The 256406-nt window shown below is 45.4% G+C and overlaps 2 protein-coding genes across 2 annotated transcripts; both read right to left on the reverse strand.

Moving 5' to 3' along the window:
- Window positions 1–38550: 38550 nt before the first annotated feature.
- On the reverse strand, window positions 38551–218571 carry LOC8023276. The gene is made up of 8 exons (XM_042287161.1): window positions 218041–218571; window positions 154793–155104; window positions 88067–88075; window positions 87784–87853; window positions 42951–43219; window positions 41080–41207; window positions 40517–40702; window positions 38551–39622 (listed from the first exon to the last, which is right to left on the reverse strand). Exons 2-8 carry the CDS (start codon window positions 155037–155039, stop codon window positions 39512–39514), a joined length of 1020 nt encoding a protein of 339 aa, XP_042143095.1. The 5' UTR covers window positions 155040–155104; window positions 218041–218571; the 3' UTR covers window positions 38551–39511.
- A 29446-nt stretch (window positions 218572–248017) lies between these two features.
- LOC115332021 lies at window positions 248018–249085 on the reverse strand. The gene has a single exon (XM_040209120.3). It carries the CDS (start codon window positions 249083–249085, stop codon window positions 248078–248080), a length of 1008 nt encoding a protein of 335 aa, XP_040065054.3. The 3' UTR covers window positions 248018–248077.
- Window positions 249086–256406: the final 7321 nt, after the last annotated feature.

Consider the following 256406-nt stretch of genomic DNA (forward strand, 5'->3'; position numbering starts at 1 on the left):
TCTGTGGTAAGGAAGGAGAGGAATTAGGTTTAGAATTCAGTAGTGAAAAATCAGCAGTCATGATTTTTAACGATGATGAAGTTGAGAGGCTAAATATACAGAATATTACAGTTGAGAGAGCTAGTAAATACAAGTATCTAGGAGTATGGATATGTGATGGTGCAGAATATCTCAGTAAGCATGAAAAGTATGTAATAGGTAAGGGCAACAGAAATGCAGCTATAATGAAAAATAGAGCACTTTGGAATAACAACAGGTATGAGATAATGAGAGAGATTTGGAGATGGGTCATGGTGCCTGGCTTGACTTTTGAAAACGCGGTGCTATGCATGAAATCCGAAATGCATGCAAGACTAGAAATAAAACAGCGCGGAGTAGGTTGGCTGGCTTTGGGGGCACATTGCAAAACGCCAACCAGGGAGTACAATGAGACATGGGATGGGCGTCATTTGAGAGCAGGGAAGCGGTGAGCAAGATAGAATTTGAGGATCGGTTGAGACAAATGGATGGGGACCAATGGGCATGAAAGGTTTTCAGCTATTTATACATGAGGAGTATAGACACAAAGTGGAGACAGCGCACTAAAAAATTAAGAGGAAAGTTTTTAGGCTCAAGTGGAGATACGGAAGAGCAGGTCTCAGTTAGGAAGAAAGTTAAGGCCACAGAAAGAGATCGGTGGCTAGACAGGATGCAGACAAAGACGACTCTGGAAAGCTATAGATTAAACAAAACAGTTATTGCCAAAGAAAGCATTTATGACAATTCTAGGGGAAGCTCATTGTTGTTTGAGGCGAGGACGGGTGTTCTGCGAACCAGAACATACAGAGTGAAGTACCAGGAAATGGATACAGTGTGCACTGCTTGTGGAGAGGAGGACGAGACGGCTGAGCACTTGATACTCTACTGTAAAGGGCTTCACCCTATGCCTACCGAAGGCAACATAGATTTAATGAAGTCATTGGGTTTTAGAGACAGCGAAGGGAGAGTGGATTTCAAGACTGTAGAGATTACCAAGCAAAGATTAAGTGAATGGTGGCAGAAAGCGAGAGAAAACTAGGTATTTTCTTATTAACTGATGGCAAGGAGGTTTTATAGCCTCACTTTCCTTGCAGTGCGGAGTGAATATAGATTTCACATTTAAATATTCTAAGCTTAACTGGTAAAACAAAATGGCTAGGTGGCGTAAGTTACCGCCCGATCCAAAGGGCTCAGCCGGATTCATCCATCCATCCATCCAAACATGAGTTGGTGTACATGACAGGCTTGTGACGTCACTCCTTACGCCGCAAGCTGTGGTCGCCGCGGCAGCTTGCGCAACAGTAATCTTTACCGGGAAACGTATGCGGTGAGCGCTACGTGCTTTGCGTTGTTATCAGGAGCGCGTTATCATAAAATATTTGGTACGGATGCTTGTTTTGTTTTTGTTTTTTATTGAAACGAATACTGTGCTGGTATGCTGTATGCGTGATATGCACTTTTCACTTCAATCGATGAAGGTTTTTTTTTTTGTTTTTGTTTTTGTGATGGCTACAACACGAAAAAATTCCAGAAATCCGACTTGTGAGTCATATACAACTTCGCTGTAATAGTCTGCTTAATACTTTCACCAGGGGCTGGTATGTTCTGTACATTCTTCCAACTTCACATGGAATATTTTTTTTTTATTAAGCTTCTTAACCTAGAAGAAGATGTCGCGCGTAACGAATCTCAAATTTTGTATACTACATATACTGTATATTCCCCATTTCTATAAGATTTCATTACAGGTGTCCTCCGTTGGAAAAAGAAAACACTTGAACGATGATTCTATGTACATTTTGCCTTAAAAATGGCAGATTCTTCCCCCCTTTCTGAGTTATTAACTTTTCAGGCCCAAGGTGATTTGTTCTGCCGCTCCTTTTTCTTGGAAATCATACGTTTATCATGTCATTTTACTTGGCTTTAAATAACATTTATATTAAGTTGAAATTTACGAATAGTCCACGAGAACTGCACTACGTCAAATTACTAAATGAGCACGACATTTTAAATACGTCAAACAACAACAACAACACCAACAACAACAGCGGATTATTTTATCTGGCACGTACCTGGAATGCGAGTCACCGATGTTTCTTTTATCATATTCTGGGCTAGCTTTTGATTGAGTGTGTTTTCCTGTGGGCTTGCGTTATTTCTTGTTTTTTTTTTTTTGGTACATATGCACGTGTGTATTTCTACCCTCACAACTATGTAGCCCCCCCCCCCCCCCCCCCCCCCCCTGCAATAATGCCTTCGGGCGCTGCGGGGTAACCCGAAATAAATAAATAAATAAACAGCAGCAGCAGCAGCAGCGATCAAGACATTTTAACATGATGTTTTGAATAAAAATAAGTCATTGCAACGGTGAATAACACCATATCTCGTTGGCATCCTCAGATTGGTTTTCAAGACAAATGAAAGAAATGGGAAGTAAAAATATAAATGCAAAATAAAACATATTTCGATTTTATTTTGGTTAAGTCTGCCAATCTCTACACAACCCCAATTTATTTACTTTCTCTCTCTCTCTCTCTTACTCACCTTCAGCTAACGAGGCAACAGTAAGATTTGAGGTTCCGAAATCATGTAGTGGCGTAACCTACGTTCATTAATGGGGCACACGTTTTCTGGAAATAAGTATTTTTGTTCATTGCGAGTACAAATTGCTTGAATACATGACAACCGATAATACACGCGATGCAACGGATGAAAGAAGTGTTTTCTCAATTCGCATAGTTTACATTTAGATAGGCGGTGTGTATTAACGTAATTATTACTGCGTGCACATTAAAGACTTCACACTGACTGCCGAATTCTACAAATCAGAAGTCAGTAATGGACGTTGCGGTAATGTTGCACAATTTAGGAACCTGGTTTTCCCAAGAAAACTACTTTTGTTTAACGACCCACCAAATGGACAATCCGGTGGTTTCGGTTCTGAGCCGTCTAAGGTTCCTTCGCGTCGTTAAACCCTCGCTAGTTAACGGTTTGGATTCATTTCATACGCGTAATGATGGCGCCCTCTATGTCGGAAACAAGACATTCGTAGTCGCTTCGAAGCACCGGGGGATACCAAGCTATATTCGTCTGTGAGATAAGCGCATGTCCGCGATCCATAATTCCGAAACTTTGCCGCATGCCCGCCCACCGTGTTCACACACCCCAACGGTCGCGCCTCGACTCGAGATTAGAACAGAGACGAGTGTGTCCGCTCCGAGTCCCCGATTTTCAGACATATCAAATGGATTGCAAGTTTGCTGGCGTCAATAAATATATAGACACACAAAAAAAAAGTGGTGGGAGACCGGCGCATATTTCGTTTGCCGGCTTCCCCACCCCTCGAAACTGCGGTCTGCCGCTCGGCGTGGGACATCCGCGGGTTGAGGCAACTTGCGCTTGCTGCGAAAACTAGGGAAGCTTTTTGAATAGGCCTGACCAGGCGCGCATCGAGACTGACTTTCTTTTTTTGTCTTTTTCTGCTTTTTGGGTGTGTGGGGGTTTTGTTGTACGTGTGTCGTGCGTGAGTTCATTTCCACTGGTTTCGAGGCTCGGGGACGCAACCGGGGGAAGCGGCTGCTATATTAAATCGGCCGCGAAACTTGGGATATTTGCTCCCGCGACTCTGCATTCCGAATGAATAAACTCTAAAAGAATTCCGGCTTCGTCGGTGTAAGGGGATTGCGCACATAACAGTGGCGTCTGTATAAGAGAACTGTTTTTTCCGGCGTTGCTGGGAGAATGCTCCGTGCAACAGGTGTTTTCCAAATAAGAGGAAGAAGGGAATCCGCCGTCTTTTCCGCTTTCTTATTTGCCGTTGCGCACATATACGTACATGAAGGCGGCGGAATTGTTATACACGTGAAACAACACCGACCGCCAGGACGTTTTCGCTCTGTCAAACCGTCGCATAGAAATGATTCTTCTTGTTGGATAAAGCGGCTCACATTGGACTCTACTTATTCCGAATTTTTAATCCGAAAGCATTATATGCCCTGATGCGCGAAAATCCGGCGTCGTCGGCGGTGTGACCGAGCGATGGTACCAAAAATGGCCGACGGCGCAAAGAGTAAAAACACGTCTGAAATGCTCGGATTGACATAAATCTCTCAGGGAGGTTCCTGTAAACAAAGTAAATTAATTCCTTGGAAAAGAAAGTTTGGTTCATTTCGGTCCGGGTGGGAATCGAACTCGGGCTTCCGGGGTGCAAGACGAGCACGCTTTCCCGACGCCACGGTGGACTTTTTATTGCCCTCTTAGACACATTCTTACAATAGGAACAAAAGAGAGAGGCTAAAACATGTCAGCCACAAAAGGATAGCGGTGGCTCGCTGAACTCTTTTTAAAATGCCCAAATCAGTGGTAAAGAATCCGGAGGTGCTACCGGGGCGCGGTAGACTTCTCTAACATACAAAATGCTTTCAATAAAATTTCACGCACAGTGTGAACATACACATCCGCCCCGCGTGCTGTATACTCATTCTTGTCTTCCACGTAAAGTGGAGCTTCAAAGCATAATCATTTCACGAGGGATTTGATTTTCGTTTTCTAGAGACAGATACCGAATACAGCGAAGTTTGACTGGAAAATCTTAAGGGAGTGATGGAGGATGTCCCAATGGAACACAGCGTCCCGACATTCAATAAAAAGATGCTCTACTGGTGCTGCTCTTGTACACAATAAACAGTTTGTGGACCAGGAACCAAGTAAACCTTTTTCTTCCAACCAGGTTTTCCTGGAAGGACTCCGCAGTGTAATTGAAAGAAAAAAAAACAGTTTTAACACTCGACCTTACCGGCATTTTTTCAAACTCTCTTGAGCACATACAGTCCATGACCTTCACCGTATAACGACCGATACGGAGGAATAGGCAACAAAACATCGACTAAATCTTTATACAGTTTTATCCGTGAGACCGTAGACAAATATTCTAAACAAAATCTAACCTTCAACATACAGAAAGATAACAAAACTTCTCTCATATAACCGCAAATACCCGCGCTCATTCTAAAGCCCGATGACACGACAAATTCAGGCAGAAAACTTTGCAGGCGAACTTGAATTACAGTGCGTAAAAATAAGTCATTTTAATCACGAAGAAACATACAGCTAGACAAAATCTGTCTAGCTGTATGTTTTGATGTCAAAACGAGATTAAACATTGTGGAACGCGCGAATATGGACAGATCCCTCCCCTTCCACCCTTCCGCCTTTGTTCTAACATTCTCGGTCTCTTCGTTCCAGTAGGTAGTACTATATCTAGAAAATGTTCTAAAGCCGCACCTAAATACTTGGTGGGTAAATTCTCCCGCTTAACATTCATAAAGACAGCTGGCTTATAAGCCCAGTCACCGTGCCAGAATTCTATGGTTTTATTCCAATTAACGGCGCTCCCTGCTTTTGCACAAAAGGAAAAGGCCATGTTGACCACCTTGCCAACATCCTCTTGATCCGCACAAATGCGACCAAACTGTCCGTACAGGAGAGCACTTTTACGTCACTGGAATTTAATATGAACCCACGTATGTTACTGTGTTGAAGAAGTTTCAAACAAAAGGGTTTTAGAAAAGTGGCAAAAAGCAAAAGCGAAAGAGGATAACCTTGTCTGACAGAACAACGTATCTCAGTGCATTTAGTAACACACTTATTGACGATTAAACATGTAGTGCAATTTTGATAAGCCCTATTCACAGCGTTTAAAGTCATGGACCCTACGCTGACGTGCTCAAGAATACGTAAAAGAACCTGGTGCGAAACACGGCCAAAAGCCTTCTCGAAGTATGTGTCAGCGTTGCAACTCGGCTATTGAAGGCGTCACAAGATTCTAAAATGCATCTAGCCACATGTATCCTCGTACAGATTGTATGGCCTTTTATGCCGCACGTCTCACGCGGTCCTACAGATAACTCTTACTTTGTAGTCGTTTTGCCAATGTCTTCATGTCAATTTTATAATCCACGTCCGTTAAAGTAATCGCCCTGTAAGATTTCATGGCTAGAAGCTTCACTGAATCATCACACTTATGGATAAGCATAGTGTGCGTTTTTCAAAAGGATGGTGGCAACAGTCGCTTATTATAAGGCTCGGTCAGCACCTCGTACAGCGCAGGAGCTACCTCACACATGAAAGATTTTTAGAACTCGGCACCAAGGCCATATGGTCCTGGCGTCTTGCTATTGCTTAACTCGTCGATGGCTCCCTCGACTCCCCGGACAGTGAAAGACACTTCTAGACTTTTGCAGCCCTGCTGTTCTAACTGGGGCATCGAAAACAAAAAATCCGCTTTAAAACCGTCATCTACTGGTGTGATACGCCCCAGCAGATAGTGCTGCACAAAATCCTTTGCGATGTTTGCTTTGTCCCGCGTCACCGTGGTTCCATAGCAGATTTCTTTGATTTCATTACGCTGCGCATACCTTTCTTCGTCGCTTAGTGTGCGATATGTCGAAGCTTCACCCATCCGTAACTTCACTTCGCGCCCTTACCATAGCCTACTGTATTTCTCGGTATCAATAATTTCTAGTTGGTTTTAACACTCTTTTTTTCGAGCGCGAATCCACCAGGATTCACGCTTTCTAGGGACAAAAAAGCGTTTAACTGACGTCACCACTCATTCTCTTTTTCCTTTTTTTGGATATTTTAGTATGCTACTTCTCTCGATTGCAGCCATTTAACTTCTTTAAGAAGATCCTCCGTTCAGCTGGCGTATCTACAAGTATCCCACTGCACACCCCATAATGTACCATCGGGTTCAAATGAAATGCGAAAAGCGGAGCGCGTGATTGTCGGTACATACTGCGCCTCCCCCTGGGGGCCTCATGAAACTGATAAAACCGCGGGTTGGAGAGTGGGGCGCTGCGAGGGTGTGCGTCCTACTCCGATGTGTTTGACTCTCACCCAGCACAACCCAAGCTTCGAAGCTGCGCCAGTGGTGTGCTGGAAGTTCTGTCACAGCCACTTTCATTGGCTAGGCATGAGCCACGCGAGGAAGCTCGCCGCTCGCAACATGAATCAGGCTGCTTGCAAGCGCGCCTCTTGCGCGCGTCCGTGGAGCATTATCGCAGCGCGATGCTCCCTGCTAACTCAGTTTTTTTTTGTTTAATAAGCGGTGTTATTTTTTGGTGAACAGTAATGCAGAAACTGTGCGAAATTCAAGACAGAATCACAAGAGGGGACCCAAGACGGCTGCTGACGCCTAAGTGAAGTCAGTAGACCGATCTCACCAACTTGTTTGAGTATGCCACCGCTGTCGCGATGCATCGTGGTACCTGTAGTCTTTCTGCACGCGCGACGACCCCGCTGGAGGTCTGCGCGAGCATAGCACGAGGCGGCACGAACTGTCTTGTGCACGGGGACCTGCCTCTTCTGAACTACAGTTATGGCGGCGTCACGCATGCGTGCAACGCCTAGTGAGAAAGGTCTATTGCTCGGAAAATACAGGGTGTGGCAAAAAAAAAAAAAATACGGGGTTTGTTTTACCGCAAAAATAAACTAGGCAACGCCGAGCGCTCATTCTCCACCCAAAAATGGCGCTAGAGGTCACAACCAGATACCAAAGTTTCAGCTCGATCCGATACGTTAATCAAAAGTTATAAGTGATTTTACGAAAAGTTCAATGGGAAAATGGAGGCCGACGGAGTTTTCGAATACATGGGGCTCTATGGCGCCAGAAGCCGAAAACGGGCAAAAATGGGCTGCGTTTTCCCTTTCAAATTTTCAGAAAATCACTTATAACTTTTGATTAAGGTATCGGATCGGGCTGAAACTTTGGCATCTCGTTGTGACCTCTAGCGCTACCTTTGGGCGGAGAATGAGCGCTCGGCGATGCCTAGTTTATTTTTGCGGAAAAAAATTCCCTGTAAATTTTCTTTTGTGACACCCTGTAAACTTATATATTAGCTCCCATCGCTCGCCCGGTGACCTCTGTAGTTTTTCTGGCTCGGGCATGGCACTCGAATCGCCAAAATGCGTCTACCACCTCCCGCAACCACCAAATATTTTAACGAAATGTAGTAACTTTACAAATGACCCACAAGCAACATCCTCAGATCACAGGCATGATCTGGTCCAGCGCGCTAAAGCAGTTCGTTTGTGCACGGAAGACCCGTGGAGCTTGGTTGACGTGCGCAGCAGATGTCCTGGTGAAGGACCACGAGCGCAGGCTCCTGCGAAATAGGGAAATAGCGTGGACGGGAAATGACATTTGTTTTTTACATACGTGGGCAAAAAAAGGAGGGAAATAACTCGAATGCAGCAATCGGTGATTGCTGACGCCTCGCTGTCGTATGAACCAATGGGCTTTTTTTTTGTCACGTATGGTTATCGGTAGATTTTTTAAAAAAAGCAAAGAATCGCTCGCTTACGTTCTTCTTGACAAACGATGCCAAGTGTTACTGTTCCGGAGATACTTAGAATTCTTACCCTGTGCGAAAAGGGCATTCATCAAAGAGAAGTAGCGAGACAATCTGGTCGCCCATTGTGCCCGATTAATAGAATATGGTAGGCGTTTCGAGACGACCAGCGGATTGACAACCTCCCACGTGGATCACGACCGAGGGCGACGACGGACGACGAGGAGCGATGGATTGTGGCCGCTGTAGCCGATGACCAAACACTGACCGCCAGTGGAATAAAAAATGAACTCAATCTCAACGTGGGCGTGAAGACTGTGCGAATGCGACTCCATGAAGCTGGTCTGCGTAACCGTGTCCCAGCATGAAAGCCAATGCTTTCGGCAGTCAAATAGGAAAAACGTTTTTGTTTGCTCAGCAACATTCAGCAATCACTTCAGCAGACTGGCAGAACGTGCTGTTCATGGATGAATTTACGTTTACTACTCGCTGGGGTCGACGTCAGTTAATATGAAGAGCCGACAACACCAGGTAAGAGCTCTGGATAGTTATGGGAGAGCTTAATAATTTTCTTGCGACTGCAAGCCCAGAGATCATTCGACTTACGCTCTGTATTAGTTCCCTAGCTGAGAAGCCAGCACATAAACTTAGGTCCCTGAATAGCACGCACCATTTAGCACAGTGTCAGTGTTTCCACAGGTATTCACACTCGTTAAGCTACTTTACAATACTCTCGTGAGATGAGACATTCCACTCTGATAAGAACTGACAGAAGAATCGAATTATATTTCAGGTTCAAGCTATGCAAAGTTCAGCGCATTGCCAGTAGCGGCCGTTGCCCTGGGAGCGTATGGGGCGGGCTCTCAAAGGACGGACTGGGTCCTCTAGTTCGCATTGAGGGCCACTTCAACTCCGCGGCATACGGAGAGCTTGTGGAGTCAGTGCTCCTGCCGTAGGCTTTGGACGGCACCCTCAGCGACGGTTACTTATATCTACAGCAAGACGCAGCCCAATTCACAAGGCACGATCCGTGACCAAACTGTTGCAAGACAGGGATCATGACACTCGACTGGCCACCCCAAGGAGCCGACATGAACGTCATAGAAAACGTCTGGGGGGCACGTGAACTCCGACACGTGGACTCCGATGTCCGGAAAGGACCCTGGTTCGCCAGGTCAGGAGGGGTGGCTTTGCTACCCTTCAGTCGTCTGCAGAAACGTTCGACTTGTTGTCAAGCAGTTTCCTCCTGAGGGGCGCCCGCCTTGGAAGGTAGCCTCTTCCTGGCTCGTCGCGTCGGGATCCGCGCTCACGTCGTCCTTCGTGCGTTTCGTGGCCAGGCCGCCTGCCGAGGCAGCCAGGACTTCCATTGGCGCGTCACCTGCCGGTTCAGGGATGGTGTCGTCAGCTGCCTCGTCACCAGGTTTCGTCGCCTCGCGACGGACGCAACGTCCGGAAGCTCAGCCTGGCGTGCCGTCCCCGCACCCAGTGCCACGTGGTCCGCGGTCAGAGCCGCGTCGCCATCGGGTGCAGCCGTTGCGTTTGGCGTTGGCGCAACCCCGGCGTCCGGACCCGGGATGGCCTCCTCGGCATCAGCTTCGTCCATGAGAGGCTCGGACTTCTTTTCGCCTCCAACGGGCGCGCCGGCCACCGCGGCCAGCGCGTAGGTCCCGACGCACTCAGTGCCGTCGTGGCCGAACCGCTGGGAGACGTTGCACTTGGGACGCGGCACTCCTTGCGGATGTACCCCGTCCGTTGGCACCGCAGGCAAAGCGGCGCCCTGCCCGGGACGACGATGAGGGCGAGTTCACCGGCGACGCGTAACTGGTGCGGGATGTCGTCGGGAGTCACGCCCCCCCAAAAGCCGCAACACCGCCGTCCGCGTCATAGTGATGCGCCACCGCTCTCTAGATACCTATGCGGAGGGCAAGTTCGTCTGCTTCTTGCGCAGGGGGTATCGGTGACGTCAGAACGCCGAGCCCTGATTGGTTGATCGCGACCCCCTATCTGAGCGTCGTCTGCTCCTTTGCAACGTCGTCTGCTCGCAACGTCGTCTGCGTCTGTCTTACCTTTCCTGCGACTTTCGGAAGTGCAGAGGCCAGACTCAAAAAGATCTTACGCCAAAAATGTGTGGAAGAAAAAAACTTAAGAACAAATTCGTATTCACGAAACGAAATTTTCGTAAGTTTTGCGCAGGTTACGACGAAATCCTACGACAGCTCCGAAGCTGTCTTACGCAATTCTTACTATCAAATCAGCGTCGCGGTCGCGATGACCCACGGACGTTTATTTTTCTACGTGCGCTTCTCACGCGTCACGACTTCAAGCAGCAAGAAAAAAGTAAAAAGTACTTGAAACAGACCGCGACGAAGAAGAACGCTGGATCCACAAACACCTGGGAAAAGCTCCAACGGCCACGATTCCACCGAACGCGACCAAGCGAGTTCGGCGGTTAGGCCTAGCAGGCACTCCGCGACTCGGCGACCGTCTGCCCACGACCGGCTGGCGTGCTGAATGGAATATGCCCGCTTGACCCTTGTGAACCCTTCCCGTATTATACTTTGATCGCTGACCTCAATTTTAGATTAAGAGGTCAATTTCTTCCTCTTGTCATCTCCTTGCTTCCCGAGACAACGGTGACTCTCGCCGGTGAAAAAGCGGTGAATCTCCCACAGACGCAGGAAAGGTAAAGCAGCCATCGCTTTGACTACCAGACGTAACGCAGACGACGTTAACTGCGCCAACCCGCCGACGCCGTTAAAGAGTGAGGGGTCTCGTCGCACACGAATGGAGGGAAAAAGTATTTGGGGGGGGGGGGGGGAACTTGCGGACACTAGCACACTCACTCTCGGTTCTAAGCAAACAAAGCTCGGCGACCCGGGACACCTTGCCAGTGAGTCCTTTGACTTCCCTCCTTGATGCGCGTCTGCTAGTCGTTAGAAAAAACAGCCTACCGCTCGAGTTATTTCGTCTGCCCTCTCTTAAAGGCGAAGTCGAGTTCGCTCCGAAAGTCGCAGGAAAGGTAAGACAGACGCAGACGGCGTTGCGAGCAGACGACGTTGCAAAGGAGCAGACGACGCTCAGATAGGGGGTCGCGATCAACCAATCAGGGCTCAGCATCCTGACGTCACCGCTACTTCCTTTCTCATGCGCAGAAGACGAAAATGAGCCCACTTGCGAGGCGTATAGGACCCTGCCGTAAGGCGCCAGGGCTGCCCTCAGATCGTCATCGGCGATGTTGAAAAGCAGCCAGTGGATCTTCAAGCGCACGCCCCGGCTGCCCCGGTTGCCCCGGCCCACGACGATGCACCGCCGCCCCTTGACGACGAGCTCGGACTCCGCCAGCAGTTTCTTAGACCCCTCAGTGGTCTTGAGGGTGACGGCCCAGACATGATTTATGCGATACGCCCCGAGGGCGACGACCTCAGGGAGCAGTCCTAAGCGAGCCAGTGCGTCGCGAAAGTCTTCAGCGCGGTATCCGGACGCCCCATAAGATCCGCATGAAAAAAAACCCTATTTACCACGGGTGACCCCGTAAGCAGCCATGACAGTATATTCCTTATATTCAGCGTTCCTGACACCGTGGCCCGGAGGGGCTACTGAAAACGCTCCGTCGGAGCTAGACATTTCGCGTCCGATCGCGACGGCTGCCGGAAGTGGAACGACGCCACGGCGGCTCCATGGTTCTGGCTGACTAAAGGTGTGGCCTAGTGCGTGCATCATTGCACACGTCATGTCGCAGCCGTCTGGCTGAAGGTATACGCAAACACACAAACCGAATCAGCAGAAAGAACTTGAATGCATGTCGAAAACATCCATCGAAAACATTTCAACACGTAAGCAGTCTTAAGTGTCTCTGCCGAATTTTTTTGAGTGCACTCCTCCCTCCTTCTTTCGCTCGCCGGGCTTACGATTCTTTGAGATAGTCTGTCTCTGAGGCGAACATACAACACTGTGTGGGACAAAAAACTGTTCAAGGCGTATGAATCTGTTAAAGCAGCGACAACCTCTTCTTGCGTATTCGTTACCGCATCAGACTCACTGAACACGAAACTATGGAAAACCGCAGGAAAAGTATCAACCCTTCCAATTATCCGCTCTGCCATCTATGTCTGCTGCATTGTGGAACGCCTTCTGAGCGTGCGCTGTTGATCTGTTGTGTGGTATCTCGAACGGCTGCGCATGCATCCACAGCTCAGTGACTCATTACTTTTCACTCGGGTGATAAGCGATGCAAAGGTCTATAGAACTTTGCATCGCTTATCACCCGGGCAAAAAAATGCTGAGTCACTGAGCTCTGGACGCGTGCGCAGCGTCTGATATACCCAACGAGGTAGAGGGGCTTAGAGCGATAAACCGGGGTTCCGGTCTGCACTCGAAAGTGACCCCCATAAGGAGGCTGCCATTGTACGCAAATTTGACCACACGTCACATGACCAAACCAAATACGTGACGTCACAGGAAAGATGGCAGCGCCCATGCAGCGGCTGGCCCCAGCTGGGCCGGAGCTTGTCGGATGCTTTGTTGGTTGTCGTTCGTCTCGGCGAGTTGATTTCAGACGCGGAAGCCGTCATATGAGGCCGGTCGAAAGCGAGTTCAGAGTTCAGCGTGGTGTTTGACGTAGGTATAACGTGAAAATACGGAGAAACGGTGTGCATTTCGCTGGTGACCGACCGGGATATTGCCACGGAAGAGACAATCTGACTTACGTTGCTCGGTCCTCGGATTGATTCGGATACCGCTAGGATAAAATTTAAGGCGACGTTTCTGTGCTCTCGTTGACCATCGGAATCTTCGAGGTTTGCAGTGAAGCGTGTGCAATATATTTGGACACGCAGTTTAGCGACGGAAATTGCGTGAGTCGTGCTTGGCGGTGTGCAATCGTGGCGCAGCTTCGATCAAATGACCGAGGGCTCACTTCGGTTGTGCGGCGCACCGGAAGGCTGCCTTGAAGCTGGTAGTTCCCGTGCCGTGCTGAATGATGCTGTGCTGCTTACAAATTGTTCCGGCGTAGAAGTGCACTTTCACGGAGCACAGGTGTGCGGCGCACCGAAGAGCTGCCTTCAAGCTGGTAGTTCCTGTGCCATGCTTTAGGTGATGCTGTGCTGCTTCCGAAATTGTTCCGGCGTAGACGTGCACTTTCAAGGAGCACAGGTGTTGCAGTTGGCATTGATCCCGCTGGTCTGTCGCACGTTTCGTAAACACAAACGTTTCATCCACACTCGTTACGCGAATTGCAAGCTGTCCGGACATTTCACCGAGCGTGTTACGTACCCAGCTCACGCCGCTTTGTGGCAACAGTCTGTAGTGGCTCATTACCAGAAAAGTGGTCCCACATCCATTTCAGTTCAGTTCGTCCACGGCAGTCGCCAAACCCCGAAGGAGAGGATTTATTCGGACAGAATGCCACTAATGCAATGCAGCTTCTTCAGTGGTCAGGATAGATTCTCTTCTGCTAGTTTTGTTATACTGTCACGGATCCTTGTTCCAGTCCTATCTTCTATCAATATTCACTATTCTGGGACACTGCAGGTCATGCTCAGCTGTAATCGTGTGTTGAGGTGGAGGTGCTGGGCACTTTACCCGTAGCCCTTCACTCTGTGTGAACCCGCCGGCTCTTCAGCCGAGTTACCCGATAATGGGACACGGCTGGCGGACTATTCTGTGTCTTATACCGCTGTCGAGCCGTAGGCAAAGTCCTGACCCGAGCCTGGCAGAACAACCGCAAGACGACTGAGTACCACAAGGAGTAACCTCGGAAATACACCACGAAGCACCTGAAATCCGAGCCAGTTGCTGCTACCAGGAAAAACCACCGGAATTCGGTCTCCTGTCAGAAAATCCGAAGCTCACTAAGCCAACAATGACAAACCCGTAGCAGCAACCCGTGTCCCCTCACACCATTGTTTGCATGCCCGTCGCAAATCACACTCCGACGCTTTTTCACGCAAGCTGTATGAAGACGTCAAGGACTGGATTGAACAATATGACAGTGTCGCAGACGACCAGCTCCCGCAGAACCTATACTTCTCGTGGAAGCAACTGCCGGCGCTGGTCTGAGAACCATGGATCCTCCTTAACGTCATGGGAAGTTTGCAAGATCGAGCTGAAGCGCGCATCCGTCAGCCAACATCAACGAAAGAGAGCCGTATTCTTGATTCTGTCCAGGACACTGCCCCAATGAGAGCGCCACCGCACTCGTGGAGGATGTTTTGCGCTTGATCGAGCGCCCACGCCCACGCCCACGCCGACCTTGATGCTACAGAAGTCAAGAACCTAAGAATCCCATGCGCCTCACGTGAGGGACAACACCTTCGGCAGCCTTGTCCGCAACCCCCCGACAACAGTCGAAGTGTTCATATCACTGAGGCTTCCAACATAGAATGTGCACCGCATGCCCGAGCCTGCCACTATGAACAACTTCCCGGCGTCTCGACACTCGAGTTGTCCAGCTACTACTTCGACGCCAGACTCCCAGGCATCCACGACATCACCCACGACGTTGTCTGGGAGGAGATCAGGAAGCTACTTCCTGCCATCAGTTGCCCGGCTTTTATTTTAATTGCCGAGATTGTTTCGGAACAAGTTTGACAGGTATTTCAACCGAGACTTCTGCGAGCGAAGCGGCATCTGACAAACCAAGGGCAACTTACACCACAATGGCACGACGACCGCCACCGGCTGCCCCTTAGTATTCAATGCCAATTCAATGAGACACTCTAACGCCGAAGCATTCCCGACATCGTGTGTAGGACTGTGCTCAACAAAGTACACCGAGGAAAACGTAGGTGATGCGAATGTGCGACCGAAAACCACTTTGCTACCACTGCATGAAGCCTACCATGTCTACCAAAGCAGCCCGTACCAATGAATTGGTCGGCGAGGGTTCGTGCCAAACGACCCTCGATTACGTCTCGAGGAGCGACCACGGGAGATTAAGGATTACCTTCGGCGACCTTTGTCCCTGATGCCGAAGGTGCTGAATCGAAGATTCTGAATCCCTGATTACCCCAAAGCTCCTCATGTCCATCACCTCAACAAGAGGTAAGCACGACAAAGCAGGTGAGCGGCGATGCAGTGACAGTGGATTTGGTGTCGGTTGTCGTCCAAGGACGATACCTAAAAATTTGCTGACACCAATTTTCTGTGTCCACTCCATGAAGCACAGAATTTCGAACTTTGAGGGAGAATGCCCCTGAGTGACTTGAAGGAACAGAATGGTCGGTTGCTCTCAAAAGTGAACTGCAAGCATCACCAGACTTGGATAGCAAACAAAAATTGTTGCCAGCTTTCAAGTCAACGGTACAGCAAAAGGCACAGCCACGTAAGCAATACATGCCCGAGCTTGCTACATTAATGCCGAAAACTACCAGGAAAATTTTCGGATTAGAAGCCAGCCCTGCAGCTTCAGTGCACATGACGTATGATTACAAGACAGCATCAGTCGGTCAAAGTTGCCACTCGACCAAACTGAACACCGACGTGCCAGGAGCGTCATCCGACAACGAGGTCCACAGGTACTACGACTGAACGCCTGACACGAGACTGTCGCAGAAAGAACTCGTTATGGAACCATTTACTAAGAATCAATAATTATGTAATCAAGTGGAAATAAACATATTTGATACACTAACCAGATAAACATATTTCCGCTTGCCTTCATGCATTGAGAGTCTACACACCAAGAATTGTGTCCATTGCACGCTCTGGACCTTACGAGGACACTCACTTCTCTGACCCTGCAATATTAATTAAGGGGTCATACCAGACTGGCAGACTTCTTGCAAGGGGCTGCACTCGTTCAACCTTTCCTGAACATGTGGTACATCCGAAAACCAACTCCAGTGATGTGAAAACGTTATTTATTAATTTATTCCTTCCAGGAGCCTTCGTAGGCATTGCAGAGGGATACTTAAAACTACACACATGATAATAGCATTAAAGCACACTGCTGTAACTTGTTAATTGGAAAAACAAACCCGCCTCTGAGCATATAGTTTAATAGTATGTGCTGATGCATTGTTATATAGCATGACACTTCCTATATGTATGACACAATAGACCCTTTGCAGAACCTTATCAAGCAACACAACCGTCGCCATTTTTTTCGGCGCAAAACACACGAATGGGCCCCAGTTCATGTCGAACGCCAATGCAGCATTCGAGTCCAATAGGTGCTGAGCCGAATTCACAGGGATGGCGGACATAACATTCTTGTCGAACAAATACCCAAAGTATGAAAGCCTGGGGTAATTACAGTAGTAGCTACTGTAATTTGTTTTATCAGAATTTGGCAGACGGCAAAGGCTACGGTCTCGGTGAGTCAATACACACATTGGAGAGAGGCACATGACAGCATATCACCAGAGTGCTCGTCTGCACAGATTTCTCACACACCTTCGCTCCGTCTCTCTGATTGGCTCGAGGGGGCTGTGGCGGTTGACCTTTTCCAAGTTGCGGTGATGCGAAGTATAGACAGCCCACACTTTTAAAAAGAGTCTATTGAAGAGACCGAAAGGAATGGTAGTCAACATTTTTCAACAAGACTGCTCTCCAGGCAAGGGATGAACACAAATATGAATCATCTTATCCAGGTAATTAGAACAATTAAATAATTGACCGACTAATACAATGCACTCTTGATGGAAAAGAGTATAGCTGCAATAAATCCTACAAAACAGAAAAAATGCGCAGTTAATTTATGCATGCAACAAAACAGTTGTTCTTATAGCAAGTCGAATAGCTTTGAAGCAGGTGCCTGCAACGATTTATTCTTCCCCATACTCAATAAAACGCCAACCTCGTAGCTAAAAATAAGAGTGCACTTCGCACTCACACACACACACAAAAAAAAGGAAGAAAAGCGATCGAATGTAGAATCGTGGATTAGCACAAAAGGTTAAAATTGCAGGAGCTTCCTCGCTAAAAGTTGCTATGGTTGTTCGGTGACGGAGGGCTGAAACAACTGCCCTTAGGCCCTAACGCGACGTATACATTTCGCGTAGATTCTCAGATATTTCAACGTTCAAACAAAGCTAAGAGAAGGCGAAAATTCCATGTTAAAAGCACTCAAAAGTTCTATCGATCCTCGGACACATCCCGGAATCCAAGTACCGGTACGGCGATGCAGAGCTGATGCTGTCTCACAGGCGTTAATATCCAGATGATCCAGAGCGATCTTGCGCAAAAACGGTATAAAGTCTCATTCCTTCATATTTTCACATTATAACTGCGTCAGCGAGCACGAAGAAGCCCGAAGTTGTCGGAAAGCAGCTGCACATCACGGCTACCGCGCGCCGAACAAACCCGCATCCGCCAGCTCTGGGCGCTGCCATCTTACCTGTGACGTCACGGGTCTTGGGAGGTCACGTGACGAGTGGTCACATTTGCGTAAAATATGGCGGCAACCGGGGGGGTGCCACTTCCGAACTTCCGGTTTATCACTCTAAGCCCCTCTACCTCGTTGGATATACCGCACAGCAGAGCAGCAGCGCATGCTCAGAAGGCGTTCCACAGCGCAGCAGACAAAGAAGGCAGCGCGCAGAAGGCGATCTTTGCAAAGGTCGATACAGGGGCTCTAAGCTCGTCAAACACAAAGTTGGGGCCGAAGTGGACGGAGCGCACCGATTGGATTATCACGACGATGAATTCGCGCTTTTGTCGACAGTGTCCAATTGGTGCGCTCTTGACCTTTAGGCTTAAACTTTGTGTTTGACGAGTTTACGGCCCATGGGCTGTGAAACGCGTTCTATTGCAGATAAATATCAGACACCGCTCTTGCTTTTATAGAGAGCCGAGTGACTCGATATTTGTCGCCTGGGTGATAAGAGCTCTAGAAAGGTGTATACCGCAGCTACTACTGTAAACTTTTACCTGAGTTCACGCAGGAACGACTGCATACCCACTCTGACATCTTGACGAATTATGCTCTGTTTCATATTAGGCCCGACGACTGACCTCTATTGTAGTAGGCTGGATCGCGGACTGCGGCCTGGGCAGCTGGGACCGGGTGTCGCCACCGGCGGCCATTGATTGACATCACCAAATGCATGGGACTCTATGGGAAAAACGAGAAGAAGTGCCGTTTCTCCCGTTTCTAAGCTTGTGTTGGCGCTGAAACTTGTTGGCTGCTTTTCGGGAAGCCTGTCAAATAGCATGTACAAACATTAAAACTGACAGCCCTCACAATTCTTATAAATAAATGTTTTGTGGTCGAGAGTGACTCCGCTGGGCGAGAAATGTAGTGCAGCTCAATGAGACGAGAGTCATCTAGAGTTACCGGCGGAGTCGGTGGCGGTTTCGACAAGTTGAGTTTAGCAGACGACAAGCTTGAGGTCTTTGCTACGAGGAATTCGCCGACCCCCGAAAGCCGCTGTCAACATGGAACTTTTCGACATTCATCAACTTCTGAGCTTCCCCGAGGACGGTCTCATTGACGGCAAGTTCCTTTGTTTACTTCACTACGAGAGCACGTTTGCCAGCTCAGTCAGCCATAGGTGCTCCGGCACGTTTGACTTCTTTAATTGGCATTCGAACGCTTGACATATACCAATTCGACCTCCGAACACCCGATATAATGATCGCATCACATCATAATATACTCGCCTCCAAGCACAGCATATAAGCTTCAATATTCCTACATTTGTGTGTTTCTCCCATAGACTTGCGTGCATTGCCTGGTGCCAAGTAATGGCCGCCGGTGGTGCCACCGGCGGGCTCGGGATCCGCGATCCAGCCTACTACAATAGAGATCAATGGGCCCGACCGCAATCGACGCCCGATGGAGCCAATCAATCAGCGTCAAAAGTGTCCGTCATGGCACTCTCGTCGCCTTTGCGCTGTCAGCGGCTAAACATATCCCGCAAACTATATCCGCCATGATCCAGCGTTTTTTTTTTTTTTTTTTTGTGTGTGAGATTGGTTTAGTTGTGATAGCACAAAGACGACGAGCGCGCCGTGACGATGCACTTTCGGCGCTGCTCGATTGGTTCTATCGCTTTGGCTGCGGTCAGGCTTGATAGAGAATGTTGGGTTGGTATCAAAATCAAAAGTCCAATTTGGATGTACTATGTGCCATGCCAACGAAGTAAAGTCCCTCGATACTTCTTTTTACAAGTAACGACACCCGATGCAAATGACAAAGCACAATCCGCTGGAACGAAATGGTGTCATTCTGTTCGGTTCACCTTTCCTAGATCAACTCAGTTATGGAAGTTCCCTTAGACGCTGTACATTAAAAAAAAACATCCAAAACTGTGTCCGATGTTTTATTTTATTTTTTATTTTTTATTTTTTTTTTTTGCAGCGAGGTGGCACTGCCGGCGCATTAATCCACGCGTTTTCGTCTGCTACTCCTCTGCGGCTGCAACTGCTTGCGAGTCCCTACCCGACTCCTCTTGAGGTTGGTTTTCGAATGGTTTTTGCACTTTCGCCCGTAAAAATACAATTTGAGCATGAAAAACGATAGGACTGTTTTGGCATACGCTTCGCATAATTGCAAAATGGTGCCGACTTAGCTGTGCTGACAGCGTGAAGCGTTTCAAACAACCCGAATAGACCGATCTCACCAGCCAGTTTGACTACACCACCGCTGCTGCAATGCATCGAGGGAACTTTAGCCTTTCTGCAGGTGCAATAACCTTGCTGGAGTTCTGCGCGTGTAGAGCACGAGATCATACGAGCCCTCTCGTGCACTGCCATTTGCCTCCTGTGAACTAAAGTTATGGCGGCGTCACGCATGCGCCGAATGCTTAGTGAGATCGGTCTATTCGTCGGCGCCCCTACAATCCGGTGACTACACTACTGTAATCAATGCTAGTTTCTACCTTAGTAGTACATGTGCAGTTACCTAGGGTGCCTCAATGACCTTCTGTTTAGAGTGATGCCACCCTTTGTAGTACCCGATGCCGACAGCACGCGCTCAAGGGGAAAATACAAAGAAATCGACGAAAACAAAATGGTGCCATAGCACAGTCAGCGCCATAGACGCGTGCAGGGACACGCTCTTTCACGCGCTTCTGAACAAAAAATAAATGTAAAAGTGGGAACAAAATGGCCAGATGTCTCCACCCTAAGCAAAGCGCACATGAAGGCACCCTACAGTTACCAGGGCAATGCCATTGCTGGACATGATCACAGCACACCAATACGAGCGTATACGTATCCGAAAACTTCGAATGCGTTGGGGGCATTGCTTTCGTTCTGTCGCCGTCATTAGGAAGTTCTAGCAGATCGTTTTTTCGCCCCGATAACGATACCTCCTCTCCCCTCCGGCGGCATTGGGCATACATCGTATAGTCATCGGGTGTAGTCATCGAAGCGAAAAAAAAAAACAAAAAAACTGCGAAAACTTCTATTATCTTTGGCACGTTTATTGTTGACAGATAGACTAAGTTCAACATACCCAATTTCCCGCTTACCTGGAACTTTTTCTGTGGAATTTCTCACGAGAGGAGGATCTCCTGCCCAATTCGCGCGTGCGGCGCGTATTCGGCAGGAGATCGAACTATAGGGGGCGCTTTATCGAGCTTGTTGTCCACACAGCCCGGTGTTTACCAAAACAGCAAAACAAATAAAATGGAACCTCGCCTAGCATGGTCTGGACACAAGCGCTTCGCTTTGACCAGTGCTTTGGACGCACGAGGAGCGGTCTTCGAATCGTCATCTTCGATTTCTCTGATCAACGACAAACAAGAAAATTCGGTTTGTTGCCCACACAGCTGAAGCATGCCGCTAGAGGCATGACTGTTCGATCTCCTCCCCATATAGAGAGTATTCACTCAACGCCATATTTGTGGGTGCTGTTTAGAGCGCATGCTCAGAACGAGCTCACGTTAATAGGCTGCTAAGACCGGCACTCTTGATGGTGCGGAATGCACGTTACAAAAGAACTGTGGAAGCTCGCCATCAGCACGCGCTCAGCATTCGCGCACACAGCTATGACCGCCAGTGAATACTCCCTATAGCTATCGCTCAGTCCTCGCGCTTCCTCTGACTGCATTGTCACAGAAACTTGACGCCCTCGAAACTGTGCGGTCCAGTCTCGATCGCGCAGTGCGTGCATGTGCACGGTGTGAGGCGTGCGCTCGCGCATGGAGCTGCCGCTTCGCTCGCACTTGTTTGGCTGGTCAGTGTCTACCAAATAGGTACTGATTTTCGAGAGAGGAGTTTCGAAATATTCCGAACACCCTTCGAAATTTCGTTCTTGTCCGATTGCTGCTAGGAGTTTGCAGAATGAACTTGGCTGTGATGTATGCACTTGTTCTACATGCTCTGTTGGACCAGATTCTGGGTGTACTTCCATCTCCGCTGTTGTTGCAAGGCTTTCCGAATCTTTCTCTGGTTTACAAAGGTTTTCAGCATCTTTGGAACGGCCTTCTGAGGAATCTTCATAGGAGAGGTCGGCGCCCGCAGGAAAAGTTGGCTGAGCGACTCTGAAGAGCTATACAGGACATCTTCGCACAAAGGCGTCTCAGGTGACCCCCTACTTTCAGGCTTCCTTTCCGAACGCGGCAAATGTTCCGGGAAGGTCGCAAATACGCTTCGGACGGCGTCGGGGTTCAGACCCCACTTACCCCGTGACGTTAGGACGACTTCTCCACGAGCCTCGTGCTCGAAGTACTTCAGAATGTCCTCTTTCCTAAAGTGGAAAATCACAGGGGAAGTCCTTGTGCGATAGGTCTCGCCAAGGGAAGTTTCTCGCCCATAAGGCGCGTCGTGTCTCGTCCAAAGGAACTTTGAAGCAATGTCTCGCCTGAGTACCTGGCACCGACCGTTTACGATGTCTACACTCCGGTGCGCAGCACGCCACCGGCATGTTCTGATAAGATTGTAGACCCACACATTGTCGCTTCACAAGTTTTGAACAATGTGTGAACTCTGATGTCTTGCTACAATCTCCTCTGCGTTGTTTTTCCAAGGTGTGGAATCCGCGCGCGCGTCCCCGTCGCGGCGGTTGCAGACGACAGAGGGAGTGTTCGCGCGCGCGATCATTATTTCGAAGTGTCTAGCGTTACGTCCGACGTAACCAAAGTTACGTCAAAATCTCCGCCTTCCTTAGGTTCACGGGGGAGAGAGTGGAGGGCGGGGGGAGGGTTAGGTATACGCGTTTCAGTGCTCCGTCCGGACGTAACGCTAGCCACAGCGTCATTATTTTGCGCCAATAGCAGACGACACTTGAAATATGGTTCAGGGTCAACAGAAACAGAGATTAAATCTTTTATTGGTTACAAAAAGTGTCGCAATTTTTAATATGCGACTACCAACAGCAGAAGAAACAATATGGAAGTCGTCTGCTGCTATCAAAAAGAGCGCCACAAACATCCGCCAGCTCTGTTAGCAATAAGCAACGGCCAGAAGCGCGCCGTCAATGATGATGATAGCGAGTATTAACGCGCAGTGCGCGCCCTCTGACAGGCGCCATGCAAAGGGACACCCCTCCGGAGCGGAGTTCCACAACTGAGTTGGTTGTAGTAACGTTGGTTCGGTGTTCTCTGCTGTGCGCCGCCATTCGCTTCCTAAATCCTGCACCGTCACGCAGTCGGCGCTTCAAAGAATGTCCCTACTTGATAGGAAGTTCCATATCTAGGAACTCTACAACGAAGGGCATCTGGCACGCCCCAGCGAAGGTCTGAGGATTAGTTTCGACCACCTGAGGGGGGGTGGGGGGGGGGGGGGGGGGGGGGCGGATCTTTTCATGCGCAACAGAAATCTCGGTTGCACCGCACCTTCTCCGCAATGTGGCCTCCGTCAGATTGCGGGCACTATCGGCTGGGATTCGAACCCGCCACCTGGGGATCTGATGGGCCGGCGCTTTGCCTCGGAGTCACCGAGGCGCGTAGAGAGTTTTAGTATTGCGTATAAGAGCAAACGCAAGCAATGTGCGTTTGCGTGAGCGTTGCATGCTCGACGCTGCGCACGCGGGTCGTCGCCATGCGCCAATCTAAAACGCAGTTTGGACTCACGTGCAGTGTGGAACACGCAACGCTAGCGCAAGGGCACAGTGCTTGCGTTTGCTCGTATACGCAATACTGAAACTCGCCAATCTAAAACAAAGTATTGTACATAACTGTGACATCACTATGTCACTTTGTGAAAGTTGTACATCGCAGTCATTCGCTCATGAACTCATAAAAAAAGTCCAGCAATAGAGGGTGAGGTGATAAAAATATAGGCGGGAAAACTTGCGATGTAATTGCTAATACTCGACTTGACTTTGAAGCTGTAGTCAAGAGAAAGCTGTGAATGATAGCTCCTTGCTAGGAGTGCATTAAGGATTACGTCCGTCAGAGTTACGAAAGTGCGTCTGTAACTGAAACTATACTAGGACGAACACAGACAAAGCATTCTTGACAAAACACGGCTGCGTTTGTAAACGCAGCGTTGTTTAGTTACCAATGCGGGCTTTTGTAGAACTCTCGCCAAGAGGTAAAGTTACTAGAGAAAACAAAACGAAAAGTTACCTCTACGCACCTGCAAAAATTCGTAAAGCTTGTATAGGATGCTATTCGCGCTTGCTTCCCTTAACGCCCTTTATAGAGATTGAAGCGACAAATCGTGTTAATCCACACACCGTTTCCCAAAAATAATTTGTCGTGTTGTCCTTAAAAAAAAGAAGAAAAAGCAAAGAAGCGAGAGAGCGACAGAGAGAGAGAGAGAGAGAGAGAAACACGAGGTAGTGTCGTTGTAACATCAAACCATCTTAAAACTCGTCCAACAAAATATGTATGAACAAAATCAAAAAGCGCGGATGCCACCTTTTTTGATGAATATGCCTCAGTTGTCTCCAAGTATTCGCAACTTACACGACTTCTAGGGAGCGCACCGGCGCACATCAAAATGACTGTCGTCTGAATGACAGACGTACAGGGAGCGACCGAAAGCCCCAGCAGATTTGGCACGCCTTGAGAAATTCGATTTCCACACGTACATACTGATATTGGTCACGCGAACGTCGTTTCGCAGGAAGTTTTATGTCAATTTTTTTTTAAGAGCGCTACTTAGAAGTGGTAAACATTAAAAATCAAGCAAAAACAACGGCAGTGCATTTTTTATGCCCTATACCGGATGTTCGTGGCCTGCGCACCGGTTTGCGAACTCGTTCCCCTGGTGGCTTGCTGGACTCAAACACGATGAGAATGTCTTAGTAGCTAGAGGCTCGCGACGAGCAGGATAATCGCAATAAGGAATAATATGAACGATGACTACCTGGGGGCAAGCTCGCAAACCATGCGCAGACGACGAACATCCGGTAAAGAACGTAAAAAATTAACAGCAGCTGTTTTCGCTCTATTTCTAATATTTTACCGCCTCTGAGTTGAGCTCTAAAAAATCGGCATAAAACTGTCAGCGAGACGGAATTTGCTTGCCCAATTACAGGTATGCACGTTTAGAATTCGAATTTTGCAAGGCGGGAGCTGGTCCTTACGGCCTCTTCCTGTAGAAGAACACTACAGCCTGTGAGTCGTAAGCAATTCTAATTTCGTTAAATACAATTGATATTAGAGCCTTATCTTATATATGTATGCCAGTAAGATGTAAGCGAGCGCATTTATTGTGAAGTCGACCATTCACGAACTATAGTAGCACGCCTCTCACGGTACCACTATCGTTGAAAGCTGCGAATAGGGAGTTTTAGTAGACCGTGTTTCCCTCTCCGCTAAACCGCCGCAACGAAGAAACCGCCACTGCGCCTGCGTGCCGATGGCCTTGGCTGTTGAGTTCCGCGTAGCGTTCCGGGTAGCGGAGGGGCTTAGCGGAGGGGGAAACACGGTCTACTAAAACTCCCTTTGATCGAGTCCTTCCCATACCGCAGATCACATTTCTATAGCATCGGGAACACTTCACTGAAGGCGAGCGTAGGAAATGACAGATAATAATAATAGGGAGTTTTCGTAGATCGTTTCCGCCATCCCGCAACGCTCTCCGCAACCCGCTACGAGGCCAGGAACTCTACAGTCAAGGCTAACGGCGCGCAGGCGCAGTTGCGGCTTCTTCGTTGCGGAGGGCTTAGCGGAGGGGGAAACGCGGTCTACGAAAACTCCCTATTATCTTTATTCACCATATCACATATAGTGGGAGCTGGAGAAAAATGAAAGCCGTTTACAACTCCCTGTAACGCCGAAGTAGAGCGCAGCTCTTGAGGAGAAGGAGGGAAGGGTACTGAAGGGGGGGAGGGGTGATGTGACCTCGGGGGGGTCACGTGATCTCGGGGGTCACGTGACCTTGACGATGACGATCCGATGACGTCATCAGTGACGTCACTAATGACGTCATCAGTGATGATGGCGATGACGATGCGGATGCCAATGACGTCATTAGTGATGATGACGATGACGATGCGGATGCCGATGACGTCATCAGTGATGTCACTGATGACGTCATCAGTAATGGTGACGATGACGATGCGGATGCCGATGACGTCACCTGGTTGCATGCAACCTGGATTGCGTGCAACAGGTTGCATACAACTCGTTGCATGCCAGTTGCATGCAACAGGTTGCATGCAACTTCCGAAGGAATCCGAGGTCCTCCCGAAGGAACCCGAGGTCCTCCCGAGGTCCTACCGAAGAAACCCGAGGTCCTCCCGATGGGACCCGAGGTCCTCCCGAAGGACCTCGGGTTCCTCCGGGACGACCTCGGGTTCCTTCGGGAGGACCTCGGGTCCCTTCGAAAAAATTTACCCATAATGCACCGCGCGATTACGCCGACGGCGACGGCGACGCCGCTCAAGCCGGAAACGGGCGCCTAAGAGCTGCGCTCTAAAAAAACTGACAAAGCAGCTTGACGGGTCTCCAGCTCCCCAGTGCTTTCAACATGCCCATCCCCAGTGTCTCGTCGCCTCTCGTCGGTCGCGGGAAGGAATGTGTGTGTGTGTGTGTGGGGGGGGGGGGGGGGGGGCGGGGGGTGAGGGAGGGAGAAGTTGATGTGCGAATGTACGTGTGGCACAGTCGGCCCCAGCGAAGGAAAACGGCGCACACACAGCAGGGACAAATGCGAGCTAAGAGGTCTCCCCTCGGGCCCGGATGTCCCCGGAAGAGAGTGCGGGGCAGGGCGCCGGGGCGTCGCCGCCGTCCCCCAGATGACGGTCATCCGGGAGAGCGCATCGGAGCGCGGCGTTCTGGCGGTGCTTTTGGCGGTTACACAGAGCCGATCCTTAATCAGAACTTGAGCACGGGTATTCCCCTCGCGATGCTGCTTTGGGCGCCTCTGGTCGGGCTGCCGGGTTCCCCTCCCGGCAGTGTTAATGACTGCTGCGGAGGGCCACTGGTAGTTCGACGCGACGCGAGATGCTGCGCCCTCCGAGCACTGTTTCCCGCCTGCCCCCGGCAAGATAACCGTGGCGTGCCGCCGGAGCCAGTCGCTCTCCCGTGACGCCTTTTTCTGCTTGCGCGCTCTGTGGAGAGCTGAGTTGTCCTGCCTTCATCCTTTTTGTCAATTTCCTTTTATCCCTCTAACTTACCAGCACGCTCCAATTCGTCGAAACGGGCCCAAGTTCCAAACTTTTTTTTTTATGGGATGCACTTTTTTTTATTTATATTTTTGTCTTTCAGCTTTACGAACGACCTAATGATGAGACCATGGTGGCCTTTGTGCACCGCGATCAATTACATCTCCAGCCACAGAACAAAAAACAGCAAAGAAAACGAGGTAGTTTTCTTAGGTCAAGAGACCTTCCCGCTCGCTTGTGTTCTTACAGTGTGCGATTCGGTTCGGAATGCTCAATCATCAGTTTCTGGGGTTGGGATGAGAGCTGTGAGAACTGCGTTGTGTGAGCGCAGCATGAACCTCCACAGTGAAATTTGATGCGCGATGAAAACACGTCTCATTAAACTTTGAGCCGAGGACCATAAATTTCGGACGTGTTGCACACAGATATTGCGTTGTGAGTCGGATTGGGTCGCGTACTTTCCTATATATAGCAGCACCTCAGTGCCTCACATATTTCTCTTGTTTCAGCTGCTCAGAAGCCGTCCCCATATTTACCGTAATTGAGAGCCGCAAGCGCAGTGATGACATGTTCCTGCACAATAATCACAATAATAGTTTTATATATGGAAACCATAACTTATCCGGTGTGGGGGGAGCAGACGTAATAGATATGTATGCAAGTCACGAACAGGCTGCATGCTCTAGTGCGGCGGCAAGGATCGTAGTAAAGGAATGAGAATAAAGGCCGCCGATGAAGGGGAGTGTTGATTAATGAAAGCAGGTGTAATGATGATTATTAATATTTACATCTGCCCGAAAAGAAACGTGACTACGGTAGCTGTACATGTGCAATTAAAACAAAGCGCTTTTCTTCACACTTTATTATAAGCGTGTATACCTTGCTGGCAGTCACGAATCTGATATGATCGCATTGAGCTGGAACTGTTGGGATCTCCCAGCCGATTTAACACACATACAAATATATATATATATATATATTACATTTAAACACTCATAGAGCATGCTCTCATGGGTCTAGGATTTCGATTCTCTATGTTTTGTTCCCGTGGCAACGCGAACTCACGAAGTCGTGCTTTACTTGCTTTTATTGTGATCATAAATGACACGGTCATATGGTGACAGCTTTCGGAGCTCTCCAATAAGGCCTTTACTATGATGGTTAAGCCCAGATGCGTGGTCAAAAAGGGTAGGATAAAACAATAATGGTAAAGAGAGAACAAAACAACATACGATATGAAGCGAACGTTCTGTTAAAATTGTAAGCTGTCATATTCTCTAACCGTCACGTGGCAAATGTAACAAGAAACAGGACAAAAAGATGGCAGCAAGACATTCAATGTGGTACTACGATTTGGTAGCCATTTATTGGCAGAAACAATGTAGACACATCTGGAGCGCACATAGATATGTCGTTTCGAGGGCACACAGCATGAGTGGGGTGTGCTGAGGTACAACTACGGTACATACGTGGGCACAATACAGCGTGTACAGACTGCGACAAAGGTGCAGCAAGTTCTCTAGAGAAACGTGCTGCCTGTTTTATTCCCAACTGAAACAACTCGCCACAGACATGTTCCTTGAACAATGAACTTGTACCTTGGTCAACTTAAGGCATCAACCGCAGCAACATAGAAGCTAATAATGTATACATCGTCAACGTACCTTAACAAGCAAGAGTCACAGTGAGATATTTATTTTTAAATATCTGCCTCCTGAAAATAATGTATCATATCGGCAGTTTCTTCAGCGAAAGAACTCCACAAAATGTCAGAATTCTCTAAGAACACGCAATCATGCATATGCCTAACAGAACAAAAGCGCATACAAAGGTGCACACATATGCTCAAGAGTGAAAAATTCTAAACAAAGTGCCCAGTGCATTTTTGTACATGTATACAGTCAAACAGCAATGCATGCCACCTATATTCTAAGATAAAGCCTATCAGAGCATGGTTGACTGGAACATTTATAACCACTTTCTTTTACGCTTAACTGTGACCAAAAAGTTTGAGAGACATGGCATCAATGACAATTTATCGTGCCTTTTGGTGTTGAAAAAACTGGCTTTTATGTCGAACTTTATTAAACAGTTGACATATCTTCGAATATTTATTGATATATTTTGTGAACACATATTCCCCCAAGTACTGTACAGAACCAGAGACTACGAATAATTTATGAGAAGTGTACACCCGCAACGAAATTTACTTGACAAACTCGATTCATTCATTTGCCATAAATACATGGGAAGCAATAGTGCAGATAACCAGGCCAAGGAGATAAAAAAAAAAAAAATTTGCGACAAACAATGTCACAAAAAAATTATAAAGAATGATATGTTCAATTATTTTAACCAGTTTGCCACCGACGACCTATGCAAATTGAAAAAAACAAAACAAAAAAAAAACAACGCTTAAGCAAAAAATGGTTGACTAGCTATTGCGTCAACTTAATCTTTATTTTTTTTTTGTTTGCGTCGCTCTTTGTATTTGTATTCTTAATTATTGATTATTTTGTTTTTATGCGCCGCCCCCCTCTTCGCCCAATTCCTTCAGGCAGGTATAAGAACCGACCCGCTACCCCCGCTGCTGAAGGCTGGCGACGCCGGGATTTCCCTTCTTGGCTCCGGACTCGACTTTGTCAGGTCAATACTTTCGCAAGCCCGAATCCATGTAAATTTAACACAGAGGTATATAATATTAACATTTGCTGCATTGATACTTAATATTGGCAAGAAAAACTTTCCCGTATTATCAGTGAGAACCTAATTTGAAGACTTTGAAAGCTTAAAAAACAAGATAGTCGGATTTCACTAAAAGCGTAGAGGAAATTTGCTTCGGTTACAATATTACAGGACTTGTATCCGTCAATTAACAATACTCAATGAACGACGTAATACTTGCCTACAAAATAAATATATAGTGATATTACTACCATAATTTACTAACCAACCTGTACTATGGGGGAAGACGGTCTCCTCTTAATATGTTTTCTACCTACTTATTCATCGTAGATTATAACAGTTAGTCAAATCCTACGAGGTATAACCGCATCACTTCGTCATGCTGCATAGTCATTAATATTGCGTATTGAACAATGTCGATACGAGCGTATCTCAGCGTATATCACTCGAACTTATAATAGACAAGATTTGGTCTTCTGAAGTCCCGCTGCATAGGAGCTATTGATCCACCCAGCTGAAACTAATTTTAGTAGGTTCTCGATAGACAAGAAAATAATACAATATGACTATCGGACTGGAAGATAATATGCATACCTATTACTCTAATTAATACGCACCCGAAAATGAACTGAACTGAAACATTCAAGTCTGATTCGTTCTTGTAGTACACGAATATGATACCGGTAGCATGTTTTACAAGTAATTATTCATTTTTATCGCAATAAGATAATACGGAAGTGTCGGTGGCGTTTAGGTGAAAATATATGCAGTATGCATTAAACACAGAGAAGTACTTTATATCACATTTCAAATGTGCACAGAGCTCTTTCTGAAAAATAAATTTGTTTCGATTAACGTCGTAAAATATCTTCGTTGCTTATTCTTTTAATTATTGATTTATACTGAAGGCAAGTAGAGGCGTGCTTATAATTCTATGATAATAAAACCTTTTGCCAGTACGTTATTTTTGATTCAAAGGAAGTCACATTTTAATAACACAATCGATTTAATTTTGCTGCTTTCGCGTGCACAAAACGAGTGGTTATATATACACTTTAAAAAGAGCCTGTGCGTCTACTTTCCCGCACAACTCTCGGAGAGCCAATCACCGCGACTTACGGAGGCAGCTCAGCGAACGACGATGCCGAAACATATGTTTAAACAAAAAAGCGCTGTCTGAGTTGTGAGATTACGCAATGCAACCGTCATGTTTTGCATTGCTTAATCTCACAACTCAGACTGCGCTTTTTGGTCTAAACATATGTTTCGGCATCGTCATTCGCTGAGCTGCCTCCGTAAAACGCGGTGACTGACTCTTCAAGTGTGGTGCGGGAAAGTACAAGCACGGGCTTTTTATTTAGAGTGTACGGCAAGCAAGTGTTCTAAAATGCGTCTTTTGCGCATCGGAATGCAAAGAGGGGCAAACCAAAGAAAAGGCAGCATAGATAACGCGCAAAGAATGCGCGATGACGAGGTAGCCAAGCTCGCGTTGTCATGGGCTGAGGTCGGGGGGAAACAAAGGCACGAGGGCGCATTTGGGGGGGGGGGGGGGGGGGGGGGGGTAAACCAAAGCACGACGTGCACAAGGAGCAGGCTAACTTGCACGCCGTATAATATTAGGAAAAGGCTTAGATGAAATAATGCGTCCAACAAACTTGCGAACGACCTCTACCCCCTTTTCCTCGCTGCCCCACTTCAATAGAACATAAACCATGACATTTCAAGACGAATTCAACTGCTGTAGCGTTGACGGTACAAGCTAGTAGTTGAACGTGATAAGTTAGTTGCTAGGCGGTGGGATGCCCTTTTTAAAGAAACCGTCGAAACTTGCTCCCAAATCAGTACCCAAGTAACGGGTTATACGTTAATGCAGTCGGCACCTCAGCTGTCAATCGTACTCAATTTAGTCTTCCACCTGGGCACCATACTAGGATTACAAGGATTGGTTAATTAACGTAGGGGTTTGTTTCAGGAGAACTAGGCATTTTCCTAAAATTCTTCTGACAGTCTAGCGCCTAGCGGAAAAAATTTCTACGCTACTATGCTCATTAGTAAACAAATCATTCCGTTCGTGACAACGCTAATCGATACACTATAGATACATGGGTTGGCCTATACAAATGACTCTCTGGAATAAATATCACATACATAAAAACAATGACCATCCAATGAGGCACGTACATTCATTTTGGTCAGTAAATGGTTCGCAGACAGTCAGGAAGACTATGTTCTGGCCCTGAGTCACAAGCGAAGCCGTGGTTACACGCTTCATAACAAAGAAACGGTTACTGCCTGTGTTCCAAAAAAACACAAAATGCAACCCTGCAATAAGTACGGTGTTCTTCGTATCATTATCCCGCAGCAACGCGGTTTTTTATCTGTTTTTAACTTTCATTTTCGATGCATCTTTTCACGTGAGCTGGGGTATTAAGGAAGAGCAACGAAAGCATTTGAGGATCATGGTCCATCACAGATTCTCAAGGCCCCAATATATCCTTAGAATATGCTAATTTTGTGTCTTATTTTGACAAGGTGCCTTGCGTAGAATACTACATTTCGGCAGAAATGAAACTAAACACACCAAGTTAGGAAGATCTCCGTCAAACGTGCAACATCGGCCATGTTAGTAATCGCAAATATGCAAGCATAGAAGCTGTTTAAGTTAGTTTTGAGGACAATTTCCGATAAATCGTGGGTGCTTTTGCTATTGCAAAATGCAAAAAAAAAAAGATTATAAATACTCACAAAAGAAAGGGAAAAAAAAATAAAGCTTTTCGAGTGAACAAACGTTGCAGAGTAAAATATTTTACTATTGTTCATTGTTTCAGTCATCAGCTGGACTGTTTTCTATCTATCTTTTTGCTAGTGCTTTGATTTCTGCCCAGAGTTTGTTAGAATTATGTTATTCCATGCTATAATATATTTAATAATAATAATAATAAAATATCTATCGGTGATAATTATACGCGAGTAGAAAGTGGACATTCATACTGTGAGTACGTCGATTTATTAGTAAATGCATATTATTTTTAAACGGCAAATAACTTCTCAAACCACAAAAAGCCTCCGAGGCGTCATTTCCAACATGGCTGACACATTTTGTTACCTTTCCTAATCGTATTTTTGTTTAATCCGGTGATTTTGTGCATGAAACATCATAAGGATATCAAGTCAATTATTAAAATAATGATTTATATACACTTTCAGAACACAATTAATTAAATAATAATAATAAGTATAATTATTATGCGTGTTAACGGCACACTGTGCGACGTCTTTCTGCTGTTTTCACATTCACTCCATTATGAGTAACGCAAAATAAAATTAAGCTAAGCTTTGTTCACATATCTGTCATTTGTCGGAAATTATTCCACGATGATAAAACGAAACAGGCTAGACTTGTAGGAAACGCGCTCTTTATTAAGGCTATCACTAGGTTGCAGTTTCTAGTAGGAGAGTTTGGATTCGGGTAAAAGGTTGCACAACTAAAGTGAAGTCTTATAGTATTATCCTTGAATAAAAGTCTTGCCGGTGAAGCTGATAAAACCTAACCGAAATTTATAAGAGCTAACAAAAATTACACGGATTATGATGGCACTTTCAAGCGGCGGTATCCATAACGGGAGGTTGTGCAACAACTGTTTCTCAAGATTATTTTCTATTAGATAACTGCTACAAAAGAGCCTGAAGTGGAAATAATAGAGAATCACAAAAGCGTCGTATTGTGCTTTTACCATATAGGTTGAAGGTCAGCATAAGGTTTACTTTTTGAATCGCAACACGGTTATTATAAACATTAACGTAATTGGCACGAGTTTACATTTTACATAACTCTTTCAGATTGTTCAGAGACAAACTAGGTTTTCATTCGATGATAGATCTTAGCTTTTGTTCGAAACAGTGATGGCTAGACTAATATGGGTCAACAAGTTAAAGTTTTTCTGTTTCAATGTCTTAGAGAGCGTATTACATGGATTGTACGGAAATGATAATGTAACATACCATTTAAAAACGTTGTAACATAACGGTTAGTTTTGACAGAAGAAAAGTTCACGGGTCTTCGAGAAAAATATGAAAATTTCACAAATACGCTTTGGAGATCTCGGCGTGTTCATGGTTTGTTTTTCTGAAAGCTGCCGTTTCTGCCTTGGCTTTATTATGGTTTTTATATATCGCAAACTATCACGTATAAAGGACGCCTACTCACGGCCAACATTGAGCCCCGTACAGTTAGTGCAGTACATAAGACAACGTCGTAAAAGAAGGATGCGTGTCATATTTGCTGATCTTCGCAGCTAAGGTGAATGGGAACTCAATATTAGCTATTCACGAACACTCGCGCATAAATACACATACACGCACGCACGTATACGCAGGCACGCACACACAAAATTACACGGCAAACAAACGTGCGCACATATGTCAGCGTGTACGTGAATTGCCTTCGGTTGACAAAAATATGTACATTCCGCTTGCATTGAAGAAAACAAAGTGACCCTAAAATTGGAGCTATGTTCACGCTACGATGTTGCAAGTCAAAGCAAAGTTACACAAACTAAGAGTACCTCGAAGCACGTGCAGTGTTCAGAGAGTTTCTACAGATGCGCTGTTTCACTACGGCTGACGAACACAGTATCTAGACCTCGTAGCACCGTGTCAGCATGCAAGGGGCATCGGCGCAAATCGTTTCACCGAGATGTTCATGGCAAAAGCGACGTGAATACAAGGGCTATAGCCACAGGGCGACTCAGACGACAGCATGAAGTACGAGCAGATGCGAAAGTAGATCGTTGTTAAAATAGCGCGTGCATTTCTTTGTGCGGATATTCTTTTAAAAAAATGATCGTTTTTTCCACCAGTCTTGCTGCAGCAGTCTTTTACAAGTGTAACGAGAAAAGTTGACTAGATATATAGACATAAAATTGACGATGTTACATTTTAAACGTTTTGATAAAAAAAAAAGACATCGCTCAATAGGATCCGCACTTTTGATGACTTGTAATATTTGTTGCAATATTTCAATTGTAATATTACACTCATTATACTAATTTCCAAACGCCGCATTAAAAAAAAAAAAAAAAAAAAAACTACAATTGCGGGGTGGATAAATAGATTGGACCACAGTGCTTGGCGATAAAACCAGGCGCAAAAAAATTACATTAGAGAGTTGAAAACTCCGGTTCACTTGAGGTGCATACGTAGCGGAAGTCACAACAGCGAGCTCTGGGTTTTCAGCGTCCCCGCCGACCCCACCGCTTGTGCAGTGCGAGCCCCGTTCAGGACAACAGACTCGTGCTTGTAGCTTCGGCTTCCATCCCACACATTTTTGACCGGGCGCGGTAGCGCTCCGGGCTCGCGCTTGTGCGCATGCTTCAAAGTTATAACGCGAGCTCCCGGTAGGAATGCCGCTCAATACTTGGGAACAAACTTTTCTTGGCAATGAAGTCAAAGCTTTGGGTAGCCGTGCGCTCGCGCAGATTGAGCGCCGATCACAGCTGTGCTTGCGCGGTCTTCACTTCTTCAAAAATGCCACACTCTAAAAGAAGCCCGTGCGTCTACTTTCCCGCACAACACTCGGAGAGCCAATTACCGCAGCTTATGGAGGCAGCTCAGCGAATGACGATGCCGAAACATGTGTTTAGACCAAAAAACACAGTCTGAGTTGCGACATTAAGCAATAAAAGCGTAATGTTTTGAATTGCTTAATGTCACAACTCAGACTGTGTTTTTTGGTCTAAACACATGTTTCAGCATCGGCATTCGCTGAGGTGCCTCCGAAAGTTGCGGTGATTGGCACTCTGAGTGTTGTGCGGGATAGTAGACGCACGGGCTTTCTTTAGAGTGCAGAGAAAGTTGTCCCCGAGTATAGGCGGTAGCGTTAATGCTAAAATGTTATATTACCTCCTCCTCTGTCTTTCCTTTGTAATCCTAGCAATCAATTATATTGCTTTCGACTATCCTGGACTAAATCTGAGATACAGTCGCGTCAGCGTGTTATGCGCACCACACAAAAAGAAAAAAAAAAGAAAAAGAAAGATGTCTCATCGTTAGTCTTGACGCTGCAGAGAGCCGGCAACTCGATGCATAAGTCCGAAGACAAAATATTTGCAGCCATAGGGAAGACGAAAAAAGTGGGAAGAACAGTATTTGACACGGTATTGGGTCGCAGCGTCACTATGACGTACCAGTAAATAGTTATTCTTGCCGCTGTTTTCACGCGTGACTTGTTTTGAAGTTTCGAATGAATAGAGTAGCGGTCCTCGTAATGTAGCCAGATTTCGAAAATTGAGGCTGATGATTGGTTCCATGCGAGTGACATTGGCATCCAGTGGACCAACCCGAACATTTGAAATTGAAAGGCGTATTATTGCCGCAGCTCGTCTGGCCAGAAGTCCACGTGAGGAATGCGTGTTTATTCGACCGAGTGTTCGAGCTCGATTTTCACCACAAGATTATTTCGTTTAAATCGCTATAGTGTTTTAGCATAATTCTACATTCTCAAAAAAAGCCCGTGCGTCTACTTTTCCGCACAACACTCGGAGAGCCAATTACCGCAATTTCTGGAGGCAGCTCAGCGAATGACGATGCCGAAACATGTGTTTAGACCAAAAAACACAGTCTGAGTTGTGAGATTAAGCAATGCAAGCGTGATGTTTTGCATTGCGTAATTACACAACTCGGACTGCGTTTTTTAGTCTAAACATATGTGTCGGCATCGGCATTCGCTGAGCTGCCTCCGTAAGTTGCGCTAATTGGCTCTCCGTGTGTTGTGCGGGAAAGTAGACGCACGGGCTTTGTTTAGACTGATATGTGCATCCGTCTTCCCAAATTCTCTCGATACCTATGTAATAACAGATTCACCAAATAATGTACACGGTATATACATTTGCTTTATTTTGTTCCCTCTCTCACTATGAATTGCGGACTTCTATCGCAAATTCTCGAACTTACTGTCATCGCAAAACTCATTCACAATGTTTGCAGAAACACGTCCGATGCGCTTCAAATTATCTAAATTACTGCCTAATCACGTAGCACAGACACAGCTAGTTTTGGGAGGTCTTCCAAAGTAAATTACATCCTTTTGACGTGCTCTGGACATTTCGGATGAAATTTGAGTGCTCGTTTTCGACTGGCGTTAAGCACAACCAGTGTTGTGTATTTTGAGACGCTTGTGAATTGTAGGACAATAAATACCCTGTCTTAAATAAGTGAGAGGGCCTCCAAAAATACAAAACGTAATCCCCTACCCTAGCAGTTTTCTTCACACATCTGTTTCATCTTATTTTTGACTTTTTTTAAGTCAACGGATATGCCTTTGTAACTGCTATCTCAAGTGGGTCCCTTTAGTCATGAACGTGCCCCCCCCCCCCCCCCCCCCCCCATCTCAAACAAGTTAATTAAACGGAGCGACTGATTAAAAGTGCAAGCATAATTTGGCTCAAATGCATCATAAATTTAATAACATACGCGCAGTAGAAAAGTTCCGTACAAATGAGACTGAACGCATCTCGCGGCGCTAAAATAAAAAATAGATACGAGAAAGACAGCGAGGGATGAGCCAATAACTGATTTCTATTCGCACAATTTTGCACGGAATAGAGTTACCTTTTCTTGACAGAAACTCAGCTTCAAGTATTCCTTTTTGGGGCACGCAAAGATTTGATGACGTACTGTATCGTGAAAAAAGAGTAATCTTATTTCAGCTGGCATAAATAATAAAGAAAAGGTATTCAAGTGAGCGCAACAGCTCGTGATGTTTTTAAATAAATCCAATGCCGTCGATCCAAAGACATCACCCCACAGTCAGTTTTTTTTTTTTTTTGTATCCTTATAAATTCATGATCTTCATCGAAAAAATATATGTCAAAACAACAATCTCAAAGATAAAACAGTGGCCATTAGGCTCAAGCGCACTCACAAAATTTGCGCTTTCGTTCGTGAGAGGGCGAGCGGTACTTCTACACACATATATAAAGTCTCGAAGTATGTTTCTTTGAAAATTCTCAAAGAATCGAAATAACAAAACAAGTGGTGTCAAAAGGACGCATTCCGCTCTGAATGCAGGACCCTGAACATTTAATACAAAACGAGGAACAACAATCAACAAGTCCGGAAATTCGTCTCATAGAAAAACCTCGGAAGACTGGTGTAATCAACAGCGACCATTTGCACAGAGCAAGTGGAGGACCCACAATGCCATTTTCATTACTTTCATCGTGCAAATAAACGCCCGTAGCGTGTTGATATGTGCTCACGGAAAGTTTACTAGATTTCGGATGATGGCTTTGAACGTTCAGTGTCCGGCCCAAAGAAATTAATTCCACAAAGCAGGCCTGAATTCGCGGCACTGATGATGCCTTAATTTACAGGCCGCTATATACCGCATAAAAATTACTAAAATTTTGGTCAAAATAAATACGGTGGTGATTAGACTATGGAATTGACTGTGTGCCACTGGTGGTATTCACACAACGGGAATACTCTGCGGTGATAACGGTTCACCACAAAGAGTATATGCGACTCAATGCAGCGTGCACAATGTGGTTGCCCGTTTAAATGTACCTCGATTCATCTTAAGCCCGGACGTAGCCGACGATACAAGCCGATGGAACTAATCAAATAACGTCAAAAACGCAACGTCATTATGTTTCGGTTCGTGTTCTGTCGTCACTAAACCAATCATGCACAGGAAAGGCCCAGGAACTTGCGCTTTTAGTATGCGTTGATGGCTGTACGTGTACGTGGCATCGACTTCGCTCGGACATATGACGAAACGAAGATAGCCTTAAAGGGAAAGAAGACTCAGTGAGAGAATGGAAGGTGGAAAGAGAACAGTATAACTGGTAATGTCTAAACAGGCGGACAAAAAGATGACCTAGCGGCTGTTCTTAAAGAATCCTGCTTTGGGGACTTGAGACAATCGATGTAACATTGGGCTTCCATCACATCCGCTTGCCCAGGATGAAATAAATACTTTTTAATCCGCTGCTGACCGTACGCATACAACGAATACCAGTGAATGTACCCGCCTTCCCAATGAGCGACTGCTAACAAAAAATATTAGATGTCGTCTATTTCACTCAATAATTTGGTTGCACTTACACAGTTTGATAAGATGAAGTACATGAAACTTGGTTGCTTGACGTCATATAAGTATCTCGGGCGTGCGTGTGTAACATGTCTTAAGGCTACGCCATCCTAATTCAAATATAGATCCGAAAACTGGAAGCGGGAAAGAAAACTCTAAAGGTCAAAAAAGTGAATTCAATCGATGTCGACATAATTTCCTGAATATGGCCACCGTGAAGAAACGGAGGCTAGACATCTCCCGTTTCCAAGTGTTACCGTCACTTACTTAATATAAAGACAATATTTTGAAGATGAGGTAATGGAGTTAAGTCTTTATTTCCCAAAAACGCTTCTGGCACACGCAAAAAATAAACAAAAGTAAATGCGAGGTTTAGTGGCGTCCCAGAACTTTGTTGTATATTTGACTAGTGGTGCCTGGTAAACGGAGTCTGTCAGGAAAGGTTTATTGAAGCTTATGCGGAGCTCTCGACTCTTGTCTGCGATCATCTACCAAAAGGAAACAGGGAAGATGAAGGTGGCGAACGAAGGATGTCTCAGGAAGTGCCTCCGGTATGCTCTGTGCAAACAAGTCGGAGAGAAAAAAACGCTTCACATACGCCGGTTACAGGAGCGCGGTTCACCCAGTGCAAGTGCTGGCAAACGTTGAGCTGGAACGCACGGCTCCGTGTAACGTGAAGTCAAAGCCTTGACTAGCCGGTACAAAGGCACTCTCGGCATGTCCGGGCACGCTACAGTGCTTTGACAGTGCTCATCCGGCGCACGAATGCCCCGTGCTTATGCATACGCAAGTGGGAGACCAACAGTAATCACACTACATGGAGGAAACAAAGAATTTTGGCGTTGCAAACCACCCTGACTCCACTCACGCCTACGGGTGGTTGTATACGTGTAATGTTGGAAAAGTTCTGGGTGTTTCTCTTTAGGGTTGCTCCACGATGATGCTGGGCTGGAGGTCGGTGGTGTCGACGCCCTTCTCGACGGTGTCCAGACTGGAAACCGGTGGCGACTCAAGCCGATTCCTGTCGAGGCCCTGAAATGCAGCGACGGGGATCTCGCTTGACACATGCTGAAGTGCCACAAAGAAATAAGAGCCTTAAGTTACTTTATGTTGAACTAGCATTTTCAAGTCCACCAGAAATCCCCTTGTTGAGGACTTAAAAACGCAAAACCGGGTGCAGCGCTTCGGGGGTTGTCGCGACAGGCCATGAGGGGGGGGGGGGGGGGGGGGAGGGGGTGACAAGCGGAGGGGGGGGGGGGGGTTGTGTCGGCTGGCGACGAGTTGGGGGGCGGGGGGGGGGGGAGGGGTGTCGCCGCGGGCCACCGCCCCGGGTGCCGCTGACCCTAGTGACGCCACTGCACCATACTGGCATATTATGCGATCATGGCTTTTTGGTCTACCCAGTATTTCTACCCAGCTACCCAGCTTCAGACACTAGGCTAAGCGGCGCCACCAGAGTAATAGCTCACGGTTGACCAATGCAGCCGCCACTCCCAGGCATACCCAATGATTCTTGCTTCAGTCTCGCTATAGAGAGCGCCAAACCAAACAGCATTGCATGTTGCCTATACAGTATTCACCGATGTTTGTTTACAAACAAGCTCACTACCACCTCCTATCGGCGGACCCCTGTGCGCTTCCGGTTTTCCTCTTCTTTTCCATTTGTCTCTCCTCCTTTTGTTATTTGCACTACCTTGTACAATGCACAAATGTTCTTACAAACCTACTACAGAAACTTCTCTGAAGGAAACTCTTCTTACCCGACCGCTGTTCATTGCTGAAGAATAAATAAATATACTACTGGAAGTCTACTGGGGCACCAAATACTGTAGCGCCCTCGTGGTATCAACTCCAACCGAATGTGGTGAATATACGGGTGATGCTGGTGGGTCTCCAACCTTTCAGAATTTAAAATGCGGAAAGTACCTCGTCCAGAAAGTCCGTGACCGAGTGCGTGCCGTTGGAGTTGTGGTTGGTGCATTCGGTGACGAGGCTGGCCCAGTCCTCGCTCCGGGAATCAGAGGCCACGCTGGCGCCTTCCTCGCACGTCACGTCGTTGCTGGGCGACTCCATCTGGTGGTCGGTCTGTGCGCTTTTGGGGTCCTGGTCCTCCTACAAGGCACGACACACACAAAAAAAAAAAAATATATATATATATATAGAGAGAGCTTGTTTTTTAGAGGAGATGTAAGGCATATTACGCTCTGGGTGAGTATATTGTATTCATGTATTTCAATGCCTTTAAAGACCGGAGGGTGTTAAAGGTATTGAAGGGCATTAAGTCACAGCCGCACTGCTCAGAGATCATATGCAAAAGACACGGTCTGCTGGCATGATGACAGCGGATACGTGTCGAGCATTTTCGAAGCCTGTTTGCTTCATGCTTGGAACATGGCTGCAGATAGGGTTTGCTCGACCAATGGGACAAAAACCGTCAAGACACCCAGAAAAAAAAGAGAATGTGTGCTTTGAGCGCAATCTATACTTACCAAGTTGGCTGCTGTATCTAAGGTGTGATGGTACACGGACATTCCGTGGGCTGCCTCTAGGTGACAGGCAAGCTCCCACCAGGTGGTGCATCGTGCAAGACATTGTGCGCATACAGGCGATGGAATCCCTGCGAGGAACGTCGGGGGGATTGTTGACACAAGCTGCCCAATGGGAAAGAACTTGTAACTAGCACGTGAACGTACAAAACACAACGCCGGCTTGATAATAGTCCGCAGAATTTTTCTCAAAAAGAAAAGTATGTTCTTTTTTTTTAGAAGAGAGCAATTTTACATTCGAAGAAATGCCTGCGCATGTACTTACCCACAAAGCATTCGAAGAGCCAATCTTTGCTATCTACGAAATTATCTCAGCGAATGATGAGGCAGAACATCCGTTTCGACCTAAAAATGAAGTCTGCGATGTGTCACTACGCAATGCAAAGCGTCATGCTTGCATTGCGCAATGTCACAGCGCAGACTTCAATTTGTTTAGTTTGCCGTTAAAAAGAACGCATATTAATTTGGTGAGTGAATAATGATAATAAGTATTTCACTGCAATACATGTATATCGAAGTATGGTTCATTTAGATTCGAACACATTGAAACGAGTTTTTTTTTTTTTTTTTCCAAGTATTTACTAAGAAAACACCCGGCAGGCTTATTGCTCGAAAAGGTGAAAGCCGCATAATAATAATAATTAAACAAAAACAAGCAAACAGGGTTTCACATGAAAGGCTAACAATGTAGTTCAGGCTATATTATGTGCAACAGATTGAAATTCTAAATTTTTAATTCATGATATTTAAAAGGAATGTCACGTCGGAAATGCCACAAGTCACTCCAGCAATCACAACGACTACTCAAGTCACTTGGGTAGTCGTGGCCAGCGGATGACGAGGCCCAAGTAAGTTTGTAGAGCACGAATGTGATGTACGTAGAGACGTCGAGACTGTGATTTAAAAAACTTCGGAACGCGCGGTCCCCGCAACTATGTGATTGAGTGTTCTTAAAATCAACGCAATTTCTGTGTGTCGGTAGCCATAAATATTAAATTTAGTTATTCATTCATCCTCATTAATGAAATGTTCCTCAGGCGGCTTAATTATTCTAAACTATACCGAGTTACATGTCATCATCGCGCACGACGGAGGAAAAGTAAGGAGGAGGCTCCGAGCAACCGGCTTTCGAACGACGGTTTTCGCGCTGAAAAACTACATCTCGGAGATGTGAATATTCGCTTATGATGGTTGCGTTATGACAGGTCGTCGTGCTTCTGTAAAAATGTAGGCACGCATAAATACCCTCTCAGATGCCCCGTAGTGCAGTATGTAACTGACGTCATTAACACTTTTATATTTCACATGAAATTTTACGTATTTTGCATTATGATATTTGAGAGGTTAGGAGGCAATATTTATTATAGAGCCAGCTCTTTAGTTGATTTTTGAATTACCTGCACTGCGTTCCCGCTCCAAGGTTAATTTTCATCAGCTGTGGGGTCCTACACAGTCCGGGACGATCACGTCTTGAGATTCTCTGTCAATTTGTAAGCGGGACTACTCCGCTCATTCACGCTGGAAGCGGATCCGCGTTCGAAAAGCGGTTGCGAAGGCGGTTGTATAAAGATCCAGTACAATTGCACGCGCACTCGAGGACATCAAGTGCGCGTGCAATTGTACTGGATCTTTATACAACCACGTTCGCAACCGCTTTGCGAACGCGGATCCGCTTCCAGTGTGAATGAGCGGTAAGCGTTTTCACAGGTCCCCATCTGCACGGTCGCCGTACACATGGATCCGAGTCTTATAATAAACGGATCCAAAGGGCGCTGACTAGCACAGCAGGGGAAGGAAGTGGGAAAGGCGCTTGCCAGGAGACGATTCAATGGGCAGCAGGCCGACGACCTGGCAACGGCAGGTAAAGCGGAGCCTGCAGCGGTGCCGCTTGTGCTCCAGCAGCTTCTGGAGTCCGGGGAACACTTCACGGCAATTGCCGCAGATGAGGATGTCGGGCTCCGCGTAGGTCTGCAGCTTTTTCTTGGCGACAGCCTTGTTTCCAACCACGGTGGCCGGCCGGAAGCTCAGGGGCTCGGTTCTCGCCCTCTTCACGGGAGAGCCCATCTGGCGTGGGGTGGCGAACCTGCGACGCCCAGATTAGATGCCGTCAGGCACTCGCTTCCTGTTGCAAATTATCGAATGCCCGTTCGCTCGCGGAGGATTACGGAAGGGCTCGGGGACGGAGCGGGAATCTGAAGTAGATCGCGTAGATTTTTTTATATTTTAAAGTAGGCTGAAACGATACCCCCAGGTTCAGGCTTCACTTTCCTCCATCACAGTATAGTTTGAGTAGCGGCCAACTTTCATATCGTACAAAATGCTAAGTACCATCGACGTTGCGACATTATGATGCCGTCAATGAGCACACAACTTGCATATACTTCGTTTTACTACGAGGCTAGATGACACACAAAAGATGCGAACAGGCTAAAGACTTAAAGTCGCGCCGTATACTATAGCATACGGTGCGAAAAAGAAAAAAAATCAAGCTCAAATATGAACTTTTTTTTTTTTTTTTTTGTGTCGGTGATAGCACGGATAGAAAGACGACGAAAGCCGTAATGTTGCGGTTTCCTCAATAGTTTTTAGTGTCGAATTCTCGGTAACGTATGAATATGACGCAACTTAATCAAGTGGGAAACAAGGCCTCTATAGTCGATTGAAGGCAACCTGCAAACGCATCCAAGCTTTATTATATCGCTCTCCAATTTGGAAAGATGATCCGTTGTTAGCTTAGTTAAACTTCTATGCTAGCTCAGTTTTATAGTTTTAGATTTGTTAAGCGTATAGTTTGCGGAAACGATCCCCATCGATGGACGCTTGCCAAATCTGGAATATTTTGCCGGTACACCTGCGAAGTGTCGCTCACAAGGAATGCCATAAGATTGCTTCCGAGGAAATGCACTAAAAAAGAAAAAACGTGTTGTTTTTTACAAAAAAAAAAAAAAAAGTAACTAAGTCAAGTAGTGTAAAGAAAACAATAAACTCGTTACGCAGTGATGCGACATTCACCCCATTTTTCTCTGAAAATCATAGCAGAGAGAAATAAATGACGACCCGCTTGACGCGCGCGTTTGGATACAGAACGACCAGTGTATACACGAGCCTCGAAATAACACAAGGCACCGCACCGTGTACGGCGAAAGTGGGTATTAAAGCCATCACATTATTCATGCACGGGAGGAGGCTAAAATCAGAACCTGCGGCAGCTTAGGTGGTTTAACGTAATTAGGATCAAAGACCGGAAGTACGCGCACTAATTGCGCTAGCTTCACGTTTGACGAGTCCAGGCGCGGTCCACAGCAGACACTTCCGAGTGCACTCTTTCTGCTCCGTGTTTGTTTTTCCCATTTACGTATCTTACACTTTCATCGCAACTCGAATGTTTTTTTTGTTTTTTTCTTGTTTTGCGTGTTTTTTTTCGCATACACATGTTGCCGCTTTTTTGGGAAGATCGCATGCAGGCGGGAGTTAATTGCGCATATAACGCTTTTGCAACGACGAGAACAGAAAACAAAAACAAAACGAATTCCGGTACGATGAGCCATCTACGCGTTCCTACCGCGCTTAGCTAATGCTTTGTAGCTAATAAAGGAGCCTCACCGAAACTGCCGAGAAAGAGAAAGAGAGAGAGGGAGAGAGAGAGATAATGTTGGATTAAAACGATGGGGGGGGCAGGAGATTGCGGGAGAGGAAGTGACCGCTATGCGGCGTTATTCGGTGGAAGAGTGCAGCGGTCTGCTACAACAGAGGTTTGGTTGCGCGAGCCCCGACGCGGCCGCCACCGGAGTACGCATAGTGCGAAAGCTAGCATAGCTAACCTGGCTGAGTCGCGTATGGTTAAAAAAACGGGGTAAAAAAAGAAAAAAAAAAAAAAGAAAGAAAGAGCATCTAGTAAATAAACGAGGGAGAAACACAGCCCAAAGCAAGGAATAAAAAAAAAGCGTACTGAAGAGCCGCGCTCGTTTCTGCAGGAGCATATGTGTGGCACTCGTAAAAACGGGGGCTGCATCGGTGGAGATTGTTAGTGGCCGCTGATAGCCACGCGCCGGCAGGCACGGAAGTGGCGGCGAACCTTGCGCCGGAGCGCCACGCTGAACGCTGTCTCCCGAAACGCCCCCATAACTCATGTTCACGCGAGAGACAACTTTTCCGGAACTGCGATGAAACCAGAGAACAAAACGGGCGCTTAAAAGGTTCCTCCTTTTTTCTCTCCCCCCCCCCCCTCTCTCTCTGTTCTCTGCTTTCCGCGGCTGCGTTATTCAGATGAGAGTCTGAGTGCTTGCGTGCTATGGCCTCAAATTCTGACTTCTTTTATTTCGCACGTCTTTGACCCAGACCCGTGTATAAGAAGGACGTGCTGGTTCGGTCGTTTTTTTTTCTTTGTTTGAGCGTCGCTATAGGGAACCCAACTTAAGTCCAAACACAGCGGACACCACGAGGTAATGGTACGAATCAAGCAACGTCAAAAGCGTAAGTCGCTAGACCTTTTCTGTTTATGGTTGATTCCTTTACGAAAAACGAGCACATGCCAAAAAAAAAAAAATATATATATATATCCCTTCGTATGAAAAGGAATTCTACTAGTTTGGGTAGTGCTACTTCGTTTGATGCGCTTCGATGAGTCGAGTATTTATTCGGTACTTTTTAATAAATAAAAATCAAATTCACAAAGAGGTGAACGAGAAAACTGAGGTTGTACCTCTATTACAACGTCAGTCCTGTTCGTAATTAACGCCAAGTTATGGATATGTTGACGGTCCTGTTGGCGCTATCCAAACTAGAGGCGATATTTTTCTGACGTAAAAGAAGCAGACTGAAGAAATATAAGAATACGTGTAATTCAGTAGCAAACCATCGAGAACCTTTCCTCCACTAGGTGAGGGTCGCAATTTGGGCGGTCGGGCAGTATCTCCGAAGGGATTTGTTGCGGCCCTCCCCAGCAAAAGCCTCTTGGCAACTTTCAGTCATTAGCGACGAGTAATACCCTGCTATAGTAGGGAGTTTTCGTAAACCGCGTTCTCTCCCCCCCCCTCCTCCCTCCTTCCCCCCTCCCTGCTAAGCCTTCTGCAACGAGGAAGCTGCTACTGCGCCTGCGCGCCGATGGCCTTGACTGTAGAGTTCCGTGTATCGTAGCGGGTAGCGGAGAGCGTTGCCGGACGGCGAAAACTACCTAGGAAAACTCCCTAGTGTGTGTGCCGTAGTAACGAGAAGATTCGGTTGCACTTTTTCTTTGGCAAGTCATTAGTTCCGGACTATTGCCGCTATAGCAGGCTGTCGATCATGAGCTTCGGATGGGTGAGCTTGACTCGAAGGTAAAGAAAGAAAGGATCGAATTTCTTTCTGAGCTCCTCGTGCACTTCATAGAGGACGGAAATAGGCACGTGCATCTTGCTCTGAAAAGCACCTCGTCTGCACGAACGCACGTACAGCGGAAGCAGCCAATGGTATCTGCTCGCGCTTGTAGCCTTTGCTATAATTCATAACGAAAAAAAAAAAAGACTTTCGTACAAAATACAGTGTGTTGGGGAAAAAAAAAGAACAGTGTCTTTTTCATTGCAAAAATAAATTACACATCGCGGAAAGCTAAAAAAAAAAAAACACACACATACAAAAAACACAAGAACAACAACCAACACGGTTTTCCATTTTCCCAAACGCAAGGTAGTTTCTGAAAGGCGGAAATTATGTAAGAATGATATTTCTTAGAGATAGGCTTCCCCGTCTGCGTTTTGTTCTGGCAGCAGTTCCTTACGAATTCAAGGATGTGAATCGTGTGAACCAATGGCACGAGTTAACTGAATGTTAACTGACCCATGACTGTTAACTGACCCATGACTATCATATCATCCGACCAGTCATAAGGAAGCGAAACTGCGTGCTCACAATTTTTCTAGCTCCCATTGTTTGGTATCTTATACGTGCATATAGACACTCGCAGTTTAAGGAACGCAAGGCGTGGCAAATACCAAGCATTATAGTATTGCTAATACGATTTTGGCATCAGTAAGTGAGTAAGTAAGTAAACACCGAAATCAACCTGTTTTGGTCGTGCCATGCAGAACGTTTTCCGGCTGCAATAAACGAGTCGTAATTTCCTGGCTCCTAGACGGTGGAGTGACCTGGTGTGTTCCGCTGGGGGCTTGATGGTTATTATGGCTTGTTTGTTTTCATTCAGACACAAGATCTAGGGTAACTTGGCAAAAAAAGATTTGTTCTGCCCGACGAGGCCTTGTTTCCCTGTTTCCATTGCTCAGCGGACAACCACAAAAAAAAAAAAAAAAAAACCCATAAAAAACGAGAAATGGAAAAAAAAAATACAGTACAGCAATAATTTACACCAAAATGTAACGATATATTTTGTACAATTGTTGTTGAAAAGTGTACAGGATAATACAATAAATAAAGCATCGTGTGTGTATACTTGAAAGCAAGCAGTCAATATAATTGACGAGTTAAAACATCTATTCCACGGGTCATCATCACTTTGATGTTGTTTTGAAGCACGCGCTTTTAAAGCACAGTCCCGAATTTTTTTTTTCTGACAAAACTATGCAAGGATTTGTCTACACCACAGATTAGAACGACATATAAAATATAAACCGAATTAAACACGTCGACCAGCAACCCTCTGTCCAAGCTTAGTTGAAATCAGCCATTGAGAGGGGAGGCTCGGAGAAACCAAGGTCCGTGCACCGGATATTTTTGTGCGTAATTTACATCGATCGAACGTGGTACTACACAGATTCGAGATAAGTGCTCCATCAGCATTCGGTGGGGGATTCTTGTTCAATCAGAGCTTCATTGATTGAATAGGAGTCCCAGCTCCACGCTGACGCAACTCTCTTGTCCAGTCTTACACCCCAGTCGCTCAAGATAAACAACGTAAAAAAAAAAAAATGCAGTGCACAGCTTTTTGTTTGGGCGGTGTTGGACGGCGGTGATTTCCACACAGCTTTTTTTAATTCTGTCGTTGGTAGCTTACCTGAAAGTAATGCTAGCGACGATAGTCGGAAGCAAATGCGTTTGACTCGTAACCATGCGAGTCAAACGCTAAAAATGAGTCTTTCTTTTATTTCGAATGAGAGGACAGCATTTCTCATTGGCAGTAAATTGATACCATCTCATTTGTGGGATTTCGCGAATACGATTGTCCTTATGTCTGTTTGTTTTTCTTATTCAGACACAAGGTCTAAGACAGCAAGAGACAAATTTGCTCCACCTTACGATGCCCCTGCTACCCGTTCACACTTCTCAGCTGACAACGAAAACAAAAGAACATCATAAAAAAAAGCAAGAAATGCAAGAAAGAACATTAAAACTGCTATCCATAACAAAAACGCAACTACTGTGTACAATGGTCACTTAAAACAATTGTACGGGATTATAAAACAGAAATAAAGCCTGGGGTACATTCTTCAATCAAGAAGAAGTAAAGACACGTTAAAAAAACTATTCCATAGGGAATGATAGAAGGTACTTTCTTAAAGCTGTTTTTAAAGCTTTAAGTAGCTTTAAACACTGGCTTTGAGCCCAGTGTTGGGCAAGATACTCGACAAAGGTATTTAAGATAAGGTACTACATACCTTTTTTTATAAATTATTTAGAGTACTTTTCAAGTTACCTTCACTGCAGAGTATCTTGAGTAGAGTACACATACTTAGAAATATAGTTAAATTACTTTCGAAGGCACTTCCGCATTGCGAAATTTGCATCGACTCAGTGGCGCCAGAATGATTTATTTCTAATCAACACAAGCAAACAAAAGCGCAGTGTTATTCTATGCAGTCCAAGTATAACGAGTATATATGTGTGGTGCATCGTACAAGATGATATTTTTAAGACGCCTAAAATCACGTTCTGTGCTTTTTTTTATAAGAGTAAAGCTATACGCACTCCGGAGTGCATTTCGGACGAAATGGCTATACGCACTCCGCGCAGAGCTCATGCCGCTCGGGCCACCCTTTTCGAACGGCGCGTGTATCACTGGGGAGCTCGTTAACACAGCCCCCCGCCTGCGTTCACGCCGCTTCGCGGCGACAGTATCGGCTGCTAATTACAAAACTTAACCAGTACACGCCGCTTCGCGGCGTCCAGACGGCAACCCAAGCCCCGCTGTCCCCGATCGCACCTCCGGAAAGGGAGACCCATACCATTTAGTTCTGCGAAGTTTCGTCGACAACATCATCGCAAAAAAATGTCATAAATATCGCCAATGCCTCGACAAAACAAAATGTTTGAGAAAAAAAAAAAAAAGTAGGCCACCGCGGATCGAACCCGCGTCCACTTGCGTACAAAGCGGACACCCTAGCTCAGAAAGCTTGTTTTGAGCTTTCGTTTTATACGAGTTTAGCGGAGTGTGTATAGCCATTTCGACTGAAATGCACTCCGGAGTGCGTATAGCTTTACTCTTTTTATAATGCTCACCTTGAACACATCGTGTTATTTAGTGCCACAGTATTATACTATATCCGGAGTTCACATTAAACATATTTTGAATACACAAAATAATAAGTGAATAACACGGCCTTCCTCGGGTAGGTTACCCAAACGCTGCATAAGAGATAACTAAACTTTAAAACAAAAACAAAAAATAAAAAAGAAAGGCATAAGCACAGTATTTTGGGAAGCACTGCGGTCTTTCTCGCGATTGTCCTTTTTTAATTTTTTTCCTCGTTACTAAGCTTTAAAAGCGCGTTCAGAAGACGCATGAGTTTGGGAAGATGCTTTGTTTGCATTTGGAGAGCCCATCGTGCTCGCAGCTCGTTTCCTGCCTTGTTGTTGCAATCTTTGTCCTCATGACTCAGGGTCGGAACACAGACAGTGTTCTCGAGAGTGCCAGCCTGGCGAAAAAAAAGTGTAAGCCTTTCCTTTGCTAGACCAAACATAAAAAAAAAAAAAAAATGAAAACACCCAGAAACTATTTTGCGTTTTCTCCTTGCGTCCATTCCGCATTTCCTTTTGTTTGTTCCTCTGTTGGAATTGTGAGTATGCATATTGGGTTCTGACTTATTTTTTGTTTTGTGTTCGGTCATTTCCGCTTCAACTTTGCAATCGGTTATACTTTGAGCTGGGGCATGCCGATTTCTATTCTTGTAAAATATTCCTTCGACAGCTTTTTTTTTTTTTTTTAAAGATGAAAAAATGAATTGAATGAGTAAAAGATACTGAGAAATGTAATTAAGATAAAGTACCAAATGTTCTCAATTCTATATTTTCTAACACCAAATTATTACCAAAAGTAATTGAAATACAATATCTTGAGTAGAGTATTTAAGACAGGCACCAGCCTGGTTGAGCCACAGTCCTGCATCAGTTCTGAAACGGCTGGATATTTGTTTAGGAAATCAGGTGTTCCATAATTTGTCCTTGACCTGGGTGTTATGTAAGAGTCATGGTGAAGATTTTATTGCGTACTATATACTAAGAAGGACCCCAAAAAACACCATATTTTTTCTTTTTTGTAAATCTTCTGTTTGATTCAGTAAAATTAGCATGGCCTCCCACAGAGACCATGCGAGCGTTACTCGTAGAATTTATAGCGGGGATATGATTTATCACACCTTATCACAACCGCTGATGTCTTGCCTAAACGCGGAGTTACAGCCTAATGCGATGTGAAGTTTCCGCATTCAATGCAATCGACAAACCGTGGGAGTCCTTTTTTTTAACGCCGAGAAGATTACAAGCTGTAAGTTCTTTGTATCTACAAAAATTACAGGTTAGCAGTAGAAATCACCACAATCCGGAAAGCCGTCGCGAAAAGTATTTTGAACGATCCAGTAACGAAGTATTTAAGAGTACGGTTCAGAAACATTACTTGAAGCATAACGTACGCCTATCGTCGTATACTTGTAGTTGTATCAGTCGTCCCAGAAACGGTTCACCAAATTTGTTGTGCTTCCTCCTATCAGGAAAAACTATGACGACGCCAGTCTTACTCTGTGTCGAAACATCATAGTAGTAGCATAAGTAGGATACTGTGAACCTTCGTACTTGTGTCGTGCCGACATTAAAATACAACTAGAAAGGCGCGACCTTCTTCACTGTTTACAATCGACCATTTCACATCGGCCATTTCACAGAGACATTTTCCTTGCGCAAAGTTACCGGCAACGTAACGAAAGAGGCTCAAACAGGTACACGACGCAAATGATAAGCACGCAGGACATGTCACGGGAGGTGCCAAAATAGAAGCGGGACCGGGAAGACATTCTGGCAGCTCACTACCGAAGCCTGTGCACCGGCGAGCTTCCTAGAGCCAGGACCGTGCTCCATAGGGACCGTGCCTCAATTAAAACGGACGGCATCACAAGGGCGGCCCTTTGTTCTCGGCTCTATTTTTACAAGGGTCGGTCATCGCTGATTCCATCGCTTCTGCGGAATGCAGCTAATTTCATCCGAGATCGTCAGTAATCAGCCGGGCAATGAAACGAAACGAAGCGGCGGATGAGCGATTTTTGATGCACATCATCTCGAACAAAGAGCTGCCTTCGAAGCCAGTTCCCATAATGTGTCTACTTGAGAAGGATTGGTTGCGGAGCGGTTCCTAAAGAGGGGTGGCGGGAAGCATTTGTCATTAGTCAGGCAGGTGGGCAAATAAAACGCACCAATGAGGTGCCATCGTTGCGCGCAGTCGGAGGGAAAAAAATAGTGTTAAGTCAATTGAGGGAGAAAACAAAAAGTAAAAGAATAATTTGAAGGAACCAAACCAACAAAGTGCATCGGGCACGCCCGAGCGAATGAGAGCTAGGGGATTAATTTAGACCACCTGGGGATCATTTTACGTGTAACAGAAAATATAAGTTACACGACGCCTTTTTTTTCAAATAAGGCTCCGTCGAATTGCAAGCGAAGCGCCCGCAATTTGTCTGCCCATGGCCACCTGCAAGTCCGAAGGCATGGTGCTATGTCTTGGAGCCACAGAGGCGGCCGAGAAGTAATAATTGCCGTGTACTTTTACTGCAGGAACTATTTACGGGATGAACGGTTTATGCTGTTGTTGACGGCGTTTTTAGTTATAATTCGTAAATGACAAAACGTTTGAAAGTGTAATATGCACGTAGTGGAAGCTCTCTGTCAGCACTCTGTTTGAGCGATTTCTAAAAATATGTGCTGCAGTTACTTTAATTAGTGGCATCAAGTCACTCTTCTAAGACTTAAGCAATGTGCTGACCAAAATTCGACCCTTATTTTTCTCTTTTTCTTTTTACATTTTAGGCTTCAACAGAGTTCTGCCACAAGCGCGCTCGTAGTCATAAGATTGGTCCGAGTCATTTTGCAGCTCTTTTTTGGTGCAGCCAAAAGTCTAGCTTCGAGCAGCAAAAATCACTTTTTGAGCAGGAGCCACCACTTAATTCTCCTTCATTTCATTGCAAATACAATGTTAAGATTTAAGTGGCGGCCTGTCCATCTAAAAGATGGTGACTTCTTTGCTTATCATCCATTCCCCACAACAGACAGTTTGGTTTTCTCAAACACTTAACTGCTAGCTGTTTAGTGTGCTTAAAACATGAACCATGGAAACAGGAATGATACAAGGAGAATGATCCTTTTCGTTCAAGGCATTGCTGCTGCAATGGAACTTTAACAAGTCCCATTGTAGCAGCCGATTTTTTTTAAAAACGTTAATGCATGACGAGAGACATAGAATGAGAATCTGTGAGTGGTTACATTAGGTATGGAATCAAAGGCAAACCAAATTATATTGAATTGAAGTAATGTTAGAATAAATATTTTGAGCGAGGAATCGATTCGTTTGATGAATTTATGAAAGTTTCAATAAAACTTCTATTCTAGTTTAATTATGCACATCAATGACACTTCACATGTAGTCTTGTGATAGCGTGAAATTATCTAATGGGTGATAAATATATATTGTTAAAAAATCGGGCAACCTTTCATTCGTCTACAGAGGAAGCTAATTTAGTTTTAATTTAAGTTGACTGAACCTTCAAACGGTTGAAAGCCTATTTAAAGGTGGTGAATTAACGCTAGATTTGGCAAAACAAGTAAAGCTATGGCGCTGCCCAGGTACTCCTAGTCAAGGGTATTTAAATACCATAGGGCTATACCCAAGTATCTTCCTGTAATCTTGAATATGACAAAAAAAAAAAAAACATGTTATGGCCAGTGATGCACGAAACTCGTCAGGATATTGTAGCCTGTATAGGTACACGGTTGCAGTTTTATTTCGAAACTTTTTAATCCATGGCGAGTTGACACATCAGCAGTCTCAAAATCTTTTTTTTTTTTTTTTTCAGCACTTGATGATTGCGCGTGCATTATGCGCGTCTCTGTCGAGTAGTTTGCTTCCCCTCAGCACGCGGATCTGTTGCGGGGAAGCAACACACGCAAAATAGCAACGTTTACTATTTTACGGGCGTCGCTTCTCCGAACTGCACCGCAACGCGGCGAGGAGCGCCTTCAGCGAAGCTACCCTGCCGGAACAGACAATGAGCAATGAGAAGTATGGCCGAGCTCGCGAGCACTGTCAATATCCTATAGGCAAATCAAATAGAATACGTATCGCGTTATACTAAGCAATAAGCGAAAGTTTCGTAAATTCGTATAAGCCCACCGTACCTATCCGGCAGTATGGCGGGGATGGAGCTATTAGTTTCAGCATTTAGAAAGCGATTTTACTTTGTGGACTAACGTTGGCGAAAAATCCTTACATCAAGTGTAGAAGGATGTAGCAGGGTAAGCACTTTAAACGCAGTTAGACGCAGATGGCGTAGGATCACATTACTGCGCTCGTGCAACCGAGACAGTTCAACGTGCATACATCTCGTGCTTTTAAATTCAACAATGATGAACGAAAATATTGATGCGTATACATTAGAGACACTTTGCTCAAGGTGAAGCATGATACGAACCAAACCAACACACCACGCCGCAACCAACTTTACCAAAGAAATGTCAGCTCAGAAAGGGCAAAACGATAATCGGTAGACGAGCTATACTTGAAGCATGCAGCCACCTGCAGCCGCGGGCGCAATCTGCTAGATTCGCGACCTGGTAACGTAATCCGAAAAACTGATAAAACCAAAGTGCACCCCTGTATTTCCGCGAGAAGTATCAGTGCATCAATCAGTCTTGGCTAGAGTGGCTAAGCTTTGTGCACCTAAATCATGTCGCATCTCTTCCACTGTGAAAAACTTTTAGATCCGAGTCACCCCGCAGAACTATTCCCAAAATTTGATTAGCAGTTACCCGTATCTGTCAATATGACTGAAGATATACCCGAATACCCGAGGATACTCAGGAGAACCCTCACGTATGCGTAGATTTAATTATCACTGCCCTGCGTTTTGATGTTTAGGTGGCTTGAAGTTTTATCAAGTCAAACGCTTAGGTAACGAGACTTCTACGTGCAATGTATGCCGACACTTTGATGCCCAAAAAACTTAATACAACCCTGGCTCTTACTACTTAAAACAAACACAATTCGAAATAAAGCAAGAAACACACTTGAGAAGAACGCAAAGCGACAGCGGCGCGCAGCAGCGCGCGTTCCTCTAATTGCAACAAGCTTTAATCACGGTCCTTTCACTTCATTGTCCCTTTCTGCGTGAAGTTTAAAGAGTCTAACACCCGAAGCGTGCCGCCTGTTTTTCCCAGCATCGTTTATTTTCGTAGTGTTCTCCGGATTTCGGCACCAGCGGTGACTTTAAAACAAAACAAAATGTTCGCTTAAAAAAAAAAAAAAGCAAAAAAAAAAACGGATTGGGACAAAATAGAATAAAATGTTAGCCTTAAAACAAATGAACAAAAACTGAGAGAAAGCAGAACAAATGCTAGTAGAAGGCCCTTTGATCCACTCTCAGCTCTGGCACTCTCTCGAATCGCCAAGGCCCCAATTTAATCGGGCGCATCGTATTTTAATTAACAGGGGAAAGAGGAGGGCACACGAGTCGCTAGTCCTCAATGCATTCGCGAGAGAGTCCGGCGTTCCAGGATCGGAGCACGCTAGGAGCGAAAGGGGAGAAACACGAAACGAGCTCGGTTGTTTGGAGGGAGCTAGAAAAAAAAAAATAAAAAAAGAGAAAGAGAGTAGAGCGAGCGAGATGATACTCGGCGAGCTGCAATTAGGAGATTTCTTGCTTGCGCATTCTGCGGGGGAAAAAAAATCAGGAATTCATCCCTGACTGGACCACCTTTGTTTGTTCGTATTTGGCAATGAGGCAACGTGCTCTGACCGTCTGTGCTCGCGTGTACAAACAGGAAATCGCGGTCGTCGGGCGGTACCCTGTCCTTGGAGAAATCAGTTATCGACGGCGTCCAAATTCTTCTCACGGAAGCTTTCTCGGCGTGGATGGGTGCGCGTGAGCTGCGGCGTTTAGGAACCTGTTGTCGCACGAATCGATATCATCCCTACGTTAATGACGCTCCTAATTAGCGAATACGTTGTGTCAATTTATTATTTACTCCCGAATACTGAGAGCGGTGCTTTAATTAACGAGAGACCGCAATCCCCGCCACCCGCGCGTTCCTCTCTCGGAGCCTCGAATTCACGAGGAAAAGTAAGCCTGCATAGCCCGTATTTGCATTGGAAATGAGATCTGCCCCGAATCAAATCCAATTAGATTGTTTTCCTTAGGAGACGCTGTAGCCATCGAGAGTTTTACCATTTTCGAGCTTGTGCGCGGTTGTTGACAAAGATTCCGGTCAATGTCAGCTTCTCTCGCCTTCGGTTATATGACCAACTACAAGTAATTTTATGTCGTTTACGATCTGCTATAGGACTGTTTTACTCAAAATAATTTCACGATTTATATAAGGTTAATTCAAGGCCAATACCTTTATTCTCCCAGCTGACCTGCATAAATTGGCAACGGAATGTTGAGAGGAACTGTTTATTTTTTAATTGGGATGTGGGTATGTTTATACAGCCTGAACTTAGTCTCTTTCAACGGGTGACTTGTCTCTCAGCTGTAGATTAGAAATTTAGCCAGTGCAGTACAACCGCTATCCTGAGGTATTTGACGTGCACCAAGCAGTAGTGATATAGGATCGCACACCGGGACGATGCTCATCCAGATCGAAACGGGAAGGGGTGGGGATTAGACCCAAAAACCCTGGGTTCTATTTTTTTTTTATTGGTTGATGAGCAGTGTTCTTTACTTATTTTAAATATAATATGGATACAAAACGCCTACCATTATACAACCCCCTCCCCTTTACAAGAAACAAAAAGGCGCCACGATGCGCGCAATAAAGAGGTTGAGGAGTGTTCTAGAACAGGTCGTCACGTATATTTGGAATCAAAAGTGGTTGGTATTATCGCTCACTGTTTGTCTCTATTGCCTACGAATGTTAAAACTCAAGTTTGTTATGCGTTGTTTAGTTCGAAAATCAATTATTGTCACCTGGTTTGGGGCACCACCACTAAAACAAATATTAGTACACTAATTATTCGACAAGAAAAAATACTGCGTTTTATTGCGAATGTTCCCTATGGATACTCGTGCCGAACTATTGTTTTCAAACCATAATGTTATGAAAGTATCTTGTGTCTATGACTATCGTCTGTAGTCTTCGTATTTATTCTCATTTGAATAGTTCATTGCTTTTTTATTCGTTCTATCAAATCTAAGCAAACGCGAATCCGTCATCAATATCCGCCGTAAAGAGTTCTGGAATGTTCCTCATTTTCGCACCAATTATGTATTACAATCCCTTGTTCATAACCTGCCTAAACTGCCAAACAGATTCATTACAGATGGTGTTGATATTCATTGTGTAACAAAAACAAAATCACTGTATGCTTATTTTGTGTGGATACATATTCTTGTTTCCTTTGGCTTTCATTTAAAAACGATGTCATGTACCTACAAGGGCACCGGACCCTTTCAAGTCTCCTCACGTAGGCTTTTTGTCCGGTGTCCTCGGCAGAATGTGGCGTAAATAAAGTCAAATCAATTCAATTCAATTAGGATGTTTTAGAAAATCGTTTTCCTTCTCCGCTATGGCATCGGCGAAAAAAACAACAACAAAGAAACCGCCGCAAATGCGCATGCGCGCCGCCAGCCTTGTCTGCATGGTTGAAGGTCCTGTGGCGGGTTACGGAGCGCAATGCGCATGCTTAGCGGGCTGCGGAAACGGTCTATTAAAACTCCCTATTGATTTTTTTCCAACACACTCTAAAAAAAAGGGTATCACCTTACACTCTTTTGTCCCATATAATGCACCCCAAAACTTCAGTTCGACGTACAACGCCCTATAGTCGAACAGGCGGCCCCAAATTTTACTAGGGGCTTGATAACGGTGCGATATTATTAAATAGCTAGAATACGTATCAAAGATCACAAAAGAAAACACTGAGGTTATGCAGTAGGGCCAAGAAAACCCCGATTATTATTATTTTTTTAGTAATACGCACATTACCTATTTTAATAAGTTGTACCCCACGGCTATCAAGCCTCTCGTGAAGTTAGTATCGTCAGATTGACATCATTGTGCTGTACGTCGAATTGAAGTTTTGGGGTGTCTTATATGGGACGAAGGGTGTAAGAATACACCTTTTGTTTTTTAGAGTGTAGACCTTTCCGCGAAATTTCACCAGGCCTCTCGTGAATCCCATACTGCACCGCGCGGCGCGGGAAATTGTGGGGCAGTTCCGATGTACACTCGGGCCGGCTCGTACGCTCCGTGAATCCTGATAATGGCACAATTCCTTCCTTCTTACAACTGAAAGAACACCGACAACAGAGCGAACACATCACAAAGTCGATATGCACCCGGTTTTGTTATCGTCTTAATTTCTTCGCATTCTAAAATCGCTACACTTGGAGGACGCCTATGCTTCGTCTTTGATGGCGCATTCACACTGGCGGTCGAGCTGCGTTTGCGAAGCGGTTGCGGATGCGTTTCACGAACGACCCTGTTCAGACACACCGAGACGCGGTTGGCGGTTTCTCGGCGATTAGGCGTGATCTTTTGAGACTTGCGTTGGGCAACCCTGTTTTACAATCCAAAATTCAGTGTAATCCACGATCCAAAGCCAAAATGTAGCTATTTCGGCACTTTGAAGATATTTCTTTTGGGCTGTTCGCACGCATCACAAGTTCAGGCAGCGAGAGAAAGATGCACGGATCCGCAAAACTCGCCTGCGATGCCCTTGACTTCGCCCACAAGCAAAGCCCAGCTAGGCGCGCCTTGTTGACTCGGAAGAAAATGCACCCGAACCTTTCTTCGAAGTCGACTTTTCCCGCATGAATAACTGACCTGGTTTTCGGCATAGAGGGTTAGTTCACTCGCATAGACCTTCGCTTTTATCATTTTCGGAGTAGTGGGCGGCACTGGTGGACCGTAATGCGGGGGAATGTGTTCAGTGCTAGCCAGTCGTGGCATCTTTGGTGGCGGACTCCCCTCTCGTCACTCGCACGTCTATCGAGTCTACTGTTTGTCTGACATTAAGGTCAAGTAAACGCCGCATGGATTACCTAAGCATCGTTTGGTACGTACACTTTATTTCTTGAGTAGGTTCCCTTTATTCCTTTTGGTAGTAGTAAACGTTACAGGTCGAGCTAGCACAGGTACTCTGCCAGCTCCGCAGTAGTGTGTTGGCTACGCAATTACACTCAGCTCACGACGTCTCTACCGACTTTCGTGGTGGTCATGCACGGTATCAAAAGCTTCCAGTAGTTCACGCGACTGTCTTAGTGGGCACAAAAGCTGACATTTCGGGCGATCGAGGGCGGGTTTTGACTTTCTATGGGCAAACACTAACAAGGAAGCGAACGACGGGCTTTTGCAACTCGAATAATAAACAAACTCTTACCCAAACCAAATCTCCGGAGCGAAACCCGTTAAGATTACGAGTCAACTCTTTCCCTGGCAAATTCAAGTCACGGACGTGTACGTCACGTTTCTTTGTTGATTTGTCTGCTGTAACGCTAGGACTACAGTGCCTTGATCGCTTCACCAGCGACATTTCCCATCTTGTTTCGAGAGTCACCGACGTCACGTCAGCATCGCGTTGCGATTGGTTGCGCTTCGCGGTTCGCGAAAGTGGTTGGGGCAAATTGGTCCCGAAGCGGTTGGCAAAAACGCGCTTCTACCGCTCGATCCCAGCCGCTTTGCGGTTGAGAACAAGGGGATCTGCTTCGCGTTTGCGGGTCCGCTTCGCGTTTGCGGGTCCGCTTCGCGTTTGCGGATTGGCTTCGCGTTTATACGGATCGGCTTCCAGAGTTATCAGACCCCGTTCACATCGCCTTGTCATTCGTTTCTCATGCTCTTCCTGCCAGTGAGCAGAAAGTGCGGCGGACATTAGCACCACTTCTGAGCACCGCAGTGTACGGACGCGGAATGTCGAGCTCCGATAGAGCGGCGATAACAGCTCAGCCGGGCCGTGGTGATAAGTCTTTTTCTGCTGAGCTGTGTGTTTATCTGCCACCGCTGCCGACAGAACCCTACTGTTCTATAGAGCGACACACTGTTTCCAAACAAGCCCGCATTTGCCCACACCAGGTGTGGGAACTGCGCGGGCGCAGAAACCATATTCGCGTAAGATGAAGCTTCTGCGCATGCGCCGTGGCGACAGCAGCGCCACCGCAGAGGCATGACGTCGGAGCTGCGTGTTGGTCTATACTCTGTATTCTTACATGCCGACATTAAAGGACGCCCGTACCGCGTGGAAGACTTCCAATGCCCCTACACCGGAAGAAACGGCAAGCGTCAAAGCGCTGGTGCCAAGTGACGGCCAGCAGCGTTTCATGAAAGAAGCGGTCCCTAAGGCTGGCGGAGCCGTTGGTGGCCACACTGCAAGCGTTGTAACCCTTACCAAACACGAGCAAGAGGTTCAGACAGGAGCCGAAGGAGTTACGGACATTACCATGGCCAACACTCGTACCTAGGCCGTCAAAAGGTAAAGGGAGACAGATCAAGACACGGCAGGTACCCTCAAGGAATCAGGTGAAGCTGAACGACTCCAGGACTACCTATTCGTTTGCCACATAAAGCGATGTCCCCCTTAGACCAACCAGGATAGGGAGCGCCGGTAGATACGCATAGCCCGTGCTTGGTGAGGATGTCTTCGCTTGCAGTGTCCTTCTTGTGGTGGAACGGAGGTGTCGCAGCTTGTCGACTCAGTCAAATTTGGAAGTCTGAACGTTCGTGGCATGTCTACGAGTCGTAAACAGTACCAGGCACGAAGAGTTCTCGAAGACAATGATCTTGACATCTTCGCAGTCCAAGAAACTAAAGTACACAGTGAAGCTAAAACAGACCTTTCAGGTCACGTTTGATATTTGTGTTAGTCACGCTACCGGCTTGTCGGGGGGTGTATTATTCATCAAAATGGCACTGAATGATGAGGATTATGAAATAACTACTGACAGTTTCGGTAGGCTCATTGTATGTGATTTCGTAATTCCATATAAAACCTTGGAGAATCATGTGCGTTTATTGTCCTAATAAGGTTAAATAAAAAAAAAGGAAATTTTTGGGAGCCTACATCACCTTTTTAAAATGCTCCCGAAATATAGTATTATTAGGGAATTTCAATTTCATCTGCGAGGAAAGCGACAGATCAACTAAGGTAAAACACAGCGACTCCAACGCATTGATTCTAAGCCTTGTGGTTGATGAATACTACCTTCTTGACATTGCTACTGTTAAAAAAAAGATGGAAGACGCTTAGGTAAACACAATTTTGCTCGTCCAGTCACGCTAAAATTGACAGGGCTTACGTGCCAGCCGAGCTTTTAGGCGGGGTGGACGAGTATAAAGTTCTACCGATAATTTTCAGCGATCACGCACTGGTGATGTCCACTGTGAGCGAAGCTAGAAGGAAAACTAATCGCTTCAGTTGAGGTTTATGGAAATTTAATTCTAAGCTACTTGACGGGGAAGTTTTTACTAATAAGCTAGAGGCGTTGTTGGGGAAAATGTCCAGTGGACATTTTATTAGCTCAACTGAAGCATGGGAGGTAACAAAGCAAGAAATAAAGCTAGCAGTACTAGGGAGATCTTATGCTCTAAAATATTTAAGGGATAAAGATTTAAAGATACTTCTTCAGTTAGAATCTGATTTTCCCGGTACATATATAAACGATATTAGAACTACTAAAAATAGTTTATCCGCAACAGAAACTGACAAGTATAGAGGAGCGGTAGGCCTAGCGCGTGCTAAAAATATCTCCTAGGAGAACAACCGACCAAACGAGCGCTTAGTAAAGAAAAACACTACGCGAGCAAGAAGAGAGTCCGTGAAATTGAGTATTGCGGTTCGTTAAGTTCGAAAGATGACGTAATAGAGCAAGCATTTGTCGAGTACTACAGTCACCGTTTTCCAAGCAACGCTAAACCGAATAGGGGTCTCCTTGATAACGTCTTCTGGCATCTGATTCCGAGATTAGACGAGGACATGACTGCTTGGCTTGAGCAGCCTATTGAGCTGAGCGAAATCGAAGCAGCTATAGACGAACTACAATCCGGAAAATCACCCGGTCAGGACGGGCTAAATGCTACTGTTTATAAAAAATATAAGAACATTCTAGTGCAAGAGCTCTATAAGGTTATATTAGAAGTGTACACTAAAAAACATTGCCACCTTCTTTCCTTAATAGTAACAAAGTCCTCATTCGGAAAGTTTCCGATGACGAAAACCTTAGGAATGTAAAAAAAAAACTACAGGCCAATTGCTTTAAGCAACCTAGATTACAAGCTTTTATGAAAGTGCTTACTCTTCGACTTCAAATTGTGATACACAACATCATAGGAGCCCACCAGACATGTGGGATTAAAGGGCGGACAATAAAAAAAAAAGTCCATTGTGCACGCAGTATTCTTGAGTGTTGCGACGCGGGTGAAAGCCAGGTAGCCATGCTACAAATAGATTTAGAGAAGGCCTTTAATCGCGTACAGCATAATATGTTGTTTGATTTACAGGATCGCTTTGGGGTTGGCAAAGTTATTCCAGCTGGTGTACAAATGGCATGCAGCGGATGTACTACGCAACTGATTGCTAATGGTCGCAACTGATTGTTAATGGAAGCACTAAGGTAATAGGATTACCTTAGTGTTTCGAAAAGACGATGGGAGGCGCTGCGTGTTTCCGGAATGGTTTATTGTTTGCATAATTTCTCTACTCTCTGAGCGCACTCATTAGGTGCGTCGCGGCTTCCGCGGAGACTTGTGAAGTAATCCGTTACAACTAACGGTTTAATTGTAATTCGTTACTTTTTCAACTAATTTTGTAAATGCCACGTTACGTTTTTGCGGCAGTGATTTGTAATGTAATTTCGTTACTAATAGTGGTAACGGATTACTTTAATTACTCGTTACGTTTTAAAAATGTGAACATAATAAAGAAAATGAAACAATATCAGCAGGCAATTCAGCAGCATAAAGATAGAAAGTTCAAAAAAATAGAAAACACCGTGAAGAGGAGAATAACCGAAAAGAAAACACGTTTTTTTTGAACGAACTCTGAATAGAACCACTAGAAAAACGTGCAAGGCATATACAAATGAGCAAAAAACAAAAACCAAGAAAACAACGCATGCAGTCCATGCACTTTTCAGCCCATGCATTCTAGAGTATTGCATGCAACTATACTGACAGTGCGTCAAAGCAACAGGCAAGAGACAGCAGCTTTGAGACGTTGCGCTCACGCTTGAAAGGTCCGTTTCGAAAGAGAGCATTCGTAGATCGGTTCCTTACATCCGTATCTCCTAGCGGAGGCAGACGCGGCTACTGAGCATGCGCACGGCTCGCTTTGCCTGGAGAATTCCAGGGATCATTCCGGGTCGCCGTAAGCTAGCGGGATGGCGGGCGTGGTTGCAGTTTCGCGGCCTTGCAAGCTTACAGGTGAACGGAGCGAACTTACATTCTTTTTCTTACGTACAATGTTTTATTTTTACAAGGATTACCATTATACGGGTGTATGCGAAATAGAAAGAAGTGCTGGAGAACCTTTTTTTTAGAGCGCAGCTCTTAGGGGCCCGTTTCCAGCCTGAGCGGCGTCGCCGTTGGCGTCGCCGTCGGCGTCGCCGTCGCCGTCGGCGTCGGCGTCGGCGTCGGCGTAACCGCGCCCCTCCCTCTCCTCGTCCTCCCCCTCCTCCTCCTCTTCCCCTCCTTCTCCTCCTCCCCTCATTGTGTAGTATGGTCCGGGCGGGTCACGTGACCTCGGGGGGAGGGGGTCACATGACCCGTTTCCAGCCTGTGCGGCGTCGGCGTCGGCGTTGGCGTCGGCGTCGACCCTCCCCCTCCTCCTCCCCCCCGCTCCTCCTCCTCCCCCCTCTTCCCCCGCCCAGGTCACGTGACCCCGGGGGGTGACTCCCCTCCCCCCGCCGAAGTCACGTGACGGCCCGCCCAAGGTCATGTGATCCCGTCCCCTCGAGGTCACGTGACCCCCCGGACCTCTGCCCTCCTCCTCCTCCCCCTCCTCCTCCTCCCCTCATTGTCTAGTATGGTCCGGGGGGTCACGTGACCTCGGGGGAGGGGTAAAGGAGAGGGAGGGGGAGCAGGAGGGGAGGAGGACTAGCAGGCATGATCACGAGGGAGGAGGAGGAATATACCCTCCACTCCTCCTCCTCAAGAGCTGCGCTCCGATTCGGCGTTACAGGAAATTGTAAACGGCTTTCACTTTTTTTAAATCAAGATTGTTCCTATTGTTTTTTTTTGTTGTTTTTTTAAGTGTACGGGAAAAGTAACGTGAAAGTAATTCGTAACGTAACGAGTAAAGTAACCCGTTACTTTTCAGCGAAAGTAATTTGTAACGGTAATCCATTACATTTGAGGCTCGGTAATTTGAAATCGTAACTTTACATTTTTCAAGTAACGGGCCCAAGTCTGCTTTTACGTGGGCTCCTAATAAGGACACTGGCACCGACTTCGGCCAAGACATCGACGTAACTCCTCTGGGTCACTTGACTGCAAGTACTGACGACTACTCTGACATCCTAGACGCGTTTTTTAGACACATGGGTCGTCGAAAGAGAGGCTGAGTTTGCAAATATAGCGAGTGCTGCTGGCTCGCATACCCTTCAATTGTCTGCTGCAATTGCGTCTGGGTCGCTTGCAGGCTAAGGACGTTCACATTGGTAGACGCCAGGTCGACCCCACTCTCCCCCTTCTCCTCACTTGACCAAACGAAACCGGCAGTGAGCTATCTTGTACGACCAGACGAGTCTCCGTCGGCGTCATATTCCCTAATCGAGCTCCTAGACCGACCACGTTTCCACCTCGGAACAGGTCCCTGCGAAATTAGAGCTCTTGATTGGATCCCCCGATCAAACACCAGAGACACACCACTCTCTCGCCGCCGAGTTAGAGAGGGGGATGGGAGTAAGGGAGTCAAAGGAAACTGTCAGTAAGGATAATCGTCTTGTCCTTCTAACATTCTATATAGTTTCCTGTTCTTGAAACACTGGTTTCATCTGATTCCTCTGAATTGGGCATGTGGCGATGCATCGTTTCCACTAGCGTCAACCATGATGGAAATCGGCGCGCTTCGGTACGGGTGGGCAGGTAAGCTGGCCTTCGCGAGGCCTTGCTTGATCCGTTGAAAGGGTTGCCTGGAAGCACCATTACAGGTTTTAGCCGGCGAGAATTAGTGGGTCATTACAGCAAGGAACTTGTTTACAGGTGCCAGGGCAGTAATGAATGAATCGGCAATAAGAATTCACCTTTCTGAAGAAACTGACGGAGCTTCTTGCGGCTGCGGAAGATTCCTTATGCGCTTTCGCTTGTGGAAGAGTGGACATATTCCGAGGCGCTCGACGCGACATCCAAGGAAGTCCAATCGGCGATTTGAAAAATAGTGCGTGCCAGCTATTGTGCAGCGCCAAAAGCTTTGGGGATTTTGGCTGCGATACTGGAAAGCGTTTGGAAAACGAGGCTTCCCTGTGCATGGGAAATTCGTCAAAAGCTTACGAAATCGACGTACCCGTGACCAAATGCGCGCTGCAGATCCGGCGCTGCTCGTTCGGCAGCTATATGGTGAGCCGTCTGGCTCCTTTCTTTAAAAAGCTTGCCGTTTCCTTCTCAGGAAGCATAATTCGTGCAGCCATATACGACACAGTGCTCTGGCATTAAGAGAAACAACGCGACCGACCACGCTTCTCGCTTCCGCAGCAACCTATAGACAATCCACCTTTTTCCGCAAACCGTAATGCGCATGCGCGCAATGCTCGGCGCTCCTGGGTTCGAGATTGCGTGCTACCAAAGTAGATTCGTCATCTCATAGGTTGTGCATAAGCATCGCTTACCTAGCGCCCTTTTCGCGGGGAAAAGCTTTTTTGTTTGTTTGTTTTCCGTGAGACAATTTGTTTTAAACCAAGCCGTCCTCAAATGTTTACACGAACGCATTTAAACGATGTGCGGAACTTAATTAAGCTTGAGAAATGTGTTTTCCATCGAAAGAAATTTAAATATACTTGCGAATTTTAACAGCGATTATTTTGGGCAAGCCCATGTGGAATGTTTTGTGGAGAGTTCACACACTTGAGTTCACCATTCGGTTGGGGGAGTTCTTGTAAAGTTGGTACGCATCGCAACCAACATTGAACCATGCTGTTGAATACTAGGGTGTTCTATTAATATGTACGTTGACCAACGTTGGATCAACTCAATTGGAAATGAACCTGCGGATTTTTTGCTGGGGCGTGCCAGATGACCTTCGTTGGTTTGGCTTATAAAATTTTAAGGTCTGAATATTTGCTTCGCTTTACCCACGGTGGAAGGAACACATTTAGGTGATGACTTTGGCCGCTCTTCTCGCGGGGAGCGAGCGACCTGCGCCGGTTTTCTCAAAGCGATGGTAAACCAATTTCGGTAAACCACGGTGCCTAGGAAGGGAAAAGTACCTAGGTACTGTAATAAACGGCTGGATATAGAACAACAATAATTATTTTTGATTGGGCAGTAAGATGCGCCATCTATCGGTGAAACAAGCCAGTCATTATGTTTATCCTCTTTTTCCGCTGGTTGTTATCGACCTAGTATGGTATTTTAAGTCAAAATATAGTAATGTTATATTTGAAGACCAATTTATTTGTTTCAGACGGTACGAAGAAACTTTAGCTACTATGCTAGAGTTTGCCGACGAATATTCGAAAATGTAAGAAACATTTCCTTCAATATGTTTCGCCATAAACAACGCATAACTTTCCCGTGTGCCTTCCAGTCTGGCAACGCCGGTGCTGTAGTCTCGTTTTTGTTCCTTGCGACCCACGTTTCTGCGATTCCTGCTGATCTCAACTGTTTGCCCCCTTTTTTTTTGCCCAACCGATCCACCGGTGACGAGGAGCTAAGCTTCTCGTCACCGTCGAATTGCTGGCCACCGGGGATATGTAGAAACCTCGATGCTGTCGGCATACTGTCGGCGCACTGCGAACATAAAAACCGTACAATGTCCCAGCTGTTCACCCGGAACCAAGACTTTATCGAGGATAACCCCCTTTCTTCGCAAAGTAATCGCTGCTCACGAGTTGGCGTGCATAGTGTAACAAATTAAACGTGTTAGTATAAATATATACCAACACTCGTTTGCAAAACATTTTTTTACTCACCATAAAAACACTTGCAAGGCTTATGTACCGTCATATGTCTTGGATCCCGGACTGCTGAAGAGTGATGCGTTCGCGGAATGCTGCGGTCGGTTAGTTTAGTAGTCCCTCTGAACTACCACTTTGCTTGACGTGCTAATAGGTTGATGGTGCGTCATTAATATAACAGCCGGATCGAAATGAATGTTCAGCAGAACCAAGAAGAACTATTAGCCCTCATTAAGCGACGGCGTGGCCATTTTGCTTGTAGGTACTGCTCCACCCTCGGCGCCCCTGCTCTCCCAGTCAGGTGACCTAGAATTCCCTCTTCTAGAGACAATAGTTAACTTTAACCCACGGTTCGCGTTCGAGAAAACGGGCCCGTGTTCGGAGCTAGCCCCGAACCAGGAGTAGTTAGTTCCGCGCCGCCGCGGAGGGCACTGAAATATGAGGTCCCTCCTCGGCGGCCACGGTGTCGCGGCGTAGCGTGCTCGCCTTTTTCGCGGTGTGGTGGTGTGGTGGTGGTGCGCGGCCAGTGGCTGGCCTCGTGTTTTGCTTTGGTGCTGTGTCGATCACAGGTGCCACCATCGTGCACGAAGGTGAGCCTTAACCCAAAGAAGAAAAAGGAAGAGAACACATATTTACGGACTCTGGCAACTTGGTGGTGGCGTGGCGGCGGTGAGGTACGACAAGAAGCGGTGAGCGAGGGAATGTGGGACCACCGCTAGGAGAAACAACCGGAGCGGTCGGTTTGGGAGGGATTCCATGCTGGGGCGCCATCTATCCTCGTGCGAGTGAAACGCGCTTGGTGCGCCGAACATAATGTGGCCGCCGCGTCGGACAGAGAGTCATCACCTAAATGTGTTTCTTCCACTGGGGGTACAACAAGAAGGGTGAGCGAGGGAACGCGGGACCACCGCTGGAAGAAACGACCGGAGCGGTCGGTTTGGGAGGGACCCGATACTTGGGTGCCATCTATCCCCGTGCGAGTGAAGCGCTCGGTGCGCGAACATAATGTGGTCGCCGCGTCGGACAGAGAGTCATCACCTAAATGTTTCTTCCACCGTGCTGAAACTCAGATTTATGTAGCTCAGAGTGCTCAAATTGAGTGACGAGCGGATGAAACCCCCTTGAAAAAGTTTGTTTTTAAGGTTTTTGAATTAGCCGTGAAACGGGGGCATGACGCCTCTGTGCAAACTGACTTCAGACCAAAGGGCTGATAGAGTCTGCGCATCAGCATATGTTCGGACGGGCACGCGCAGAATCGAGATCCCGAGCGGAATTGCCGCTTGCCCAAAGGCCTTCAGCAGAAGTGTCATTTCAAAAAACTCTCGCAACTCAGTTACAACATTAGTTTATTAAAATTCATTAAAAATACCCCAAAGGCCTTTTGGCATTAGATGAGGGGGGGGGGGGGCTGTACAGCTTAATATAAATTAACAAAACGAAAATTAAATTAGTACTTATGAACCAAAAATTTAAGAGCACACACTGCAGAACGTATTCGCAAAAAAACAAACAAAAAAAAACAAGACATACATATTAATAGAATTTTGGCCTTTTACGCAAGTGGATATAACATAACAACATAGACATGAAATAAATTGTACTCTCAGATATTTTATACCACTATCTAAAACATTTCGTCTTTTAGATTCATGGTTGTTAATTCTGTAATTAAAATGGTTGCAAACTCTGAGCGGAAATTTTCCGAATCTGAAATAGAAAAAATGGCATGGGGAAGATCGTTCCAGAGTTTGATAGTGCGTGGCAAAGAAGAGGTATTGAATGCTAATGCTGACCCCAAAATACGTTAGAAGCTCTTAGTGCTAAAGTTATGTTATTCTCTATTAACGGGTCAAGGAGCGAGATAGATGTGCGAGTGGAGTTGTTACATAATCTGTGCAGTAAGCATACGAGCGAAATTATCCGCCGCGTTTCTAAACAGCATCGTATACAGGCGATTGTTATTCTAACCAGATTATCTGCTTGACAGATAACTTCGCTAGAACTGGCTGTTGCCCTGAGAATGTAGGACGACGATGAAACAGTACCCCGACGAGCTTTGTGCCCGCAGTATGGGACTTTGCGACTTCCTTTTCCCCCTGTTATCAACTTTCAGGGGTGCGCTTTTCAGGCGCTTCTCACGCGGGCGTCTCGTGCACGTCGAACCAAAGCGTGGCGGAAGACATGAAGCGCGTACCGGAGGCCGGCCGTTCGAAAGACACACCCTGCCGTTCTCACATTGACCGGGACCAATACCACCTATAGCAGACAGGGTCTGGTCATTTCCCCCTCAAACGTCATAACTAGTGGATCCACGCAGCGGCCCCTACCTTACGTCCAATGGTCCAAATGGTCTCTCGTACTACCAAGCTATGGGCTTGTCCTGCCACAAAAAACCGGGGTCGATGGAAATGATAGCGACACTGCGTCGTGTCCTCCTCCCATCACGAGGGAGAATCTCATTCTGGCCGGGTGGAGGGGGGGGGGGAGTGGTAGTAAAAGAGATCGTTTTGGCTATTGGACGCGAGGTTCGACCCGGTTAACGGTACTCAGACAGCTCCAGGAACGAAGCAGCTGCCGAGTCACCGGCAATCACTCAGAGTCTGCTGGTGACTACGTGGTAGCGTTCAGAGCTAGCGAACGTGATCGCGACCAAGCCGATTAACACATCGGGGTGCCCCGCAAAAGCCACGCATTCGGGAATCTGCGACAGCAATGACAGTAATCAAAACAGCGGTGTTCGCGTCACTCGGCACACGAGTCCTTGTTGCCGCCTCCCTTTTTGGACGCGTCGGCACGCCACGGCTCCGGTCCCGTATTCCATTCTGGAAATGTAATCCGAAGGACGGCAAAGCAGACGCTGCAATTAAGTCTCCCCACCATTAATAAATGTCTCACGGTAGCGCGGTCGCTTAATCCAGCCTGCATGTTTAATGCCTTTCGACGAGGCAAACTCTTAGCTCCACAGATATCTCACGCGAAACGCATTCGCGACTGCATAATGAAACAGCACTATTGCGGCTCGTCCGACGGGAGTCGAGCTAAGATCTCCCCGACGCCATTCGGGGAGAAAAATGGCCTCGGGGAAGCGAGGCGGTGGGGGACAGGCCTCCGGGCGGACCTCCACGATAAGCACGCTCCATGACGAGGTCGCCGACATTGTGGGCACTCGGCGCGTCGATGCGTTACGCCCGAGTGAGGCATTTGCGATGTTTTTTACTCCGGAAATCTCACGTATTCCACTCGCAGATGGGGAGAGAGGGAGAGAGAGAATGACCACAAGTCTAGAGAAAGTGTTTTATAAGAAGACTGATAGCTTTTACAGATATGACCGAGCCTAAAACGAATACCAAAGAAATTTGAAAGTTGGGATTACGATTAAGAAGAGATGACAAAATACGTGCCAAAGATGGCTACCATAAGACGCGCCCTTCAGATCAAGCTTAGTCGAAGCTATCCTTCTAGCTTAGAAAATTTCCTCCATTTATATTTACCCCACCTCCTTGTTCATCTTTTATTTATTTATTTATTTAAATATTTCTAAAGGCCCCACAGAGGCATTCCATAAAAGGGAAATAGGTACATGTAATGTTTGCATAGTCGCACAATATTTAAAAAAATAATATATATATATATAGAAAGGGACACAGAATCACGCTAAACAGAATTTAACGAAGAATAGCATGGCTCATGGTCACACACACAAACACACGCACACACACAAAAGTACGTTGGGGAAAATTTAGCGCGACTCCCGCCTGAAATGGCTTCCTTTCTTCTTACATTTAATTTGAAACTACAATCGGGCGTAAACGTTTTTTTTTTTTTTTTACCCTATTTAGGTTATCGTAGTTTCCGCAGTGTTCCAACGCTGTCAAAACTGCGTGAGCGAGCAGATGGATTCGTTTAGCGTCTCTTTGCACGAGGGCGAGTGCGAAAGAAACGCGAGACGAAGTCACGTTCCCTCACAAAAGTGCAGGACTGGAGAACTGTGGAAACTGCACTGTCACCCCTTTTTTCTTCCAGTGACATGTAATAAAAAGTTGATGCCGTGTGTAGTCGAGCCTCCCTGCCACAGTCATCTATTTCTCACAAAACCGCCCCCTCCCCTCTTACCCTTTATCTCTCGCTCTCTCTCTCTCTCTTTCTTTCATTTACAAACTAAACGGGACCATGAGAAGTAATTAGGTTAGAATTTTACTAACTAGATATTGCGTAGCGGAACTAAAGAGAGCCAACTATGCGACGAGAAACTTAAAAGTGCACTAAAGACGTTTCTGAGATCGCCTTTTCTTTGTGATAACTAATTGTACGGGATCTTAGCATCACAGAAATCGAAAAATTATGCTCGTGCGACGTCTATTTCGCCACTAAAAATGTGATCGAAGTTAGTGCCTCGCCCCTTTCTGAGCGGAAAACCCTGGAGCACAGAATTCAGCGGAGGCGCCGGCGGCGTGAAGACGGGCGCGCGAACTCGCTCACGCGCCCGTCGTCACACGAAACGAAGTTAAAACGGACCTTTTCCACACACCGACGGTACCACGCGGTGGCTGCACGAACTAAAAATTGAGGAAGTGACCTACCTGCGCTACCAATCGATAATGGGAGCTACACTACCAGTTTCTTCGCTCTCTGAGCTGCGGCGCGTGCCCAACACGGTTTAAGAGGTGCATACGTAGCGTCCACCTAAACGTCGTGTTTTTCTTTCCGACCACTTCCTTTTTTTTTTTGTGCAACACAATTATATATATGCTGCAATTGCGTGTTCTACTCGTTGATCCACAGCCTCCTTCCGATTTCCTCGATTTTTCGTGCCGACTTCCGCCGCTAGGCATCGGGCGCTCGCGCGTGCGCAGAACCATTCTCGGAAAAAGTCCATTCTTGCGATTCTTGCATGTGAACGCTGTCGATGTTTCATGTATACCTCTTAGAACAACTAATTTATAGCATTTATCATAACAGCAGGACGGCAATGCTTTTTCTTTTTTTCTGTAAAATTGGTTAGAAATCAGGACTTTGAAGATATCGTTTTTGAAGGCTAGATATATCGCTGCGGGCGCGCGTTTCAGAGCTTGCTCTGAAACGACGGCGCAATTTCTCAAAATCAATATAATTCTATATAAAAAAAGGAAAACACTACAATAAAGCAAACACCAAATATTTTAGCTTATTACGTATGAATACATATTTCTGTTGTGTGTATGTTTATAGGCCGCGGGAAGTTAGTCAGGCCCACTGGGCGTCTGGTGTCTCAGCTGTAGATGAGCAATTTAGCCAGTGCAGTACAACCGCTATAGCCTGGGGTCTTTAACGTGCACTACGCAGCGGTGATACACGACCGCACGCCGGTATGATGCTCGTCCAAACCGAAACGGGCAGGGGTGGGGATGAAAGGTGCAGCGCGAGCTTTCGCATAAACACACAAAAAGGCAGCGTCTCATGTGCAATAAAACACGACGAAAGACCGAAATGTTCTGTTCACACAAATAGGCCCCTTTCGGAAGACTGCCCTCTGTTGGCAGCTTTGGAATCCCTGCACAGTGGTGAACAAAAACCGCAACGTCACGGCACATTTTATGCGTCTGGTTGGGTTAGAGGGGTGTGCGAATATTGGTTCGAATCGAATAGCGCAGCGTCATTCCCAGAATTGACGCTGCAAAGAGAACCGGTAGGACTTCGTTTCCCCTTGCGCTGTGAAGGCTATAAATGACGCAGCGCTACTCGATTCGAACCACTATTCGCACACTCGCACACCCATAGTTAGAAGGCAAAAGCACCCCACAAAAAGAGGTGATGAGCGCAGCGACTCTGCACATTCAGCGCTGCGTGATTGGCTCGTCGGCTTCTAGCGCCGTCCGCACTCCGAAGTTCGTTGTCTTATAGAATTACGCGCACGCTCGCACGCTCTGCGATGTTAGCTGTTCTGCCATTGTGCAGTGGTTCCGACCTTCCAATAAGCGGCACGTGAATTACGAATCTTCTGCGCGCTGCCATCTTTCTCTGCTGGGCTCCTTCAGAGTATGCGCTGTTGCTCTTATACGCGGGATATCAGACGCTGCTGCGCATGCGTCCACAGCTCAGTGACTCAGCATTTTTCGCTCGGGTGATAAGCGATGACAAAGGTCTATGATGTACAGTACATACAAATTACCCTTTCGCTCTCGATTCGTTGCGCAGAACCGTGTCCTTTACAACGGCATGCCCAAACCAAGCAGCAGCCGACGTGTTACCCTATCTAAAATTTAAGAGGCCATAGCGTGAATAAAGTTGCCATCCAAACAAGACGAATTTTACGACATCAAAACCGCGAAGACAACGCACTTGTTTCTTAACTATCGTTTTTTTTCTTTTTTTTTTTTATCTGTAAGACGTATTTTCTTTGGGAGAGCCCGGAATACTATGCGTGTGAGCAGCTGAATTTTAAAGCAAGCAGTTCAGTCTGGGACGATGGCATGTAGCGGCGGCTAGATGTGATTGCAGTCGTTGCGGCAGCTACAATAACGAATAGTTCGGGTATTTCTGCACTTTATTACGGGTAAACAAAATATGAAGAAAAAAAATGATACTGTACGCTAACTCCCTTAACATCTAACGGCCGCAACAACCAAAGAGGATATGGGAATTAGTTGATTGTGATATTTTTTAATGCAATTGGAAAGGGGACGGAGCGTACAAATGGGTTCGACGGGAGAGGGCCGCTGGAGTTTATAGGGCAAATATACCGCTCCCCCCCCCCCCCCCTCCTCTCACCCAAATGAAATGTAAACCTTGCGTTCGATTACTTCATGGGGCTTGTGCTTATTATTGAATTATGCTTTCCACTCGGTGCATCGATATATAGGCCTAATAATAATCTTCGCACAATATCAAGTGTAAGCTTCTCTGGGGGGTAGTATTTGTGTCCCATAGCCCATGATACCGTTTCTCCCACTAAAAGATTAAAAAAAAATTAAATCACAAAATAATGTATGCCACTTTTTATGAAACTGTTTTATGAAAACGCTGGTTCCGGAGTGTCCCTATTTTTTTCGTCGGCTTCACGAAAGGCGTCGATGATTGGCGCGCAAATGGGATCACGTGACTGTGACCCGTAGCTCATACTCGTTGTCCATGCGCAGATTTGGCGGATGCGTCATTTGGTGGAAGCGCTCCGAAGAACGCAGCGATTGAACCACCTCGTGCTCCGCAAAAAAGTGAACGCGCAGGCTTTTTTCTTTTCCTTTTTTTAAGTGCGAACAGTTACATTTGTTGCATAAATATATTTTTACATAAATACATAAATACCTTTGGATCATGTAATTTTTCAAATGACATGATCAAAAAAACAAACCGAAACAAAATTTAAAAAAAAAAACACGTTTTACGTTTTTAGGTAATATAGCTGCTCAGCCTTGTCGTATTTCCAAATACACAGGGTGTTCTTGTTGAATATAATAAATGTAAGGACACAAACGAGCTGGTGTACATTAAACATGATTCAAAAGCCCCGAGACTTCAGGTAACGGCACACACACCCAAAGGCTCAATTTTTCAAATTGAGACTTTTGAGTGAGAGATTTTTTACCTGCAGTCTCGAGATTTTTTAATCACGTTTTTGTTATTTTTTTTTAAGCTTGACAGATTTGTTTAAAAAAAAATGCAAGACGTTTACAAATCTCTGTAATGCGACATTAGAGCACAGCTCTTGAGGAGGAGGAGGGGAGGGTACGAAGGAAATGTATCCCCCTCCTCCTCCTCCCCTCCTCCTCTGATCCTCCCTTCCTCCACCCCTCTTCACCTTCTTTCATCCTCCCCTTCTTCTCCTCCTTCCCCTCCTCCTCCTCCCCCCTCTCCTCCTCTCCTCTTCCTCCTCTTCTTTCATCCTCTTTCCCTACCCCCTCTCTTCCTCCTCCCCTCCTTCTCCTACTTACCCTCCCTTCTTCTCCTTCGTACTCCCCCATCCTCCTCCTCCGTACCCTGCCCTCCTCCTCCTCCTCCTCCATACCCTCCCCTTCCCCCACTGTTTCCCCGCTAAATTTAGCTGGAAAAGTGACGCCACGTGATCTCAACACCAATTCAGTTTCCCCTCTAAATTGAACGGGGAAAATGACGTCACATGACTTCGTGTGACGTTTCCCATGAACAAATTAAGTTTCTCCGCTAGATTTAGAGTGAAAATTGACGTCACGTGACCTCAATGCCAATTCAATTTCCCGCTAAATTTAGCAGGGCGGTTACAGCGACGCCGACGCCGACGCCGCGAAACGCGAATGAGGGCGCCACAGAGCTGCGCTCTAAAAAGCCGTGAAAGCTACACATATGCGGTTTGCGCAGGTGAGTTATACGGCCAGGGGGCGATTAGTCGGCTAATTAACTAAAATATGTTAATTAACGCTTGAAATATTGAAAATAAACCCAGGGTTCTACTTCGAAACTTGCTGAGCGTGACCGAAAACCACTATATCAGTCAATATTAGGAAGAGTTGGAGCACGTGGGAAGCATGGAAGAGTTGGAGCACGTGGGAAGCATGGAAGAGTTGGAGCATGTGGGAAGCATGGAAGAGTTGGAGCACGTGGGAAGCATGGAAGAGTTGGAGCACGTGGGAAGCATGGAAGAGTTGGAACACGTGGGAAGCATGGAAGAGTTGGAGCACGTGGGAAGCATGGAAGAGTTGGAGCACGTGGGAAGCATGGAAGAGTTGGAGCACGTGGGAAGCATGGAAGAGTTGGAGCACGTGGGAAGCATGGAAGAGTTGGAGCACGTGGGAAGCATGGAAGAGTTGGAGCACGTGGGAAGCATGGAAGAGTTGGAGCACGTGGGAAGCATGGAAGAGTTGGAGCACGTGGGAAGCATGGAGGAGTGCACTAAAGTTACCACTCGTGCAAGAGCAAGGCTACCGGTTTTGATAACGCGCCCGCGCGGTTTTTCCGTCCCTTATCATCGCCCCACAGCATTGTGCCACGAGTGCATGGTAACTTTAGCGTTCTGCTGCGCTTCCCACTTGCGTAAAGTAATTCTGAAAGTTACTGATTTAGTGGTTTTCAATGATGCTCAATAAGTTTCTTGTTGTAACCATATGTCTATCCTCACTAATAAAAAAAGTTTGATTAAGACATTTTAGTTAATTATTCGATTTATCTTGACGATTTTTTCCTTCTATTATGTCCTCCTGGCCGTATAACTCACCTGAAAAAACCGAATTAGTGCAGCTTTCACGACTTTATTTTAAACAAATCTGTTAAGCTTTAAAAGAAACACCCTGTGTAAGAGTTGCTGATTACACGTGCGCTTTATTTTTGTATGGGGGAGGGGGGAGAGGTGGCTGCGCTTTTACAGGTGCAGTGTTTACGGTTTTAGGTATTTTGAACACTTGCATTTTTTTCAACACTCGTCCTGCGACAATCCTTGCTGTTCTCATAAAAAAAAGATACAGAAAGAAACACTGATAGCATTCCGTGGAAGATGAGGGCGCCTAATATTCACGCATCTGTTTTCAAAACGACACCTTTAACATAAACAAAAATGCGTATGCATTTTTGCATCAAAGACATCAGAAATCGCTGTTTTTTCCTGCTGCTTTAAGAGACTGGAATAATATAGACCCGCATTTTTTCAACTGCACCAGTGTTGAATCTTTTTCCGAAGCAGTTGAGATGCACCTTGTGAATAATTCATAAGTGCCACTTTTTTCACGTAATCTAGACAGACGTTAAATGTCATCCAAGTTGAACTTCGTGTACCTCATTTTGTATAGAGTCCTTGTATTCCCAATGTCAGCTATAATCCTTGAAAGGAATTGGCAGCATCTTGAAATATAAATAAATAAAAAAATTAACCTTTCAGTTTTTTTCGGTACTTGTTACATCTCTAGATGGGTTCGCTATGAGCGTAAAAAAATGGAAAATTTTCACAGTAAAGGAACGCGCGCGCACGAAACTTAGATACTGACAGCGAAAAGGTCGTGAAAGTCTATCCAGTCGTCGAATGAGATCCGAGCGCTCGGATGCCTTGCTTCGCCTGCGGGTGAAGCGGAGGCTGCACTCGACACACGCCCTGTGCAGAACTCGAGTGAGCCGCGGGGCAAGAGACAAAGATAGACCGCAGGTGCACTCGCAGCCTATCGATCTCCAACAACTTAAAACTATTTTCTCTTTGTGAGGCGGGGAGCATGTATGGCGTTGCATCTCCATGTCTCAGACATGTGCAAGCTACATTCTATTTTTGTTTTCATCCATTGTGGGCGCTCTAGAACAGTGATGATAATGGGTATGAAAAAAAAATTTGAGTCGAAACTTCGTTGGAGTCTTACAAGATTGCTCTTGTTTTTTTATTGTAGTCTTTTTTTTAACGAAGAGTAGTCTTGTTTACACAGTGACGACTACTCCATGATAGTTGATTCAATATAGTACCTATATATAGCCGGTGTTGTTCAGAGCGCGACACATAACTACTTCAATGACATCATCTGCCAGCCAAGACTGTGATGACTGAGTTTTTAGAAGCATCATCGACAGTGATTTTTGTGTACGCCAGAACGACCACAGTAGTTTCAGTACAATTAGACTATTATTTGAAATTATACTTGGTGAGAAATTCAGGATTGCATACTGTAAGGATAGTGATTCTGGCAATCGACAAGCGACGGAGTGTTGATTGTATATTTCTTTATTTCAGTAAAGCTTTTGATGTCGTTCCTCGTGATATTTTAATTTCTAAGCTCCAAGCCTATAAAATTGATGACAAAGTTTGTAAATGGTTTCGTGAGTATTTGTCGCCTAGAAAGCAATATGTGGTTTTAAATGGAATTCCAATCCAAAGTGGTTGACGTCACTTCAGATGTGCCGCAAGGCTTTGTTCTTTGACCACTTTTGTTTCTTATTTATATAAATGATATTGATGTTTTTGTTTGTTCTACCATTAGAATGTTTGCAGATGATTGCGTTGTATATAGAGAGATTAATAGCGCGCATTATAGCCCGATTTCGCTAAAAGGTTTGGACAACATGGAATCATGGTGTCAGTCATGGCAAATGACTGTGAACATTAAAAAAGAAATTGTGCACGTCACCTCTACAAGGAAAGTATTACAAGAGCATTTAGTTATTCACTAAATGTAAGAGTTCTAGAAACTGTTAAACGAATTGAAATATCTAGGGGCGTACTTTACTTCCGATCTGCGGTGGAATGCCCATGTTGACTATATTTTCTTGAAGGCCACGCGTATGCTTAGTTTTTTGCGCCGAAATGTTAAACTTGTACGGTGTATCCCGGTCGCTCAAAGAAACAATTCATTTTACACATGTCCGTTCTATCCTTGAATATGTCTGTGTTGTCTAGGGCCCTTATACCACATTTTCTATCCAAGAACTTGAAAAATGCGAAATATGGCTGTAAGGTTTGTTCTAGGAAATTATGATTGGCGACTTAGTATGACGGAGTGCAAACACAAGCTATAATGGCCATTATTAGGTGATGGTAGAAAGCTTCTCTGTCGCAAATTCTTTTACGATATTTATCACGGTAAGACTCGTGTAGAAAAGGATAAATATATGAAAGTCCCTTTCTACGTATCCCGTAGAAATAGCTATGCCTTAAAAATTAGAGAGGTTCCTTTTGGGAGTGACGTGCTGCGACACTCTTTTTTTTTTTTTTTTTGTAGAGACCACGCGTGATTGGAATTCACTTCCCTCACGCACGGTCACTATAACTCCCAGTGACGCCTTTTTTCACGCACTAAACATGTAACCTTTTTTTATCGTGTGTTCCTTGTTTGTATACCTCCCTACTGTAATGCTAGATGGCGAGGTAGGTACCTGTATAAACAATAAAAATTGAGTCACAAAAGAGTAGTCGATACAAAAATAGCCGACGTGGCAACGAAACCTAAGCCCACGAAAAACCACCGGAAGAAAATAGCAGAGCTAATGCAAAAACGGTCTATGACTGTCTACACATCTTTATGATATCATGTGTTTCCTCGATAAACCGTGTGTATTTAATATCTTGTTGTTGCTATTGTTATTGCTTAATCTACCTTGTCACTCTGTGAATGTACAAGGGTGTTTCCGAGCATTATATAGCGAGCAAATCGCGCGCCATACGCACGAACACTGAAAATGGACCCGGCCAGGAGCCCTTTTTATAAGAACGTCTATTGCTAAATTACCCAAGCATTAAGGAGAATGCTGGGCATGTAGGTCTACGCGTTGCACGCGCTGACCTTCCTCGTATAAAAGATTCGAAGAAAAAGAAATAAGCCGTTGACGAACGAGCGTGCAAGTTTCCACTCCTTTTAAGGCATTTGTGTTAGAACAGTTACGGCTGCAGACGCCGCCAGCACGTGCGGCGCGTAGATAATACATTCCCTGGATCCTCCTTGATGCTTGGGTATTTGGGTACCTTAGCAAAAGTTCTAAGGGCGGTCCGATAAGCAATTAGCCTACAAAAGAAAAACGAAAATTTTGGAAAAGTGGCGATCTATTTTTTAATATGGTCTCCTTTTAGTTCGATACACTTGACCCAGCGATGCTCCAGCATCTTTAACCCATCTGAAAAATACGTTTTCTCGAGGTCTGCAAAGCAGGCTTCCGAGGCGGCGATGACTTCCTCATTCGACTCAAATTTCTGCCCGGCGAGTGACTTTTTCAAGTTTGGAAACAAAAAGAGGTCGCACGGGGCCAAATCTGGGGAATACGGTGAATGGGCCAGCAGTTCGTAGCCCGATTCAACCAATTTGGCCGTGGCGAGGGCGGAGGTGTGAGCCGGTGCGTTGTCATGGTGGAAGAGCACTTTTTTCTTCGCCAAATGGGGCCGTTTTTTCTGCAATTCGGTGTCGAATCGGCCCAATAATTCGACATAGTACAGCCCTGTGACCGTTTTGCCCTTCTCCAGGTAGTCGATGTAGATCACACGTTGTGAATTCCAGAAAACGGTGGCCATCACCTTTCCGGCCGATAGGACAGTCTTCGCCCTCTTCGGAGCACGTTCGCCGGGTGAAGTCCACTGCTTCGACTGTTCCTTGGCCTCTGGTGTGTACCAGTGGATCCGTGTTTCGTCGACGGTCACGAAACGACGCAGAAACTCCTTCGGATTGCGCTTAAAAGCGTCAAACCCTGCTCTGAAGCGGTCTCACGGTTGCGCTTGTTGTTGTCCAGAGTGAGCAAACGCGGCACCCATCGCGCCGACAGCTTTCCCATGCCCAAAATTTCATGCAGGATATGACCCACGCGGTCTTTTGAGATGCCTACTGTCTCAGCTATCTCGCGCACCTTGAATCGGTGGTCTGCCAATAGGAGATCGTGGATTTTAGTCATATTATCGTCCGTGGTAGCCGTTTTCGGGGCACTTGGGCGTCACTCATCAAAAACCGACGTGCGACCACAATGAAACTCGGTAAACCAACTTTTGACAGTCGCCTTCGAAGAAGAAAAGCCACCGTACACAGCATCCAAGCGCTCTTTGATTTCACTGCGCGATTTCCCTTCCAAAAACAAGAATCGAATCACCGACCGATATTGCTCTTTTTCCATTTTTCTGAAATTCGTGGACACGCAGACATGCGGTCAAACAAAACTACGAGTCCGATATGGTTAAAATTTCGATAGTAGCCGTCTACGAGAATGTACTACACGATAGTAAATTTCTCTTGCGATAGTGGCGCCATGGGGCGGTGAGGCTAAGTACTTATCGGACCGTCCTCTCTATCCAGGCGAAAAAAAAATCGTATAATTTAAATACACGAATAAACTGAATGCAATAAAACTTTTCATATAGTGTTCTTTGTGCGATGCATTTATCATACTCATTTTTTTAGTGTAGGTTTAAAAAAAAAACAATTTCAGCCCAAACTTTTTTTTTTTTTTTTCATTTTTTTATGCACAGGGCGGAAAGCGGCAAAAGCCGCCTGTATAACGCTGCTATACTAACAGATGGCAGAACATAAAACAAAAACGTTAAAGCGTTTTTTTTTTACGCCCGAATAACGCTCGGAAACATCCTGTATAATGCTTCAGTTTAAATACTTTCAATCGGCACATCTACTTTGCACTAGGTTATGTTTCGGCACATGCCGAGTCAGGTACACATGCCCCTGAGGCATCAGGGGCCGTGTCCCTGGCTTGGTACATGTGTACCGTTATTGTATGTTTTGAAAACTCTTTGTTTGAAATAAAACTGTTCTATTCTGTTTTATTCGAATCTATTCTATTTTGTTCTATTCTATTCTATGAATGATGCTACTTCTCTTTGATGGTGCTGTGAAACGGGGGGGGGGGGGGCGGCGCTCGAATGGCTCTGGGAGCGCTGGCGTTTCGCGTGGGAACTTGTTCACCTGTGGACTTTAAAGCAATGGGCGTCTGCTCACTGGAGCACCTTCAGCGCCTATGACAGCTGCGCACGGGCACTTTTCATTTCTAAAATGCGGCGCAAAGTTGTCCCCGAGTATAGTGCAGCCTCAAACTCAAAGCCAGTGTGAAACACAACAAATTTTCAACCGGCTATTTAAAAAAAAAAAATTAAAAAAAAGAAAATAGGTTGATGGGGTGGGGTGTTAGTAAAACCACGATTACTAACACGTTGCAATCGGAAGATAAAGGGATGAATTATTTTCTTCAACCCGGCTACATTCAGAATTAAGAAGGGAACAAAAGAAAAGATATATGCGCGTTGAGGTCATTCCATGCCAAACGAGGTATGGCAATTGTTTCATGTCTGTGATATTTACGAAAAAAACTAACTTGAAAAAAAAAAGTCTTTAGACTCAAATATATATATTTTTGGTGAACAAATAGATTTTATTTTTGCTGATACCATGCTCTAAGTTTTCGGAATTTGCATAAAACCCATGCAGTTAAGAAAAAATAAAATAAAAAAACAGTTGCGTACCACACAAATTCAGGTGCGCAGCTTATTACTTGATGACAAGCCCTATGTTAAATTTATATCTAAACGCTCAAAGACGCCATTTTCAATACAAATAGGAGCTCCTAAAAGAAGAGACTTTATGAGATTTCTTTATTTCTTTTAGTGAACTTGAATTTCGGTGTTACCTACAACTATTTTTTAATTTGTTCTCTTAACACGAATTATTGAATTACTTGTATTAAATTTTAAAAGCCTCGTTTGTTGCGTTTCAATTAAATGACAAAGTCTCCAGTTTATGCAGGAGCGGCCACATTGAGAGCCATAAAAAGCATTGTGGGCGGCGGTGCCCGGAACTTTCAAAATGGCCAAAAGTTCAATCCACCTCATTTGTTCAGCATACAAAAAAATTAGAAAAATACTTTTTGTTGTTGCGTAGAAATTAGTTCTTAAAGATTATCCTCACCGACCATGCCTCCAGGCGCCCGCCTCGTAGGCGACGTTTGCTGGCGATCGCCAGCGATGAGTCAACGGTCTGAGACGTCGGCGCAAGGTCCTCAACGCTCTCCTGAAAACACGTTTTATTCAGTTGAAGTAGAAGTTATCCTGACTTCAATGCGTCCGTATTCTCCCTGCGTTACGTGATGATACTGGCGTCTTAATTTTCCTCTACTTCTGCCCAGGTATAACGGCCGACGAACGCAGGCCTGCGTCGTCTGCTTCCCAGGTTTGGGAAAGCGTACTGCGCGTCCGCATCGTCTGTCGTATATCCAGATATAAAAACAACTAAGACTGGATTGCTCTTCACCGTAGCGAAATGAAAACGGTGATTTCGCTTCTCTATTGCACTTATATGTATTTTGATAGAATGTGTAGTGCTACCGAAAGCAGCGTAATGATGGAAAAAACATTTCATTCTTTGCGGCGGACGCCTCACACCCCTGAGGTTCCGTTCATGTGCAGGAGTTTAGACTCCGGAACACACCGGAGGCCAGCAGAACATGTCTCGAATTCTGAACTCACTCGTATATATTTAAAGGAAGTGTGTTTGATAATGGGAGTTAAACGGGTGCCGTCTTCGCCACCTCAGTGTCAGGATCGGCGGACATGAGATGAGGCAATAACCCTCATAGTGAGTCGACTTATTAAACAAATTGTTGATTACATTTTTAATTATTGGTTTCATGGCTCATGTTGCGATTGCAGTATTGACGCCAAGTGCTATCCAGAGGCTTGCGACCAATCAACATAATTTGTGAAAAGGTAATAGTTTCTTAGATGTTCATCGACCAGTTTTCGCTTTTTTACTCTCGTTTTTGAAATTGCGCTCAAAAATCTTTCCCCAAACGCTGCCCACAATGACGCTTAGAAGAGTGACGTAGTCTTTTTTACGACGTCGTCACTATCTCAACAGCGCGCCCTTGGCGGATGCGCCAACGAACTTCAATATATCAATTACTTCTCTCAAAATACATTGAACTTCAATGGGGAAGCAACATTACTGTTATCATTTTTATGAGTGAAGATCTATCCGGTCTAAATTGATTTTATATCTGGACATACGACAGGCCAGGCCGACAGGCCAGGCCCAAACTCGGGAAGCAAACGATGCAGGCCTGCGTTACGTCGGCAGTTACCTGGGCAAAACTAAAGTAAAATTAAGACGCCAGTATTATTGCGTAACGTAAGAGGATTCGGATGCATGGAAGTCTGGAAAACGTCCACTTCAACTGAATAAAGCGTGTTTTCAGGAGAGCGTTGAAGCTCTTGCGGCGGCGTCTCACACCGAAGACGCTTCGCTGCCGAACGCCAGGGTGCGTCGCCTATGAGGCGGGCGTCTGGATACAAGGTCGGAGAAGCTCATCTTTCAAAAAATAATTTCTCCGTAACAACAAAAATTACTTTTCTAATTTCTTGGCGTATTGCCGCGCGCAACGCTCGGTCACGCACTTCTAAAAGGTTCGCGTTTATTCTTACTCGTGATGTAACTTTTATAATTTCGTCCTGCTTTCTCGTTCTCGAAAGTGCCTGTTCATTTTCGCCCCGAACGCGCGACGCTCGAACCTTCTGGGCCGAATATTCCAGATGGTGACGCACACTAGATAAGGAGCTGCGCTTGCCCTTGTCGAGTCAGTCTCGCTCTCGCGTGCTGTTACGCCGCCAAACCGCCGCCCGCTTTCCTGTTGTCTCGACGCTCGTTCTTTGACTTGTTTGGCACATGTTCGCCGATTAAACCTTTATTTTCAGTTCACTCTTCAACCTCTCGTAGCCTCCATTGCTGACAATATTTAACAGATGAGGTTAATTGAACTTTTGGCTGTTTCGAAAGATCCGGGCACCGCTGCCCACCTTGCTTTTTATGCTCTTAATATGGCCATTTCTGCATGAACTGGAGATTTCAAAATTTAATTAAAACGCAACAAAACAAGGCTTTAGAAATTTCCTACAAGCAATTCAATTATTAGTCTTAAGAAAATGTAGCCCCCGAGCTACAAGGACAACAGGAACGACAGCGAGAGCGGTGTGTTTCGGCGCCACGCGATTCATGACGGGTGCCACGAGACACTGAGATTCGGGGTGACGTGGTGCACGGACGTTCTACTATGGCCGGCTTCTGCACTGCAACTAACAACCATTTGTAAATTTTGTAAATATAAATGTAGTGACAAAAACCAAGCTCGCTACGCCTGCCTGCGGACATGATCGAACCCCCTACCATACCAGACAGCGTGGATCCCGCATCCTACATCCACAAGTTAAGGCAAGCAATATCAACGCTTCGCCCAGTTCCATCACGCCAACAAACGCAACCGAAGGTTTTCCAACATCCCGCACTGACTGAGGCTACACACGTTTTCATCAGGAAGGACGCACCGCGGAAGCCCCAGCAAAACCTGTACGATGGTCCATTTCCTGTCCTGGAAAAATCACCAAAATACTATACCCTGTTGCTTCGAGGTAAACGCGAAACCGTCTCAATCGACAGACTAAAACCGGCTTTCTTCTCCCCCTTCGATTCACCAGCGTCCAAGCATCAGCATAAAACACCAACACCCAGAGAGCACCAAACAAACTCCACTCAAGTGGCCACAGCCACTTGTCCAAGGGGGGGGGGGGGGGGGGGGGGCACCTGTAGCCCCCGAGCTACAAGGACAACGGGAACGACAGCGCGAGCGGTGTGTTTCGGCGCCACGCGATTCGTGACGGGTGCCACGAGACACTGAGATTCGAGGTGACGTGGTGCACGGACGTTCTACTATGGCCGGCTTCTGCACTGCAACTAACAACCATTTGTAAATATTGTAAATATAAATGTAGTGACAAAAACCAAGCTCGCTACAAAAACATAGGAAAAAAGTATTGTAGCTAGCACCCAAATCCAAGTCGACTAAAAAAATTAACTAATCTAATTTTCTTCGTTTTGGACCTCTTAGCTATTTGGACTAAAAATGGCGCCTTTCAATTGTTTTCATTTTAATGTAACATAGGGCATTTTATTAAGTTATTGGGCGCCCACCTGAATTCGTGTGGTGCGCAACTCTTTTCACGGTGTTTTTCTTAACCACATAGGTTTTATGCAAAGTCTAGAAATTTAGAACGTGATATCAGCAAAAATATAATTTATGTTTTCACAAAAAATATTTTAGTTCAGACGCTTATTTATCTAAATTAATTTTTTCGTACACATCCCACACAGGCAAAAATTACAGTGCCTTCTTTGGCGTGAAATGACCCGCTGATGAAGCTAATAGATTTTGGCTGTGTCCTCAGCCAATGAAACGAAGTATTTCAAAGATATGTAATTAACTCAACCGGTGCTTTATTTTAAATACCGGCGTACATTTTCACCACGTGAACCCAGGTAAAAAGCAAAGTTCTTCCGAAGCGACAAACCTGCGTTCGCAGAACACACGGTGATGTAAAGCAAGCATGAGTATGGAACGTTTGAGAGGCTGTATTTATGCCCATATATATATATTTATATAACAAAAAATACGGGCAACAAGAACTATTAAGTTCGTTAGCTTGCTATTCACGTCCCGCGTCTGCCAATGTAAAACCGCGAAAGGCGCCTAACGAGCTAAGAGAATTCCAAGACGAGTCGCGGCTAATCATTGAGCGACAAAGAGCCAGACCCGTAAAGCTGACACGAAATCACAAATGGAGGAACCGTTTGATGAACGAAAACCTGCAAGCGTCACCGACGACTTCGTTAAAAAGACGACGCAAATATTACACAAAGGCGGGCTTCATGGTCTCATCAACGAGACGACGTTTCCAAGTGCGCTTCTCTGACTCCTCGCTCGAACAAATATGACGGCTCAGGACGGGGGAGTAACGGGACGAACTGATTCGCGATGTTTTTGAATAACGTCGCAGATACAAAAAAAAAAAAAGAGAAATATTTAAAAGAGGGTCCGAGGAGCATGACCCTAAATTTTGATGAACATCCAGGATACAAAGCAATACGGAGAGTCGGCGGTAACATACCGGGAGGCAAAGGCCAGCAGGTCCTGCTGGCCTTTGCCTTCCGGTATGTCACCGCCGACTCTCCGTATTGCTTTGTATCCTGCGAAAGCGAAAGCACAACGAAGATTATTGTAAGGGGGAAGTAATATTTTCTCACGATTGATGCGTTAAGTGAAACTATATAATGGGCCACTCTGTAATACTAAATAAAATAGATGCGCATGTATATTTCAAGTTATTCTCGCGAGCTGAGTGTAAGGTGATAAGCAAAGCCCGGTCAGACTATTCACCTTTCACTCGTACTCGCGACTGCGTTTTGCCCAGCTTGACTGCAAGGTGCATCCAACTACGTAGAATCAGCTCGCTACGTTTCTTTCTAAAACCGAAGGGAACAAAAAATAGACCCTTTAAACACGCGCCAGGTTGAGCCGCCATTGCCGACCTTCTCTTGTCTAACCGAGATACTGAGCCCCTGAAGGGGCGTTGACAAGCTTCCATAAAGTACAATGCTGGGGAGAAGGACACAGTAGCACCTAAAGTGGAAATAACCTGTCCTGCTGTGGCAATGTTGAAGTAAAGCGAACGGAATAAGAGGAAACAAACACTGAAGGTCGCTTATGGCGGCGCCCATGCACAGCTGCCTGAAAGCGTCTATAGGTTTGGGTGTTCTCCGGGGAATATCGAACTTCAGTTAAGATCCGATTTCCTTCCAAATTCAGATGCAGGCACGCGCAGCCTGCATGCATTACACCTAATAGGTAGCTGTATTTTTGAAGTTGGCTGCCGAAGGGGCCCGGTATCACTAAGAAACAGAGCGTCCCCCCCCCCCCCCCCCCCCCAAAAAAAAAAAAATAATAATAAAATAAGCAGCATTCCATGTGTTTGGCAATTGACATGTCCGAACATTTATATGTTAAAAAAAAAAAAGCTTGAAGAACAGGTGAATCAACGTTTTTCGTGCAACAAAAATAACACCCGATTTCTGGACCCTGATTTGAGGGGAAAATGAAACACGAAACGTCAAACTCTAGACATGCCCTGAGGTGTGCCGTGTTGACAGTCACCGATTTTGGCTGATTCTTCCACCAATGAGACAACGCTAAATCTGCAGCAGAGAAAACAGTGTTGCTAGTCTGCTAGCGGAGCGCGTAACCGCCACCCTAGCAACACTGAAGTTGCAGCGCAACGGCCGGGAGGAGTACAACGTTCCCGGACTGTTTTGGACTGAACGAGTTATTTCGGAATACCCCGACGGTATATCTAAACAAAGAATATATACCCAGATTTCTTAAGTAACCAGTCATAGCTCTAGTAGCACTTCCCCGCAAAATATATGTCGTAAAGAAAGAAAGAGAGAGAGAGAGAGACAGTAGATGTATTTTGGAGATATCTGTCGGAGGTAATTCTTATGAAACGTCTTTGAACACGTTCCATAGAGGATGGCGCAGTATGGTATGAGGAATGAAGCATAATCTCAAGACTGTCCGAGCATTGTTTCTTTGCGTTACTCCAGAGCAACTGAGGGGATCTTCCGCAGGCACTATGTTTCGTCTTCACTTCGTGCGTCTTAGTCGCCTTTCTCAAGAACCTTACACATGGTCGTCTATGCAGCGGGCAGTGCACGTTTATTTAAGAACACTAAAACGCATTCTGCTTTTTTTTTTTTTTTTCTGCACGAACGTATTACGTTTTAAGCAAGTCAGCGAAGAAACGAGCAAGAATATTCTAGTGCGGACTATTTTTTTTTTTTTTACAATTATCTGACACGGACTCTGAGCACACCGGAGAATTAGGAGTCCCCGAATGTGTGATGAGGAACAACGAAACAGGACTTACGGATCCGGAGCGAGGTTCTGTCTTTTGCGGTTTACTTGATGAGGCTTGGGCTCAGAAACCATGTTAACGTCTGCAACACAAAAAGAGAGAGAGGAAAAAAAAAGAGAGGAAATGCAAAAGAGTCAGACTCTGACAAGAAAAAAGAAAAGGTGCCAGAAGTGTATGACAAAAAAAAAAGTGCAGAAGGGAGGGTGATGAAGTCGGGGTAAAAATTGCGAGTCCTCAGGATGTTATAAAAAAAAAAATAAAATCCTTTTTAAAAATTTACACGCAACGTCCTCACGTGAGAGAGCTGGAAAGAGACGGGAAAGGCAGAGTGCAAAAAATTATGAGTATCTGAGGAACTCTCATACAGCACGAGGAAACAAAAAAATTCAGCCATCTATAAGTGCCACTCAAAGTGTTCTGTTGTTATTCGCAAGCATAAAGACACAGACGAATCTTGTTAATTCTGCAGAAGTTTGGAACATGTAGAGTTTTGCCGTGATTTTCAGAGCGTACAATGGCGCATTACAGTTTAAATAATTACGAAAACGGATTTTTTTTTTTAAAAAGCTAACAAGTTCTTTCTTTATCTCGGAAAGGATGAAGTAAGCTGAAGAAAAACGTATTCACTGGGAACACAAAAGCTCCAGAATTTTAATACCCCTGTACAGTCAGGAATCAAAGCGTTACTAAGCCCGTCCTTATTGTTTCGAAGCTACCTTAGTGCTTACTGGAGATTATATATTTGAAGCTACTTTCAACTTTTCTACTTTTCTCTTATATGAAGAGTAAGTTTATCCTAATCTTGGCTGACATCTTTTGTTTTTAACCAAGCAGCTTGAAACAAGAGCTTATTTTGTCGCGACCAAGCGAGAATATAAAAGGCACACGTGCTCATAAAAAAAAAAAAAAAAAAGTTACGAATTGCAGAACAGGTTTTAAAATGAAGGAATTATTTCTTTAAGAAAGAACCGCTAGTGCTACAGCAACGACAATGGATCACAGCAAAACACTCCGCTATTCAAAAGTCCTGCCCGTCGTGAGAAACAAAGACTCAATTAAAATAGGAAAGATGGACTCTGGAGATAAAGATATCGTATAAAGAGAACGCCATCCTATATTTTGTTTGTATGAAAAAAATAACATGTTTTACACAGATATGAGCACAGACTATTTTTTTTTTGTAGTTTAGACTAAATGAAATTACTTTGAAGCAAGTATGGAAGCAGCTTTAATTTGTGTGCCTTAATGTACACTTGAAAATACGTCCCCGCATCTAGGTTCCCGCATAGCACTCCGAAAGGGAATCGCTACAATCCGGGAAGGAAGCTCCATTCTTGTGACATTGAAAAACGTTTTCACCAAAATATGGAAGCTTGCAGGGGCGGATACATGAACACGAGAGCAATGTATCGCAATAAGTGGTGGAACGGTTATGATTGCATAAACACGTTGAAATAATGGATTAGGTACGTGTGACGTTATGTGAAACAACTTGATTGGTAGTACACCGCACAGTTCAGTGTTTGGTGAGAGCGTCTACGTCGTTCGCCGAACTCTCTCTGTTGACCGCAGTGACTGACCCTCCAAGAGCACTGGAGAAAAGCGTACAGCTGTATATATATAGTATATACAGGGTGTTTCACGAAAAGTGGCCAAATTCGATATTGCAAAAACTACGCGTCGCAACAAGAAAAGGCTTATGTCGTTTTGGTCCTGGGTCAGGGGCCTATTTAGGAAAATGATTAAAGTCCGGGATAATTAGATTGTTAATTATTTTGCCTAATTAACTTTTTCAATATTCAATATTCAATTCAATTTTCAATATTCAAAACTGCTCAGCATCACCAAAAAACACTAAATCAACAAATTGCAGAAAGATAGAAGGAACGCGAAGGGCATTTTACGGCTTTCTGAAAAACCGCACGAATTCGACGGGTTTTTAAGTTTCTTTTTGCTATTGGAGCGCATCTCGGCCCCGGCGGCACCGCGCCCCGTGGAGAGATAGTGCTACCAGCCTCTGCTGCGTCGCGCGATGATAGCGCAGCAGAGGTTGGATGAACTATCTCTCCACGGAGCGGGGTGCCGCCGGGGCCAATATGCGCTCCGATAGCAAACCGAAACTTAAAAACACGTCGAATTTGTACGGTTTTTCAGAAAGCCGTAAAATGCTTCACGTGCCTTTTATCGTTCTGCAATTTCTAGATTTAATGTTTTTCGATGATGCTGAGCAATTTTCTAATTGAAACCATGCCCTTAAACACAACATTGAAAAAGTAATTACGCAAAAGTGATTAACAATCTAATTATCCCGGACTTTAATCATTTTCCTAAATAGGCCCCTGACCCAGGAACAAAACGACATAAGACTTTTTTTGGCGCGACGCGTAGTTTTCGCAATATCGAATTTGTCCACCTTTCGTGAAATACCCTGTATGTATATATATATATATATATATACGGGGAAACAAAGTGATTTTAATACCCCCTCCCCTTCTCTCTTTACAAGTTACAATTGCGCCCTGACGTCTGGCCGGGTCAAGAACGTTATACAGAAACAAATAAAGTTATTTATTAGGGCAGCCCTACCCCCTTGTTAATAACGCTTTCGGTCTAAAAAAAAAAAAAAAGAAAGAAAGGAAAAAAGACAACTTATCCACCACAGTGTGGAAGTAAACTTAGCGCGTCCGATAGCCTCCTGGATTATCTTGTATTGCTATGTCCCACGCAGTTTTTTTTTTTGCCGAATAATGGTAAGAATTTATTTAGTTCTTTATTTATCTTTATCTCACGTCTAGGATTAGTTCTACCAGAAAAATGCAAATTATTTGTTTAGCTTCTTCATTCACAGAAACCTCAGTGATTGCACGCAACACGTAAGGACAGACAAGATGGGGTAAAATGACGTGGTTCATAATCGCTGCGGCTGCCTTATGATTCACATGCCCGAGACAAAGAGAAATAAAATAGTGGACAAGACGACACAAAATCTCAAGCGCCGTCTTGTCCGTTCTTTTATTTCCCCTTATCTCAGGGCTTAGATTGTGATGGTTTCCTTGTCCTTTCACTCCTTGTGAAGTCTGACCTGGTCTGACTTCTATATATAAATTTCCGAACCGAGTCACCAGCTCACTTCCTGCGCTTTTCAGCCCTTTTTCATGTTTTACTCCCATCTCACAGAATGTTCCCCGTGTTGTGGACAGCAAAGCACTATTGACTACTCCTCGCTACTATTTGTCAGTGCAGCCGTCGAAGGTATGTATACATCCTGCAGCTGGCTGTATACAATGCTAGGTTTCGCGCGCACGCTTAAAAAAAAAAAAGCTGGTTCTTTTAAAGGTATCGTAATTCGACCGCAGAGTGAACCCCTGCTGCGACGTATCGTCCAACCTGTCGTCGTTGATGTTATGGCAGCATGCGACAACGCAACTTGTATTTTAGTTTACGGTCCCATGCGTTGCCCCGTTTTGTTGCTACTGATTTTTGTACCTTGGCAACCCCGATTTTCTCTCGGATGATATGTGGCCTCGTAAAGTCATTTTGTTATTCCTCTGTTGCGGCACCGACATCACCAACAGCAAACAGACATGGGTGGGCGTTGTCCAGATGAGCAGTTAGCGGGATTCCCCGGTGTGGTGGCACGTGCCCACCGTTTTCTCCCGGTTGGCGAAATGTGCTCACCGGTTGTGGGCACTCGGGTGAACACGGCCGGAGCCAGCACCGGCGCTGCAGGCCTTCTAGTTTATGTATTCCGACAAGGGATTTCCGCACCCGACGGGAGAGGGACCAGAGGGCAATTCAATGAGAACATCTCTGTGCTCGCTTCAAGGAAAACAGAAATAGGGCAAGGAAGCGCAAAACAGGAGAACTTCCCCAGAGATTAGCTTGCACGAAATGAGCGGCACTCAGAAAAAGGCTCAGCTGGTCTTGCGCTCCTAAAATAACACTAGCGCGGAGAAAGAAGAGGAGATTGCGTGGCCAATCCAGGCGCGGCGCAATAGATTAGTTTCGGGTAGTACAGAGAGTGGAAGAAGAAAAGAAGTACTTCCATCTTTGCTCATACGGGATACACTATATAGCGCGGCTTTTCGAAGCCGCGCCGTATAGAAAAGCGATAAAAGACGGAAAGTGAGCTTTGTGCCTGTGCCTAAAGTTCACTGTTGGACGTATATTTAAGTCCGACTACCGTATCTCCCACAAACATTGAGACACAATACACTGTCGTTATAGTGCGCAGGATCCTCAAAGGTGGCCATTCTCTGTTAGCACATTTAAGTGATGCTCACTGCATAGACCTCAAAATTAAGTATTTTATCTTTGCCTGCATGATTGCGTTTCCGTGCGAACACGAATGCGGCTTGTTTATTTCATTCATATTGTGCTCCTCGTGGCCTCTCTCGGTCTGTGACGTTTTCGGACTCAGTTATGTTAAGGGTTTACTCAAAACTTATCTAAACCTTAGCAATCTTTTGTAACGAAAGCTGCTTTAATTTCAATCCAATTAGATCCCCTTCATAATATTTTCTTGCTTTTTTTATTTATCTTTTTGGCTCGGGTACTATAGATAAATAGGTACGTACTCATGTAGGCAGATATGCAGAGAGGTATGCATGTAGGTTCTTTGTTTCAGGCAAAAATAGTCTGGGGGCTGGAACAAAATAGGACGAGTGGTACTTGGACGAGGTACTCGTATTAAATCCTTCAAGCAACACTGACAGTCTCCATTTCTTGGACACGAAACACTATGTAGGCCATTCTCTTTCCCTGTACCACTTCATAATTACCTCGTTTTGTCTCTCTTTGTCTTTTTTTTAACATTTCATGTACACACAGACATGCAGTGATCGTCAAGTATTTTGTTTTTTCGACTCGTCTCCGTTTTTTTTTTCTGTTTAATTCGATACTTCGCTGCAGCTCGTCATACATGCCATCTCCCTTTCTCCGTTCGTCTACACGACTCAACATCACACACTCCCGATTCCAGAAATAGCGCACCAACTGCATCTGTTGTAACACTGTGTGTGGTTCGATGGGAGGCTGCATCGACCCGTGCGAGGACTTTGCAGCTCTCCCTGACAATCTCGCAGCGGTGGCCACTCGGACGGAACGAGCTTTTCATCCGCATTCTGTTTTCCCGTTATAACCGATCGGTTCGCACTGTCACTGACCATCATGAGGGCTCGGTAAAGCATACTTCCGCAACATACTTTCGTGCCTCACTCAGCAACCTGTCAGACTGCTTAAGGAAGTTTGTTCCTAAAATGAGGCTACGACGACTATACGATACCGAAGTTCCTCGAGTGTCTGGGACCGTCGGTGATCTTAGCAGCAATGTTGGCGGTAACGCCTTACAAGTAGCGGCGTGACCGGTAACGCATCATGTCTTTCACTAACGTAGCAACGCTCTCCTTACCTTTTCAAAACAGTAACGGGTGACGTACTTGCGTTACTTATTTCACGTAACGGGTAACGTAGTTACGTTACTCGTTACATCTTCTTTCCAAAACCTGAAAACATTACGCTTACATTTCTTTTTTTCGTGTTTCTATACTTCGTTTTACCCTTATTTCACACGCTGCCGATGCTACGAGCTGATGCGACCAATCAGACATCGTCAAAAGAGCACCATCATGGTGTCCGTCATGTTTATGGAAGTGTTTTATCATCGCTGAGCTAATTATAAACAAAAAATGCCCTGCAACTTGCTTTTTGATGCTGCTTGCTTTATTTTTTATTTCAGTTTGTTTAAAGAATACATATTGTCTGCAGCATCAAGGCAAAAGAGCAGATATGCTGACAATGTCATGATGCCGCTATGAAAACAAATAATCACTGTCGACAATCACACACAAAAAAAATAACTTCCATGAAGTACATTATGCATGTTGGAAAAACAAGTTTAAAAAAAAAAAGAAATAACAAAAACAACAACCACAATCGTGTAAAAGACAAGTTCACTTTTCATTTATTTTTCTGCTGATCTTGATTTTACCTTATCAAAGCCTCCTTTAAGAAATGCTAATATTTGCTCGGTTAAAGCCTTCTTGTGGTGGTGGGTGTGTGAATTTAGGTGCACGTGTAAAATGATTTGGAATCTGAAATGCTAATGTTTGTGTGGCCACATTTGTTCAGATTTTAGCGAGGTCAAACTTATCATGATGTGTGCTATAATGATGGTCAGGCCGAGTGCAGAGTGATGGGGGAGTTGGTGTCGGAAGTTCACAGTCCTGATAAATCTAGATTGCAAGTTTATATGGCTATAAATGATGAAGGATCAATATTTTATATTGTTAAAACAGCGGAGATGTGCGCGCGTCAAATCAAAATTATTTATTGGGCGGACAGCTTTTCTGCGGTAGGTGTAGGTAGGATATATCTGCTTTCTTTGTCTGACCCCAGACAAGAAAGCAGTACTATACATTAGAGTATATTATATGCGTTCCATTAACTCGTACTGTCGGTTGCGTCTGGACTTAAGCTGGAGCGAAGTATAGGCGCCAAGTCAATAATTATTGCACTCGTTCCATATGCCTTCAAACGTTTTTATGTCTTTTCCCCAAGCAAATGTCCCACTTTAGGAAAAAACCGCAACGCCCACGCCCTTTGTCCCAATGTCGAAAAGCGCTGTCGCCAAAAACAAAAAAACGCAGTTACCGTCAATTTATAAATAAAAAGTTACTCAAAAATAATCTGCGTTTCTTTTTATCGGTAAAGATAGAGGTAACGCGTTCCTTTTATTTTGACGTAATGTAGGTCAGTAACGCGTTCCTTTATTTAGCAAGGAAGGAGTAACGTATCCCGTTACTTTTTTTTTTCTCGGTAACGCCTACAACACTGCTTAGCAGTCACTGAGTTGCTCCTGAAAGGTGTCTGCTGGCCCAGGTATATATTTTTTTAAATTTTAGTCTCCGAGACCCTCAGGCAGATTGATATACCCTTTGTTGAAAATCTGAGGAGCACGTCACTGCTCACGACTACCTCGACATCTGGACGAGGAAAGCATGACATTTTGGCCCAAGATCTAACAATTCCGGCAATCTTCTTCAAGACACTCGCAAAGACGTCGCCCTTTCGGAAGACCCGCAGCAGATTACCAAGTGGAACAAAGAATGGCCCCGTGCCCCACGTATTTTCTATTTCTCCTCGAGAGGCGCGGGCACGGAGCGTCGTGTCAAGCAAAGTTTACAGCGCGCCTTGCCTGTGCATATTGCTGGCGGGTTGAGGGCGGAACGCGGCTATGCGAGTTCGTTGGACCCCGTCCAGAATGAGGTCCCGAAATAAGGTTCCAGCAAGTCCGCTCGTGGGTGGGCTGCACGAGATTAAAATCACCCGTCACCCAAGCACGAGTCTCATGCGCTTCGAAGTCATTAAATCTGTACAGTGTGTGAGATTAGCCGAGAAATCCGGCGGAAGGCCTTGAAAGTATTTGTTCCTTGATGTCGGGGAGCTAAACTTTAAAAGAAGAAAAAAATTCAATCAGCAAGAAATTTAATTATGGCGCGTGCCACAGACAAAGAGAGAGAGAGGGGGGGGGGGGTAGGGAGATAAAAATAGAGAGAGGGGGAGAGAGACCACTTCATGACAGCTTTAATTATGGGCCCCTATAAATGTTATTATGGCTAATGCAAGAACTCCCAGACCCAATTTGTCATTATAACGAATACGCCCACAAAAGTGTGTTAATTTTGGCTCAGACTGAGATATTCTTCATCGAAGTCATACTGAATTTACTCATTAAAAGCTAGTGATGCTTATACCTGCAGTTTTCTTATTATCGACGTGATAAAGTACAACAAAAGTGCAACCATCTGAGGATACGAAACGTAATTGCGAATTCGCATATAAGCACACCAGCTTATTATTATTTATTTTTTTCATAGCAAAGTGTTCGTACGATGTGAGAGGTTTATAGCACATAGGATATCCGATAAGGAATTGCCGCTTATAAATATAATCTAGGGATTAAATCAGTCTCTTTCCAGATCATAATAATTAAGAAGCAGGTGGTGGCCGGCAGTGTTTTTTTGTTGTTGTTCATGATCATTTTTTTAAGCATGTTCCCCCATCCTTAGGGCCTCGATCACAAACAAAATCTGTTTGAGGTAATTAAATAGGGAATGATAAGATTTACAAGGCGTCTCACTTCATCATTAGTTCCTTTCGCATTTTTGTTAAAATTGGTACGACAATTATTTTTATTTTTTTTTGCAGACTTTGGTTTTGGTCACTTGAGGACTCGTCGCAGTTATAATTTCTTAGATTTACAGTTTTTTTTTCAAATGTTTTTTATTTATTTATTCAAATAGTGCGCTTTTTAATTCACGTTAGGTTTGCTTTGCGAAACGCGCAGCCATTCCCACTCGATCTTTTCCCGTGAATGAGCGTAACATATGAATAGTTATACTTTTTTTTTTTCGTAAAATTCTACAAACACGACGAGCTTGGATGCATATATCAGAAGAAACAAAACGTCGGCAAGTCGAATTTATCATACCGATTTGGTGACTATAAAAATTTTTAAAAAGCCACATTTTCTAATGATATTCTTTCCCCGTGTATGTTCACTGTCGTTTTTGTTATTCTTCTTTGGTGTAAGAGAAGAAAAAAAAAATGCGCTGTTGCATTTAGTTGGGTGTTGGCAACTTGAGGTAATAAAAAATACAAATCAACGTCAGGTGTAAAAAAAAAACAAAAAAAAATCCTTTAGGCAATGTTGTGCGAGCTCGCACGCGCCACTGAGCGTGCATTCCGTGCCCAGAAGCATCTTTTGTGGCCAAAGGAAACGCTCTGAAGAAAGATCTTGGAAATGGCGCCTGAAGTTAAACCATTATTTTGATGTAGGATGTTAAGTAAGATCCATCTGCATTTTTCCATTAAAAAAAAAACGGAAAAAAGCACTTTTTTACTTTTTGTCTGCAAAAGTTTCATATTAAAACACGGATTTCTGGAATGGTTTAGAACATATATGTGCCCTGTCAAGCTTATTTCTGACTGAAACTTGGGCTACGAGCTTGAACCGAAATCTTTGGAAATTGTCCCGCTACACGAGCCGACGCTGGACGAAATAGCAGAGAGCTTTCCGTACGCTGCTGATTACGGACCTAGAGGGCGCGTGCTCAGTCCATGCTTCAAAGTGGCAGCACAAGCTCCCGCTCGCAACCCAAACTCTAGCGTACGGTCAACTAAAAGTCCCTAATGCATATCACAGTTAACGGTTCACTCCTGCAGCTTTCACTCCATGGAGGGAGAATTTACTGTGGAGAATAGATTTGAGAAACACGTAACACTCTAACTAAAACAGAACCAGTACGCGTCTGTTCTTTCGTCATGAACTTTTTCCAAGAGAGTCCGCGAGGAATTTTTCTATTTAAAATAAACTCAGTCGTGTAACCGCTTCAGCTGTCTTTCGGATGCAGTTGGACAAAGTGCCGACATTAGATATACCGGTCGATCTGCAAAAACCCACATATTTATATCTATTCTAAAACAATCGAGCATCAGATATCAGCTTTTTTGGCGTCTATGGCGTTATAGATATAAACGCGAGATATCAGCGTTTTGGCCGCGAGATATCAGCGTATGCCTGTTCCTTAGAAGAGGCGCAGCATTTGAACAAACTAATTAAATTATGTATAACCTATATGTTTGCTTTTATATTGTGTAAACATTGGAAATATATCTCCAAAAAAATTAAAATAGGCTATTTTATTTGTATAAAAAAGTAATTATCACAAGTTTAACATAATTATGTACCCTACAACTATTTCTACTAAACAAAAATCGAATTTAGGAAACTTTTTTTTTAGACGTCGGGCAACACTGTTTAAAAAGTTGAACTTCGTCGACTTTTACCAGAATTTGTAAGGTTCGCGGAACCAGTCGAGCTTCGAAGTTAGACGTTAAACCTCAGGTTCGGTGAAAGTTCGCGACATCTCTGTTCACAGTCAACATTGAATTATCTGCTTAACGTTTATTTCAAGAGAATAAATTTACGCTGGTAACGTATATCCGGGTACTGCTTCACCACGTTTTGAAAACAATCCTGTTCTTTTTAATTAGCGAGAATTTAAGTTACCTCAGAATACATAGCGCCTCGAAGCAGGGAAGCAAGGCATGGTACGTCTAGGCAAAAATTTCGAAGCGACTTCCTTCTAATTATAATGCAATTAAATGCAAAGGTGCAAGCTAGCTGGACAAGAATTATGAAAATAATCCCTGGAGAAGGGGAACAAGAGGGACAAAGGACAAGCATAAATATTGTGTTTGGAGATTTATGTTTGTCCTTTGTCCCTCTTGTTCCCCTTTTCAAGGGATTATTTTCGTCGACTTCCTTCTGTAGCATTATTCGCTTGGCTGTTTCAACAACGCCCTTGGGCTACTGGAGTTCCTATTAGTCGTGTTGTAATGCTGTTTTTTTTTTTTTTAGAAAACATCAGCGATGTTTTTGTTAATATAACATATTTCATAATTAATAATTTTAGTTATTTCCCTCTTTCTCACACACACGCGCCAACACACCATATACTCGGAACTAAACATATACACGCGGATGCACACACAATACGCAAGCACGATGATAAGTCTACTGCTTCCGCAACCAAAGTGGACCAGAAACTTGATGCTGAATTTATGGTCTCATATGTTGAGTATTACGTATACAAAGAGGTTCAGTTTGTAAATCATTAATTCATGCGAGCCACGAAACGTTCTATCCCGTTGTGGTGAAGCAGCTGCAAATTCACGGTCAAGTCGACTGGGCAGACAAGCTGCGCACTTTGCGGTAAATATTGTTTGCATTCAGATTTCACAAATGAGTGTTTGGTTGTATATAGAGCCCACATGAATCTGTGTGTACGTTTTGAAAACGTTTTCGGTGGTAATTGTAATCGATTTATCATAAGGAACGACGAGTTTCAGAAAGCTGCTGGCTTTAATTAAATCCCGGACAGTCGTCAAAGTCATTCGGTGAGAGTGAGTTAATTTATAAATTTAGTTGCTATTCGTATTCAAGCACGGGAATAGTCCACGTCCACAGTCGCTGAAATCTCGCACGAGCAGTTTGGCGGGAACCAAGGAGTTCTCCTTTCAGTGAGTATTTTTTTATTTACGCTACATTAAGGCACACTTCTCTCTGAAATGCGCACGAGTTCATGGTTCCTTGACGGTCGCTACCGATTTCGATACCCCCCTGCCAGGCGATTTTCATGTTTGATTTCTTCTGTGACAGATGATCATATACGCTAACGCGTGATTGCAATATATCACCTTGATGCCCATAAAAAGCCGCTTAATCCGCACCCGTAGGCGTTTACGCACGCACTAAACTATCACCTGTTGCTGCGCGTACCGTGTACGAATAAGGTTTTTTTTTTTTTTTTTCTTTTGGTGTAGAGGAGCCCGATTGAGATCATTTTGAAAGAATTGCAGTCATTTTATCACTGCTCCTTCATACATCTTATCTTTAGTTGTGCATGGAATGTCTTAAATTTGGTCACTCCGGTTACTAGACGTATAAAAAAAAATGAACATATATACATTTCAGTCAGCAAAGCGCGCAAAGGGAAATAATAATCTGTTAAACAATGAGGTTAATATTTTTTTTTTACAGTGGGTCTGCTACACCGTGAAAGAAAATAGAAAATACAGAACGGAAAGAAAATACAGGAATTCGACACAGAAGGCAATGTGAATAAGCAAAAGCGTATATTCGCTGCTTGAAGTATGGTGAGCCTGGTGTCGTTTTCCAAATTAAAAAGCACCTGAATAATCAAAGTTTCTTTTTTTTTTTTTAGTTTGGGGGTAGTTAAGTTTTAGTAGGACGTCTATTAGCGATATTGTGGTTAAACCTGTCATTTCTAGGTCGCAAAACCACGCACCACCAGCGATAATGTGAATGCTTCATCCGTGTAGCCTAAAGCCGGGGTCACACTGCTTGTACATCATACAAGAAACCGTCTAGATACAGATTCGAGCGCGAGTCACAGCGAGATCAGTGCTTCGAATGCCTCATGGCAATGAGTTTAAGGAGGAAACTCGGCACGCGGCATTCGAACCACGGATATTGCCGTGACCCGCGTTTGCAGACAGTCGTTTGTATGATGAATGAGCAGTGTGACCCCGGCTTTAGTGGATTGTCGCACCGAGCTACATTTGCCGCCGAGTGTTGAAAAGAGTGGCAATCGGTACAAATTCCAAGATACAATAGACAAAACACAAAAGGAGCTTTTTTTCTCCTATACGGTAGTTAAAAGTTATCCGCAACGATGCAGAACACAGGGTAGCAAGAACGAGCGGTCGCAGTTGTTTTTTCCGAGCAACTTATTAGAGAGTTTTAGTAATACGTATAAGAGCAAACGCAAGCCCCCTACGTTAGCGTTAACGGTGCGTCCTCCACACTGTGCATGAGCCATGAGTACGTACTGCAGCGAGCTATGCGTACGCACGCTCGCTATCCCTTTTTGCGAGCGTACGTAGCGGTCCCCTGCGTGCCATTTTCGTTGCTCTCGTCGCGCACGGGAAAGCGCGAGACTACTCTAGTTTGGAAAATGGCGGCGGTGAGGCAAACCAGTGGAAGCGCGACGCGCGTTGTACGGGTTCGCTTCACCATTGAAGATGACCTCAACCTTGTGGAAGAAAGAGAAAGAAGAAGGAAAAAAAAAAAAACCGAGGCTCGTGGCGGGCGAGGACACGCGGAGTTCGGAGCTGGAGACAGACGAAAGAGCCGGTTCCGAGCAAGGCCTCCAACTGAAGACCCAGACCACTGACAGCCTTGGCCCTCCTCTTCATCGGACTGAGAACTTAAGTACAGATAAAACCGTTTCCCAATGGTAGCGCTTCCCCGTGTGACTTCCTCGGAGCGAGTGGAACTCGGCCTGATCAGGCGGTATTGACAGGCAACCCACAACCACCTCAAAGAAATCAACGCGACGAACCCTTTCGAGCGCCCGCAAAGATGGGTGTCGGTAGCCAAGAACGTTGGCGAAGCCGTCGAACCCAAAAAGGTGTTTACCGTGCGGTCGGTACGCGAGCGGTGCGACCTATTGCTTGCATACTTCCAAGCGAATGACGAGGCCAACATAAGATGGTAGCTAGGGATCCCACAACACACTGGAGCGAACCATACATCGAACTGCTAGTCGCACAACCCTAAAAGAAAAAGACAAAACACGTTCACAACAGGCAACTGGAATGAGATTCACGCACTTCGTAGCAAAGCGAGGAGATTCGCGGTGTTAAATTGGCTTGACCGAATACCCACCCGCCTTGGATTGTTTGAAGCAGTTCGCAGGAGCACATCTAGATGGCGCTGCAGGTCTTTACGTATGCGTTTGCATTCCGCTATACTAAAAGTGCGCGTTTAACGCGCTCCGTAACGCTACGTCGACAGCTTGCGTGAGTCGTAGGCAGTGCGGACGCATGGGTCTTTACGCTATTCTAAAACTCTCTATTAATGCTCCACAGTCAATAAAAGTGCGGTTTTGGACGATAAGAACGCCGAACAACTAATCGAGAAACACAAATCGCGCCCTTTGCGGTTTTTTTTTTTTTTTTTTTTTTTTTTGGGGGGGGGGGGGGGGGGGGGTAGTCAGTGGTAATTGCGACGTGCGCGACCAAAAGCGTTGCTGTGGTCGCAATTCACGATTGGCCAAACGCTCCTTGTGACGTTTTGATCCGCATTAATGTTTCTTGGAACGACGGTTATCCGCTGTGACGATGTTGGTTTTTCAGATTGCGACGACTTCAAACTTCCATTGTTATTAACGTGAAACGTTACTTGGCTATAAATGTTCGGCATTTCGTAAAGCCCGAAAGTGAAGCCTGGATAAAAGCGTGGCTCGAGGCCCGACATTGAATGGTTGATGGGTGGGAGAGGAGGAGTGAGGTGCTCGACGCTGACTGGTTAACGGGGACGTCATGTGACTAGGGGCGGAGTGAGGAGAAGAAGGAGGCGAGGTGGGAGAGGGGGAATGGGTTAGAAGGTTCTGGAAGATCACCAGGTCTATCATTTCAAGTGTACACATGGCACGCGTTAAATTATCCGACGTAGAGCGTTGTGAGCATAGGCGTCTGGCTGAACAGGCTAGACGTGCTGCTGGACGATGTTTGTGACGCTAGAACGTTTCCCGTATGCAACACAATTGCCTCGAAATTTGCCATACATTTTTTTTTACAAATACACCGAACTTGTAGCTTCCAACTGATGATAAGTAGTCAAAGATGAAAGCTTATGACATCAAAGCGAGGCATATTCTGGTCGTGACGTCACAAACGGTAACCATAAGAGGGCGCCACCGAAACATATCGGCTCTAATGGTGTGGTGTAGGCTGTAGAGTAGCTGTCCGAGTTCCAACCTATAAGGTAAAATTTCTTGCTCGATTTAGTAGAAGGGGAAAATACGCCGATGTTGTGTTCGCGCTCACTGTGTCTGACAGTGTTCCGCGCATAGCGAAACAAGCTGGCCAATACCTGGGACTATGGAGTCACACTTTCGCAGGAGGGACCACAAACTTTACATGGTAAATTCCGACATAGCTTGCGCGAAGCTATAGCTATATCTTCCCATGCCCTTGCGCGAGCAGCTTCGGAAACACTCATCTCATTGTTAGGCAACACATGTGCAGGAAGTTGGATTCCCGTCAGACCGTGCACGTCGGAAACACTGATAGCAAGCGGGCCCGCCGGAACCGCCCGCTCTACGTGTGTCGTGCTTGATAAAACAGATGTTTGCGTTGCGAAGCGGAGAAGAATACATAGTACAATGCTAGGATAACTATTCAAAATAATTCCTCGACAAAAAAACAAAATCTGCTTTTCTTTTGTACTACGCGAAAACGTGATATGCAAATATATGTATGGTGAAAGGTGTCGTCCTGTGATTATTATACTGTGCTTTTGAAAGTTCCCGACCATCAAAACGTAAAATACAATAACAAAAAAAAATTAAAACTTATAGAATAATATGGTGTTATACAGGTTTGTTGGGTCATAAAGAGCACTAAAAAATGGACACGAGACAAAGTCCTAACACACCTTAGCTACTGTCCACAAACCAACAATGTCGAACAAAGGTTCACTACGCTGCACTTTACCTGTTTTTATACGCCCGTGTCTCGCCTATTTTCACTAAAGTGACCTTTTCTGTGCTGTGTTAATACTTTTCTGCTCCATAGCAATTTTTTGGTTAGAGTTTTTCCTTTCTTTCATTTTCTGCATTAGAATTAACTAATCAGTAAACTCTTTAAGGCAGCCTAGCATAATGATGTGGGGATAGAGAGTTAGAAACCCCTCTTTTGTTTGGCTTCGATTTGAGTGGGTGAAGCTTTCACGTGCATGCGCCTTGTAGCCTGACAAGATTCTACGCGTGGCGGGCAGTGTTTCTCAACCGTGGATGAAAGCGTCTGGCGCTGCACGTCCGTATACAATGCCAAGGGCCTCGCAGTCTCTTTGCCCTAGCCACAAGAATGTCGGCCAAACGCGCCACAGCCGTTCGACAAAACTGAACTGCTTCGAAAACACATGAGCTTTAAACAAACGTAAAAAAAAAAAGTCACAAATCCAGGAGTAGTCTTGCCGTGCGCTACCTAAGCTGTGTTTCACTGCTGTAAAAGGAGCAATTGCTAAAGCTCGCGTTTCCTTTGTGAACTCAAAAAGGAATAAAAGAAAGCACCGAGACGACATGCGTGTACTAATCACCGAGGCATACAGGCTTGTTTCCACAAGTCGTAATGAGGGGCTGCTTGCTTTCTTTACGAAACGACTTACAGTGGAGAGTTGCTGCCAAAGGGAATTCGCCTAAGTGTAGCAAGTTGCTGTATTGCTGGCAAAAGGGTGTTCTTGGCGCAGGCTAGTGGGCTTCAAGGCGAATTTAAGTTCACGCAGCAGATCCTTTGTATCTCTTCTCATAACGTAAAATCTAATCCAACGTAAGCAAAAAAAAAAAAAAAAAAGCGCGTTGCGTGTATTACGTTTGGACGGGTAAACGTTAGGGGAGGAACTATATGGTAGCTGATAATTAAGTGACCCCATGCAATCCCCGGTAAACTGCACTTATAGGTGAACTGTTACTGTCGCAAGATTAACGTGGGAACCGCGCCGACAAAAGCTTTTCAGTGCCGATATTAACTTTTGTTTGCACTGTACTGACCTACAAACTAAGCATGGCAGCAATAGTCAATGAGTGCCGTACAAAAAAAAAAAAAAAAAAGGATCCTCCAGTGCAAACAAGGCATCGTTGTTTCCGTGTCCTCCGTAAAATCGAATCTCCGCTTCACGCGAATGCGTCGTTACTTCTCATCCGGAAGTGGAAACAAAGTTTAATTTCCTAAGTTTGATACCTACCGTACTGACTTCATAGAGATTCTATATAACCAAGTACTATTGCACAAAAGATACCGTTACGCGAAGTGGTGATCCCTTCCTTGAAAGTGGTAATTTCTGTTACCCTTTTATACGGGCATCGCTGCCAAGGGCACGTATAAAATATGCATCACGTTGAAAGATTTATATAATTAGAACAGAGGTAGCAGGAACGTTAAAGAAAGCGTATACGACCGAGCCCGAACCGTCGAGCACCGAACACTTCCGCTCCTTTCTCTTTAAGCGTGCGCCTTTCCACTCTCGTTTCCTCGCTCCATTCTTTAAAGCCCTAGGAAGGGGGGAAAAAAAAAAGTCAAACGTGTGATGTTTGTTACGTGGTGGCTTTAACAGGGCAAGACCCCTTTTCGGCTGAACCCTCAAGAAACTTTCTATTTGCTAGTTTTAAACGGAAGAAGTCCGCAGTATTCATTAAATTAAGAGAGAAACGAAACGTTATTTGTTTTTTGCCGAAGCGGAAGATGTTTCTTCCATTTGAAAAGAATCAAACCAGATCATATAAAGAAAAAAATACTGGCACTTAATCTAGAGCATGTTTTTTTTTTTTTTTTTTTTTTTTCTAGTTCCTGAATTAGATATATCGGCGCCTTCACTCGCCGTTCCTTAGTGTTTACTCGGATATTCAGCTTATAGCTTCGCGGCTTTGCCATTCTCGAAGCATACAGGAACGTTGTGAAGAAATCGCGATAAAAACAGAAAACTGGAACAAAGGTCAACCGCAAAGCAACAACGTGCAGGCTGGAAAAAAAAAAAAAAGAAAAAAAGAAAACAAGACAGAGCTCCTCTAGCGCAGAGATATAGGGCCGAATATATGTGCAAACAACGAATAAAAAATCGGACGAAAATCGGAACACGCACAAATAATTGCGTACAATTAGAAAAAAAAAAATTAAACGAACGTGTTGATTGCAAGAAAATTCCGAATAAACTTTCATTATGGCAAACTGTTACCGTGCTCCGTGTACCATACTACTGGAGCCTTTGAAGCATGTTTTTAAAAGACCCCTGAAAAGAAAAAAAACAAGTTTTTTTTAAACCATTTGTTTGGGACACGCGTGTAAAAAAATTTATTTTACGTGAAAAAAAAAAAAAAATTACGAGTGATATTGACGTCGAGAGATTTATTTGAAATTCTGATTGCGAAGTCCATGACGTCACGGAATGGTCATTCCCATTTTCGACCTCAACGAGATGGTCATTCGCTCTTTCCACCTCAACGTGAAAACAAGGCGATCCACTTCTCCTCCACGCGTTCGAAATGCCGAGAGAGAAAACAAGTGGAAAGGAGGTGACTACCGACGAAATCGCGTCTCGCGCCGTCAATATTGCTCTATTTGTTCTTGTTTTTTCGCGTAAAATTACTTTTTTAACACACGTGTGCCAACCGGATTGTTTGAAATAAAATTTTTTTTTTTCTTTTCAGGGGGCCTTTAAGAGCACGTCCGAATGATACCTTGACGGCGGGGCTCAAAGCATGCTTCAAAGGCTCCAGTAGTGCTGTACGTGGAACACAGTAACGGTTTGCTAAAAGTCCCTATTAAAAGCGTATTCGCGATTTCCGCGGCGTAAATACCCACTTATGGTTAATTTTTCTTTTAAAACTGGAGTTGAACTTTTTTTTCTCTCTCTCTTAGTTCACTTTTTCTGCAATTTTCGTTGCTTTCTTTTTTTTTCTTTTTGAAGATATGTTTCAGTTTTTATGCTGAAGATTGCAAGAACCTGTATCGCTTGGGACACGGGTGAAATTTGAATGCCACATTCCGCACGCGTCATTGAACCGGACGAAATTGGAAGACCAAAGGGTCAAGGAAACGGGCTCCACTAGCCACATGTGTGCCCCGAAGTCTGCCAGAAGAAAAAAAAATGCATCAGCTCCGTTTCAACCAGGAGCTCAACCAAGCAGTATAGGAAGCGACGCTGCAGAACAAACTTCGAGAAACAGCAATACCATGGAGATTTGAGGACGAGGTATTCTGAGCGAAAGCGGCCGGGATATTTATGTCCGACGGATATTTGAGGAAGAAGCACTGCTCGCTGCTGACGAGGTCAACAAAGGCAACGGCTTCGCGTAATATTTGAGGATTTCTTGATCGTCATGCACCACGCAAAACAATAGGAGCCATCAGAAGAGAAACAAATATAATGCAAAGTATGACGCTGAATTAAAGTGGAGATGTGGACGAGTTGTTACATGCCTAACGGTAACAAATCGTGTTTGTTTGTGCTGTTTTGTTATCGCTGAAGTTTGACAAGTTCATCTTTCTTTCCCTGGTTACCGTAAGAAAAAAAATATTAAAAAAATTATATATAAAAAATTTACACTCGAGGAATATTATTACTCTTCACTTTGGTTATTTATTTGTATACACGTAGCAATGTTTACTTTTGGAGGTTCCCCATGCCCACCCGGGCGACACAACTATGGGTACGTTTAGGACGTGTACTTACTCAACGTCACGTGCAGGGGAGCTTGCGTCCCACTGTTCATCCCCTCTCCCCCTTCCTTTAATTCGCGTTAAGTAATCATGTGGCCGAAGCACAGACGCTTTACGTTGGGAAACTTAAAAAAAAAAAGTAAAAATACCCCAAAGAGTGACAACAGGGCCATCCTGAAGAACGAAAGGCATCACGCAGATGGGAAGAAAATGACATCGAGACGACAGGGCGCTGACGCGCGCGCGCTCCAGGTTTGGGCTTCTGGGCAACGAGCACGAGCAATTCCCGTACTCATCTAGACGCGCGGGGCTTAGCGGGGAAGCCTGGGCGTGACGGTGTCATACGCCAAGGGGGCCTGCGCGTCCCCATGCGCGGCGCGCGGTAGCATCTGGCCATAATTAGCCGCGGCAGGATTCAGGAGCCGATAGGAAATTTCTTTACCTTATTTTCTTTCTCTTTTTTTTTCTTTCCGCGCCTAGGAACCCACCGGACGGAGGGAAGAGGGGTGCATATTTTTAGGCGGCCTCAGGCTTCCGGGCTGACTCAGCCATCAGGTAATGGACCAGAAAGGGTTTTGGTAAACATGTCGTTAATGATCACTACTATTTTCTCGGGCCGGTCACCGAAAAGAAGGAGTGCGGAGTTGCGCGGTTATTAATCCAGCGTCAAACGTTGCGTGTCGCCTGCAGGTGACACAACACTTAAGTTGGCTCGACGCGCGAGGCCAGGAGTCCGCTTCTGCGAGCGGTCTGGGAGTTGGAACCCTCCCCGCCATCGATCGCTCCAGGTGCAAGCAGCAACAGCTCGGGGGCCCAGGCTCGCCAAGTCGGGGGGGGGGGGGAGGGGGGGGGGGGGGGCTTGGCGTCAGGCCGTCTGCTGGGGACTCTTGCCGCGCCAATGACTTCCGTAATGGCCGAACCGGCGCTCGAGCGATTTTCAAGGCCGCGGCGAATGTCGGCCACTATTTGCGGTCCTATTTGCTTCGAAAATTGCCCTAGCATTAGGAGGAAATGGCCGGACGAAATGGCCCCATTGAATAACGCGAGCACTTACGTGGACAGATTTTTTAGTTTGGGAATATTGCGTGCGTGGGCTATTTTCTCGGAGCGAATTAAATGTCGGGTGTAAAGAGAGCGGGACCTTGAGACAATTCTAAACTGTTCGCACAAAACGTTGTTGTTGTAACAATATGAGCTTTAGCAATCGGCAAGTTGGGAACGACGGGTGTGTAAGATTTCAAGTATTTAATTTTCATGCCCAGCGTCCAGGCAGATGCAGGTTCAAAATCGACATGGAATGTAAAAATCAAACACTTTTTTTTTAAAGATTTGCGACAGACAGTATGAAATTCGTGTCGATTTTTCAAGCAAGACGCTTTAGCCCAGATACTAGAGGTGTTGGAGCATATTTGTTTGCAACACGAAATGAGCCAGACATTTTAACTGTACACGCAAAAGCGGCCTCGCGTGACGCCCGGTTCTTGAGATCGTCAGTGACAGCATTCTCGTGCTCGGTTGTTCGAACGACCGCAGAGAAACAAGTGAGTGGTTCAAATGCCGGACTTAACTGATGGCTTGTATGATTCGCCACCATCAAGGCCCATTTAACAGCGCCGTTTAGGATAATTTAAGGCGTAATACGCCTACGAGCACGAGAACAAGCGGGGGAAAACACGCCGCACGCCGAGGGCTCGCGGAACGAGCAGTCGGGCAGCCATCGGTAACGATATCTCATACTAATGGTTCCCAAGTGGGCGATCCTCCCGCTGCGGATTTTCATTTTCTCCGAACAAAAGAATGAGAATCCATTTGCAACCGGTCTTTCCCAATGCCTTTCCAAGTGGCTCTCTTTTTCCTTATCGCTGAAGGCTCCTTCCTTTTCCTTTACTATAGATCGTTCTTTCCTTAATTTTTTTTTTTTTTTTTTTAAACCAAACGGAGAATTCTGGAAGCTGAAGCCGCCGTCCATTTATTAAGATTAGAAATTCCGGTGCTCTCTCTTCTTCGAGAAGGCAGCGCTTGCTAGAAAGTCGGCATCCCGGGCCGCCGTTCGTAATGTTAAATAAACTCTCTATCCCAATTCCGAGAGGCACCTCAAGTCGGTGAGCTTAAGCGACACATCTCAAGTCCGGCACTTTCTCGCGGTTGACGTTTCCGACTGTAGGGTAGGTTCATTTGAAACCCTCGTACAGTGTCATAGCCAGGGTAGGTACGAATATTTCCCAATCGGGAGCAAGTTCTTGGGGGACTTTGTTATATCAACGCGAACATGGCCCTTTTACCTCCCTTAACCTTCATGTAAATAATGCTCGCCTCGCCTGTCCACATATTCAACTAGACGCTAGCAAGAAATATTGCGCCGCCAATCGCCCACTGTCGCCCACTATTTTGGCTCTAACTTATTAGAAGGGGCCAACATTAGTATGGAGTTCGGGTCTACTTTTAGGCGCACGGTAAACAATCTGTAGGTCATTAGTCCAGAAAGAATCTGGAACTTCCAAAGCATCTGCTGTCGTTCCGCAGCGTAGCGGCGTAAAGCCTGCCGTCTCCAGCTTCGAGAGGCTTCCACATCGTCGTCTTATGAGAATCGAGCCAACGTTACTAATGACGCGGAAGGAGATGCCGGGACTTGTGGAATTTGGCAGGCTTTTGTTAAGGAAAATCGATGAGCCAAACTGCAGCCGCCGCTAAGCACTAGTTGCTCCCATGTCTAGTTACTCTGAAACGGGTTTGCGGCTGTCAAATACGATCGAGCAACAACGGGGCGGTAAACCCTACAGCAAATGACGGGTACTGCATATTTTTTCCTGCATATTTTTTAATTTTTTTTTTTTGTACGCGTTTGTAAAGTAGTGTACATATATTTGCGTATTTTGAAGATCAAATCTGTAAGAAGTATTTGTGTACTTTTGGAGTCGCAAAAAATAAATAAAATAAAACGGATAACTTCTAACTGGATATGCTGAACCTGTTTTCTGTATACACGGATAAAAAAAGAGCCGTAACGAATAAAACTTAGAGCAAGAAAAGGTGGACGATGCAGTCTTATTAGGATGGTAAGAACGATTACTAGTGTTTGGCTCTTCACACAAAACGCATTGTTTGGACAAGGCACGAAGATTCATCAAGAGCCCAAAATTTTTACGCATGTTTATTCACTGGACGTTATATTTGCGGGCGATGTTCAGAGCGCACGCTCAAAACGAGCTCACATTAATAGGCTGCTAAGACCGGCAGTCTTGATGGTGCGGAATGCACGTTGCAAAAGAACTGTAGAAGCTCGCTGTCACGACGCGCTGAGCAGTCGAGCACACAAGCTATGGCCACGAGTGAATACTTCCAATATAGCGGGATATGTATAAACAGTGGGAACTGTCTAAACGCAAATCAGAATAGACCGATCTCACTAAGCGTTGGGCGCATGCGTGACGCCGCCATAACTTTAGTTCACAGGGAGCAGACGGCCGTGCATCCGAGGGCCCGTGCTGTCTTGTGCTCTATACGTGCAGAGCTCCAGCGAGGTTTTCGCACGTGCAGAAAGACTAAAGTTCTTTCGATGCATTAGTGGCGTAGTCAAACTGGCTGGCGAGATCGGTATATTCAAGACAAACTTTTGATTTGGCTTGAGCGTATCATATACATGGCCCCAGACAAAACATGGCGTTGCAATTTCGCCTCGTCCTATGCTAATACCGTTGCCAAAAGTGGCCCAGTTGTTTCGATGCACGGAGGCCACCGGATCACTATGCTCGCATTTAGCGCGAGTGTTGTGATCCAGAAAGCGTGGTCCGACGGTTAGATTTCGACAGGCGATGTAGACGCAGTAACCCGTGTGTTAATAATCTGATAGCGTCGAATGAAGTGCAAGCAGTGAACGTGCACGGGATGACTGTTTCGTCATCACGCGCTTGTCAGTGGGTGTCGTCTTCTTGACACAGAACTTTTTGTTTTGCGCAGGTCAAGCGTTTGAGACCGTTGAAAATATATTTCTCGGAAGGTCTTTATTTTTAAGCAATAAACACGGTACATTTTTGAAAAATCAAATAATGCTTCGCTTATATTTTGAAGACACACAGTGCACACTTGCATCGCAATAAGTGAAAAAATTCAGTTATAGACTTTTATTGTATTTATTTTTCTAAGCCTCAGTGATGCTCCCACTTCCCTCCCCCGTCACCTTTGAAAGAAAATTGCCCCCACCAGTTTTACCGACCACGGTACACTCTAAAAAAAAGCCCGTGCGTCTACTTTCCCGCAGAACACTCGGACGGCCAATCACCGGAACTTACGGAGGCAGCTGAGCGAATGACGATGCGGAAACATATGTTCAGACAAAAAAACGTAGTCTGAGTTGCGACATTAAGCAATGCAAGCGTGACGTTTTGCGTTGCTTAATGTCACAACTCAGACTGGGGTTTTTGGTCTAAACATATGTTTCGGCATCGTCATTCGCTGAGCTGCCTCCTTAAGTTACGGTGAATGACTCACCAAGTGTTGTGCGGGAAAGTACACGCACGGGCTTTGTTTAGGGTGTATATATGACAGCTGAAACTTAGAAAAATTCCCAGCGTTTTTGAACCAACGCACGTTGATAGAGTCGCAGTTAATATGCCCAGAAACCAGACTTCTGTCCGTTACTTGAAAAATGCAATGGATTATGATTACAAATTACCGAGCCTCAAATGTAACGGATTACCTTTACAAATTAATTTCGCTGAAAAGTAACGGATTACTTTACTCCTTACGTTACAAATTATTTTCACGTTACTTTTCCCGTACACTTATTGACGAAAACAATAAAACCAATTTTGACGTTTTCAAAAATGTTCTGCAACACCACTTTGCATTTCTCATACGCCCGCATTATGGTAGTCCTTGTAAAAATAAAAATATGTATGTAAGAGAAAGAATGTCCCTGCACTCCGTTCACCTGTAAGCTGACAAGGCAGCGAAAGCTGCAACCACACCCGCCATCCCGCTAGCTTACGGCCTCCGGAAATGATCCCAGGAATTGTGCAGACAAAGCTAGCGGTGCGCATGCTCAGTAGCAGCGTCTACCTCCCGGCGCTAGGATATCAAAAAGGAAACCGCCTACTTGGCGTTGTCTTTTAGTAATTCAAATAATCGAACATATAAAAAAAAATATCATGTTTTCTTTTCGTTTATTTTTCTCTCCACGATGTTTTCTATTTTGTTAATCTGCTATCTTTATGCAGCTGAATTGCCTGGTCACATCGCTCCAGTTTCTGTATTAAGTTCGTAGTTTTAAAAAAAGTAACGAGTAATGAGATTAAGTAATCAGTTACCAATAGGTCTACCCACTAATCCATCCAATCAGGGCTCGGCGTTCTGACGTGCCTCTCGTCGCCTCCTCTCCCTCAGTTTCTCGGTGCACAACTTCACTCTTCCTTCTACGAAGACCATGTGTGCGGGAGTCACCACTTGAAGGAGGGTGAACCCATGGCGCGGCCAGCGTGCTATTCCATGCGAGAGAACTTAAAATGGGTAATACTTTTTCCGTATAGCAGCAGCAACGACCGGATCCCGATCTCACGAACCATCCCCCACCAGCGGATTTAAAACCCGTAAGTGTGTCGCGCTCATAAAGTACATTCATCGCGAAGACCGCGAGCCACATTGCTGTCTGAACCGAGGACAAGAAGGCATTGTTGTCGAGACAAAAGCTGTAAACGCAACTTCAAAAAAAGAAAAAAAAAAGAAGAAGAAAAAAGCGGTGTACCTTGTACGACGTTTCAGAATGAGCAAGATAGATTACGTGATGATCATGGCAACAGCCGAAGCTTTCTGAGAGGTGGGTTGGGGTCTCCTCGGTCCGGCTCATTTTTCACCCGGTCGCCGTGTCGACAGGAGCGGAACGGAAAACGCCAGGGACAAAAAAGACGCAAGAAAAATGAGAAGGAAGAAAAAAAAAGAAGGAAGTGTCCGGAAGAGCGAGAGAAAAAAAAAAAGGGGGGGGGGGGAGGGGGGCGCCTAAGTTAAATATCAGGAGCACCGCATGGCCACTTGTTTCCCTGGCTGTTGGTGGCGAAAACTTTGCTTGTAGACTCACGGCGTGCCCCCGCTCTATCTGGGACCGCCTTTATGAGGACGGCGTAGCGTGAAGATGACTGATAGCGTAGGGCGTCCATCTCTATCTCACACAGCTGTCGGACCCTTGGGCAGTGGCCCGTGGCCTGGTCATCAGCCTCGCTCGATCACGCGGCCTTTCATGGGACGGCACGGTCTCTTGGCCTTTCGCCCCCTCTGAAAGCCGGACCACTTGAGCTGGCTCTTCGGGCTTAGATGGGGATACACAGCCGTCTCCAGAGGGGGCGATGGTGCCAGCGAGACCAGTGCTGAATCATGTCTAGGCCAGCTCTGCGATGTTCAACACGCGTGTCGATAGTTGCCAAAATGGGATTCTGAGAGTACCCTAGTTCATTTTAAGTCAAACATTTTTTCTTAATCGAGATTTTTTTTTTCTTTATAGCGTTAGAGGTTTGAAAACCATTTGGGAACGCCCGAAACCACCACCGGTAACGGTGAAGCACCGACAGCTCTATTTCAGTGAGGGTAGACTACAAAAAACATTGCGCGGAAGCTTTTTTTTTTTCTTTAAAGAAGCCATGAAACGATTTTTAGACTCTGCTTAAATAGCTGTAGGGATCAGTTACTGATGTTTACAACATAACACTTTCGAAGTTGTGCCATCTATCGTAAGCTTTAAGGTTTTCATGAATTTTACTCGGCAGTATAAAAATTGTGGGAACCCGTATGGTTGACATGCAAAAAGTACGCTGTAAGATGCCCGCGCGCGTGTAATTGTAACTGTGTGCACTTTGGACGACACGACCACTGACACGTGTATTTTACGTGGTGGACTCAGAAACCTTGATCGTGAGGTCGATCAACTATGTGCTAACGATACTCCGTTTCAGGTCATTGGTTTCAGGCGTAGTGTACAACGCTGTCAAAGCTACCGGTGCCAGCACGTGTCTTCAACCAGCGCCATGCTTGCACGAGACCGCGTGTAGATGCACCGTAAGATGAAGCCACATGCTCGCGCCACCAGCTTTGACAGCGTCGTATTCACTGGACGCCATATTTGAGGTCGCTGTTCACTGGGCTTGCTCAGAACGAGCTCACACTTTTAGCTTCCTAAGACCGGTAATCTTGACGGTGTGGAATGCACGTTCAAGGAAGTCTGTGGAAACTCGCGCCAGCAAGTGCTGAGCAGCTACGCACACAGCCATGGCCGCCAGTAAATACGCCTTATACAAAGTATGAAATGAAGGTCACATTTGTGGGTGTTGTTTAGAGCGCATGCTCAGAACGAGCTCACATTAAGAGGTTAGTAAGATCGGCAATCTTGATGGTGCAGAATGCACGCTGCAAAATAACTGTGGAAGCTCGCCATCAGCAAGCGCCCAGCAGTCGCGCAGACAGCTATGACCGCCACTCAAGACTCACTGAAGTTATGCGATTTGCAAACCGCCAACACGAAAGACGCCATTAAATGTTCTGTACCATAAATGATATATCTTCCCTCGTGTGTGTATTGACACCTATGTTCCACGGTGTCGGCTATTCCACATCGTCCAGTATGCTGATCTGTGGCACACGACTTTCAAAAAATGATCAACAACAGTAACAAGATGGAGTTTCAATTTGCACGCACTAATTGCTCGGCGAGGTATTAAAACAAGGATCCACAGATATAAAAGCCGTCAACTCAAATGATATGAGCAGTCACGCGTCATATTTGTGGTCACATTTGTAGTAATGTCGCTGTGGAGACCCGCGAAAAAAAGTTGTTGCGTACGTTATTGTGTTCCATCTGCTCCGCAAACCGGAACGCTAAACGAAGCTGCGTACCAATCGTCCAGCGCCTACAAACGCGTTCGCTGCGATCTATTCGAAATTCGACACATTTCTTACTCGCCAGGTCGCCAATAGCCGCATATCCAAATCTTAATAATTGTGACGATACGAAATATCTGCAGAAAACCTTCTCCAGCCTTTCCGACATAATACCTGACACAAAAATCTTCCACTATATTTTGTGCTCAGATCAACAAATGACAACATAGTGCGCAAAAAAAAAAAAGGAATAGAACGAATTTGTTTTTTTCGAACAAGCGCTGTTCAAAGTGATGCATGCAACCCAAAAGCAGGTCCACACTCTCTCTAAGGCGGTACATGCGTGGTAATGCCGTCTGAGTGGCGGTACACGTCTCGAATGTTCAAAATTTGTTCGCTAAAACTCTCTAATTACGAGCATTCCTAGGCTCCCGGCCGACAACACCACGAAGTTTAGACGACGGTTCTCTCATTAATTCTCGGGAAGTCTTTGCGGGGCTGTCACAGTTCTTCCTTGTTTTACCCTGACTAAGGCTTGCGCGTTGCGGGGCATTCCCTTCGGGCGGGCGCCGGTGCTTTGTCTTCCCAAGTCGGGCTTCTCCTCCCTTGGTTCTCTTCCGCATGACGCCGGCAGCCGAGCGAAGCAGCCTAACCTCGTTCCCTCGATATACAACGCGCCATGAGCATTGGGCCAGGCACGAAATAATCCTATTAGCTCAACTGTCTCCTCGCGACAACGTTTCTCTTCCAGTAAACTCCCGAAAACATCGAGCAAGTAGTCCGCTGTACCACGCGGCGTGATTTCGTAATCTTTTCAATTAGCCAAAATTACGGAAAGCACATTCGATCGTTGCGCTTCTTGTATACTTCTGGGGGAAATATCACCTGTAGCGAAAGAAACTGGGGATACATGATTTATATACCATGGCGTTATAAAAAAAGTAGGCCAGGTATTCAAGAGTCTGATTCGTTTTGTTGTATACCGACAATAAGGTGGGAACAGGATATGGCAGCCATAGTGTTTCTCGCGGAGAAACAAAACTGTGACTTTTCTTTTTTTAAATACTCGAAAGAAAGAAAGAAAATAAAAACTACCCGGTAACCTGATTTTACGGGACGAATTTTATTTTTGTACTATTTATATCTTGCACTTAAACTTAAACTTAAAAGATAAACGACTTTTTTTTTTCTTTATACCGACAAAATGAAAACTTTTTCTTTTTAAATATATATACCTGGAAGTTACAAGTGCACTACAAAAGAGGGGATACCTCAAAGCAAGTTTTAATTTCTTATGTGCTTCTTATATGCTTCGTTGCTCTTTTTCAGATTTTCACGCCTACTACTGACATGCTAGCTAATACGGTAAGAATAGTAGCGAAATGTCACTTGTGTGTTGACCTTCATCTTTGTTTTAGGAAAAAAAAAAAAAGGAAAGTGAAATTCGGTAGCTTCACGTGCCAAACCAGCGCAGGGCATTTGGCGCGTTCCAGTCAAGGACTGATCATTTCTTTCGGCCAGCGGCGATCTGTTGACGTGCAAGCGTAATCTCAGTAGGACGGCGACTTCTCCGCAATAAGCCTCCCTCAGACTGCGGGAACCTCGGCCTGGGTTTGAACTCGACACCTCTGGGGATCCATAGGCGGGCACTTTTGCCTCGCCGACCACTGAAACGGCGAGAGAGAAAACACTGATACGCAAAACTGCATATTCAAGATGATCCCCAAGTTGCGCCATCTCTTTTGCAGCGAAGCCTACTTTTACATCGTTAACAAATCAGCGCGAAAAAAAAAAAAAAAAAAAAAAAGCAGCACCACGCCGAGCTCTGATTGGAGCGATTAGAGGGTAGACCTAAAGCTTTGTCTCCACTGCACTCGTCGAACGCGAAAGCCAAACGCTGGACGCCGGCGTCCCGCGTTCTAACGCATTCGACGAGTGCAGTGGAGACAAAGGCTGCTAGCTTTAGGTCTACCCTCTAATCGCTCCAATCAGAGCTCGACATTCTAACGTCCCTCTCGTCTCCTCCTCTCCCTCACTTTCTCGGCACATAGGTTGCGCTTCGGGTTGCAATTGGACACAGTTGTTTCTGTGGGTGTTCAAAACGTACCTGAAAGTGAAGATTTTTATTTTGATAATAAATTGTTTGCTGTCTGCAGCCGCGAACCCACAAATATGTACGAGCTATCCCATGGCCGTGTCTTGGGAATAGGCTGCACTCCGGAAACTCCGGTTGGCGTGGGGCTCGGCGAGACAACACGACCGTTGTCACGAACGGATATTTTTCGAACGGTTCACTTTTTTCCGCACCGATTCTTGAGCGAACAAGTTATCGGACCTGTGAGCAGGGCGAACCCAAATTGTTGTCGGGGTTGCCGTGGCCTAAAGTTTCAAACCGAAGAAAACAAAACTAAGCTGCTTACAGAATTGAAAAGTGTAGCTCAAAACCATTTCATAGGCAACGCTAAACATCGCCTTTTTTTTTTTTTTTTTCAATAGCCCCAGCGGGGCTGAAGTATTTGAAAATAAATAAAAAGTCGGGAAGAAAATATGACTCTATGCCATGCCTCAAAATGGCGACTGTTGGAAAGAAAGCAATGTGCGTACTTTGGTCTTTCGAATAGAGCCCATTTTCAAAGAGCAACGTTGTTACTCGGTATAAAAAAGATCCGCTTTTACATAATGCTATCCCACGTTGGTTAGAATTTTTTAAGAGAGCGCTCTGCACCGAAACGAAGCGGGAATACTGAGCACCTCGCGGACAGATGTTGATCGAACCCAGAAAATGTTTTCTGAAACACACAACACTTAATAGACCAGTTGCCTTGCAACGAGATAATAATTAAAAAAAAAAAATTTTACATTTACATTTTTATATTACAGGCCACAGAAACTACAGCTATAATTTTGAAACACCTTGTATACCCAAGTATGCCATGATGCGTAAAAACTATCCCCAAATCGTCAAGTTCAGTATTTGTAAAAGGCTTGGCAAATCCTGGATAATGTAGGGCGGATACACTAGAAAAGAAAGTGAACTGGCGACCAATTTGGAAACATCATAGTTTAAATTCCTGAGACAAAGTGTTATAACGCGTACGCTCCCTGATTACCGAGGGCCTAATTCACAATCAATGATGAACTTCGACACGCTCGTTGTGCATCGGCCACGCTCTTCCGATCGTCTTCCGACCGTCCTCACGTCCTCTCATCGCTCCGCGATGCCTTTGCACAGCGTCGACCGCAGAAAGAATTGCCCCCGTGAGCCGGGAGTGCAAGTGGCACTCGGTAGTGCGTTCACCGCCAGTGCGCCGCTGCCAAGTGCTGGGTCGACGCAATCCAACGAGCGTTCGGCGGGGCATTCGTGACCGGTGACCAAGGCTGGGAGCTGGACCGACACGGAGCACGGACCAACAGTTTGATTTGGCTCTGAGCTCAATTACACGGCCACTAGGCACGAACAATGCGGAACCTTTCCGGTGCTGGAAGCAGCTCGGAAGAGAGGATGGCGCTTGTCGGGGCATCCAGCGAACGGCATCGCTCCTGGCGCTGTCGCTGCTCCACTCCACGAAAGTAATCTCGGGGATTCTCAACGTCGCTTTATACAGGGTCGCACAAAGGAGGCCTTTCAGCGTCGAAGCGCGGCCTTGGAAATCCTCGCTCCCCCTCAGGGTGTTTCGGAGACCAGCCTTCTGTGAAATGCGAGCCACTGGTCGGAGCCAGTGATTAGTGATGTGACTGTCGGTTCGAGTGAGGTTGTAACTTCGGAAAATTGCTGGAAAAACTGGCTGTTGACTCCTAGGTCAGGAACTTGGGGCTTTATAGGAACAGCTTTGGGAGCTGCTTTTGAACCTTGCGGTACAAATAGCCTGCTGGGGTTCGGATGTTGCTATAGTTCCGGGACCCTATCACTCTCGCAGCGCTAAACGTTTACACCTACTCGATGATAAATGTTTTACATGGTCAAAACCAATGAAATTTTAGCTATTAGAGAAATATCATAACACTGTCTGCGAGTGCAATGGGCTATTAATAAGGCTCAGCTGTATGCTTTGAGGGCAGACGTCCGGGAGCACATTCCAATTAGTATAGAAACGTTTCGGCACAAAATTACCAATCGTGTATTTTTTTTTAATTATTTCACAATAAAAAACTACTTTTAATGCTTATGGTGGAACCCTTCAGATTTGTTTCTAAAATAAAGAATCGGCATTTAGGCGCGTTAGAGCGCCACTTCTTGCAGCTGCGGAACCTAGGGATCATTCTTGCCTTCAATTCTCTCCTCTGCATGCCCCTGCCACTTTCAATGCGCATCGTGCAGGCGTGCGGTGCGTAATCGCTGCTGGGTAATAGCCTTTAAAGACCCCAAGTTAGCAAACGTACTGCAGTAGCTGAATTGCTCGTCTCTTGTGATGAACCAGTCGCCATATCTAGAGAGAAGGCCTACCTCTCGCTGTATAAGCATTTGCAACGCCCAATCTAATTTTGTTTCATTTGTGCCTAAACTGTGCTTGCTTCGTTAATGTATATCTGATAATGCAAACATATTTTTGAGAAAGATAATAAAACTGGAGATGATAAGACGTATATTCAGCTATAAAACTCTACTAGAGTTAGTTTTAGTGTCGTTTGGTAACGCTAAGAAACGCTATTTTCACTCCGGAAATTGTTCTAGACCCTACCGCCAGACATATTTTCTTAAATACAAAAATATTACATTTAACTTAGTTGGAAACGAGGACGAAGGCAGAGCCAATAAAATGGATTCAAGAAATATTATTGGAGTATTAGAAATTAGCGGAAAAGACACCGGCCTTCTACGGGGACTATTCAAATACCGCTGAAGTAGAGACATACAAGTTATTCTTGCGATCAAAACTCTCTTCGGGAGAACGGACACGAGTGTCAAGGCTGTTTTTGTTGTCACTTCATTCATTTCCCATTTAACAGAGATAGTGGTATTTCTGGTGTCACTTTTAGTAGTGACAACAGAAATACAAGTGATATCTGAGTTGTCACTTTTTGTACTTATAGACTTTAAACATTCCACGAGGCAATGCGCTCTGAAAGTATACCAAAATGTGCCTTTCTTGCGTAGAAAAATAAGCATGTAGAAAAGAAAACAACGAAGCTTCTTCAGATACCAATCATAAGAACGTGCGGAGTGCACACGTTCTTGATGTTTTTCGACAATGGTCATGCTAATCGTGAGTCTTTTTTGTTTTGTTTTTAGAACTCTTGCTAACGCTCATTCTGTTATTGGCGGCGATAATTGATCATCACACGCGCTGCGACAAAAAGCGGGACTAAGCTCAGTTCTAGCTTGGGGCGCAGCGTATGCTTTGGTGTACGAAGCCTTGGAAAGCGCTGATCCTGCGTACTAGACAAACCATACGCAAAGGCATTTACCCTCTTTTCCCAAATTTTAACGTGCTTCCCTGCGTGCTAGATCGCACATGGAAAACAGCTTCCAAAGCTAAGAGCTCCTGCTCGTAGCCTTTCCTGTGTTCCATATTATCAATGTGAATGCCTGATCTGCGCGTGCTATGTGAGCACTATAAAGAACCACCACATGGCCCACAGACTACAATGAATAAACAAAAGCACATGTCCAAGCTATTCATTCCGTTACTCGCGGACGATATACCTGAGGAGTGCATACAGCTTCAAGACACCTAACTCATTAAAAGAAGTTATTCCCTCTCTTTATTTAATTTATCGTAATCGTTTTGTTGCAGGTACTAATTAGGCTGCCAAAATTCACTGTTATGCTGTTTCTTTTTCTTTCTTTTTTTAAGTTTATTCGCCCCTAGGGAGGAAGTTGAATAAAATTCCAGCTCGTGCGATAACCGGCATTACGCTAACGTTCCAGTTTTCACGCGTATAATCTTCTTTGTGCAAACGCTTTCTCCAATCGAACGAGAGACGAGGTCGCTCCATGAAGCCAGCAGCGGCCAAGCCGTGCTCGAGCCCTCTGAGATCTGAAACACGATGGTCCTTCGCGTGCTCAGAATCCCAAAGACTGTCGAAAAAAGAAGAAGAAAAAAATCGCGGCTCTGAAATCTGGGACACCCCGCGATCGATAAAAAGGCAAACAGCCGCGGCGCACCGCGAAACCACCGAGCCAGGGGCGTGCGAAGGACTCGCGCCCCCTCCAGCCGATTTACTTCTTACACGTGTCTCCGCTGGCACGAAGCAACTCAAACCCCAGCGGCGAAAAAAAAGAAAACGTGTATGATATCCGAATTTCGCTCCGTGGTTTCCCAAGTTTGGTCCTAAAAAAAATTTCCATTGATTGGGTTTACGCTGATGAGAAGAGGCCGCGGTAACTCAATACTGCTACCTGTACTACCACGTGGTTTAGTACACAGAGACATGCAGGGGGATCAGTTTGTTCAGTGCGTGTATCTTTCTGATGAAAAATGCTGAAACAAGGTCTCTATTGTGAGAAAAAAAAAACTATTTACGGTTAACGAATTAGGAAGTACGAGAATTAGAGAATCCTCACTTTTGAGTTGACGTGCATGTAAAGTTGTACAAAAAAAAAGATATGAGTAGGAAACAAGCACCTGGATTATTGTAACTCACCTTGTGCCCTTTTTAGCCTAATGGGATCCAACGTTACACGTTCACGTTAATTGAAAGAAAAATCAAAATCAGATGTAAACTTAACGGAATAGTCTCATCTTAGACTGGTTATCTGTCCTGAAATATGTGTGCAACAAAACAAGCATTTGGGGAGGCTTGAAAGGGAAAGGGGGGGGCAGTGCGGGAAACAGTTTGCGACAGCTGCACAAATTGTCGCCGACCGCATCAATTTGTCGGTGTTGCGCCACATATTCTATTTGGAATTCGCCAGAATCAACCGTGTGAGACCGATATACGTGCTCACCGTCCGACTTCAAAAGGCTCCGTCTGAGCACTACAGTACGCAGCTGGGAAATGGTATACGTCAAGTTGTATTCACTGCTTCTTTTCCCCTTTCCCTCTGTAACGGTTGTGTCCTGAATTTGAATAAATAAATAAGTGAACAAACTTTGGTTTAATATGGCCTTCCATGTTCTTAATATAAAATCGGCGCTACTAATTACATAGCCAGTAGAGCAATGAAATGAGTTCAAGGTTTTCGGTGTCATAATTTGGCGAGCGTTGAAAAATAACGAACATATTTACCTCTTTGAAGAGAGGCTTCCGTTGGGATTATGTACCCAAAAAATCATTTCTGAAAGAGCAGCAATAGCCAACGGCACGGGATTTACCTGTACTACCACGTTCGTGTTCACGCGATGGGTGTTCCGTCGCACTACTCAGGCGGTACTGTGGGTAAATATGTCAAAGGATAAATGTGGATACCCGGATTATCACAGCCCGGGTTATTTATGAAATAAGTAACTATGTCACCAACTGTATACTGTTTAGTGAAGACATTGAAAGCTTAATAATGACGTAGCCTGGCTAATTGCCAAGGCGTTTCGCCTCTTCACGATTAGATCTTCATTGCTCATGTCGTAAGCTGTTGCGACCTCATAGGCTCGTAAAACTGGTCATGCCTCGTTATTCTGAAGCTGTCGGCGTCTGTAAAAGGTACTCGAGCTCAAGGCGTATCGTGTATTGTATAGGTCTGTGTTCTCATCCCTTTCTGGTGTCGGGTTTTTCATCGCTGTGCCTTTATAACGTTAAACATCCCACCAGCACAGCTGCCTCCCGGCTCCACCAAATTTGAACAACTCTTTTTGCGAATGAACAGGTCTAAAGCTTAAAGCCTGTTTCACGTGCAGCGACTGTTGCGAAAAAAATCGGTGCGACAGCCGACGCAGCGAGTGCGATCGCAATGTTTGGTTTCACATGCTCCAACAACCGCGCGATTTCTGTCGGCGCGGCCGGCTGTTCGGACACGGACGCGACGCGTTTGGCTTTGCCTAAAATACAACAAAAACGTCTTAATAAACACAAATGTTTTACGAATAGAGTTTGTAACTAGAAATGTTTAATAATTAAGCATTAAACCAAACGTTTTACGGTGCCTAAATTTATTTTCGAATACGCCACTATCGCGAATGAAAGGTGACTGATGAACGGCTGGTTGACGGTGAAGTAATCGCACCGACTTTGCGACAAAATACCAACTTGGTCGAAACCAGTCGCAGAGCCGCTGAGATAGTGCGATTTTAATCGCACTTTCAGTGGAAATCGCACCGATTTCGGACGAGAATCGCAGCATGTGAAACAGCCTTTAGTCGCACTGGCGTTCAAACCGCAACCGCGAAACTGGTCCCCTCGTTTTCCTTCATCAACTGCGCCTGAAACTTAATTGCATCTTTAAGCAATTACGTTGGCAACGGCGTCGCGAAGGCGGCTCAACCAGTGTGAACGAAGACTATCGGCCCGGTATCATCTCTACAGGTGGGCGAAGCTACAAAGGGTGCCTTAACGAGCACGCATTGCAGTTACCTCGCTAGGAGGTTATTTCCTTTGTCAAGAAAATCCTTTTCTCACTTTATGTCTCTGGTCGAACCGAAGCGCCCACATGGTAACCTGAGCACCTCGCCTGTTCTTTTCACGCTACGACGCCCCGACCGCCGAGCGCTGTATGCGTGTGGCTTTCAGCTCCATGGCCTATTCTCACTGCATCCCCTCGCCATCCTCGCCTTTCGTCGGACGCGCACCGAACCGTGTGTGCGCGCCCGCTGAAATCGTATTGATTTGGAAATCAATAGTCCTTCTTCCGAGCTCCTCTAAAAATAAATCAAAGCCGCATCGACAACCGCGACCAAAAGTGATGTTTGTCTCTCTGTGCCATCGCGAGTGTCTGACTGCGGCCTGTTTTAAATTGAAACTTAAAAAAAAAAAAAAAGTATATATATATATATATAAAACAAAAAGGCGGCGTGGAGCAGTGCACGAAATGCGGCAGTTCGACGAAATATGCCCGCAAATGCATTCCGCGGATTTTTTGTAACTTTTTTTTTTTTTTCCAGAGTTCACATTTTGGATTTAGGGGTTCGAGCCAGTACTTTCGCTTTCTCGCAGCTGCGCATCAGCGTCAACAGCTCCGGGTCCGCAAAAGTAGACGTTGCGGCCCGACGTTCGACAAGCAAGCAAGCTCACGGGTTCACGGAAATAGCGTGCCCCATCGGGCTTATTAGCGACACGATTTAATTATGAAGCGCCTCCTGGGCTTTTCGCAATAAAACTCGCGCTCTAATTAATCGGCGACCCTGGCGCCCTTCCTTTTCCCCCCCAACCAACGCGAGGTCGATAGTGCCAAACGTGTCGAAATGCCGTTGGCGACCCAGTAGGTGCGGTGTGGTCGTTATAGTCGACCGAAAAGCTGGGAAACGTACGTAAGTACATCACACAATGTGGAACTAACTGCCAACACCGTTCGTTATTGCCTTCGCCGTAAAGAAAGCAACGGCGCTCAGAGCCAGTGTCGAGAAATCTCGTGTAGCTCATCCGTTGGCTGTGGATGTATATGGCTACTAGCGAACTAAAGAGAGAGAGAGAGAGAGAAAGAGGGAGGGAGAGAAAGCGCTCTCGGTAAAAACAATACCCTACGCTTCAATGTGTTTTCAGACACTCGTGATCACTCCCCCGTGAATCTCTAAGGTCATGTCTTCACTCTACAGCTTGGAGTTTTACGAGCCATCCGAGAGCTTTTGAAGCTGAAGTTAAGATTAGCGCTAAATTCTCATTGGGTAGCTGTGCATTATGGTCCTGTATACGCGCTTAAATATGAGTGCTTGTCGGCTAATCTTAAAGTGTAAAAAAAAAAAAAAAAAGAAATCTATGAACGCACTAATTTGTGGTTTCAATAGTATTGTGTTTTTGATGCGTTTGTGAATATATATATATACATATAAAGAAAATCGTAATATGTGCTACATTTTTTACCCGTATCGATCCAAATATAGGGCCAACTTTGCCTTGAAATCGGGCGAGTACACGTATAGAACAACTCGTAAAACGCGCAAAATACAGGTGTTTCTTCGCCTTAAAATCGGGCGTCGTTGTTCAAATATTTCGCTTCCTCGGCGAAGAAACACAAATGCAGATGCCGACAGTAACACGGAGGTTTTTTTTTTTTTTTTTAATGCGTTCGCATTAGAACGTTTGTTTTTACGAAAACCCGCCGGTGTCAGTCCGTGTGTAAGCGGCATGCATGACGTCGCGATGAGAGTAGGGTGGTGAGGAGCTGTCGTGTCGGCGCTTTTGGTCGGCGGTGGGAAGAGAGGGAGAGGGTGACGCGTCGTGACGTCAGCGTTTCGGACACGAGCGTAGCACAGCTGGCGCGGAGCCAGAGACGAGTAGTTATTTTGTGATTCGGGTCTGGTATATGTTTGCCTTTAATTGTTGACAGACGAGTGCGACATCACCGGTGTTCTGCGCGCGAGCTAGACGTAAGCAAGAATGATGCGAAGAGTACATCGACGGTTACAGGCGCATTGTGGATCCCTCGGGAAGCCCAACACCTCACATCAATCCTCCATCGTGCAGATTCGTATTCAAAACTACAGTAAACCCTAACAGTTAGGCTGAGATCAGGCCCACGCTACGATTGTTTGTAGCTTAAGGAATTTCACTATTTCACAAACCTCCGCGGTGAGTTTATTTTTTTTTTCTCTCTATTGAGAGCTCTGGTTCTTTGTATCGAAATTCGGGCACAACAGTGCTCCTGCTAGAAAAGCTTATTTCGCACTCCGGCATATTCCTTTTTTTCCTGAACCCCGCGTCAAGAATAACAAGCCTTCAAGTCTGATTGAACTGTGTCCCATCTAAATGAGCTGTTCGGCGTAATCTTCTCAAAATAGGTTTTTCCTCTCGAATTGCGACCCCTCTCAAGCCGATGCCACAGGTCTTGAAAACAGTTGCAAGTGAGACGCCCCAAGGCAAGATAGATCTCCACCAAAGTGAGAGGATGTCGTCCTAGCTGTGGCATTTGTCTCCATTCTCGAAGCGAGCCCGACGTGTAATATTTCACACGGTGCTGTCGTTCAAGCGAGTTCTTCTCGTGGCATTATTCAATAACGTAACGACGATTTCTTTATATTTTGTGCGCTTGCATTATCCATGGTATCCACTGCAGCAGTTGCAGGAAATTCTTTGGCTTTTTTTCTATTCACCAAATCGCTTTCAGTAATTGTGTTGTGTGTATGGTTAGATAGGGTGAAGTTATTCGGCCCCAGTGGGTGTCTGTCTGGTGTCTCAGCTGGCGATGAGAAATTTAACCAGTGCAGTAACACTGCCAGCCTGGGGTCTTTAACGTGCGTCACGCAGTAGTCATGTCCGACCGGACGCCGGTACGACGCTCATCTGGATCGATACCGGCAGGGTGTGTGGATTAAACCCGGGATCTCTGGGTTCTGCAGCGCACGGTTTTCTTCCACGTGCTCCATCACCTTACATGGGATAAATATTTTTGCAAGCAAGAAAAAAAAGTATTAACAAGGATCACTTTAAGATATCGTTTGTTGCCGAAACTACACGCACAAATACAACTACTGGCGCATATATTTAGGTGCACATAGTAGTTATGTTACTGCCCCCCCCCCCCCCCCCCCCCCCTCGCATTGATAGGTTGCGAGCAGCTCCTGTACAATGGAAGGTTGACCACACTAGAAAATACATCGAATCGGCGATCCAGGGAACAAAGCAGCGTGTCGGGAAACTCGTGTTCCCTGTCACAGCTGGTGGCGTTCGTTATGTGTATCGACCGGAGAAGTCGGGCTTTCCGTTCAGGAGTCGACGAGCGTGCGGCTTCTACACAACAGACTTTTGCGCGCCTCCCCGGCGTTCGGTGTAAGCGCGTACGCTTTTTTTTTTTTTTTTGCGTATCTTACACAGGTACTGTTTTGACACTTTAAACAACATTCTCAACACGTGGATGATCGGCATGTGCGATTCGATATTGTTTAGACTCTTAACAGCTTCAGAAAGGCGGGGCGTGGCTTGTATGACGTTCACGCTTGTTGCTTCGTGATTGGATGGTCGACTTTCTTATCGGCTACTCCCGGAGTCTCAGTCGCCGAGGAGCGATATTGAGATGTTGGGAGCTCGCCACACCCCGCGTTTATTAAACTATCTGTGCCTATATAATCGTACTTCTGGCCGTTTAAATCAGCTGCGCAGAATAGTCGACGTTCTACTTCATGCGTGCAATTTTATTGGGCGCGAACAATCTGAGGATAAGCTGAAAACGAGGCGACTGGGTTTGATGTGTCCATGGACATTTAACATATGGGCTTCGAAACATCTATCTTTATATCTATACTCCACGGTTTCCTTCTTTTTTTTCTTTCTTTTTTACTATTTATATACGCCTCTTATATAAGATAAAAAAAAGTTTCAGTAAAAATGTCTCAAACCCATTTATTTCTCGAGCATGTCATTGACGGCAGTGCTTTTTTTTTTTTTTTTTCCCCGCACTCTTGCATTTCGGCATGCTGCACGCGGAGCACAATAATTGCTACAAATGTTTCTTTAAACTTGAACCAACTGCAATTCCGGTTCATGACACGGCCATTTCATCCTCAATCCATTAGGAACAAGCGAAATACGAAGGGAACCCCAAGCTCGAAGGGCCTTCCAAAGAGCCCCAAAGTAGCCATCAGGAGCGCTGCTCCTCAAAAGCAACTATTCCAAATCCCCATTACAAGGGAGGGGGAAGAAGAAGAACGGGAGGGGGAGGAAATGTTTTGGAAATTTGGGCGCTTTAAAGGGCGGACTCGTCCGTTATACTGGAAATACTCTAAATACGTTCCGCGCGACGGGCACGGGAAGCACGAAAACAATTGCATTCGTTCGTCGGTCCCTTCCGGCCTTGCCCCAAGCCGCTCCCTATAAATTGTATTAAAGTCAAAGCGACCGCTCCGTGCGCCGTCGCGACCCGGGGTTTCAGCTTCGGGTTTTGACTCAACTGGGAACATGGGTCGAGGAAACAGCTACACCACTGTCGCTTCGTTTTGGGGAAATCCGAACGTCGGGCAATAAATACGTGCGTTTGGCTTTACCTGCAGCAGCAATTACCCTTTAAAGGTGAACTAGCTAAAGGCCTAAGCTTGCTAGTGATGTCACTTTTTGTAATGGCGAGGAGCCGTCGGGGCAACTAGCATCCCCTCCTTGTTCACAGGGTCGTTTTCTAGACGCGGAAAGAGAATTGGGAAAAAAGGAAGGAATGAGCTAGGGAAAGTATGTCATACAGAAATTCAGAATACTGCGAACTTTGGGAAATAGTGAAGTTTATTCGAGCGATGCAATGAACGCAGGAAGGGTACAGGGCTTAACGTAATGCCAGTCGACAATTCTTAGCGCATTATGACGAAAACAAATCCGGTGGCCATATTTCTTATATGTCCATGGCTGAACGTACGAGACGTTCGTCACGTTCGTCACCATTTCTTCCAATCGCGTTATAATTCTCAACTCTGCAAGAAAAAAAAAAACGGTGCCACGTTTGATTTTTTTAGTTATGATGTTGTACAAATTGTTAAGTGCACTCTTGGAAAAAAGTTAGTAAAACGATAGTAACTGCAGCAACCTTTCTATGGCCGTAACTACCTTTTTACTAGCTGTTTCGCCTTAAATATGCCGCAGATAGTAAATGCGGTTGTTACTAGCCAAGAAAGTTGGAATAGTGATCATTACTACTTTCGTTGACTGTGGAGTCAAAGCTATGGGCGCTCGAGAACCTTGAACGCCGATCAAAGCTGTGCACCAGCACTCTTCACTTCTGCTGAAAGGCTGAAGAAATGCGGAGCTATGTGAAGAAGTGAAAACATGGTCTATGAAGCGCAGAAGAGCATACAGTTATATCGTTTGTCACCAACAGTTACAGCATAACTGTTTTTTTTTTTTTTTTCTTTACTAAAAGATTCATTCCTCGGACGATTCAAAATCAATTTTGAGGCATAGCTTTAGCGAGAAAAAAAGCAACAGCCCCTAAGAAACAGGGGCTCGCCACTGCGCGTGCGCCGAACCCTAACTGCTTTTTGGGTTAGCGCTGCCCCTCAAACCTCAAAGACAAACATGGCGGTGCCCTGCATCCCTCGCTTCAGAAGAAATCCGTCATGGTCGCTGCACTATTAGGCATACGGCAATGAATTGTGCAGCAGGGTTTCGCCTTGTGTCAATTAAATCGCGAAGTACTAGTGATGATCTTGCCCTGTCTTTTCGATCGTCTTCTCATCTTGGCCGAGAGAATTGTTGACATGGCAGCGTCTCGCGAATCTTGCCTTGACTCGATCTCGCACCGCTGGATTTGTACCGCCGGGTAGATGGCTCCCGATGGCGAAGAAATGCATGTGTCTTCTAAGTCCAACCAGCTCCAATTCAAATACAAAAGCTGGTCACATAGGACGATGGAGCGGCCTCGCCTTAACTTGTGCAGTGGAGCGAAAGCACGAAAAGTCGAACAAGGAGCGAGCTTCAAGAAAAAGGGAGAAAAGTCTTTCGTGAAAAGGAAAAAGAGGAAATCATATTGACTTGGTCTTGACTTCAAACATTAAATGATAATTCGAAAACGGGTAGATTTGGTTTTACCTTACTTATTATCTGTGACGCAAGAAACAAAAAAGTGCTTGTTAAGCGCAAATATATTATGTTCTTATATATATATATATATATATTTTTCATTTTCGCTTGTTAGCCATTTGGCGCTGCAAGCGAGAAACGCAAGCGTGCCACGCTGCGTATTGAAAATTATCTAAGCCGGCCGCGCGATTATCGCTGAGCTCGTGTCCCCCTATGTCTTCGGGGACCCCGAGCATAGGGGCCCCATATTCTAACACTCCCTAATGATTGGTTTATCGTGCGTTCATGTCAGTCCTTCGTGTGCTCCGTTGGAGTATGTGATTCCTCTATGTCTCAGCGAGTGGCGGCCCGCAGGCAACAACTGGCTGCGAGCCCCCGTTCCCATGTCTCGAGAGTTAGAAATGTCATTCGCCCAATCACCTCATGTCGTCAACTCATTTCAGCTCGAAACAGCTCTGCTCTCGTTCACCGATGTTTGTTTGCAAACAAGCTCGCTACCGCCAGCTACCGGCGCCCCCCTTGCGCGCTTCCGGTTTTCCTCTTCCTTCCTTTGTTTTTCATCATTTTGTTGTTTCTACTACTTCCTAGGATGCGCGCAGGTTCTTACAAACGTATTACAGATACCTCTCCGAGATAAAATCTTCTTACCCGATCGCTGTGCGTTAGTGGAGAACAAATGTTGACACGCCATAATGTCTGTCATCGCGTGTCAACGTTTAGGCAGGACTCAAAAAACGTCATCGTACGCTTTGCTTACCGCACGAAGGGGAACAAGGTTCGGGAAAAGGCCAGAAGGAAGAGATTAACCACTGAATTTCTTGACTATGCAGGAACTGACAGCCCTATTTACGTAAACGAGAACCTTACGAGTTTTAAAGGGGTACTCCGGCGATTTTTTCATGGTCGCTGATTTGCCTCAAAAGTGGCTCAACACACCCATAGACATGGCTCTACGAGTTCCCCAAGTATTGTGTGAAAAGAAAGAAAATTCGCAAAGTTATTGAATCTTCGAATTTCGTTTTCATCATGTTTCTCAAACCGGGAGTCCCTACTGGCAGCATTGAAGTGTGACGGCAGAAATGGTACAAAGTGGGCAGTAAGCCATGTTCCCAACTGATTACAAGACGTTTCATGGTGGGAAAAGGATGTTTGGTAACTGATTCACTGAGAAGCACGCAAAAAACACTCGACATACTCTGTTTAAGACTACATGCACGACCTGAAAGTCTGTACCATGTGTGACGTCACACCACTGAAGAGCGCGGGAAAATTTGAATGCTGGTTTCGGCATCATCTTCATTTACGGTTTTCTAAATTGCTATTTGAAATTTCGAGAAAATAAATAGCACACCATGATGACTGAACTCCGGGTAGTCAGAAAATGCAATTTGTTTAGGTAGCTCAAAAAACGGCCGGAGTACCCTTTTAACAAAAGATTGCATCGAGCAGCAATCGCACAAAAGCGTAGTGAGGGTGGCGGTTCGCGTAGTCGACCGGCGAAAAACATTTCACGCGCAAAGCTGAGACTGCTGAAAAAGTACGAATTACGCGCATCAATGATGTTGCAAAGATTGCTAACTAGGAAGGAAGAAACTGGACTTATCAGCTTTAAACAGCACCCCTGATGCCTCAATGGCTGTCACTTCGTCTAAATGTAAGTATGTTGATCGTTCATCTTTTATCAAGGAATTAAAATACCAATCTTTTCTGTGATGCTGTTTCATGCGAGAAGCATAAAAACCAGGAAGATAACCTTAACGACTCGTTTTCTTCCCTCTGTCTAAAATTCCATGTTCTCTTGTTCACAGAAACATAGATAACGAAAAATGACGTCGCCCCAAATATTGAAAAAAACAAGTACGAAGGACTGGTGAGGAACAACAAGAAGGGAGGAGGAGTAGCAATTTACACGAAAAGAAGTATATCGTACGAAGTTATTGGTGATTTTCGCAAACCCGACATGAGCATTGAATGCATGACAATAAAAACTAAAACCACAATTTTTGCAGTAGGGTACAGACCTCCGTCAGGCAACATGTCAGCTTAGTTTTTTATTTCATGGGCGAACCACTCCGCTATGTAGGTTTAAACGGTGCCTCATACTTGGTGACGTTAATACTAACACAATTTCATAGGATGCAAACGTGAGAAAATTCAGTGACAGTATAAATCAATATGCTTGTGTCAATTTGGTCACGGTGCCCACTAGGGTGACTGCTGATACGGGGATTTCCCTTAAAAGTCCGTCTTACAAATATAGAAGAAAAATACATTGTTCCAGGCGTTTTCACGGAGCATATTAGTAACCATCTGCACATGTATTGCTTGTGCTCTAATTCGAAAAGAAAACACAAACAAACCATACCTTTATAGGGCAATAAATACAGATTCATTAGCAAACTTCTCTAGTCTTATCGAAAGGGCAGATTGGAATGCTGTGTGCTCAGAGGAGAGTGCAGATGTAGCCTTTTCATTGTTCTTGGAAAAGTTCAAAAAGTATTTTGACAAGGCTTTTCCTATTAAAACAACAAAATCCAGGAAAAAAAAAAAGAACAGAGAAAGCCATGGGTCACTTCTGATTTGTATAAAAAGATAAGAGATAAAAACAAAATGTATCATGCATTCAACCAGAGTCGAGATATAAACCTGCTTCATGAATTCAAAAAGAAAATAACGAACTGAACTCGGAGTTGAAAAAGTCAAGCGTATGTATTATCTGAGTAAATTTGCGATTATGTATGATGACCACCGAAAGATATGGGGAACGATAAATGACATGTCGAGTAAAAAGGAAAAAGACAACCTTGTCGAAGAGTTTTTGTTGGAAGTTAAGATTATAACAGGGAAAGAAGCCGCGGATATGATGGATCAGCACTTCATTGATGTGGGTTAACCACTATACAACGGGTAAACCGAAGTGGCGAAAACATGTGTATAGAAGGCCTTATGGGTTCATAACGTTGGTCCCGGTGTCGCCACCAGAAATTGATAAAATAATTTTAAAAAAAAATTAAAAACGACATGGCAGCCGGTGAGGATGAAATTAAGCCCCAACCTACTAAATATGTGGCGCCTTTAATAAGTTCGATGATTCTTTCTAATTTAGAAAATAAATGGTACCAAGTGTAATCTTTCCAAATAATCTTAAAATGGCCAGATTTCATCCTGTGTACAAAGGAGGGGGTGAGAAAACATAAACAATTATAGGCCGATTTTTGTTTTCTCGGTATTTTCTAAAAGTTTTGGAACTATAATATAGAAAAACAGGCTGGACTTTTTTCAATAAATGAAAAGTCATAATGTCTTCTCAATATGGCTTCTAAAAACACAAGTCTACGGCGCAACCTCTTTTAGACACCAAAGACAAAATAACTGCAAACACTGCAAGTAAATTATAAATTCTTGGGATTTTTTCTTTGCTTAAAAAAAGCATTCCATGCTGTGCAGCACGACATATTATTACAGAAACTTGATAAATACGGCATACGCGGAATAGCACAAACATTAGTAAAACGTTATTTGACCGAACGGTATCAGTAACTATCAATAAAACATCTTCTTTGTACTTAAATTTACAGCATGCTGTTCCCCAGTGATCAATCTTAGGCCCCTTATTGTTTATATATATATATATATATATATATATATATATATATATATATATATATATATATATATATATATATATATATCAGTGTGTCGAACCAAAAAAAATACGGGTTCGGTTACGGTTCAGGTTCAGGTAAATTTATTTTGTTCCGGTTCAGTTCCGGTTCGATTAATTCGGTCCGCGAACCGGTTCGCGAACCGGTTCGGGGCGCTGAACCGGTTCGCGAACCGGTTCGGAAATTATAAATGACAAATTGCAACATCAAAACAAATTACAAATGAAACATCTGAAATCAGCACATACGAAACGGGATACATCGAGTTTCCGGTACGAAAAAATACGGCATGTAAATCTTGACACTTCATAGCTCGATATACTCTGACCGGTGGTTGGGGCAGCGAAGAACAGATATAATTAATGAATTCTCATTTCAACTGTAAATAAAATGTCTTTCTCTCCCTCAAACATTATCAAACTCCACAGCCTTTTCTTTTCTCATTTCCGATGGAAGCAAGCTTCAAGAAGTCGCGCGTTCTAGAAACGTGTCATGAAATGAGCACACGGCAGCATTTAGGATTTACGAGATTGTAGAAAAATAAAATCCCATGACGCGATTTTTTTTTTTTTTTTTGCACAGCCCTTTAATTCTCTATTTTCCGTGCAAGCCGCGACCAGCGCAATACATGGTTCCTATGTCAAGATTCATGGATGCAGCGTTTATCAAGATTCATGGATGCAGCGTTTGTCAAGATTCATGGATGCAGCGTTTATATTCCTATGACTGAGTGGAGAAGAAAAATATGTAAGCGAGGTGTGTGTCAGTTGACGGCAATTAAAAAACAAATGGCATTGATAGCACATTCATTGTCAACAGCGCGTGGCCGAACCGTTTTGACATGAGCCGGTAACCGTTATTTTTTTTCCGGTTCAGTCCCGGTTCGGGTTCATCGCGATAACAATATAACGGTTCGGGTTCGGGTTCAGTTCCGGAAAAAATACCGGTTCGGTTCCGGTTTTCTGTTCGGTTCGGTTCCGGTTCGACACCCTGATATATTATATATTATATATATATATATATATATATATATATATGATCTGACAAAAATATCAGGCCCCCAGGAAGTAATCATGTACACTGATGTTTCCAACATATTCTTTAATGGTAAAAAAAAATCTTGAACTAGCAGCAAACCCTGATGTCTTAAGACTAGTGGTGGACCGGTGCTGCCGAGCTTCAGATTCGGCAAAGTTCGGCAAATGCCGAACTTTTGAAGGAAACTTCGGCAAAGATTCGGCAAAAATTCGGCAAATGTGTGCGCACGCGCGAGAACGCGACGGAGCCATGGATTGCAAATGGACGCCGTGCAGTCGTGCGGTTACCATCGTGCAGTAACCAGCGGTTACGGCGCGGTGTGAGGTAGGCAATACGGTAACTGTGCGTTTGTGGGCGAGTGTGGTTCTCTTCAATATTTTCTGCCTCAAGAATAGAAGATGAACCAGTCATTTACGCAGTCCACTGCACAAGTGACTAATGATGCGGTGTATTCTGAAACATTGAAATATATGCAAGCTATACCTAGCTTGCACATGCGTGCAAGCTAGGTATAGCGTCAACTCGGCCTAATAACTTACGTCTCAGCGATTGCCGAGCTACGAGTCGCCTTATCAGAGCTGAGTAGGATTATTGCATTCCCGGTTGTCACGAGATCACAATTCTAAGCCCGTCTTGGTTCATGCAACGAATGCAAATATAGGGCGTTTCGACACAAATACCGCGCGTACGTTCCAAACAATTTAGATCGTTTTTTTACCGTAAAAATGAACTATGCATCGCCGGACGCTCATTCTCCGCCCGAATGTAGCGCTAGCGGAACGAACCAGATGACGAAGCTTCAGGACTAAGCCTTATCTTAGTCAAAAAGTAGAAGTGACTTTTCCAAATTTTCACTTGTAAAATGTGGCTGCCGACGGAGCTATCGAATACAGGGAGCCGAATGGCGTCAGTTACCGAAAATGGCCGAAAAAGGGCCCCATTTTCCCGCGAAAATTTTCATAAAAGCACAAAATGTTTCATTAAGATAAATGTTACTTTTTAAACGTTGGCATCTGGTTCGAACCGTTATCATGTTTGGGCGGAGAATAAGCGTTTGGCAACTCGTAATTTATTTTTGCAACAAAAAAACAACTTGTTTTCTTTTTTTTTCTTTTTTTTTGTGGGGGGCACGCTTTAAATGAAGAAACGGAGCATGACCTGAGCTCTCACGATGACATATGCCACAGGCCATATTTTTCGCAAACATAAAATGAACCAGAGAATGACCCAGGTGGGAAGTGGCCGATAGAAGCAAGGGAAGCGAAACCAGCAGTGTAAGCTAACGTCCCTGGATAAAATTCACGCTTGGCGTTTCTTACAAATACCGACAACCAGTGTTGGCGAGCGCGAGAGACACGTACCACGAGACCACGAGCGACAGCTGCACCGCAATTTCCTTGCAGGGGCCTCTCCATGGCCGCTTATTTTATACTCCGTTCACCCTTCTGCTGAGACTAGAATCTCAGCTTTCAGTGTGAGCTTTCTGCTCTTGCTAACAGAAGTATGAACGCGTAGGCACGAGTAACCAAAGGGGGGTTGTGGGGATATTTAGACAGCGTGTAGTTGGTCAGCCATTAAAGTTGCGACAAGTCACTCGCTGTAGATGAGCAATTTAGCCAGTGCAGTACAACCGCTAGTCTGGGGTCTTTAACGTGCACCACGCAGTAGTGATACACGACCGCACGCCGGTACGATGCTCATCCAGATCGAAACGGGCAGGGGTGGGGCTCGAACCCAGGATCCCTGGGTTCTGCAGCGCGAGCTTTCGCTCCAGGCGCGTCGAGCTGGGTGTGCGCTTTATCCCACTCGGCCGCCGATCCCCCCTTTTGTGTGATGCAGCAGACAGAAATCTCACACAGACCCTTCTCCGACAAAAATGCAAAACTGATCTCGGCGCTGTCAAGCAAAAAACTAGTGCCGCAAGTCACCGTCCGTGCAAGCTCGAGAAAACGACAGACACAAATGCTCTGCCTTAGGGCATTTAGTGCTTGTGTCGCCATCTTGTTGACCCAACTTAATATACATCTAGCGAAAACTGCCCTGTCAAGTTTATTTACACAACTACGCAAATGCGAAGACATTAAGGCTTCCCGTCAGGGACTAATAATTAAGATAGGAGATACATCTAGTACGTACTTTCATTCGTTTTGCCACTTTTGTCATATAATTAATTTCAATTTCAAAATCGCCTCGAAATGCGCTCGAAACAGTCAAAATGGTCATATTTCTGGATTTTATTGAAATTCTCCCGCGCTCTTAGGGGAAAATGCAAAGACCGTACGACCTTCATTATATCTTCATAGTGTACCTCAAAAAGAATTAATACTCTGGTATATTCTTATAACTCAGGTGTGTGTAGCTAAATTTACCTATTGAGTGACGAGCGGGCGAATCCCCCTTAAGATACAAATATTTCCTGAGATTGCTGCTATTAACATCAGTAGAAAAGCAAAAACTGTCATATGAGTAATTTTTTTCAGACATGCTAAGTTCGATTAATTTCCGAGTGAATTGAGTAACGCGAACGACAGTGTGATTACTCTTTTGCTCTATTAAAAAAAATATACCAGGACGCTGGCGGGGCGGCGCCAGTCAAACTTTTGTTATCTCAAGACTTAAGGGCCCAATGTAGTCTTATAAACCAATCAAAGTAAGAAATTTCACTGGCAAAACTGTGAGTTCACAAAACGCAGCGAGCAAGAGGTTCCTTCATTATGAAATGTTTTAACCTAACCCCCCCCCCCCCCCCCCCCCCCCCCACACACACACACCCCTTTCCGCCTTACGTTGGGCCTTGAATCTTCGGGGTGTGGGCTATCTGGACCCAACACTCAAATAAGTTAGAGACCCCTGCTCTATGTGATACGTTCGGTAGATTGATGACGCGTGTAATGTGTGCCAACATCACTAGATTAGCTTAGTTACGGTACTACCCATAGACGCTGCTTGCACGAGCAATCCACCCCCCCCCCCCTCTCCCAAATCTCGCCTCCCGTCGTTCGACGCGCCACCTGTTTGAGGATGGCTGCTATGGTAACTGCAGCATATTCTATGGAATCCATATGTTTTGATGCACAGCGTCCAGATAGCGTTTCACCGTACTCTATGGAATGCACACTTTTACAACGACAATCTAGATGGCGCTGCAAACGACGGGAGTCGGACTGAAGTGAGTGAGGGGGGTACCCCCTCCAAGGGAGTTCCACAACTGACCTAATCTACTGTAGTAACGTTCACGTGCGCGCAATATAAAGCTGAAGACATCCGATGCTAAGCGCACGAGTAATGCAAATATTTTTGCGCCCTTCAAATCGGGTACTAGCTAGCGCCCACTAGCCTCTTGAGCTAGGTGGCAACTAGGTTTTCCGCGGCAATCGGTATCCGTTTCTAAATCAATATAGTGGTTCCTTCTTGGTTTTATGGATGAGGCTGATTCCAGTTACTAACTTCCTTGGATAGTAACTGTTACGTTCACTACCAACTGCAGTTACTAAGATGTTAGTAACATTTGTGACAAGCTGTTACTAACCTATGGGTAATCAGAACTCCGACCTTTTTTATGAGTGTATAGCCGCTAATACGTGCACGATTTGGCTATTACAGGGGCCGACAAAGTTACGTTGAGTGACTGCACGGCCCGGTTGTCTGACCTTCAGGCGGGAAACAAACGAAGGATTGTGTTGCCCTGTAACGGATCGAGTCATCAGTTTTACCGGGTAGAAGGAGGAGACACTTGATTCACTCTGGTGGGAAAACGCAAACGCTACAAAGAACGAAAAAGAGACTCACGTTTAATAATATTTTTAAAAAAGTTGTTGTGGCTAAGGGGACTGGTAAAGGCTAATTATTATGCTAAGCTTCGACGTAAAAAGACTAACGGGAGTCGCAGAACATGATTAGCAACTTCCCACGCAATTATCATCCTTCGCCGGAGGCTATGCAAAATCTCGTCTACAACAGTGATCCAGACTTTTGCAGGTTACCTCCAGAGCCCACACCAATTCATCAATTTGTCTTTTCGGCCCGGTGAAACTAAAAATGAATGTGCGAAAACAAAATGTTTTTTTTTCTTCTTTGCTAAATAGCGTTAAAGCTATACCACTTGGAAGCCCAGACACGGGAAGGGATGGGGAGGGATCGCGTTGGCGATTTCTTTTTACTCAAGACACGAACAGATGTTGAATCCTGCCAGCGCCAGGCGCTCTTAGCTTACAAAAAAAGGAAAAGCGCTAAGTAGACCAAATGTACAAATCGAAGCTGCGTGAAGTAGTGCACGACAAGCAGCCCCACAAGCTGAGGTCAGTCAAACGAAAAACAAAAAGAAAGAAAAGAAAAAGAAAGTCACGATAACAGAAGCATTGCCGCTACTTCATGCAACAATTCTCAGTGTTTTATTTCCCTCACCATGCAAAAAAAAAAATTTATTCGGAAAGATTTTGTTTGCCCAGCTTATCTAGAACGCTCTACGATTGCATTGTGACGTACTTCCGCACGAGTATGGCTTTCCAGCCTCGAGACACAATATTAAGAAAAAAGATATACAAATACTTTAATTACCTACTCCTTATCGTTTATTTTATTTTTATTTCGAAATGCTGCAACCCTTTACAGTGTTTTAGGAGGGGTGGGACAAAAAACAATATCGTCCTCAATACAAAAGTGAGGTCCGCACATACAACACATACAACGGCATTAAAGCACTATTTGAACAGCATTGGTACCCTTAACTCACCAGCTCGGAGCACGTGGAGCGAAAGCTCGCGCTGCAGAACCCAGGGATCCTGGGTTCAATCCCCACCCCTGCCTGTTTCGAGCTGGATGAGCATCGTACCGGCGTGGTGCACGTTAAAGACCCCTGGCTAGCGGTTGTACTGCACTGACTAAATTGCTCATCTAAAACGAGTGAAGTGTCGCAACTTTGAAATGGCTGACCAACTACACGCTGTATAAATATCCACACAAACCCAAATATTATGTTTGGTACCCTTAAGAGTAAATACAGAAGGCACAACATGAACATCGAACAAATTTCACAATACGCTGTTCAGCTCCCACATTAAGTTTCCTAGCTCGAGCTCTCTAACACTTCCGGGGAGTATTCAAAATTGCAATACAGTCGGGGGAAAAGAAGAAAAAAAAATATCTAAAACAGTCCGTTGAACAAAAATATGCAACAATGTTCAGGTGATGGCAACTCCTACTCGAATATGATTCGATTAAATGACAAGTAAGTGGGAAAGGCGATGCAATACTCTTTTTTTTTTTTTTTTTTTTTTTTTACAATCTGAGAGAACATTTTTAAGCGGTCTGCGACTCGCCTAGATGAGAGCAGCTGAAGGTTTAGTTGTTCCCTTTCATATATGATGGGGAAAAACCACGACAATTCTGATTACAAATGAAATGTATTGCACGTCTCTGGACAGCTTCCAATTTATTTATTTCACCTATCATGTGAGGATGTCAAACCGCAGAACAATATTCAAGAAGTAGACACTTATCCTTGGCCACCCCTTGGGTATGCGGCACCAACAATTCAAGGGCGACAACAACTACAGTCTGGGTGTGTTCTAAACAAAGAGCATCAAGCCAATTCTAGATGTATGACTTTGCAAATCAGTCTGAATGTTTAATTAGTTTATGAATATCCTAGTAAACTTTTATTAAATAGTTCAAAGGTAACCTGCGTTGTCCAACAATTTACTGTTGTTTCAAACGCAAGTCGCACACGGTGGGGTTTCAACTCTGGAATGCCGTGATGAATCAGATAAGCGGTCAGTTCTTTGAAAGCTATGCTATTCGCTGCCCCTAGTTTTGTAGACTAGAAATGGACTACAAGAAAAGGGTCCATTTTGTAAACATAACTTGACTTGCTTATATTATGCAGCGACAGCGAGCGGAAATATTTAAGGTGAGGCAAGCTGTGTGAACAAACATTGACACATTACAACCTTAAGGCTCGTTCACACCGTTGCGATTGACTGCGTTTGACTGCTGCGTCAAGACTGCTTGCGTCAAGCTGTTGCTATGGCGGCCCTTACGATGAGCCAATGGGGAGGCGCTGTGTCCCATGACGCAAAAAGCGGTACACGCAACTGTAGAAACGAGCCTTAAGCACCCCCCCTCCCCCGCCCTTGTAGCAGACTTACAGTCCCATTGACCCGTAACTCGAAACCAAACGAGCGAAAATCGCATTCGAGACAGTCTCAATGAAAGCATCGCCAAGGCCACTGCTTTAGCACGTACACTTCCACACAATCCAACAGGTCGATTTTCCCACATTGCATGCGGAGAGCGAGCCAGTGCGATCGAACAAACGAAATTGAGGCATTTGTGGGTCGTCATAAGTCGGACGCTCAAGCGTGGCCTGCGCTGGGACGCAATGCTTTCTGCCCCGGGCCAAATAAAAGGCTTACCTAGAAATGTTTATTTTTAATAATAATTTTAGTTGCAATTTGGACAGTGGTGGAATGCGGATGATTAGATCCTTATCGCGTTCCGCCATCGCTAGCTTTACGCCTGCTTCACGAGTGGTAACTTTGGCGCGCCCCCGATTTTCTTACGAGCTTCAAGTCGTTCTAAAAAGAGTTGATTTTGTGGTTTTTGATTACGCTCAGTAATATTTTAATTAGAACCATATGTCTATTTTCACTATTTAAAAAGTTATGTAACGAATTTTAATTAATTAGCCGACTTATCGCAAAGATTAGCCACCCACACAATGTCCCACTGGCCGTGTAAGTAGCTGAACAAAGCTGAAAAAAAAAAAAAACCTGTATATCTATATGAACGAATATGTGCAGATGAATGAACCGTACTTAATGCAATGAATTAAAGAATCCAAGTTTTTCAGGAACCCGCCGAAAGCCAAAAAACGGCGGAGCCAGGATTTGAACTCTGGGCCTCCCAATGTCCGGTCGGGTGTGCTAACCACTACACCACTCCACCTTGGCTTTCTGGCGTTTCCTACCTGTCTTATTATGCACAAGAAACGAAATGTATCCAATCGGAGGTGTTCTGGAAACACACGCCGCCGCGTGGAACGCGGTACGACGCTTAGTGTCACGTGGTACGTGCTCGTTTGTGCTCCAGAAATCCTCCCACTGTTTGTCTCGCCCCGTGTACATGTAGTAGTAGTATTTGTTTATGAGCTTTAGAGACACGGTATCATCATCATCTGCGAGAATCAAGAGCCACGTTATTGAATATACAACACGGGCACTTCACGTCATCGTACGTGGTCTCCGAGGAGGATATGAACGAATATGTGCAGATGAATGAACCGTACTTAATCCAATGAATTAAAGAATCCAAGTTTTTCAGGAACCCGCCGAAAGCCAAAAAACGGCAGAGCCAGGATTTGAACTCTGGGCCTCCCAATGTCCGGTCGGGTGTGCAATGGACCGGGAAAATGTAATAAGTCAGAGATCCGTACTTGCGGAGTTGCTATGCTAGGAGTTTATTGCATGTATTTCGACAGTTTCGCCGAGAGGCTCGGCTTCGTCAGGAGATGGCATACATGTGAGGGCATCAGACTGTGCAAAGCAGTAAGTGGCCAATGGGGCGAGGAGGACGTGACATCACGAAAAATAAAAGTAAAAAGACATATATATATATATATATATATATATATATATATATATATATATATATATATATATATATATATATATATATATATATATATATATATTGATGCCACATGATCTATACTATAGAAGGCTGTATATAGTATTCTGAATAAATGAAAACGATAAGTTCTGATATACTGCATTTCATGCATTTTAGTACTTTAAAGATAAAGGTCGCTGCCTTTTTTTTAATTTCAGGTAATTAATTGCATGAATCAAAGTATTATCATACAGGCTGAAAAAAGCAGGTGTTGAGACCCGACCGGCTCCGATGGAAATGGACGTCCAACTTGCATTTCTGTCATAATATTTGTGTCAAGATAAGCTCAAGACACCAACCAAGGGGCCCTAATCTGGACACTTATCGAAAAAGTCGGTGAGAATTCCGGCGGCCGCGAATGGACAACGCCGCACCCTACACTGCTAGCAAGTCCCGTGTATTTAGCGAATATTTGGGGTGAAAAACACGCTATTTACACAAATTACCATAAATTTACACGATGAGTAACGGATAATTCGTTCAGAAATCATGCGAGGTTGTAAAAAACGTGTTTTGGTTCGGTCATACACGCATAACCGTGTAGCCGACCTCGATAACACGCATCGCCCCCGGCGACGACCGCGGCATTGCCGGCTATCGAAGCACCGGAATGCTTGGGGACACACTTAGAAAGGACCGTCGAGACAAATGCCGCGGAAAGAAACATGTCTCGGAGACAGATATGCACCAAAAGCAATTGCGCCATGTCGCAGGACGTTGGCGAAACCCGCGCTTACCGTGCTCGCCGCCATCTTCTGGTCGATGGCAATGCGGCTTCCCTGATGTCGCCCATGTTTGTATTTAGTTTAGGGGTCCTGATAACAGTTTCTTAGACACCACAAATAAAGTTATGGGTCTAATTATTCGTTCCAAACAGTTAAAATGTATATAAAAAGCGTGTCCTCGATGTGAACACGTGACATTGCAGTTGGTTTCGTTTTTGCTTCAACCTTCAACTGCAAGCGATCTGCCCACGGCGCAAGCGCAACGCCGATGTAAGCTGGAAGCAAGCGCCGGTTGGCTTTCGTTGTTTTTGTTTGACCGGAGAAAATCTGGCAAGTACGCATGGCGCCGCTACTGTTTTGGTTTGACGGGACGCGAGAAGCTTCGCATAGAGCTTCGGAGTTTGTGAGCACATAGTGAAGACGTGACCGGAGAAGTGCCCCTGTGATGTTCCTGGAAGACGGAAAGTAGCATTCGTAACCGTTGTGTGTGCTTTGAAAGCGAAGGGAGTCACAGGGTCCACGAGTTCGCAACCACAAGCCAAGGTTCACGACAGCGCGGCGTTGACTTCGGCGATCTCGTTCTGTTTGGTGCAACTCGGCGATGCGAAAAAGAGCTGAAACATTCGTCGTGTGTGGTGCGGTGCTTTGTATTCCGGGTCTGTTTGAACCACGCTTTTAACACGGAGCGCAAATTGTTTGTTGCGTGGAGGAGGTTCAACGGGTACAGTCCCGTCGTCGTCAGCTGATCCGGTCCAGCTGCTCCGGGAGGACGCAGCGAGCGTTTTTAAAAGTAAATCTTCCTTCGTTCCGTTTCAAACTCTGGAAGTATCCCGACACATACCGTGAGTAAGAAGCAGCGGGCGTTTTCAACAAAATTACGTTGTTTTAATTGAATAATGGACTCCGGACTGTTGTCTTAAATCTTCCGTTTTTTATGCTTCGTGTTGGACTGCGTTTGCATAGCGACGCACACCGCTCGAGTAGATGACTCGGTCCTGCAACGAGTTTGTTGCGCCAATCATGCGGCGTGAATAAATTAGGGCAAGGTTTCCTACCTGCCCACAGATGCATGTACTGAGACCATTTTTTATGTTGTGAACGTAGTGCTCTTTCTTTATTTTGGAAGACGCGTTGGTGCATTTATTATGGTACAATCACTTGAGAGTTGAGAAATTGGAGAGCGAGCAAGCTTTCTCAACTTTGTCTCTTTCTCTCTGGCACTGCCCTGTTTCAGTTTCAGTAGGCATATCTACTAGCAGGTACAAACTGCTCCAAAGCAGGTAAAAAACGGGAAGCTTAGGACGGTGCGGACTCCGTGTTTCGCGGTTTTCGCAAGGTGACAGGGTAAATGCTTTTGTGAGATATGCGGAATGTGCAAGCGATTTTGTTATGCCCGTCGTTTGCGTCTCTCCTGCAAAACGAATAAGTCGATCTACTACAAAGGCGCAATCACAAGCCAAGATTTAAGATAGCAGTCGTTTGCTTCGGTGATCCGTGTAGCTGTATTTTACCCTGCTCTCTGCAACACCGTGTCATGACGAAGAGCTGGAATGGTCACGGTTTGTGCTGGCCTCCCGGTTGACAGAAACCCGCGTCGCCCGCATCGGCACCGAGTGCGCTTGGGCTGTTGATGCTCAAGCCTTTCATCCGCGGCTTGTCGCCAGCTCATCCTGCTGCTCAACGGTGAGGAAGCGGCGAGAGTAACCTCGGAAGTGAATGTAAATCCTCGTTCATTCAGTTATCCGGTGTCAAAGTGTGGAAGATGTCCAACGTGTACTGAGGGCGGGAACTACGAGCGTTTTGCCTTGCTTTTATAACCGAAACCAGACGAACGAGATAACTGCCTTGCGTACTCTAAAATGACGGAAGCAATAAGTTTCAACAGGTCGAGTACGTCACCGGGGATGTAGGCGAGACGGTGCACACTGCTTAAACGCTTGCAGTATCCACGAGTGGTACCAGGAAAGCGACGTCAACAGAGAAGGAGCTCGAGATTCAGCATAATGCACTGCTACGGGCCCGGGTATCTTCAAAGTTCGGGGTGGTGGCAGTATAAAAAAAAGACGCATCAGCGCCCCACACCAGTGTTCACGAATAACACCGGTCACAAACTCCCAAGCCCCACCGCTCTTCTCGACACCGACACGCCGACACGACATACGACAACTGCATCAAAACGCCCCAAAAGTGAAGGCGTCTGCTCCCGTACTGCAACTGCTGCAACTAGCGGAAGTGAAGTGTTGGGCGGATGTCCGGATGTCCTTCACAAAAATATATAAAAAATGCTTTGCGCAAGGATCATTTTCATTTATTATTGTATACGTAATGACAAAATCCCAATAATTTGTTTTCCTATCTGATTCAAGCTAGTCGGACTGCTCATAACACTGGTCAAGCAAGAAAATAATAAAAATTTGAACTTTTTCATGACCGGTTTAAGATTTATTGTTAACATATCGTTATTTATTGCAACGGACTAACATTATAGATTTTGCCTCCATACTTTTTAAATGCAAACAGTTCTAACACACGGCTGTCCATTGCGCGGTGTTTTGTGCATTCTTCTATAAATCTGTAATGGTCAGCGACCAAAGAGCTCACCCGCACATGTCAAGCTTATATGCGCCGCGGGGAGAAATGGATATCGAGTAGGAAGTGTCGGGCGTAGTGTCGGTTGTTGTGTTTGTGTACATGTCGTTGCTGTGTAGCTGTGTGCTGTGTTGCCTGCGTTGTATGTAGGGTTGCTGTGTATTCGTGGTCGTTCGTAGTGTCAACAGACTCGTCTTTTTTTTAAAAAAAAGGCTGCTAGAAATCTCGATAGGTGGCGCAAGTTACCACCCGATTCTAAATAGTTTGCTCAAGTTATTTATCCATGTAAGTTCGGCATTCGTTTTTTTTTTTTTTTTTTTTTTTTTTGTCTAGCGGCTTGTTGAAGTTACCGACGCCGCCGACAACGCACGTACGTACCTTTGCAAGTAGCTACGTCCGCCGCTTGGAGACTTTACTGTGTATAAAAGACATCGAACGAGAACTAACGCGCCCTGTGTGCTTTCAATTCGGCTGAAAGGCGCGCGGCTCGCTGGGCTCGTCTCTCGCCTGTTCTCGGCCGCTGGCCGCCATGTTTCATAAGGAACACGCTCAAAACGGTTTCGCGGAAGGCAGACACGGTGTAGCGTGTTAAGTTTACACAGCACCTCATGTGTAGACGAAAAACACAGATGGCCTCGTGTAAAACGAACACGTTTCGACGTGTCCGCTATGGGACAACGGTTTACACGTCTGGGCGTGTTATTTTTGCTAACAGTGTACCTTGACGCCGGCCAATCACAGCCGCTGGGTTTTTCGCCGACTTTTTCGCCAGGTGTCCAGATTAGGGCCCCAGGTCATGTGGCGAGACAGAACTCGCCATATATCAGGACTGGCTACCCTCCCGCTGTCTAAAATTGCGCCGTGAAAAGACTGTTCAGTTTACATTTGACGTGTCGACTAGACAGGCAGCGTGCGCTTCCAGGTAACAAAAACGTATATAAAAGAAACTGCGTGCTTCAGCGTGTAGCACCTGTACTGTATGTTTGGCATGGGGTTGGCTATCGCAAACATATGTAGTACATGCTATTCTGTATGTTGGGGACTTGGACAAGGCTGTTCTAATCCGGGCTAACTCCAACAGTTAACATAGCACGCGTACTGCTATGTGTATTCTCGCCTCGATGCATGAGTACACGCCAGCCATGCGGTGGTTAATCTGATTTTGCCGCCGGAGAATCTGCCGGACCAGCGGTTTCGGCCGGAGACCCCCACCGGCTCCCCATACCCCACGGCGACCCAGTTGTTTTGCGGAGCCCTGTATGCCGAAGGTAAGCGCGCTTCGCTGTTAGTACAGCCTAATTGATTGTTTTTGTAGGAACCTCGTGTCCCGTGTCTCGCTTCTGATTTAGAAACACGTTACCGCACTTGCCGTATACATGTGCGCAAAGGAAAGCTCCAGCATGTATTATACTATTCGGAGGGAATTATAGGCACGTACACTTAGCAGTGTCATAGCCGCTCGAAGCCTACTATATGCACAAGAACAAAAGGGGATATGGCTGATCGTTACCGTCCATGTTCGTCGCTTCATGGTGGGATCTTGGTTGTTGCTATCGTTTCGTGCTCTCATTGGCTGTCCGCTGACAATGGGACAAGCGGCGCTGGTTACACAGTTTCCTTCTTAAGCTGCCGGTGATTTACGCGTACGAAGAAAACTCTTTTCGGCTGTCCTTTTAGGGTATGGAAGAAAAAAAAAAAGCTGAGATTGGCTCAGTGCGACGATTATTACAAGCACGTGCTCATTGAGGTTATACGATAGCGAGATAAAAGTTTAACTAAGATCAGCATCGAATCGACGAGTATGGGCACGATTAATAAATTCCTTGGCGGCCGAATTGATCGCGAACTTAAGTAGTTAGGACGTTTAGCTACAATCTGTGGGGTGGTCGCTTTTCTTTTTTGCAACATTCTCTACGGTAAATCCAGAAAAACACACGCAATTTTAACTCTCCCCATTGTACAATAATTGTTCAATTAATTTAAGTGCATTATATATCTTTAAACTACCTTCAGTCAGGTTAAGAGATACCCTTTAAGGATATTGCACAGCAGAAGAAAAAAAAAAGCAATGATAACTTAAGTCAATCCCGTCCAATTTTTACCGACTCTACAGTCATGGAGAAGGACATAAAACAAGGCCTTATTGTCAAACACGAGAGCTCTAACAAAACTCCCACAGCACACGCAAGCCCATAGAGGACTTGAATATTATTTACGGCCCGTGATATAAATTTGGCATATAAAATACCCAAAATCTTTGGGGTTCAAGCATATGTGCTATTGATTCTGTCAATATATATGTCCTATTATGGGCAAACTTGAGTTCGAACGTTTGCGTTATTTAACCAGAGTTTCACTTTCGTGAACAACTATGTTCAATGACATTCGAAGTTGTCAGCTATGGGCCACGTTATTTCACAAGGGATTATCTAAATTGACCTTGAGTATAGTGTAACTACACTTTAAAAAAATGCCCGTGCTTCTACTCTCCCGCACAACACTCAGAGAGCCAATCACCGCAACTTACGGAGGCAGCTCAGCGAATGACGATGCCGAAACATATGTTAGACCAAAAAAAAAAACAAAAAAAAAACGCAGTCTGAGTAGTGACATTAAGGAATGCAAGCGTGACGTTTTGCATTGCTTAATGTCACAACTGAGACTGCGTTTTTTTCGGTCTAAACATGTGTTTCGGCATCGTCATTCGCTGAGTTGCCTCCGCAAGTTGCGGTGATTGACTCTCCGAGTGTTGTGCGGGAAAGTAGACGCACGGAATTTTTTTAGAGAGTAAATAGTCGTTCCCAGCACGAGAGGCAATATCCCAAAAGTAAACAGTTCCAGCGACACTTAGTGCGAGGCACAAAGTACTGCATTAAGAACCGCCCGCACTTCACGGAATTTCACAACGCGCGCGCTCTTTCGAAGCCCGCGAGCAAATTCGCGGGAAATGAGCCGCAATCGTTAACCTGAACGAATGTGTTACCTGGACTTGACAAGGACTTTCGAGGAACGTTGGGATTGGGCGTATATTGTTGAAACCACGCGGTGGGGGAAAACTTCGCGCAGCTCCAAACTACTTCTCGATGTCGCCTGTTCCAAGTCAGGGCCCGGTGGGGCTCCCGTCGAAAAGCTTTCGACGCGCTACTCCAGGTTGAGTGCAAGTGGCAGCTCTAATTCGGGACCGAGGTGCGAAAACGTTCGCGGCACCGAGCGCGTGCCATTCTGACGCTTCACAGCGCTCCCCAAAATAAACTGCCTTTGGGGGCCTGATTGAAGCCGAGCTCATTACCAAAACGTGTTGTATGGTTTGAAAGAAAATAAAGGCACGCGGAGTATAAAGTGACAATTTAATCACTCGAATGACGTTAGAGATGCAATTACTGACTATGTACCAGAAATTAAAGAGGCCAAGGTTCAAAGAGGTTGAGGTTAATTTCACGCATTTTCCTAGAAAAGAGTATGTGTGTGCACGAGTTTGAACTGCTCGCAAAGGCAGGCGCCTTCTCCCGTACTGTTGGCATACATGACCACGAGTGATTTTTTTTTTTTTTATAAGAAGTGGAGGTATCTGTGTATTTTTAGCAAGCGCTTTGCAAATCACTCATTTGGCGTGTTTTGAGCTGAGAAATTAGCACGCTGGGTTTTGGATCGCCGGCAAACGTACTGGAACGATACGTCGACAATATCATCTTTTTCTGATACGGGGTTAACTGCAGCTACAACATATGTGTTTGTTTTGTGTATGTGTGTAGCACGAACGGCATTGCTCAGAGGCAAATTTTTGTTGTCCACTATTCATTAGGAGAATTCGCTTTCAGGTCTGGAAATCTGAGATCCTGCTGTATCTACAACGCCCGTGATGGTATGATTCAAGACTATGACGCACTATGAATTGTCTTGAAACCTCCACCGTTAAAAGTCACATATGGAACGTAGTAAATTGTTAATCAGAATTATTTTTTATTGCCCGTAGAACACAAATTTTACCGCGTATTTTTGTTTTACGCTATTTTTTGCGTTATAACAGAGCACAAACTTTATCTACCCGGTGGCTTGGCATACTCATGCCAAGTGGTATGAGAAACTGCAAGCATATTACGATTGAGGCAAGAGAGAGAAAAAAAGTGCAAGCAGTGCAGTGTTTTGGGCGGACGAGAATCCACTAAAAAAAGAAAAGTGCCTACCAAGATAAGCATAAGGAGATTGGCTTACCGTGAGGCTGTTGACGTTCCTTGTTGAGAAAAAAAAAATTTCTACGACATTCGAGAACTAGGTCGCTGAAAGCCGTTCCCGCACCCGAGAGACGGGGTACGTGCGCGAAGCCCGGATGTCGGGCGATCTGTAGTGTAGCTTCAAGCCGCGGGACGCGCATGCCTGAAAGGCCTGCTGTATAATAATGGCATTATATCCTTAGTTGATACAGGTGTTAACGTTAATATTTGTAAGGACCTGATTGCTTCCTTTTAGATAGACTATCATCGAGCTCGGATAGGTCGACATGGGATGTGAATTCTACTTTGAAAAGGAAAAAGAAGCTGCCCTTTTTGAGAAGTAAGAGCAACGTGCCTTTCAAATGCACGCATACTATCAAATGTGATTTTATTTCACAGGTATCGGAATATGCGTATCTTGCATTTGACGGCCGCGGCGATAATGCCACGAGTGCTGCTGAGTCGGTATCGTGTTCGTTTCTCACGGAATGTGTCAGTATTTAATTCTTGGAACGGCGCTTTTTTTGTGTGCGTGCTTATTAATTATTTTACCATTTCTAAGTGCGATCGCCATAGTTCTAGTACATGATATTGGGGAGGAGATCAAACTGTCACGCCTCAAGCGGTACGCTTCAGCTGTGGAGACAACAATCCATATTTTTTTGTTTGTTTTTTTTAAACAGAAAAATCGAAGTTGACGATTTGAAGGTCGCTTCTGGTGCGACTGAAGCACTGGTCAGAGCGAAGCGCTCGTGCAGACAGTGCTAGGCGAGGTTCAATTTCTTTGTTATGCTGTATTAGTAAACACCGGGCTGTGGGGATAACAAGCGCGATAAAGCCGCCCGGGCCCATATATACTTCGATATTCTGCCAATTGGCTAGAGTGATCTAGATTGTCTCGGTGTACCAGGAAGTCAATAGGTGGCTGTTGCTCCGTCGGCTGCTTTGTCGCCATCGCGTAATATGCGCTACCTTTTTATTTTTTAATCTGCAGACACGGGTTTGTTTCGTTAAATTATTTTTCTTTCATATCTCCGTCCATTCTTCATTCGTTACAATCGAAAGGCCTTGCTTTGATAATACATTCGTCTGTATATTTTGTTCTTCGCATATTTGCAATATTTATTGGTTTGCATTTTCAAGATTGGTTGTCGTTTGGAGTAAAATAATCAATCACGCACACACATGCACAAAATAAACGGGGGCTGGGAAGAGAAGTACACAAGATGAGAGGTTACTTCCCGCTCCGTCGGCTTCTTTTTGTGCGCTTGATTTATTTCTTTAGTCATGAAGCAACATTCTTTAGTCCTCAATTCCGATGCGCGAATAAAGATTGGAACTTATTTACTCCAATGAAGGCACGGTAGGTTATCTAAACAATTCTGCGAGGCTTCGCTATTTTTTGAATTGCAATAGTGTATGTTCAACTTCACAGCTAATACATCCTATCGGAATACAGACCCACCGAATCCGAAAGCAAACTGTAAACACTTAAGTTTTAATTTTTTTTTTCTGGCCCAGGATATATTACCCTAGTCCTCACCCCTCCCCCCCCCCCCCCCCCCCCCAAAAAAAAAAAAAAAAGAAAAACTAAACGACATTTAGCCATTTACCATTTAAGAATCGGCCAACCAGCGCGTGCGCTGGTTGGCCGACGCTCAGAGCCAGCGTCGCAAGCAGATTCACCCATTGCTCAAATATCTTTTGGCTAAATGATAGTTAAACTGACGTCTGTCGGAGTAACATTAAGGGGGTGATGCAAAATATTTGGTACCTTCAGAAAATACCGCTCTAGATTATTCCTTTACATTTATAACCTATGAAATACGCGCTGGTTGTTTTTTGTCTCTCTCTGGGGTCCATCACTTCATCTAGATTTATACATAGTCACTTACCCTTTCCTATCAATCCCAGTCGCAGATATAATTCGATAAAAACGAGCCGCGTTCACCCCCTCAACTCGCAGCTTCGGAGCCAGGCCAGGTGGCCACGTGATCTAGAGTCGATTATATGCCGCCTGTGTTTATCATAGCCACGCGCTGGGGTCGGTAAAGCACAGGGCACGCGCTGAGTTCCACACGTTGTTAAGGTTGGGAGATTTCTGAATGCATGTCGAGACATTGACTGCCACGAGCCCAGATCGAACGCTCGCGCAGTGCTCGTGTACACTGCATACGCCGCGTTTAATAACGTCACGACAGTGATGTCAAAACGTGATGAAGAAATCCTGGAGATCGCTTTTTTGACAACGTCAACAATGCTGTCCCCGCAACTTCGTCATCATGTTTTGCAAAAAAAAAAAAAAAAACACGTCCGCTTTTATTTTTGAAATTACGCGGCGACAAAAAAGCTTCTTGGTCAATGCTGTTGAGTGCGAGTGTACTTAGGTCGCACTGCTCCGAGTAGTCTTGTGTAAAGTGAGAAACATTCCTACCCAATATCGTTGCTTAAAGCCTTTGTTTTACGTGCACTTAGAAGGCCTCCAGAACAAACTCCTTTAAGGAAGTGGCGAATCAGCTCGCGATCTTGACTTAACGCGTGCCCATCGGAGTGCCTTGGTCCGCCAGGGAGTTCGTTTTAAAGGCCTTTTAAGTACCTACAAAGCAGGGGTATTAGTTCCTAATAGATTCCCTTATCTTTTCCACTTGTCTCTTACGATTCAACGACATAAGCGTGAGCATTAAGGGTGTAGACCCACGCAAGCCACTTCTATTTCGCATAGTTTTGAATACTTATGCAAGTACTGGTTACTATTTATCTTTTGATATTATTTAATATTTGCCGAGTGTGACGCAGAATTGATGTTCGCTCTCGCTCTGGTTTGTAGTCTATAGTAAAACCGCCATTATGGCCATGCACGTGGTCACAAAAATTCATGTAGCGCAACTCCAACTGCCCACAGAGCGATGCCCTCTGGTATGACGAGGCACGAAGGTTCGTTTCTTCGACTGCTGCGCGCGCACCACTGTGCTGCCCTCTCTTTTTACACTACAAAATCAGTCTCGCGAGCTTTTTGATCACATCTTAGACAATATTTTTGGAAACGAATTGGATATATGCATGCTTTTTCGTCTCGTCATTATGGACCACTCACATCATGGACGCTTTCTGGGGGGAAACGGAGGTGTCCATATTAATGCGATATAACTGTACAATATTTTGGAATCGTCCAACAAGGTTTCATAGTCATAAAGAAACTACTAAATGTAACTTTAGTTGAATATATACTTAAAAAACAGGGATTGCATCCTTTTTTTTTTATTTATAATGATGTGATGATAAATGAGTAATTCGAAAATAGCTGTCATTATAGCAAAATGCGACATAGCGTAAAAAATTGGTATAACGGCAGTCATTCTTTTTGTTGCTTTTATGTGTGTTGAAACGAGAGTTTATGCGAAAAATACTATAGCTGTTGAACCGCATTCGCGAAGCGAATGCGAACGTGCTGCCTTAAAGAACCCCTAAAAAGAAAAAAAAAAAAGTTTTTTTTTTTTGTTTAACAGTCTAGATGGGACTCGCGAGTCAAAAAAATAATTTTACGCGCAAAAAAAGTTTTTTTTAGAGCAATATTGACGGCGTGAGATTCATTTTAAATTGTGCGTGCAAAGTCCATGACGTCACGGAATGGTCATACGCTTTTCCCACCTCAACGAGATGGTCATACTCTCTCTCCACCTCAACGTGATGGCCAAGCCGATCCACCTCTCCTCCACGCGTCCGAAATGAAGAGAAAAAAAAGTGGAAAGGAGGTGACTACCGACTAAATCACCGTCTCGCGCCGTCAATATTGCTCTAATTATTTTTTTTTTCGCGTAAAATTAATTTTTTGGCACGCCTGTCCCAACCAGACTGCTAGAAAAAAAAAAAAAAAAACTTTTTTTTTTTTTTTTTTTTTTTAAGTTTAGTTTAATTTCACGAGCATTTAAGGACAAAACTGGGGAGACCTGTTTCACGGTTGCAATTAAAACGTGTGCATAAACGCGCGTCTCTAGAGCTGAGAATTGAAAACGCGGTTCTGTACGACCATTGCTCTCTCACGTCAGTCTGTTTTATATGAATCTCTAGAAAATAACTCTATCAAAACAAAAACAAGCAAAACACGCGAAAAAAATTAGAGACAGTTATAACCACTTAGATTTCTTATTTTAAAAGGAAACCTGGCATACTATAGTCGGTCAGTCAGGAAAAAATAAGCATGGCGCCTTATGGTGGTAAGCATTTCGAAAAGTATTTACCACTTCCGATTGCTCAGGACAATCTTACACATTTTGTTTCTCAACTCTATAAACTGTACTTACCCTTATTTTTATTTATTTATTTATTTTAAGACGAGCCAAACGCCATCGTCTCCTGCGCTTTCCGACACCGGCGCTCGTGAGGTCGCATTTTCGAATCGGAATGATCGCCAATGGCGCCTGCTCTTCACCAAACACCAAAATGGCGGCGCCCGCGAGTACACTGAGAAATTGAATGCCGATACTATACTCTGTTTCATACTTAGTGTGCAACGCTGTCAAAGCTTTTGGCGCGAGCATGGGGCTTGATCTCGTTGATCATTTGCACGCGTTCTCGCGCAAACAAAACCATAGATGAAGCCACGCGCTCGCGCCAGTAGCCTTGACAGCGTTGCACGCTAAGTGTGAAACGGAGTATATATGCTCGTTGTCCAATCAAGAAAAAAAAAAGGTTGTGCACATTATTTATGCGCTCCGCGAAGTAGTTCTTACGGGATTTGATTGTCGGCAAAGGAGAAGATGATTTTGGCGTTTTAAACGTAAGCCTTGATAACATCACGTATGACCAATCTAAAATGCACCTACCTATAGCGATTTTTTTTTTTTTTGCTTTTTATTTTTGAAGTTTAACAGATTTGTTTAAAACGAAGGAAAATCCGTGAAAGCTACGCTTATCGGGTTTGTGCAGGTGAGTTATACGGCCAGGGGGACATAGTATAGGAGGCTAATCAGTCGCCTAATTAAGTCAAATTTGTTAAATAACTTTTTAAATGGTGAAAATAAACATACGGTTTCATTTAGAAACTTGTTGAGCGTCACCGAAAACCACTAAATCAATCATCTTTAGGAATACTTTGAGCGCGTGGAAAGCGTAGTAGGGCGCTAAAAAAGGTACCACTCGTACAACACGTAAAATGCTGGGGCTATGATCAGAAAAGGAAACATCGCACAGTCACCTTATCGCACCGCTATCTTTGTATCTGCTGCACGAATGGGAACTTTAGCGCACTTCTGCGCTTCTGACGTGCTCAAAGACTCTCTGAAAACAAATTTAGTGGTTTTCGATGACGCTCAGCGAGTTTCTAACTAGAACCGTATGTCTATTTTTACTAATTAAGTAGTTACATACCAAATTTTATATATTGAGCCGACCGATCGTTACGAGTAGTCCATTATACTATGTCCCCCTGGCCGTATAACTCACTTTCACAAACCACATAAGTGTAGTTTTCACGGCTTTATTTTTTAACAAATCTGCTAAGCTTAAAAACACACACACAAATGAAGAAAAAAAAACATGTATCTTCATGCAACGTATCAAGGGGAAAATTAGTAATGCTCAGCCAAAAACCCGGACTTTTTTTTTCTCTTTTTTTTTTTTTTTTTTGCTGCGGTTTTGAAGGTGAATATTAGTATAGACGTAGCTTATACGGGTTGAAACTCAGGGAGAGGAAGAGACGCCAGAAAGCCGATTTCTGACTGGAATGCTTAGCGGGTCGACTCCAAGCTAGCTGCCTCTGTCTGCTCACTCTTCGAACGCGTACGAATGCCAAACGCCGGCGACCAGCGTGTGGCGTTCGCGTTCGAGCGGATTCAGCCACTGAGTAAGGAAAAAGTCCGTTAGCTCTGTGGTATCTCTAAGCTCGACCAAAGCGGCTTTTGGCAAGGGGAAAGTCAGGTGCACTCCAACCCACCGAGAATCTGGCCCGCAATGGTGCGGCCGTCCTCGCCGAGCACCGCGTTGCGGGCGTCATACGTGTCCGTGTACTGGACGAAGGCGTAGCCCTTGTGCATGGAGATGCCGATGATGCGGCCGTAGCGCTTGAAGAGGCGCTCCACGTCTTCCTTGGAGACCACGTGCGTGTTCAGGTTGCCCACGAAGATGCGCGAATTGACGGCCGCCGGGTCCGTGCTGTTGGTCTGGTTGCCCACGCGAGTCATCCCGCCGGCTGGCGCCACTTCCGCCACGGCGACTCTCTGGGGCACGCGCCCTACGCAGCGGGAGTCTGCGGAGAACGAGCAGGGCAGGAAATACGATTAGTATAGTTGCATTCACCCTAAAGAATGCCCGCAGTGCACTCGTAGAGCCAATCACAGCAACGTATCGCATCTATACGGAGGGAAGGAAGGAAAGACAGAAGAGGGAGAGAGAAGGCAATCTGGCTACTTTTCCCGTTTGGCTGCTCTGTGCTGGGGGAGAGGGATGGGGAGATCTATGGAGGAGCTTGTCGAGCGACGAGAGCGAAATCGTGTTGAAAGTATGAGACTTGGCAATGAAATCTGTGATGTGACGACAACGTTACGCATTGATCAGTGCCCCATCGTAGAGTTAATTTTTAGGTCTAAACATACTTTCCGCTTCGCCTTTCGCCGAGCTCACTTCGTCGATCGCTGTGATTGGTTCTCCGAGTGATTGGCGGGAAATTAGGTGCGCTGGCATTTCTTACGGTGTTATCGTGGACTGAAGAACACGTGTGAACGTTCGTGTACACATGTGAACAAGGTGGATGATACCCTCGGGAAACTTTAGAATATCGTGTTCTCGTGGAACTCTATGCCCACGCTTCCATTAGGACGGCATGCTTCGAAGCGCAGCCCCGGATCGGTAACGCGCCTCCCGAACCAACTGGTTAGAAGTCGCGAGTGATCGCTCTTATCCCTGTTGTTAAGGGATACAACTCGCGCGGAAACGAGCGTTGACAAATAGATCGGAGGTTTATAGAGCGCTAGAACGGTTTCCTCGCGGTGCCGGCCAAAGGGTCGCAGAATCGATCCCGTTCCTTCGCTGCTCTTTTCGCCGTGCCGGCCTGATTTTGTGGGCCGTATGAATTTGCATGCAATGCACGTCAGGTCGCGCAAAAACGGTAGCACGGAATCGGGAAGATTTTTCATCCATAACGATGGAATAAGGCACCCATATCTGTAGCCCTCGACCTTTACAACATTTCCCGCTCTGCCCATGCGCTGGACACGTAGCTCTACTCTTTTTCTTTTATATTAATGACTTGCATGTGGTGGACTCTTCTTCACTCAAACTATTTGCTGACGACTGTGCTATTTATTAAGTAATATACCCCTATAATGACTCTGACTCACAAAAACTACAACATGACCTGGATTCCATACTACACTTGTGTGAATGAAGTCTGGTCAACGGAGCTCAATATTAACAAATGTAAAATAATGTCCATAACACGTAAAGTCAACTTCAATTTTGCTTATAGTATTAATAACACACCTTTAGAGCTTGTTAGCTCATACAAGTATCTTGGCGTGACTTTAAGTACTGACCTTTCCTAGAAAGTTCATATGAACAATATGACTAACAACGCCAATCGAGTGCTTGGTTTTCTCAAACGTAACTCCCCATTATCATTAAAACTATTCCTTTATAAAACTCTAGTTAGGTCCAAGCTAGAGTATGCAGATTCCATCTGGGATCCCTCTACCCTTTACCTCATTGATTCACTTGAAGGTATTCAGAACAGAACTGCACGCTTCATAATGGCCAATTATAACCGCACCGCAAGCGCACGATCAATGAAAGATATATTTGGTTACTCCCAAGCCTCGCACATCGTCGCACAGTCTCTTGTATTTGTCTTTTTCATAAAATCTATCCCCATATTCCTCAGCTTAAATCACAACTAATCACCCCCCCCCCCCCCCCCCCCCCCCCCACACACTACTTTGTTTCAGCACGCCTTGATGATCGTCACAAAGTCGGTGTCCCATTTCGCCACTCTAACGTTTATTATGACTATTTTATTCCCAGAACTCTGAACGACTGGAATCGCTTACCCGCATCGCTCACATCCATCAATAACCACGCACTTTATTGTACATCTATTGCCAATTTCATGTTCCCTGCTCTTTAAGTATTGTACATTTTGTTCCATTTGTATTATCATTTATTTATTTATTTCAATGCCCTCAGGGCCAACGGCATTACAGAGAGGAGTAGGTTGTATACAACAAGAAAAATTATACTATGAAAATTTTAAAGGGAAAGCACATATTAGTTATGAACAATAGAAATTAGAAACAGCAGTTTTAAACAAATCATCCGCCTGGATTATGGCGATGGGAGTGGGAAGGCGGTTCCAATCCAAAGAAGTTTTGGGAATGAAAAATTGTTGAAATGTGTTCGTGCTACATAGTGGTACACCTACTTTATGAGGATGATCAAGACGGGATGAAACATAGAAAGGTGGTGTGAGGAGACGTTGACTTAGGAATGAGTTAGTGTGAACTTTATGGAAGAGACACAAACGGCGTGAGGCAAGAATAGACAAAGATAAGTTAAATTTCTTAGAGGTGACACTTGCAATGCGTTGATAATTACTGAGGATAAAACGAGCGGAACGATTTTGAACAGCTTCTAGGGGGTTAACCAAATTTAAAAGGCTCGGGTCCCAGATAAACGACGCGTATTCAAGCTTTGAGCGTGTTTTGTAAAGAGTTAATTTCAAAGAGGAGGGAGCTAAAGAAAAATTACGTTTTCAATAGCCAAGCATGCATTAGCATTACTAGTAACGTATCCAATATATATTTTCCAGGAAAAATCAGATGTTATGTGTAGTCCCAGGCACTTGTAAGACGACACAGAAAGTAAAGGAACATTGTTAAGACAGTAGCAGGGAAAAACTGAATGATTACGAGACACTCTCATTACTTTGCACTTAGTTGTGTTAAGCTCCATATGCCAAGTTTCACACCAATGAAGAATAACGTTAATGTCTGTCTGGAGCTTGACAACATCTGAGTCATCATTAATTTCACGGTGAATGACACAATCATCTGCAAAAAGGTTAATTGAGAAAGAAATGTTATTCGGCAGGTCATTAATGAAATTAAAAACAGAAGTGGGCCTATAGTACAGAACCCTGAGGCACGCCGGAGATCACTGACGCGAGCGGAGATGTATGGTTATTGGCGGTAACGAACTGGAATTGGTTAGTAAGAAAGCACTGGATCTAAGCCATAACGTTAGCATCAATGCGAACGTTATTTAGTTTCTACAAAAGGAACTGGTGTGAGACTTTATCGAACGCCTTCGAGAAATCTAAAAATACGCAGTCTATCTGGAACCCCCTATTAAAAACAGAGTGCAAGTTGTTAATAAATAATAAAAGCTGCGTCTCGCAGAAAAACGATTTTCGAAATCCACGTTGAGCCGCGTTGAAACGCATGTTAGACTCTAAAAAATTAACAAGCTGAGAACAAAAAACATGTTCAAGTATTTTACACGGTATGCTAGTGAGTGAAATTGGTCTATAGTTGTTAGGGGTATTTTTATCACCTCCTTTGTGCAACGCAACCACCTTCCCAACTTTCCAATCGTCTGGGAGGACACCGAGATCTAGCGATTGGGTGAATATTTTTAACAGTATGATAGAAGAATGTACACTTTTGCTTTTTAAAAATTTTGAGTTAATATGTACTATGTTCCCACTCCCCTCTCTGATGCCTTGAGGGTAAAATAAATAAATAAATAAATAAATAAAACCTTATTCATTTTTAACAGACCGTCCCAATAATACACAGGCCACGCTTAGGCGCGACTGCGGTAACTCTCCTGACTGTAGTAATGGCGCTCGAAAACTTCACATTACTGGAACGACCTAATTTCCCACGAATATCAATGTCGGTTATAAGGAAAATAATTTCATGAGTTTCCGGAAACAAGTATCATTGTTACACACGCCAACTTTGGTTTGAGAGAAATAAAACTAGCAGTTTAAATTCGAATAATGTTTCAAGGGATCGCGAGCCAAGTACAGGCTTTTGCTATATAGTTTTTTGGAGTTCATCTTCGATGATCATTATGTGGGAAATGCGCATCTTTCTTTTTCTTTATTTTCAAGCAGTATGTCGCTTTCGACAACAGAGAAAGATCGAGTAAAGTTAACTGCCGCAGATCGCGATTAGCAGACGATGTCACGTGTTCTAACGTCAATTTGTGCCGGCGTTTTTCAGCCAAGGTTGAAAGTGCACATAACGTGTGCTGCGCCACGAAAATATATTGTAGAGCTATAACCGTAGTTTTGTGTTTTGAGTAAATACCGATAAACACCAAAAATTACCCCCCCCCCCCCCCCCCCCAAAAAAAAAAATCGTTTTTTTTCGGAATCGCAGAAAGAAAAGCGAAACCCCTAGATTTGGAGCTGTTTTTGAATATGACACACCCAAAGTTCGCGGGAAGAAATCTTTATTCTTAGCTTTATTTTGTGTTGACCCGGACCGTACTAGATTGTCCTCGTGCTGCTTTTTTATTTTGGCAAGGCTTTGCTTGTTTGCTCCTCTTATTGGTAGTCCACTCGCGGTTAGCGACTTTCAAGTATTCGGCTCACGTGTACTTTCCCTGCAGCCTGCAGGTTGGGAAATTCCACCCCCGTGTCCTGTGTTCTTTGGCATAAACCACAATAAACGGCAATTTTCGTCCAATAACCAAAATAAACACACACCCCTCACAAAAAAAAAAGAAAAAAAAAAAGGAAAAAACAAACATTGATATTGTAGGAAAGAAAAAAAAAATAAACCCAGAGAAAACATCTTCGACTTTGAAGGAAAATAAACCCTAAAACACGAAACAAACCTACTGCGACCGCGTTGTATGTTCAAAACTACTTTCCGCGCTGCCTTAACTTCTTTTTTTTTTTTCGACACTAAAGCCACGCAAAGCTACCACAAGCTTTGGACGTCCCTTCGCTATCAATTCATGCGGTCGCGGTTAGCGGCTTTTTGGATAAGCAAAAATCAATCAGGGGAGCTGGCTGAAACTAAGCGACGTTCTGCACGCAGCCTAGTAAACCGACCAAGCACATTTTGCAGGAAGGAGGGCTCCGGGATCGATGGGTTTTATCGACACGGAGCACCGGCTCGACAGTTTATCAGCGATGACAGTGCCCGCCAAGCGACTACTTCTGTTGCCCTTTTTTTTTTTCTTTTTTTTTTTTTTGTCCTGGCGTTTGGCTATGGTTTTCTCGTTTTTACGGAACACTGACCACTATAAAAATATGATGAGCTACCTTTATTTTAGTGTTTACGCTTCTTTTTTGTATAAGGTAGATAGGAGAGATACGAATTGTTGCTCCTTGCCTGCTGACGTAAAACAGCAGACCGCTGTCACCAAACTCGATGACAAAAAAAAAAAAAAAAAAAAAAAAAAAAAAGATTACGTTAGCTCGGATGAGTGGGTGTAATCCGATGAGCGCTGTCTTTCTCTTCGTGACAGGTCAAAATGAAACAAAGCAAAACAAAAGTTTCTGAAATGATTTACGTCTGTCCATTAGGTCCCAGCGATAATCTCTTTGTCAAGCTGACTTCGAGTTAGAAGCAAGAAGACATTGTTGTTTTACGACGACCACACCCGAGTAACGTGTTGATTCTGGGCTTCTGCCTATACTTCGTTTCACTCCAAGTCAGAGCGCAATCAACGCTACAAGCTAATAGATCCAATAAAGTAATTAGAAAAAAAAAGAATCGTCACGGCAGCGTTTGCTACCGTTTAGTGAGTGTACTATCATCGGCTTAAACCAATAAGCCGCAATAAATGCACGGTGACCTTGTACTTTCAGTATTTGTGTTTGCATTTGTAGGCCTTCTAGCGTTTGACTACGCACTTAAGTATGGTGAGACAGGGTATAATCTAGTCTTGTGTTTTTGGTCAGCCATATCGGGCATACCAGGGTGCCGAAAATCGAGCTGTGGTAAAGAGGGCTCGTAGAAGGCTACGTCATGACGATCTGTATGAATATAAATGTTTGGAAAGAAAGAAAGTGATTCTATATTTCGTTTTAAAGGGATGCTGAACCAAACACTTCAGTGACCATGTTAAGTGGCGCACGATCTTTCCACGAGCCAGCAACCGCCGGTGTGCGCGAGCACACGCAACAAAATCGACGTCATAGTCGAAGTTGACGTCATGGTAGATACAAGCACGTAGCTTAAGGTGACAGTGAAATGTGTGGGCACCAGGGAAAAGGAGAATGAAGACAGGCTTTTCATCTCCACAGTTGGGTCTGGTGATAAAAGGTAGGCGATTAATTGGTCGAACAAGCAGTAGCTTTCAGTTGTGGAGATTAAAAGCCTGTCTTTATTCTCCTTTTGCCTGGAGCCCATACATTTCACTGTCATCTCAAGCGTGAATGGAAGACTATGAAGTCAAGTCAATTTCGATGCGTGGGCTTGTGGAAAGATCGTGCGCCACTTATTAAAGGCACTCAAATATTTGGTTCAGTAACCCTTTAAGTCCAGACGCAGCCGACACAACGAGGTAATGGAACCAATCAAGCAGCCTCAAAAGCTCAAAGTGACTAGGCCTTTTTTTTTTTTTTTGCGACTCTCAGCGATGATACACGCACAGAAACATAACGAATACCATAATGGTGCACTTTTGATGCTGCCTAATTGATTCCATCAGCTCGAAGCGTCGGTTGCGTCTGGAATAAAGGTGAAACGAAGATATAAAGCGTCTATTCCCGTCATTGCAGCGAATGGACACAATACACTACCCGAATGTTCACCGATGAATTGGTTGTCACGAACATGAGTCCAGTGCTCACGCAGTGCTCATGTCCAATCCATGAGCCATATTGACTATCGTCACCAAGGGGTAATCCTCACGACTACGTTGGCAAGGTTTGCCAAGTACACTCTAAAAGAAACAGTCCACTTTTATTTTTGAAATTACACCACGACAAGCAAGCTTCTAAGTCAATGCTGTTGAGTTCAAGCATAATTGCGTCATACCAGTGTAGTGCCAGTAAGCTTGTGTGAAGTGAGAAACATTGCAGCCCACTATAGTTGCACGGCCCTTTTCAAGACCATTGGAGATTCTCAATGTAAAGAACCCTCATTAGTTTCTAAAAAAAAATGCTGTCGATATCAAAAGGTCGATACTTTTGACCAGACATGTACGTAACGCGTTAGAGGTAACCAGTTACTTCTACCTAGTTACTATTTTCGGTAACGGGTAACGTATTAAGTTAATTTTCTAGAAAAGGAACGAGTAACGTATTTAGTTACTTTTAAAGTCAAGTAACGAGTAACGGTGCTTCGTTAGTTTTGAGGAGTAACGTGTACAACACCGCTTAAAAAGCCTCGTTTTTATTCTAACCTGTGTATGCGTCTATGCGAGAACGGCAGGAGGGCAACCCGAAAAACAACTAAACAGTATAACAGTACAGCAACGTATATCGCTGAACACGTCAGTCGAACAGTTCCACTGACGTGACCAGCGAAAAACGTTGCTGTGCTGAACTCTACAGTTGGGAACGTCCTACACCCAACGAACACAATGAGGTTCGTTGGTTGATCTTCTAGAACCGAGTACGGACCGAATGTAAAACCGGAGGCTGCCAACGCGGGAAGGCACATAATCTATTGTCAACTCCGAACTTTAGAAGTAGAAAGAACAAAACAGAGAGGAGAATCCCAGAGCCACCTACTCTTGCTGAAACACAACACTGCCGTTCCTTCGAGCGCGTCGGTAGAATGACTCTTCAGCGTAGCCGGAGATGTATTTTCAAGGAAGCGGGGAAACATAACTGATGAAAACTTGGAGAGGCAGAGACTGTTTAAGTGCAACGGCTACTGAAAAGAAAACAGTACACCATGACACAAAATATAGTTGTGTATTCGGTCGTCAAAGTAACGTGAAAAGTAACTCCTTACTTTTGAGGTAACTCACGCGTTCCTTCTGAGAATCGGTAACGAATAACGTATTGAGATACTTTTTGAGCGAGTAACGAGTAACGGTATTTAGCTACTTTTTTGGGTAGCGTGAACATGTCTGCTTCTGACGAGGTGAAAAATTTACTTCGAAAGGATGAGTGATTCTTCCCTGAGCAGAAAGAGGTGCTAGGTGCAATGAAACATCCTTAAAAAGGATAACACCTCTGATTGTCGCTCTTGTTCATATTCTGAACTTTCAAGTAGTATGTACACTATTCACAATGGGGCTATGCCTTCCTTGTCCTCTAAGAGACATTGTCACTCTTTTCAACAAGTGTCATCCTATGCCCCGTATATTTTGTCTCACCTATACATATGAACGACATCAGAAGCATCAGCTACGTTTCGGTAACATTTAGTACGTACCTCAGTTAAGTAAACACTTAGAGGAAGCGCCTCCTAAAAGTGCGAGGTCGAGGCTGCAGCGGTTGCTATGCTCCCTGTTAAGACGAGGCGAAGTGCAGGAGCTTCACACATGACACGCTGCTGTCAACCCTGGCCGAATCGAAAATGCCAGGTTTCAACTTCTCATGAAACGCAAACTCGTTACTGGAAGCTTTAGGACGAAACCGGAACAAGTAATCCGAACGTATATATACAGCGTGATTTATTTATTTATTTATTAAGAATACTTACTTGTTAAATGTTTTTAATGTATACCTTCTTACAGAGGCTTTCTGGTCAAGTGTACTTTTCAGTGGTTGAAGCGGAAACTATTTTGAAGTGCGTATGGACGATCTCTAATAATAAAAAAAAATACGTGAATATGCGATGCGTAGTAGGAAGAATATGTGGATTCGCGCATTGTACACCATTCCCGCGGCATCTCATTCAAAGTTGAAAGCGACGTAAGCTGGTTTCGTCCGGCGTGCGACGCGTGGCGTTCTTTCGACGCGTCCTAAAAATGCCAAATTGGATTGAAGCCGTAGCTTTGGGACGGTGGGCCCATGCTTTCGGGGTTTTCTTGATAAACAAGATGCCCCCGGCGGTGCGTCGCTTCCTAGGGTACCTGGGGGAATACGACGCAGACAGGCGTACAAAGCACGACGTATTTCCAAGGGCAGCGGTTTCTCGCGCTCCGTACGTATCTCGGTCCTGGAATCGTTTCAAATTCGTAGTGCTCAAACATAATCATTTGTGACACATTTTCGTTGCATGTACACGGACTTTAGTTATGTGAACACAGAAAGGGGGATATTTGAGTTTTTCTATGTGTTTGTGTGTTGGCGCGTGCGTGTGCGTGTGCGCGCGCGCGCGCGCGTGCGTGCGTGGGTGCGTGCGCCTGCGCGTGCGCGCGTGTGCGTGTGCGTGTGCGTGTGCGTGTGCGTGTGCGTGTGTGTGTGTCGGTCGTTAGCCAAGGTTCACCGGATCGTGCAACATGCCACTGCCGGCTTCCGCCGATGGCGGTAAGCAATTCATTTAATTTCCTTTATTTACCTTGAGGACCCTGTCCGGGTATTACACAAGGGAGAGTAAGTTAAAAGACACTTGTTTAAACACAAAAATAAAAATCCCCAAAAAGAATAGAAAAAAAATAAAACATGGTACAAATGTTAACTGGCAATAACCAGTTAAAAAATCACTATACAAATTTATAAATCGTTCATTTCATACAAAAAAAGAAAAAACACTGACAAGTTCACAAAACTTAGATGTGTTGGTTTCTACAGTACAATGTCGTTGGGTAATAAATTACAAACATCAATAGCAAGACGTTGCATGGAATTTGCGAAAAACAAGGATGAAGTGCGGATGAATTTGATTTTACACACATTGTCAACCCTAGCGGAAGTTCGATTTGAGACACTGAGAAGGGCCATATTCATCTGCGTATTGTGATATGCTCTGTTTTGTGGTATGCTCTGAGATAGGATTTGCAGCGCGTGAAATTGTACTCCATCTTTCTGCGCAGCGTTCAGAGAGGAACAACCACGAGCTCGTGGGTTTAGGTTGTCTTTTTCTTCGTGCGAGTCCTAGTGAAAACAAAGCATGTTACAGTGCTAAAAGATAACACGCTGGTGTCTTTGACAGCAGAGTACACAACTCGTGAGATGGGAACACGGGGTATTTTATATGGCCGGAGCCTCTGTAAAAAAGAAATTGGGTTGTGTGTATGTTTATGCAGCCTAGAACTTGGTCAGCCTCAACGGGCAACGAGTCTCCCAGCTGTCGATAAGAAATTTAGCCAGTGCAGTACAACCGCTAGCCTGGGGTCTTTAACGTGCATCTCGCAGTAGTGATACACGCTCGGTACGATGCTCATCCAGATCGAAACGGGCAGGGGTGGGGTTTGAATCCAGGATACTGGGTTTTGTAGCGCGAGTTTTCGCTTCACGTGCTTCGAGATGTGTGCGCTAAAGTCGCCGGATCATGAGAAAGTAGCGCCATTGCCTTCCCTACCCGCTAGCCGGACACAAACAGATAATAACATACAGACAACCAAAACCTCGCAAGGCGATTGGCTAATCTAATTAGAAAATTTTATTAAAAACAGTGGTGTCATGATTAGAACACGACCAAAAACCGAAAACGTGTTGTCTTTGTTGCCATAGAAATCGCCATCTCGGTCCATTCAAATCTTCGAAGTTTTCAGACGGTCGTTATAAACCAGTCGCGCCAAGATCACCATGGAGCATCATAGTACTGGAAGCGTTCCTCGCCAATAGAAGCGTCTTTGGGACTGTGTACGCAATAAACTTATCAATCAAGCCCATCTCCACGGATCTCTTACAATTATATTGTTCTTCTTGCGTATTTTAAAACAGTACACTCTTTTTTACATGCCCCCATGCACCGACACAGCATGTGGCGGTGGTACGAAGATGTACGCTTGTTTCGCCGGTGTGTCGATAGCAAAATCTCGGTATACAAAAAACGTCCTCGTAAAGCTGCCCGTCACCAGCAAATTTTGCTCGGTTCACAAAGAACGAAGGGGTCAAAAAGAAATTGCTCATTTCACGGACCAAAATGGCGACCATACGGGGAACTTGACGCTACTTTTCCAGGATCCAGTGACTTTAGTGTGTGATAGCCCACTCGGCCACCGATTCCGCTCTGAGCCTCTTTATACCACATGTAGAGAGTGCGACACACTTGGTGGCACGGCTCCACACAACGGGCAACTAGAAAGATGCAGGATTCGATTTGAAAGCCACCAAACTCTCCACAACATCCTATATTTCTCTCTTTCTCTCCCCCTTTCTCTCTTTCTCACTGCACGTGCTTAATAGCACACCATAAAATCGTTCCATGATGCAACGCTGCTTCTGGCTCAAAATCTCCTTCGGAATCCATATCGGCGTCATTTGTTTGCTTTCGTCCTATGTGCGCCATGCCTATCAATGCGTAGAAGCAGTGTTTTCCAGATCGCTTGACTTCTTTCGCGTCGTGATCCACTGCGCCTGCCAAAGTAGTCGGGAACATAAAGGAGCATCGGCTGGTACTCAAAGTTTATGCATACCGATCTTTATTTGGACTTTAGACGAGCCGGCGCTTGAGAAGTCGGCTCGTCGGCGGGTTAAAAGGCTCCGGCAGACGCCACCGGGCGGCTCCCAAGAGAGACAAAAACAGAGCAAGCTTGGATTTAAGCGCCCCAAATGCGTCCCCGAGTGTACTCCTCGAGTTTCGCCGTCGACTGAGTCGTCTGCTTGCTTCTGCGTTTTACTTACACCAAAGACGAAGGTAACGAAGAATCGCTTTCGTGCATGTGAATGGGGAAAGTAGCGGAAAGTGTCACCGGGAGGGACCCGGACTGCTCATTGACGTTGCAGTTTGTGCTTGTCGAATACACTGCTTAGTAGCGTATTCGGAAGTGACGTCAGGTGCAAGAACGCTATATACGAACAATGCGAAGAGAAGTTTTGAATACGTTTCCGTGACGCAGAGGAATATGCTCGAGATGTGAAGTATCACTGTTCCGAAGGGATTAAGTAGGTTGGTGCTCGTCGTTATGGTCATTTTCTTTACAACATTTGGACGAGCTCATTTTCTTAATGTCAAGTGTGTCTCAAAGATAGAAAAAAAAACAAGCAAAGAAACACAGGATATCATACGCATCTTATTAATATTATTATTAGCGAATAACGTGCAGTGTTTTTTGTTTTGATTTTAAATCAAGGTAAAAAAGTTACATTTCCCCTGATGAACTATAATCCTGAGACTAAGGAGAAAGATTATGATGAAGGAGAGGAAGAATAAGTAATCTCAAACACCCCTCACCCAAAAATACCCTGGTTAGAAAGCTGGCAGAAAGCAGCAGACTTCGCTTCCCTGAATGGCATTTTAGGTAATATGAATACGCTGATTTAGTAGTTTTTCAACAAAACACTGGGTTACTATCAAAGTTGTTTCTGCATTTCAGAACAACTCGTAACTGATCTGGCAACTCCTTACTTTAAAGGTTATATATATATATATATATATACCAGGGTGTCGAACCGGAACGGAACCGAACCGGTATTTTTTCCGGAACTGAACCCGAACCCGAACCGTTATATTGTTATCGCGATGAACCCGAACCGGAACTGAACCGGAAAAAAAATAACGGTTACCGGCTCATGTGAAAACGGTTCGGCCACGCGCTGTTGACAATGAATGTGCTATCAATGCCATTTGTTTTTTAAGTGCCGTCAACTGACACACACCTCGCTTACATATTTTTCTTCTCCACTCAGTCTTAGGAATATAAACGCTGCATCCATGAATCTTGACAAACGCTGCATTCATGAATCTTGACCTAGGAACCAGTATTGCGCTGGTCGCGGCTTGCACGGAAGAAAAAAAATTGGAAAGCTGTGCAAAAAAAAAAAAAAAAAAAAAATCGCGTCACGGGATTTCATTTTCTTACAATCTCGTAAATCCTAAATGCTGCTGTGTGCTCACTTCATAACACGTTTCTAGAACGCGCGAGTTCTTGAAGCTTGCTTCCATCGGAATGAGAAAAGGCTGTGGAGTTTGATTATAATGCATCCGGTTTCGTATAGGCACTTAGAAGCTAACATATTTGTGAGACAGCGAACTCCTCTATTTTAATATTTATCCTATTACGTCCTTCTGGCGTTGCGTTCGGTGAAATGTTTTTCATATTCCGTATCTTGTTTAATGAAAACTTCTTTAAGGGTCTAATTTGAGGTACCGAAGGCTAGTTCAAATAAAGAAAGCTGTATTTTCTCCCCACTGTTCCTTCAATTGCCTACACGCCGAGGTGGCGGGATAGTTAGCGAGTTCTACTTGTAAGTGGGTTTGTAAGGAGGTCGCGGATTTTACAGCTACTGCGTCGGACCCAATTAGATGAAGTCCGAATGCGTAAACGTCGGTGAGGTAACCTTTGAGTGCACATAAAGAAACCATTCCTGGTAGAAATCCCTGAGCCTTACACTACGATGTATCCCGTTTCGTATGTGCTGATTTCAGATGTTTTACTTGTAATTTATTTTGATGTTGCAATTTGTCATTTATAATTTCCGAACCGGTTCGCGAACCGGTTCAGCGCCCCGAACCGGTTCGCGAACCGGTTCGTGGATCGAATTAATCGAACCGGAACTGAACCGGAACAAAATAAATTTACCTGAACCTGAACCGTAACCGAACCCGTATTTTTTTCGGTTCGACACACTGATATATACACCTGTTGTCATATGTTCACGGCCTCCTTGTTTCATTTCAACAGTTATTCAAGGTGCTTGAAGTCGAAAAGGCAAGCTATGATTTATGTTGTGATTTATTTTCTGTGGTATCAAAACGTCTTCCTCTGTACGCGCTGTTGGCACTCAGCAACTTCTCAAACTTTGTCGCCAAATAAACTGACCTCAAAGTATGCACTGCTTGACAAGGACAAGCGTACAGTACCAGGTATAACACGCCTTGAAACTCACTGCGGGATTCTGAATCAAAACAAAAACACGATGGGAATTGAGGCTAGTGGCAAGAAGAAGAAAAGAAAGCTGGTGAAAGCAGGGCAGCTTAAAGCTGAAAGCAGGACAGCAATAAAAAGGTAAAGCTCTCAGTGAAACATCAATTACCAGTTGGTAACCATGAGCTTCCAGGAAGCTCCTATCTGAATCTAAGCAGACATCGTCGAGTTAACGTTCTCTTCTGTCATTGAGCAAGAGCAATCTTCATCTGTAGATGTCTTCGCTTTCGGTATTTACTTTTCGTCCCAAATTCAATTTTTTTTTTTTATTTGTGCAGATCCAAACTTGAGATGTTAGCTTTTTTTGCACTTGTTTGACACTATCCCGACATGCAGAGATAGGTCACCTATAGCGGGGGGAAAGGGGGGGAGGGGGAAGGGGGGGAGGCGCGGAGAAGGCTTGCGCAGTAATCTATAAAATTGAACTGTCTTCGTGCCAAGCGATTGAAAAAGTTAAGCATCTGATCTTACGTTAGACGTCAAGCAGAATGTTAAGGCGCCACACAAGGAGCTGAGTACTCATTGCAGAAAGGGAAATACCCAATACTTCTGATTTTTTTCGAATCATTCATTTACAAAATTCGAAGTCTCTCAGAAAAATTCGAATCCATCAAGACAGTGAAACCAAATATCTAGGAACAAAAAGGAGATGACACGGTATTCAAGATGCTGATAGTTCACCAGCTCGCTTGCGTGTTATGTTATCTCAGAACCCTAAAGCGCTTTTCTTATGTGCGTTCAACCCTGGTGTAAGCTAATTTTTTTTTTTAAAGGAAGCTAGCTTTACAGTATATTAACACTCATACGTTCCTATTTACCTATGTGTAACTGCATGCTGAAGATTGTAGATCAATGGCGATCATATTTAATATGAATGCGTAAATCCAGCATTATCGAAAATTATTGCTTACGCCCCACCCACTCTGATTTGGAGAAAACAAACCACTTTCGATATCTATACGTGGTCAAAATGATTTACAAAAACGACATCTGTATTCTCCTTTTGCTATTTTTGTCATGTATAGTTGCTTCTGTGTTCATGTGTGCTCGTGACATTAATAATTTCCAGTACGCTGAATGTTTCCTGCATTCAGCGTACGTGAAATCGGTTCTGCCGACTGAATACAACCACAGTTCCAACAACAACAACAAAAATCACCTTTTCGCTTACTTAATAATACCCTCCCGAGTGCACCTTAGACGTGCATGCACCCTTTTATGAGGAAAAAGGAAGACAACTGGACTCATACTTTAGGGATACAGTCATTCTGGATATCAACGTAAATAATTTAAATGGCTCCAAGTCTATAAAGCGCCTTACAAATGCTGTTAATTAAAAAAACACACACACGCACACACACAAAAATTCATACTTCACTTGTCGCATGACTACTTCTCCCGAGTCCTCGTCAGGTTTTGCTTATTTTGTAAATATCCTGGTAATCCATTTTTATAGGGTCACATATTTATTTTAGGCTTTTACCGCCGATCATAAGGTTTATATTGGTGATATGTTGAAACTCGCGCGTCTTTGGCGAGTCTTGCCCGGTTAGCACAGTAGTGAGCCGTCGGTTTTTCTCGTATAATATGGCTATTTTCTTATATGTGAAACTATACAGACTAGTTTGGAAGATTGAACGTACAGCTAGGCTAAACACGACATCGCCACAATGTCGTATCTTATGCCTACTGGTTAGTGTCAAACATTGAATTTTATCACCTCTGTCGGTACGGCTCGTGTGCGATTTCTACTGCTGTACTAGTTTTGATGGCGGCCTTTCAGCCGCCATCCAAGGGCAAAAAGGAAATACCGGTTATAGGTGCCGGCCTGTACGTAGATCATCTGCTCCTGAAAACAATTTCCTTGACATTAATTTCATGGCAGGAAAAAATACATCCTTTACCTTTAACAATCGAGTTTTCTCTTTTAGGAAAATGAGGGGTTGAATTTCTCAATCTTATATTTTTGTTGTTTCTTCTTTTTCTGTCATTCCCTCGAACTCCAACGATGCTTTCACACTCATAAAACGCCACAGCCGGTGACAGGTTAAGGGTTCAGGGGAAACTCCTCCCACTCCTTTCCACGTTAGCAGAGGGAACGCTGAGAGGAGGTCGATTCCTCTCCAGCGTTCGCTCTACTAAAATGGAAAGAGGTGGGAGGAGCTTCCCCTGAACAATTAACCTGTCACCGTATCTCTAGTTTCTTTCCTGTCTGTTCTTATTACTTCCTTCAAAGCCAGTAGCCTTATATGCTTGTTTTCAAGGCATAAACTGACGGAATAACGCACATGCCTTTGTTAAACAACCATCCCGTTATTTCAGTTTTTTTTTTTTCAATATACTTTTTTAATGTGCGGCGTAGGCTAGAAGCCTAGAACACAGTTTATTGTCTATTATTAAATAAATAAATCATTTCTACAGCTCGAAAATAAAACAAAGACAAAAACAGTACCACATACACTTTCAAAGCAAGTTCATCAGTAGCGCTTGGTTACGATTGACTGCCATTGCGAGAACTCCCTTCGAGTCGGCACCAAGATACCAAGCACCAAACGACGGAACGTATACACCTTTTCCACAACGGCGCAGCCATCTTGAATGTCGTCAATTCTGGTATACCGTAAAACACAGTTTTGTTTTCTCAACACCGCTGGAAGGTGTTGACGAAAAATGCTTGATTCTCACACATTCTTGTTTTGCCTCACCTATATTTTGTCGCATACTCGAGGTTGAAGTGTTTTATTATTTTTGCGTCCCGCATAACGAATACGGAATTCACGCGACTGAGAACGACATGAAACAGAAAACGTCTATGCACAGCGCGAACGAACAAGATATCGCCAGTTTTATCTTGTCTTTTTTTTTCATTCAAAAGGCGACGTGACCGATCGAAAGCGTCGCGGTGATCGGCCTTCCACGATTGGCCGAATGCTGACTTTGACAGCACCAAAGGATTCCTCATCGACGGAAATAAGAATATTGTAAGAACTTCGATTTGGACGGCGTTGGCAGTATTGGTTTAAAAGCTCAATGATTTCCAGCTTCCACCATGCTAATTACAAACACCATCGAACTTATTGTTCACAGAATAATGACGTCGCGAGAGGGAACCATAGGAGGGCGCCACCCAAACATCTCGCCGCTAATAGACGCTTTAAACACGCGCCAGATTGAGCCGCCATTGCCGACCTTCTCTTGTCTTACCGAGATGCCGAGCCACTGAAGCGGGCGTAGACGAGCGTCCACAGGGTCCAATTGCTGGGGAGAAGGACGCAGTAGCACCTAAGGTGTCAATAACCTGCCCTGCTGTGGTAGCGATGAAGTGAAGCGAACGGAATACTAAGGGGAAACAAAAACTGAAAGTAGGTCATGACGGCGCCCATGCACAGCTGTCTGAAAGCGCCTGCACATAGAGACAACTTTTTCTGGCTTTTGCGAGGAAGTGAGGAACGCGCGAGCACAGCTGTGATCGGAGCTCAATGTGCGCGAGCGCACGCGTGTACCCATAGCTTTTACTCACGGTGTAAGATACACTCTTTAGGTGAGGACACGGCGGGGCTGAGCGCGCTGCGGGAGGAATCAGATAGTGTCCGTTCAACGGGCATCCGAAAGGCTGCATCATTCCGCTGCCACCGTGCCCGCGGCTGACAGTGTCGCCGGGGGCCAAACGGCGAAACTGCGTGAGAGCGAAAAAAATTATCTCGTTGCCATGACACCCCGGTACACCGAGGTCTTTCTGCACGTGCGACAACATCGCTGGAGCTCTGCGCCTGTGGTGCATGAGGCGGCACGAGCCGTCTTGTACTTGCCCACGGGTCGACGAGTCACCTGCCGGCGCCGCTTGAAACCATAGTGAGAGAGAGAGAGTGAAGAGCGAACTTCATCGGGCACGTCGCGAGGAGCACGCTGTCCTCGCCTGAAGAGTATTACCTTACACCCTGCTTTTACTTCATTGCCAAGGAATGTTCCAAAGTATACCGTAGTGTAAAGCGTATACAGTTGGGGGGATAAACTGATTCCCTTCAATACCTTGTCTCGGTGGAAGGCGAAAAACCGCTAATGGCTTGATCGCGGTAATTGTGTCGCCCTGTGCACGTCGTTTCTAAACGCCTGGAAGCGTAAGCCCGGGCCCTCAAGTAGTCAAACGAGTAAATGGTCCTTTAACCTCCATTCGCGCGGTAGCCTTTGCGGGGGCTTACGTCCAGAGACGCTTGCGAGTTGTCATGACAATCTAGCGTGGTTGCCACGGCAACTTGCAGTCGTACCTCGGCCTCAGTCCCCTCAGCGCAGTGAAACGTAATCAACGCAAGTGTGTAAATGGACCTTCAGAATGCGGGGCGACCTTTGCCCTTTAACGACCTGTAAGTCGCATCGTTTTTTTTTTTTTTTTTTTTTTTCTTAAAGTAAGTAGGCAACTTCGGACGTTACGATATCATTTCCAGAGGCAGTGTACGCGCGCGGCCTCCATCATTTGGGGCAGGGTTTTTCGGGAGCCTTGCGTCGCTCCGGGAACGCTACAAAGCGCACGAATTGTTCCGCTGGCACTCTCCCGCTCTTGGGTAGGCGCGTAAATAAATAACGGGGGGTCCCAACCCCGCAGCTGCGCTGAGCTGTCCGAGGGACGGTGGTGGCCTGCGGGGCAGCAATGGAATCGCCGCGGTTGCGCTGCCAGACCGCGGAGTGGCGAGCTTTATTTTTACGTCTCGCCCGTTCCCGCGGCAGCCGCGGACGCCGCGCGCGTGAGGCTAATAAATGAAGTCACCGGGTTTCGGCGCGATGCGAAGGCCGCTGCGGCCCAACGCTTCCGTTTTAATCTTGGTCAGGTGGTCGGGACCATTTACCCGCGGGCGGTAATAAAGTCAATCTGAGAACGGTCGACTATGTGGCTTCGCTGTTTACCGAGGCGATTCTGCTGCACTGCCCGTGGCGCGTTTAGCGGTTGCGAGTTTTGCGCGGTGTCCCCAACTTTTCAGCTTCGGGCGAGCACGTAGGTGCTCGCCCGAAGCTGTACGCGTACGCGAAAATGACCGTTGCCGGCGGAAAGCGTTTCTTTCTTTTTTTTTTTTTTTTACGCGGGCAGTTCGGTGGGATTTTTGCTAAGAACGAGGGCCCTTCTACGCTGTACACCCACACTGGGAGCTCATGGCGAGCCTCCAAATCCTCAATTTACCAGCTGCGCACGCAGGGGGAATGTTCGGCCTGATGGCGTAGGCTTCGAAAGCGCAAGGAACCGGGGGATTCCGCGTAACTGGTGCATTTGTTTTTCTTGTTTTTTGACGGTGATTGTTTTACACCGTTTTGTTTTATGGAAAACCGTTCCATGCGGGCGCCCTCACCACTGAGAAACAATTGTTGGGAGCACTACGTCCAACGCGTGCAGTTACTCGCTCTTTAAACAGAGACTCGCGCCCTGAAAACGCGCGGGGCAGCGATTATAAATATAGGCGACTGGGAATGTCGTAAACTCGGTAAACACGTGGAAACACTTGCGGCTTAAACAAGCACCGACGTGGTATTTCCGCGTGTCAGCCTTTCGGTTTGGACAGGGAGGAGTCCCAGAGGCACTTAGAAAAACACATTCAAGCCGTACGAAAAAGAACAAAGGCATTTCTTTCAAGCCAAGTCCTTATAATACCAGTAACCACCGATTGAAAAATATATTGCATAAGGCAGTGAAAGACAACATACCCTGCAGACTTCCAATGAAAGGTAACATACTGTAAAAGCTTTCATTGAAAGACATTTTAGTGTGCATAATGCCAACGAAATACATATTGTGCATGCTTTCAGTAAAATGCGACATATTGCACAAAAACGACTGTTTACGTGTAGAAATGCTTTCGAATTCCTACACGCAACGCATTCCTACAAGCATCGCACCACGTCTTCTTTTTCCACACGGCGCTCCGGCGGGGTCATCAAGCTCCACCCCTGCGCAGGCGCCATGCCCCCAGCAAGTTTTTTTTTTTTTTTTTTTTTTTAATACAGAAAAACTCAGGAGGGAAAATTTTAATTTGTCTGCTTTTTTAGAGGAATGTAATGATCCATTCCCTCCTGCACCGCGGTGGTGAATTGAAGAGCCTGATAATTGACGTCAGATGATTGCACGATAGGGGACCAGTCGAACGTAAAAAAAGTTGAGGAGTACTTGTAGTCTGCTATGTAATACAAAATAACTTATGTCTTTCTCAGTTCGCAGTCACCCATGCTTCATATAGCGTGTTACGGTATGGTGTTACGTAATAATAATAATAGTAGTAATAGTAATACATTTATTTGAGAAGGAAGAGCATAATCAAGGCACAGTGCAGGGTTCGCCAAAGCCATCATGGGCTTGTGCGGCAAAACCAGCTAGTAATTGTATAAAAACAAGATCAGTTCTAGATAAAAAACAGAATTATCACCAAGTTTTTATAGCAGTTCCAACTGAATACTTTTGCTCCCCCCCTCCCCCCCCCCCCCAAAAAAAAACACCTTTAAGTCAGGAAATTATTTAAAACACACACACACGCACACGCACACACACACACACACACACACACACACACACACACACACACACACACACACACACACACACACACACACACACACAAACACACACACACATAGACACACAAGGCACTAGCGTCACTTTTCGCCATTGAAAGTAGCAGAAAATCTTGTCCAGTTCTTGCGACACGGAGGATCTAGATGACTTCCTATGTTCCCATATAATAATAATAAAAAATCACTCATAAAAACATACAAAAAAAATTGCACTTGTTAGAAAAAAAAATGCTGGGAATAAAAACTAATTATGAAATATTCACAAGGGTTCGTCGGTCATATCGAAATGTCGAAGCGCTCTTCTGAGCTTTTTTTCTGAAGGTAAAGTCACATAAGCTAAAAGGTAGCGCATTAAAAATCTGAGGTACATAGACCGACCGCATGTTCTTACCATAGCGTGTATAATAAGCGGGAACAAGAAACTTTGATATTTTTCGTAACTGTCTCATATTCGGACGAAGCGTTTTAAAATCATCCTTCCAGTAGTGTTCCAGCACGACTGATTCAAGAAACAAAGATGGCAGATTTGGCATTGACAAAGCCTTAAAGAGATCGTGATCGGAAGATGCAGGTTTATACTGAACATACCGTAAGATTGGTTTTAGAATTGTATTTATCTTGGCCTGCCACAATCCAGAGCATTTGTCAAAGACTGTTACACCGCATCGGAGCGTACCCTAAGCTAATGTGTGAGCTATAAGCTTCCTGAGATTAAAAGGTAGAAATGCCTTGTTATGATATATTAAGCAGGAAACGCTTCTTAATTTAGAACAGAGTTTTGATAGGTCTGCGTTCCAGGAGAGATCTGAATCGAACGTGATTCCTAGGTACTTCACAGGGTATGATAAAAAAATAGGGACACACTGGCATGGGACACAGTGAGACGTATCCAGTAAGAGAGGAATATTTAGGTCAACAACTTTAAGGGGGTTGTGAAAACAAACCAGCCTAATTTTCGAAATATTTATATTAATTGCATTATTCGCAAACTAGTTCAATAGCTCTGAGGCACGGTCTTGTAGCAAACCCACTGCTCTTGCATATGAGATATGGCTCGTCAGCGAAAGCGTACCGTCCGCGTATTGAAAGGCGGTACAGTTTGAAACAGATAAACTCACGTTTTTAACATAAATATTGAGAAGTGATGGTGAAAGAAGTAACCTTGTGGAACCCCCGCTTTTAAGGAAACTTTGATGTTCTGCATGTCATTGAAGGAAACAAGCTGCGATCGACCTCGGGAAAAATTGTTTAACAGAGATAAGAATGTTTCACGGAAACCGATAGAGGAAAGTTTTTGAAGCAAAATAGAATGGCGCACCGTGTCAAATGCCTTACTGACATCTAGAAAACATGCGCAGATAAATAAGTTGTGATCAAAGCCAAAATTTAAATCGCCTGATAGTGCTTCAAGAAGAGGCTGTGTCCCACGTACCGGCACAAAACCATATTGGGATTGTGATATTATGTTATATTTTTCGATATACGAAGACATAATTATATAAATATACTTCTCCAAGATTTGAGCAAGACACGGAAGAATAGATATTGGTCGGTAGTTCTCAACCCGGTCATGTTTGCCTCCCTTGAAAAGAGGTTTAACAATAGAGGTTTTTAATCCTGAAGGAATTACACCTGACTCTATTATTCCGTTGAACATGAGTACAAATGTGTCTTGTATATGCCTAAAAATTTCTTCGGATGTCGCAGAGGTGAATTCCATTATACCCTGGTGATTTTCTAGGTTTGAGACTTGCTATTATAGACTCCAGCTCGATCACTGTCATGAATAGAAGAAATGCAGAATCTAATTTGGAGTGGGGTAAAAGACTGGGCGGTGTTGGACTTCCTGAAAATATGGCGAAGAAGTTGTTAAAAGTATTCGCCGTAGCGAGGTATACATCGGGTCCAAAAACTTCGCTAAAAGTGTCAGCTTGTAAACCACGGGGTCCGACACCACGTAGTTCATTAATCAGCGACCAGGATCTAGCAAAGTTGAACTTTGATGCGTAGAACTGTTTTTGAAAATATTGACGCTTAGCCGAGCGAATAAGCGCGCTTACTCTGTTCCGAAGAGTTTGAAATTCAGCTTGAAGACTGGAGTTATGAGGTGAGCGCCGGCTTCGTCTCCAGGCTATTTCTTTGAAGTTGCATAGCAGATAATATAGCCCTATTTAACCAACGTAAATTTAATTTTCGTTGGTTACCGAAAAAGAACTTTATTTGAGGATTCCGAAAACCGCTTATATAGCTGCACAAAACGGGGGTAAATATCAAAAGGTGTAACAGAGTGCAGAAAAGCATTCCAGACGTAACTAGAGACAGAGTTGTCAAACATTTGTCGAATAACAATTTCAACCCGATGAATCTTGTTAGAAACTGTAGTCGGTGTATCATGAGGGAATTCTAGATGGTATGCAACAAAATAGTGGTCTGGTAATTTGTGAGTAATGACTACTGCTTTTGTTTTGAAGGATGCCGATCTCAGATTGATGTGGTCAATAGACGCGATGACAAGTTTGTTTCCTAAAAGTTGCTCTCTTGTTGGGACAAGGATTGCTGGTTCAATGCCATGATCTGCTAGAAGTGTCAGATATTCGCAAACTAGAGCCACTGAAGGTTCAGTGAGTCAATATTAAAGTCCCCGACGAGACATAAAGAAGCAGTGGCCGACAAAGTTTGCAGACTCTTCCGGAGGTCACAAAGAAAATCTGCAGCATTTTTGAGAAGGTGGTCTATAATATGTAAATAGATAGGGATTATAAAAAGAAGTAATTATATGCACAGCTTTTGACTCAGCTGAGTGCAACGTTAACTGAACTTATGTAAAAGATATCTTGTTCTTAAGGAAGATCGCAATACCACCTCCGCGCTTGTTTTCGCGGGTGTAGAGGGCACATGTGAAGCCTGGTAAAGTGAATTGCCCTACTTCGTCTTGATGAATATTAATCTCTGTCAAAACAAAAATATCAGCAATTGGAAGGACAGAAATAATAACAAGTTCAAATTCATCCCATTGCTTCCGAATAGTCCTAATATTTACGTAGAATAAAGTAAAAGTATGACACGAGGTGGGCTTGAAGGTTTCTATACACGACTCTAAGATTTTTAGCTGGAAACAATTAATCATTGTGGCCTAAGCAATTTTATCCAATGCACCAACGTCAGGTATGCGAATGGGTTGATAGCTCTGGCTTTGTTTTGCAAAGATTTGACCGTGTCAGACCCATACGAATTTGAAACCCTTTTCTTTTCCTCTTGATCTTGCCATCCAGAATAGCTTCCGGTTTGCTTCTGTGAGATTGTCATTGAAGTATATCCTTGGATGGGAATCATCAGTAGGTAAGGAGCCCAGGTGTTTGCCACAAGTCATCCAGCGTTCTTTGTGTGGGACTGAACTGAACCGAACCAGGATGGGAGGCACAGCGCTAAGTTTAGCCGGAAGGCGGTGAGCTGCCACTACTTGTGCGGGATCAAAGTTCTCAAAGCTTAGTTGTTCGGTTAGGTCAGTCATATTATGTACAGGGTTCTCGCGAGTCGAAACCGGTTTGCCGTGTATCTCTAAGTTAGAGAGACGGTGTGCTTGTTCAGAGTCATTTTAGTCGGATTTTAATCGTTGGATTTCGTTGGATTGCTCTATTACGATAGCTCGTAAGGAGCTCGTTTCAATCAGCATATCTTTAATGAGTTTATCTTGTGATTGAGTGGACTTCACAAGTGTATCATATTCCTTCGAATAGAAATTAAGAGACGTCTGCATCTCATTGATGGTGGTTCGGATAGAGTCGACCGTATCCTTTAGTAATAATAAAGCGTCTATCTTTGGGTGGGGTTAATGAAGAGGACCCATTGTGTCCTTCCAAGAAAGAAGGAGATCGAGTTTGTGGTTGACTGTCGCGAGCTGTGAGGAAAAAATACCTGGTTCGCCATGAGATGGTGTGAGGTCGCTTTTAGAATTAGATTTCGGCGGCCCTCCTCGGCATCCCTGACAGCGCCACTTGTCAACCTTTGAAGCGCCCAAATCCTTAAAGGTGCTTTCAGATATACCGGACCACTTCTTTCCTAGGTGAAACACTGTTGTGCAGTCAGCACACTTGATAAAACGGCCGTCTATCGGCGCAGATCTAGATCGAACAGCCCAAAGCACTGCCATGGTATACGCTTTACAAGGAAAAAGAAGTTGACGGTAAAGGTGAAAGACTAAATCTAGCCAAAATGTAAATAAATGAAACAATTCCAGCTCACCCGCAAAATAAAACAAAAATTATTGCAGAGTGCGTGACTGACTGCGGAGTTGCAACAATACCAGCGTGTGTGTCTGAAGAACCTGGACGACGGATCTAATGGCAGATGGGTCGCAGATGTTTGCTTAGATGAAGCCGCAGTAGAACCGACGTAACGGTGCCGAACGGGATACTTCTAGGGCGGCGGCACGGCGGGCTCGAAGAACCAATGTGACGGTGGCTAGTCGTTTTTGCGTGATGGGCGAAAGCGTTTCTTAAATCATGCCAGGCGATAGATCCAAGATGGAGGTTGAGTTTTGGCCGTTGGACATGCAGTGATCCATTGAAGCTGCAAGGATGGATGCCGAGTTGCAGGGAGTGGGAGTTGCAATGGTGGTCGTCAGGACCTTCTTCGAAGCTCATTCGGGCCAGCCAGGACTGGCATTGTAGAGTGAGTAGATAATATTAGTTAAAATTCTGAGTTTATAAGTTTATTGGGAGCTGAGGAAAAAATCTGTTCACGCTGCTTGACGGGTCCTCAGCCCCCCTACAGACGCACAGCAGTTGCAAAGATTACATATACAAGAAATTATATAATAGTTCTAATAACACAATATACACTCTAAGAAATGCCTGCGCGTCTATTTACTCGCAAAACACCCAAAGAGCCAATCTCTGCGATCTACGAAATCAGGTCAGCGAATGGTGAGACGGAACATCTGTTTAGACCTAAAAATTAAATGTGCGATGTGGTAGTACGCAATGCGAGCATGACGCTTTGCATTGCGTAATGCCACACCGCAGACTTCATTTTTAGGTCTAAACGAATGCTCCGCCTCATCATTCGCTGAGCTGATTTCATAGATCGCAGAGATTGCCTCTTCGGGTGTTTCGCGGGTAAGGAAACGCGCAGGCATTTCTTAGAGTGCATGCATCCCTTACGTTGCCTTGGCCTGCGTGTAAAGTGTTTTTGTCATACTCGAGCGTTACACTTTTCCATGAAATCCAGTCCATAAACACATTCTGTGTTAATATACACGGAACGCAGCGTGAAGGCGATTTCACACTGTGAGGTTTGACACGGTCGTGATGCTGAATGGCCCGCGTCCATCATGATCATGCCCGTTTCCAAACGCTAATGATGATGAATGTCGTGCGGCATCGCGCGCTCGTCTTTGCAATAAATGCCATAATGTAAAGCTTCTTCAGCACTATTGATCGTGCCGGTTAATGGTGTTCTGCTTCGTGCATTTATATTTCGATGCCGTTTAATTCTACCATATATGTTCATCAGACAAGAAGAATAAACAAAAAGACTAAGAAAAAAAAAAAGTCAGAGGGCGAGAGAGACAGAAGGAAAGAGAATAAAAGAAATGAGTGAATATGTAAAGAACTAAAGAGACAGGTATTAGAAAGAGACAGACGGCAATGCTTGTTTCAATGACAGAAAACTAAAGTCGGTGCCGTTCGCACGCGCAATCCTTTCCTGTGTAAAAACGCGGGATTTGGTCCGCATCACAGAAAGGCCCTTTCTGCCTCGCCAGGGCGCTTTTCTTTTTACTTCAGAGAATAGAGACCTTTCGGCGTTAGGAGACGTCAAAGCTTCATTTTACATTTTGGACTTGAAAGGGTTGGGGGCGGAAAGGCCGAGTAAACTTCTTTCGGCAGCTCCAATGATTGTACTTTTCTAGTCTCACTCCTCCTTAGTTTCTCGACTCGTTCTCAAGAAAGCATTGTCTTTCGAAAGCGTGTGATGGTCATTTGACCATAAAAGCTTAGAAAGGAGAGTGTCACTGAAAGGCCGGGCTTGGCTTATGATCGTCCCGATTCTCGCGTACCGATTCGTCATAATATTAACCGTGTAAGTATAGCGGATTACTCTAAGTCAAGACGTAGCGATCAGTGTGCTCCGGTGGACGCATTCTCGGCCGGTTCGGCGTGGTCGGTGCGCGGGGTGGAAATCCGCCAGAACCGTTTGAGGAGACGCCAAGGGACTGCGTACACGGCAACGCAGCCGCCGCGTCTGCTGTCAGCTCCATGTAGCCAAGCGGGAAATATGAGTGTGCACGGGCCGCGCGTGTCCGGACGGCCCCGCGGGGCATTAGACGAGGGAGGAGCGCGCGACAAACACGTTGGCGAAAGCCCATAGAACAACCGCCTTCAGGCACGTTCTATACGTGCCTATAAAACTCACGCGATGGCCCGGGTCCTCACTCAATGGCTGTTCGGCTGTAGGAAAGCCCGTTTACAGCATTTCTGGCCCCATCGTATCAGCATAACCACGGTTTATGTGGCGAAATATGTAGGCCGGATGTGAGCTCTATGTAGTTGTGTATCTGCTTGGTATTTTGTTGTCTGCTGTAAGTGTCCATGCATTGTTGCAAATCGACTCGGAACGGTAGGAAGAGCAAGGAGCCTCACTCTAATGTGTTCTTGTTAAGATTTTTCTTAATATTTTAGTTGTGAGTGTGGAGACTGTCTGCATCTCGATAGTTTAGTGTTGTGCCCATGTGCCTATTACGCCCAATTTCAGTTTACAAGATGCTCGGCGGGTTTACCGGTTTTACACGTTTCTTCAGCATCGTTTTTCATCAAGCTGAGGGAGCTCGGAGAAAGGCAATGCAGAAAAACCGTTTAACAACAAAAATGAAGACTCCACTGTCGCACTGGCTATGACTTTTGCACGCATGCTGAAAGCGGCAGAGTAGAAAACCTTTTTTTTTTTTTTTTCATCCAATCGTGGTTTTTTTTTTTATCATTTGCTGATTTCACTTTCTATAAATACTGTTTAAAATTCACATCTGACATTCATGCATACAACCTTTTTCTTTTTTTACATTACGCGTAAATTGTTGCCGAAAGCATCGGAAAAGTCACCAATCCCGGGGACCGCTTCCTGGGTCGTACTTCTCCGCTTAGCCCCCCGTATCCGTGATTGCGATTATAGGAAGTTTTCGAACGGCCATCTTACCACACTTTTTGGCGGAGAACGGCTTTGAGGAAACTGGGTGACGGCCTGCTGTAGGACACATTTCGTGCTTGATAGCCGTTGTTTATCGATGATGTGGTGTTCCTTCAAACCTCGTGTAAGCGCTCACCATTCCCCTGGAGGAACCGGGATCGCGTTTCTGTATCTCCCTATATCAACTAGGTAGAGGGCCCTAGAGCGATAAACTGGCAGCTGAAAGTGACCCCCAATTGGCCGCCGGCACGTTGCACATTTTTGACTACTAGACACGTGTCCTTATAGTTTTACATCTAGATTTTAACGAAGTACCGCACACAAATAATTGCTTATTGATCTTTAATAACAGTACTGACGAGATAAGTTATGTTTCGTTTGTTTTAGATCCTAAAGGTGGTTTTACGACAAAAACTCGGGCAGCTTCGCAATGCCTCCGCTAGATGCCGTCAGCCGCGGTGCTGTAGTTTGGGTTTTTATCGAAGCTAGAAAATGATCTCTAGAGCTAACAGTAGTGCAAAAATGGTTTATCATGTTTTTTTTACAGCGATCGCAGTACAAATCTCGTCTCAGCTTTGCGAAAAGCAAAAGCCTTACGTTCGAAAATACGCCGTCACAACAATGATGCAACAAATGTCACACATAAAACGACGATAGCGACGTCACCTCTGTCCACACGTACAGCTTGAGAGTCGCTCATGGGAATCCGGGCTGAATCAACACACAGCGGCGTACCAACTTGTTTTCAGTGGGGGGGGGGGGGGAAATCAGACCCCCTCCCTACCTCTACCCCTCAGGGCCGGGGGCGGTGCCCTTGGTATTCCTTGGGCGCCGCCGGTCAGTGTTTGCCCTGCCCAGTGGCGGCTGTTTCAGGGGGGGGGGGGGGGAAGGGCAAAACACATGCCTTGTTCCCCCCCCCCACCCTGAAAACTAGGGGGGGGGGGGGCAAGCGCCCCCCTTGCCTCCCCGATTGGTACGCCAATGTCAACACACATTCCTTTGATACATTCTATGGCCTGTACCAAAGTATTAAATGCAGAGAAGACTCTACCACCGAACAACCAGGAAAAAATGGCGTCACTACGTCAGCCCATACAAACGTGTCTTTTTCCTGACTTCACGAAAACAAAAAAAAAGCATCCGTCCCACACTTTTTTTTTAATTGTCGTGCAAGCAAAGCATCGCCTAGCGCCCAGTGATCCTAGTTGCCTTAGTTATAAAAAAACTTCACTTCGTTTCTTGTTTTTTTTTTTTTTGTCGGAGCTTTTTTTTGTTTTACTTACGTTAAATCGGACCGAAGTGAAGTTACGCCATGGAGATATGGTGGGCTAGAAGGGTAAGTGTGACGATCTCATGGGCGAGAGCGGTCCCGCAATTCATAATGAGTATGGTGGAAGCAGCGCCACCTTTCACCGCAGGGGTAGAGAAGAAGACCATACTAACAAAACTGGGCCGAGTGAACATTTTATCGCGCTCTGTAGAGGTGTTGTTCAGCTGTGAATGGTAACGTGACCCCAAATATTGTCTTTATTTCAATGCGAAAGCATTAACTCTCCCATCGAGTGAAGCCGGGGCTGTCTGTAACCGTCTACCGTCTGTAGCTGCGAAACCGGCTTCGTCACGGAAGCCGGCAGGGCGCTCAATGTCAAAGTGGACACGCCTCAGAAATAAAACACAAAGAAAAGCACAGCAACGCAGGTGCATCGTCACAGAAGCCGTGGAGCCGGCGGGGATCGCCGCGCCTGCGCAGTGCAGGAGCGTGATGTCAACGCCGGAGCGCCGGGTGAAAAAGGAAGTCGTGGCGCGCTGCTTGTAGTAATGCGCCTCGTGTAGGAATGCTTTCGCATTCCTACACGGAAGCAGTCTTAAGCGTCTCTGCCGCATTTGATTTTTCTTGTTTCGTTTTATTAAATACCCGATTTCCAAATATTCAACTAATCTTTGCCGTTGTGGCGTTGTTGCCAGCTTAGAGATGGCACTATGGTGACAGTAGGGAGTTATAGGAGATCGTTTCGATGACTCCGATAACACCACACAATACTCCGCCGACGCCTTTGCGCATGCATTGTTTCGTTATCGGGTATCATTATGGGAAGTATCGGAACGATCTACTAAACCTCTTTAAGGACACATGAAACATAAAACCTGGGACCGCTCTCGGCCACTGGGAGAAGCAAAGCGATCGCCACACCTGCCCACCATAGTGGTAGTTCTGCGCGCATATGCTTTGGACCCTCTTTTTATCTCCTAACATCCTCCGCTGCTGCCCTGCTGCGGCTAGACGGATCCTATAAAAAAACCAAACGAATGACAAGTTTCCTGGTAGTTCCGCTCGACTCCCGTCTTCCATCTGTCCTCTCGTTTACCCTTATCTTGAGTTCACCGATCAATATTCGTGCGCTTAGTGTTCTATTCGCTTTTATCTGGGCTTCTCCGAAGTCGACGCCATTTGGGCGCAGATGATTTCGGTGTAGCTGTCATTCACATGTAATGCCGAGGGAGTTTTATGACAGCCGCGCGACATCAGAAACCGTGCTTTCCATATGCCAATGACGTTCAAACGCAGAGCGTGGTAGTACACCTTTTTTTTTTTTTTTTCTCCTTTAATAGAAGAGTGTCGCTGTAGCACGTCGAGCTGAATTATGTTGTTGGCGCACATAACAATTTGGAATTCCTTTTCTATATATATATATATATTTTTTTTTTTTTTTTTGTTAAAAGCGGCCACTTTGGGTAAGTTCTGTATGCATGATGCGCGATCTTCTCAGCAAAGTACGGCTCATCCAACCTTCTTCATAGCGTTCCTGCTCTTCTTCTTATTATTTTTTAGGGTGTGTGTGTGTGTGGGCGGGGGGGGGGGGGGGGGGGGAGTGGTGTTATTTTGCCGACTAGACTTCCACCTTTTCTCTCGTATACGTAGTTCCCAAAATCCCCCTTGGGCATCCCATGGGGCCCTAGTAAGCAGATCGGCCCGGCAAACGGGCGATCTAATACCGGCTGACCCGACTGACGTCCTCCCTCCCCCGTCCCTGCTGCCAGCTGCACCGTGCTCGAACATGGTTCGCGCATAACACGGTGACTGCCATCTTGTATGCGGCCGTCTACGAAGACTTCAGTAAATGCAGCACGCTGGCAAAATGCCTTCGCTCGCCTGAGCGTGGCCCGAGGAAGAGAAGTCGGAAAGAAGCTTCACCAGTGATCAATCATTCGGTCGCTGCGGAGTTCACCTGCTGCAACCCCCGGGACCATGCCCGTGTGCCTCCCTTCTTCCCTCATTTGGCTACCAGGGTTAGCGCGAGGCATCTGGCTGAGTTATTCTTAACTCTCTGGTACACGGCCACGATCTGAACCTGAGTGGGCGTCGAGCTCACCGTATCAAGCTCACACGTTCACGGCTAATAGTAATTCTACTGGCACGCACTGCCAAATGCATCGGCGTTTCTTCGACAAAGCTGTTCCTCGGTGTATATTGGCTGTCTTTGCACTAGATTAGATGTTCCTTGCGCAGTTAGCACTCGCCTTTTTTCATTAACGCAATACTATACGTTAGTTCGTTTGTTAAAAGCGTCTCGTCCGTAAAACGGCTTAATTACCCGCTGCAAAGTATTTTATCAGCTTTCCATCCGCTATTTTTACCTTTCTCTTTCTCGCTCCAAATCATATTCTCTAGGTGGTCTTTGGGTGAACCTCCTCGTAGATAGATGCCCTACTAAACTTGACAATAAAATTTGTCTTTAAACGAAATATTTAACCATCCATACATTATTTATCTAAGAATATCATCTAGGCTATCAAGCAGCTTTCTATTTGCAATTCTTAATCTATAGCTTCTTTACCTATCATAATTTGAGAACATACTGCATTTGTCCACTGCAATAGAGATCATAAGTTCTATCACTCCGTGCGGTTCATGCTCCGTACGATCCTCATGATACTCGCAGAGGCAGCCTACTTTTGATAACGTAGCGCATTTTCCAAGGCTTATCATTTTCATCTACAATATCTACTGTTGTTGTCTTAAAAAGTATCTGGTTCTGTAGTCCAGGCTATAAATTTTACGTGTTTATATAGATCAATACCAAAACACGTTTACGAAACATCAGCCAATCGAATTCGCAACATGTAAAGAAAATTCCACATAAAAACACACAAACACACACACTCACACAAATTCGCGGGGATGTACCTTATGTACACAGAACGCAAATATAAACAAAACCGTAGCTGCAATCTGTGAGCAGTAAATACCCTCGTTTTTTTTTTTTTTTTCTTTTTTTTTTTTTGCAAGGAGCGAGGAACGACTTTTGCATGTTTCGACTTCTTGGGAGATTTGACGTTGGTTTTTCGCACATTCGTTCCAGTCTCAGGTAGCACGCACCATTTACGTATACACAAAAGAAGAAGAAGAGAAAAACTGCACTGATTGTTTAAGAATGCCTTACTGAATATCCAACTACCGACATTCACCTTTTATCGAATGTGTTACAGCTGATCGTTATTGTTTCTAAGGGCACCCTGCAACTTTCAATATTCTATTGCCTGCACGCTAACTGGTGTGAGAGAGTGTACTTGAAAAGTAGCCTCCCGAAAGTTTCAGAGCTTGCGGACGCCGCCAGTCCGTCTCTGCACACTCACTTAAGGCTTGTGCTGTCTACTGCCCGGTGTTTCATTCGAACGTGTCTTAATGTGGGTTTTTTGTTTTGTTTATATATATATATATATATATATATATATATATATAAAAATTTGCTAAACAGGTATAGAGATAAAATTATAATTTTTTTAGTGATATTAACAAAAAGCAAATCTTACCGTCGTACTGCTTTTGTAAATGTAATTTTATCGACCATCTTTAACTTAAGTTGTAGTTTCGTCCAAATAACCTTTTTGGCAGCCTTATTCGACGAATGAACAATCTCATAACAGTTTAAACAAAATATACACGAAATGTACGTAAATGTAAAGCTACGTTCTTTTTTTTAGAACTGCACCGGTAGCACGTTATTTTCGATTAAACGGAACCTGTAACAGGAACTCGTTTTAAAATTGCGAGGAAACAAGGAACGGGTTTTCGCCTCTGTATCTAAAAGACAAGTACAACTCAGGAAAAAACAAAAACCAAAAGAACGCCTCCGTCATCGGCGATGTCACGGAGTCGATGCTGTCATCGCTGAATGGGTGCTATTACCGCAGCTGACAGGTCGTTCTTCCGAGAGCTTTATTAATGATCGCCGATGCCTCGCGGCTTGGTCGATGGCTGCTTTTCTTTATGACATGAAAGAGCCCTCCGCGCTAACACGCCCTTGCAAGATCGCGAAGCGGTCTTAGTTTTCCTCCTCCATCTCGCAGGGAGTTGTGAAAACGGGAATGATCGAAACGCGGCGCAAGCAGCCTCGGTCTCGGTATGCCTTCAATAGGTCATTAAGGGGTGAATGCAATCCCTTCCGAATTTTCGGCGTGGAACTGATAGACCATGCGAAGCACTTGCTTCATTGTGCCCCTTCTTATATGTCAAAGTTGACGGTGGACGTGATCATCACCTTTCCCTATGTGGTTGCCCGCGTTCAACAGCGCCTTGACAGAAATCTGTGAACGCGCAGTGCACCGAGCTTCCGTGCGGCTGTAGCAACGTAACGCAGCATAGTCAGGCGCAACGTAGTCAAACGCCGCTGTGTGAACCGGCCTTTAAACGGTCCTAAAAAAAATTTGGTGTTTTTTCTTGTTTTTTTTGTTGTTGTTTTCTATTTTTTAAATTTTTATCTCCTTTTCAACCGAGTGCAGTGACGCGAACCTTGGCGAGATTTACGGTACTAAACACGGAAACGGCCTCGGCAAGAAACACACCCAGTTTCACAAACAACGGTAAACACGCCAAAAAAAAAAGGAAACGGAGCGGCATCAGGAGACGTGGATTTTCCTTTCCACGCGCACGTGAGGGGAGAGAAGGACGCCTTTATTCAAAAAAAGAAAGAGCCCCATTCGGGCACGCTCCCAGGCGCACGGGAAGACAGGACACGGCACAGCCAAAAAGGAGATCGAAGAAAAACTAACAAGTGGGGGACAACTCAAGGCGGGAGAGAGCCCAGGAGCAGCAAGAGGCTCTACTCGGTGTCGCAGCGCCAAAGGGATCGAGGTGTCGCTCTCGTTTGGACCGTCGCGAGTGGAAGCAGCCAAGTGGACCCCGACCCCTCCCGCTGGCCGCCACGGCTCGCTCTTCGGGTCCCCTTTTCTGCGCTGCGTGCGTGAGAGCAGGTGATAATTCTGCCGCCGCCTTCTTCTCGGTTGCTGCGGGAGGGGCCGAGCGCACTCTTTCTCTCCTGCGAAGAACGACTTGGGAGCCAAACGTAGTATATACGCTAAAACGATGTTCCACAATTTTATGACCTTTCTGTCGTGAACTCGCCTGGAAATGACTGCCCGGGGATTTGGGCCTTCGCTGCTGGTTTTGCCGGCGCCTCCTGTCCCCCCCCCCCCCCCCCCCCCCTCGTCTCGTCTTCAGTTTCGCCTTTGTTTTCGGATTCTTTTTTCTTTTTTTTTCTTTTTTTTTTTTGGGGGGGGGGGGGGGGGGGGAGGGGGGGCATTTTGTTTATACGAATTTCTTTTCTCGGAGAATGGGGGAAATGTAAGGGAAGTCAAAGCACTCCCGAGCGTATCTATGGCTATAGTTACGCCGCCGCTCTCACTTTTTTAGGCGATAATTTCCGCGCGAACAATCAGCGCGAAAAATACAAGTAGGCAATGTATAGGTCCTTTCTACTCTAAGACTTTTTATTTTTTGTTTTCTTATTCTTCATCGTATCCCGCTCTGCCGAGGAGAAGTAGCAGTGATAAAGGTACTCGCAAGTCATCTCGCGCACTTGACAATCCCGCGCGAAAATGGTACTAAGCTCCAGCCACCCATCGCAAGATAGAAAAGAAGCGAACGGTAATTTTGAGGTTCAAATCACACTTTAGCTTTTCCCGGAGGAAAAAAAAAATGTAGGCAATCAAACTTTTGCTTCGCACGATTAAACGCTCTCCTTTTACCTACGAGTTTTTCTTGGTGCTTTTTGTTTCCCCCTCTCATGCGTCGTATCTTAGATTTTATCGCTATTATTTGACGAACGTCACCGCTCTAGTCAAAGACGATATGTTGGCTTCAGAACTATGCATGCGCTGATATTGTAACAAAACTTGAGTTTTTTTTTAATGTATTTGGAGCTGGGGATGTTGGTTCTTGTACGTGTACATGCACTTCAACAATAACGTAAAAACCCCGCCCGGAGTTCGTGAACCAGACGTTAGCTCGCAGCGGCGATGCACGCGTTTCGGACAATTGAATGCCGCTCAGAAGAGGAAAACCCGCGATAGCACAACCAGAAGAGGCGCATCACCTCCCAATAATACGAAATGACATCTCCCGACGTGCGCTCAGTGGCCTCGGTAGTCAAAGAATCGGTCACTCGTTTCGAACAGGTGTTCCTTTAATCGGTAATCTCTTTCTCGTTTTATCTATGCGACGATCGGGCCGAGGACATAGTTTAATTATAGCTAGGGTTCCGTGTTTACGGGGTTTATTTTTCCTGGAATTCGGGGATGCATTATGGGGCTTCATTATTTTTTTTTCCAGCAAATTCGGTATTTTTTGGCGTTTACTTTTCCGGCGTCGGACATAAAAAAAAAGGCGTTTATTAGGGGTTATGTTAGAAAAGAGATACAAAAAAAAAAGGTGTGTTTTTTAAGAAATTAAGAAGCAGCCTCGTGAACAATTCAGGGCTCGGATGTTATTTTTCTGGGTTTATCGGCATGTGTACCAAAAGCACGGAACCTTGATTATAATTATTACGCGCTTAACCAACGTAGTAACTGTATAATGTGCGCAACAGGCGGCCGACTGACATGTGGTTTTGCTACAGAGCGTGCATGGGGAGAATGGGGAGAATGCAAATAAACAGAGGGAAGAGCTTCGGACGATGCCGCCGGACCGAAAGTATTTTGAGGCGACGGTTCCTCTTGGATGCCACCGCGGCGTCGTCCGCCGTCCCCTGAAAGGACACTTCCTTCCTGTCCCCACGGGAATGAGAGTCGGTAGGGAAGGGACGAGCCGAGCGGGATGATACCGAGTCCGTAAGGAATAGGCAACACGCGCGAAGCCACCGGACAGGAGGAGCTTGGCCCAAGAGGCTAAGATAGAGTGTCCCAGTCAGAGAAACAAAAAAAAAATGAAGAGGAAGCATGCATGGAGCAGCAGACGCACGAGCACCGGCTCAGCGGTGCGGATCCAGCAGATGGAGGGTGGGGGAAAATGGGGACAAAACAGGGAGTGTGTCTGTCCTCGTGCGTGAATAGTGTACGATGGTGCAATCATTCGGACAATCCTTATTAGCCTCGTTTTTCACATATGTCCAGCCTCTCCAGAATAGGAAAGACCCATTCGCCGAGGTAGTTTTTGCGGTGATGCCAACAGCACTTTGTAAAAGGGCGCTTTATTTTTAGAGATAAACTATAACATAGATTCGCTTTTTTTTTTTTTTTTCGTTTCAAGAAATGTGGGCGTGGCCCAGATAAATCCAGCACGGGAGCCTGAAACTGCTTTGTCGAACGGTCTTTCATATTGGTGAAGACTGCACACATGTGATTACCTATATAGGCCTATGAGACTTGTGTATATAGTCGCGACACAGCTTTGTTAAATTTATAAAATTCCAATGGCGCTTATAGTATAGTTTATCACATGCTTTCTTAAAGTTAAAAAATATATTTAAAAAATAATTCTTGCGTAGACGAGGGAGCAAAAAGCACGTGAAAGGCTTGCGGTAACCTGGGATCTCCCGGAACCTTCCTGATTAGTTTTATCGCGTGACGTTGTACTTTTGCTAAGCGGCCAGAAACATTAAAATTGTCGGACTGGCCACGTTTTGTCATCGCCTGAAGACGCCTTTAAAATGCTTACAGGGAATGTATTTTAGGAGTGCGAGGAGGCCAAATATTAAATGGGATTTTCGAAATAACTATGAACCAGTGGTAAAACAAAATGTCTGGAAATACCTATGCATGGGTCAAAAAAAGCGTTTTGCACCGTTTCCTTTAATTCAGTCGTTAGAAAGACTGCCGCTTTGATGACACAAAAAAATTGGTTATATAAACGTTATCCGGCAACCTGAACTTTTCTTTTCTTGGCGTTCATATTTTAAATCTGTGGCTAGGGCAGTTCCTGTCCACTCGCTTTTGTTAGGAGGGTTTAACGTTAGTAATTCCTCGTATTGCCTGCCTTCGGAACAAACATATGTAGCCGGCCTGAATGAAAAAAAAAAAAAACTTAGAGAAAGAGGACAATTGCGTTTGCGTCGCCAACGAGTAAGGATCTAATCACCCAGCCCTGAAACTTAGCGCTTTATGTGACTACTTGCAAAATGTTTCTTCTTGTATATAAACTAGACTTCTGTTTAAAAACATGACTCAAGCAGTATATTTCAAAACCGAAGGGCCAGCTGACACTAACAGTGGTTCCTGTCACCAAATTAACGCCCCTCCCCCCCCCCCCCCCCCTAAAAAAAAAAAAAAGACATTACTGCAGATGTTGCTATCGGTACTATGCTTAATTGTTATGTTTCATTCGTATTTTCATAACTGTATCAACAGCTTCGTTCATTGTCAACGGCAATCTCGAAATTAACTTCACTCTTTCTTCGAACGGTCACTGTCCTCAACCGTCCTTCCTCTTTTTGATGTGTGATTCAGGCTTGTGTTCTTTGTTTTTGCAGGCTTTTTATTGACCTGCATCCCGACCGTTCAAAACACCGAGCGAATCATGGTCAAACGCTGAATTCGCTGAGCCTTCAACGATACGTGGAAGATACGGAAGGCTTTTAGCAGGCACCGACGTATGTCTTTAGAGTTACGCACTCTTTTGATGGACCTTCCAGTCTAGAAAACCCGACTGCACGTTCTGGTAATCATGACTGGCGAGCCTGCTTTATACTGTTTGCCATTTCCATCCAAGTAGGAAGTCGACCCATTTGGACGGACGCGTAGAAACCCATCTTCACGTGTCTTCTTACACAGCGTGGAGAGGAAATGAATTCAGTTACCCGTACAATGCAACGCCAAACAGGGAAACTAGACCAAACGCGACCAGCCCAACCCTCTGGGTTCTGAACACCCCCGGCAATTACGCGGTTGCGGTGAGAACCGACGCTCCACGAAGTCGTGTCGGAGAATAAACGACGTTTCGAGGTGCAGGCACTGCGTCAACGTCAGGTCAGACGGAACACGGAATGCTCGACCGGTGCTTCATTTCTTGGGAGCGGCGTTTCGCAATGTACTTTCCACTTCATTTGCCGGCTGCCTGAAACCCTAGCGAACGAGCAACAGGGGGGAACGGGGCCGACGCCGCCCGCGGACGGATGGCGAGGAAACTCTTCACCACTGCGGCCACATTCCCCGAGCCACTGAAACTGCCTTCGACCACCGTCCCAACGTCACACGAACACTCCCCCCCCCCCCCCCCTCCCAATCACCGTAGCCAAAAAGACAATGCGACAGAGCACGATCGAAACAAAAGCGGCACACCGTCTCTCGCAACTCTCCTCTTCTTTCCGTCGGATATTTATTGTTTCGAGCCAGGAATACCCTCCGGAGTGCTGCATAATACACTGACGCATTCCGGGGCCCAGCGGTCCGGAATGCTACTCGCCTCTATCAAACGTGGCCCGGACTGCCGCCTCGGTCTGCGAGCTCTGCCGAGACGGACGTGCCGAGGCTCTCTCTTCTATCCTTGCCCCTTCCCCCCGGCACTCGCCCCAGAACGTACTCGTCGCAGAGGGAAAAGTTCCGGCCCCGCATTCCACAACTTTACGGACGGCGAGGGATTAATACGACGCCGAGGAAACGCACTCGGCGGCAGACGTGAATGCTAAAAGAAGACAAAAGACGGCAGAAACGGCAGCAAACGCGCCGGAGTGGGGAGGGGAACATCGCGGCTATCGTGCCTAGCCTCGCCGAGGTGGGGCACACTTCCGAGAGCCAGCCAACGTGAGGGCGTATCTTGACGGATGGCTATGCATAAAAAAGAAAGAAAAGAATAGCACGCGGCGGGCGACGTCAACGCAGTTCTAGCATGCGATGGCTCGCGCGGAGGTATTCCGGCCACTACGCTCCCCATTACCATCGCTATCGGGCTATCGAGCGCGCTGGAGAAGGCACGGAGACTATCCGTTTTGGGCGATGCATCGTGGATATTAACCAGACGGAGCCTGTCGTTCATAGGGAGCGCCCGACAGTCAGGCGGTCTGAACATTCTGGCCAAATGCCTCTTGTTGTATTTGTTTGGCGATACTTCCGACGGGAGTGCTACATTTGTGGGCAACATCGTCTTCCAACTGAGACACGCTTGAATGCATATTATAGACTTGTCACTTGTTCTTGTGGCATGTATACACCGTGGTTAGAAACATAACACTAAAACAAATAACAAAATAACATGAGTAGTTGGTAACTATTTCTAAAATCCTACAGATTTGTGGCAGTTGAACATTTGTCTTGGAAGTGGCCAAATCCAGCACACTCACGACATATCACAGGCTCAGCTAAATTGTAATTTTCGTTTTGGAAGTTTCTGGAAATTTTAAGCCATACTTTGTGTAGGATACTTTTTCTTCTGAAACTATTTTCTTTTGACGAGACTACCGATTAAAATTGGTCGAAATCGTGAACTTCCAGTCACGAGACTGGGATGTCAGCTATGCCACTTAATATTAGCAGCGTAACTAACATCTCAAGGAACGAAGGGGACCTCAATGCGATACTTTGCCACACCGCAGATTATTTCGATACCAACATCCGATAACCAGAAATAAATTTACCTCTCACAAAGCAAAATAGTACCTTGATCTCACCTCCAAATCGGTAAAAAATAGTCACAGTGGCCAATAACAGTGTTCAGATTGTCGGTAGCTACCACAATCAATATGTGGGCGCAACAACATACAACAACAACGAGGAAGAGAAAGAGGCTGAAGCGACACGAGCGAGCACTTCAGTGATTCCAACCATCAAGAGACCAGCTATGCGTCTTTAATTTATAACCTTTGTATACATATAGTATGTAACATATAAAGTAATTGTCGTTGCAATGCTTTTTAATTTGAGTAAGCTGCCAGCAAATTAGTGACCACTTTCACACCACGACGTACCACTCCCAAACCAAAGGGATTGTTGGAAGATTTCACTTCACCACAACCAAAAACTAAAATAGTAAAAAAAAAAAAAAAAAAAAATTTCTTTCCAAGAAACGTTACAAATTTTAACGCTCGTCATCCGACTTGCTAACTAAAAGGGGAATATGTGCAATATATGTAGGACCAACAACAAAGAGGAAAAGAAAGATTCTGAAGCGACACGAACCAACACATCAATGATTCCAACCATCAAGACACCAGCTGTGCATATTTAATTTAAAACCTTTGTATATACGTAAAATATAATGCATTGTTCATTGGAGTGGTTTCTGATTTAAGTAAGCTACCAACAAAGGAATGAATCCCCAGAGGTAATAAGGCTTCCAGCTGAAGCAAAAACTATTCTTAAGCGCAGAAGTTGCTAGAATGTAATCGCTGTAAATTACCTGAAGCGAGTTTGGGAGTTCTAAATATATAGATTTCACGTGAGGAAAGAACAGACGATTGCAGTACCTTTATTTTTATGAACAAGCAAACGCGTGACGAAACGCGGGCGGGCTGTAGCCTAAAAGCTTGTTTTCACTGCAGGCATACTCTTTATGTGGAGAAGCACATGCGCGACTGTGTGGGTTAGGTCTTAGAATTGGTGCTGGCAGTAATGGTGTTAGTGCACGGTCGTGTGGGTTGCCAGAGAGCAGGAAGAGGGTTGGCCTAGTTTTTAGTGCTGGCAATCGGCCACCGTCTGAAGCTTCAAATGACAAGCGTCGACAAATGTGAAGAGAAGGGGGAGAGGGGAAGAATAAAGAAAAGACACAAGTGAAAAGAGAATATCCTCAGGCATTAAAGGGCCCATGAAACAAATTTAGGGCTGGGATGAATGACATAGCATATCGTTTAGTTGGCCAAAAGAAAGAAGGCAGATAGACAAAGGCCTGACTTTCAGAGCGAAAATTTGAACACACATCGGACTATTTCGTACCTCCTTCCCTTCGAAAGCTCTCTGCCTTTGCACTGTGATACACCCGCGGCCCCTAAAGCGCGTCACCAGGTCCAAACGCACGTCACACGACACCGGACCTCATTTATTCCCTTCACCCCTAAGCCGACAGTGCGGTGGAAGCTATGCGCTTGTCGGACCAATCAGCCGTATCCGTTACATCACCTGCATCATTCTCTGCGCGTGGGTATGCGCGCGGGAGCGTGATCACGTGACAAAAGTGTGGCTGGCCCAACGAGCACGTAGCTTCCACAGCACTGTCAGCTTTGGGGTGAACGGAGTGGGGAAAGCAACTTTTGTTCGAGTTCTGAGCGACAGCCTAATCTAGGAGGCGAATGGCTGTGTCCGGGTACGCAAACTAGGTTCCGCGCAAGAAGGGACTCCCTTTTTTCCGTCTTCTTGAACTGTTTGGTATAATGCTCGATTTGTGAGTTGAGGAGGAAAGCTAAACAGGAGGAAGCTGGAAAATTGTTTCATAACCCCTTTAAGGTCGATTTACATGGCGGGTTTTCCTCCGTAGAAAAGAGTAAACGTCGTAGCCTTCCGAGCTCATGTGCACTATGTCGGATGTCCGCTATTCCCTCGAGTCAGCAGAGAGCCGTGGATAATCTTTGGTGGGCTCACAGAATACCCGCAGGCCCTCTTGAGGGACTGAACCCGTCCTTCGTGTTTTGGAAAAGCGGTGGGCCCCTGGGTGCATCTCCTTTTTATTGTATTTTCCATTTTTTTTGCGCGCAGAAACCGACTTTATCCAACGACTTTGCGAAGATCACAAACAAGTTTACGAAGAGATGTACTCCGTGAATTCAAGTAGGGTATTCGCAACTTCGTCGTGCGAATGCTACCCGAATTTTCAAAACCGTAACCTCTTTCTCGCGGTTTTTTTTTTTTTTTTTTCTTTTCTCGCAACTGTATGACGTACTCAGTTTTTTCCGCAGAGAAATCTGTCCCGTGGGCATGCCCAACAAGAAACTGTCCGGAGCCTCACCTCTCAAACAAAATCCAAAGTCCGCTGCCTCTTGCGTTTATGGGCGATAAATTTAGGAGAAAATTGGAATTCGTTGACTACGCATGCTCACGTTATTTCGTCTGCTCAATTGCTCAAATTACTTATAATAGTGATAAAAAATTACCACGCATTCAAACTTTCTGTGTTGCTTAAAAGAAAATGTTTGCGGTAACATAACCTCTTAAAACATGTTATATCGTTTGTTTGTTTGTTTGTTTTTCTTTGCGTTTTGAAGACGAAATTAGAAGAAGCAACTATAATAGCTACTCTGCTTTAATACAAACTATGAAGTATAAGAAACAGTGGAAAAGTAATAAACAACGCACAATGCAAACGAGAGAGAGATGTTCCTGAAAAGAAGACAGATAGGTTAACCTGAACGTCACTTCAAGTTGGCTACCCGGTGCTAGGGATAAGAGAAGGGGAAACAGGGATGAAGAAAGGGGTACAGAATGCCAACGAGGAAAAATATGGTAATTGCGATTATGTTAAAAAACGTAGTCTCAGGCACAGAGTGATTTACTGTGCCATAGAAGATTGCTAAGGATGGGTTCACGTATGTGCGTTTAATGTTTTTAAATAGCCCTATGATTGCGACACAGCCGCCCAATCCACAAAGGCCATCAAGGTTTGGGACCTCGGTGGCTTTTGGGGATTGGCCGGCTGTGTCTCAGTCATTGGGCTATTTAAAAACATTAAACGCGCGGACGTAAACCCATCCTTAGTAATGCTTGCTCCAGCACTCATCATTCTTCATTGAATAACTAAATACGGCGGTAAACGTCGCCTTTTCTTTGAACGCTCACAGACTAACCGGGATCTCATTATTCTCTAGACACCCTCCATAGGTCGCAATGACCGGCTCTCAGCATTCTCCGGAGGCTAATACTCGCTTAATACTTTTTGTCGTTTGTGCCTGCGTCCACAACACGTCTAAGGTACTCGATATGCCTCGACTCTGTGCACGTTTCTCGTATATTCTTCTGAGCACTTCTTCTTACCAGGAGCAATTTTTTATCGCTCGTGGCGTTAGCTGCGACATTATCGACATACATCAAAAGTATGACATATGTCGTTTTCTTTTTCTTCTTTCTTTAGGTTTGTTCCTTCTTCTTCGGTGTCAGCCGGATGCGATGAGATATCGCCGGCGTTCGGCAGTCCAGCGATTGGAACAGAATTCCCGGATGCCCATCTAGATCACGGAACGTCCAATAACGGCATCATGCCAGTTGACGTCTGCTTCGCTCTCCCGGATCTAGTGTTTCACTGGTCGTTATCAAATCTCTTATTTGATTGGTATTACTGATGACAATATTAGGAATAAACGCAGAAACCGTTTTCAGACCCCCAAATGTTTGGAATAAAATGACACTCTTTACCTTGAGGAGATTAATTACCGGGTCTCCGTGACCCAGTCGTTTGTTGCTTTATCTGTGGTTTATGAGTCGAAAAACCGCATTTTCTATTCGGTGGGAGGGCTAGTAAAAATGAAAAAAAAAAGATTGGTTCGTTTCCAGCAAGAGCAAAGGTTTCGACCAAAACCAGCAAGGTTTTGGTCGAAACCTTGCTGGTTTCGACCAAAACTTGATTCTAATCATGATCCGCGTGTAATAGTATTCGTGTATTTTATGTTTGTGGTATTTTTTTCTGACAGATAATCAAACAATAAAAAGACGAAGAGAGCTAGAATTAGCAGTTCGTTGATTGAAGATACTGTTCCGTAAAGTTCCAAAGCCTTCCTTTTTCGTCGAGGCGCCAATTAACACTGTTAAAACAAACAAAAAAAAAAGTTTCCTCTCCGAAGAAAGCGGTTCCACCCGAAACCCTTTTCCCAACAAACATATTTATACCTTTAAAAAAACATAACAACAGTGTTCTCTAGAAGAACATTAGCAAATATTTTGTCATTAATTCAGGATAAGATTCCGCGCGGCAGTTGCAAACATATTGAGCCAGCGAACCTTTATATTGCTCACGGCTGCCGTAACTCAACATAATTTTCAGGAACTTCGTCACGTTCAATATTCACAAGCCCCACCTTGGCCAGTCTGCGCGCACTTACACCCACACACACAGATAGCTGCCGGCTTGTCCGCTTTCGATAATTCACTTCCCCTTATATTTTAAGCTCAAATAAATTGAGACGTGACCCCAAAGACGCCGCCACAAAAGAGGTAAGAACGATAACTCTGATTGATTGGCACGCGTCTGAATATGGCAGTTGCAGCGCCGTTTGCGCAACGCCAACTGTAAACCCCGAAGCAGTGCGGAAAGAGCAACGCGCATGCGCAGTGTTCAAGAACTGGATATCGCAACGAAACTGCAGCGGGGCTTGGCCCCCAGACTGGGTCTTTGACACGATACGTCGAGCGCGTTAACACTGCGACATCAGCCCCGCGGCACGGAGACTCCAGCGCCGAGGGTATTGCACAGCCTCCCCCCAGCACTTGCCGTTATGCTTCGGAGCATGCCGTCTCAAAATAGTCGCGGTGTACGGGACAGAAAGTTGAAGGTGAGTCGAAGGGAAATAATAAAGAAAGCTAAAAGCAGTCGAAAGAAAAAGAAGAAAAGGAACTCCGAAACGAAAGTGTTTTGACACGACCGAGCCGCGGTGACCATTTTTAGCGCAGCGTTTTGACACATATCATCAAAAATGCTGGAAAGCAACCCACCGTCCGGAAATAGGCGCAGGGCCAGGGCGATATCTTTTTCGTAAGAAAAAATGGAGCTGCTTCCGTAATATGACCACGGGGAAATATTTTTGGCCCGTATATACCCGCCGCCATGGCCTTGTTGTTAATCGCGGATCTTCCCGGCGACGGGAGCGCTCGGTGAAGCAGGCGCGATAAAAATGGAGTGAAGGGGTGGGGGGCATAGGCCTGACACATCAACACGATCGTGACCATTGAGTGGAGAATTCATCATCATTACCCTCGCGTTTTGTCTTCGCCCCAATCAACCCTAGTTAATAAGGTAAAAGCCCTTAATTAACGACAGAAAAGGTTGCTCTTTAAGGGAGATTGAAGGTATACTGTTGATAGAAGTTAAGCGAGGAAGTTAGGCAAGTAGGAGCTGCAGTTTTTGTCGGGAATGATTTGATGGAGATAAGCAGAAACACCACCTGACGGTCTTCGAAACTAACTAAAGAGGATTCATTTTGTACTAATGAGCCTTTTAACTGTGTACCTATCCACCTACAGAGAAGGGACATTTATCTTGAATAGAAATTTAGTAGCTCTCACAATGTTTATGTAAATTTTGCCTGTCAAATGGTCTTAATTACATTGCGCGTTCTGCTGGAGTCGATTTGGAAGCTTTCCCCGCTGTAGTACACATTCTGTAGAATATTTTGTATACCTCGCGTTTTACATTGTTTGAGATCATTCAAGGCGGCTTGTTTTGTAGCGTGAACCCCTCTTAAATGCACCGCGTCGATTGAAGTGCCTTCGAAACTCTAGAAAAATTGACGTAACGTATACATTGTTGAAGTCAATAGCTCAACGGAAGCCGCACTGTCACGCACAGGCTAATGGTTCAAGAAAAAGTAAATTTTCCGAGATGAAGGCGATGAGGTACCATGCGTAGTACCGCCAACCTATACAGCACCGAAACTTTACGTTGTAAAATTTTCAAGTGCTTCATCTCAAACGTGTATAGTATAAACCAAAACTTAAAAAAAAGATAATAACAAACAAACAAAAACAATCACAGTACTGAAGCCTTTTTAACGGTTGGATCGTGTAACGAGCTGGGTGATTTCAGAGAAGATCATCCAAAGGGTGGCTGGTCGACATCTTTCAATTAACTGATGTTTTTATATGCTATTGTCTAGTGTCTGGTATAAACGAATCCAAACTTAGTTTTGACCAGACAGAAAATTTGGGGATAGGAAAAATCATAAGGCATGAAGAGGTGGAGAGTTGCATTAACGCGCACTGATGGAGGGGGCACGTTTGAAAGTGAATAACTAAACCGATAAATTTAGGAAAATTCTAATACTTTTTAGATATAAACTATGGATACAGCTTGCTTCTAATATATAGTAATGATATGTATTTAATTTTTATTTCTTTTTATAAAAATTGTCAAAAAGGCCTGCCCGAACGACAAGTGGCAAATTTTGGAGGCCTGTATCTTATGACATAATTTAATCATTATCATATACTGTTCAGACAGCATTCTACCTATATATCGCTATTATTAAAAAAATATATAAGGTATATGAGTGATAGGATAGTTATGATATATTTAGGCAAACATGGGGAAAAAATTAAACAACGAAAAATCCCGATGCAAATAAAAAAAAAACACCACCTTCGATTTTTTTTTTAAAGGTGGGTACCCTGTTATACTCTATTTCGGCATTCGTTTCTATTAAAAACATGTTGCATTATTTGATTGAGAAAGAAGACACAACTCCCCAAAGTGGGGTCTTTTTTCAAAGCCCACACTTAGCTGTGCCCTATACGAGAAGTGACTCTGAGTTCCAGTTTCAGAAAACTAACACACATCTTTCGTATATTTTTATTCAGATGAGGTCACTGAAAACTAGAGCAATCGGTCACACAGTAAAAATGAGGAGAAACTATATACAGAATTTTACATACAGCGTACAAAGAGGTAACATATTAGAGACTAGTAATCCGAGAAAAGATGATGCAGTGAAGTTTTACTTTCCGGTATATTCTATATTTATAATAAAAAAACGTAACTTGACTTCCGCAGACAAAAATAAAGATGGAATACTAAACGTGTTTAGGTTAGCTATGTATTTCCGGGGACAAGCCATTTCAGCTGAGAGGTCCCACCGCGCCGGACTGTAAGAGCTTCGATACTCTCGGTGTACGAATGGATCGTGGCAAGCCGAGATATTTTATCCTGCGCGAGGATAACGTTACATGATTATCGTATGGTGATCAGATAAAGATTATAAGCTATCACCAAGTAAAACACTAGGTTCAATACCCCACAAAGAAAACTGTGATAAATAAGATGTCCCTGCATTCAAAATGAGCAGTCCTTGTGGAATCAAATTGGGCACTTTACGCTAAGGCTTTCCTCAATGTACCCGTTTAATAAAGTTTCTTCTAACCAGATTTGACTGTCCGTGCTACATATATGTCACAGGCTCCTTCTGTTGATGACTTGCACAGCTGCCACGCGTGCCAAGACTGAATGCCAAGAAAGGTTTGCACCGTCAGCCACTCATCTTTTCCTTTTTTTTTCTTTTTTCTTGTTGTTGTTGACGATATCGAACAACCTTATTTACGTCCAGATACACAAGATGCACCCAGTTTCTCGGATAGAACGCTCACCATTGTCCTGGCTGTCTGAATTGCGTTTATTGAACACTCTCACAGGTTGTTCAGTGTGACCGGGTGCTTCACGAGTCCGCCAACTCCGTCGCATGCATTTTCCCATGTCCATATGCAGATAATATTTACTGGGCCTCTGGGCAACCGCTCTGTGCCAACTGGTGAAGGTGGTAGCGATTCTTAAAATGACTGGCGGCCCCGTCACTTACGTACGTCACGTGCGAGTATACCGCAAAGTTTTTTTCAACCCACTCTTTCACTTTTTCTAGAACCAAGCACGTGTGAGCGGCGGCGTCACACAGGTGCCCACTGACGATAGCAAAGCTGTTTGTAGATTTTCTTGTCGTCACTACACATGTAAATATCGTAACTTGTTTTTCTCCAGTGGTATGCTTGAACTTTGTCAGGCAGCACGATGGTCCATTTTTCAGCACAGTCAAAATGAAAGACAATGCCCCCGCGTTGCATGTCGTGCTCTTCATCGTAGCTCGCTTTACCTTGCGTTTGTCGGATATGGTTGTGAAACTTTCAACTGTTACTTGAACGACGTTTAAAAACATCTCAGGATCCAATTCTTTTTTTTTTTAAACTCCCTTGTTTTAAGCACAATCTCTTCATCCTCTGGGATATAAAGTTCCTCAAGTGTAAGAGACTCGCCTTTCGGGCAGTGATCACAGTCTTCTTAAATACACAAACCTGTTAGTGGGTCGAGCAGGAACGTTGAGTTCAATTCACCAGTGGTAAATGTTGAGCCTGTAACGTTCTCTACCGCGGCAATATAAAGGTAATAAATGGAGCAGCGCACACAAACGCACACTTCCTGGTGTGGAATACATTTGGCCCATCTAGGGCGCAAGGAATAAAATTTCATAAGCCCAAGGCCGGAATTAGGGTGCTTGTCTTTGTATACACGAAAGGCCTCTCGGATTGAGCGTACCAGGAAGTGCTTTGGCACGAACGTTTTTTCCCCGTCGAGCATGAAAGAGATCACGTCCTTCTGGCTGGAACTTTCTCGCGAACATTGTACCTCGTCTTTCATGAAGTACTCTAGGGCAGCAGACAGTTTCTCAGGGCTCACCTAGCACCTCGTGTAAGGATCCGGCTCATACCACACGCCATGCTTTACCTTACCTAGAACGTAAACACTGTCGCCATGTTAACCTTTCCTAGGTGAACATGGCGACAGTGTTTACGCTCTCTTGTATTTAGGCGGGGTTCGAGTATATGGGCGTTCTGCTTTCTGTCAATGTGCCTCTTTGTGGTCTGATATTATCGCCCGTGACGCCAGCGAGTTGTATGGCTACAGGCACGACTGCTCAGTAAATAGGCATCGGCGGCCATATTTTGCTGGTTGAAGCGAACCCCCTTATCCTTGACAGCGAGCGGGGAAATGCGAAAAGAGGTTGTATTGGCCGTTTTGCCAGAACTAGCGACGAGTGTCGTCTGCTGCTTCCGTCACCTATTGCGCCATAATCGTGATCTTCGCGAGGAAATGATTGTTGCTAGCCGCAGAACACTATCACGCAGAAAAGGAATGCTTGAATATCTTTTTATTCTAGAACGTCAGGGATATATATAAGAGAGAGATGGAGATAGGGGGAAAGAGAGAGGAGCATATAATGTCGTAGGGAAATAAAGTAAACAAAGTTCCCAGTAGCCGATGGCTGCAGGATCTTTTCTCGGATCACTGGTTCGTAGTATGATAGCTCTTTGTACACAGTAGTTTCTCCTTGCTTTTACTGGTCAACTATTGTTATAGCTATCAATGGTCTCATTTGAATAAAAATATATAAAAGACGTGTGTTAGTTTAATAAAACTGGAACTCAGAGTCACTTCTCGTATAGGGCACTGCTAAGTGTAGGCTTTGAAAAAGGACGCTACTTTGGGGAGTTGAGTCTTCTTTCTCAATCAAATAATGCAACATGTTTTAATAGAAATGAATGCTGAAATAGAGTATGATAGGGTACCCAAATTTTCAAACAATCGAAGTTGGTGTTTTTTCTTTGTTTTTTTTGGGGTTTTTTTTGTTCTTTTTTTGTTTTAATTTGCATCGGAATTTTTTGTTGTTTGATTTTTTCCCCATGTTCGCCTAAATATATCACGACTATCGTATCACTCAGATACCTCACATATTTTTTTAAATAATAGCCATATATAAGTAGAATACTGTCTGAAAAGTATATAATAATGATTAAATTATTTCATGAGATATTCGCCTCCAAATTTTGCCATTTGTCGCTCGAGCAGGCATGTTTGGCAATTTTCGGAAAACGAAATATAACTGAAATCAATATAATTATTATATATTACAAGCAAGCTGTACCCATAGTTTGTTTCTAAGAAGTATTATTATTCTCCTAGTTTTATCACTTTAGTTATTCACTTTCAAACGTGCCCTTTTCATCAGTGCGCGGTAATGCAACTCTCCACCTCTTCATGCCTTATAATTTTTCCTATCCCCAATTTTTTTTTTTCTGGTCAAAACTAAGTTTGGATTTGTTTATACCAGACACTAGACAATGGCATATAAAAACATCAGTTGATTTAAAAACGTCGACCAGCCACCCTTTGGTCGATAATATCTGAAATCATCCAGCTCTTCTTTCGCTGTACTTAAAGTTGCGTTAACGAATAAACGCTTGATGCAATTAAATGAAAAGGTGCAAGCGAGCTGGACAAAAATGACGTGAATAATCCCTGGAGAAGGGGAACAAGAGGGACAAAGGACAAACACAAATCTCCAAACACAGCTAGGGGACTGGGGCGCGACCGAGTTGTTTCTTTAGCGATATAGCTAATGTGAACCGAAGAAGAATTTTTTGTGCAAATCTCAATGTAGAAACGACACGCAGTAACTGAAAATTCTCGAGCGAATGCAGCAGGAGTTGTACAAAGCAAACTCTGCGACGTACCGAACCGCGTGTTCTTTGTGTAGCATTCCTTAGCATTTACTCGTCCCTCTCAAATGTAGCGTGTTTAGGCGTACCGGACACGTAGGTGTTATTTTTCTGCTTCAATAGAAGACGCGGAGTGTATACACCACAAAGGGTTCATACCCTCGAGTCGCGCTGCCACTCCTAATATAAAAGACAGTCTGCCTACACTGTCCGAGGAGTGTCTGTCCTCTTCCTTGCAAGACGATATCCTGTCACATGGGTCGTACATAACCTGTCTGCATGACATGTTCGAAGCATGTAAGAAGCAAACATGTTTCTAAGATGCGTTAGGCGTGTACGCAGATACTTCTCTCTCATACATCTCCGCGGACAAACTCCGTGACTTTCGTAAGATGTATGATTAGTGGGACTGCGGATTCAAAGTTTCTCGCTTCCACTTTGAGTAAACATTTTGAATTTTTCTACATCAGGTTCAAGGTAAACATTTTTCGAAGGGGTAAAAAAAATTGCGTTTAATTACCGAAAAATTGTCGTTCAACGTTACGTGCGCGTATACTATATGAGACAAAACAAAAAATCGTTTTTCGCGTACACAGTGGACGACATCGCTACAAACTTCCGAGACCCGCTCAGTTTGGCAGCGAATTAATGTCGACGACGCCTCCCATCCCGCACGCTAAAATAATGTCGCGTTGTTGTCGAAGGTTTGTCTACAATCGGCGCCCCCGCCTCGAAGACAGCGCAAAGAGCGACACGACGAAAAGGACGCTGTGCCGGTGCTCTTCAGAAGCCGAAGAAGAAGTTCTCCGGTGCTCTTTTGTACCCTTTTCGAAGGTGCAAATACAACGGAGCTTTCTTTTTTTTTTTTTTTTAAGATAGAAAGCCACATTATGCAGAGACGGCGACAAATGATGCGGCGAGGTTCCGTGAGCTTTCTTCTGCGTTTACCCTGTCAACTGCGTGCCGTGTCTATCCCATTTGCTCGTTTGTTTTGGGGAAAAAGAAATGTCGAACTTTAGTCTTCTTCTTTTCATACTTTTTTCTTCTTTGTATTTTTAAGTGCTATCACACAACTCTGTTGCTGCATTATGCTCACAAAAAAAAAAAAAAAAAACGTTCACCGAAAATTCAAAAAAAAAATTTCCCGCTTTTCTTTTTTCTTCTTTGGTGCGAAAACTAACGAGGCGTTGTTTTCTCTGCGTTCCGCAATGCCTTGTTTAGTTATCTCATTGAAACAAAGCACGTTAAGTACTTATCAATGGCATGCACCATTTTTTTGTGTTTTTTTTTGTGTTTTTTTTTTTTTTGTTTTTTTTTGCTGAAAAAAATACACCATTTGCAGGCTTCATTCTGTTACATAAAAAATATGCATTTGATATTAAAAAAATTATTCTCGAAAATTCAATTTTGGCGTTTTTGTTGTGATACATAGACAGCATAGAATCTAGTTGCGAATTAATGACATTCCGTTGATCGCCTATATATAAAACAGGGCGATCGTTTTGCAATAGAATGGAAAGGTGGCCTAGTTGGTGCATTTTGCGAAAATAAAAGCGCAAGGAAGCGGGACAAGAAAGGCCAGGCAAACAAAGCGCTTGGTTTGTCTTGCCTTTGTTGTCCCGTTCCATGGCGACTGTAATAATTGAAGCAGATCCTTTTCAAAATTAGGGTTACCGTTATGTGGATATCGGCTTTCTTGTGTATTTATGAGGCTTGACGGACACTAGATGTGAGATCACCATCACAATCAGTTCTCTAAATAACTAAAATGTATTAGGGCTATGTTGTAACGTCACTTTTGAAGGCAGACGTTATTAGAGGTTAAACCGTTGTATGAAATTTACCAAAGAATCAAAAGCCATTGAGATGTTCATCTATCATTGTTTGCGTTTTTGTCGACAGACTCCGAAACTGGGCGCAGGAGAAGGCCAGAAAGCGCTGGCCACAACGATGGAGAGTAACGTACTCGTGATGGGCACGCCATCGTTATCTCGGCAGTGTTACCTTTACGCTCTCACCAGTGATACGCAGCCGAGATAAGGAAGAGGTGCTTTTCACGAATGCGTCACTCTTCTGTGCACAAATAAATCGGCTAGATCTAGTACGCTGGGATACCCCGATAAAAAGGGGTTAGCCACATATCCAAATACAAATACAAATCCACTGTGTGCGGGGCTTGTCGCGCTTATCTTACACTAAGGTTGGAATCCTATTCAAATTCTATAAAATGGTTTAGCCTCTAATATTAACTACCTGCAAAACTGAAACTGGAACATTGCCCATAAAACTAATATTTTAAAAATGTTGATTAACATATTATAGTTCACGACTCACCTCATCATGACGGTTACATCCCCCACTTAATAGGGAGTTTTCGTAGATGGCTTTCACCGTCCCGCAAAGCTCTCCGCAACCCGCTGCGATACCCGCAACTCTACAGTCAAGGTCATCGGCGCGCAGGCGCTGTAGCAGCTTCTTCGTTGCGGAGGGCTTAGCGGAGGGGGAAACGCGACCTACGAAAACTCTCTTGTGTCCGCCGAGCCCGGTAAACGCGCAGTGATATACGCTATTCATGCTAAGTCGTCGCCGTCGCATGTGTGCGGCGGTGACGACTTAGCAAACTTGTAAACTACATAGAACATTCTCGAGTGGACAACGGGGATAGTTCAGAGGTGCCATTCCCAAAGCTAGGACACAGACAACAAAAATTATACGTAACGTTTGGGGAGGGTAAAAAGGAGCGTGCAAATATTCGTCAAAAAGAATATTGGGTTAAACCGGGGGGAAGCGAATCCGGCTTTGAAAGTCGCTTATCCGGATTTTCGGATACGAATAACCGATTTGGCAAACCGGTTATTCGGTTTCCATCTTATTCATGTTTAATAAAGATAAGGCTTATTTTATTTTTATTTCATAGCCCTAGAATAACAAAGAATGAATCATGTTCCTCTGGTAATTCGAAAGTAATACATTAACCCATTTCTGCGCGTATATCGAGGAGAGCGAACTATAGGGGGCGCTTTGTCCGGCTTGTTTTTTACATAGCTCGGTGTTTACCCAACACAAGGCTTATGGAGTGGAAGAGTTTCGTCATTTGCGTCGATCGTGCCTGGGGCACAGATTCGGCACGAGTGCTGCGTCAGTGCTCGGATGGAACTCGTGAGTCGTGAGCAATGGATGCTTTGCTGATTGGACTCACTCTAAAAAAATCATGTGCGTCTACTTTCACGCACAACACTTGGAGAGCCAATCACCGCAACTCACGGAGGCAGCTCAACGAATGACGATGCCAAAACAAATGTTTAGACCAAAAACGTTAAGCAAAACGGCAGCTTGACATTAAGCAATGCAAGCTGCCGTTTTGCATTGCTCAATGTCACAACTGAAACTGCGTTTTTTGGTCTAAACATATGTTTCGACATCGTCATTCGCTGAGCTGCCTCCGTAAGTTGCGCTGATTGGCTCTCCGAGTGTTGTGCGGAAAAGTAGACGCACGGATTTTTTTTAGAGTGCACGAGCTCAGCCGAACGCGAGCCGAGCGCTGCCTTAGAAACACAAACAAATAATTTATGTTGTTGTCCCCATGGGCGTAGTTCTCAACTTAGCCGCTCAGGGCGCCACGGCTGGATGGATGAATGACCGCTGAAGATTCTCTTTAATTTTCAAAACATGCAGACGACGGAGGTGAAATCCGCGAGCGAAAAGCTGCAGGGGGCAAACGTCATATGTTTCGGCCGAAGAATCTCGATTCCAGTACAGGATAATGTGTACAAATATTCATGTATTCGGATATTTATATAACCGAATAACCGAGTAACGTAATCGGTTATCTAAAAAAACCGGCCTCAGCTGCAGGCTCTAGTACACGATCCGTTTTCGTCCCTGTTTTTTTTTTCTAAATTACTATAACTGGTGTCGTAATTCAAGCAGGAGAATGTTCTCCAATTAGATTCCCTGCATCGTAGGTTATTCTTAAGATAAAAAAAGGATATTTGCAAAGTTCTTTGCTGCGTTTGTTTTCCCTGAGCCTTGAATGTTTAATCGTGACGCGAAACGGATTGGGACAACGTTCTCTAAGCGGCTCTAGGCTGGAGAGGGGCTTATGTTCGGCATCTCTTGTTTGACTTGCCCTTGCTAGCACTGTGCCCCGAAATAATATTTGAGCGTTGACGGCCCTCCGATCCACTTTTGCGATCCGCATTTACGTCAAAGGAGCCACCCGTCCGGAAGTAAACTTCCCTGCTCCGTGAATCGCTGAAGTTCGCACAAAAGAGTGAGCTATTCCTTCTTTCGAAAGAAGATAAATGATGCTGTGGAGATATTTAAAAACAGTAGAAAGTTGGCAGGGTTGAGCGAAAATACCCACAAAAATATTTGGAAACACAAATACTAGAATACAAGGCAAAAGCAACAAACCTATTGATTTTGAAATACATTTATAAAGATGTATCGCGATACGTTCCAGAAATTCGTTTAAAAAATAGAAATGTATTTGCAAATACAAATACAGGAATACATATTGGTGGGGCAGAAATACAAACACTGAATTACATTTTTATATAAAAAAAGAATATCTTAAATTATTTGGTACACCCCTTAAGTTGGGGTCACACTGCTCTTCTTATACCCTCCCCTCCCCTCCCCCCCCCCCCCTCCCCCCCCCCCCCCCCCCCATCATACGAAAGACAGTCTGTAAACACGATTCACCGCAATATCCGCGGTTCGAGTGCCGCGTGCCAAGTTTCCTCTTTCAACTCATTGCCATGAGGCATTCGAAGCAGGGATCTCGCGGTGACTCGCGTTTGAATCTGTATACAGACTGTCTTTCGTACGATGTATAAGCAGAGTGACCCCGGCCTTAGTGTATGCGAATAACAAAAAAGAGCATGATCTAGAATACGAGATTTTTGCTTTTAAACCAGCAAACAAATACTCACCGCAAGATGCAACCTAAATTCTGACGTTGACGTTTTTTTTGTTTTTTTTTTTTGTTTTTAGTTAAATTTATCGCAGAATAAACATCTTGGATTTTGCGAAGTAGCTTTTACACCATAGATAGAGCGCGGTTTTATTTCGGCACCTCTTTTCCTTCAGAGACAAAACACCAGGAACCTCTAAGTAACTTTTGTGCCTTCCCAAATAACCTAGAGACTATGACTACATCCAACTGGAGTGCCTGTTTCAGCGGTGACCTTACAATGTCACTGTGGAATGAAGTTCAATGAACCAGTATTCTTCTTTTTTTTTTCTGCTAGTCGGGCGCGCCGACAGAGCCTTTAACGTATCGAATCTACAGGAAGAGTCAACCACTTGAAGTGTGAGAAAACATTTGTTAACTTTGGCAGAACAAGGAAGGGGGTCATGTACGGTCAGAGACATAAAACGCCCCGGTCGAAGCTTGGTCTTGGCCTTCTGTGCAGGGGTCAACAATTATTTTGAAATTGTGACGAAATGCATCGGGCCCTAATAGTATCGGATACCAGGAATACACCCTAAAATGCATTTCGATACAGAAATACAAAATGCAATTGAACGATCGTATCGCGATACAAAAATGTAAATACATAATGTATTTATAAAATACTATCGCGATACATCTATATCGTAGTGGAAATAGCGCGAAAACCCAAGGACGTAGAATAAACACACGGGACAAGCGCTGCCTATCAACTGACGAATTTTATTAGGAAGACCTACGAAGACGGCCCTTCAGTACGTCTTTGGCAGTGCGATCCCGCGCAAGCGGGATCCCACTGCTATAGAATGACATGACTATTAATAAGAATTAATAGTACATTACTATTAATAAAAGCGTAATGAGAGTGGTTAAAAAGCTAGTCTAAATCCAAAAATGTCATCGCTACGTCTAGCAGTGTAAGTGCACAAAGATATACCAGAACAATGCAAGATTAACACACAAAACATCGCGGTAGCTTCGACAGATATCTAGCAGTATACTTTAGAAGAGCTGATTCCAGCAAACGTTGCTCTGACCAATACCCTTTGCACTACTAAAACATTCATCGTAGTATTTCTATTATTATGACAATAAGGACAGTTTGGAAACAATATCACTCGTCCGAAAAAAAAAATTTGTGAAATAGGCTAATATTATAAGTCCCATCCGTCGTCGTAGAGTATCATATGACTAGATGGCCATCAATAGTTTGTTAACTTCAAAGGTTAAACAAACCGAAATTTCGTTGAAACATTCATTACAGACCGCAATCGAATTCTAGCCACTCAACGATCCCAAGTCAGCTGTATTTCGTGCGTGTGTATCCTCTCGCGCGTATTCCACGCCTCTCCTGTGGCAAAGAAACTAACACGTTTCTCAAAGAAATGATCGGAGCAGAGCTCCGTCAGATTAGGTTTATGATTGCGTACACGGGAATCTTCGTCGTATTGGGAAAAGTGAATTCGGCGGACTGCTCGGTCTGCGAATGGAAAGAAAAAAAAAAACTTCATTTCTATAGAAGAGCTTCTCTCCGGAGTTCTTTGCGATTGGACTCAGATGCACTTATCCTCCCCAGCTTCATCTTCAAAAAAAAAAAAAAATTTTCGACTGGTTTCTTTAAATAAAATAAATAAATAAATGAACAACAACACGACCACCACAAATGTTGTTTTCTATTTCTTCAAAAACGGTAGTCGGTCGGCTTGGTGCCTTTGACTCTGCTGTCCTGACAATGGCTCGTCGTGCTGGACGCTGGGGCGATCGGTTCGATTCTGTTCCTTCAACTTTGTTCGGTTTTCATACAGTCACAGAGACGTGAGCTGGGACCGAGCGCTCCATCTTTTATAAACACGCGCACGAGCGAAGCCTGCTATGACTGCAACGTGTTGTGATCCAGAGACCGAAGATACCTCCTTTAACCGCTCATTCACACTGGAAGCGGATCCGCGTTCGCAAAGCGGTTGCGAACGCGGTTGTATAAAAATCCAGTACAATTGCACGCGCACTTGATGTCATCGAGTGCGCGTGCAATTGTACTGGATTTTTATACAACCGCGTTCGCAACCGCTTTGCGAACGCGGATCCGCTTCCAGTGTGAATGAGCGGTTATTGTGGGTCCCCTCAAAATATCAGCATATATCGAGGTACTCGAATAATTTTTGTATACAAACGGTGCGTACGGCGAGGCTTGGGGAAGGCGTAGTTCCCACTGGCCCTTCCAGCAGCATGGCTGAGATCAATTAAGACCAGTAACTTTGGAAGTAGCGCAGTTAACTATAACAGCAAGAGATAACTTTACTTAGCAGTCGAGATATTAAATACTTTATGAAATATTGTAAGCGTCAAGTAATTTCGTAAAAGTTTGGAGTAGAGCTTGGATAGATCTCTCGAGTAATTTTTTTCAGTATTCATTAAACGAAAGCGAAGCCCTATTTTGAGCATTACGGGGTTACGCGTCACTTGGTTGAAGCTATACTCAGCACCTCAGGTCGCATACAGAGCACGTAAAAAAAAAAATCTATCCTACGATCAAAAATTTGAAGAAAACAAAAGAACAAAAACAAAGAACACTGACTGAGGACTGAGAAAAACGGAAACCTAGTTTTACTTGTGTTCTAAAAAAATAATAAAATCAATTTTGAAACATAAAAATTACGGTAGTTGGAGTCCAGGCCGGTAGTGAAGTATTTGCGTTCAAAGCCCAAGTTGTGTTCATCCTGGACCAGCTGTTGCTTGAGCGCTGCCTTGCACGTGGGTATAGTGCTAACCATAGAGTTATTACAATGAACGCTAGAGGCTCAGCTGGCGGTAGTGTGCTGTTGCATTTTGAAGCAAACAGCAAGCAGTCAGAAATTGACTTCCGGTAATGCATTTCTATGGGAAAAAGCGAGTGCATTTTCTCTCTGCGCTCGATTATAAAAGCAAATATCACGAATAATTTGTACGTACTAGGCGCATTGGAACACTTCTCAGTCACGCAGACAAAATAATTGGTCAGTTACAGCATTTTTATTTGAAATTCGCGGCATTAAAAACGGTGTTAAAACCGCTTCGTACCTGTATTTATGTGCACTGTCGGACACTGTTAGCGCGAACACGGCGCCGGCGCTTTCCAACATGGGGTATACGTGCCAAACGAACGAAGGACTTGTGGAAAACCAAGAGAGACGCCCAGAACTACGCAGTAACACTGGGTAAGTAACTCCTTGTGCTTGCAGACGATCAAAATAAATTGAAAGTCGCGTAATATAGTCCGATTTGCAATAAATAAGTACCGTTTATTGTTTCTGCTCAGGGGAAGCCAGAGGACAGGTGCGCGATAAAAACTGCCCAACATAGGAAATAATAAGAAAACACTCCTTTCGTAGCCCACGTACTTTATTCTTTACGTTTTGAACGTTTTTTTTTAACCACTCGTAAAGATGCACGACGGGGTCATTTTCATATACTGAAAGGACAGGCATATTAGCAATATATAAGCACCAACGGAATGCTGGCGAACTTTGAACACACTCTACATTCCTTTCGATCGTTATTTTGCTTAGAGTCGTCGCTCGTTTCTACATACCTGCCATGGAACAGTGGTTTGGGCCTGAAATATAGCGAAGTTTAGCATCGTTCAGTGGTAAAGGAAAAATACTGTAACTAAAGCAATTACACTTTCACAATATTTATGAAGGTACTATCGGGGAAAAATGAAATGCGAACAGAGGAGCGCGTGGCTCGCGGTACTGGCTGCGCCGCCTGGAAGTGAGCCTAGGGGCGAGGGTGCGTGGCCTACTCCGATGTGTTCACGCCCCTCGATTGGCGCTCCTCCAGCTTCGGCAGTGCGCCTCTTAGTGCGCTGAAAGCTATCACCGCTATCTTTGCTGGCTCAGCGCGTGCTGTGCAAAGAAGCTCGCCGCACTCGCCAAGCAGGCGAAGATAGCGGTGACAGCTTTCAGCGCACTGAGAGGCGCACTGCCGAAGCTGGGGGAGCACCAATCGAGGGGCGTGAACACATCGAAGTAGGCCGCGCACCCTCGCCCCTAGGTTCACTTCCAGGCGGCGCAGCCTGTACCGCGAGCCACGGGCTCCTCTGTTCGCATTTCATTTTTCCCCGATAGTACATACTACCCGGTACAACCGAAATAACAAAAGTTATTCATGTCATTTTCCGGCGACGAGACAAAATTCAGGCGCGTTTTCCCATAGGAATACACAGGAAGACTGGAAATGTAGACTGCATGCTGTCTGCTTCAATTTGCAACCGGAAGTCCCGTAGACACTAGCGCCAGCTGAGCCTCTAGCGTTTATTGTAATAACTCTATGGTGCTAACTGACCGCCCTGCAGAACATTTCATTTCGCAACGCTATCGCGCCGAGTAAGTCAAAATATCTTGGGAAGAGGTTTGGCCTTCAAGGTCACAAAGTAAAACATGAAACTTCTCGGAGATGAATGAGGTAGCCAGCCTTCTATTGGCTTAAAAGACGCTGCCTTACGACTTTTATTGTCGAACTGTGTGTAGGTCAAGGGCGCAAGACGAATGATTGTTTAGTATCTTTTGTCTTTTAAAGGCTCTAGAAGTGAATTGTGCCCCCCTTTCAGCCCATTTTGAAGAGATGAGGTTATTGGAAATGTATCGCTCATGAGTATCCTTGGGCAAAATCATTTTATTTATTTATTTATTTATTTTTATTTCACGTTGATTTATAGTGTCATTTGCCAGTAAGCGCTTGTTTGTCTTCTGCATGTTTTTTTTTTTTTTCATCGTTCTCATTTGTTGCTTGCTATTTTAATGGATTTCATGCAGTACAAACTATCCTGACTTTCAGGGTTGGCCAGTATCGCGAAATAAATGTACTTAAAATAACGGATAGTTGAATAACATGGTGGGAATTCATAGTGGAAACAGTGCGAAAAGACGAGGACGTAGAAGAAACACACGGGACGAGCGCCGACTCTCAACTGACGGATTTTATTTAAAAAAAAAAAAAAAAAACATACGAAAACGACCCTCCATTAAATGGCACTGCGATCCCGCGTAAGCGCATTACATGACTATGATTAAAAGCGTAATGACAAGGGTTAAACAAGTTAGCCCAAATCCAAAAAAAAAGAAGTCACATCACCGTGTAGCAGTGTCAACGACGTTTTGCTGACGCAAGAGGCTCCCATCTTTTTCTTATTTTGTACGCCTCCGCTATCTCTCTAGACAGCCGATTTTTGTGCTTTAAAATTACCTCTGTGTCACTGAATCTTGGCTTACGCCCACAAACACGACAGTGCATTCCAAGGTGAGAGTAAGCAGAACCTTTTAATGAACTTTGGTGCTCTCTTAAACGGATGTTCAAATATATATCAAATATATAGTTAAACAGATGTTCTAAGTATATGTTGATCAAACGGGGCGGTGTTTGAACAGTAGGCTATGCGCCGGAAAACTGAGGAAGAGGAGGACACGAGAGGGTACGTCAGAACGCCGAGCTCTGATTGGAATGATTAGTCGATAGACCTAAAGGGAGCTAGCTTCCTTTGTCTCCACCAGCTGAACTTATTGAACGCGCTAGATCTTGGAGCGCCGGCGTCCAGCGTTTGGCTTTCGGATTCGAACGCCTTCGACGAGTGCAGTGGAGACAAAAGCTGCCTGCTTCAGGTCTACCCACTAATCATTCGAACCAGAACTCGGGGTTCTGATGTCCCTCTCCTTTTCTCCTCTCCCTGGGGTTCTCGGCGCATAACGACTGTACCTTCGCGTAAGGTCCGCGTTTATTTTCTAGAATATTTTATTAATATTTTGTGCTTACATTTCGAGTCGTTACATATCGAGTCGAAATAGCTCGGCCTGTTTTCGGAAAATATTCCTTCCCGTTCTGTCAAACCATAAACACAAGCCTCGGTTAATATCTCAGTTTGGTCACTGCCAGTCAAGAGACGCAGGGTATGGCTCGACATCTTCTGGCTTGTCGTTTCGTGATTGGTCCTTCGGCGCTCTTATCGGCTGATGCCGCAATCTGATTGGTCCTGGAGCGATCATGAGATGCACGGGACGCGCTACGCCCTGCGTTTCATTGGGCTGTCAGTGATCACATGCACATTTATTCCAATATTGTTTATCCCTGCGTACAAACAAAGCGATGGGACGTCGAGGGAAGTTCAAGGGCTTACAAATAAAACCGTAGAGGACCGACGCTTGGCTCGGGGACCGTTGCCGGTTCGAATAGTACAGATTCAAATCAGATATACCTTTTTTCTTATTTTATTTTTAATGGACAATGTATATGGGTATTTGTTTAGAAAGTGAGACTTAATGTTGCGTCTCCTGAATAGACTTGTATGGTCCTAAACCTAGCTTGTGACGCTCTGTAGATTACATCTTAGCGAATGTAAGGTATAAAAGCCTCGTACGATGTTCCAAGTAGTATATACGTGGAGTCGTCCATACATTTAACTATGTACGTTGTATCGCGACTTACGTTAGCAACGGTACATGTACTCATTAAAACACAAAACGCAGTCAATATCACTATTTGTTTTCTCGACGATAACCTCGTTTTTTGTTTTTCGTGTACAGTCGATGCAAACAAAATAACCCAAAGAAAAAAAAAGAAAAAAAACGCAATAAATAGTGAGATTCTCCCGGCACAGCGTTGCTGTTGCCCAGGGTTTCTTATTGAGCTCTGTTCTGTCATTCCGAACACGCTCCGCGCACGTGAGCTGCCGACGACTATGGAGGAGGAACGTGCAGATTCTCGGCAGTCGTCGCCACTGGCGTTGGCGTTCTTCGCTTCACAGAGCACCTCAACTGTCCTTTTCGGGTGACGCGCTAAACAGACACAGACTGATCTTGGGTTCTTCATAACTTCTGTCGTGTGTTGCGTTCTTACAAAGGCGTGACATGGCCGGGGGAGGGGGGGAGTTCGGCTAAAGCCTATAGGGTCCTTCGAATGAATCCCCCTTCCCCCTCGTTTTTTTCCCCCCCTCTCGATTTCTCTGGGTCATTCACAAAGGAAGCGGTAAAAATAAAGGACTGGACTGTTTTATCGGCTCATACGCAGAATTCCATTGGCTGCATAGCAAGGGACTCGCAACGCACTGCGTTCCTTCGGCTGTCCGTCACTATCAGCGACTTGCGCGACCAAAAGCGTTGCTGTGGTCGCAATTCGCGATTGGCCAAACGCTCACTTTGACGCTTTTACCCGGATTAATGTTTCTTTCATCGACGGAATCCGGCGCAATGTCAAGGTGTCAACTGTGAAGATGTTGGTTTCAGAACACGACGACTCCGAGCTTTCACCGATCTTCATCTTACACATATACCATTGAACCTGAAGTTCGCAACTGACGATATAAGTAGTCAAAGATTACAATTCACTACGTCACGGCGGGGAAAATTCTGGTAGTGACCTCACGAACGGAAACCATGAGAGGGCGCCACCGAATCATTTCGTCGCTATTAGCTTACTACAGATCCGACATAGGCGCAGGACAACTCTGTTCATATTTACACGCTTTTTTTTCTTTTTTTTTTCTTTACGCCAGGAAGGTAAATCTATAGCGGTGTGTGAATCGTAGACCAAATGAAATAGCGTCTGCTATCTCCAGCTTGAACACAGTTAAAAGAACCGGTTGTCGAAAGTTTCTCGTGCACTGTGAAGGCTATGAATGACGCAGCACTATTTGGTTCGAATGACTATTCCCTCATCTCTATAAATTGCATATCATGCATTAAACCTCGGCCTCAGGGTTACATGAGGTCACGAAAATTAAGCTGCGCCAGTTTGTTGGCACTGAGCAGGAGAACTGCTGTTTTACACGGAACGGAAGTGCAGCAAGTGCGCATGCTCGTTGCCAACAAAGAGACTACAAGTCCCCATCTTCTTTTTTTTTTTAAATATATGTATATATTTATAACAAAAGTTCTATCTCTATCACGCCCATAGCCGAAACGAAGCGCAGAAATGCTCATTTCGAGATGGAGGATTCCTCACCCTCGGTGAACATTTCTGCGCCTCGAAGCTTTTTGTTGCGAATTGTTCGGGTAATTTTGTTGGAGCCAGCATCCACTTATTCCGCGAAAGCCAACACAAACTGTAAAGCGCACACCTGAATTTGGGACAAGAGAGCGTGTTAACAACGCGAAAATAGAAATAAAAAAGAAAGTATATAAATTGAACATCGCCAAAGCATTGTCAAGCGCTCGGAACAAAGCAGACTCCGACAAGTTTTGACACGCTGGCCCACTTACCAAAGAGAGAAATTCTTCCGGGGAACGTGGCTCCCTCTGTCGACCGGCCGCTGAGTCCACGGAGGGACGACTGCGTGCGGTATGTGTTCGGGCAAGTGGACGACTACGGTGACAAGAAGACGCGGTCCGCGCTCGCGTCAAGGGGCACCGGCATCCAGCGTCGGGGGCCGGAGCCCGGAGTTGGCGAACGTCTGACACGGAGCAGCTGCCAGGGCCCCTCGACCCGAAAGTCAGCGTGACCAGCCGCGAGAACCCGCCGAAGCAACTGCGTGTACTCGGGCCCGGTGTTTATCGCATTCGAGGGCTCCACGCACTCCGCGGGAGAGGCCCAATCAGAAAGCAGCTCCCAGGAAAAAACGCGTATTGAACAATCGGAGCGGAGAGTCTCCTCGCTCCCCGCCTCTTCAACGCATGCGTGCTGGCGCCAGAACCCTTCCTCGTTCAGGAGAGACTCGCCTGCCTCTCGCGACCACGACGCGGGTCCCAGAATCGGGGCCCCGGTGTCGAGGCTGGCCCGAAGTAGAAATGAGCGAGCACCGGTCGTGAACACGATGCCTCGTGTTCTCACTACGGGGTAGCTCGTGGTGTCAACATGGTGCCGGAATCGAAAGAACCGTATATCAGTCGTGTGTACCGTTTCACGGAACTTGGTTCTCGCCTCACAAACCTCTTCGCGCAGATAGAAAGAAAAATAAGACAGGTTTAGACACTCGGGAGGAATTTTTGCGTACTTCCCTAAACCCAATTCCTTCGTTATTCTTGTGTCTTGAGTTCACTGGATGGTTTAATCTTCCACACAGGAGTTGCAAAAACAGTCGTAAGCTTCTATGACTAGATAACAGAAAGTATAAAACACAGAGAGGACGAAACACAGACGAGAATGTACTCGTCTGTGTTTCGTCCTCTCTCTGTTTTATACTTTCTGTTATCTAGTACATCTTACCAACACGCTCGTTAGGAATATAATAGCTTCTTTGATTTTGTTTCATATTAAGCATCTGTTGTAACCGTAGGGCATGCTTGAGTTTAAACGCGTTGTCAGCCATTGTCCCAAAAATTAACTATATACAACATTCATTAAAAAAATCCTTTAAGACGAAAACAATATTAACGTAAAATCTCGAGAGATAGCTCACCTAAAATCAAGAGCAAATCGGTTGAAAATAAGGAGTATGCTAACTTTTGATGTGCAATCAAGAAAACTTGAAAAAATGCTATTCATGTATCCCTGCCTAAGTTGCTATTGCGACTAGAGGCAATGAAGCAAAGATTACTGTGCTTTTCAGTCAGCAATGTTTGCTCATCTCCCGCCATAGCTATCTATCTAGCTGCATTTACGCCGAGGCCACCATTCATCCAAACATTACGATTATTAAAAACAAGCTCTCGTTTGTAGATAAAAAAATGCAAATTAAGCTAAAAATAAACGTGGGCTATCTTTCGGGAATTGAGCATCTCTGAGGATATTACGGATAAGACCTTTTTTTTTTTTTATGGGCTTTTTTTTAATATTATACAACATCGCCGCATTTGATGGAAGAGTTCATCCGGTTGAACTAGTTCAAGTGACGGATACTCTATACTGCACAGGTGGTCGAATGACTATACGATGGGTTGCCGAACAATTGGTGGTGGGCAAAAAGGTTTAATAAGTTGAATCTCAAGAAAGAAGGGAGTCCACATTTTGTCTATGAAATCGAAGTCCACGACAAGCGTGTACACGAAATGAAAACGAGAGAGGAAGTTTTGTCTCACTGTAGTTAGTCAAATGACAACTACCAGTCCACAACGTTTTTGATGGTGTAAAAATGTCGAAGTTCAATACAAATACGAAGAATCGTGTTCAATGAAATCAGAACTTTGTTTCTTATATGGAGAATAAGGGAAAAGCTCAACTTTTAAAGGGGCGATGCAACGATTGCTGTTCATTGCGCGAATCTCTGACGTTAATGACCTATGAAACACGCATTCGCTTTTCACCACACGTCAGACTTATACGTAGTTTAGTTACTCTACTCAAGTTACTGTAGTGTAACTACTTTCTTGTGTAGTTTTAGTAACTTTCAATTACATTTTTATTTCGGTAATTATTAGTTTCATTACTTTTTTTTTAATACCTTCTACTCGAATTACAAATTACTTTTGAATTTTAGTGGTAGATTTGCTGGTCAACAAACATTCCTGCACAAAAATAAATAAGATGTTGGAAGAACAGCTGATATTTGCAAAGAGGGGAAGCATGTGGCGTAGGCAAGGGGAGGGGGGGGGGGTGGTTTGGATGGTTCAAAACCCTCTGAAATTTTCACGAGGCCTCCACTGGAACAACCCTGCTACGAGGCGCGGGGAGCGGACAGACACGTCGCAAGGGAGGCCCAGTATATGAGAGATTAGCGCCCAAGACTGGCATTTTTTTGAGTACCGATGCTCAAGAAGACGACGTATTTAAAAAAAGGGTTCGTCCCCGCTTCTCCCCAACATAGGAACTCTCGCCCTTTACAGGAGGTGTACACACTGCAGCCTAACTTTAAGGAGTCAACAAAATGCAGCACCCCTGTGAAGCCTTGGTGTTCCCGTAGTTTGTGCTGTACTTGAGGGATCGCGTGCTACAGGGCAACGTAAAGGTAACTTCTTTGCGTTGCCTTTCCTTCCAAAACTCAGAATATGCAGGTCTTCCAAGATTCGAAGATCGCTCGAGAAATCTCAATAAATCCCCCGCCGCTTTTACAAAAAAAAGAAAAAAAAAGTTGTGTTGGAAAGTACTAAAAGTACATGGTACTGAAAGTACAATTTCAAGTAGGATGAGAAAACTTGCACTTTACTTGAAGTACATTCTCTAAGCATGTATTTGTACTTTACTAAGGTATTTTTCTGCTAATTTCTGAAGAATCTCCAGATGACGGCTTTCAAGACGTCACCTGGTCATTTCTCTGAGTGAAGTAATGGTGGCTATAAGACCGATACAAATAAGTGGCTTATACGTGTATCGTGTTAAATAGTTCGTCAGCGCGACTATAACAACTACTCTGTGGCGACTTTACTTTATCCAATATTTGCCGCCATTTCCAAAAAAAAAAAAAAAAAAACTGAAGCTCCTCCAATTACCCCTGGAGCAATGCATACCAGTTAAAATAATGTTTAAAAAAAGGGTATGAAGGGCATCATGAACGATTGTGTCAAAAAGTATTCGTACTTTAAAAGTATGTTGTATCTATAGTACTTTACTTCACGTACATTGCACCCGGTGTACTTACTATTCTTGAAGTATATAACCTTTAATTGACTTTGTACTTTACTTCAAGTACTTTTTAGATGCAACACTGTAAACAAGCAAACACTGTGCCAAAATGAAGCGCAAGCAGTGCTAAACCTCAAAGTATAAAGGATAAATCCACAGTGCATCATTGACCAGAAAACAAAAAAGTACAAAACAATTAGTCACGCAGAAGCAGAATCATCTATTAAAGCATTTATGCGAAAACACAAGCCGCTTTATATTTGGCTAGCAGAATTTCGCTAACGGAACAAAAAATATGTATGTACTTTCTTGTTACTTAAAAAAATATAAAATTAACTTCAAAAGTAATTTGCTACTTTGTTAGGGTAGTTAGTAATTCACTCAATTACTTTCCATTTGAGCAACTTCTACTCTACTCAAATTACTTTCGAGGCCAATACTCAGTAACTTTACTTAATTACTTTTTTTTAGTAACTTATACATGTCTGCACACGCAATAGAAGTCGCAGAAAGAATTAAAGAAAAACGAGCAGCATTTACTCCCTCAACTCGCAGCCAGAACAACCGGCCACGTGATCTGGAGCCGATTATATTCCACCAAAGTTAATCATAGCCGCGCGCTGGGGTTGGCAAAGCACAGAACACGCGCTGAGTTTGAGGCGTTATTATGGTTCCGCTATTGTCGTCATTGCAGCGATTGGACACGGGCCGCTACCAAAATGCTTGTCGAGCTATTGATTATCACGAGATCAAAAGTGCTCTGGTCCAATCTATGAGCCGCATTTAAATATCGTCACTTGGGGAGGGGAGGGGGGGGGGGGGGGTCGCAGGTACGTCATCACTTCGAATGCTGTATCATTGCCTGTCTAGTCAGCAAGTCATATAATAACAGCATCTTTTTTTTTTTCGCTTTTCGTGCTTTTTGTCGCAGCAGGTATTAGTATTCTCTGCCGCCGTTCTCTCTTTTTTTTTTTTTCTTATTGTGCATTGTTGTTTGCATGTATGTGATTTACTGCATTGTATTACCCACTCCTGTAAAAGCCCTGTCTAGGGCTGACAGTATCAATAAATAAATAAATAAATAAATAAAACATGATGACGTACCTGCGACTTCCCAGGTACGTCATCAAGTTTTGCGGAGGAGAGACTGAAAGAAGACGCTCGCTTGTGTCCTTGAAATTACACAGTGTTGTGTTTCTGGGAGCGCTGAAGGGGAGACTGCCCGCGATATTCTACCCGGTGCGCAGAACCCCTGAGACATCAGGCGGGTGGGGACCTTCGCTGAGGGCTCTAAACACAAAAAGAAAGACTTACGGAAGCCACTAGACGGTCTGGGACCGCCAGCCCTCGCAAGAAAAAACACCGGCGCGCGCGCGCGCGTGTGTGTGTGTGTGTGTGTGTGTGTGTGTGTGTGTGTGTGTGTGTGTGTGTGTGTGTGTGTGTGTGTGTGTGTGTTGTGTGTGTGTGTGCGTGTGTGTGTGTGTGTGTTTGTGTGTGTGTGTGTGTGTGCGCGCGCGTTTGTGTGCGTGTGTGTTGGTTTGTTCGTTTGTTTCAGTTCGAGCGGCAAGAGCGTCGACACCTTGCATCACACACCGGAGCATGGCAAAGAGCGGCTAGGGTTTGCATCATCTGCACCTTGTTGAAAGAACACAGGGCAATAGACCTATTGCTAAATTACCAAAGCATCAAGAAGAATGCAGTGAAGGGTGTTCCACGCGCCGCACGCGCACGCCTTCCCCGTATAAAAGGTTCGAAGTAAATAACCAAAATAAAATAAAGCTTTGAGAGACACGAGTGCAAGATGCCATTTGCTTTAGGCCTTTGCTTTAGAACAGTTACTGCTGCAGACGCAAGCACGTGCGGCGCGTAAAACATAATTCCTTGCATTCTCCTTGAAGCTTGGGTAATGTGGCAATAAGTGTATTGCATCAGCCGCCCCCGCAGCTCGAATATCACGTGAACATTCGAACACCGGCGAAGGCTCCTATTTCTCAGAGGGCCTTCTCGCCCTCGGAGGGCTATATAACATATGAGCTCAGGGACCTCAAAGACGCCGATTAAAATGTCGAACAGCTACCTGTATATTCACTGTACATGAAAGTTCTACAGCAGTAGTCCCACTCCCGGTCTCTTTCTTCTGGGCTTTGCGATCAACGAGTCACAGCCCTGACTCCTGGTTCCGCCCAGGAGATCGTACCCACCCACTAACAGCAACCGCAACCAAGGCGTTTCTTGGTCAATGGCGTTGCGTGCAAGTATAGTTGTGTCCCACTAGTGCGAGTAAGCTAGTGCAAAGTGAAAAAACACTCTAAGCGAATATCGCTGCACGGCCCATTTAACTTTAACGAGAGACACAGGAGGAATCAAGAAGAGAGGTCAAGTCGAATGCTATACTGGTCTTGCATGTAGCTCATGTGACCGCTATGCCGTCTCATTTGAGCCATTTGTTTGAAAACACCTGCAAGCCTAGCTCTATAAGACCGGCATTGCGAGATGTATGTTTCTACTTTATCATTGACTGCAAGGTTCAGCTATTGCGCGCGTTATGGTGAAGGGCCGAGCTATGCGATCGCTTTACCTAGTCCGATAACACAGCGAAGGCTACTAGCGCGAAAGACGAGACTAACCTCTTCGGTGATGTTGATTCTACACGGCAGCTGGCGACGTAGAAGCAGTTTGTCACACTCCTAGCCTTCACTTTGCAATGTATCACTTGAGTAAATTGCTTGATCTTATTTGCTTTATGAGCACTAGAGAAGCGCCCAATGGCTCACAGAAAACGGTGCGTGAAATATGGAACCTCTCGACACTATGGCGTTCGAAAGTTGCCATCTGGTGGATTCTTGTCAAAAACCTCAAAGTGAGGATAATTAATCTTCTTTCATTCCTGCCTGTCAATGGAGACCCAGACATGTCAGGTCTTCCGCCTTTCCCATTCAAAGTAAACTAACAAACTCATGCACGCAAAAATTATACTGGGTCGATGCTTCTAATTGTTGGCCGAACACCGAAACTATAGACTGAGGAGGAAGACGAAGCGCTTCGAACAGGTCAGTGTCTTTCTCGGCTCATCTGTTTGTGCTTATTTCTATTTATAATATCACCAGTTTAGACAATTCTAGCATCGGCGAACAATTAATAAGGCTTCCTCCGCTTGTCGGAGGGGTGGCTTTCGATCGGCTCGGGGTATAAACCCTGATTTGACTTCGCCATGGCTACCGCAACCCCTTCGCTAACGGCAAGTCAGAAGACCCCAACTGAGCGCTACAGCATGCCTCCTTCAACATGCGGATCCTCTATCGCCGAGCTGGAGAACGACGCCTCCGTCACTAATCTGGCAGAAGTTAGAGCGCCTGACCACGGACTCCACAAATCTCCACCCAACGCTAAAATGTTAACTAGCGACATGGAAATCGCCGACACCGACCAAGGTGAATGGTACGATGCCAAGACATCCAAGAAGCGCAAAAAGAACTTCAGTTCAAGCAAAAGCGTAGACACAATTACGAACTCGCCTACCACGACAGTTGGCCTGACTAATTTTTGTACCAGCGGTTGAAAACCAGAAAATCACAGCGATCAGCAGTCTGAAACTGTCTGTTACATTGGAACAGCTGTGTCCCGAATGCATCCACGAGATTAGGCCCAACAGCAGATTAAATCTGATCGCAGTGGACACTCGAAATGGTCAGACGACCCGTGCGCTCCTTGCCTGCACTCAGATCTGCGGCTTGAAAGTTCGGGCGTACGAGCCCGTCCCGCGGCACTTCGCAGTAGGAGTGATCAAAGACGTGGACACTTCACTTTCTGATGCCGAAATTGAACAGCATATGAGATCACCAGAAGGCCGAGTGGCGAGAATTCGACGGCTTGGACAAAGTTCCATAGTAAAGATAGCGTTCAGCGAAACAACGTTGCCGAGTTTTGTTTATCTCGGTCACGTTCGCCATCAGGTGACCCCGTTCAAGAGAACGCCCAATTCAGTGCCGCAGATGTTGTGGATATGGACATCGCGAAGCCAACTGCAAGTGCCCACCTATCTGCAGTCGCTGTGGAGAAGCCCACGACGGCAACGACACGTGTTCTAGTCAAACAAATGCGTGAACAGCAGTCAAGCTCACGCTGCCACGTCCTCTTCCTGCCCAAAATGGCAGAGAGAAAGTGAGACCCGCAGCTATGCACGCAAACACGCAGTTGACTTTCGCGCCGCAAGGTCCGCCGTCTCACAACAGAGGGAAACAAAACAAACGGCTGAAATTGAACAACGACCTCTACACTCACAGAACACAATAAATGAGACATCTAACAAGCAGAACCCAAGCGCCCATGGCTATGCTGCAGCTTTAAAGAAGAATCCACAGAAGCTCATGAAGGGGGCCCCTCCCTCAAATGACCGCAAAACTCAAGTTTTACAATCCAAGGGAGAAAAGGAAAGGCCGTCGACGTCAGCGGCTGCCACTCCTGATCCAATGCGGAAGACTACTCCCCCCTCTGACGCTCCGCCAATCAAAGGAAATGCATGGGAGAGCTGGATTCCGCTTCTCAGGAAAGCAGTTCGCATGGCCTACAGCCTATTATCTTCTGTCGACGCCCAATGGGCACGAAACATCATATCATTGCTTAATATGATTCTTCCGCTTATGGGAGAATTATAAACGCCGGATACACCAAGAAGCCGCATAAACGCGTCCGCAATTGGAAATTACTGAACATATTATCAACATGGCCAGCAGTAATTCAGGAATAACCATATGGCAGTGGAACTGCCGCGGCTTCGCCGGCAAGAAGGCAGTCCTGCAACAACACATTAGGCACGCAGCGCGCAAACCAGACGTGATTTTACTCCAAGAAACGCTCACGGACGCTCCCACCCTAATGGGCTATAGGGAACACGTTTGCACGATAGAGGGAAGGGGATTATGCACGCTCGTCAGGAAGGGCCTTACATTCGTCGACCACGAACTTGGCGGCGTTCAAGTAGAACATTCGTTTGTGGAACTCATACCAACCAAACGCAGGAAGCAGAGCATATTCGTTCTAAATGTGTACAGCAACCCGTCCAATCGCCGCCAGAGGTTCCGGGCGCTGCTCCAGAAGGCACTCAAGACCGCCGGGTCCCAGACGCTGATCGCGGGGGGCGACTTCAACGCGGCAGAGGCAGCATGGGGTTACGGTTATAACCCGGCCAAGGGGAGGAACCTCGCACAAGACACGCAGGAGCTAGACTTCGCGCTCATCACGGACCCGGCGCACCCGACGAGACTGCAGCTCGGCCACCAGGGACACGACCCCGGATCTGACGTTCGTCAGAAACGCCGGGACGGCGAACGTTACGTGGAGCAACACGACGGTTGACCTGGGCAGCGACCACGCGATCATCGAGATACACGTCCCAACACCGGACAGAATGCAAGGCAGCAAGCGCACCTTTACGTGGACGGATTGGGAGGACTTCAGAAAGCAACGCGACCGACAACAACAACACGAAGCAGAAGAGATCACGGACATCGAAGCGTGGTCCCGCGAGTTAGTCGAGGACGCCAAAGCGTCGACCAAGACGATCGAGACCGACGTCGACACCGACAAGATGGACAGCCGCCTGGCGCACCTCATTGAGGCGAAGAATTCGATCCTGGCCAGATGGACGAAACAGAGACTCAACCGGAGACTCAGAAAAAAGGTTGCGGAGCTCAATCGCAGCATCGATGAGCACTGCCGCACGCTCAACCGCCAGCAGTGGAATGAGATGTGCAACGCGGTGGACGGCTAACTACACAACGGCAAAGCGTGGAGCCTACTAAAGCATCTGCTGGACGGAACAAACACCAAGTCTCACCAGAGGGACCATCTCGCACGCCTGATACACAAGGAGACCGGGGAACGCGGGAAAGATGTGGTGGCTGCCCGCCTGCGAGCGAAATACCTTCCGGAGACCCCGACCGCGCAGCACGGCCCGTACAAGGGCGAGCCCAATGAAGAATTAGACAGAGACTTCAGCGTGGAAGAGATCAGAACAGCACTGCACGAACTCAACAGCAGGTCGGCACCGGGCCCCGACGGGGTGTCGAACCGCGCCCTAAAGAATCTCGATGACCGCTCAATGGAACAGCTGACAGACTACATCAACACCTGCTGGCGACGAGGCAGCCTCCCGCGCCAGTGGAAGACCGCGAAGATGATCCTAATACCAAAACCCGGCAAAGCACCGAGCCTCGACAACCTCCGCCCCATATCGCTGACATCGTGCGTCGGTAAAGTCATGGAGCACGCACTGCTCAACCGTTGGCAAGTGTACCTGGAACAAAAAGGGATCTACCCACCGTCCCTCATAGGCTTCCGCCAAAACCTCGGCACGCACGACGCCATGTTACAATTAAAACACCAAGTGCTGGATAACAACACCAGGGGAACTAGGGCGATCCTCGGACTCGACCTAGAAAGCGCTTTCGACAAGGTCGTTCACTCGGCGATTCTGCGACAAATTTCACAACGAAACCTCGGTTTGCGCACTTACAACTACTTGAAAGACTTCCTGACGGACAGACGCGCCGTACTAGTGGCAAAAGATCTCCAGCTGGAAGAGCAAACGTTGGGCAGCGCCGGCACCCCGCAGGGCTCGGTCATCTCACCCACACTCTTCAACCTGGTCATGATCGGGGTGGCAGAGAAGCTGCAAGACATCGAAGACGTCCGGCACACCATATACGCTGACGACATTACTCTCTGGGTGCACAGAGGCAGCGACGGTCATATCGAGTCGACGCTGCAGTCAGCAATTGACGCAATAGAGGCCCATCTTCAAGGCACGGGCCTGCGGTGCTCGCCCAAGAAGTCAGAACTCCTGCTCTACCGCCCCGCACAACGGGGCAAACTTAAAGCCCGAAGAAACTGTGAGGAAATCAGTCTACGCACGAGCGATGGCACGACCATCCTGACAGTCCCCAAAATCAGAGTCCTCGGCATGATAATCGAAGCCACGGGTCACAACGGCGGAACCATCACCAGACTAGTACACAAGACGTCCAACGCCACGAGACTCCTCAAGAGAATCACCAACAGAAGGAGCGGAATGAGAGAGGAGAACCTCACGCGACTCATCCACTCGTTCGTCGTCTGCCATATCGCTTACGTTGCGGCCTTTCACAACTGGTACAGGAAAGAAGAAGACAAGATCAACGTCCTCATACGCAGGGTATACAAGATCGCCTTGGGCCTGCATGCCGGAATCCGCAAGCACAGACCGCCTGCTCCAGCTGGGCATCCACAACACGCTGAACGAAATCGCAGAGGTGCAGCGCACCTCGCAACTGGAGAGGTTGTCCGGCACGAACGCTGGCCGCCGCATCCTCGAGAACCTCGGCATCGGATACCACACACAGCAGGGCCACAAAGTCACCATCCCAGTCGCGATCCGGGAGACAATAAGAGTGGATCCGATCCCCAGAAACGTTCACCCGGAGTACAACCGAGGCAGAAGAGAGGCCCGAGCCAACGCTCTCCTCAATGCCCACAGCAACAATGTGGGTACGCGATTCGTGGACGCCGCCGAGTACGAGAGAGGCTCCCGATTTGCCGTGACGGTCGTCGATTCAGACGGGGAAACGAAGATATCAGCAAGCGTGACATGCGAACGCGCCGAAGAAGCGGTGGAAATAGCAGTCGCCCTCGCCCTTACGGACCCGGCGTCCAAAACAGTCCTCTGTGACTCGAGACAAGTAATGAGGAACTTCGCCAAAGGACGGATATCGCCACGAGCAGCCCGAATCATAAGCCAACGCCAAGTCCACCGAGAACCAGAACCCCCAACCCGACTCCTGTGGTTCCCCGCACACGTGGGGGAAGTCTCCGAGGAGCATCGTAACGGCAACGAGACGGCACACGCCAGGGCGCGCGAGCTAACAAACCGCACCGGCGACGGTCGTCCGTGGTACAGCAGCAAGGACCGTATGACGAGCTACAACGAAATCACCAAGGCCTTCCGCCTGGCCCGACGGACACTCCCTCCGCCCAGCGAGAAGCTGGACAGGGCACAGGCGGTCGCATTCAGACAACTGCAGACGCGCACGTACCCTAACCCGGCACAGTATCATAGAATGTTTCCCGAAATATACACGACGAACACGTGTAAGGTCTGCCGCAAAGAGGTAGCCACGTTAACCCACATGCTCTGGGACTGCACCAAAGACACGCACGGTGCTAACTCCGGAACCCTCCCGCCGCGGCTGTCCGCTGCCCTGTGCAGCCCCACCCTCGACGATCAACTCTGGGCCGTCCAGCAGGCCTGTGAGGCGGTGAAGCGGCAGGACTTCGACGCCCCTAGACGGGCGAAGAGGACCAGCGGCAACGCCCCCAAGCGGGTGACTTAGGCCCGGTCAGCGAAAGCTCTGCAGGCATTCAATAAAGTTTTCACCAAAACCGAAACTATAAGCACGTAAATAGCACGTGAATAGCACACAAAGAGCCCAGAAAGAGTTTTGAATTAAGCGTAACAATCCTTTATTATTATTATTATTTTTTTTTAGTAAGCCGGGTTGGGCATTTCCGGTGCACTGATTAGCCTAAGAGAGAGCTGGTAAGCAGACTTGTACGTGACGAATTATAAATAACTGATTACTTGTATTCAAATACAAGTGATCAATTATATGTTTCCGAAAGAGCTGAAATTATTGAGTTTAGTTTTTTTTTACGTTAAAAGATCGTTCTGTCTTCCTGTGCGTCACTTCACTCTCTCTCTCTCTCTCTCTCTATATATATATATATATATATATATATATATATATAATTATTATTATTATTATTATTATTATTATTATTTACCGTTAAACAACTAAAAAAAGATAACGAGATACCAGAAGAGTTAGAATGTCAACGCGGTCAGCGATGTTTTCATTATCAAGCTCGGCAGTCAAAATGTTGCTCGTTTTGCGTCGAAACGTGGGAAGATGAGTCACGAGAACTTCGAACGACAACTTCTGTTGAAGATTGAAAGGGACCATAAAGGCAATTTCGAAGTTCCATTTGAAGACTGAAATGGGCGTCAGGCACGTCTCAGGCACTGTTGACGAAGTTCTAGCCCGAACAGAAGTTTGGGTGCCGAACCAATCAATTCAACAGTTGTGGTAACAATCGCGCCGGGAACGATGTCAGAGACCCCACCGAGGCGGCGGTAGAAACGTAAACTTAATAAGTGTGCCGTCGCACCATGACGAAAACGGGCTCATCGTCAGACTATTGGCTCTAACCAACGTTACTAAAACACTCCGTTGGGAAACTACCATAGAGTGTGCTCTGAAAAAGTGTCCCCGATCTGTCCTCGAGCACCGAGCTAATCGCGAACATAACGCCGCCACTTCCTTCGCAGCGGCCACTCGAGGAACTGCACGTGACGTCTGTTTTGGCTTCAATCAGCCATTTTGGTGCCGAAACAGATGCAGCGGAAGGGGTGACAGGGGTGCCACCCCAGTCTCCCCAGCGGACGCGCCGCGTCTTACTACAGAAGTTAAAATGCACCTATGTCGGGACGCGCTACCTGAAAGCAGCGCTGAGGCATGGTTGTATGAAAACAATATTAATTGTGCCGCGAAACCTTGCAAACTAAAGATTTTAAAAACATCACGCGCGCCCCATTTTGTACTAAACTCCAATGAATTTCATACAAAAAGAGTCTTTTCCGCTTGTTTTTACGCAAAAACATGCTTTCTAAAAGCTCAAGGTGACCAACGTACAGACAAATGATAAAGAGTGGCGCTGTTGTCGTATTTAGCTCGGTCTCGGTGGACGCCAGCGGCCCAGGTTTCGACGACGAGTTTCCCAACTGAGTGTTTTGGTAACCTTGGCTCTAACGAATGACGCGCTCTTGGTTTCGATTTCGGTGGTGAGATGTGATGAAGCGCCCCTGGTGGCTCGGTGGCTCGAAATGAAATCTGGTTACCATTTGGCTACTTAGTTTTGGTTTCAGGTTTAGATTTCGTCACGATCATCGTGTTGTGACGGAACACGCTCTTTGCACTTTCATTGCTGCGACTTCCTACAAGTGCACAATCCTGTAGGCGTTGCCGAGAGATACCGAAAAAAATAATTGGCACTGTTTTTGTGGGTCCCGATGGGCCAGATTGTGGGCAAAGGTAGGCAAATGTAGAACGATGGATTGCAACGTCCCTGCTGGTGCCCCTGTCGTACAAGCACGTTCGCATGCGCTTGAAGAAAAGTTATGCAGGCTTGGAAGTTAACGTGCTTGGCTGATGGAATACAGACAGTGGCTGTCCGATCGAAACCGATACCATGACACTCTGCATCGTGGCCAACTGGTTTCTATCGTCCAACGCGCGCAGTGTTGCATGGCAGGATTTTCGAAAGTGGCTTATTTGAACGTTGGATAATATTTTAAAGTTGTAGTTAGGAATTAATGCGGAGCGCAAGTTCGTCTGTTTTTTGCACAGGGGTCGGTATGATGTCAGAACGCCGAGCTCTTATTGGCTGATTGAACGAAATAGTGGGTAGACCTCAAGGCATCTAGCATTGAGGTCTACCCACTATCCTTTCAATCAAAACCAATCAGAGCTCGGCATCGTTCTGACGTCACTGCCACCCCTGCGCAAGAAGCAGGCGACTTGCTTTCCGTATAGGCTTCATACCGTGTAGAAAAGCATAATCTGATGCGATCTCTCCGTTTGCCACAGGTTGAACGCATCCCGCACTGCTACCTCGGGTGCGTAACGAGCATTGGGAAACCATAGAAAAAAATGAAGAAAAAAAGAAGAGAGGTACAAGCGGGGGACGTTTGGTTTTGGTTTCGTGTATCGTGTCGTGTTCGCTTTGCGAACATGGAGTCTCTTCAATCATGCAGCGTTTATTTGCGGTAGTAGGCTCTGCGAAAGGTCGGATAAGGACATGTGATCGATCAGGTGACGTTAGTTTACACAAACTGCCGACCGATGCAGCAATACGTAGCATTTGGTTGCGCCGTCGTCTTGCGTAAAGCTGCGGACAGCGGTGTCAGGATTTGTTCGCTTAATTTCTGACCAGTAGACTTCAAGCGGGTCTTTAGTGCATGAGCGAATAATGTTTTAGCGAACAGCGCCATTTCAGCGAATAGCCATTTTAGCAAATAAAAAAGGCGCGTGTCAACTCCTCCCCCCCCCCCCCCCCCCCCCCCCGCGCAGTCTGCGGCGGCTCATCAAAAAATTATGAACCCACTTGGGCCCACCCGTAAACGCCGCTTCGCGGCGGCCGACTATTCGCTAAAGTGTCAGTCGGTGAAACGTGGGCGTGAAGCACTTCCTAGCTGCAAGTCTGCGCAGCATATAGATTGTTTAGTTCATTACCGTGTCATGTAAACTTTTTCTGCCGATAGTACATCGCTCAATCGATTGTTTTATCTCGAAACCTTTTTGTATGTGTCGAGATGACCTGATGTGTTTCATAAGGGCGCAGTTTAAATTTCCCCATAATTTAGTCATTCATATTATTTTCGTCTTGTACTACCGTGACGTGACATTTGTGTAGTCAGTTGAGTACCTTCTAGGTCACAAGTAATGGGAGCTGCATGGGCCCAACCACAGCCGTTCACCAAAGCAGTGCAACCATTGTTAGCGATACATATTTGAGGCAGTCATAATTCCAGGCCCTGAGTTTTACAAACAGAAAATTCAATGCATCCACCCTGGCTAGTTGCGTTGGGTAGAGGCCAGGACTTTGCCTTGTAACATTAGAGAGTTTTAGTAGACCGTTTTCGGTTTCCCGCTCCGCTCTATGGAAAGCGGAGTCGCCATCGCGCATGCGCGACCCGCTCTGGGATTTGAGCGTGGAGCGTCAGCTCCGCTATCGTCGCCATTTTGAGAAGTACGTTCCACTCTCAGTGAAGGTTCACTAGATGGTGCTTTTCTGGTAAGGTGGGTGCTCGCTATTTGAAATCATGCTTGGGAGCGCGCTTGACCCTTATGAACCTCGCTGCACTAAGAAGCTGCGCAGACTTTGTTTGAAAAGGCGTCCCCCAGAAAACGTTTCACGGTAGTCAAGAACCTCTGGCTGCTTCGAGAAATCGCTGGCCGCAATCCTTGTACGGCCCCTGAACGGTGGGAACAGGTGCTGCCTTGTCTAAGCCAGCGGGCTCGATTTTTCTATGCGAGATGACGACGACGACGTTGAGAGGATGACACACCGGGCGACGGCGGTGTCTCAATCTGAGCCCTGAGCCCTGGGCCTCGGTTCCTCGGAGGCGGCAGCTTCTACTTCGGCTGGACTACCTCCTTGGAGCATGATTCTTTGACCCCAGTAGACCCAAGTGAGCAATAGCGCCATTATGTTCCTGGCGCTCCTTCATGCACTGATCGAACGGCGTGCAAGATCCTCATAGCTCGCTGCTCACCCGCCCAACCCGCCTCCACGAAGTCTGGACTTCTGCGAATCGGACTGCCACCCTCCCCAATACCAACAACCTATGTCGTCGTCATCTTGCACGTATATCCTCATCACATTACCATGTTCCCTAGACGCGGCACCGCGGGCCTCGGTAGTACGGGCTGCTGCTTTCCGCGGTGCCGCGGCTCTCCAGAGCCAAAAATTAAAGGTTAAAGACCAAAGACTAAAGCAGTCGGCAAACGGACAGATATTTTGTTTGGTTACTTCAGGCAGCAAGACAGTGAAAATTAGCGAAAGCGAGTGCTCCATTTATATCTCTACTTATTTTTCCCAATGAAATGAGTCTTTTCTTCTTCGTATGCTTCGGTTTGTGATATGGTGCCTTGGTGTTTATGTACACTGCGCGACACTGTTAGTGGTAACAATCAATATCCTGTTTTAATTTTTCACCTTAAATTCGAGGGGCTGACATTTGCCTATTGGTGTGGAATAAAGCGCTCGTTTGGGGCACTAATCTGAGCGACAAATTTTCAGCTTTTTCAATAGCTGTCAAAGAAATAAACTGCAAATAAAAGCGATTTTTTTCATGTTCGTATTAACGGTGGAGCGCAGTGTATGTATCTGCCTTGGGGGGTGACATGAAACCATTTTGCTTGATTATACACTTCTTTTTATTTCTTTTGTGTGTTTATGAAAGTGCGTTTTTCAGCTTAAGCTCCTGCCTAGTTTTTGCCTCACTTGTGCTACGGTCTTTTCTTGCAATAGAAGGCCACGCAACATAGTCTACTTTTACAATGCTGAATTCAACAGTAACACTGTAATTTGGTTAGATGCAATATTCACACTCACATCTGAGAAGTAAAATGGGAGTCGTTAGTAAACGTTTTTTTATTAAAATATTTCTAGATGCCTTTCAGCCCAGTTGGACAGGTATTTCGCTCAGTACAAAAGCTTGAACATGATTTACTGTGATAATTTTATGCATTCTAATATTAAACAAACAAAAAAATGCCCATGGTCTTTGTAGGTTTCTTCCAGCCGTCAAATTATGCCGTCTGCGCACATCACTGCCTGATGCTTCACGACGAGCACCCTCTTGTGGTCTTCTGATTTGTTTGATGGACGGCATATGGGCATGCTGTGCGGTCAACAAAACCCCAACAGTTGTTCAGGGGTGTTCCCTTGTCCTTGAAGGCCTAATAAAAAAGACAAAGAAAAACACTCTTACAACACAGCAGTATTTAAACACTACCAAAACATGTGATATGGGACTTGTTACTCCTCTAAGATGAAGCGTATTTCCATTTTAGGGTTGTAAAAAAATGGGTATCGTAAATTAATATATATATATATATATATATATATATATATATATATATATATATATATATATATATATATATATATATATATATATATATATATATATATATATATATATATATAGTTGTTCCTTAATTCTGCTAAGGTTTGAGGCCGTCAAACTGTGCATGCGAGGCCCGCTACGCCGGAATTCAAAACGAAACTTCTAAAAACTGTTCTAATCTACCACTATCGCTTAGAAGTCCAGGGTTGTGTTTGCTAAATTTTGCATTGTTTATGCCTGTCTGGTTTTCACCAGACAAAAAATTGACGTGGAATATTCTTTCGACCGTTATTGGTACCTCTTTTCAAAACACCACCGGGTAACATATTCGGCCGCCATATTTTGGGCATCGCTTTTAGTGCGAAACTTGTGACTAGAACCCATTTCATATTCAGTATTGACGCAGCATTCGTGTCTAATACAGTTAGACTCGCATCCGCGACAAACAATGATGTAGCTCTCTTGCTACCAAGACACTTGGCCAAAATAAGGCGGCCTCGAAGACTAGCGGCACCATGGGTTGCACTTTTAAAAAGGCTGCATTCAAGTTTCTATTATTTTCTAAATCTACCAAGGAAATCCAATGCAAACATTTCTTGAGGAAAGTTAAACAATTCAAAAGTTGCGAGCGAGTGTGGAAAAATAAAGAGAGGGGGAATGGTTTCTTTGGTGCAGCTTGCGAGCGCTATGCTCGTGGTCAGCTTTCAGTGGCATTTTCGACAGGAGGGCGCATGCACAGATATAATCGACGTTCAAGCACGCGCACCCGTACATCTGACTGCATAGCCATAGGACGTCCACAAAACGCGACGACTTTACCGACGCCGTGCTGGTTGCAAAGTGATACTCGTTCACTTCGTTTGATTATGCTGTTTTGTGTTACATAGAACTCAAATCGAATGGTTTACTTTTTACGCGCGGGGCGTACGCTTTACTTCTTGATACGGCCCCTTTCAAGCTGAGGTCGCGGTCAAAAACATCGACGCGTATTGAGTAAGTGCAGCCATCTTGAGATCTAAGCGATCACGCTAAGGACGCTGAGGGCAGTCCGCTCTACAACTTGTGAAGCGGAGCGCACGCTCACTCCGCTAACTATACGCTCCAACTCAGAGCGGGCCACGCATGCGCGGTGGGGACGATGCTTCTCGCAGAGCGTAAAGTAGAGCAAAGAGGGCTCATAAAAGTGCCCTACTAATACTCATAGATTGCGAACGCGCTCGTCGTGACTTGTCCTGACACTGCCCATGTACACCTTTGGCGTATAGAAAAAAGTAACTTTTCACCAGACAGAGCAGCTGCGCTAGAAACAATGGAAACGGGAAATTTACACAAACCATGCAGGGTCTCACCTGTGAGCACAGCTCTAGTTTCGCCAGGGTCAACCACCTATGTTTGTTCACGTCAGCGAGCAGGTGGCCGAACCTCTCGTTGATGTGACCCACGATGAGGTTCAGAGAACTGAAGAACACCGACAAGTTCCGTCCAAACGCTCATCCAAGTACGAACAGACGGTTGGGATAGGCCAGACGAGGAAGAACCATGCAAAGCGTCTCGCCAGATTGACAACACCCTGCGCCAATCTGTCGGGTGCTGGTATTTGGAGGCCCGCATACGAACAGCCAGGTCCTTCTTTAAGCAGGATAGCTTCCTAAAGGGTTTCTTTTCTACTTTGGAAATATCCAGCAAACCGCGTTCGGAAAGGAAGCTTCGGCGCTTGATGGCACGAGGGATACGAATCATAGATTCGATGTCTCGCCAGCTTAATCTCGTTAGTAGAAGTCTCCTTCCTTGAGAACAGCGGGGATTCATCGAGCAGATGCCTTGCTAGCCTTGAGCAACACTGTACTCGTACTACGCAAAAGGATGTACTCGCAATGCGCAAACTTCGTCCTTTTCTCTTATTTTTCTACTTCAAATAAGTAAATCTGTTTCAGTTTTAATTCGAGTGGAGCAGAAGCTACAAGAGCGAGTGCCGGCCTTTCAGCGTCCTTGATAAGCACGCGCGCTCGTGCAGTGCAAGTACCGTTTAGAGCAACATGCTCATGCTTATACCTTCGGCTTCACTCGCACACAAGGTGGAACGATTATATTTATATTTTATAGCTTAATATTTCTTCAGGTGTGTGCCTACTCTTTTGTGTTCATTATTGTCGCCTTCGTTTTTACTACCTCTACAATCACGCTCCCTTTTACTCTCTTGGTGTTAACGTTTAGGTTTTCTTGTCTTACTAGTACTATAAACGTCCACTTGTGGGGCTACGCAAGCAAATTTTTCGAACCCGCTCAAAACGCTCTTACGCTGAAGAAAAACGCTCTACTAAAACGCGTTTTTGGACCTCCGCTTTCCATTCCGGCGAAGCGGGCCGCGCATGCGCAGTTTGGCACCCTCAGAGCGGAGCGGAAGATGAAGACGGTCTACTAAAACTCTATATTATTGTAAGTTTCGTCTTGCGTTAGCGTGACATGTCATTTGTGATTTAAATTGACTGCCCTCCAGGACACAAGGACATAAGGGACGCGTTACGTTACTTCAAATGTAACTAGCTACGTTTCTCATTACTTTGACGACCAAATACACTCTTGCTTTTGTTTCATGCTTCATTGTTTTATTTTCAGCGGTAGTCGTTGCACTTAAGCATTAGCCGCCTCTCCCAGTTTTCATCAGTTTTGTTTCCCCGCTTCCATGAGAACACATCTCCGGTGACGCTGAAGAGTCGTTCTACTGACGCGCTGGAAGGAACGGTAGTCATGTGCTCATAGAAGAGCTGATGAATCTTTGATTCTCCTCTCTGTTTTAGTCTCTCTGCTTCTAAAGACCGGACGAAGAAGAAGTGCTCAGAGTAAACGCTCTATTTTTTCGCTCCTTCTGTCAACAAACACAGAACAGTCCATCCACCTTCCATCTTGGCCAGAAACTGTCTACCTACCGTAGCCCTGTCTCGCGACAACGCGTCAACAACTAATAGGGAGCCAGACTCTGCTGTGAGTTGCAGAAAATGTCCAATGACACCGGCACTGTCTCCAAAGATGGCGAACACCAGTAATGAGATGGTGTCTAACAGTCAAAAAAGTGACGGCCTCCGTCTAATTCACCCTCCTGAACTGGTTCTTCAAGCAACAACTAGTTTGGCACCGGATGCGGGTATTCCTCACAAGAGACCGCGTTCCGCTGATGCCAAAAATGACAAAGACAGTGACGCCACCGCGGTGTACTCACTGGATGACATTGCAGATGGGACTGAGGACGATTCACCCTCGTTACATATCGTAAGAGTAGATCCGCCGGCATGATCCTGTAGTTTTCAAGCCCATGTCAACAAACACATCCTTCTGGCGGGTCAACCCAAACGGACTCCCCAACGAAATCGTCACAATCATACAAGAAAAAATTATTTCGCATAGAATCAACAAGGACGGCCACCTTTCCGTAAACGTGGCTTCCTAGGACTCAGCGAACAAGCTTTTCTTCATCACCTCCCTCGGAGAGATCGCAGCGACAGCCTGCGTCCCAGAAGCATATAATTTAAAACTACAGTCAAGTGAAACATGTCCCGCTTGAGTATATTAACGACGAGCTCTTGGAATATTTCAAAGATTTTAAGTAGTGTCTGTTCAACGACAAGTCTCGTACCGGCGACAGGATGACGGGACCGCCGAGGAACGCCCCTCAAAGACACTTGTCCTCACATTCCGGACCGACTGAGTCATGCCTCAGCGCAGGCATGCTCGATGTCGCCGCTCACTATGTAGCCACGAAGGTAAAGATGGAAACAAACTTGCTCTTCCAGTGATGTCCTTGCACCGCGCGCTGGATCGCGACACTCCAATTTTTAGCAAAATTTAAGTGCAAGATGACCGAACGTTGACTTCACATGCGCTTTCTCGAGCCATATGACTCTTCGCTGGGCGCGTCTTATGAAGTGGGGAATGTATTTTTTGTCCACTTTTGAAACTCGTTAAAGAAATTCCAGAAGATTTATGTACAGATTTGAATGGTGTGAGAATTTATCATGCAATCATAATAAGCTGTAAAATGAGTAGTCACCCTCGTTTACTTTGAACCGTTCTATATAGAAACAATTTTTTTACAAGTTGCGTTGCCTTTTGATTTGTATATACTTGTTACTCATTGTTTTGTAGTGTGCTTATGTGGTTTCTCTCTTATTTCAAGTTTTAAATTACAATTAAGATCACAAGTTCGCCTACTTTACGTTTCGTTTTCAAAAACGTAAACAAAAATGAAAACATATTTTCGAAATCGTAGAGGCGCACAATGCCGGTAAGGTTGCTGTATTTTAATCAAATCAGCACACATTTCACGCGATTGCGACTCAAAAAGAGGATATACAACCAAAATATTATATTTATAGATTGCTCTTTCCTGTAGTCGACTAATATGTCTAAAAAATTTAAAAAAGAAAAATTTACAAAAATAGAGTTTTTGAGAAAATCGATTTCAACTTTCAACATTTGTTATTTCTTACAAAGTTTACGTGAGGGTAGCGGAGCGACTAGTCTACAAATCATAATTATATTATTATATCTATAATGGGCTTGCTTTGGGCTTTTTATAGAGCTAAAGAAGGAAAATTTATCTTAAGTACAGACAAAGTAATAACCTGTCAACGTTTACCAAAAGTCGACCTGAGTGACGATTTTGATTTTTTTTTTTAGAAAACAATCAAATTTGTAAAAATATTTGCATACGTCAAGGTACCTTTATAGTACTTATTAAATAAGTGGAAAATTAAAAGGGTGTAGAAAAAATACTAGCGCCAGCAGAGGGTGTCAAACACGCGACCTGCGACGGCAGGCAAAAACACCAGTTTCTTCCACTGCGGCTTCTACGCTTCGTAACTCGAGAACAAAAAATCTGGGGAACATGCTGTTTGCGCCCTCCTTCATTTAAGAAATGCCCCGAAAACATTTTTTTTTCGTGAAAATTAAAAATTATACACTTTTAGCCTGCCTGATTTGAGACGAAACCACCCCGTGCAGGGGGATATATATATATATATATATATATATATATATCAACACCCACCACAACTGGACAGACTAGGATGCCCCGATGTCCTTCTGTTTAGCGTGATGCCATTCTTTTTTCTTCCCCATTCCGACAGCACAAGCTCACGGAGAACTATGAACAAATCATTGAAATCAAAATGCCAACGATATCACAGCCAAGGGCACGTGCAGGGGGACGCTTTCACGCGCTCCAGAAAAAAAAAAAAAGAAAAATGAGCGGTCGGAACAAAATGATCAAATTTCATCACCCTAAACAAAGCGCACATGAAGGCACCAAGGGCAGACATTTCCAGGCAAAAAAAAAAAAAAAGCGCACGATAATTTTTAGTTTGGACGCTTTTTCAGCCTTTATATATATATATATATATATATATATATATATATATATATATATATATATATATCACTGACAACTGTATATTCCTGTCATTTTCATTCGTTTGGGGTGTTATGCAAGCATATTGCATTGCGAACATGTCCCAATTCTGACCCCTCTTTGTATCCGCATTCCTGCAAGAAGACGACACATGTGTGACTAACCTTCAGTCTTGAGGGATTTTTTTTCCGCTTTATTTATTTTTACTTTACAATAAACACAATATAAATAAATATAGCTTTATGCTTGGAAGAAGAGCGTGTTGGTTTGGGTCATGGATGAAGAAAGAATAAAACAATTAAAACAGGGACAACAGGGATGTGGTTGTGTTGTCCCTGTTTTAATTGTTTTATTCTTTCTTCATCCATGAGCTTTATGCTGCTTTCCGTTTAGAAAGTACATGGTTAAAATAAAAAAATGCCCGCGATTTCCTTTTGTTAGGATTTGTAAGAAAAGCCCAATTTAGCGGCTCTCATATCAACGCCCATGTGGAATATACCAAAGTTCAGTGGAAATCAGGAAGTTCAATATTTGGCTGAGTATTTAAAGTAGTTCCAGCCCTAAGCATTGATACACTGCAGGTTCTAAGAGGAAGCGTAGTTCCTCAAAAATCTCGCCAGTTCGCTCATTTGGAGAAGGATTCTGTCGAAGTGGCTAACTTCATCTCTTATCTCAACAACCGGGCTGAGTCCTGCGAAGTTCCAGGGAAAACATGCAGTACACCTATTTGAATACATACTTCAATTGTTGTAGGCCGCATACGTCGAATATTGCAGATTCCTGGCGGAGACGCACTTTCTAAAAAAAAAAAAAACTACAAAAACTTGTTGGTTTTCTTCTTCGAGACGTGATTTTTTCGGAGTATAGCCACATTCAGCGCCTCTTGTCTTAACAACCAGGGTGAATCTCGCAAAGTTCCCGGGGAACCATGTAGTATAACTATTAAGCAGATCTCTAAATAATTTGAAGCCACATAGGTTGCGCGCTGCAATCTCCTGGCGGAGGCGCACTCCCCCAAAAACTCGTAGGTGTGCTCTTTTACTTGTACTAACACGTGATTCTTTCGAAGTATCCATACTCAGCGCCTGTTATCCCAACAATCAGGGCGAATTTCGCAAAGTTCCAGGGGAATCATGTAGCACAACTTTTACAGCGAAGCTGTAACGGGCCAGTCCCCCCCCCCCCCCCCCCCCCCCCCACTATCGTGTCCGCGGACAAGCGGAGTGTCGACACAAAACTCGAGCCAGTTCACCGTCACCCTCAGTCACGTACAACGAGGAGAGTCGCCCATTGTGTTCCGTGCCGTCTCTCCCCCAACGCAGTCGGCATCGGAGGCTAGCCGGTCCATTGTGCTGTCACGCAGCTTCGCCTTCTTCCCCGGCGTCCGCGTCAGCGGCCACCTACGTCCGTGCCATCGAGCACGCCCCGTGATTGGCGCGGCCCTTCTAGAATAAAACGTCATCGTCTCACCTACCAATCGTGTGTGTCCTGTGTCCCGTGACGTCTAGATCGCGCTAGCGCTCTTATCAGTCGCCCTTTGGACTCACGACGGGTCGGTCGCGTGCCGTTAGTTATGGAGGAGGAAAAGCGGGAGCGCAGGGAACGACGACGTGCGCAGCAGCGCGAACGGCCGCGCAAACGCCACGAAGCCGCTATCGCCTCGAGTTCCACTGCATCGAGTGCTTCCGGATTCTTTGCGAAAGAAGAGGACATAGCTCGCCTGGAACGCCGCCGAGAACAGAAGCGGCGATGTGACCGGCGCTGGAGGGCCAACGCCACGGACGACGATCGTGCCACGGAAGCCAAGCGCAAGCGCGAGGCCCGGCGACGACAGGACGCCACGCCGGCCCTGAACAGTTTTTATAAATACTCCAATCTCACCATAGTACAGCTTCGCTGGTCTTCCATCTTCACCAGAGTGGAAAGGCTGAACGTTTTTTTGAGTCGATGTTTAACTAATTTTGAGCCATATTGGTTGTACGCTGCAGGTTTTTGGTGGAGGCGCACTTTCCCAAAATACTCGATGGTTCGCGCTTTCGGAACGTGATTCTTTCGAAGTAGCTTCATTCAGCACCTCTTATCTCGACAATCAGGGCGAATCTCGTAAAGTTCCAGGGGAATCATGAAGCACAACTCTTTGAATAGATGTTTAAATAATTTTGAGTCATATGGGTTGCACGCTGCAGGTTCCTGGTGGAGAAGCACTTTCCCAAAATGCTCCAGGGTTCGCTCTTGAAGAACGTGATTCTTTCGAAGTAGCCACATTCAAGGCATCTTATCTCAACAACCAGGGCGTGTATTGGCAAAGTTCCCCGGGAATCAGGTAGTCTACATCATGGGGTAGCTCTTCGATGAAAGATGAGACGTCTCGGTCGTTTTCTGCGAGTTCGCCGCGATGACGAGGTAGCCCAAAAACACGTGTGGTCGGTTAGCCCTAGGCAAGATCTAGTCAGAGGCTAACTTCAGCGCCTCCTATTTCAGCATTCAGGACGTACTTCGTAAAGTTCCCAGGAAGTCCCTTAGTACATCTTATGCTCATGAGGTAGGTATTCAATAGATATGAAACGTCTAGGTTGTTTTCTGCGGGTTCCTTGCGAAGGCGCAGTTGCCCACAAAAACGCACCGTTCAAGCTATCGGTAAGAGATCTTGTCGCAGCAGCCTAACACAGCATGGGTTACCTTGACGAAGAGGTGGAACCCTGAAAAGGTCCCTGGGAATCGTGCAATACAATTACGAAAGCACGTATTCAATTTAGGTCGAGCAATGTACGTCATTTTCTGCAGGTTCCCCCTGCAAAGTCCTATTTCCCCCCTAAAAACCTATCAGGTTTTTAGGGGGGAAATAGGCCTATCAGAAAGAGCCTATCGAAGCGGTTTATTTCAGGGCCGCTTATCTCAGCAGCCAGGTCGCATTTGTCTATTTTTAACGAAATTGTGTAATAAAATTACTAAAGTGCATAGTTATTAAGGTTCGAACGGTGCAGTTTACTTTCCGAACGTTCCATCGATGACATACTTCGCCAAAACAGGCACCGTTCACTATTTTGGATATAATTTTGTTAAATTAGAAAACTATCACCGCTTCTTATTCTCATAACAGAGTCGCATCTCACGTATTTACTAAAAAAATTTCAAATACAGTGACATAAGTGCATATTCATTCACAAGAACGCTAATCCTTGTTTTGGCCTTCGAGAAAGCAAATAACACTTCTGTGGCCAAAAGAAAGCTTGCGAACCTTTCGACGAGGTTAAAGCCCTTTTTGTATCTTGCATGTCGTGAAATATTGTGCCGGGCAAACAATCTAAAACTGAAACAAATCCAACAAAAATTGTGATCACGGGAAAAAAAAAAAGAAATAAAAAGTTGTTTTTATAAATGCAAACGCGAAAATGTAAAGTGGTCTTTCCCGCAACCTTATAGATGCTGCAGAGAAGATACAGATGCAGGATATAATTCGGAGATGTAAATAATTGCCTCGCTGGAAACCTCAGAGAATTAAGTTATACGTTATCCGTTTAATATTATTGTTAGCAGACACTTTCTACTAGATATACCTCAGGTAACTTTTGGAAATTCAAAATTTATGGGTGACAAATTTACAAGACGGAGCCGATGCCACGAGCGCGAGCATGTGGCCCTGAACAGTGCTTTGACTGCACGAGCGCGCGTGCTTGGCAGGGACGCTGAAAGCCCGGAGCTCGCGCTTGTAGCATCGGCCGCGTCTGGGCTTATGATGAAATGGAATACAGGGATTGCAGTTATAATAAATAAAATAAAGTAAATAAAATCGAAAAAAACGTAGTTTACATATAAATGTACGTTCGAAATTGTAAAGTGCTCTTTCCTGTACTAATTGTAATACTACAGTGAAGCTACATTTGCAGGGCAAGAGTTGAAGATTTAATTAATTATGGGAGGGCGCTGCGGGAGCAGCCGTCGTGGATGGCCACGGTTTTCTGCGCTCCGTCAACCTACAGCCCTATCGCCCAAAACTTTCGGGCATCGATCTCCGAAAGGGATCGATTTTGATCCAGCAAGCGATCCGTCAAGCGTGGATACCTAAATTTTCTCCCCCCCCCCCCCGAGTGAGGCCATTTTCACCACTTTCTCGACTCGACCACGCCGAGGCTGAGCTAAGCCTAGTGATCGCCGCCGAGTCCCCGGTGCAAGATCCCCGGCCACCGACGCTGCCGCCATTGAAGTCGTCGTCGAAGGTACGGCTATCTCACCGGTAGAACTCCAGCAACCCGGCTGGCGCACGCTACTGCACAGCAAACGAAATCCGCAAGTCGCACCGAAGAACAGAGGCCCAGCAGCCGACGAACTCCGACAGGCGAACGGTAAGCCTAACACCGCTACTCCGTCTCGCCGTAGCGGCCCGCAAATCCCGCACCTACTCAAAGAGCACTACAAAATTGTGCTCCGTCCTCGCGACGGTTTCGACGTCACGACCTTTAGCCCTGCCCAAATTGGGACCGCTTTAAAAGAAGCAGCTCGACACTCAGGAGCAGAATCCACCTCCAATATTCTCCGCGTAGAAGCAGACGTAACCTAACTGTTCTCAGCATTCCGGATCCGGCGATTGCCGATCGGTACGCTACTCTACAGGCATTCGTGATGACCTGCAACAAGTATGCGATCTCAGCCTACTACCCAGCGGAAGATCACGACAAGGGCGTCATCCAGTAAGTCTCCATTGAAGACCATGAACCCACAATCCTCGAAAACTTGATCGCCAGTGGTTACAGCCCCCCGATAGCCGGAGCCAGGCGGCTCGGCAAGTCCGAAACGGTGCTTATTATATTTGAGGTCCGGAAGGTACCAGATTTCGCCTTCTACAATGGGGTCTGGCTCCGTTGCAATCTATACAAGAATTGAGTGCAAGTTTGCAAGTTACGCTGCCGAACCGGGCATCTAACTGACATCTACCCCACACCGGAAGTCAAACGCTGCCCCGGCTGCGGAAAAGAGAATCCCAACGAGGACCACGCGTGCACCCCAAATGTCTCATATGCGGCGGAGCCCACTTCTCCGGCTTCAAACAAAGTCGCAAAAGATTTGAAACTCCATGCATCGTCAAGCAGCGCATGCAGGCTCCAACGACAAGCACAACAGTCCTACGAAGACACTCAGTCCAACAATGTTCAACCCAAGGGCCGGTCAAGGGAGCGACACGACAAACGGCAACATCCTCGTCCTCTTCCTCCTTCACCTCGTCCACCAGAAACAGAGTAACCAGCAACACCTCATCCAGAGGCCGCAGCCACAGCTGAGGCCGCAGCCGCAGCAGAGGAACCAGTAAAAACGAAAGCCGAAGCCGCAAGCTCCCCAGCCGCAGCCCAAGGCGCCAACCGCCAACAGAAAGAGCGAAAGGTGAGCTGGGCAACAGTAACCTCCCACAAACACGACTCGCACAACCAAGAAATAGCTCGACTCATGTTAGAAAACATAACTTAGACAGGACATGCAAAAACTCGCAGATGATATCAAACGCATGCGTACATCATCGACAATCAACCAAAGATCAACAAACAAATCCAACATGTTCACCAGAACGCCCACACAAGCACGCGACAAACACTGATTTGGTACCACTGGATACGCAAGGCCCCTCGTCAAAACGGAAAGCAGTTACCTCAATTAATCATATTCCTACACCGGTCACACCAACCCAAACGGCACCCACAGGCGAGGAGGCTCTCAAAACAGCACTCATTCAAATAATACCAAGAATCCTGCAAACCTTGCTCACAACCGCCCTCACCTCAGTTAATCAACAACTGCAAGCCATCAATTACCATCCTATTCAATTGAAAGAGAGCGTAAACAAGTGTGAGACGCGCATAACAGCGCTTGAGCAAGCTGACACCATTCAATATGTCAGAGCATCCATAGCTACAATCCTACACCCACACATGCCCCAACAACCACAGTCTACTTGCTGCTCACGTACTCAATCACCGCACAATTCCCGATCCCAATCACCGCAAGCCCCACCCACTCAAATCCCCCAGACCCATCATGGCGGGCCGAAATAATTATCTAATTTGGCAGTGGGACTGAGGGAGTTTTCAACACAAACAGGGGAATCTCTAACAGTTCCTCCTCTCCTTATAAAATAAAAACCAAAAACACCTAGATGTTATCGCTATAGAGGAGACCAAACATAAAGCTAAAGTCACAAGCTACATGGCCTACCATGGAGAAGAGCAAGGCAGCTGGACGTCAACCCTCATTCATAGCGACCTTACAGCAATACAACATTCCATCGATCCTAGCTCCGCATCTGGAATAGACCACGTATTTGTAGAAATCATTCCCCGTAAAAAGAATGACGAAAGTCTTTTTATACTCAATCTACAGTCGCCCACAAGAAAGCATGCATACACAAATTCGGACCGCTATTTCACGTCGCCACGCGTTTAGCCCAAAATAGATGGTCGGTGATTTCAACGCCGCACATCCGGCCTGGGCCTATTCCAAGGAAAGCGACAAAGGACGCCAACTTTGGCTTTCTGCGCAACAGGAAAGTCTCATGATCCTCACAGATCCGGACCTACCTACACCAGTGGGGAAAGAGTGCGGGCCGAAGCACAAACCATCTTACCTTTGCCAAAAATGCACACAGTTGTAATTGGCACAATACGCAAGAATGCCTAGGAAGCGATCACTATATCCTCGAAATTTCAATTGGCCTTCAGGCACAGCTAAGCAAATACAAAGGTCTCCGAGTCATGGAGTGGGACCGCCTTCGGGCGATACGGCAGCAAACGACTCCAGAAATTATCGTTGATCTGGACGCCTGGACCGCAGAGCTACAGGCGGATGTCCAAACGCACACGAGCGAGGTTGTCCCCGAAGAATCTGGACCAACAACAGAGATTGATAGTCGGCTGCTACACATGTGGCAAGCACGGAAAAATATGCAAAATCGCTGGATGGCACAAGGCAAGCGCAACCGTAAGCTACAGTTGGAAATCACAAAGTTAGGTCAAGATATCGCTAATCACGCAGACAAGCTCACATCTCAGCAATGGGATCAAGCCTGCAATCGCATACAAGGCAGCCTCGGTGTGGCCAAGACCTGACATCTACTTATGCATCTGTTAGACCCTGATGCAACCAAGGCCGAACATCGCTGCCAAGTGACTATACTGGGTGACCCAAGGAGCGGCCAGACTCTTTAAATCGACCACAAAATTCGGTTTCTTAAGCTATCGCGCTACGATTTTGTGCAGCGTTGCTCACAGATGGTGCTTTTTTTTTTTTTTTGTAAAATTTGCAAAGAGCAAACTTACCGGAGGAAAAAGTAAAGAATAAAAAAGGCTTAGCTCCTATGGAAACGCAGCGAAGCCACCGGTTTTCAAACAATACGGCGCCGCTTTGCGGCGCCGTATTGTTTGAAACGGGAGACAAGAAATGGCGCAAGCGGTCGCGATGCCAACTGCCGCCAACGAACGAACATACGGCGCCGAGAGCCGGCGTCTTCAGACGATATTTTCGACACAAAAGCGGCGCCAGTTTTTTTATATTAGTTGCCAATGCATTATTTTATCATCCTTACTAATAAAGCATTTTGAATAGACAGATAATTGATTTGAGTGGAGTGGGTAAACTTTATTTTAGCCTGCAGTAAAACGCGCGCTTGCGCGCGCGCTCCGGACGGGGCCTACATCGTCTTCTGGGCGCTGGGTCCCTGCCGGGCCAGCGCCCCGATGACCTGCTGGACGGCCCAGAGTTGTTGTTCTTGATTATCGCTCCCTGCGGCTGCTTCAAGTCGCAGCGGGATGCTCCCAGACTTTGATTCTTCCGGGTACTTGATACAATCCCACAGCATATGTGCGAAGCCGGCCGTCTCCCTTCGGCAGACTCTGCACTTGTCTGTCGGGTGCGCCTCGGGATACATTCTATGCATCAGCAACGGGCTGGGGAGTGAGCCCGTCTGCAGCTGTCTAAATAAAACGGCTTGTTCTCGACTGAGCCCCGAGCAAGGTGGTGGGAGAGTTCTGCGAGCTAGGCGGAAAGCCTTGGTTATCTCGTTGTAGTCGGTCATTCGGTCCTTGGTGCTGAACCACAGCGGCCAGTCGGTCGAGGCGCGGTCCGTTAGCGCCTCGGCATGTGCTGTCTCGTTGTGGTTGGCGTTTCGATCCGACGCCTCGCCCGCGTGCGCGGGGAACCATTTGATTCTCACTTGTTTGCTGCCGCCGTCGTTCTTGGTTGACTGCAGTATGCGCACCGCTTCCTTCGATATCATGCTTTTGGCATAATTCCTCACCGCCTGCCTCGAGTCACACAGCACCGTGTGGCAGTCGCGGTCGGCGATGGCCAGGGCGATGGCTACCTCCTCCGCTTGTTCTGCCTTGGTGCATCTCGTGCTGGCGGTCGTGCGAACGGTGCCGGTCGCGTCGACGACAACTGTCGTGAAACCGTGTAGCTTGGCGTATTCAGCCGCGTCCACGTAGCGTGCGTGTCCGTCGGCCGCGTGCTGATCTATCAGGGCCCTGGCTCTCGCCGCTCTCCTCCCTTTGTTATACTCCGGGTGCATGTTCCTCGGTATAGAGTCCACTCTGATGTTGTTCCTGATCTCATCGGGGATGGGGAGCTGCGTCCGCTCCCTGCCTTGGTAGCCAACTCCCAGGTTGTCCAGGATTTTCCGGCCGGCCTTGGTCGTAGACATGGGCGTACCAACCGGGGGGGCAAGGGGGGCACTTGCCCCCCCAGTTCTCAGAGTGGGGGGGCAAGGCATGCGTTTTGCCCCCCCTGAAACGGCCGCCACTGGGCAGAGCAGACACAGGCCGGCGGCGCCCAAGGAATACCAAGGGCACTGCCCCCCGACCCGCGCGGGCATATTTTTAACGCGCAGGCGATACAAACCCTAGCAACGGTGCTCACGCACGCCGGATTGGCTGGTTCGTAAAGCTTTGCTCCACGAACAAGGCTACACAATAACCTTACGGAATCCATCCGCGAGACATGGGCCGGACGGGCCGTCCAGACCAGGACGTAGGCCCTTACACAAAATAAAGTTTTGCTTGCTTGCTTGGAGATAGGCGCTGCCGCCGTCAACATAGGCAGCGGATGCAATGCCAGTTTCCGAAGAGGTAGCGTAACTTAGTGGTGAGATGTCTGCCTCATACGTGTCAGACCCGGGTTCTATTTATGGTGTGGGCCGGCTTACTTCTTTTTATTTTTTTTTTCTCGAACATTTTGTTTTGTCGAGGCATTTGGCGATATTTACATTTCTTTTTTACCATTAACACTAAAAAAACGAATGTTGTTGACGAAACATCGCTAAACTAAATCGTATCGACTCTATTTACGGAAGTGCATGTGGGGCAGCGGGGCTTGGGTTGCCGACCGGACGCCGCAAAGCGGCGTGTACGGGGGGTGGGGGGGCTAGGTGGGTTAATAGATTTGTAATTAGCAGCCGCACACCGTCACCGCGAAGCGGCGTGAACGCAGGCGCGGGGGTGGGTTAACGCGCTTCGAGTGATACACGAGCAGCCCATCCGGCGTGAGCGTCGTTGTTAGGGGTTCTATCGCCTGCACCGTAAAAGGAGCAGTGTGTGCACCTCCTGTAGTGGGCAAGAATTCCTACATTGGAGAGAAGCGGGGACAAGCCCTTTCTTCAAATGCGTCAAGTCTCCTTGAGCTTCGGAATACAAAGAAACGCCACTATTCGGAGCTAATCCCACAGTTACTCGACCTCTCTTGCGTCGTGTCTGTTCGCTCCCCGCGCCTCGTAGCAGTGTTGTTGCAGTGGGGGGCTCGTTAAAATTTTGGGGTTTTTTGGACTATATAAATCACTTTCTTCCTTCCCATCCCCCCCTTTTCTACTCCGCATGCTTCCCCCTCTGCAAATATCAGCTGACCTTCCGACCTCTGTTCTCTGTTGATAGGCAAAACAACCACTAAAATTAGAAAGTAATTTGTAATTTCAGTGGAAGTCACTCGGAAAAGTAGTTAAAGTAAACTACTGATTACTAGAATAGAATTGTAATTAAAAGTTACTAAACTACCCAGAAAAGTAGTTAAACTACAGTAACTTGAGTAAAGTAGTTGAACTACGTACAAGTCTGGCCTGGCAAGCGCTCTGCGTAAGTGTTTTCAGTGATCTGCCTAGCCCCGCACACCATCACATGGGCCAAGAAAGGTGTAGTTTTACTGCAGAGGAGAAATAAGCAGGGTCCAAGATGGTGACAATGGAGGATGGGGGACTGTTCCAGTGGCTGATGGCTTGAGAAAGGAATGACCAATTGAAAGAGTTCGTAGAGCCAGAAGTGTGTTTGATGGTGCAGACGTTGTTGAGGCGAGAAGATGTTCGGTCGAGGGGTAATAACAAAGTGGTTTTGAGGTCGGGAATGTGGTAGTAGATTTTGTGAATAAGGCACAGCTGAGAGACTTTCTTTCGAAGCTGCAAGGAGGACATGGTTAGTTCAGTTTTTAGCGCCGAGACACTGAAAGAAAAGTCATAAGTGGATGAAATGAAGCGAGCAGCTCTGTTCTGAACTGCCTCTACAGCGTATTGATGAGGTACAGTCGATGGGTATTCCAGATGGTTGAAGCATATTCTATTTTTGGTCTGACGTACGTGTTAAAGGCTAGCTTAGGGACAAAGGGTGGAGCGATTTTTTAAGTTACGTCTGCTTAGTCCAAGAGTTCCAGATGAATCGGCGGTAATGACTTCAATGTGGTTATTCCAGGGAAGGTCAGATGTTAGTCTTACACCAAGGTATTTATACACAGTAGCGGTCTCAATCAGATCGGAGTCCAAGAAGTAATTAAATGACAGAGTGGTTTTTTTCTTGGTGAAGTGGATTAGTTTGCGTTTATACTTGTTTGGTGACATAATCCACTCTTTGCACCAATTGTTAATTTTATCTAGATCTTCCTGAAGCTGGTTATTATTTTGCACACAAGTTACTTTGTTATGGATGACGCAGTCGTCGGCGAAAAAGCGTTTTTTTGAAGAAATCCCAATGGGAATGTCATTAATAAATATTAAAAAGAGTAAGGGCCCAAGTACGAACCCCAGGGGAACACCAGGAGATACATTTATTAAGGAAGATTCATGATCATGTTGGACGTGACCTGTACACGGGAAAAAAGAAAGTCACGAATCCATGCAAACGGTTATTGGTCGAGGCAAAAAGATGATAGCTTAGAAAGAAGGCGTTGATGGAGGACACGGCCAAACGCTTTGGAAAAAAAAAAAAAAAAAAAACTGCGTCAGTTTGGACGTGACATTCAAGGTTAGTGGGCAAGTCATGGATGAAGTCGCAGAGTTGCGTTTCGCAGGAAAGTACCTTTTGAAAACCGTGCTGCTGTTTAAAGAAAAGAAATGGGATGATAGGTGCCTCATGATATTGGAGTAGAGGATATGCTCAAGTAGTTTGCAAGAAATTGAAGTCAATGAATTAGGGCGATAATTAGATACGGAAGAGCGGCTGCCCTGTTTAAAGACTGGGAATTACCCTTCCCACCTTTTGGTCAGATGGAAGGCAGCTTTGAGATGAGGACTGAATGAAGATGAGTTTCAAATACTCACTAGAAATAACACGGGTGTTTCTTTTAAATTTTAGGGTTGATGTTATCGGTTCCAGCGGACGAAGTAAGTTTTAGTTTATCAATCAATGTTTTAATACCAGCGGAGTTAACGTTAATATGATGCATGCGCTCGTAAAGCTCTTCAGGGAGAGTGGGGACGAAGTCCAAGCACTCGTTAGTAAACACTGATGAAAAGTATTCGTTAAACACAGAACTATCATGCTCGACGTTGCACATCCGACATTCCTAACTCTCCCCATCTTCCTAAACGTCCGTGTGTGTCCTAACACCAGAAACCGGAATTTTAAAGGTTAAAAACGGCACGTTGCGAATATGGAACGCGCACTTTCATGCAAAGCTGACGTCAAGTGACTCAAATCGAAAAACATGCATATTTACAGTATTGTTATCTCTTCTGGTGAAGGCTAAACAACCGTTGCATCCGTTTTCGCGCACGAAACGGTGACTCCCAGAGAAAGTAAGAACGCAGTGATTGTCTTTATTTTAACAATGTAAACACACTTGCAGGCGTGCGCTGATGAAGCCTCAAAATCAAAACTCTCGTAGTGTGATTCGTGACTGCTCCGGACCCAACCTCGTTGTCACGCCACTTTCTGCAAGCAAACACTAAAATTGCCAGTAAACACACAAAAGCGACATCGATACAATTATCTTGTAGAATATCACCTTATTTAATCATAACTGTTTCAATAGGCACTACAAGTTGTATTTATTTTAAGAAGAAGAAGCAAAATTTTTTTCGTGAGAAAAAACAAAATATAAGTGTTAAGTCTGGTAACGTTGTAATTTTGCCGAATCATTGCCACATCTTTAGAAAACTTCGACAAAAGTTGCGCCGAATTTTCGATTAAGGGGGGGGGGGGGGGGGAAGAGGGTCGGGTTTGCCCCCCCACTCAAAAACAAGTTGGTACGCCACTGGTCGTAGATAGTCTTTCGAGTTGAGCGTTGCGTTGGGCTTCCGCTATCTCCTCTAGCGTATTGTGCACCCCCAGCTGCAGGAGGCGGTTGGTGCTCGTTGTTTCGAACAGTCCCATTGCCGTCTTGAAGGCCCTACGGATGAGTATATTTATCTTGTTTCTCTCGCTCTTCTTCCACTTGTGGTAGGCCGCCACGTACGCTACGTGGCATATGACAAACGAGTGGATGAGTCTGATCAGGCTCTCTTCCCTCATTCCACTTTTCTTGGTCGTGACTCGCTTGAGTAGTCTCGTGGCGTTTGCCGCTTTCGCTATGAGCCGGGTGACAGTGTCACCGTTTCTGCCGTGCGTCTCGATCGTCATTCCTAAGATTCTGATCTTGGTGACTCTTGGGATCTCGTTTCCTTCTCTGCTCTTCACTTTGATTGCCTCGTAGTTTCTCGGGCTGCTCTTGGGTTTGCGGTGCTTGACGGGCGGGTATACAAGGAGCTCCGACTTGCTCGGCGAGCACCTGAGCCCCGTTCCGTCAAGGTGGTCTTCGATCGCGTCGACAGCCGCCTGTAGAGTGGATTCGATGTGGGCATCGCTGCCCCCTTCCACCCACAGCGTTATGTCGTCCGCGTATATCGTGTGTCGAACTTCCTTGATGTTTCCGAGCCTTTCGGCCACTCCTATCATCACCAGGTTGAAAAGCATCGGCGAGATGACTGATCCTTGAGGTGTGCCTGTGCTTCCCAGCTTCTTCTCTTGCGCTTGGAGATCCCCCGCTCTGAGCTCGGCAGTTCTGTCCGTGAGAAAATCTTTGATGTATTTGTATGATCTCTCTCCCATGTTGAGTTTCGAGACTTGGCATAGGATCGCCGAGTGCTTCACCTTGTCGAAGGCGCTCTGCAGATCGAGTCCCAATATCGCTTTGTTGTCGCTGGTGTTGCCGTCGATGATCTGGTGCTTGAGTTGAATCATTGCGTCTTGGGTACTGAGGTGCTGCCTGAAGCCGATGATCGTTTCCGGGTAGAGGTCCTCTTTCTCGAGGTATTCCTGCCACCTCTTGAGCAGGACGTGCTCCAGCACCTTGCCCATGCAAGACGTGAGCGATATGGGTCGGAGGTTGTCGGTGTCTGGTGGCTTGCCCGGCTTGGGGATCAGGATAGTCTTGGCCTTCTTCCACTGCGTCGGCAGCGTTCCCGTTTTCCAGCATTTGTTGTAGTAGCTCGTGAGACTTTCGATGGATTTGTCGTCGAGGTTCTTGAGTGCTTTGTTGGTGATGCGGTCCGGTCCGGCCGCCGACTTGCTGTTGAGGTCTTGCAGCGCCGTGCGAACCTCCTCTACGTCTATGTCTCTGTCAAGACGCTCGTTGCGTAGCCCCCCGTACGGCCCGTGGCACTCCGTTGGAGTAGTCGGCAGGTATCTGTCGCTGATGCGCTTCGTCACATGCTCGGCTCCGTGTTTAGTGACCTCTCGATGGATGAGTTTCGCCAGTCGGTCTCTTTGGTGTGACTTAGTCTTAGTTTTGTCGAGCAGATGCCTAAGCAAGTTCCACGTTTTCCCGTTATGCATCTGTCCGTCGGCGGCGTTGCATATCTCGTCCCATTGTTGGGCGCATAGCGTGCGACAGTATTCCTCGATTGTCCTGTTAAGTTCTGCGACTTTTTTCCGTAGCCTACGATTGAGGCGTAGCTTTTTCCATCTGTTGAGTATGGACTGCTTGGCCTCGATGAGGTGTGCCAGTCGGCTGTCCATTGTGTTCGTTTCGAGGTCTGTTTCTATGTTCTTGGTTGAGTTTTGAACGTCTTGAATGATCTTGTTGGTCCATGTTTCGATGTCATCAATTTCGGTCTCTTCTTCCGCCTCCTGATTTCTGTTATCTCTGAATGCGGTCCAATCGATCCACGTATGTTTCCTGACATTAGCACTGCTCTGCTCCGGTATGACGATTTCCACTATCATGTGGTCGCTGCCGAGGTCCATCCCCGTGTTCCTCCACGTGATCGTGATCGGTTCATTGTTCTTGACGAACGTGAGGTCAGGGGTGGTATCTCGGGACACGGAGTTGCCCATTCTCGTTGGGAGAGCCGGGTCGGTTATGAGTGTGTAGTCGAGCTCCGCCGCATCGTGGGATAGGTTTCTGCCTTTCGCATTACTCTTGACGTAGCCCCACGCCGGATCCATAGCATTAAAGTCGCCGCACGCGACCAGCGTGCTCTGGCCGGCCGTCGTGCTTGCCTTGTGAAGAATGGCTTTGAACCTCTGCAGTCTCTGCGATGGGTTACTGTAGATATTCAAAATGAAGATGCTGTTTTTTCTTTGCTTGGTCGGTATGAGTTCGGTGAGCGTGTGTTCGATCCTGACGTTGCTTAGTCGATGTTCGACGAAGGTGAGACCCTTCCTGACCAGGGTGCACAGACCTCTGCCGTCGGACGGGCCCGCGTGCACCCTGTAGCCGGGGAGGGACGGCTTTTCCGTTAGCGTTTCTTGGAGTAGGAGCACGTCGGGCTTGCGCGCAGCGTGCTCAATGTGTTGCTGGACAACTGCCCTTTTCTTGACTAAGCCGCGGCAGTTCCACTGCCACATCGTTATGCCTGTGGAGCTGGAGGCCATGATGGTCCTATTCGAAGTTCTCCGGGTTGCTGCGCTTGGTTGACTTGCTGCTGTAGGGGCCCGAACGTTGGGTTACTTAGGGTTAGTTGCAAGCTCCTTTCCAGGTTATTGAGTCTGTTGACGTTCTCCGTTTGGAAGGCTTGGATGGCTTCCTTCATCGATTTGATCATATCCTCGAGGCTGCTGAGTTTCGCCTCGACATTGTTGTTGCTGCTGCCGGAGCTGCTGCTGCCGGAGCTGCAGCTGCTTACGTTTTTCGTGGTCTTACGCAATTCGAAGGCCCTTTTCTTCGGTGCCGGTGCTTTATCTCCGTCTGTCGTAGCTTCTTCGACCTTGTTGTTGTCGCTCGGGCAGGATCTTGGCTGTTCGATGGTGCATAAGACGTTGCGAATCTCCGCTATTTCCTTGGTGAGGTTGTTGATGGTGGCTCGCAGGGACGCGTTCTCCTGTTTCAGGGCCTCGTTGATTTCTCGTTCCTTGGTTGAAGCTTTGTCTTCTTTCTTGGCATTGTCGTTCGAATTGGTCTTCTTGATACCTCGTGCGGCGTCGGCCCAACTGACTCTCTCGCGCGACTTTGATCTTTGGCTTTTTGTTTGTCGCGCGTCTCTGCTCTGGCTCCTGCTGCTGCTATTTCTCGACGGCGCGCGGTTTCTCGATGGCGTCCTTGACTTGCGGGCAGCTGGCTCGTCGAGTAGCGGGAAGTTGCTCTCCGACGGCAGCCAGTCGCTGACGTTTTGCTTTCGGCGCTCCCACTGCCGCTTGCGGACGACGTAGGGAACCTTGTATTTGGCTTTACATTCTCTATCGGCGGTCAAGTGAGCGCCTCCGCAAAGTTTGCATTTGGGCGTACATTTGTGGTCTTCCTTTGGGTTTGTTTGGCCGCAGCCCCTGCAGATGCGGTTGGTTGGAGTTGGG

This window comes from Ixodes scapularis, unplaced genomic scaffold (assembly GCF_016920785.2).
Source record: "Ixodes scapularis isolate PalLabHiFi unplaced genomic scaffold, ASM1692078v2 PGA_scaffold9__187_contigs__length_104089568, whole genome shotgun sequence".
In the NCBI taxonomy this organism is placed as follows: domain Eukaryota; kingdom Metazoa; phylum Arthropoda; class Arachnida; order Ixodida; family Ixodidae; genus Ixodes; species Ixodes scapularis.

Bases quoted from the DNA above. Each gene is read 5' to 3' on its own strand.
- LOC8023276 (XM_042287161.1), bottom strand. From the start codon at position 155,039: ATGACTCGCGTGGGCAACCAGACCAACAGCACGGACCCGGCGGCCGTC. The intron at 40,703-41,079 runs GTAAGTATAGAT...CGTGCCTTGTAG, and splicing joins TAGATACAGCAGCCAACTTG to GAGGACCAGGACCCCAAAAG. The intron at 39,623-40,516 runs GTACTTTCCGCA...GCTGCATTTCAG, and splicing joins TCACGGACTTTCTGGACGAG to GGCCTCGACAGGAATCGGCT.
- LOC115332021 (XM_040209120.3), bottom strand. From the start codon at position 249,085: ATGTCTACGACCAAGGCCGGCCGGAAAATCCTGGACAACCTGGGAGTT.